Below are 243,414 nucleotides of genomic sequence, written 5' to 3'. Positions count from 1 at the left end.
AAAGGAGATTTCTGAGGACATCACAAAAAGAGTTGTTGATGCTCATCAGGCTGGAAAAGGTTACCAAACCATCTCTAAAGAGTTTGGACTCCACCAATCCACAGTCAGACAGATTGTGTACAAATGGAGGAAATTCAAGACCATTGTGACCCTCCCCAGGAGTGGTCGACCAACAAAGATCACTCCAAGAGCAAGGCACACGTGTAATAGTCGGCGAGGTCACAAAGGACCCCAACTGAAGGCCTCTCTCACATTGGCTGATGTTCATGTTCATGAGTCCACCATCAGGAGAACACTGAACAACAATGGTGTGCATGGCAGGGTTACAAGGAGAAAGCCACTGCTCTCCAAAAAAAACATTGCTGCTCGTCTGCAGTTTGCTAAAGATCACGTGGACAAACCAGAAGGATATTGGAAGAATGTTTTGTGGACGGATGAGACCAAAATAGAACTTTTTGGGTTAAATGAAAAGCTGTATGTTTGGAGAAAGGAAAACACTGCATTCCAGCAGAAGAACCTCATCTCATCTGTGAAACATGGTGGTGGGAGTATCAGGGTTTGGGCCTGTTGTGCTGCATCTGGGCCAGGACGGCTTGCCTTCATTGATGGAACAATGAATTCTGAATGATATCAGAGAATTGTAAAGGAAAATGTCAGGACATCTGTCCATGAACTGAATCTCAAGAGAAGGTGGGTCATGCAGCAAGACAACGACCCTAAGCACACAAGTCGTTCTACCAAAGAATGGTTAAAGAAGAATAAAGTGAATGTTCTGGAATGGCCAAGTCAAAGTCCTGACCTTATGTTGTGGAAGGACCTGAAGAGAGGAGTTCATGTGAGGAAACCCACCAACATCCCAGAGTTGAAGCTGTTCTGTACGGAGGAATGGACTCAAAAGCCGGTGTGCAGGAATGAGCAAAAGTTACCAGAAACGTTTAGTTGAGTTATTGGGGGGTCACAGCAGATACTGAAAGCAAAGGGTCACATACTTTTGCCACTCACAAATATGTGATATTCGATCATTTTCCTCAATAAATAAGTGACCAAGTATAATATTTTTGTCTCATTTGTTTAACTGGTTTCTCTTTTCTATTTTTAGGACTTGAGTGAAAATCTGCTGATGTTTTAGGTCACATTTATGAAGAAATATAGAAAATTCTAAAGGGTTCACAAGCTGCCAAGCACCACAGTAGATGAGACCTTCAGGTCATAAATGATGAGCTCATTTCTCATTGAGTGTGGAAGGGTCACCAAACAGCCATGACACCTCCGCTCCAGGGCCACCATGGGGTCCACGCCACTCCATCGGAGCTCCTTATCAGGTCACCTGGCGTGGGCTTACCTGAGGTCTGTCCTTCATAGAGAAGAGCCAGCGAGAGACGTGGTGGTCAGGACACCCGATGTCCCAACATGTCTGGTCAGTGCTCATCCACGGGTCACAATGGGGTTTACTCCACTGCCTTGTAATGTTGAGGATTCCATTAAAGTGCCCCCCGTAAGCCCACTTGTTCTTAACAGCCCCCCGGCCTTACTGTGGATGATAATCAGGGACGGTTCAACCACAACATGGAGGTCATTAAATGGGGTAGCGCGGCCCTTCATGGCCTTCCCCCCTGTACTCGAGGACATTGTCACTAGCTGTAGCGGTGAGACCGAGGCTTCTTGGACAGTCTGTACCCCCTAAAAGGACCACTCAGAAGGCCCCCCCACAGACCTGAACCCCAGCCAAGGGGACATTCCTGATAGAAACCCAAACACCGTCACGTTACTGAAGGTCACTCGTGCGTGTGAAGAAGTCGATGGCCACCCAGCAGTAACAGGGACTGCTAAGAAGCCGCTGAGGCGTTTGGACATTTAGAGGGCGAAGTGCCACCTCGGTCCCCGTCACGTTAGACGACCTTCCTAGCGATTTGCAGCCGTAGCCTTCATTCATGTGTGACGTCCCCAACGGCTCACCCTGACCAGTCCACGACGGACCCCTCAAGCACGTTTGAGTTTGTCTTGAGTCATGAGGATGAGGATGAGGATGAGAGCTGAGGGCCAAAGAGAGCAGCGATGGCGTCATGGACCTCACAAACAGGACAGACGCCCGCCGGGCTGACCTCTCGTGATTTACACACCACAACGGAGTGGAGACAAAGAAAATAGTGAACATCTCCTCTGGGGGGCCCCCTGGTGCACAAGGGTGGGCAGACATCTTCTTGGGCTTTGCCCACTGGTACTGCAAAGGAAAGTCAGCAATGGCGCCCCCTCTCGACCTGCAGTGGAACTGCTTACTGAACGCAGGGGTCCCCTAACCGCGTGAACTGACACCTTCAGGCCTTTGCTTCATTTAGAAAGTGGGCTTCAATAACTCCCCTAATTGAGGCAGGGGTCCGGGTGGTAAGACGACCTGCAACCACAGTGGACCCCCAGGATCAGAGCTCAGCACCTAATTTAAAGGATGTGGGTGTCTCTAGGGGTCTCTATTGTCACATAAGCAGGTTCAGATGAGACCGCGTGGAATACAGGACCACCACCCCCCCACCCGCTACCCTCCACATGACACCGTCTGTCAGGTGACCTCTCAAGAACACCGCAGAGTTAAAAAAAGGCCAAGCCACCAAAATCACAAGAGACCCCTGAGAGAAATGCAAATTCTGCTGTATGCAGCACAAGGACCCTCCGAGGGTCTCGACAGCGAGCAGGCAGCAGTGCAGCACCTTAACCACGAGGTTAACCACAGAGCCGCCGTCTGCCTCGCTGGCTCCGTCTGCCGTGTGTCTGCCACACGTCCGCCTTGGCATTCAGGGGGTCTGCTTCACCTCGATGACCTGCCAGTCCACCTTTACCTGAGACATTTGGAATGAGAGAGTGTGGTGGTCCGCGGGGACCTTCACAACTCGACTGGATGTCATTTTGGAGAAATGAGGTGAAGAGGCTTGGTGGGTTTGCTGAGCTCAATGGCCTGTCCTGGTCACGTTTGTCCTCGTGACTTGCAGGTCTCCTCAGACACCCCATAGACGTGGTGCTGAAGTGGCCCCTGCTGTGTCTGTGCAATCCAACCGTGTGGTGGGCCGGTGAGAGTTAAGGAGATTGATGGATGGATGGAGCTTCATGTTCAAAATGTGCATCTGCCCAGCTCAGCTTGTGCAGCATGTGTCACATCTTCTGGCGCCCCCCAGTGGGCTGCCTGTGCCCAGCAGGGTCTCTTTAAGATTCAATACTGCAGAGTCCACAGGCAGGTAACCAACATCAGCAAATGTGGACGAGGAGCGGCCATTCAGCCCTGTAGACTCAGCAGTCCGACTCCAGCCAGCCCTCCAACGTGACACCCAGTCGAGCTCTGAGGGTCCCTATAATGACCCGTGGTCAGCAGTAAGACTTAAAGGTGCCTTGTTGACTGAAAGCAGGGCGCCCCCTGGCGTCGAAAAAAAATTAAGTTTAAAACTACAGCTGCACACCCCACCAGGCCGGTGGACCGCGTGGAAATGCCCAGCAAGATCTGCGCACTTTGAAAGGCACGAAGTAAAATAAAAAATGGTTGTGGGAGCGCTGGTGCCTCGCAGTGAGGAGACCACGTCTGGGGTCCTCCTGTGCCAACGTGAGCGCGCGCACCGCGCCCCCCAGCGACGGGCTGCAGTCCTGGCCATGGTTTGTTCCCGCTTTAATAGGCTCCGCCCCCCGCGCCCCTGGAATCGACTAAGCGGGTTAGGAAACGACTGAAGATTTAACGAAGTTGGAGTCTGAACTTGAAATGTGGCCCCGCGGTTTAAATTTAAAGCGTTGTCTTTCATTGGCCTTTGAAACGGACCGCAATATCGGAAAACGTCCTCCTGGGCGGTGTAAGGCGCTATATGCACTGGGAATTGAAATACGCAGACCGGCCGCCAGCTAGAATAAGCTTGCAAGTGTTTTGTGTGCTTGAAACTCACAACGTCGGTATAGTGCCACAAAGCCGAATGAGCGTCGGGCCCCCTCCGGAAATTGTTCTAAGAAGAAGTGCGTCCATTCCAATGAAATCTTAAGCAGTGGGTGTCACCAATGGGCGTGGGCACATTCAGTGGCACAGCAGATACTTGAAAAGACCCCAGCGCCGTCACACAAGCACGGCGACACAAGACAAGGAGAACTCGGCGCTCACCATGACAGCCCTGACCGCCGCACTTTGGCTGCTGACCCTCGTCTGGGGACGTGCAGGTGAGTCGTCGTCACTGAATTGGGAGAGCAAATGAACAACGGAGGGCGACAGCTGTGAAAGGCGCTATATAAAGAAATATAAAATGCACAGTATCTCTTATACACATGTTATACGCACGATGCAGCAGACGGAGAAAAACAAATGTGACTTATATTATATGATGCAAAGATCCGGGCAGAAAAATGCAAAATACAGTGCAGAAATACGTTGATAGAGGAAAACAAAAGGCACTATATTTAAGACAAAGATATGAGAAATGCGCTGTATAATAGATGAAAGGCACTATATGGCAGATGACTAGATTCACAGACAGGAAAGGCGCTGTTAAATAGAGAAATGGCCAAATAGATTAGTAAAAGATAATATGATAGACATAAAGAAAAGGCTAAATACATATAGATCAATAAAAAGGCACCATACGATAGACAGGTAGGTATGAAAGGCATAATAGATAGATATGAAAGGCATAATAGATACATTTGAAAGGCGCTATATAATAGATAGATAGATATGAAAGGCGCTATATAATAGATAGATATGAAAGGCGCTATATAATAGATAGATAGATATGAAAGGCGCTATATAATAGATAGATATGAAAGGCGCTATATAATGGATGGATAGATAGATAGATATGAAAGGTGCCATATAATAGATAGACACTATAATTCATCAATAGATAAGGCATTTTGTAAGAGATCGATTGATTTGAAAGGCACTATATAACATTAGATTTTTGCGCGCGTGCACATCAAATGCTCATCTAGTGTTATATAGCGCTTTTCTTTCCTGCGCTCGCTTTCATTTATTTGGTTGACACTTCGCGTATGTCTGCGCTCTGTGCGCTTTGCGACATGAAGGACGCAAAGCTCTGTGACATTATAGAGCGTCTTTTACAATCGATTGCATATCATAGTGTTGTACAGCTGAGGTGACAGTAAATCAAGTGTGGGGACCTGAACTGCTAACCCATATCCCCTTCCCCCCACCCCCAGAATCCGCCTTGTTCCCAAAGTCGGGAGGCGACGCCAATGAGAACGTTTGTGTCAAACGGCGCAGACCCTCAACAGGCTGAGCAGGAGACGCGGGGCACTGCGGGGTATTTATGTTAATTATAATAAGTTGGTGTCCGTTATTCTCTGAGCCGCTCAGTCCAATTTAGGGAAATTCTGAGGCGGTCGGTGAGGTTTCGATTGTAGTCAAACCTGTCGAGGTTGGCAGAAGAAGAAGGAGCGCCGAGCTTAACGGGGTCGTTTCTCCAACAACACGTGTCTATATACACTTGTCCATGCGCTCGACTGCAACACGGGAAGCTCCGTCGGGTAGAGCGTTTCAGGGCCGACACCGGGCCGATTTAGTTAACGGATAAAACAGTGACGTGAAGGCGCCCTCATGGCCGCCACCCTGTCGGAGCTGCTAGTCGTTCCCGGCTCCTTTCTTAGTTTCCTGGAGTGTTTTGTTAATAACATTGAATTTTTTCTCATTGACGTCCACAAAGCGAAGGGTCGGTGCTTTTTTCTGCGTCCCCCCACCATTGCAGCGCGCTGGCGCTTTACGCGGTACTCGTGTGTTTATAAGCCCACCACAGGCACATTTGTTTATTTACAATACAAGAATACCTCAAATTAGATTTTGAATTACTTCTGAAACATTACTTCTGTCGCGGTCTCTAATGTCGTGAAGTATAACATCGCCGTTGAGCTTAGTTCTCCACAAGCGCTATCTGGGTTGAGTGCCGGGCTTGTAACACACGAGGAGCCTTTACGCAGTTGCCTTAGTTTGACTTTACTCAGATTAAATGTATTTTAGTTTTATGTTTTTGTTTTGTGAAAACACGCCCCCTTCAATTCATTTAAATGTCAATGACCGCATCTGTAGGCTCCGCCTATGTGTTTCCAATACAATTCAACATATGCGCAGTCGTGCAGCACTCACACGGGGCGGGGCCTGCTGATTGGGGCGGGGTTATACGACGATGACGCACAATCCTACATTCGGCTACTTGGCTGCGTATTCACAGAGCTGTTACGTATTCAGCGTTAACAGCACGACAGATGCCTTTGCCGGGCCCAGTCAGGGTAACTGGGACAAGTGGACTGGCAACGTTAGCATGAATGGGATGCCCTGGGGTGTTTAAAAGACCCTGTAAAGGGTTAAATGGTATTGGGCCAGCCTCAGTTTCTCAGTTTTGTGACAAGGCAGATGACTTTTTTTAAATTGCAGCTTTATTTGTCCAAGCCCAGCACAGGTGCCTGGGTCAGACTGACTGGCAAAGCGGGCACAATTAGTTATCTATTAGTGACATTTACTGAGCAGTCATGTGCCACTTAACAGAGGCACCTGTCTTGTCTCAAAACTGTGACAGTTGCCCCCCACGTCCATCTCTCTTTGTATATCTCTGACTGTGACTTCCTCCTGATTGTTTTGGTGGCCACAGGCTGCCCTCTCTTCCTGTGGGCCTCAGGTCTCCAAACGCTGGCGTCAACCTTTGAGAGGGCTTCACTGCCCTTGTGCCGCACGTCCTTCTACTTATCATTCACTTCTTTGGCTGACGTCTTTATCCAAAGCGACTTAAAAGATTTGAGATGCAATTCATTGCTGGAAGGGACCTGCTCAGGGTCACACAGTGGTGGCAGTAGTGGCATTTGAACCCACAGCCTCAGGGTTTGAAGCACTGGGACACACAGCCTGCTTGTAAGGCGAGAAACGTGACGCACACACAAGCCCCTCGTCTTACTAAGGGGGCCCACAACAGAAAAGAAGCCCCGATGGCGTCGACACGTCTCTCCAAATTGATGAGGGAGCAAACAAAAAGAGAAGGAAAGTCACAAATGTCCAAAAACATCCACCTTAAGTCAGCAAGTATATAAATAATAAAATCAGACCAATACTAATAATAATATTAATCACTAATGGCACGTACTGGAATGTTGTGTTTGTACCTGTCGGTCCCACCAGGAGTCACGAAACACAAAGGAGTCTTTAGTAAAAAAGAGATAATCAGGCGTCATTGTCACCGGCGTGCTGGACGTGGCACAACACTCTGAATCCACCAAACCTGTTTAACCCTTTATGACCTCACAGCACTTGTGGTGTGTAAACCAAGAAGAGCCCAGCAGAGACGGAGGACATCAAATACAAACACTGCAGCTTAGAGAGACAAACACACACACCACACACACACCCCTGAACACCAAACTACAGCAACGTGTGTCTGTCCAGGTGCCATGTCTCTGTCAGTCCAGCAGATGGCGCACCACACATTTGTACGACCTTTCAGGGTCCGAGCGCCGGGTCCGCCATTGTACAGCCAGCACCCCAGGTTAAGGACCTCCCTCAAGGGCCCAACAGAGCAGGACTCCATTCTAGTAATAAGATGAATTGCACTTGTCATTCCAACAGATGGTGCATCACAGACTTTAGTAGCGGTGCATTTTATTACTAAAAAACGTTTGTGATGTGCCATCTGTTGGAATGACAAAGGAGATGTATTGCATTACTCCATGCCACCCATAAATACATTCTGATAGTTGGTGCACAATTAACGCTAACACTGAAGTCTACGTTGATTATTTAGATATCAGCTCACCTTAGAAGGATAGATAGAGTGAAAGGCACTATATGATAGATAGATAGATAGATATGAAAGGCACTATATAATAGATAGATAGATAGATAGATATGAAAGGCACTATATAATAGATAGATAGATAGAGTGAAAGGCACTATATGATAGATAGATAGATAGATAGATAGAGTGAAAGGCACTATATAATAAATAGATAGATAGATAGATAGATACTTTATTAATCCCAAGGGGAAATTCACATAAGGGTAGCACAGCTACTCCACCTTAAGAAAGGGATACGTGTCTGTGTGTCCATCTGGCTGTTATGTGTCTGTCATGCCAGCAGATGGCGCATCACCACCATTTCTAATGATGCATTTTATTATGACAAATGTTTGTGATGCACCAACTGTTGGAATGACAAATGCAAAACATTTTATGACTACATGCATTACAAAACACATTGCAGTGAACGATGCACAGCAAACGTTAACACTGAAGTCTACACTGACTACTTAGATATCTACTTATGTGAGATGGGTAGCACAGCCAGTATCCATCTTAATGAAAGCACAAGTGTCTGTCTGTGTGTTCTTTCAGTTACAATGTCTCTGTCATTCCAACAGATGGTGCATCCCAAACATTAACACAGCTGTTACAAATCCTACACAAAATGGCAAACAACAGAGACATATGCATTGTATTAGTCATTCCAACAAATGGCACATCGGAAACATTTGTAGTGATGCATTGTATTCTGACAAACGTTTGTGATGCACCCTCTGTTGGAATGACTACTGCAATGCTTTTATGACTACATGCATTACAAGATAAATTCCAGTAGATGGTGCACTGCAGACAGGGGGTTTTGTTACTGAGATTTCAAACCAGGCTCCAGCAGACCCCCGTGACCCTGTGTTCGGATTCAGCAGGTTGGAAAATGGATGGATGGATGGATAGATTTCAAACCATCTTAGACAGGCAGCACAGCTAGTCCACCTTAATCAAAGGAGACGTGTCTGTGTGTCTGTTTGTGTGTCCCTCTGGTGGCTATGACTCCATCATTCCAGTAGATGGTGCATCACAAACATTTGTAGTGACGCAATTTATTACTATAAATGTTCATGTGATATGCCTTCTGTTAGAATGACAAATGCAAACCATTTTATTACTACATGCATTGCAAAACACATTCTAACAGGTGGTGCACAGTAAATCTTATCCTTTTTAGATTTCAACCTGTCTTAGACGGGTAGCACAGCTAGCATCTACTGTACCTTAATAAAGCAATAACTGTCTATCCATCCACTGTGTCTCTGTCATTCCAACAGATGACACATTGCAGACATTAACGCTGCTCTGACAAATCCCATATCAAGTGGCATATAACAGAGACACATGCATGGCATTTGTTATTGCAACAGATGGAGCATCAGAAAGTTTTGTAGTGGTGTATTTTACTACTCAAAATTTGTGATGAGCCATCTGTTGGAACGATCAATACAGTGCATTTTATGACTACAGATGTTTATGATGTGCCATCTGTTGGAATGAGAAATGCCACGCATATGCCTCTGTTATATGCCACTTGATATGGGATTTGTGAAAGCAGTGTTAATGTTTGTGATGAGCCATCTGTTGGAATGGCAAATACAATGCACTTTATTACTCCATGTCTTACAAGATGCACTCCAGCAGGTGGTGCACCGCACACTTTAACACTGAGGTCCGCGTCGATTATTTTGATTTCAAGCCGTCTTAGAGGGGTAGCACAGCTCGTTTACAGAGTAACAGACGTACTCTTCTCTTTTGGCTGTCTAGATTGAATTTAAATGTGTCAGTATGTCATTTTTGCCCACTCCATCTCCCATAATCACAAACTGAAGGCAGTGACCGTGTGGCTGGTGGTCTCCCTCAGATTCTCTCCACAGCCTCCGTCCTTAGCGTGGAGTGCAAAAGAAACAAACACGAGCGTCTCGAGGAGCCGGCAGCGCTTTGCCTTTCTGGTTCTCCGCCTGCCCTGCTCGGCTTTTTTAAATCCCCCACTAATGTGACCTCACCTGGAGAAATGGAGGACCACCGAGTTGCTGTCATTTCATAAATTCCAGGGCAAAACAATCCAACTAAGTGACAACTGAAATACGTCGTAATTAATAACTCGACGTGCAAGAAAGGAATCACCTCACAGCAAAGTGACTCGCAATCGTGAGGCAGGTGGGCCGCTACACCTTCACTGACGTGACTTGGCCACAAGTCTGATGACGCCCCCCCTCCCAGAGCAGCCATGCAGCCCCCACAGACCAACACTGAAGAGCTCAGCCACTGCCATGGGGGTCTGCTCTGCCCGGTGTGCCCCCCATCAGCTGTGAGGGCCGTTATTACGAAGTGGAGACGTCAAGGAGCAGCAACAGCTGAGCCACCACGTGACAGACCACCCAAACTGCCTCACCATCAGCAGCAGAGTCTGAGATCACCACGTGCCACGCCAAGCGTCGGCTGGAGGGGCATAAAGCATGTCACCCGCCATTGGACCCTCGAGTGAGGAGTCACACTTCATTACCTGGCAGGCTGGTGGCTCAGTCTGGGTTTGGTGGATGCCAGGAGAGCACCACACCACCTTCAGGACCCCACAGTCCTTGCCCACTACGGTGGGTTGGTTCCAGTGAAGGGTCCCGTTAGTGCTACAGCAGACCAAGACATTTTAGAGAACTTGGCACATCCGTTTTGGTGAAGGCCTCTTTGTGTGCCAGCATGATGGCGGTCCATAGATATGGAGGAGCTTGAGTGGTCTGCACAGAGTCCTGACGCCCACCCAAATGATGAAGCAGCCAGCCGGGCCTTCTCAGTACCTGACCTCACAAATGGGCACAAGAGACGCACCCTAAAATCTATTAGTTCAACTCCGTATTACTGCTGATGGCTTTGGAATGGGACGTCCAACAAGCTCAGCGAGGTGTCACAAACGTGTGCTTAACCCAAGTGTCACCAAACAGGTGACATCTGCACAGGGAAGCAGTGGCAGCCGAAAACTGTCAGCAGGCCAGCCAGTGAACTCGGTGAAGTCCCCACGTCACACCTGAACCGAGCACCACCTGAAGATACGGGCAGAGACCCCCCTGTGCACTCTCGGTTGTGGGGGCTTCCAAGGGGGCAAACTTCGTACTCAGTGTGCTTTGTTTGTTATCGGACCTCAAATCGTGTCTCGGACGTTGAGTCGCTCGCTCAGAACTTTCCAGAACTTCTCAGTCACTTAAGCGAACCCGGTCTTGGTCTTCAAGGTGGGCCACAAATGAATCGTAAAGTCCAAAGTACAAGAGAGGCTACGATAAAAAACTGCAAACGGGGGACAGACGTGCCACCCGGTCAGACTTTGACGTGCCATGTGTGTGTGTGTGTGTAGGTGAGACGTAGAGAAGTGACGTGAGGTGCCACCGTGTCATTATAATTCACGTTGTAGGGTCACCACGGTGTCCCCCATCCTGACGTCACTCGGAGCTGCGCAGCTCAATTCATAAATCAGCGGATTAGAAAACAAAATGGAGGTCGACCTGCCAACGTGAGCAGAACTGAAGGCCATGGCGTCTCTCGAAGTCTTTAAACGTCTTCTTATCTGAACTCTTCCAGGGGCATCCGAAGATGACATCATTAACGGCCGCGAGGCCAAAGGCCCGAGACCCTACATGGCGTCCCTGCAGGTGAATGACGCACACGTCTGCGGGGGCTTCCTCATCCGGGAGGATTACGTGCTGACGGCGGCTCACTGCTACAAGTAAGTTAGGGGGCATTGGGGGGGCTATGTCACTCGCGGACCCTTTATGAGTGTGTCACCACAGAGTCCTAACGTTCACAGTGAAGCTGAGGGAGGAAGAGATGGAGCCACGGAAGAGAAGAAAGTGAGCAGAAGATGAAGGAATGACGAGCAGAGGACAAGCAGAAACACCAAGAGGGACACCGATGACAAAACTGGACAACAGCTGGGGTCACCCTTCTGTCAGCTTGTGTTTTGTTCCAGGGGGTCTTTAAGTGACACCTCTGGGCAGATCTGACCATCTCACTGCCAGCAGCTACAAGCCTGTCATTAGACGTCTGGGGACAAAATGACTCTGAGGGACCGACTGGGAAATGACGTGAGGGTGACATCCCCAAAGACACTTCTAAACAACGAGCCCAGAATTACTAAGGAGCTCAAAGGTGAGCTGAATGAGAAGAAGAGAAGAGCCCTGAAATCTGAGGGACGCACAGCGAGTGCTAAAGAAGAAAAGGAAGGAAGGAGACAAAGCAAAAGTAGAAAAGAGAGAGTCGGTCAGGAGAGCAGGAAGGCCGTCATCACTGGACTCGGGCACTAGAAGGACATGTGGGCAAAGCTGGCGTCCTGAACCAAAGTCTTAAAAGACTGGGCCTCCCCCCTCCACACCATCCCTACTACATCAACTGGAGTGGCCGTGACAAGCCCACCTCTGACCGCCCCAAAGCTGGTCCATAAGACCACTGAGGAAGCCACGCACAGAACCAGGAGTCCATCCTCGAGGTCTTGAGGCCTGTGCCGACCTACTTGGTGATGTCCCCTGTCACCTGTCCAGTAGTCTTGGGGTACCTTCAGTGGCACAGTGTGGCTTGCTGGAAGCACCTCCATGTTACTTCCTCTCCCAGCAGCGCCCCCTATCGTCCCACAAGGACCCCTACAGGGTTGCACATCCGGACTCCAGTTCCCATGCTGCCCCTGCGGGTGTCCAAACTGGCACTACTTGTGAGGGACACTGCCACCTATTAGTTTGGGGGGTGAACTGCTCCTGGCTTCCTGCTCTTTTTAGGCCATTCTTTTCTCCAGCATCCCTGCCAGGTCAGGAATCGTCCCAGCCGGGCAGTGTCCACCATCGGGCCACCCTTCTTCTATTATGGCTTCCTGGATGGGCAAGAAATCTTCCCTCTAAATTTATTCATCTGCTTATGTATTGCATTTTTTTTTAAAAAAAAGCAAAATATGACACTGGGGACAAATGACGTTCTGTCTCTCTATGCAGCCCACAACAGCTGGCCTCGGACCCCGTACTCCAGAAGCACAATAGGACACCCTGACGGATGCGACCCTGCGCCTTTTCCAAGTCCATAAGACCATGTAGACTGGTTGGCCACCCTGCCATGAACCCCCCAGAATCCTCGTGAGGGTAAAGAGCTGGCCCACTGCTTTGTGCCCACATTGTTCACCCTGAATCTGACAGGCTGCACCCTGGCATAGACCTTCTCAGGGAATGCAGAGTGTGATTCCCCCCAAAGCTGGAGCTCATCCTCTGGTCCTCTTTCTTAAAGGTGGGGACCACCACCACCACCCCAGTTGGCCAATCCTGGTTCCTTGTCCCCGACCCCCCCATAGTGTTGACAAAGCAAGTCAGGGACGAGAGCCCAAGACCACCTCAGACGCCAGTGGCCGTTACTTTCAAATAAAGTCTGCAGGAAGAACATGGGGACACGCTGGAAACGGGCAGGATTTGGGCAAAGCGACACGTGGGGTCAGTTACCAAGTAGTGGGGTGGAGGGCCGGACTGGAGGGTCCTTCAGGTCTCGACTTGATGTTACTTTGGAGAACTGAAGGAGCTGTTTGGGCTGAACGGCTCGTTCTCGTCTCCATTCCTTCCAATCTTCTAGCTGTCTGTTGTTTTTGCAGAGGAAGCCCCCTCACTGTAGTGCTGGGCGCCCACAATATAAGTCGCCCCGAAGCTTCTCAGCAGAAACGCCAAGTGATAAAGTACATCAAACACGGCCTGAACTCTCTGGACATCTACGGCTTTGACATCATGCTGCTTAAAGTAAGTGCGGACCACGGTCCCGTCTTTTTCAAATTCCGCTGGAGCGTCTGGGCTTAGCAAAACATGGTGACCATTGTGAGAGGTTCAGCCTGGACACAACCAGACGGTCACCCTAACTCTTCACACACACACACACACACACACACTTTTAATTCTCCACAAATAAAGTCCCACACTTGTCCGTGGGCCGCCTCTCCTCTCCTCCATGGACTCTAGCGCCCTGATTGGAGTGAGGCGCCCCTTTAATTTCCACCCAGATGTCCTCCAGGTGCCTGACAATGTCCTTGTGGCAGCACTTCCTGGTGTGGCGGAAGTGCTGCCCTTGCACCCGGAAGCATTCTGGGCATTGCTGGAAGGTTCTTCCTCCACCTTCCCAGGTGTGGTGGAAGTGCATGTTTCCCGGGCTCCACAACACTCGGGGCGCCCCCTGGTGGTGGCCACAGCCCCCAGTGGGCTGAAGCCTCCTTGCTCCTTTCCCGTAGTCCCCTCAAAGTCCAGGGCGGTTGCCCCCTTGTGGCCCGGGTGACGTATACTGTAAGCCACCTCCTGGTCCTTCCAGGTGTCCCAGCTGAGTCTGACCCCCAGCCTCCTGTGACACCATCTAAAGCCCACCAGCAATTCCAGGTGTGTTGAGTTAATAGTTAGGTGTTGATTGAGAAATCCAGACCCCCCCAACTGGTCCAGTTTGTTTTTGAAAAGCGGAGTCCACACTCGGTGGATTCGTCCCGAGGTGCTGCACCCAAAAGTGGATTTGGGAATTTGAGCCCAAATATTGGAAGCTTAGACCACAGACTCCGAGGTCACTGCTGTCAGCCACCAGCATCGAAAAGAAATGACGGGATGGGGGGATGATCTCAGGGGGCGGAGCCTGTCTTGAGTGACAGAGAGCCCAGCCGATGTCACCATCGCAGACATCAATGCTCACACTGTAGGGGGCAGCTTCTCTCAGCTGACCACCAGTGGCAAAAATGTGCGGCCAGGGCCGGGTTGGGGTGTGGGTCCGTGACAAAGCAAGAATGAAACCTGGAAGAGACTCCCAGTGCAACAGAAACTGGAAAAACCAGAGGAAAGAGCTCAGTCCGTTATGTCGGTCAGGTGCCCTCCGAGCTGAGCTCACGCATTTAGTGGTCCGCGAGGCGCCTGCTGCTCTTGTCACGCCCGTCTGTCTGTCTGTCTGCCTGCCTGCCTGTCTGTCTGCCCGTCTGTCTGTCTACCCGTCTGTCTGCCCGTCTGTCAGTCTGCCTGCCGAAAAGTCAGTCTGTCTGCCTGCCTGTCTGGGGATGCCTCTCAGGTCTGCCCGCCTGTCTGTCTGTCTGTCTGCCCGCCTGTCTGTCTGTCTGCCTGCCTGTCTGCCTGCCTGCCTGTCTGCCTGCCCGTCTGTCTGCTGTCTGCCTGCCTGTCTGTCTGCCCGTCTGCCTGTCTGTCTGCCTGCCTGTCTGCCTGCCTGTCTGTCTGTCTGCCCGTCTGTCTGCATGCTTTTAACAACTCACCTCCTAGTGGACTGATTTGTATGAGAAATGGCGTTTGGTTAAAAGCTCAGCCCGATGTCTTTTGTGGTTACAGCGCCACTCTCACCAACTCTGGAAAAACCTGGCATGTCACATCTTCCATGTTTTTGGCAAATTGAGAAAGTGATGTCACCCTATAATTAATGATCTCGAGATTTCATTTTTTTCCTGAGCTTCACGTACACAATATTATTATTTTTTTTTTTCCATGAATCAACAACACCTGCCATTTAAATCACGCAGTCACAACATTTAATCACATGACCGTAATCTGACATTTTCATTGGTAGGCGGCCTTTCCTCGTTGGTCAGTGGAGTTGCTGGGTTTTTGTCTTGCAGTAAATAAAATACTTGGACACATATGAGCTTCTTCCATCGTGCTATGACCGGAATGAAGACATATTTGGCCATCACCACCACCTTATAACATCAGGAAAGAGCGAGTAACTCCAAAAAGTAATAAAACTTAATTCTGAAATAAATGGCAGTTACGAGGCTTTCCCATTGCACTTGAGAACTTGTGGTGAGTGAATCTTACAGTCGTAGCCTTCATTTACTGTACGTAATCTTAGCCAGTCCTAGGACGTTGGTCAATCGTCTAATGTGACATACGCAGCGCCTGAGACCTCCTGCTCTGCAACTGGCCACGATAAACCTGGTGTGATCATCTCATTAGTCAGGGGGCGGGCCCATGTGACCGTTGAGAACCAATGAGCATTCAGCTGGCAGTACGATGCATAGAACATGACGACGAGGAACAAGCAACAGAAGAAAAGCTCGTCTACCTGACGTCTCATGTTTTAAAAACTAAAACAGCATGAAGAAAAAAAACGGGCAGAGATTACTGTGGAAGAGCTGCATAATTAGATCTGGACAACCCTGTATATAGATGTGAAAGGCGCTATATAATAGATAGATAGATAGATGTGAAAGGCGCTATATAATAGGTAGATATAAAAGGCACGATATAATAGATGAGAAAGGCGCTATATAATAGATAGACGTGAAAGGCGCTATATAATAGGTAGATATAAAAGGCACGATATAATAGATAGATAGACGTGAAAGGCGCTATATAATAGATAGATATAAAAGGCACTATATAATAGATTGATTGACATGAAAGGCGCTATATGATAGATAGATACTTTATTGATCCCAAGGGAGATTGAAGTACCAGTAGCCAAGAATGTTCGCTACTAACGTTTAAGCACACACGCCACATGCCACACGATAATCTTAAGTTGGTACCCTGCGGTTGTAATCTTACAGCCCAATAAAGGTAATGCAGATAGTGCACACAATAATGCCAGTTCACTGTGCCAATAATATTACTACCAAAGTGACAGAAAGCACATAATAAAGTGACATAATATTAAAGAAAAATAAAATAAAGTGACATGGCTAATGTTGATAGGATGACATGTTTAAAGTGACAGTGGTGACCAAGTAGTGAGATGGTCCCTTGCTTGGTGTCCACTGTTGCCTGCTGGGATAGGCTACAAGTCCCTCCCAATCCTAAATGCAGGCTTAGTAAATGACTGGCAGTGTAGTCAGGGTGGCATGTTCTGTGCGTCAGACACCTGAAAGATAAGGCGCTATATTTCACGTAATCACGTAAGACCCACGAGTACATTTTAAGGGATGCAAGAAAAAATAAACTACATGGCTCGAGGTCCAATTGTATGGTCGTGTGTGTGTATTACAGTCTGATCCTTCCAGGTTTGCCGTGGCAGCAGCACAATGCCAGCACCATGACACACACGAGCCAACGTTTCACATGGTAGTCAGAATGGTGGGACATTAGGTAGTCTTGTCACCTGAATATGGTGACGTGAGTGCTGATCGTCCTGAGAAGTGACCATCACAGATGGCCGAGGTCTGTAATACGGTAATCCTCGTATGCGTTACGTGCCCTGAACAGAATGGGGTTGTGTGCCAGTGACATTCTGAGCCGACTGTAGGGACCTGCAGCTCTGGGCTGAGCAGGACTCTTAGCAGGAGGTCAGTAGCCATTAATGTTTTGACCCTTTGTCTTATTTAATAGCAACATTCAGTTGGAGACTTGGACTGCTCTACTTTGTCCTGTGATACTAAATGACTTCTCTGACCTACCTTACATGTCCTGGGCTATCAGGCAAGCAGCATGTCATAGTAGTTAAGAAGGCACTGCACTATACGCCCCGAGGTTGTGGGTTCAAATCCCACTACTTACACTTCATGAGCCTGTCACTTTACTGTCCTGTGCTCCAACTGGAAAAATAAAAATAAGAAAAGTAATCAAATGCTGTAAGTCACCTTCAGATAAAGACCTCACCCAAATAAATAAATGTAAAATGTACTCACCTTCTGCTTCTGTTTGTTGGGCTCTAAAGCTTAAAAACAAGGCCATCCTGAAAGGAAACGTAGGCCTGATTAGGCTGCCCAAAACAGCAGAGGACATCCATGCCAACTCCAAGTGCTCCATTGCCGGCTGGGGTAAGAGAAAGGCCAACGGTCAACGCTCAGACGTCCTACTGGAGAGCAGCACCACCACCATGAGCAGGGCAGAGTGCAAGAAGGCCTGGGCGAGGTCTCTCACCATTAACAAGAACATGATGTGTGCCAACATCCAAGAAGGGAGCCGCATTTGTCAGGTAAGGCTGGTGACTGTGGATATTTTGTGACTGTCCCTTGGTCTTCAAGTTTGTTTCACAGGTTTCTAAGATTAAGGACCCTGTTGGTTACATCATAGCTCTTATTTCACAGGACTTTTAATTATTTTGAAAATGATTCATGTCCTCCCGCAATGCCACTAGGTATCATTATGGGCAGCAGCAGCTCTTTTGGTTTTTTTGTGATCTAATTTTTCTATTTGGAGTTCAATAAGCAGAACCGAAACTCAGCAATCTTAGTAAACGAAATTCTAACAACAGTAGGCAACAACCCCCATAAAAGGGGGTCCTGATGGGATTAAAATGTACTGATGCCCATGTAGGCTGGTGGGAGAAGGTAGATAGATAGATAGAGTGAAAGGCACTATATAATAGATAGATAGATAGATAGATGGATGTGAAAGGCACTATATAATAGATAGATAGATAGATAGGAGTGAAAGGCACTATATAATAGATAGATGTGAAAGGCACTATATAATAGATAGATAGATAGAGTGAAAGGCACTATATAATAGATAGATAGATAGATAGATAGATGGATGTGAAAGGCACTATATAATAGATAGATAGATAGATAGGAGTGAAAGGCACTATATAATAGATAGATGTGAAAGGCACTATATAATAGATAGATAGATAGATAGATAGGAGTGAAAGGCACTATATAATAGATAGATAGATAGATAGATAGATAGACACTTTATTAATCCCAAGGTGAAATTCACCTACTCCAGCAACATACTGACAAAAAACAATATTAAATTAAAGAGTGATAACAATGCAGGTATAACAGACAATAACTTTGTATAATGTTAACGTTTACCCCCCCGAGTCACACAGTGTGGGGTCTCCTCAGTCTGTCACTGAAGCTGCTCCTCTGTCTGGAGATGATCCTGTTCAGTGGATGCAGTGGATTCTCCATGATTGACAGGAGTCTGCTCAGCGCCCGTCGCTCTGACACGGATGTCAAACTGTCCAGCTCCGTGCCTACAATACAGCCTGCCTTCCTCACCAGTTTGTCCCTCTTCTTTATGCTGCCTCCCCAGCACACCACCACATAGAAGAGGGCGCTCACCACAACCGTCTGATAGAACATCTGCAGCATCTTATTGCAGATGTTGAAGGACCCCAACCTTCTAATGAAGTATAGTCAGCTCTGTCCTCTCTTACACAGATCATCAGTATTGGCAGTCCAGTCCAGTTTATCATCCAGCTGCACTCCCAGGTAATTATAGGTCTGCACCCTCTGCACAGTCACCTCTGATGATCACGGGGTCCATGAGGGTCCTGGTCCTCCTAAAATCCACCACCAGCTCCTTGGTTTTGCTGGTGTTCAGTTGTTGGTGGTTTGAGTCGCACCATTTAACAAAGTCCTTGATTAGGTTCCTATACTCCTCCTCCTGCCCACTCCTGATGCAGCCCACCATAGCAGTGTCGTCAGTGAACTTTTGCACGTGGCAGGACTCCGAGTCGTATTGAAGTCTGATGTATGTTGGCTGAACAGGACCTGAGAAAGTCCAGTCCGCTGCGGCGCTCCTGTGCTGCTGACCACAATGTCAGACCTGCAGTTCTCGAGACGCACATACTGACGTCTGTCTGTAAGGAAGTCCACAATCCATGGCACCAGGTGTGAGTCTACTGCCATCTCTGTCAGCTTGTCTCTAAGGACCAGAAGTTGGATGGTGTTGAAGGCGCTAGAGACGTCCAGAGATATAATTCTTACAGCACCACTGCCTCTGTGGGTGGTGATGTCTCTCCTATGCTGGCATCAGCAGAAGGATGGGTGGAGGGTGTAGAGTGGGTTAGGGTGGTCAAACCTGTTAAATGTCATTGAAATATCCATCTATTATCCAACCCGCTATATCCCAACTACAAGGTCACGGGGGTCTGCTGGAGCCAATCCCAGCCACACCGCAGGGCACACACACGGGACAATTTAGGGTGGCCAATGCACCTCACCTGCATGTCTTTGGACTGTTGGAGGAAACCCAACAGCAGACACGGGGAGGACATGCAAACTCTACACAGGGAGGACCTGGGAAGCAAACTCTCTTGTGACAATGACTGGCGTTGTGGGCCGAGTTAGAGACAGCGATATCCTGAAATCACGCGATTCCTGTTCCTGTTTAGACAATGGAGGGATGGACAGACGTCAGACTGAGAGTGACACGTCACCAATATACGCCAATGACACGAGATTTTCTCTTCCCTTCACCTGGAGTCATCTAAAATCCCAACACTAACAAACGTCTGCGTAGGACTTACAGGAGGTCGAAGTTTGTGTTTTAGAAATCCCGACAGTTTATGGCCGTTTCCGAGCATAAGCACATTTTACACACAAGATCTCCGCTTGCCTTCTATAATTTCTGGAGGTTTCCATGCTAATGTAGTCTTTTGAGATCTGGAGTAACGGCAGACGCATATTTGGACGAGGATTTGCTGCTGGCCAGGGTGAGCGTGTGGTGGATATTAATGGCGTCTGTTCTGCTAGCATTTACCCTTTTGCTTCTTCTCCGTTTTGTTCACAGGGGGACTCTGGAGGGCCCTTGGTGTGTAATAAGACTGCACAAGGCATGGCCATATTTACTGAACCCGTCTGCGGAGGAGGACAACTTCCTGACGTTTACCTCAACATCCCCTCCTTCATTCAGTGGATACTCAACAAAACAAAGTCCGAGTAGACGTCGCTCTGCTGGCGGCCGCACTTTGTCAAACGCTTACTCTCGTGTGCTTAGCGTGGAGTCTTTTAGGTGGTCTAAGGGGACCCTCTGTCTTGGCTAAGAGATGACAGATCTGAAGGCAATGGTGGCCTGAGGGCTCTTAAGGTCCGCCTTGCACTTCCAGCACCTTTAATAGGTTTGGTGTACCAGTTCTGTTGTAGGCCTCAAGTCCTCGCCGTCCCAATAAACATTTTTACAGTACGAGAAACATATGAACAGCCACAGAATTTTAGGTATCATTTGTTAACACAGAAGGACTTCTACATTACTACCAGACTTCAGGAATATTGGAGTGGACAAAATACACATCGACATCTCCATTCAGTTATCTCGTAACCCCCCAAAACTCCTGAATGCCAGCTGTTGCCATCAGAGCTCTCTCTGCACTCTTCAATTCTGAGATCTGGAAGGACGCCATTGCTGAACTCTAAGCTCCTATTAAAAGTGCGGATTCTTCTTTGTGCAAATTTGTTGGAGTGTGTGTGTGTAGGATTACACTAGCGGTCAGTTTCTTAATCTCGTCCCTGCTGCAAACAAATAACCTTCAACGCAAATAACCTTCAACGTAACCTTTTATAACAACATTAGACAAGAAGACTAAAGCAATCTGGATGAGAACAGGCCATTGAGCCCAGCACAGACCGCCAGTCCTCTCCTCTCCTCTCCTCTCCTCTCCATCACGTTGAGCTTTGAGAGACCCTCATGTGTCTCTGGTTCTCAGTGTAAAGGAAACTTCATTTACTCTTAATGAGTTTCCAGTTGTGTTCCTGTGCTCTTGCTGCAGAATTATTTTAACCTCTTTGGTGTTAACAACAAGTGAGGCTCGGGCTTGGAATTTTATGTAATGAATGTTAGACTTGAGTCCGACTTTGTGTGACATGTAATGAGAGACTTTAGTGTTCACCTGAACAACTCGGCTCAGCTTCACGGAATTAATACGAGCAGTGCTTGGGTGGGGAACAACACAGCGACAACAAATCACAAATCTGATTAACTAACAGCAACATTGATGGACTGAAAGCCAGAAGTCTACGTGACCATCATCATCAGGTCCTTCCATGAAAACCCTACATACAAAGAGGACTGTTTGACTTATGTTAGGTAGAATGCCCAGAGGGGACTGGTCAGGTGGTCTCGTGGTCTGGAATCCCTACAGATTTTATTTTTTTCTCCAGCCTTTGGAGTTTTTTTTTTTTTGTTTTTTCTGTCCACCCTGGCCATCGGACCACCTTACTCTTATTCTATGTTAATTAATGTTGACTTATGTTTATCTTTTATTGTGTCTTCTATTTTTCTATTCATTTTGTAAAGCACTTTGAGCTACATTTGTTTGTATGAATATGTGCTATAGAAATAAATGTTGATTGATTGATTGAAACCATTCAGCCCAACACAGATTGCCAGTCCCATTGACTTCACTCCACTAAAATAACATCAAGTCGAGTTTAGAAAGTCCATGAAGTCCTCCTGTCTGTCTCACTACTCGGTCACTCCTCATACTTGTGTGACATCAACCCTGAACAAGTTTCAAGATGTGTCCCCAAAGTCAGAGCTTCAAACATTAGGGGGAGAATCCACCTTGAATACGAGAGTGACAGATAGAGAGTGAAAGGCACTATATAATAGATAGATGTGAAAGGCGCTATATAATAGATGTGAAAGGCACTATATAATAGATAGATATGAAAGGCACTATATAATAGATAGATAGATAGATAGATAGATGTGAAAGGCACTATAATAGATAGTTATGAAAGGCACTATATAATAGATAGATATGAAAGGCACTATATAATAGATAGATGTGAAAGGCGCTATATAATAGATGTGAAAGGCACTATATAATAGACAGATATGAAAGGCACTATATAATAGATATATAGAGTGAAAGGCACTATATAATAGATAGATGTGAAAGGCGCTATATAATAGATAGATGTGAAAGGCGCTATATAATAGATAGACAGATAAACAGAACATTTGAACAACTTAGAGGAGGACGACAGGCCATTCAGCCCACCAAAGCTCAACATTCCTGTCCAGTTAATTCTTCTAAAATAACATCAAGTCGAGTTTTGAAAGCCCCTAAAGTCCTCCTGTCCACCACACTACTTGGTCGCTTATTCCAAATGTCTGTCATTCTTTGTGTAAAGAAAAACTTCGTAACGTGCAAAGCAGAAGCCAACCACAGACAAAGTCAGCCTATCAAAGGACAGACTCGTACTCAATCATAATGGGAAGGTTGCTCAATCAATCAATCAATCAATAAATTTGTATTTTCACCAGTTTTAAAGATGACTGAACAGTAAATTAAACAAAATCCTTGGAAAAAAAATGCATTCTGAACAAGACATACAAAGACGCAAACATAAATAAAAATTTTATTTGCAAATATCTTATATATTTTCATTCAAGTAGTTAATCGTTTTAAGAAGTAAAAGTTCACAAGTTTGTTCAAAAGTGAGGCCTGTCGAAGGTAAGGACGGGAACACAGCTCGAGATATCCGAGAAACAGATAACGACAGCATGACGACACACACGTTACACTTCTTTACCTGTGAGGTCCTACATGGACTCTATTAGAAATATAGTGCAAATGTTTTATGAAAATGGAAACTGCCAGCGTCCAGCCCTCTTCAGAACATCCATCGCAGTCTTTAGTCATAATGTAGACTTTTGAAGTTTCCTGCTCCAAAACGCTTTCTGTCTGAAAATCCGGGCATCTGCAATGGAAACATCATATGAACACAAGTTACTTCAAGGCAAAAGGATCAAAATAACCAAGGAGGTCTTACTTCACATGCATTACGTTAGATGAAAGTGTTATTAAAAAATAGACTACAACTGCCCGTCTTGGGGTGTAAAAGGCACCTTCACTTCCAAGTTAATCCTGGAAATGCCTAAAATGTTAGCCTTGACTTGCATGTACCCCATGACAGTCACTCATCACTAATATCTGAAGCAGACAACTCAAATCAAGCACATTGGCCAAGGCTGGCAACAAGAACACCTTTACAGGGGTCCAAGGGTCTATCGCTGCCCCTGGGCACGTCCCCTGAAACGGCAACACAAATCAAACAGAGAATAGAGGCTGGCAACTTCAGCTTTAAAACCAAAGCCGGGGCGAGAAGACGCCACTTCATTACAGCGCTGCACAATTCTAACAGAACGAGCAACGGCCTGCACCTCAACCAACATAACAGACAGTCCAACAAGGCCAGGGCGCTGTGGTTTAAAGAGCTAAACTACGGGTGTCCAACTTCAGGCCTGGAGGGCCGCAGTGGCTGCAGGTTTTCTTTCTAACCCTTTTTCCTAATCAGTGCCCAGTTTTCACTGCTAATTAACTTCTTTTCCTTTTATTTTAATAGCCCTGTTTTTAAGGATTAAGTCTTAAGTATTAAATGACAAACAGAAACGAGACATCAAACGAGCCAACAGATGACCAGCTAAATCAGGGCTTCAAACTCCAAGCAGTTCGTTAATGAGAAGCTGATTCTTGCTGTTAATTAAGCCCGTTATTCAACTCCATGGCTTGTTGTTGCTCTCTTTTTGCCATTTCCAGAACTGTTGATATTCAGTTTTTTTCTAAGAACTCCTAAAATGTTTTGGTAACCTGAGGGCTCAACCTTACTGAGACCTTCATCTTTAGTTTCAGATTTTGTTTGATGGTACAGGTGAGCTGGTCAGGTCCTGCTTGTTTTATGTCTCATTACTGTCCGGCTGCTAATTAAGGAAAAAACAACTAAGTGGCCGGAGTCAAGCTAATTAAAGTTGAGGCTAAAGAAGTTAATTAGCATCAAAAACTGGTCACTAATTAAGAAGATGGTGAGAATGAAAACCTGCAGCCACTGCGGCCCTCCAGGACTGGAGTTCAGTTAAGAGCTCGGACAGCCCAACAAAACATTCAGTCATGTAAAGTCACGTGGCACACACAGAGCCTGTGCTCTCAGCCAAGAAGAAAGAGCAGGGCGGAGAAAAGAGATACGTATGCACAGAATATGAAAGCAGTTACAGTCGAAAGTATTTCAGCATCCCAGGCAAGATGAAGCCTTCTTTGTTTTAAGTGAATGTTAGGTCCGTTCCAGGGAGGGCAGAGTACGCCACGGCAGTCTGATAGCGGGCTATTGATTGGTGCAGTAAAGGGGAGGCGAGACCCGTGGGAGGAAAGGTTGGAGAGGGGGCTAGAAAGTTGTGTTTGGGGTTACGCAGTCGGCGATTGTTAAAGTAGAACTTTTGTGACACTTTAGTATGTCAGTCTCTACAGTATCAAAAAAAAAAAAGATAGCACAGACTGCACTGACGCAAACAAAAGGAAACGAGTTTAAGTCAGAGAATTTCAAAAATGGGGTTTAACTCGCATGTATTTATTGGTTACTTCGCAAAAAAAAAAAAACTGCTGATGATGAAGATCGTTTTGTCTGTGCTGAAATTCCAAGCAGAGAAACCTTTCCTACATTATAGTACAAAAGTCATTAAACACACGTCTCACTGACCTCATTTAAAAGATTCAGCATATTGGGACACAAAAGATTCCAAATATTGTTTTTACAGAAGTTCTGAAACGAAAGTGAAACTAATGAAACAGCAACATTTCGAAGCAAAAAAAAAAAAAAAATCTTACAAGTGTGTATCCGGAAAACCAAACACGAGAGTTGGTGAGCGAAGCGAGAAGGGGGCAAAGCCCCCCAGTTAATTAAAGAGTGATAACAATGCTGGTAAAACAGACCATAACTTGTATAATGTTAACGTGGTGGAATATATATATATTATTATATATTCATCCATCCATCCATTCTCTTCCGCTTATCCGAGGTCGGGATGCGGGGGCAGCAGCTTAAGCAGAGAGGCCCAGACTTCCCTCTCCCCGGCCACTTCCTCCAGCTCTTCTGGGAGAATCCCAAGGCGTTCCCAGGCCAGCCGGGAGACATAGTCCCTCCAGTGTGTCCTGGGTCTTCCCCGGGGTCTCCTCCCAGTTGGACGTGCCCAGAACACCTCACCAGGGAGGCATCCTGATCAGATGCCCGAGCCACCTCATCTGACTCCTCTTCTCTACTCTGAGCTTCTCACCCTATCTTTAAGGGAAAGCCCAGACCCCCTGCGGAGGAAACTCATTTCAGCCGCTTGTATTCGCGATCTCGTTCTTTCGGTCACTACCCATAGCTCATGACCATAGGTGAGGGTAGGAGCGTAGATCGACTGGGAAATTGAGAGCTTTGCCTTACGGCTCAGCTCTTTTTCACCACGACAGACCGATGCAGAGCCCGCATCACTGAGGACGCCGCACCGATCCGCCTGTCGATCTCACGCTCCATTCTTCCCTCACTCGTGAACAAGACCCTGAGAAACTTGAACTCCTCCACTTGGGGCAGGATCTCTCCCCCAACCCTGAGAGGGCACTCCACCCTTTTCCGGCTGAGGACCATGCTCTCGGATTTGGAGGTGCTGATTCTCATCCCAGCCGCTTCACACTCAGCTGCGAACCGCTCCAGAGAGAGCTGAAGATCACGGCCTGATGAAGCAAACAGGACAACATCATCTGCAAAAAGCAGTGACCCATTATTATATATATGTGTGTGTGTGTGTGTGTGTCTTCCTCACCATTCAAAATGCATCAGTGAGTGAAGAGCGGCTTTAACTACCACTAATGTGTAGCATCAACCTAGGTGATGTGATGGCAGCCATTTTCGCACCAGCGTGCTCACCACACATGAGCTGATAGGCGCTGAAGGGGTGAGAGAGACAGGGAATGATTGGGGGGCTAGAATGACCAGGCTGTGGACATCGACACACAGTTGTATCTTAGTACACATGACTCCCCAGCACACTCACTGACTTTCTCAAACTTAATGTCAATAAAACTGAAGTGTTACTGCTCGGCCAAAACTCCAACTTCTCTGTTTCTGTTGATGGTCCACTTGTCACACCTGCTCCTGTTGATTCATCGCTTAACTCAGGAGGTCCCTTTCCAAATGTAATCCTATCATCTCCGTCACATTGCCTGCCTCCATCCATTTCTGTCCTTTAATGAAGGACATTGTTTCATAATGTCTCGTATTGATTACCAATCACTGTAATTCCCTCTTCATCAGCCTCCCTGCAAAATCTATACAGAAGCTACAGTACATTTAGAACTCCACAGCCACACCCAGTGTTTTGCTCACATCTCCCCTTTTCTCTCCCAGTTTCACTGGTTACCAGTTCCATCAAGGATTAAATTCCAAATTCTGCTTCTCCCCTTCAAAGCCCCCCTCTATCTCACTCAGCTCCTAGCACCTTATACTCCTCGCAGGTCCTTCAGTGTTATGGCCCCTCTTCCTCAGTCTCTCCAAGTTTGCTCCTCTTTCTCCACCTTTAAATCTCAACTGAAAACTTCCCTCTTCTACGAACTTTTGTCTTCTGTGTACATTTTTTTTTTACTCTGTATGTAAAGCAACCTTGGGTTTGTGAAATGCTCTCTATTGTTATTGGGATACATCCTACTATTTACGAAGAATGTCCGGGATCGTTCATATCTGTAATAAGACGCTGCAGATGTTCTATCAGACGGTTGTGGTGAGCGCCCTCTTCTATGCAGTGGTGTGCTGGGAAGGCAGCATGAAGAAGAAGGACGCCTCACGCCTGGACAAACTGGTGAGGAAAGCAGGCTCTACTGTAGGCACAGAGCTGGACAGTTTAACATCCGTGGCAGAGCAACGGGCACTGAGCAGACTCCTGCCAGTCATGGAGAATCCACTGAACAGGATCATCTCCAGACAGAGGAGCAGCTTCAGAGACAGACTGCGGTCACCGTTCTGCTCCGCTGACGGACTGTGACGATGTGGGTTCTGCTCCATGCTCCCATCCGCTGCTCGGGTGCCCTTGAACCCAACACCGTCGATAATGCTACCGAGGTGAGCTAGACAGTGAGGCAACAACAAAGCAAGGGGATGATGTAAAACGTGCAAAAGTGCTTTTATTACAAGACAATCAAAGCAGTGTTCAAAGTAAAGTGCTGTGCATTCAAATGTCTTCATTAAATAAATAATCTAATAAGAGAAATGTGGAGGTTAAAAATACACAAAAAAAAAAAACAATCCTTTAAAACGTTCATCAGGTAGCAGTCTTTAAAAACAAATGACAAACCCGGTGCTTCTTTTCTCTTAGCGTCTCACCTGCTTCTCCCATACGGGCCCTGCAACAGGCGAGACACTCTCAATGCAGCTGTCCTTCTGCCTACTCCTCCTGCTACTGTCAGTCGCCTTTCCGATCCTTGGCTCTGGTCGGCTCCACCTGACAGCGACTTGGGAATTCCTCTCACGGCCAATGATCTCACGTGGAGGACACCACATCCCAAATCCTGACTCCCGCGGCCCCATGCGGAGCCACCCGTCTCCCAGTCACTCCCGTACTTCCTGCAACAAATTCTGCGGGAGAGACAACAACCACTACTTCTCCCAGGTGTTGGCCTAACACCCAGGCTTCCTTGCAGCTGCCCGCGAGCGCTCGTTCGCCCACACGCTCCATGACTCTCTCTCTCTCCTCACTGCTTCCTGCGTTTCCTTCTTGTTTCGTTTTTTTTTCTGATCTCCTTTCCTAATCGACTCGCGCTTTTTATATTGAGAGGGGCCATAGCAGCTGCAGCACATTAGCCACAGGAACAATCACGGATGTGGGCAGTCCCTCACCTGTGCACTAGGTGAGAAGCGGCCACACCACAGATCGCCCAGTGATTTGCTATGGCCACTACGCCCCCTCACTAAGCCGCCGCGAGCGCGGAGATTATTTATTTAAATAAATGGCCTTTGCTGAGCGAGCTGTGGACCCATAACACCACACAGACCGAGGAGATCATTCCTCCCCCACACTATGCGACTCTTCAGTTCCACCCTGGGGGTAAACGTTAACATTATACAAAGTTATTGTCTGTTATACCTGCATTGTTATCACACTTTAATTTAATATTGTTCTTATCAGTATGCTGCTGATGGAGTATGGGAATTTCCCCTTGGGATTAATAAAGTATCTATCTATGGCTTATACTTTTCATTGTAACAGCAATTATGTCATTACATATGCCAGGTGATCGTGCCTACCTGCTCAGATGCCTTTCAATGGCCCCCCGGAGTGCAGAGAAGAGGCGTTACAATGCAGTTCAGAGCTTATCACAGAACTCCTTAAGTGCAATTGGAGATGGCTGGATGTGTCGGATGAGAGGCTGGTCTGCTGCATCCTGATTGCATATGTATGAGGGTCATTAGCATAGTCCATATATGGTTGTTTCAGGGTGGAAACGGGCGGGGCTCGAGGTGTGTTCACATACGCAGATGTGCAAGACGATTGTGATTTAGAAGGGTAAACTGCATAGAACTTTGCAAATGCTATTTTTTTAAATATGATATTTTTTTTGTCTTGGCATATGCATTTTGTTGTTTTTTGGCGTCCCCGTATTTCCACCATCGTATCCACGCAAAGTTTTATAAATGAAACCCCTGACCATTTTGTGCTACCGGAAAAGCATTTTAAGATGTCAAGTTAATTTTCAGGTATCTCAAAATACACAGTTAAACCCATTTTAATCCCATTCAGGATCTAAAAGTAGATGGATGTAAATTTAATTTTCTTGACGCCACAAACATACACAGCTTTACCTTTTGGTTTCCTCTCCAGTGTGCTCAAGCAAAAGAGCACAGTATGAGGTATCAGCATTCTGTGTCAGTCTGGAAATTGGTTTTAGCACCCCCACAGTGCGTACGGATTAAGTGGCATGGAAAAAAAAAGTCTGCTGGAGAAAATCTTTCACTGCCATTACAAGACTGAACAAAGACTGCAACAATGGTGAGAAGTTCCTTGATTTATTGATGGCTACATTTATACTCATCTGACTCCTGACAGGGTCATGAGGGTGTGTGATTATGGTTATGAGTGACCACAAACGATGTGTGCAGAAGGTGCAGACCTATAAATACCTGGGAGTGCAGCTGGATGACAAACTGGACTGGACTGCCAATACTGATGATCTGTGTAAGAGAGGACAGAGCCGACTATACTTCATTAGAAGGCTGGCGTCATTTAACATCTGCAATAAGATGCTACAGAGGTTCTATCAGACGGTTGTGGTGAGCGCCCTCTTCTACGCGGTGGTGTGCTGGGGAGGCAGCATGAAGAAGAGGGACAAACTGGTGAGGAAGGCAGGCTCTATTGTAGGCACCGAGCTGGACAGTTTGACATCCGTGGCAGAGCGACGGGCGCTGAGCAGACTCCTGTCAATCATGGAGAATCCACTGAACAGGATCATCTCCAGACAGAGGAGCAGCTTCAGTGACAGACTGCTGTCACCGTCCTGCTCCACTGACAGACCGAGGAGACCCCACACTATGTGACTCGGGGGGGGGGTAAACGTTAACATTAAACAAAGTTATTGTCTTTTTAAATCTGCATTGTTATCACTCTTTAATTTAATATTGTTTTTTATCAGTATGCTGCTGCTGGAACATGTGAATTTCCCCTTGGGATTAATAAAGCATCCAACTATCATATAGTGCCTTTCATATCTATCTATGTGGCAGGCGAGTAGTAAGAGGCTCTTCAGTACTTCATGCCTGCCACAGGGTTTGAAAGCAAAACTCTCATGCATCTCTCTATTATGAAAAAAAATCTTGGGACGGGACATGACCTTTTAAAGAGAGACACTTTCACGTCCCGCGAGACGGTCAAGTCACGTCCTACTTACAACCTTTGGAAGCAAGTCCTGTGAGACTGTGACTTTTGCAAGTCACGCTCTTGACCGTGGTCATCTAACCTCTCAGTTGTTGGAATGCTTTTGGCAGACACACTTCCTGCACTCTCTCAGTTCTAAAAAATTTTTTATGCCAAGAGATTTAACCACACCCGGGGCCGGAAAAAGACAAAGTAGAACGTCATAAAGAATTCAAAAATGTTGGAGCAATACACATGCACAGCAGGTTAGAGATAATGAAAGTGGGGAAATTTGAAATGAGAGTAAAGATCGCATTAGTGCAAACAAACGGAAAATATTACTCGGTGAAATAACGGAACAGCGAAAAGAGATCGAATAGTGTTTGAGGATGTCTGGGGGAGAAGAGAGACAAGGCAGTGAGACAGAAAGGACAGCTGCTGTACAGGCTTTTAAATGTTTGAAGCATCGCATGAGATGCAGATCACGTGGCACTGTAGCAGCAGGAAGCCAGCAACTGATCGAGCAAAGAGGAGGTAAAAAAAAAAAACTGTATTTGTTTCCCATTGTATCACCGTTTAAGAGGGGTTTCAGTGGAACGGCCGCATCTCCTTGGGGTGCATTCAGTTCCCCTATTCACAACGGCGAGGTTGGCGAGCGAAGACCCCCCAATATCCCTATAAGCAAAACTAACCTGGTTTCCATCTCTGGTGAAGTACCGTTTTTCAATTACCTGAAAAATAAAACATGACAAGGTGACTCTACCAAACTATGAACACTGAAGCGAATGACATGATGTATTTGAAAAGAAGAAAAACATTCATACATTATTCTCAAACCCAGGATGGGGGTGCTGGTCTACCCCAGGCACAAGGCAGGAACACGTCCCCTCTCACAATGGAATTTATAGGCCTGGGCTTTGTCATAGGCGCAGGTTCCAGATCTGTGTGAGACTTTCCGGCCCAGGCCTACGTTGAGTTTTTAGGCCTATTTTGTGCTTTAGGGTTAAATATCGTTCAGTTCTAGTTACTGTGAGGGTGATCAACATCAGTCCTGGACGGCTGCAGCTTTTTGTTCCATCCCAGTTGCTTAATTAGAAAACAATCCAGTTGGTGACAGTAGGTGTCATTTAATATCATGACTTGTGCGAACACCAGAGGGCACTGTCGCTCCTCAAACCTCAACAGACAGACATGGGGGACACAAGTTAAAAGCACCAAGAACTCTTCACAGTGCTCTCCACCACCACAGCCACCAGTAAATCAACAACACTGCCCACAGTTATTTTTTTTTCTCTCTCCTCCACACCTCCCAGCAAACTCTGTCCACCTTCCACCCGACTCTGGCTCATCGACTGGATTTAAGGTAGCCCATTATATAATATCCAACCCGGAAGTGCTTGTGCTCTTCCACCCACATGGCCTGCCAGCACGTCCGGGTCAGGCGGATACCTTGTGTCCTCCGGTGCATTCACAGCACCCCCGGGCTGAGATACAGAATTCCAAGTCCCATGGTGCTCTGGGGGAATCTGGGGCACCTCTGTAATCCAGGGAAGCTGCCATTTAATGTTTAAGGAGAGGCAGTGTCTTAAACCAAATGCCCTCCCTCAAACCTTCCACATCCTGGGTGTCCTGGCCGAGTTGGGCTGCTCTGTGTCCCTTACACTTGTTAGTGTTATAACTCTGCAATGTCTGGTCATTCTAATGATATTATCCAAATTAACTGAAGCGTACAGCGGATGAGTAATTTTCAGTTCTTCACTTTCTTATCAGTTTCACCCGAGTATTTAATTAAACTAAATAGTACACGATGAATCAACACAGGAGTAAAAGGAAACAAGTCAAATGGAGAACTGCTGACTCCTTTGTCATTTGCATCTTATTGATAATTAGGAGCCAATAAAGACACTGAATGCAGCTGTTTAAGACTGAAATGAGCAAGTAGGGGCGAAAAATCTTAACAAGTGAGACCACTAAAATGAAGCAAGAACATGTCACTTGAGTAATAAGTGCTTCATCAGCAATATAGGACTTCTCATGAAGTAACTGGGCTAGAAGAAAAACCTGCTGCCACTGTGGCACACCGGGACCACCGACGGTGCTCCTCACTGATTTAAAGGGTCTCAGTCTTAAATAGCAAATCAATTAAATGCATTTAACTAGCAGCAAAAACTGGTCACTAATTAAGAAAATGGACAGAATGAAAACTTGTAGCCAATGTGGCCCTCCAGGATCAGAGTTGAGCACCCATGCCATGCAGTAGAGCAAAATGCAATTGACTCTACTTGTATTGGTGCACAAGATTGAACCCACAGTGGCAATGCAATACAGGGTGAAATGACATAATGCAGCACATGTACTGTAATTCAAAAAAATTACATTTTCACACTCAGTAGCAATGCATGTGAATGAATAAGCAACAGGGTGAGAGTGATGACCATCAGATGACTGTATGGAAGTTTGCGGACTAACAGCCCAGTGGTAAAAATGATTTTTAAGTGTGGAATTACAGCAGCATTGAAAGTAAAACACATTAAAACAAGTTCAAAGCAATGGGTAAAATGCTTACATAATTTGCAATCCACATCCATCCCTCCATTCATTATCCAACTTGCTATATCCTAACTACAGGGTGACGGGGGTCTGCTGAAGCCAATCCCAGCCAACAGAGGGTGCAAGGCAGGAAACAAGACCTGGGAAGGGTGTCAGCCCACCACAGGGCGCGCACGCGCACACACACACACACACACACACACACACACCCCAAGCACACACTAGGGATAATTTAGGACCACCAATGCACCTAACCTGCATGTCTTTGGACTGTGGGAGGAAACCCATACAGATACAGGGAGAACATTCAAACTCCACGCAGGGTGGATCCGGGAAACGAACCTGGGTCTCCTAACTGTGAGGCAGCAGCACTACCCACTGCGCCACCGTGCTGCCCCACAATCAAAACTCCACTAGAATTTGCTTCAAAACTGTGATTGAAAAATATGGAACCAAAAAATTATAACCATGTGTCAAAGTTACAACAGTACACAGGAAGTTCACGTAATAATATGGGGAAAGGGACTTGAATGCATAGTGGGCAGAAATTATTATCCTAGAGAGCTTAAAGAGGTGCCCTCCATAATGCATAGAGATGAATAACCGACCAGCTGATGCTTATTAAGTGTTAAGGAGACCAAAAGAAGCCTTTGTTAAGGTCTTGTTGCAGAAGACTAAATGAGTAACAGATAGCCATACTTAAACATTATTAGACTTGAGGTTATTTTGGAAGAATTATATGGACAGGACTGGTGAGCTTTGTTGGGCTGAATGGCCTGTTCTCATCTAGAATGTTCTAAAGCAGTGCTTGCCAAACTCGGTCCTGGGGACCCCTGTGGCTGCAGGTGTTTGTTCAAACCAGATTCATATTCAGTGATAACAACGATCACATTTAAGTTGCTGGTATTTTTTTTTTCTCTTATTCTACATTTAGAAAAGCACAGCAACATGATTTTGACATTTATAATTCAGAAATATTTCTGCTTTTGCTCTAGATTTAAATGCTTAACTCTCTTTTGTTGATTTCATCCTATTTTCCCCTTTCTCTGTGCAGTTTTCCCCCTTCGTTGTATCTTATTAACACTAGAATTACCAGAGCCTACGAAAAAACTTGTAGATTCATCCCACCTTAAATCTCTTCTCACCTCTCCGTCAGCGTCTTTTGTCCTTTAAATGTGTTGATAAGCAGCAAACAGCAAGCAGTCTGCTATCACATTCACCACCCCACACAGTTTTCTCAGCTCAAGTCTGTTTACCTGCGTGTCAGTTGCTTAGAGTTGTATAGAGTGAGAAGTCAAGCAAAATGCCACCTTTTATAAATACTATATCGTTATTTGGAACAAATGCATTTCAAGTGTGTTCCGTGTCCTACAGTGATCTATGTAAACACATCACTAAAAAATAAACTTTATCATGTTTTAGTTATAATTGACAAAATGTAGACATGACGTGTATAATGTGTGAAGCCTGAAGTCCAAATATCAAAGAAACACTTTGACAAAAGGTACAAATATAACAGAACAAGTGCGCTTTTATTCAAAAATATAACTGCAGGAAAAGAACCCGCGTTAGGGTGCGACATCGACACACATGTACTACGACTGCTTCGGTGGCTTAACGGTATCAGCTGCTGACTGGTAATCTAAACTTCATGGGTTCGATCCCCGACGAGTCCGTTTTGAGAAGTGAGCTGCTTGTATTCTTACTATTTTAGAATAAAAACATACATTTGATTTCAGTCTGTAACAGCTGGTGTAATTTATGATACTTGTAAAGGTTAGCTTTGTTTTTTTTTTATTTTTTTTTTAATTCTGTTTCATTCTCTCAGTCGCGTTCACGATACTACCCTACCCCCGCCCCCCCCAAACTGACGTTGCCGTTTTCACATAATGACACGCTATGGATGTCAGAGATGAGCATGGGGAAAGATTTCATCAAGATACAAAGGTGATGGAAAACCGATATCATGGAAAATTCACTCCGAGCATGATGGGTGACTACTGTTGGTTCTTGAAAAGAGAGATGGATGTGCAGTACAAGTGCAACATTTCTCACTTTTATTTTGAGGTAAGTTGACAGAAATATACAGTGGTGTGAAAAACTATTTGCCCCCTTCCTGATTTCTTATTCTTTTGCATGTTTGTCACACAAAATGTTTCTGATCATCAAACACATTTAACCATTAGTCAAATATAACACAAGTAAACACAAAATGCAGTTTTTAAATGATGGTTTTTATTATTTAGGGAGAAAAAAAATCCAAACCTACACATGGCCCTGTGTGAAAAAGTAATTGCCCCCTTGTTCAAAAATCACCTAACTGTGGTGTATCACACCTGAGTTCAATTTCCTGATTACTGCCACACCTGTTTCAATCAAGAAATCACTTCAATAGGAGCTGCCTGACACAAAGAAGTAGACCAAAAGCACCTCAAAAGCTAGACATCATGCCAAGATCCAAAGAAATTCAGGAACAAATGAGAACAGAAGTCATTGAGATCTATCAGTCTGGTAAAGGTTATAAAGCCATTTCTAAAGCTTTGGGACTCCAGCGAACCACAGTGAGAGCCATTATCCACAAATGGCAAAAACATGGAACAGTGGTGAACCTTCCCAGGAGTGGCCGGCCGACCAAAATTACCCCAAGAGCAGAGAGACTCATCTGAGAGGTCACAAAAGACCCCAGGACAAGGTCTAAAGAACTGCAGGCCTCACTTGCCTCAATTAAGGTCAGTGTTCACGACTCCACCATAAGAAAGAGACTGGGCAAAAACGGCCTGCATGGCAGATTTCCAAGACGCAAACCACTGTTAAGCAAAAAGAACATTAGGGCTCGTCTTGCTAAGAAACATCTCAATGATTGCCAAGACTTTTGGGAAAATACCTTGTGGACTGATGAGACAAAAGTTGAACTTTTTGGAAGGCAAATGTCCCGTTACATCAGGCGTAAAAGGAACACAGCATTTCAGAAAAAGAACATCATACCAACAGTAAAATATAGTGGTGGTAGTGTGATGGTCTGGGGTTGTTTTGCTGCTTCAGGACCTGGAAGGCTTGCTGTGATAGATGGAACCATGAATTCTACTGTCTACCAAAAAATCCCAAAACACACCAGCAAATCCACCTCTGAATGGCTGAAGAAAAACAAAATGAAGACTTTGGAGTGGCCTAGTCAAAGTCCTGACCTGAATCCAATTGAGATGCTATGACCTGCATGACCTTAAAAAGGCGGTTCATGCTAGAAAACCCTCAAATAAAGCTGAATTACAACAATTCTGCAAAGATGAGTGGGCCAAAATTCATCCAGAGCGCTGTAAAAGACTCATTGCAAGTTATCGCAAACGCTTGATTGCAGTTATTGCTGCTAAGGGTGGCCCAACCAGTTATTAGGTTCAGGGGGCAATTACTTTTTCACACAGGGCCATGTAGGTTTGGATTTTTTCTCCCTAAATAATAAAAACCATCATTTAAAAACTGCATTTTGTGTTTACTTGTGTTATATTTGACTAATGGTTAAATGTGTTTGATGGTCAGAAACATTTTGTGTGACAAACATGCAAAAGAATAAGAAATCAGGAAGGGGGCAAATAGTTTTTCACACCACTGCACTTTAACGTGTCTCTGGTATCGTCTTCTGGTTTGTTTTCAGAATAAACACATCAAAACAATTTTGGTGGGACAGAGAGAGTCCAAACTTCAGATATCGTGTTGATATATTGATATTCAAAAGTGTCAAAATGTCAATGATGTGTATTTCGAACACCTGATGTGCTGGTTTAATTCCAATTTAATATATGAAATCAGTGTAAAACACTTAAGAGCTGCTCTGAAGTTCCCAGAAGCAAACAAAAAATATTTTTTTGTAGACCAGTGTAATGGATTAATTAAACAATTAGAACACCTGGAAAAGTAAAATGAAAATATTGTCAAAAAGAAAAAAATACATTATTCCCATATAACTGCTTAGCACATTTTATTTGATAATTTGCCAAACTTAGTTTTCTAATTTCTATATTGTTCCCAAAACACAGAATCTGGGAAATAACAAATCTCTTAATTAGCCCAGGAGTCCAATTAAAAACAGAAGCTGGTTGGAACAAAAACCTGCAGCCACAGGAGGTCCCCAGGACTGAGTTTGTTCTAAAGTGTTACCGTTGCACGTACACTGGATATCCTATGTTCGTTTTATTGCCAACTCTGCCAGACAGCAGACACTCCGTGTTTACGTGTCTCTTATGTGTGCCTGGCTGCACTGCACTTTTCAATCATCTTCTTCTACCCAGCCACCAGTTTTCATTTGTCACTAGATCTTCCCTAATTCTACAGTTCCATAAAGTAATCCATAAAACCTTAAAAGTAAAAGTGAAAATGAACTGAATAATACAGACGAGTAGACTTAAAAGAGACAATTACAGGTACAGCCACACCTTGATACCCAATATTTTTATTTCAGTTCTAACTATAAGAAGACAGCTGGTATGTAGAACAGTACCTCACGGCCTAACGGACACCATGCTGAAAGAACTGAAGCGAACAACAGCTGGACTTAAAGCACCAGTGGCAGCACTCGTAGTACAGTCACGTGTGCGGAGTACAGTGAGATTTCAATTCAGCAACTTGGCATATGCAGCTGCATCGCCCTGATGGGGTGCCAGCTGGTTTATGTCTTATTTACAAGCCATGTTTAGAGAAGGTTATGTATATCTGATGAAAAAGCACAAACATATGAATGAACAGGAAAAGATGAACTGCGTCTGCTGTCTTTTTGGTCTATAGGTGATCTTCTATTATAATGAAAACTCACACGCAAAAGTACAAATGCTTACCTTATCAAAAAACTTGCTCAGCTTGACAGCATTTGATGAACCTGCAGCTAAATATCTGGGGTTTGTACAGTCCTGAAAGGAAAAAAAAAATTATAGGTATCCGTTAGACAAAAATGCAAACCGAGTCTCCGAGTTTTAGAATTTAAGGCAGTGTGGCGTAATGGCAGAGGCACTGGATTGTTAGCTTCCAAGGCTGCTTGGTCAGGCCTCATCTCCAACTGACAAGATACTCAACCTGTGTATTCAAATAATTGCATCGTATCCCTTTAACTGCAAAGCGTCTTAGGTTTGTGGTTCACTATATAAAATGAAAGTTGTTTGTGTTAGGTATTTTCACGCAGTACGTACAAGAGTTTGGCCGATTACATTTTTCTCTCGTATGTCATAGCCATGCATACCAATCTGACAGTGTCTGATGACAGTGACTGGCCTAGTGTCAGGACGTGGGGGTGCATGCATGAGTGTGCCCTATTATGGACTGGCACACCTTCTAGGCATTTTGGCCTGCATTGCCTGGGTAGACTCTGTCCTCTGCAAACCTCAGTAGGTTAAAATGGATGGATTTTCTTATTACATGTCCTCTAAGTAACAGACACTCTATTTCAGTTGTAGTTTAAGCAGGGCTCCATGCCAAAGTTTTGTTTCTTTTCCTTTTTTGTTGTTTTTTTTTTATGAAATTCATTTTTATTTCTTGTTGTATTATGTTGTTTTTAAATTAGTATTTCATTTTCTTGTTTAGGGCAACACAGCAGTAGCACTGCTGCCTTACAGTTGGGAAATCAGGGTTCGTGTCCTGGGTCCTCCCTGTGTGGGATCTGCAAGTTCTCTTCGTGTCTGTGTGGGTTCACATTGGATGCGATGTTCCCTCTAAGCTGAGCGCATGAGCGATTGCTCACACGAATTCAGATAGTCGCTCATACTTCCCGCATGATCGCTCATTACGAATGTGTCGCTCGTACTTATCGTGAAAATTGGTGCTCATAAATTTTTGGCTTAAACAAAATGTCGCTCATAAACAATGTTTTTTGCTCACTATATGCTACTCCTTAGAGGGAACATTGATTGGATGCTCTGGTTTCCTCTCACTGGCCAAAAACATGCAGGTTAGGTGGATTGGTGAAACTAAATTGGACAAAGTTTATGTCTTTGCGTTCACCCAATGATGGACTGGCGCCCTTGTCCAGACAGCGTTCTGGTCTTGCCCCCTTGTGCTTGTTAGGACAGGCTCCAGCAGCCCCACCACCTCTTCAATGATAAAGAGAGTTTAGAAAATGGGCAGACAGATGGGGTTTCTAGTTTATTAATCATTTCACATTTTTCTTTTTGTTGCTGCAGGATAATTTTGTCACTTATTGTTCTTTCTTTTTATATATTGAAATCAAGGGGACCGGCTCCTCTGAGGCTGCCAATGTGGCTACCATGAGGGCATTTCTAAAGTCTTCTATACCACAGACTGGCGCGGAGACGTTGCTTCTCTTGCTCAGCCCCTGGATGACTTTTGTGAAAGATTTTGTAAATATCACTTTCATAATTTGGTTTTGAATACCATGCTCTGGTTTCCGGATTTGATTTTTGTTTTTGTGTTTTGATTTTGTATTTTAGTTTGCCTCTCAGGAGGCAACTTTTTGCAATTCAAATTTAATTGTTTTCAATTACACTTCTTACATTTTGCCCTTTATGTATGATTATTATCGTCGTGATTTGTTTTTAACAGATCTCCGCTCACACTGGGATTTATAAGTCTGGGCCTCTTCTATAAATACAGGCCCCAGACAAACATGAACAATTTCAGGATCAGGCCTGAGTTTTGAGTTTTAAGGCCGAGTTTGTGAATATACTTTTTTTTTTTATCGTTTTTTTGGGACCAAGAGGATAACACTATCTAGAATATTTAGGCCTGAACTAATGTTCTTGAATTATAAGTGAAATCAATCAATCACGCAATCAATCTGGCAGGCAACAACATTTAATGATTGAATGGTAAGGCTCTCTTAACGATTTTGCTCAGTAACATCTCTCTATTATAAAAAATAAAATCCTGGAAAGGGAAAGCTGGGCGACGAGACGTGATCTTCTCAGAAGACACTTACAAGACGCAAACAATATCAAATAACACTAAGTTGTGTAAAGGCACGTAGCACACACAGATCCTGTGCTCTCAGCACATATAAAGCGTATAAAGACAATATGTTCTAGATGAAACGTCAATGACTAAGCAAAGAAGAAAGAGCAGCGCTGAGAAAAGAGACCCAACAGCGCTGGAGAGAAAAAAGGCAGATAAGAGATTATGAAAACAGTGGAATTCGAAAGGCTCAAACAAACGATGGCGCGATACACATGCAGAGAAAGGTACAGAATATGAAAGCAGTCAAATTCGAAAGTATTGTAGCATCCCAACCAAGTTGAAGCCTTTTTTGTTTTAAGTGACTGTTATGTCCGATTGAGGGAGGGTGGAGTGCAGCATGGAAGACTGATAGTGCGGTATTGATTGATGTGTGACCCAGGATGAGGGGTTGGAGAAGGTGCTAGAAAGTTGTTTTTGGGGTTACGAAGTCGGCGATTGTTCAAGTAAAACTTTTGTGACACTTTATTATGTTAGTCGCTACAGTATCAAAAAAAAAAAGATAGTAAAGATCGCATTAGCGCAAACAAAAGGAAATGAATCATCAGGTCCAGGTGTAATTGAAAAAACAGCAGGACAAAGCGAGGTCAGAAATAAAAGGCAACGAGCAGAAAACAAAGTTTTTTTTTCCTTCGCATCATTCAATGCACAAAATGTAGATTTACACAATAATAGATCATACGCTATCAGAATCTGTGGTCCCGCAACAGTTAAAGCAACGACAAGTTTCATTTCAAAGAAAACACAATTCGGTCAGGTGTGTATTTATGATCACATAGGAGCGATCACAACGCGAGCAGCAGAGACATGAAGTGGCCAAAACGACAGCAGCTGTACAGGCTTTAAACTGATCGACGCTGCCCACCCTTCACAATGCGAGCAGCGTTATACATCCTGCGAGAAAGAGATGCAACCACGCCTTGGGCCGGAAATAAAGGACAAGTATTGTTTTTACAAACGTTACGTGAGACAAGGCAGTGAGCCATCATTTAAAACAAGTCCATAGACATCTAGCCTAGCAGTTGTTGGATTGCTTTTGGCAGACACGCATCATGTGCTCCCAGCTCTTAAAACGACGACATGCGACAAGCAGAACAGGCAGCTCTCCAGCAGCAGAAAGACAGCAGATGATCCGACGCGTGCGTTCAGCCGCCCACCCTTCACAATGCGAGCAGCGTTATACGTCCTGCGAGAAACAGATGTAACCACACACAGGGCAGAAAATAAAGGACAAGTAATGTTTTTACAAAAGTTTTTAAAGTAAAAGTGAAAATAAGAACAATCTCTTTAAATGTAATCAGAAATACTTAAAACCAAAATGCATGCAAGTTTGACCACCATGAAACAAACAAGAGCAGCACAAAAATGAAAAAGTGCAGCTCAGGTATGAAGTGCAACTCTGACAGGCTACGGGAAATCAGCTTCTTTAAGTTCAGAGGAAAACGAGGAGTGGAGGAAGCAATTACAGGTCTTCAAGAGTCTAAGAGTCATCTACCAGGCAGAAAATACAAGGACAAGTAATGTTTTTACAAAAGATACAGAGATTTTAAAGTAAAAGTGAAAATAATGCATATGTAACAATAATGTGCACAAACCTTCACAACCTTTAATTTGGGTCTGCGCTAATGGTGGGTGAGACTTTGGCTTATGATGGGAAAATGTTCCTGTAAAGTGCTAGTTCTCATCTTGAGTTCTTACACTTGAGAGAACATCTGGATACAGGCAGCTAACTCCAGAAGAAAACAGGTTAGATAGATAATGTGAAAGGAACTATATAATAGATAGATAGGAGATAGATAGATGTGAAAGGTGCAATATAATAAATAGATAGATAGAGTACCAGATTAATTTCTTCAGCATTAAAATCTTCTGCCAGGAAAGCTGTCCTTGTCAACACCTCATTCCGTTTATTTTCTGGAATCTGGTCAACTTTGGTACCAATCACCAGTAGAGGGATCTGGTTGTCAGCAAACTGCTCCCTGTCATAGTCACTGACAAAATAAAAGAGAAACTGCTATGGATGATTAAGAACAGATACAATAAACAGAACATTTTAGACTTGAATTGACACTTTCTTTTTAGTCAGAGACATCCACAAAGTTTCCTTATATTTAAATCGGTAAAAGTCATATAAAGTATGGCCTTGATTTTGATCTTGGCAGAAGCCACATTGCTAAGTGAACCCCAGACTTCTGCAATATCTCCTTGGTCCTGGATGTTGTCTCTTCAATGGAGGATAATACGAGGATTCCATCTTAGAGGTCGATGAGATTAAAGAATAAGAAGATAGGCAAAGAAGCCACTGGCAGACTGTATGTCTAGGATTACTGAACATTCCTATAGTGTGCAATGGACCAAAATGAAAACACCTCCACAGTTCGTCTTAATAGGACATCGTTCACACCAACAATCGATCTGCATTCACACGGAGGGATTCTGTTTGAGTTTTTTGATCACCAATACAGTTTTAAAACTAATTATTAACTGTCTGGACTACTATAATGTACTGTCGTCTTCATATTTCTTTGTGGATTTTGTATGCCACTGGTAGTCAACTTTTTATGGTGCAACCACGTCGACTTCTCTTTTTCATTTGCTACCGTGTTTAGGTGTCTAATAGTCAATGCCTTATATATCAGGCCCCCCATCTTGGCTCTCTGTGCTACACATCAGTGCAGGCACTGGGTGACTTTGGTGCCATTAGCAACAAGCTGCTGATTTTGCCTAATTTCAGTTTGCTTTCGGGTGAGCAGTTACAGGATATCTGCAGTTTCTGTTCATCCCCTCCAGTTTTTCTGAGGTGTATTCTATCACATTATTGACGGTTACATTCAAAACAGTAGTTTGGCGCTCGACTGATGCGGAGTATTGAGCAGCACATACACAACTTCTTAGCTGGAAATCCTGTGCACTTGTTGTCCATTATAGCCTAACACTTGGAAGATGTGTGACAGATTGAATTTGCATGTCTGTGAAAATTGGAAAGTTAGCACTATGAAAGTACAAAAATAAATAAATAAATAAATAAATAATTAGGCGGAGTGGTGGCTCTGAGGCTAAGGATCTGCGCTGGTATCCCGAAGGTTGCCGGTTCGAATGCCCATCACTGCCAAAAGAGATGCTACTCTGCTGGGCCCTTGAGCAAAGGCCCTTAACCTCCAATTGCTTCAGGGGCGCTGTACAATGGCTGACCCTGCGCTCTGACCCCAAGGGGTATGCGAAAAAAAACAAGTCATTTCCTTTGGGATTAATAAAGTATAATAAAAAAATAAAAAAAGCTCAAAACTGGAGGCACAGCAGGAATCAAAACAATACAACTGGGCGTCAAAGTCCCCAGAAAGCACTGAGGAAATCGGTCTGCCATGTGGGCACCGCTTATTATTTTTGACATGACTGCTTATGGAAATACAGTAAGATACCTTAATGGTCTTAACACAGGGGATGTACGGCAACATGTGTGTGGAGCTGGGAAACGTGGGCTTTGAAAGTCTTCAACTGAGGCAGATGGAAACTTTTGGCCTCAACTATACATACATACATACAATAAAGATTAAAAAAGAATGTTAAACTTGATTCTGATAAAGTTTAGATAATTTTTCTCAGAGTAAAACACACATTAATGTAAGCCATAATATACAATTATTTCTTTACATTCAACCTTTATTATCACAAAGCAGAAACTCTAATAGAACATACCCATTGGTGACGATAACCCTTGTCGGGGAGGAGTCTTTATTTAATACTTCAAGTGACCAGCGTGTCAAGTTCTGCGAAGATTTTTTATTTGTTAAGTCATGAACCAAAATAATACCTGGGGAAAAAAAAAATAAAATGTAAATACATACATGGTGTTAGTCATGTCAGGTTGGCGAGCAGGCACTGGTACAATGCGTTGCTGCACCCACTACATGACAAAAGAGCTTGGGATCCTGGTTGGCAAGAACACCCCCCAAAGACAGACCCGCGGTCCAGTCTCACCCTTCAAAAACAACCCCTCTATCTGCCACTGCCAGATGATACATTGGCATCCCCCTGACCTGGTCCAGTCGCTCAGGTCCTCCGCAATGAGGATCACCCTCTTGGAACTGCACCACATGGCCGTAGTGCCGTAACTGACGCTCCCTCACAGTGCAGGTCATGTGACTCATTTGCAATCAAACAATAACACGGACTCAACTCAATTTAGGCCAAATCGAGCTGAGCCCCAAACATGTACGGTAAATATCACAGATTATATAATCATTTCTGATCATTCTGACCTCGCTCATTCACTGCTTCCTCCGACTCCTTTTCTACAGCTGGTCTAATTAACTTTCTTTAGAACCACCAACATTTCTTATTTTCTGTCATTTATCTTTATTTTTCTGCCTCACTTATTTTTAGGTCGGCCTTGAGCCAGCAGGTGTTTCCCTTCTTCCATCCTTGAGCTGTCTTTATCTTATCAATGTAAAGATAGTCCTATCGCTAGCTCTTGAAATGGTGAAGACGGGTGGACGGGTTCAGAAGCGCTCCTGTCTTTGCAGGATGGCCATGCGATCCACTTACAGTCCTCGTGTACACAGGCAGACGGCAGACAATCCAGACGCCAACCGCGAAATGATCAAGGACAAAACAAATAAGTACAGGTAACCCAACAGAAGGCAGACAGACAGGAACTTGAAAGTCAAATTACAAACACTTTTTTTTTGCTTTTGGTCACCGGCCACCTTTTTAACACTTTGAGGGCTGAATATTTTTTCCAAAAAAAACTCAGTTTTATGAAAAACACACAAAGCAATGGTTTCACACATAATCCAACATGAAATGTCTGTTGATATGTGCTGTGGCTTCTGTTGGCGCATGTTCAGCATCTCTTTGGTGGCATTGGCTGTGTGGGGGCATCTTGATGGTCAGCAGGATTGCACAGTGGGTCAGCTGCCTGGCAGTCTTAGCACAGCAGGCGGGGGGCAGTGGCGGTGGCAGTTGCAATGTGACACAATATGGTTTGTACCTCTTGACATCATAAGTGTTGGTCCTACCAGGCAAACGTTTGTGTAGGCGCATCAGCACCATGGTCAGCTGGGGATCGATCAGATGATGCTGGCACCTCACTTTTGTTTTTGATATCCATTTCCAGATCACTTGCATCAAACTCAGAATCCAACAAGTCAGAGTCCTATTCAACGAAATTATGTAAAACGGAGTATGGAGTATTTTGCTTTGCACATTTGATTTGGTGTCTCGCCAGATGTTGGTGCCATTTTAGAGGTTGTTTTCTCTTCGTTGCTCATGCACGCATAGGGAATCCAGGTTTAAATCAAGCTATGTAACTTTCCTTCTAGCAAAGTGAGTCAAACTAAAATGTAAGGGTGAGTTTTGTTGCAGTTTACAGCTGATTACCATCCTCTACTCCTAAATTTTGACAAAAGTCGACATCAGCCCTGAAAGAGTTAAAAGCCGCTCACATCCTTTGACCCCAACAGCCCCAGCACCCTCAGCACAAGACCAATCAGACCCACTGCAGGGACTGCTGGGAGTTGCGGCTTGGGATGGTCAAAGTAGCCAAAAGAATTTGAAACTGCATTTTCCTCTACAGTTGTTTCCTGTTCTCTCTACAGTGCAGTACTGACACAAAAAAAGCCATAAAAATTGTGGAGGATATTTGCGGTTTCCACTAACAATTGTTAGATAGGCTCTAAGGCAAAATCCGCAAATGACTAAGGCTGTGAGCTCTGAGCCGCGACTTTGCAGATGTCTACTGTATATTTTATAAATTAAATGGTAATACTTTAAGCACGGGTGGCACGGTGGTAGTGCTCTGTGTGGGTTTCCTCCCACAGTCCAAAGACATGCAGGTTAGGTGCATTGGCGATTCTACAGTAAATTGTCCCTAATGTGTGCTTGGTGTGTGGGTGGGTGTGTGTGCCCTGAGGTGGGCTGGCACCTTGCCCGGGATTTGTTCTTGCCTTGTGCTGGCTGGGATTAGCTCCAGCAGACCCCCATGACCCTGTGTTAGGATACAGCGGGTTGGACAATGACTAACTGATTGACTAAGTACTACAAAAATGTACCTACTGATCATAAGTCACAAGACCTCAACATAAACCTTAATATGTTCATAACATATCTTCATAACCCTTATAAGCCATCAGTAGATCGGTTATTAATCTGTGTGCATTGTAGCATATTGAGAGACTGGTAAAATGACTTGTGACTATGAAGGATTCAAAAGGCTTTACACTAAATCTATACTAATAAAAGGCAAAGCCCTCACTCACTCACTCACTCACTCATTCACTCACTCACTCACTGATCACTAATTCTCCAACTTCCCGTGTAGGTAGAAGGCTGAAATTTCTCAGGCTCATTCCTTACAGCTTACTTACAAAAGTTGGGCAGGTTTCATTGCAAAATTCTATGCGTAATGGTCATAACTGAATCCTACTTACGTACATATATACGGCCATTGCCTGCAGCTTGGTCGCTGTGCGAGGCGGAGTTGCGTCTCTCATCGTCGCGCCTCCCACATAATTGAGTGCCTGCCCATATAAGGCCGTCCATCAGCAGCAATCCAATAGAAACACTCTGCCGCTAAATATTTGCAGGTTTAGGGCTGTGCTTATGTAAAAGAAGATGAGATGGTCAGGGAGGTGTTTGGCACAAACTCAGTGAAAGTGCGAGAGAAACTTTTAAGTGCCGGGTCTTAGCTAACATTAAATAAAGCCGTGGACATCACAAGATCGCACAAGATAGCACAAGCACAGCCGAGAACCTTTGATGCATGTACTCCGAGCGGCTCACGTGAACTGACTCTGAACGCAGTACGCAGACAACAAGCAAGAGCTCAAAAGAGCGCTGAACAAAAAACGCATTACACAATTGAGAAGGCAGCAAAAGAATATGAAGCGAGTGACGCATACAAGCATATTCATAAGTGCAGCTACTGCGGAAACAAAGTACAATGTAAACCTTAAGTTTAAATTAAGTTCATAGACAGGCTGCTGCTGGCGTTTGTCATGCTTAAGACAAATACGATATTCACGAGATACAAGTTTAATGAGAAGACGCATTGCCGGGTCTGAGCTAACATTAAATAAAGCCGTGAACATCGCAAGATCGCACAAGATAGCACAAGCACAGCTGAGAACCTTTGATGCATGTATTCCGAGCAGCTCACGTGAACTGACTTTGCAGGACTGGGAAAGGTAAACCCGTGCATGCAGTGTGTGATGTCTCAGATAAAGAGGAAGACGAGCCGTTTATTGATGCATGAAGCTGGACAAGCCTTTGTAGACATATCAATAGGAAAGCAAGGTGTAAAGCTTAAGTTTAAATTAAGTTCATAGACACGCTGCCGCTAAATATTCGCAGGCAAATCCACAACTTAATACCAGGAATGCCTGTTAAAAATCTTAGATTCACGAGTAGCGATTTGGGTAGTAAACACTTCGATGAATGAAACCTGTTATCTTTACAATGGTTGACAAATACAGAATGTAACTTGAACACAACACGTCCTCCAAATACGAACCTGATTGAAAGAAATAATGAGAATCAAATCCTTGCTGACAGCAACACTCATAACAGTGACAAAACAATTACATTGACAATCAGGTTACGTTATTTTTAAATGTTTCCTTTTCTTTTTCATAACTTCTTTAACACACTACTTCTCCACTGCGAAGTGCGGGTATTTTGCTAGTACGTAATATTGAGAGAAATGAGTCTCAGTTAGGCCACCTCAGACGACTCCAAAGTCATAGGTGTTACGAAGTGTTAATTTAGATATTAAGAGCAAATGTGTAACAATTGCAGTACCTAAGCTAAAGTATTACCAATTATTTATTTGTTTTTCTCTCTCTCTGTCTATACATATATATCGTTCACAGTGGGGCCTGCAAGGGGCATCTCAGCACCCTAAACCCCTTGACACAACTTCACGACACAGCCCTGGGTTGAACAAATAATGTTTATTCAACACACCTTCACAAGGGCTCCAGTTTCCTTAATTCAATGCAAACAACAGGCATGAAGCTTCTCCTCCTTCATCTCCCATTAAGTCTCATCCGCTTCCTCTCAATTCTGATGCCAGTGTCGAGTAGGGGGGCTCAGTTTTCACTCCAAACCTGGGAGTACCTCTGGTGCTCAATCTACTATCCCGGGAAGTACTTCTGGGCCCTAACGGTCCTTGTGCCATCAGTATGTCACATCTCTCCCTGGCAGCCCCCACACAACCCAGGAGCACAGACACCTCAGACCCTGCGGGCATCCACATGGGGATCGTCCAGACAGGAGGCTGCCACCCCGTGTAAAAGGGGACATAGTGTCCATAGTAGGCCGTCGCCCGCTGTGTTGTCCTTCCCCATTTCTCAGTCATTCCTTGGTGTTGCTCTGTGGTTTCCAGAATGCCAGCCCTGGAGTAGCTGAATCTGATTGAAAATTTGTGGGCAGAACTAATACACATTAACTGTAATTTAACTTTAATTAATGTTTAAAAATAACACAAATAGAGTCCTCATTGATCATACACTGTGCCAGTCACCCCTTAGATGTTTACATATTTTATTAATATACAACTCTGACACACAGTGGATTTAATTTAGCTTTTTTAAAACCAACTCACAGAAGATGACTATTTAATGTCAAAGCAGTCTAAATTAATTACAAATATAAAACACAAAATCATCCACCACAGGAGTACTCCGTCTCCTCAGTTGAGCATTTAGTAGCCGTGACAGTCTCGACTTTGTCTGCACAGGTCAGCTCTGCCATTTTCTTCTTCTTTGCCACACTCCTCAGGTTCTCTCAGGTGACGTGGAGATGGCGAGTGAATGGCCTTTATCAAGCCCAGCCACAAATTCTCACTTGAATTGAGACCTGCACTCTGACTCGGCCTCTCCAGGACACTCACATTGCTGTTTCAAAGTCATTCCTGTGTAGCTTTAGCTTTAAGCTGGAAAAGAATTCTTCTCCCCCATTTTCAGGTTCCTTGGAGACTTCATCAGATTTTGCTGCCTTCATTTTCCCCTGACAAACTTTTCAGGGCCTGCTGCAGAGAAGCATCCTAAAGCCCTGAAGCTGTCACCACCGAGATTCACGGCAAAGTGTTTCTAATGATGAGCACTATAACACGATGCTTAGCCTCATGGCCAAAAAGCTCCATTTTGGTCTCATCAGACCACAGAACCTTCTAATGAGCCGACTTCCAAGTCTCCCATGTGCCTTCTGCCAAGACATCCTGGGGGTTTTTTCTCTTTGCCACTCTCCTGTAAAGCCGTGACTGGTGAAGCGCCCGGGCACAGTTGTAATCTGCAGAGTCTCTCCAGTGTCAGCCACTGTAGCTTATGACGACGTCAGAATTCTCAAAGGACTCTTGGTGGCCTTCTTCATACATGATCACTTGGTTTTAGATTTAAAGCTGTGTCATAATCGCTGCGAGCTGGACCTTCCTTTCCAGATTCAGAAGCATTTGGACTACAATTAGATGGATGATCACCATTCGACTAATTCTGTGAGTTTTAAAACCAATCTGAGGGCTGTCATACACAAAAGTGCGAATGCTTATCAATTATTTCGTTTTATATTTGTAATTCATTTGGAGCACTTTAGGTCTGATTTCACTTTGACACTAAACAATCTTTTTCTGTTGCTCAGTGTGATAAAAGCCAAATTAAATGGGACAATGATTCAATGTTGAACAACAATAAAATGTGAAAACTCCCAAGTGGCTCAAGACTTTTTATAGGCCCCGTGTTTGCGCTGAGGGAGAAAAACACATTGCAGAGGACATTAGGCATCACTGACAATGTAATAAAACATTAATTTTACCATTTACTGAGTGATAAAACACGGCCCGGGTGCTTTTCACACTGCTGCTGCTGCCGACAGATCCTCCGATATCCCACAACTCAATGTAGTATGTCTTCTCTTCTGGGGTTCCCTCTTTGTAATCATGAGCCTGATTTAAGTATATACAGCAAAAAAAGGTTACTCATAATAACTTTCCAAAAGATTGTCCTTAACAGTAAACTCTATTTTTATTAATACGTAGATTCAAGTAAAGCAAAACAAGCAGATCAGTTGCAATTCCGGTTTTGAACAGCCATCAACAACTACTGGAATAAACAAGAGGAACACTTAACAAATGTTTGTGACAGGCAACATGAATTACCTTTCTGGGTTTATAAGGAGGGGAAGGGATTTTGGGTAAGAAGAAAATATTACGAATAATATCATTCACCTGCTAGGCACGCCGCAGATTTTTAGATTACCGTATATACTCACGTATAAAAGTCGGGTCTTGAATCCTGAAAAATCGATCATAAAATCAGACCTTGACTTATACGCCCCTTCAAAAATACGACTTTTTTTTTTTACATCTTCTCCAATCTCACACCAGTTCCTCAGACATATCAAATCTTGTTGCAGCAGCGCAGTTACCAATTTCTTTTGCCACTTCAATGACGATTAATTTAAAATCAGCTTCGAATTTTCTTCTGATCAAAACACTCCATGGTAGATAAGGGTGCGAGATACAAAAAAAAAAAAAACAAAACAGTGCAAACATCGCTTTGGAATAGTTCGGGTATTACCGTGTGGTCACGTAGGCACAATACATAGAAAGCAAAAGGCTGTGTGCTCCGTGGTTCCTCTCACAGTTGGACGGGTATTAGCATATCGTAATCTCTTGGACCAATAGCAGGAGTTTTCCCGCATTTGACTTATAAGACCGACATTATAAAATACCGGAAATTATACGGTAAAATCAAATTCCGACTTATACACAGGACAACTTAAACGCGAGTAAATATGGTATACAAGTCAGTCAATTTAATGTAGAAATCCAGAGGTTTTCACTAAAAATAACAGAAATCAATGATAATAGGGTAGGCAAAAAAATAAAATAAAATAGCAAAGTCTGACAAGGCCAAAGGAGTTTGGTCGCAATTCCTGCTAAGGCACAGCTGTCAGTTTGCATAATTAAATATATAAAATAATGTAAAGCTTCATATATCTATTGATATGCTGAATGTATTTAATGTAAAATGAGCTGGTTAAGTCTGACGACGATACCAAACTAGCTCAAGTGGCACATGAGAACAAAGAGGACGAGGAGAGGCCATTCAGCCCACCAAAGCTCGCCAGTCCGGTCCACTTATTTCTTCCATATCAAAGTCCCTAAAGTCTTACTGTCCACCACACTACTTGGTCGCTTATTCCAAGTCTCACATAATGGAGAATCAGCTGAAATATTACAGAGGGGGCTCATTTATAGTGTCCCTGCATAAGCACAAAAAGATTCTTGAAATGTTTGTACACAACTTCCCACGCAGACAGTAGGATTTATAAAAGAAAACCTGAGGGTGTAAACCCGGGGTCTCCAACCTTTTTTCCCCTCCCGAGAGCTACTTTTACAAAATGAAAATGGCTGAGAGCTCCTCATGTTTTCTAACGTTTATTCTCATAGCTTATTTCAACCCCAACAAACTGAATAAGCTTGTTTTGCCTGAACAGTTACAAAATGTTGGCGTCCACAACTCGCCTTTTGCACTAAAATACCGTCATATGACAAAGTTTGGGAAGCCCTCTTAATTCTTTAGATTTTTGTTTCTCATTGGCTGAGCTTTCAAAGTCACAACTTCCTTTTAATATCTGACATGCCTTATGGACACAGTAGGATTTCAGCAGTGACATTAAGTTTATTGGATTAACAGAAAATATGAAATATGCATCATAACAAAATTAGACAGGTGCATAAATGTGGGCACCACAACAGAGATATGACATCAATACTCAGCTGAGCCTCCTTTTGCTCCTTTGAGCCTCCAGACGCGGTCCTCCTGTAGCCTGTGATGAGTGTCTGGATTCTGGATGGAGGTATTTCTGACCTTCTTCATACCAAATCTCTCCAGTTCAGTTCAACTTGATGGACAGCCTGCTTCAAATCATCCCATAGATTGTCGATGATATTCAAGTCAGGTGACTGTGACGACCATTCCAGAACATTGGACTTCTCCCTCTGGATGAATGCCTTTGTAGATTTCCAACTGTGTTTTGGCTCATTGTCTTGTTGGAATATTCAACCCCTCTGTAACTTCAACTTTGTGACTGATGCTTGAACATTATCCTGAAGAATTTGTTAATATTGTGTTGAATTCATCCGACCCTCGACTTTAACAAGGGCCCCAGTCCCTGAACTAGCCATACAGCCCCACAGCATGATGGAACCTCCTTTGTTCTGACCAAATAACTCCATTTGTGTCTCATCAGTCCAAAGCACTTTGTTCTAAAATGAATCTGACTTGTCTAAATGAGCATTTGATACAACAAGCGACTCTGTTTGTGGTGTGAGTGCAGAAAGGGCTTCTCTCTCATCACCCTGCCATACAGATGTTCTGAATTGTAGAGCGATGTTCAGATACACCATCTGCAGCGAGATGTTCTTGCAGATCTTTGGAGGTGATCTGTGGGTTGTCTGTCACCATTCTCACAATCCTGCCTCAACATATGCCGCTCTTGTATTTTTCTTGACCTCTCAGACCCGAGTTGGTGTTTCATCTTGGTTACTTTCCCCTTTGTATTATTAATATGTAGCCTTTGTCACAATGCCTAATCTCACAGACTTACCATTGTTTATAAGGTATTATTGTACTGTATATAACTTATCCACACCTTCCCTTCTATATCTATAACTTCAGGCAGACAATTAGATGAAGTAAAAAGACAAGCAGGAAATAAGTTACACATAAAATAATGTATTATTGATAATATTCATAAATAATAACAATATGCAAAGTACATTTGAATATTGGCAACCATACAACCTGATTAAATGGTGATGTGTAGCTCAGGTGGCACACAGACTTGTTAGTTACTTAATGTCTTTAGTTGAGGCATCATTGGTGCTCAGCTTTCTTTAGAACAGGCCTTAAGCCTGGTCAATATGGCTGAAGCTGTGCCCTTCATTGTGCTGTTCTTGTCAGTTCATGGTCTTCATCAGTTGTTAGTAAGAGAAAGAATGTGGTTGAGCAAGCAAATTTATGGGTTTTCTGTCCAACCCCTACAGCCATTAGGACGTTATGGTACTTAAAGGCCTCTGAGACAAGCCAATTCCAAACAGCCATATCTCAGACCAATGGGGGAAAATAGAACATCTTAACACCTGCCCCCAAACCATATGTTAACATAACCTGGGTTTCTTGCGCTTTGGGGGTTGAAAGACTTTAGCAGAGAAACACTCGCCAAACTGGTTTATGACACATCTCCCAAATCCTGTCGTAAAATTACAAAGAGACTTAGTCGTAACGGTGGGGGGGCTAACACAAATGCCTCTCACCAAAGTAACACTAAATTACATTGCTTTGCTTAAATTATAAAGAAAGACATACAAAACATTTATCAAGTTATATGCAAAATCTTACATCACAACAGTTGGCTTAACAGCAACTGTGCCTGTGGCCTTCCATTTCCTGATCACATTCCTTACAGTTGAAGCTGACAGTTTAAACCTCTGAGATGGCTTTTTTGTAGCCTTCCCCTAAACCAGGAGACTCAACAATATTTATTTTCAGATCTTCTGAGAGTTGCTTTGAGGATCCCATGCTGTATGTCGCTCTTCAGAGGAGAGTCAAAGGGAAGGAAGCACAACTTGCAACTGACCACCTTAAATACCTTTGACCACTCATGACTGGACACTCCTGTCTGTGAAGTTCAAGGCTTAACAAGCTCATTCAACCAATCAGCATTGAGCAGTGACAGGCATTCAAATCAGCACAATGACAAGGGGACACACATTTGTGCACAGCCAGTTTTTCACATTTAAATTTCATACAACTAAATACTACTTCAATAAAAACATCTTTGTTTGGAAAACACGCCCGGACTCCGATATTCCTAGGAAATGAAAGACACACCACTGTTATGTTTTTGGTTGAAAGGAGAGTCAATTATTATGCAGGCTGAGAGGGGGTCCCAAACTTTTTCATATCACTTATCACAACAAAATATTTAGTTCACCTGCAAGTGCATTTTGTATGTATTTTCTAGTGTATCTCACACTATTGAATTAAAACATGAATGCTGTCAACACAAAACAATGCAATTCCAAACCCACAGATATGACTTATTCCTTTTGTCATTTTGTCACGTGTCACTTTATTCACGGGTCCAGTTGCCTGGGTGATGTGCTTTTTAGTTAGTCAGATGACTGGCACGGAGGTGTACGGTGGAGTCGAGCCACTTTGGTTCACTCTTATGGAGTCATTTCAATGTTCATCTAGCAGTCTTGTTCTGAACTTTGACTTCATGACATTCATGTCAGACTCACAGAGGTCTGTAGACCCAAACAAAGCAGACATTTTCAGAGCTGCTTGGTGAAGATTCTTCTAGTTATCTGGCTCTACTAAACACCAGAAATGCTGTTGAGACTTTAACTGCACATTATTTTGAAGGTTTACTAATATATAATTGTTGTGATGTGAGATTTTACATATAACTTGATAAATGTTTTGTATGTCTTTATTTATAATTTAGGCAAACCAAGTGGTGAGAGGTATTCGTGTTTGCACAACCCCCAACCCTTTTTACGACTGTCTCTTTGTAATTTTACGACAGGATTTGGGGGGGATGTGTCTTAAACCAGTTTGATCTCCTGCACAAAGCCAGGTTAGCTTAACATATGGTCTTGGGGGGGTTGCAGGTGTTAAATGTACTATTGCTCCCAATGGTCTGAGATATTGCTGTTTGGAATTGGCTTGTCTCAGAGGCCTTTAAGTACCATGATGTCCTATTGGTTCTAGGAATTGGAGAGAACATCTATAAATGTACTTGCTCAATCACATTCTCTCTCTCTAACCAACATATGATGGAAGAAGCATCTCTCTTGCTAACCTGTGATGATGAAGACAACACAATGAAGAGCACAGCTCAGCAGCCATATTGAACAGGCATGTGGCTGAAAGCTGAGCTCCAATGATGCCTAAACTAGAGACATTATAAGTAACTACAAGTCTGTGTGCCACCTGAATTACACATCACCATTTTATCAGGTTGTATGGTTGCCAATATTCAAATGTACTTTGCATTTTGTTATTATTTATGAATATTATCAGTAATACATTATTTTATGTGTAACTTAACTCCTGCTTGTCTTTTTACTACATCTAATTGCCTGAGGTTATAGATATAGAAGGGAAGGTGGGGAGAAGTTATATACAGTGGTAAGTCTGTGAGATTAGGCATTCTAAGGCTACATATTAATAATACAATAGGGGAAAGTAGAGCAATATATATTACTCTACCAAGATAAAACAATAATATATCAAATCCAATGTCTGTCTGTCCTCTTTTAACTACTTAAAGGTTTTAGATGGGATTTTTTTTCTATAATTTCGGTTGATTTTTTTGTCTTCTCTAATTTCGCTATGTATCAGAGTTCGCTTGCAGTACCGATTTATTTGTGCGAATCCCAGAAACACGCAGCGGGCCGGGGCCTTCCTCACTCACTCACCAGCTTCGGGGCGTGGTCCTTAACTCCGCTTAGCTAGCAAACGAAAGAACAATTGAATTCAACTTTGTTTGATATTTAAAGTAAAGTGTTACTTAGGTCCTGATGCGTTTGGATTTTTTTTTTCCTTGTCTTCTTAGAGAGTCAAGGCTGAGGGGCTGTCATGAGGCAGGGCCTGTTAAAGCCCATTGCAGAACTCCTTGTGTGATTTTGGACTATACAAAAAATATATTTTATTGTATTACAGTAGAACTTGCTAAAAATCCGAACAGGTATCTCCCACTACGAGCCCCGAGAAAGACGCTTTATGGCAGTACTAAAATGGCCGCAGGCCAAGGATCACAAAATATAACAAAAAAGTCATCAAACTTACGCGGACATCAACAGAACAGCCAACAGTCCAGGAGGGGTTGCCCAAAACTTGATTCTGACACAGTAAGTGGACCAGAGAGGATTTTCCAACACCTAGGAGGGGAAAAAATACAAATTATGACGAGCTAGAATTCCAGTTCACGGTTTTGGTAATTTAAAAATAATATACACTTAGACGAAGACTGACTGTTAAGAGTAATGGCACACACTCAGGTATCAAAAGACAACAAGATGATGAAATCGGACAGCAAAACAAAATAATGGGACTACAAAAAAAGCCTCAGTCAGCCTAAATGTATCACAGAAATTTTCTCTTACAATTTTTTCAGATTTCTAAACATTAATTTCAAAAACATTACAGATTTTTTTTTGTCTACTCCCGTTAGGGGTTCGCCACAGCGGATCATCTTCTTCCATATCTTCCTGTCCTCGTCATCTTGTTCTGTCACCCCCATCACCTGCATGTCCTCTCTCACCACATCCATAAACCTCCTCTTAGGCCTTCCTCTTCTCCTCTTGCCTGGCAGCTCTATCCTTAGCACCCTTCTCCCAATATACCCCTCATATCTCCTCCTCACATGTCCAAGCCAACTCAATCTCACCTCTCTGACTTTGTCTCCCAACCGTGCCACCTGAGCTGACCCTCTAATGTCCTCATTTCTTATCCTGTCCATCCTCGTCACACCCAATGCAGATCTTAGCATCTTTAACTCTGCCACCTCCAGCTCTGTCTCCTGTGCCACCGTCTCCAGCCCATATAACACAGCTGGCCTCACTACCGTCCTGTAGACCTTTACTCTCACTCTTGCTGATACCCGTCTGTCACCAATCACTCCTGACACTCTTCTCCACCCACTCCACCCTGCCTGCACTCTATTCTTCTCTTCTTTTCCACACTCCCCATTACTCTGTACTGTTGATCCCAAGTATTTAAACTCATCCACCTTCGCCATCTCTACTCCCTGCATCCTCATCATTTCACGGACCTCCCTCTTACTCACACACATGTATACTGTCTTGGTGGTCCTACTGACCTGCATTCCTCTCCAGGGTCTCCTGACCTGCTCCCTACTCTCATTACAGATCACAATGTCATCAGCAAGCATCACAGTCCACGGGGGACTCCTGTCTTAGGCTGAAAGAAGAAGAAGACGAAGAATCCGAGTGTGCAATGGTTTGTGGTCAGTTTGGTCACCTCCCGCCTGGACTATTGCAACTCACTTCTCTTTGGTCTGCCCCAAAAGTTACTACATAAGCTTCAATTTTGTTCAGAATTCGGCTGCTCGTATAATTACTAAAACACCCTACTCTGATCACATTACGCCTGTTATTCAGCAGCTTCATTGGCTGCCAATTAAGTTTAGGGTCAACTATAAAATTTTAGTCCTTACATACAGTATAAGGCTATTCATAATCTTGCCCCTACATATCTCTCACAGCTCCTACAAGTCACTAAACCCTCTCGCATGCTCAGATCCTCTTCTTCCATCAACTTAAATAATTCACCAGCACGTCTTGTCACGATGGGATATCCAGCATTTAGCAGATCGGCACCCTCCTTATGGAACTCATTACCTGCCTATCTTAGGAACACGACTACCTTTCATCAATTTCAGGTTAATCTTACAACTCATCTGTTCAAAATTGCTTATTCACTGTAATTGTTACTGGTGTTGTTTTATTTGGATTTTAAATTTTTAAGTATGTTTAATTTTTATCTGATTGTACAGTGACCTTGAGTTTTTTGAAAGGCGCTTCAAATAAAATGTATTATTATTATTATTATTGTGGCTGTCTTGGACCCAATGCTGCAGGCACCACCCTGAACTGGATGCAGCAGGCTTTACAGTGTTACATAAATTAAACGGAGATGCAAATCCCAGATAGGTTTTGCTGTCAGAAATTCTCCAAACACTTTATTTTATATATAAATGTCTATGTGTCTGCGGTGGGTTGGCACCCTGCCCAGGATTGGTTCCTACCTTGTGCCCTGTGTTGGCTGGGATTGGCTCCAGCAGACCCCCGTGACCCTGTGTTTGGGTTCAGCGGGTTGGAAAATGGATGGATGTCTATGTGTGGGAGTGTTTGTGTGTGTGTGTCTCTGTCTGTCCCGGAAGTGACAGGTGGAGTCGGAGTAAGGGCTCCACCTCCGAGGAAACACAAACTCTCTCAGCCACTAATAACACAAGCAAGGCGAGCACGTCAGCAAAACAAATCCTCCTATGAGAGAGGCGCCCAGAGTGGTCCCTTACAATTACCTGACATTTCAGATTTCTTTTATGACGATTTCAGTAGTTTCTAGGACCCCTGCTTTTTATAGCACAGGCTTACACAACTAGTATATATATATACAGTGGGTATAGAAAAGAATCCCCCCCTTGAAATATTCCCATTTTTTTTGCTTTACAGCCTTAAATGAAGACACACTAATATTTTTTCCAGCTTTTCTTACTCAATGCCACCTCTAACATCTAAGTGAAAGACATCACAGCTACAGTTCAGAAGAATTTTATAAAATCAAAAACAAGAAATCCTGAGATTAATAAAGGACCCCCCCATGCCTCCATCAGGTGTCAGTGGCCACCATTCCCATTGCGGTTACTGGCTTCCTGCCAGCGGTGATCAGTTGTAATGAGTGTGATTAGTGAAGCTGTTCCTGGTCAATTCATTCCCTTGCTTGGTAGAGCAACTGACAGCAAACAACTGACTATGGATGGCAGGCCACTTTCAGAAGATCTCAAGATAGAGTTGTGGATGGACACAAGGCAGGATATGGAGACAAACAAATCTCAAAGGATTTATCAATCCCAAGGAGCTCAGTAAAGTCCATCATAAAGAAGTGTTTGGTACGACTAGGACCCTTCAAACTGGATGGAAGAGCAAGGAGGAAACTGGGAAGAGAGGCTACCGAGAGGCCAATGGCCACTTTGAAGGAGTTACAGGATTTGATGGCACAGAGTGGTCATTAATGGTGTGCATGTGACAACAATTTGACAAGCGCTCCACCATTGTGGCTTGTTCAGAAGGGTCACACTTCTCAAGAAAGGCCACATGAAGGCTCATTTGAGCTTTCCCAGAATGCACCTTGAAGATTCTGATGCCAAGTGGAAAAAGGTCTTCTGGTCAGATGAGCCTAAAATCAAACTATTTGCCCTCAACACCAAACTGTACACCAAAGAAGCTCACCATCCACAACACACCATACCCACAGTAAAGCATGGAGGGGGCAGAATCCTGTTGTGGGGGGCCTGGGGGTCTTGTTAGGGTAGAAGGAGAAATGGATGGGGCAAAAAACCAACAAATTCTGGAGGAAAACCTGCTACCTTCTGCCAGAAAGCTGAAGATGGGCAGAATGTTCACCTTTCAACACGACGACGACCCGAAGCACACAGCAAAACTGATCACACGGTGGCTGAAGGAGAAAAAGTGAATGTCCTGGTGTGGCCAGTCAGAGCCCAGACCTAAATCACAATGAAAATCTGTGGGAAGATCTGAAGACAGCAGACCACCAACACTCACCAATCCAATGTGACCGAACTGTAAAGAAGAGTACAATGGCCATGTGCGCAGCAGAGTGGGACCACGGAGCAATGGGGTCTGATGAATCACATTTTCTTTTATGTCATGTGGATGGCCAAGTGTGTGTGTGCGTCACTTACCTGGGGAAGACGTGGCACCAGGATACACTATGGGAAGAAGGCAAGCCAGCAGAGGCAGCGTGATGCTTTGTGAATGTTCTGCTGGGTAACCTTGGGCCCTGCTGTTCATATGGATGTTAATTTGACATGTACCAGCCACCAAAACATTGTTGGCGACCAAGTAAACCCCTTCATGTAAATGGTACTCCCTGGTGGCAGTGGCCTCTTTCAGCAAGATAATGTTCCCTGCCACACTGCAAAAACGGTTCAACAATGGTTTGATGAACATGATGATGAGTTCAAGGTGCGGACTTGGCCTCCAAATTCTCTAAAACTCTAACCAATCGAGCATCTGTGGGATGTGCTGGAGGCCTCACCTCGCAACTTACAGAACTTTAAAGATCTGTCACTGACGGCTTGGTACCAGACACCACAGCATACCTTCAGAGGTCTAGTGGAGTCCATGCCTCGATGGGTTAGGGGTGTTTTGGCAGCAAAAGGTGGACCTACTCGATATTAGGTGGGTGGCCATAATGTTATGTAATGTATTTGTGTGTTTATACGCGGGGGAGTGAAGCCAAAGTTAGAAAATGGAACAGAGTGTCACAAAACTGATCATGTCATTTCTTAATGTCGTCTCCACCCTTCTCAATGCACTCGCCACCCCACCTGCCTGGCAGTGCTAGGATTCCAGCAGAATAAAAGGTTTCGTCTTCTCCTCACCACCACTTGTGCACCGCTTTCTTCACATCGTCATCTGTAATAAATCGATGAGCACCCAGATGTTTTTTTTAGCGATCCAAAAAGGTGGAAACCACGCTGTGTCAAATAAGGAGGACGTGGCAATACCTCAAACTTCAGTTTCTCCAGACAAACCTTGGTGTTCTTAGCAGTGTGCGGACGGGCAGGCATGGTCTTGTAGCCCACAAAAGGACTCCTTGAGACAGCAGTACCTGCCATTTAGATCGAATAGCTGGCTTCAAGAGGGTCTCCAGCAAGTCACAGTAACTTGCACTAGTGACCGTAGTATCCTTTGGCACGTAGTGTTCGACAATAACCTGGGTGCACGAGTGACTGCCAGGACAAGACAAAACGTTTTATTCTGCTGGCACTTCAGCCAGGTGGCACAAGCACATTGAGAAAGGTGGGGATGACATTGAGAAATTACAGCATCAGTTTTCTGAAGGTTTGTTCCATTTTCTGATAAATCTGTCTAACTTTAGCTTGACTCCCCCTCATACAGTTATGTCCATAAATATTTAGACAGAGACCACTTGTTTCTCATTTTGGTTCTGCACGTTACCACAATGAATTTGAAATGAAACAACTCAGATGAAGTTGAAGTGCAGACTTTCAGCTTTAATTCAGTGGGTTGAACAAAACGATTGCATAAAAATGTGAGGCGACTAAAGTATTTTTTGAACACAATCCCTTCATTTCAGGGGCTCAAAAGTAATTGGACAATTGACTCAAAGGCTATTTCATGGCAGGTGTGTTCAAGTCCGTCGTTACGTCTTATCAATTCGGCAGATAAAAGGCCTGGAGTTGATGTGAGGTGTGGTGCTTGCATGTGGAAGATGACATCATGCAGTCAAAGGAGCTCTCCATGCAGGTGACAGAAGCCATCCTTAATCTCCGAAAACAGAAAAAACCCAACCGAGAAATTGCTACAATATTACGAGTGGCAAAATCTCCAGTTTGGTACATCCTGAGAAAGAAAGCAAGCACTGGTGAACTCAGCAACGCAAAAAGACCTGGACGTCCACAGAAGACAACAGTGGTGGATGATCACAGAATCATTTCCATGGTGAAGAGAAACCTCAAGTGAACAACACTCTTCAGGGGTTGGCGTATCGATGTCCAAGTCTACCATAAAGAGAAGACTGCAGGACAGTAAATCCAGAGGGTCCACTACAACGTGCCAGTCACTCATAAGCCTCAAGAATAGAAAGGCTAGATTGGACTTTGCTAAAGAACATCTAAAAAAGCCAGCAGAGTTCTGGAAAAACATTCTTTGGAGAGATGAACCCAAGATGAACCTCTACCAGAATGATAAAGGCAAGAAAAGAGTATGGAGAAGGCGTGGAACAGATCATAATCCAAAGCATAGCACATCATCTGTAAAACACGGTGGAGGCAGGCAGTGTGATGGCTGCCAGTGGCACTGGGACACGAGTGTTTATTGATGAGGTGACACAGGACAGGAGCAGCCGAATGAATTCTGAGGTGTTCAGAGACATACTGTCTGCTCAAATCAGCTAAATGACGTCAAATTGATTGGGCGACGGGCGTTTCATGATACAGATGGACAATGACCCAAAACATACAGCCAAAGCAACCCAGGAGTTTATTAAAGCAAAGAAGTGGAAAATTCTTGAATGGCCAAGTCAGTCACCTGATCTTCACCCCACTGAGCAGGCATTTCACTTGCTGAAGACGAAACTTCAGACAGAAAGGCCCACAAACAAACAGCAACTGAAAGTAAAGGCCTGGCAGAGCATTAAAAAGGAGGACACCCAGCATCTGGTGATGTCCACGAGTTCAAGACTTCAGGCTGGCATTGGTTTTCAACCAAGTATTAGAAATGAACATTTGGATTTGGTCTCGTCCAATGCGAGAGATGGACGTCTGAAGTGGAGCTCCGCTAGCAGTGGTGCTATTTTTCATATTATTTGCTTATTATTCTGAGATATCCTGTATTTATTCAACCCGAGAGGGACCGCTACAGTATATGTAAACACATATAAACATGGCCAACAAGAAGGGGGGCCGAAAGAATCGAAGACTAAAACTACATCCAAGCTGCGATCAGCAAGCCCTAGTTCGAGATACGGCCTCTCAGAGACAGACCTGGATCAGATGGGCGAAAGTACAGACTCCTCGGGACCACGGTCCGCTACATCGTCGCCTGCTGAGAGCGAAAAGGGGAGCGAAGGTGCGATCGTGAGTGCAGATGTGGATAGCTCGCCGATTGGAGAGGATTACCTGAAACTGGAAAAGGCCGGGAGGTCCGCGGCTTCAGTTACGCAATCACGCGGGACTGGAGCAGCGGGACACCGCTTCAGCAGAGTCTGCTGCTTCATCTACGGTACAAGAAGGCACATTTGAGCTATCTGAACTGAAAGTGTTGCTCGCTGACCTCAGGCAAGATATAAAGAAAAGCGAGAAGGCTAATGAGAAAGCAACGGCAAAGGCACATGAGAGACTGAAACAGGAATGGAAACAGGAGATGAAACAGGCCAATGAATGTCTGCGACAGGAAATCCAACAGGCAAATGAAAGGCTTCGTCAAGAGGTACAGCTTGAACTTCGACAGGTGCTGGGTAAAATTGAAGAGCGCATTGAGAAAAACTCGCTAAACTGAGCACGCTTGCTGATCGATTGGAGCATCTTAGTGAGACATTCACGAATCGGATCGAAATAGCGAACATCTAGCTGCCAGTGCCGAGGAAAGAGCAGTAAATGTCAGTTGAATGTAAAAAACTCGGAGAAAAACTTGGAGACAGACTGGCTGCTTTAGAAGATGGGAATAGAAGGTATAATGTCAGAATTGAAGGCTTGCCGGAGAATCGAAAGTTTAAACCCGTGAAATTCGCAACTGAACTTTTTCTAAAATAATCGGGGCGACTTTAAAGCAGAATCTGAGATAGCAGCGCTTACAGCGACGCTGATCAAACACCGTCAGACCCGACCAAGATCTTTTATAGTCCGTTTTGAACGATTATCATTTAAGTTAGAGGTGATGGAACTCCTCAGGAAAAAAAAGGAAGATATTATATATGAAGATTGCCACATTCGCGTCTTCCCTGACTTCTCTCCAGCAACAGCTATCAAACGCGCCTTCTATAATATTAAACAGCGCTACGGCAAGCCAATGTCAAATACGGCCTCCTGTATCCGCAAAACTGAAAGTGGAATGGCAGGGGCATTTCTATGTTTTCGCTAGCAAGGAGGAGGCAGAAAATGAGTTAAGAAAGCTGATCCCGGACTATTCTGATACATAATTGTGAGTCATGGCGGTAAATGATAAAGCTAGGATTAATAATCTACTGTCTGATCTATTTGTTTTAAAATACGGGTTTTTATCAGCATATATTCTCATATTCTTATATTATTATTACTTACTTATTACTTATCATTACTTAGTATTACTAGGGCTAAATGTTTGTGTTTTATTGTGCTTAATTACGTTTTTCCTCCTCTTTTTTTTTTCTTTTCTAATTATTTCATGTGTACCCTAAATGAGACTGTTCAATATCATACCCTTGGTTTGCTGTTATTGCTATTACTGCATTAAGACTTGTTATGCTTGTTTTGGACACATCTTTAACACCATCACCTGGGTTTATTATCTGGGGATATCATCTTAATGCACTAAAATTGATGAAGATTATATGTATGTATGTATGTATATATATATATATATATATGTATATGTGTATATGTATATATATATATATATATATTAAGTGCAAAATTCTTTTCTTTCTTTTTCCTCTTTTAAAGACTATATTGGTAACAGATATCTCTATCTTTTAACCTTAAAGCGCCACTGCATGGGGGCTTGATGTGCTTTGGACGTGCTCTGTCTCTGGGTATGTCAGAGGACTGGGACTGCATGAAGTGGGTTTTAGCCTCACCTGGGGAGGCAAAAAGGGAGGGTGGGGGTTAAGGGGAAGAGAAAGAGAGCAGGCCTGATCTATATCTAATCTATCATCTCAATCTTTATAATTATAACTATCAACGTAATAATAAGCTGCATGGCAACAACTCTTGGGGGAATAGGAAATTAAGACCTAAACTATTTCACTTCCAGTTAAGACTATAATATGACACCAAAAACTCAGAATCAGTGTCTCCATGATGGGACAGTTAACTTCGTAAGCTGGAATGTTAAAGGCCTGAATCACGAATTAAAGAGAAAGAAAGTACTTTCTCACCTAACAGGTCTAAATGCTAAAATAGTATTTTTACAGGAAACCCACTTACTAAGTAAGGATCAGTTCCGCTGCAAAAGACTGGACTGGCCAAATGTTCCATTCTAGTTTTACAAAGAAAACTAGAGGGGTGGGAATTCTCATACATAGAACAGTACCATTTGTAGCATCAGATGTAGTATTGGATCCTGAAGGGAGATATGTGATGGTCATGGGAGACTTATCTAACTGTAAAATGATTTTGATAAATGTTTATGCACCTAATGTTGATGATAAGGAATTTATACAAAATTTATTTGCATCCATTCCCAATCTGAACACTCATAAACTTATAATGGCTGGGGACTTTAATTGTGTTCTAAATCCACTTTTAGATAAGACCCTCCACAGGGGAACGCAACTAACACCGCAAAGATAATTACAAAGTTTATAACTGATCACAACTTATCAGATCCCTGGAGGTTTTTAAACCCAAATTCAAGAACATATTCTTTCTACTCACCAGTACATCATTGCTACTCAAGGATTGATTACTTCTTTATAGATAATAACTTCTTGCCTAAGATTAAATCTTGTAAATACGATGCTATTGTTATTTCAGACCATGCTCCGATGATCTTGGAGCTGAAATTACTAAGCCCCATACACTCACCCGCAGATGGCGTCTCAATCCGCTTCTATTAGCTGACGAGAATTGTACTGAATTTATATCCAAACAAATTGAATTCTTTCTAGAGACAAATACATCCCCTGAGATCTCTGCAGGAACACTCTGGGAAACTCTTAAGGCCTTCTTAAGAGGACAGATTATCTCATATCTTTCCCACAGAAATAAATCCGAAGCGAAGAAAGTAGCAGAGATAAAAAGCGAAATTACTAAAATAGATGAAGAACATGCCAGACTACCAAGCGAGACTCTACATAAGAGGAGGCAGGCTCTACATTCAGAATTAAACCTCTTGACAACTAAAGAAACCGAACAACTAATTTACAAATCCAGACATCATTATTATGAACATGGAGAGAAAGCTAATAAGCTTTTAGCGCAACAAATTCACAAGCAAGAAGTGCAACGCAATCTCGTAATTACTAACACGAATGGAGATAAAATCATCGAACACAAAAATATAATGTGCACTTTTAGAGACTACTATAAATCCCTATATACTACTGAGTTTAAAGAAGACAATATACAATCTAATGCATTTCTGGATAAATTACAGATACCACAAATTGACGCTATTAGTGTGGAGGAGCTCGATAAACCTCTGTCATTATCAGAATTACTGGATGCTATAAAGTCACTCCAAGGTGGAAAAGCAGCAGGCCCTGATGGCTACCCTGCAGAGTTTTACAAGAAATTCTCCGCTCAGCTAGCTCCCTCCTATTAGCAACATTTACAGAAGCCAGAGATAACCAATCTCTTCCACAAACCTTTCGCCAAGCACTAATCACTGTCTTTCCAAAACAAAATAAGGACTTATTACAATGTGCATCATACAGACCAATTTCACTTCTGAATAACGACGTTAAAATACTCTCTAAAATCATAGCTAGAAGGATGGAGAAAGTGCTCCCCTCAATAATATCACAAGACCAAACTGGATTTATTAGGGGCCGACACTTATCTTCAAATCTTCGACGCCTGTTTAATGTAATATACTCACCAACTAAATCAAACACCCCAGAAATATTATTATCATTGGATGCAGAAAAGCATTCGACATGATTGAATGGAAATACCTTTTACTATTTTGGAGAAGTTTGGGTTTGGCCCGAACATTTGTGCATGGATTAAATTACTGTATACTAACCCAGAAGCTTCAGTTTGCATCAATAACATTTGCTCAGACTACTTTAAACTAGAACGTGGCACAAGACAAGGATGCCCTTTGTCACCACTGCTGTTTGCAATTGCCATTGAACCACTGGCAATACATTGTCGAAATACTGATCAGATAAAGGGGATTAGCAGAGAAGGACTGGAACAGAAAATCTCATTATATGCAGATGACATGGTACTGTATATATCGGATCCAGAAAATTCTGTGCCTGCAGTCTTAGCAGCACTCACAGAATTTCAAAAGCTCTCTGGTCTCAGAATTAATCTGAATAAAAGTGTACTCTTTCCGTGAATTCAAGCATATAATATTAGATTAGACACCCTTCCTTTTATCATTGCAGAACAGTTTAAATACCTCGGGGTAAACATCACAAGTAAACATAAAGCTCTTTATCAACAAAATTTCGTCGTCTGTATGGAAAAAATTAAACAAGACTTGCATAGATGGTCAACCCTTCATCTCACACTAGCTGGAAGAATTAACACTGTTAAGATGAATATTCTTCCTAAGCTCCTTTTTATTTCAAAACATACCAATATACATTAATAAATCGTTCTTTAAGCAATTAGATTCAACAATAACCTCATTTATTTGGAATTCTAAACATCCACGCATCAAAAGAGCGACCCTACAAAGACAAAAGGCAGAAGGCGGCATGGCTCTACCTAACTTCCAGTTTTATTACTGGGGCAAATATACAGTCGATAAGAACCTGGACACAAATAGAAGAACATACACAGGCATGGACCGCAATAGAAGTAAAATCCTGCAGTACTTCTTTGTATTCCTTGCTTTGTGCTCCAATAAACACACGCTATCGGCAATACACTAATAACCCAATTGTGCTCCACTCACTTAGAATCTGGAACCAATGTAGAAAGCATTTTAAGACGGAGAAGCTTCTTTCTGTGGCACCCTGCAAAAGAACCACCTCTTTCAACCCTCACAAACATATGCAGTTTTAATATCTGGAAAAATTTGGAATTAACTTGCTTAGAGATCTTTATATAGACAACGTCTTTGCATCCTATGAACAATTACGTTCCAAATTTAACATTCCAGCTACAAATTTCTTTCACTATCTTCAAATCAGGAACTTTGTTAAACAGAACCTTCCAGATTTTCCTCATCTTGCACCCTCATCCACGCTGGAAAAATTATTGCTCAATTTCAAGGAGTTAGACTCCATCTCTACAATATATAAAATCCTTTTACAATCCCTTCCTTTCAAAGATCCAAGAGGACACTGGGAAAATGACCTCTCAATTAATATATCAGAAAAGGAGTGGAAAGTAGCAATGCAGAGAATTCACTCAAGCTCCATATGCAAAGCATACAATTATACAACTCAAAATTATATATCGAGCACATCTGTCTCGACTAAAACTCTCCAAAATGTTTCCAGGGCATGATCCAACCTGCGAACGTTGCAACCAAGCCCCAGCCTCACTAGGTCACATGTTCTGGGCCTGCTCCAAATTAACATTATTCTGGACAAAAATTTTTAATTACCTCTCAGACAGTCTTGGACTCACAATCCCTCCTAACCCATTAACAGCTGTGTTTGGGGTTCTTCCAGAGGGTCTTAAAGTGGAGAAAGACAAACAAACTGTGATTGCATTCACTACACTGTTGGCACGCAGACTTATTCTGATAAACTGGAAGAACCCAAACTCTCCTCTTTTAAGTCAGTGGGAAACCGATGTGTTATATTATTTAAAATTGGAAAAAATCAAATACTCAGTTAGAGGATCTGTGCAGACTTTTTTCAAAACATGGCAGGATCTAATCAGTAATATTTTGAAATGATTTTATAAAGCACAGAGAATTTGTTGATTTAGGTATTTTTAAAAGCCTTAAATTTTACACCGTTTGGCTTGCTCTCTCTCTCAAGGGTGGGGATCGATCTGTTCTTAGCATAATTCTTTTTTTTTGTAAAACTTGATTGCTATGTATTGATTGTAATAAAATTAATAAATAAATAAAAAAAAAAAAAAAAAAAAGAAATGAACATTTGATTCCCAGTTATTTAATTTGTCCAATTACTTTTGAGCCCCAGAAATGAAGGGATTGTGTTCAAAAAATACTTTAGTTGCCTCACATTTTTATGCAATCGTTTTGTTCAACCCACTGAATTAAAGCTGAAAGTCTGCACTTCAACTGCATCGGAGTTGTTTCATTTAAACTTCATTGTGGTAATGTGCAGAACAAAATGAGAAAAGAGTTGTCTCTGTCCAAATATTTATGGACCTGACTGTAGATGTGTGTTTATTTTACTTTCCTAGATTGAGGCCATTTGTTGTATTTTGCTTGTGGTTATTGTTCCCTTTGGCGTATTTTGTTATGTGAGGCATGGTGGTGCAGTGGTTAGCACTGCTGTCTCACAGCTCAGATGTCATTTTTGGTCACAATGAACCTGCCCAGCGTACTTGGCAAACGCTTCCTTGGACCTCATGGACACTGAGAAGACCACCGCACCATTATAATCCAGTCAACATGGAACACATCACCCCTATCCGGCACCATGACAAACATGGATATAGTAAAATACAGAAAGGCGTTTTATTTAAGAAGAAAGCAGCATCTCAGCCTGATACTTTTGACAGCTCGCCAGTGTACAAGAACAGGTCAGAGATTCGAACTCGGTGTGCTCGTGCAGTGGTCACATTAACCATTTACAGAAATGTAGAAGTACTGTGTATGCAAAAGCTAAAAATAATTTTGGTGATGTTCAGAAAACTGTTACATTTCAAGTGCGATAAATTGTTAAACTCTTTAAAGTCTTGTAGCGCTTGTAACATATTTTATTAATGGAAGGAAAGATCTCATTGTACTCTCCACATGAAACAACAGTGACGATCGACTTGAATTAAACGTGACAACGACAACAGCATTTATTTTTCTGTCGTAACCAACATGCAAGACCCAACTTCTATCAAACAAGTTAAACACATTTTGACCGCTTAATCCAAATTCACACTATTAGAAACAGTACAAACAAATGACTTAACTGAAACGACACTAGTGCATGTCTTTATCATTAACGAGCACATTATCGTCTTATCAGTTTTAAAAAAGAACTCACCAGAATCGCCTAACACCAGCACTTTCACTCTGTCAAGCGAAGCCATTCTTTTTCTTAAAACGCCTGATCCATTTCGGAAGTGACTGCTACTCGACTCGGCTTGATGATTGGTTATGGGGTAGAGGCGGGTGGCGAGTTGCTTACCTTGTTGGTTAGCTTGACTGTCAATCTTAAGTTTGACTTCGCCTTAATTATTACGTCACAACTTCTCCCTTTGCCATTGTTCTGCAGTCCTGTCCATAATGTAAAGATCAAAAGCTGATTGGCTTAGACTCCAACGCAGGCGTGCGCCTACACTTGTGTTTATCTTCCTTTGTGACTGTGACTGCTTCCGTATTCAGCACGCTGGATGTTTCTCTTGCTGGTAAGGCGGGTGCTGTTCAGAAACAAACATATATAAAGTAAGTTATTTAAAAATAAATTTAAATGCAGTTACTTGTGCTATAGGAGACAGAAAGAGGATTAAAGAACAGCAAACGGTTGTAATTACTTAGTGTAAAGAACGTAATACATATCGCAGAGTGTTGGTAGCTTGCCGGTGTGTAGCACGTTTTTGCGGTGCGACTGGCAGCCCAACACACAGATATTAAAGACAAATGATTAATAAGCGAAATACTCAATTTTGTTATAAAGTTGCACTATATAGATATATGGCAAGATATAAACCGATAGCTTTGACTGTAACATTCTGCCTTACAGATCCGTGGTCATTGTGCACTGTGGGTACATTTTGTCAGGTTTAGGTGCGCTGACCCTTAACTGTTGTGTCGATTGTTTAACGGCGACGTTGATTTCTGTGTAATACTAGTTTTAGAATCAGTTTAATGGTTATCTTTAAATTCCAAATTATTGTAAACACAACATCACAAAGTGGATTTATAAATATCTTGCAAAACAACGATAATGTAAACGAGCGGTGCCAGTTGTATTAGGCTGACAGGTCAGTAATATTTCAACCAAGCTTCCCTCCGTCACTCCCGCTCTGGGCCTTTATTGCAGTTTGAGTTGAGTAAAGCGCGTCGATTACGTTAGGAGAACCAGGCACGGCTTCAAAGTGCCTTTTTATGTTTGCAAAACTCTGTTGTGTTTCAAGAATGTGCAGCCACACCATACGATAAAAGAGTGTAGAGTCCCGCCAGTCGGTCATTGGCTTCCAGGATGGCAGACACGACTGAGAGATTTCTAACCTGTCGGCCAGTTCCCTGAGAAGTGACAACAGGTAGTCGATATAAACTAATGAAAGATCAAAAAATGTTCTTCGGTACAAATACGCAGCATTGACCCTCCTTAAAAAGAAATTCAAATGGAGGGTGTCATGGTATTCATCCCTTCTGAGGTTTGTCGTGTCATCACACATTGTAATAACGGCCCAGCAGTATGGATTTGTATCAGTCGTCAATGAGCTGCATTTTCCTACTTGCTCATGGGTGTCCTCATTTTCTAGTTTTTCCAAAAGGTTGCGTATGTATGAGTCAGAGTTGCTGTAAATATATGCATTTTCCTCCATCAGGTTTTCTTTTCTAAATCCTGACAATTGTGAGGGATGCTGTGTACGCACATTTCAAACCTCTTTTTGTGCTTACCAAGCTTTACAGTATAAATAAGGCCCCAGGTGTTTAAAAATGAGTGGAGAAGCCCAAACACAATGGACATTTTAACCAGCTGCGTCCCCCACCAGAAGATCAGAACGTCCTGTAACTGAAACCAAAATCCAGTGTTGCAACAAGAAAAGCAAACGTGCAACTAAGAAAATCTTTTGAAAATGTCTGTAAATAAAACTATGAGCAGTATGAATCCTACTGTCTTAAAAGACAACAACAAAATGGCTGATATGGTGAAAAGATTGATAAACACAATGGTATTGCAACAATATCCTGATAATAATGTTACATTTTTACAATAAGGATAAAATCACACACTGATAGTGGTATGTAGGCAAACATTATTATTCAGTTCTTCAAAGAGATTATAACAGAAACTATTTCCTTTGTCAGTTCATGCATGTACAGTCTTCATGTTCAATAAAGATTTAAAATTTTTACCTACTGGTTATTAACAGAAAATAAAATTCATGCAAAAAATAGAAATGTAATAAGAAATCTACTGAGGCTGTTGAGTATACACTTCTTGATTTATTATTTTTGTGAGTATAAATATGACCTGTGCTTGCTGTCCTCCTTCTGACTCGGTCATTTTTTTTTTTGTCATTAAATTTAAGACACAATGGCTGAACCTGAAGTTGTGACGGAGGTGCCTGCTGCACTGAAACGCCTGGCCAAGCAGGTAGTTCGTGGCTTCTACGGGATCGAACACGCTCTGGCGCTGGATATCCTGATTCGAAACCCCTGCGTCAAGGAAGAGGACATGTTGGAACTTCTCAAATTTGACAGAAAGCAGCTGCGCTCCGTGCTGAACACCTTGAAAGGGGACAAGTTCATCAAGTGTCGGATGAAGGTGGAGACCGCCGCCGATGGGAAGACCACACGACACAACTATTATTTTATCAACTATCGACTCCTCGTGAACGTCGTCAAATACAAGCTGGACCACATGCGACGCCGCATTGAAACCGACGAGAGGGATTCCACCAACCGAGCCTCGTTCAAGTGTCCGTGCTGCTCCAATACGTTCACCGATCTCGAGGCCAACCAGCTGTTTGACCCAATGACAGGTAAGAAGGTGTTTTTTCCCCATAATTCTTTTGTTTAAGTTTTTCGCTATTTTTTTTTTTATTTATTCTTCTACAGTAGCTACTCTGGACTGTGTTAGAAATCAGGGAATTAATTAAAGAATGAACACTGCTCTTGTTTTCCTGTTTATTCACGATTGTTATTTGGTACAGATGGAAGCTGGTTAAGGGAGAAATCCACAGATCTATGGAGTGAGATACCAAGCGGGGTAGTTGATTAGAGCACATTGGGAACCTTTAGATCTCACCCTGGCAATGTGTAGAAATAAGGAGGTGACAAGTGTGTTGGGATGAATGCTCTTTAATTGAGAACGAGCACTTTGGCCAAAAACCATATGTTGATATAACTCTAGAGCAGGGGTCTCCAACTCCAGGCCTGGGGAGCTACTGTGGCTGCAGGTTTTCATTCTAACCCTTTTCTTAATTAGTGACCAGATTTTTCTGCTAATTAACTCTTTGCCTTAATTTTAATTGATGCACAACTTAAGACTCAGGCCCCTTAATTACTTCTTTTTTCCTTAATTAGCAACCAACCAGTAAGACACAAAAATGAACCAACACATAAACAACAACCTGCGTCCATCACACAATAACTGAAGATAAAGAAAGGTGAAGGCCTCGGTAATGTTGATCTGCTCAGGTCCACGAAACATTCTGACAGCCAGCGCTCTTAAAAGGAAATGTCTGCCATGGCAGAATGAGCGCCATGGAATTAAACAACGGGTTTAATTAGCAACGAGATTTGGCTTCAAGTTAAGAAACGTAACGAAGTGAAGTTGGTTGGAGTTTGAGGCCCTGACTTAGTTGGCCATCTGTTGGCTCACTTCACATCAAATTAATGTTTAGGTGCCGTGTAAAGAAAAAAGAATCAATTCAGCGGTCAGAGTCTCAAGAAAAGTCAATTAAAATAAAGGGAAATAGTGAATGAGCAGCAAAAACTGGTCACTAATTAAAATAACAGAATACAATAACACAGTCCATCTTGAGAGGCGCTGCTATTTCTCTAAGATTATAAATAACAATGCTAGTAATCCCAGAGTCTTATTCTCTACAATTGATCGTCTGTTAAACCAGGTAACACAAAGGAATACCCCCAGAATACTTCCAGGGAAACCTGTGAGAACGTTGCTGTATTTTTCAATCAAAAAATTAATGATATTAGTGATAACATAGTATATCTCCCCAACACTGCAGAACCTCCAAAGCCCCGGTACTCCATTATAAACAAATTAAATGCTTTCGCCAGGATAGATTTACCTGAATTACATAAAATAATCTCTCAACTGAAACTCTCCACCTGCGTCCTTGACCCGATACCAACAAGGTTTTTCAAAGAAGTATCAGGCGTGCTAATTGACAATATTCTTGACATAGTTAATTCATCATTAGATACGGGGGTCTTCCCAGACTGTCTTAAGACTTCTGTAGTTAAACCCCTTCTTAAGAAACATAATCTCGACCCCTCTGCCTTTGAAAATTTTAGACCCATCTCTAACCTGCCCTTCTTAAGTAAAATTCTAGAGAAGGCAGTCATTTTGCAGTTAAATGACCACCTCAATAAACCTGCTATTCTTGATAAATTTCTGTCAGGTTTTAGAACAAATCACAGCACAGAAACTGCACTCGTTAAAGTAGTAAATGACTTGCGGGTAAATGCAGACAGAGGCCATTTATCTGTTCTCATCCTCTTAGATCTGAGTGCTGCATTTGACACCATTGATCACAACATTCTTAGAAATCGCCTTAGTCAATGGGTGGGCCTCTCTGGCAGGGTCTTGACTCTTTGAGGGCTGGATATTTTTTCCAAAAAAACTCAGTTTTCTGAAAAGCACACAAAGCGATGGTTTCACACATAAATCAACATAAAACGTCTGCTGCCATGTGCTGTTGCTGCTGTTGGCACATGTTTGACATATCTGGCGGCAGAGGGCCTGCAGGAATGCACGGTGGGCTGGCTGCCTGGCTGTCTTCGCACAGCAGGTGGGCAGCAGTGGCGCTCGCAGTGTGATGTAATCTGGTTTGTACCTCTTAGGTAGATACTGTAGATAGATCCCCATTAATCCCCAAGGGGAAATTCATCATAAGTCATCATCAGCAGGTGAACGCTGCTGTAGGCATATCAGCTACGCAAACGTGTTCAGCACCACGATCACCTGGGGACCAATCAGCTGATGCTGGCACCTCACTTTCGTTTTCGATACCCATCTCCTGATCACTTGCATCAAATTCCAAGTCCGACAAGTCAGCGATAATATGTAAAACGTCCATGGAGTATTTTAATTTACACATTCGCTATAGTCTCTCGCCAGATGTTGATACTATTTTAGAGGTTGTTTGCTCTTCGTTACTCACGCAGGGAATCAAGGTCCTCTACCCCGACTTTCGACAAAAGTCAACATCAGCCCCGAAAGAGTTAAGAAAAGAGTTAGAATGAAAACCTGCAGCCACTGTAGCTCTCTAGGACTGGAGTTGGAGACCCCAGCTCTATGATATGTGAGGTGGCTTTGGTCGGAACAGGTATAATCAATAACACTTGTATTAATGATTCATTGTGTCCTAAAAAGTGTGTGTTAGTGCTCAGATTGATTCAGTAGCACATATTCACTACTCTGATCATATCTTTGTATTTTTCAAAGATTAAAGACTCACTTTTGCCCCCTTTCCTGGTATTTTACAATTTTTCAGTTGCTGTTTGGACCTCAAGGCATTTTTGTGACTTCATCGTGTACCACTGGTTTGTGTTTTGTGTTGCTCGCGTAGCCCCAAAAGCGGCACATGACCTGCATTGTGAGGGAGCGTCCGTTACATCACTACAGGCAGGTGGCGCGATTCCCCGCGGGTGATCCTCATTGAGGGACCCGAGTGGCTGGACCAGGCCAAGGGGATGCTCATGTAACTCCTGGCTGTGGCAGATAGAATGTTGGCGGGGTTGCCTAACGGGATCCCGTGCCGTTTCATCATGTGATGAGTGCGACAATGTGCTGTACCAGTGTATGCTTCCCAAGCTGACCTTATCTGACCCTCAGAACATGAGAACGTTGACAAATGAGAGGAGACCATTCAGTCCATTTGTCACTTGTTTGCTTATCTAATAGCTAAGCTGTCCCAGTATCTCATCAAGTCATTTCTGAAAGGTTGTCAAGGTTTCTGCTTCACCTCCATGTTTGTCAGGATCCTGGGAGTTTTTGTTCGTTATCGACAGACTGTTTTCTGGTCCATTATTCAGCTGCGTATCGTTACTGGGGTTTTCGACACAGGAATCTGATAAAAATCGTTCATGTTTTTTTTTGTTTTTGATTCGATTCTCTGTTTGGAAGTCCATTGTTTGATTTGGACTGTTTTTTCGCTGTCACTTTGTTTTTTTGTTGAGCTGTGCTAATTGCTGCTTTTTGCTCAGTAAGGGGTGTGGCTTCAGAAGTCGTGATCCTGTCAGTCATTCCTCATCAGGATAAAAGGCTCAATTCCTTATCCCGCTACTAGGATTGCAGATCCTCTCTTGTGCTTGTATTTTGTTATTTCGTATTTTTTCTCATAATAATTTTGACCCTGTTCTTATCTTGTGTGTTTTCCCAACTCCCCCTTTTCTACAGACCTTCAGACCTTTATTTCATTTACAGTATTCTTTCTGTCTGTGCCTTTTCATCCAGTTGTTCACATTCTCTCTTCCCCTCTGGGCAGAATAATAATTAATCTCATTATTGGTACCAGCTTTCTGACCTTAATACCGGTAGCAAAGCAGTTTTGAAGCGAATAATGGATAACTCCTGCCTGTCTGATGCGCTGCGCCATCGTGCCACAACACACGCCACGTTCCTTTGGATGGCGTGAAGTGTGCAGTCATCGAAGCAGTGGGGGTCATGAGCAGTTCTCCTCTAAAGTCCTGATCCTGTCGAAGCACTAAGCAGATTCCTTGTGTAATTCAGATCATGTGGAAGCAATGATTGGCTTCATAAAGTACCAATCGGGTCGAAGCTTCTGGTTTGGTTTTGTGAAGGAAAACTGACAGTTACTTCAAATAACAAAAATCTCAAAATGCTGTTTTTAAAATTTGACCTTTTTGATATTTTTTTCCTACTTCTGGTATACAGTGCAGTCCCACTTCACATCTGAGTAGTTTGTTTACAGACTCCCACAACTCTTCTTGTAAAGAAAGTGGCCCTAAGTACATTAAATCCCCTTAACTTGCACTGGTGTCCTCGAGTATGTGATTCACCATTTAGCTGGAAGAATTCTGCTGGATGAACTTTATGCTGTTGAGGATTTCAGAGACCTGCATTAGGTCACACGCACCCTCCTTGAGACTAAACAGGTTTAATTCTCCAGTGGCCTCATGCATAACGCCGTGAGTAGAATTCACACTATAACTATACAGTGGTGTGAAAAACTATTTGCCTCCTTCCTGATTTCTTATTCTTTTGCATGTTTGTCACACAAAATGTTTCTGATCATCAAACACATTTAACCATTAGTCAAATATAACACAAGTAAACACAAAATGCAGTTTTTAAAATGATGGTTTTTATTATTTAGGTAGAAAAAAAAATCCAAACCTACATGGCCCTGTGTGAAAAAGTAATTGCCCCCTGAACCTAATAACTGGTTGGGCCACCCTTAGCAGCAATAACTGCAATCAAGCGTTTGCGATAACTTGCAATGAGTCTTTACAGCTCTGGAGGAATTTTGGCCCACTCATCTCTGCAGAATTGTTGTAATTCAGCTTTATTTGAGGGTTTTCTAGCATGAAGCGCCTTTTTAAGGTCATGCAGGTCATAGCATCTCAATTAGATTCAGGTCAGGACTTTGACTAGGCCACTCCAAAGTCTTCATTTTGTTTTCCTTCAGCCATTCAGAGGTGGATTTGCTGGTGTGTTTTGGGTCATTGTCCTGTTGCAGCACCCAAGATCGCTTCAGCTTGAGTTGACGAACAGATGGCCGGACATTCTCCTTCAGGATTTTTTGGTAGACAATAGAATTCATGGTTCCATGTATCACAGCAAGCCTTCCAGGTCCTGAAGCAGCAAAACAACCCCAGACCATCACACTACCACCACAATATTTTAATGTTGGTATGATGTTCTTTTTCTGAAATGCTGTGTTCCTTTTACGCCAGATGTAACGGGACATTTGCCTTCCAAAAGTTCAACTTTTGTCTTATCAGTCCACAAGGTATTTTCCCAAAAGTCTTGGCAATCATTGAGATGTTTCTTAGCAAAATTGAGACGAGCCCTAATGTTCTTTTGCTTAACAGTGGTTTGCGTCTTGGAAATCTGCCATGCAGGCCGTTTTTGCCCAGTCTCTTTGTTATGGTGGAGTCGTGAACACTGACCTTAATTGAGGCAAGTGAGGCCTGCAGTTCTTTAGACGTTGTCCTGGGGTCTTTGTGACCTCTCGGATGAGTCGCCTCTGCTCTTGGGGTCATTTTGGTCGGCCGGCCACTCCTGGGAAGGTTCACCACTGTTCCATGTTTTTGCCATTTGTGGATAATGGCTCTCACTGTGGTTCGCTGGAGTCCCAAAGCTTTAGAAATGGCTTTATAACCTTTACCAGACTGATAGATCTCAATGACTTCTGTTCTCATTTGTTCCTGAATTTCTTTGGATCTTGGCATGATGTCTAGCTTTTGAGGTGCTTTTGGTCTACTTCTCTGTGTCAGGCAGCTCCTATTGAAGTGATTTCTTGACTGAAACAGGTGTGGCAGCAATCAGGAAATTGAACTCAGGTGTGATACACCTCAGTTAGGTGATTTTTGAACAAGGGGGCAATTACTTTGTCACACAGGGCCATGTAGGTTTGGATTTTGTTTTCTCCCTAAATAATAAAAACCATCATTTAAAAACTGCATTTTGTGTTTACTTGTGTTATATTTGACTAATGGTTAAATGTGTTTGATGATCAGAAACATTTTGTGTGACAAACATGCAAAAGAATAAGAAATCAGGAAGGGGGCAAATAGTTTTTCACACCACTGTACATGACATAAGCAGAAAAGCTTAAATGTGCGTATGCACAAAAAAATCCAGATGCATAAATCTGTGCAAATGCCAGCTTCCACGTTCTTCCGCTCCATAAATCTCAGTCAGCGTGAAAATTACCTCACGTGCACACGCCTACTGCCCCACCCCAACTCCTCCCAGAATTATGCCTCTTTGAATATGCAAATCAATATAAATAGCCCTTAAGCTCAGTGTTCTGTGAAAAGGCAATGGCAAAAGCATTAAGGAAAATAGAATTTCAGCGAATACCAAGTGGAGGCAAAGAAAAACATACTATTTGTTGGTTTAAACAGTAATATAAACAACAAAAGGAAGTTGATCGAGTGACATAGAGTGTCGAAGAAACTTGAAAGTTCAAGTTCACAAAGTCACACAGTGCCCGAAAATAAAAAAAGAAGTTGTCAGATATCAAAGTCGCCATGAAAAGGCGAGTCATAGCCCACCGTTTGAGTGGCATATGAAAGCTTATTAGGGTACAGGGGGAAAAAAAAATAGGGACACAGTGGGGAAAAAAGCACGAAATGTCAACTTCAATCTCGAAATTTCCACTTTAATCACGTAGTTTATTTTGTCATTAAAGTAGAACATCATAAACTTCATCTTTAAATTTAATTAATTTACTAAAGTAGCACGTTAAATGCTTTGTTTTGTATTTGTTCTTCTATGTGCTCTATGTGTGCCAATCACTATGTGCTGACGGACTTTGTCTTCCTCCGACAGGACACAGAATCCATTATATTTGTGATATTACAGCTCTCTGAATAATTAAAATACTGAGATGTATACGTGATATCATTGTCATGATGATAGGAGTTAATGCACGTTATTAAACATGGGTAACACGGTGGTGCAGTGATTGTTCATGCCTCACTCAAGATGTTTGCTGCGTTGTGTGCGACCTTCAATGAAATACTTTACTGCAGCAGTACTGTCTCTTTCAAACGTACTAACCTCCAATTCCTGTCCTTACTTTTCTTTCTCCAAATACCCAATTGCCACACAGTCAGGTCTGTAATGGACATTAAGCAATCTGTAAGCTGAGAACACAGATTCTTCAAAACTTTTAAGGAATATTGAAATATCTTTGAAGTACGTGTTTAATTATTCTATCCTTCCAGTGTCGCGCCAGTTCCAGCAAGAATACAGCGAGAGGCAGGAACAATCCGTGAACAGAGCACCAGATCCTCGCTAGCGCTGCTACACCGTGTCCTCACATGTTTAATTATTAACAATATCGATTATTTAAATGATGTTAATGTTTTATCTGTATAATATAACCAGCAATATACCTGCGCTTCGCAGTGGTGAAGTATTGCTTTTAAATTTTTATTAAGAAGAAAAGTAAACCTTTTTAAACTGAGGGAAAATATACCAATGATTATTTGTTAAGGATCTCTTTGTATAGCACGTTGTCTGTTCGGCCCTCCGGTTGTAATATGACGAAGCTGTGCGCTGAGCTTACTCTTGAGCATGCAACGTATAGTTGTCCAGGAGAAAAACAATCTTGCCTCAAAGCAGTGGCAACCTTTTGTAGGGTCTGTCCTTGAGACTTATTAATTGTCATCGTGAAGCAGAGCCTTACTGGAAATTGGAGGCATTTGAATTGAAATGGGAGATCAGAGGGTATAACGGTGATGCCAGGAATAAAAACTCTCTCCCCTGAGCAACTGCCAGTAAAAATAGTTGCCTCAATTAGGTTCTTTTGCAGACACGTGACCTGAAGTCTTGTGCCGTTACAAAGCTCCGGTGGCTGTAAGTTTTTCAGTAATATTATTGGTGCCCCAGCCTTCAAAATCAGATTATGCTCGGGAGTGCCTGGAGGATTCAGAGTGTGGAGAAACTGTAGTGACAGCGTGTGTATTAACTTGTGGATTTTTCTGTGAGTATTTGGCGGCAGTGTCACAAAGTTGTTTCCACAAGACCGCGTTAGCTGCGGAGCTCAGCTTGGAGCGAAATGAGGTGAATGGGATGGGAGATGATGACGTGACTCCCGCACCCGCCGTAACTCTCCATCCCTCCACAAACACAGTCTCTCAGATCTCAAATCTCCTTTATATAAATCAAAAGTTCAGATAAAGGACTGGGGATTGTGTGTGTCTGGGTGTCTTAATTTATATGTGTATATAGCTGTAATATAGGTTAAGTACATGTAAATATATTTGTGCCGTTTATAAATAAGATATTCTTTTCGTTTCTTTACCTTTCTTTCTTTCTTTCCTGCTTTCTTGTCGGCAGCGTCTCTATAAAGTTGTGGATTTGCCTGCGAGTATTTTAGTTACAGCATGTCTATTAACTTGTGGATTTTTCTGCGAGTATTTAACGACAGCGTGACAAACTTGTTTCTGTCTAGCCGCATCAGAAAATGTACCACGATGTTTGGGCAGACAATTACGTGGGAGGCGTGGGAATGGGGGATGCAATATAGGCAGGCAGCCAACTACGTGGGAGGGGACGCAACGCCACCTCACACAGCGACCGAGCTGCAGGCTATGGACGTATATATGTGGGTAAGTGGGATTCAGCTATGACCGTTATGCGTAGAATTTCGAAATGAAACCTGCTTAACCTTTGTAAGTAACCTGTAAGGAATGAGCCTGCCAAATTTCAGCCACGGGAAGTTGGAGAATTAGTGATGAGTCAATGAGTCAGTCAGTCAGTCATTGAGGGCTTTGCCTTTTATTAGTATAGATAAACATATTTTGCTGCATTTCATCTTAAAAATTATATTATCATCACGTGTAAATATGCGCTTTATAAAGTGGCCCAGGTTGTGTAACATTATAACTGTATCACACGTTTACAGTGAGATGATTGTACTTATAAGTCCAAACAGTTCTACAAGGAGCACATGATGGACTGATTGAGTGCGTTTAGAGTTCTTGGGATGAAACTGTTTGTGAACCGTGAGGTCTGTACGGGAAAGGCTCTGAAGCATTTGTCGTACGGGAGCAGTTCAAATAGACTGCATGGCTGGGGCAGTGTGCGCTTGATGCTGTATCCTGATAATTCTCTTTCTGATCAGCTACTGTAGAGCTGTGGTTCACACTCAGATACAGTGATATAAATACTCTGAGTGGTGCAGTGAAAGGAGTATGGAAAAAGATGATCTGCTGTGGCAACTTCTAACGGGAGCAGCTGAAAGAAGAAGAAGAAGGTGGAGTGAGAGTAACAACACTAAAGCAGTTATGGTATTTAGGATAGTTGGACTATTCTATGGACCATTATATTGTTACTGGTTAATTACAATCAGATGCATTAAACTAATAAACAATATGCGGTTAATTTCAGTTTATTTATAAAGCCGCTTCAGGGATGTGGATCTAAAAAAGAAAGGAAACCACACAGGAACAGTAGCACTGCTTTGACGCTGGGTGCCGCCAGTCTACAAAACAGAGCCGAAAACTTGCTTATGACAGGGTATACCGTGGAAATGTGCGTAGCTTTACGCCAAGTTTAGGTTTTATACATCGCAATTTGAACGTGGAAACGTTCTTACGCAACATGTCTGTGCATACGCACCGTTTATACATGAGGCCCCTGGTCTGTCAGAGTGCAGCGTGTCTGTAAGTTCACGGGGCACCTGGTTGATCGCCTCTGCTCACTTTCAAGTGCTGCTCTGTATTTCTTGAAGTTTGGTGACCTGAACTGGTCTCATTAGTGTGCTATATAATCTGACAAGTAACATCCTTTGACTTCTGTTTAGCAGTTTTAATGATATAACCCAACAGTTTGTTTAATTGCTTCTGTACTTTAATTCATTTTAATTGTTTAGATGATAAAAATTTGTCAACATAAACCACTAAATCCTTTTCAAAGGTCTCACCCTGTAGCTCAGTGTCTCCCCTCTTGTTTTTGTGACAAATGTTTCTTTCCACTTTTCTACATTAAGCTCCATTTTCCAAGTGATCATCCAGTTCTGCATCTTTCTGAATTGCTTTTGCTGCCATCTCAGTGTCTGCCTTTGCTCCAGTTTTTCGAGTCGTCTGTGAATTTGTCAAACTTACTAACTCCTCTGGAGTTGATGTCATTAATGTAAATCAGAAAAAGTAAGGAGGATACAAGAATGGATCCCTGAGTGACTCCACTGACGACATCACTCCATGTGGCACATTCTCCTCTTATTTGTACACTTTGTCTCCTGCTAGTTAACCTTCAGTCACCGAAAACTCCATTTTGTGCTTCTTTCTTACATGGCTGTAGCCATATTGCTTAGAGTTGCTGCAGTCACATGTCACATCATTACACTTGACCTATTTAAGATGGCGGCTTGCATCTTGGAGGCTGGAAAGGATCTTTCAAACAATTTTTATGGACATGTTTCATAAGTAAAGAAAGTAGGAGATTTTATTTTAATAAATAATGTATTCGATATCGGTAGTCACTGAAAAATAAGCCTGCAATTTTTTCATTTTTTAAAAAACGAATGTTCCCCGACAGCTCCGCCCGCGTAGTAGTCAAACAGGACAAACTTTAAAAATCAATAAATAAACAGGTACCACTAGCTAAGTGGAGGCAAGGCACACTCCATAACACAGAGGTAGACCGACTCCCCACTCCTCATTTCACGCTTTCCCCTCTCCTCGGCCTGCTGCGTTTCTCTCGGATTAGCACGAATATATGGCTCCTGCAAGTGAACTGTTATCCTTATCGCAAAGAGAAAAGTCGCAAAATCAACCGGAATGCTCAAGCAAATTCTAGAAAAAAAACAGATCTAAATCTGTTAAGTAGTTCTCTCATTTCGCTAGCTGAGCGGAGGTAAAATAAACCCCGAAGCTGGTGTGTGAGTGAGGAAGGCCCCACTCACCGCTCCTCAGCCCGCTGCATTTCTCTTGGATTCGTGCAAATAAGTCGGTACCGCAAGCAAGCTCTGATACTTAGCGCAATGAGAGAAGTCGTAAAATCAACCAGAATGTTCAAGCAAATAATAGAAAAAAAAAAACCTGATCTAAATCCGTGAAGTAGTTCTCTCGTGAAAAGCGAATGAATGAACGGACAGACAGACAGACAGACGTTGGATTATACTAGCAAAATACCCGCGCTTCGCAGTGGAGAAGTGTGGAAAAAGAAAAGGAAACACTTTAAAAATAACGTAACATTTGCTTTCTATTTGTTTGCATAAGCACAGTCCTTCACCAGCAATTATTTAATATTAGCTCAGACCCGGCACTTAAAAGTTTCTGTCGCACTTTCTCTGAGTTTGTGCCAAACACTAGTCTATCCCTGACCATCTCATTTTCGTTTGCATAAGTACAGTCCTTCACCAGCAATTTTAACTTAGTTACAAAGGGATCAAAAGTGTCGTTTATACCCCACGTCCTCTCAGTAAACTTGTATCTCTCAAATATCGTATTCGTCTTAGGCATGACAAACGCCAGTGTGTCTGTGAACTTAATTTAAAGTTAAGCTTTACACCTTGTAGCTGCACTTATGAATATGCTTGTATGTGTCACTCGCTTCATATTCTTTTGCTGCCTTCTCAATTGTGTAATGCGTTTTTTGTTCAGCGCTCTTTGGAGGTCTTCCTCGTTCTCTACGTACTGCGTTCACAGTCAGTTCATGTGAGCCCCTCTCTTGTGTGATCTTGTGATGTCCACAGCTTTATTTAATAGCTATATATATATATATATATATATATATATACAGAGAGAGAGAGAGAGAGAGATATGTTCCTTTTGCTCACATGTAGCACTTTCCACTTTTCTACATTAAACTCCATTTTCCAAGTGATCGCCCAGTTCTGAATCTCATCTGAGTCGTTCTGAATTGCTTTTGCTGCCTTCGCAGTGTCTGCCATTACTGCAATTTTTGAGTCGTGTGTACATTTTTCAAGTTTACTAACTCCACTGGAGTTAATGGTTATTAATGTAAACCAGAAAAAGTAAGGAGGATATAAGAAGAGACCCCTGAGAGCCTCTACTGACAATGTCACCCCATGTGGCACCTTCTCTTATTTCTATTCTTTGTTTTCTGCTAGTTAGCCTTCAGCCACAGACGCCTCCATTTTGTTCCACTTTCTTTCATGGCTGTGAGTTGCTGTGCCCATTGCCTGTCCATGGCAGTCACGTGTCACAGAAATTATGGGACATATGACATCATTGCACTTCACCTATTTAAGATGGCGGCTTGCAGCTTATGGCATCCTAGCTTTACTATACTACTGGAAAGGATCTTTCAAAGAATTTTTATGGACATGTTCCATAAGGAAAGAAAGTAGGAGATTTTATTTGAATAAAAAATATATTCGGTAGTCACTGAAAAACAAGTCTGCAATTTGTAATTTTATTAAAAAATAAACAAATACTATTTGTGATCTATAGTTTAGTTATACCAGTACCAAGAATAATGTGTACATGATTGGTTATGTAGGAATTTAGTGTGAGAAGAACATTTGTAAAAGGGAAAGAAGAATTGAAATTAATAATAATACATTTTATTTATATAGTGCCTTTCCTATGCTCAAGGCACTTCACAGACTTTAAGATAGAATGACAGGGTATATAGCATTGTGCAAACCAGATAAATAAATAAAGAAGATTAAGACAGTAAATTCAGAGAAAAAAAACCTAACAGACTACATAATTGATGGTCCAGCACACACACGTACAGGTTACATGAGCATCTTGACATGGAGGTAAACTGAGAGAAGGGTAATAGTCAGGTAGAGCTAAAAGCCTTCCTGAACAGATGACTTTTGAGTTGTTTTTTTAAAAGAGTTCATGGAGTCAGCTGATCTCATTCATTTCGGTAGGTCATTCCAAAGTCTGGGCGCTATACAGCTGAAGTCCCTGCTGTCACCCATGGAGTGTAGATTAGTGTGGGGCACAACAAGATGACCAGAATCCGAGGACCTTAGTTGGCGGACAGGCGCATAGTGATGGAGAAGGTCACTGATGTTTGGTTATTAATAGGATTTTGTATTCGATTCTGTAAGACACAGGGAGCCAGTGAAGACGGAGCAGGATGGGTGTGATGTGCTCGCTGCTGCTGGTCCGTGTCAGGACTCTTGCAGCCAAGTTTTGAATAAGCAAGAGCTGTGATATAAGATTAGAAGGAGCACCTGCCAGCAGGGAATTACAATAATCGATGCGGGATGTGATAAAAGCAGGGACAAGTTTCTCAGCATTAGAAAAGGAGAGGAAGGAGCGAACACGGGATATCAAAGTAAGAAAGTTTCTTAATGTGATTTATGTGGGCGGAATAAGAGAGGGAGGAATCAAAAATGACACCGAGACTCGTCACAGTAGAGGAAGGTCTGATGAGATCACCGTCAAGACGGACTGGGAAGGAGGCTCATTTTATTAAGTTGCACTTTAGTCCCAATTTGCAGGAGTTCAGTTTTGTTGCAGTTTCATTTTAAAGAGTTCTGCTCCATCCAGGTTTTAATTTCTAAGAAAGCTCTGATGAAGTTCCACTTTTAACATTGAAGTAGAGTTGAGTATCATCTGCATAAAAATGATAGCCCAGTCCATAGCTACGAATAATATGGCCGAGGGGAAGCATGTAAATACAGTAGAGAAGAGGGCCGAGGACAGAGCCCTGAGGAGCTCCTTGTGTGACTGGTGCTGACCTGGATCTGCTGTTGCCTATCAGTCAGATAGGACTTGAACCACTGGAGGGCAGTGCCAGAGATACCCAGCATGTTCTCCATTCTGGACAGTAGAATGTCATGTCTGACCTGAGTGTCAAATGCTGCACTGACGTCTAACAGAATTAATATGCTGGATTGTCCAGAGTCTGCTGCCATAAGCAAATCATTGGTTACCCGTAGCAGAGCAGTTTCACAGCTGTGCTGCACCCTGAAACAGACTCAAAGGGTGCCATCAAATTATTAGACGTTAAGTAATTGGTGAGCTGGGAGGCTACAACACATTCAAGAGCTTTTGACAGGAAAGTTAAGTGGGAAATAGACCGATCATCAAGACCAGACTTTTTTAACATTGGGGTTACAGAAGTGAATTTAAAAGTGAGCGGCACAGAGCCAGTGGCAAGGGATGAGTTTATTATTGTTGTAACAGTCGGGATTATGGCATGAAGGCAGGATTTACAGTAAGTAGTGTGCTGGGGATGGGGTCCAGTATACAAGTAGTCAGCCTCATCTTACAAACGCAGGTGTGACTGGTGAGAACTTAGAGAAGGAACTGGATGGAGTGGGAAACAGATGATGTATTTATGTTAGCTGAATTATTTAGATCTTTAATTTTGTTACGGAAAAAGTGGAGGAATTCCTCACAAACTTCAGTAGATGAGGTAGTTGGACCAGATGTGGGGAAATTAGTCAGTTCTGATTACATGGGATGCTGCACTTACCCTGATGACAGGTAGAGTCCATGTGGACAGGTACCTGAATTGTTGGCTTCACACAAGTAATCCGTCCATCCATCCATCCATCCTCTTCCGCTTATCCGAGGTCGGGTCGCGGGGGCAGCAGCTTAAGCAGAGAGGCCCAGACTTCCCTCTCCCGGCCACTTCTTCCAGCTCTTCCGGAGAATCCCAGGGCGTTCCCAGGACAGCCGGGAGACATAGTCCCTCCAGCGTGTCCTGGGTCTTCCCCGGGGCCTCCTCCCGGTTGGACGTGCCAGAACACCTCACCAGGGAGGCGTCCAGGAGGCATCCTGATCAGATGCCCGAGCCACCTCATCTGACTCCTCTCGATGCGGAGGAGCAGCGGCTCTACTCTGAGCTTCTCACCCTATCTTTAAGGGAAAGCCCAGACACCCTGCGGAGGAAACTCATTTCAGCCGCTTGTATTCGCGATCTCGTTCTTTCGGTCACTACCCATAGCTCATGACCATAGGTGAGGGTAGGAAGGTAGATCGACTGGTAAATTGAGAGCTTTGCCTTACGGCTCAGCTCCTTTTTCACCACGACAGACCAATGCAGAGCCCACATCACTGTGGATGCCGCACCGATCCGCCTGTCGATCTCACGCTCCATTCTTCCCTCACTCGTGAACAAGACCCCGAGATACTTGAACTCCTCCACTTGGGGCAGGATCTCTCCCCCAACCCTGAGAGGACACTTCACCCTTTTCCGGCTGAGGACCATGGTCTCGGATTTGGAGGTGCTGATTCTCATCCCAGCCGCTTCACACTCAGCTGCGAACCGATCCAGAGAGAGCTGAAGATCACGGCCTGATGAAGCAAACAGGACAACATCATCTGCAAAAAGCAGTGACCCAATCCTGAGTCCACCAAACCGACCCCTTCAACACCCTGGTTGCGCCTAGAAATTCTGTCCATAAAGTTATGAACAGAATCGGTGACAAAGGGCAGCCCTGGCAGAGTCCAACTCTCACTGGAAACGGGCTCGACTTACTGCCGGCAATGCGGACCAAACTCTGACACCGATTGTACAGAGACCGAACTGCTCCTATCAGGGGGTCCGGTACCCCATACTCCCGGAGCACCCCCCACAGGATTCCCCGAGGGACACGGTCGAACGCCTTTTCCAAGTCCACAAAACACATGTAGACTGGTCGGGCAAACTCCCATGCAAATCCAGGACTCTGCTAAGGGTGAAGAGCTGGTCCACTGTTCTGCGACCAGGACGAAAACCACACTGTTCCTCCTGAATCCGAGGTTTGACTATCCGACGGACCCTCCTCTCCAGAACCCCCGAATAGACTTTTCCAGGGAGGCTGAGGAGTGTGATCCCTCTATAGTTGGAACACACCCTCCGGTCCCCCTTTTAAAGAGGGGACCACCACCCCGTCTGCCAATCCAGAGGCACTGTCCCGATGTCCATGCGATGTTGCAGAGACGTGTCAACCAAGACAGTCCTACAACATCCAGAGCCTTAAGGAACTCCGGGCGTATCTCATCCAGCCCCGGGGCCCTGCCACCAAGGAGTTTTTTGACCACCTCGGTGACTTCAGTCCCAGAGATGGGAGAGCCCACCTCAGAGTCCTCAGGCTCTGCTTCCCCATTGGAAGGCATTTTAGTGGGATTGAGGAGGTCTTCGAAGTACTCCTCCCACCGACCCACAACGTCCTCCCACCATATACGGTGTTGACACTGCACTGCTTCCCCCTCCTGAGACGCTGGACAGTGGACCAGAATCTCCTCGATGCCGTCCAAAAGTCGTTCTCTATGGCCTCTCCAAACTCCTCCCATGCCCGAGTTTTTGCCTCAGCAACAACCAAAGCCACGTTCCGCTTGGCCTGCCGGTACCTATCAGCTGCCTCCAGAGACCCACAGGACAAAAAGGTCCTATAGGACTCCTCCTTCAGCTTGCTGGTATCCCTCACCGCCGGTGTCCACCAACGGGTTCGGGATTGCCGCCACGACAGGCACCGACCACCTTGCGGCCACAGCTCCGGTCAGCCGCCTCAACAATAGAGGCACGGAACATGGCCCATTCGACTCAATGTCCCCACCTCCCTCGGACGGGTTGAAGTTCTGCCGGAGGTGGCAGTTGAAGCTACTTCTGACAGGGGACTCTGCCAGCCGTTCTTAGCAGACCCTCACAACACGTTTGGGCCTACCAAGTCTGACCGGCATCTTCCCCACCATCGGCCAACTCACCACCAGGTGGTGGTCAGTTGACAGCTCCGCCCTCTCTTCACCCGAGTGTCCAAGACATATGGCCGCAAGTCCGGCGACACGACCACAAAGTCGATCATCGACCTGAGGCCCAGGGTGTCCTGGTGCCAAGAGCACATATGAACACCCTTATGCTTGAACATGGTGTTCATTATGGACAATCCATGACGAGCACAGAAGTCCAATAACAAAACACCGCACGGGTTCAGATCGGGGGGGCCACTCCTCCCAATCACGCCCTTCCAGGTCTCACTGTCATTGCCCACGTGGGCATTGAAGTCTCCCAGCAAAACGAGGGAATCCCCAGAAGGTATGCCCTCTAACAACCCCTCCAGAGACTCCAAAAAGGGTGGATACTCCAAACTGCTGTTCGACGCATACGCACAAACAACAGTCAGGACCCGGCCACCCCACCGGCGGAGGGAGGCCACCCTCTCATCCACGGGTAAACCCCAATGCACAGGCTCCAGTGGGGGCAATAAGTATGCCCACACCTGCTCGGCGCCTCTCACTGGGGGCAACTCCAGAGGGATAAAGAGTCCAGCCCCTCTCAAGGAGATTGGTTCCAGAGTCCAAGCTGTGCGTCGAGGTGAGTCCGACTATATCTAGCCGGAACTTCTCGACCTCGCGCACTAGCTCAGGCTCCTTCCCCTTCAGAGAGGTGACATTCCACGTCCCAAGAGCCAACTTCTGTAGCCGAGGATCAGACCGCCAAGGTCCCCACCTTCGGCCACCACCCATCTCACACTGCACCCAACCTCCTTGGCCCCTCCCATAGGTGGTGAGCCCATGGGGAGGAGGACCCATGTTACCTCTTCGGGCTGTGCCTGGCTGAGCCCCATGGGTGCAGGCCCTGCCACCAGGTGCTCGCCATCGAGCCCCGCCTCCAGGCCTGGCTCCAGAGGTTCTCACAGTTTCCAGCCTCTTCATCCCCCCGGTGCACACACACACGTACGTGACTCTGCTCCTTCACACTCGCCTGGGCTCAGAGAAAACCGAAAAAAAAGAGTGGTGTGATAGACGCATATCATAATGAGGGCCCTTTGCACTTTGAATTATATTATTTGTATGAAAATGTGCAATATAAATAAAGGTTGTTGTTGAGGCCCTCTGAATTTTTGGCGCCCTGTTAAATGCATATCCTAACGGAGAGTCGTGGGTCCGTGTTGAGCGCACCATACGACAGTTTACTTGCACTACCAACATTAGCCTAGTGCTGGTATAGTACCATTTTTTTTTTTAAAATGGTGTTTTTACTTCCTTTTCAGTACCAGGGTACCTCACAACATGTGACAATGCGGGTTCCGCTCCGTGCTCCCATCTTGCTTCTGGGAGCTCTGAACTCGACACCGTCGGTAATGTCACAGATGAGCTGGACAGTGAGGCACAATAATGAAGCAAGGGGGTGGTGCAAAAAAGTGTTTTTATTAAAACATCAACAACAAAGCAGTGTTCAAATAAATAAGTGCAGTGCTTTAAAAATTCTTCAAATAAATAATCCAATAAAAACAAGTGAAAGGTGGAGGTTTAAAGACGATAGAAAAAATCCTTTTAAATCCAATGGCTAGAAGCAGTCTTTTAAAACAAAGCCTGGTGCCTTTCTACTGGTGACTCCCCTGCTTATCCCGCCCAGGCTATGCACCCGGGGAGCCACCCTACCTGCAGCTGACCTTCTTTTCTGCCGCCTTCTGCTGGTCTGCACCTCGGCGATCACTGGCTCCGCTGGGCTCCACCAGACCATGACTTGGGCTCCCCAGTGACCAGGGCGCTCACGCAGGGGCTCTTACTATCCAAGTCCTGACTCCCGCTGCCTTCTCTGCCTTATACAATACAATACAATACAATTTATTTATTGTGTCGCCCAAAATCACACAAGAAGTGCCGCAATGGGCTTTAACAGGCCCTGCCTCTTGACAGCCCCCCAGCCTTGACTCTCTGAGAAGACAAGGAAAAACTCCCAAAAAAACCTTTGTAGGGAAAAAATGGGAGAAGCTTTGGGAAAGGCAGTTCAGTGGGTGTCAAAAGAAGGGGGGTCAATACAACACAATACACAGAACAGACCAAATCCTCAATAGAGTATAAAAATAAACATTTTACAAGTACGGAGCAGAATTTACCAGTAGATGATGTCACATAATATGATTTGGATTTCTTTAGAGTCCTGGAGGCCTCAGCCATCAAGCTGCCTCCCCCCATTTTGCCAGTGCTGGGCCAGCCAATCCGATGACAGGACCCCTCTACCTCATGATTCCTGCAATCCTCCATCAGGGATGACTTTATTTTACGCAGGCAGGTGGGCCATGGCACCAAGTGCCACATTTGAGTACCGAGAAGTGAAACAGAATAGGTGAGGGTTAGTATCAAATTATAACTGTCATGTTACTTGTGTTTAAGTGCTAATGACTAACAACAGAGATGTACAGTTAATCAGCAGCTCTAGTCAGGGTGTGCTAAACTGAAGTCGTGAGCATTGAAAGCTGAGACCAAAGGGGCATCTCTTATAGTAGCAGGCAGACCACCCCACAGTTTAGGGGTCCTGTCACTAAAAGCTCACTAACCTCCCACTGCTATTTTATTAATTCTTGTAGTCATAGGCAGACCATCATCTTGAGTTCTTAATGTGCGCTCAGGTTTGTAAGTCATGAAAAGTTCAGACAAGTAAGCCGGACCTCAGCCATTTAAGGCTTTATATGTTAAAAGGAGGATTTTGAAATCTGCCCTAAACTTAACCAGGAGTCAGTGTAAGAATTTAAGAACTGGAGTTATGTGTTTGTATTTTCTTGTTCTTGTAATAATTCTTGCAGCAGCATTTTGGATTAACTGGAGGCTGAATAAAGAACAGTTTGAACATCCAGTGAACACCACATTGCAGCAGTCAATCCTACTAGAAATAAAAGCAGGAATTATGCAGCAAGCCATCCTCCTTCCGGTCACTCCCGCTCCTCACTAACAGTTGGCGGGAGCGACTGCTCCTGGGGTCCCGGCCATACACCCCACGGGGGCTCACTGTCCAGCTGCCTTTCTCTCTCAACAGAGAGCACATTTGCTCGCTCACACACCGGCTTTCTCCTCCCTGCTTCCTGCCTTCTTCTTCTCCAGTAACCTCCGTTCATTCTCCTTTTTCTCTCTCCCAGCCGCCTCGCGCTTCTATTGTTTAAAAACGGGACGTTGAGCAGGTGTCGCAATTAGCAGCTCCTGGCATCAATTACGGATGCGGATGACCCCTCACCTGTTCACTTAAGCGAGGACTGTCCGCATCACAAATCGCCTGGGAACCACTCTGGCCACACTACCACGCCCCTCTCTAAGCCGTGAGTACAGCGACTGTTTATTTAAAAAGTGGCCTTTTTGACTTGAACTGTGGACCCGCTACACCACACAATACTTTTTCAAAATTATTGTATTAGAAAAGAGAAGGGGATACATAATGAATAATTTAATTACAAGTGATTAGCATCTCAACTCTTTTTAAAGAAGTTCATGTTAATTTTGAATTTGTGAAGCACATTTCAGGTGGGAGGTAGTATCCCCCAACTCCCTAAACTGTGTTCATTCATGTAGGGTAGACCCTGAAGAGTGATTAGTCCTCCGGTGGGCAAAAACACGGACACAGGGGTAAAAATGAAGGGCTGGAGAGGAGAACAGAAGTCAAATGTTTAGCATCTTATTGCACTCGACATCCAGCCATCCTATTCAGGAGCAAAAACGTACAGTGGATGTTTAAAAATCGCAGCAAATCATTAAGACATCAGGTCTCTGAAGTGTCATTCTGTTCTCGAGTTTTATCAATCATGCCGTCCTCTCCCTTCTAGAAACATGAAGAGCATGGGTAGCCATCTTTACTGTAGCTGCAGTACCACTGCTTTACACTGAGGGGCAGCAAAATGCCATCCTGTGGGCTTCCTTTGAGCAAATAGCAAGCCAAAAAAAAAAAAAAAGTACTCGGAAATAGGAAATCAACCGAAGGTGAAGCGTATGGAATTTAAAGATGAAAAAACACCTACATAAACGTCATCTGATCATTAGGAAATTCAATGATGTTACTTTATTATTATTCATCCATCCATCCATTATCCAACCCTCAATATCCTATCTACAGGGTCACGGGGGGTCTGCCGGAGCCAATCCCAGCCAACACAGGGCGCAAGCCCACCACAGGGCACACACACACACCCACACACCAAGGGACAATTTAGGATCACCAGTGCACCCAACCTGCATGTCTTTGGACTGTGGGAGGAAACCCACACAGACACGGGGAGAACATGCAAACTCCACGCAGGTAGGACCTGGGAAGTGAACCCAGGTCTCCTAACTGCAAGGCAGCAGCGCTACCCACTGCGCCACCATGCTGCCCATGCTTTCATTTGAATTTTTGTAATGTGAATTTCCCCTTGGGATTAATAAAGTATCTATCATATAATCCACCCATCATCCAACGTGCTATATCCTAACTACAGGGTCACAGGGGTCTGCTGGAGCCAATCTCAGCCAAAACAGGGCGCAAGGCAGGAAACAAACCCCGGGCAGGGCGCACACACACACCCAGCACACACCAAGGGACAATTTAGGATCACCAATGCACCTAACCTGCATGTCTTTGGACTGTGGGAGGGAGAACATGCAAACTCCACGCAGGGAGGACCCGGGAAGTGAACCTGGTAAACACTTTTTACGATCAGAAAATAAAAACAATCCCGCAGTGATATAAAAAATAAGCCACGAAGGGTCAGCTTCTGCTTCTAAGGCTAAAAACAGGCAGGTGTGCTGCCAAAAGGCTTTCTTCAACGGAGTCGGTGGGCCTTCACCGTTCAGTGTCCTCGCTGTGAACTTGTGTGTCGTATTCACGGCCTTAGTTATCCAATTATTATTGTAGTTCTTATTTCAAAATGGCCTTGTTTTTAAAAACCGTTTTTATTGCACAATTACGACATCTGTGAACTCCTCTTTTCATGCTGACACTATTTATTTCAAATGCATTTTTACAAGGCAACTGTCATGTTTAGACGGTAAGTGGTATAAAAATGTGCAGACTCCAAGTTTTTTTGTTTTTTTGGCTTGTTCATCTTTTCATACTCAAATCTTTGAAAACTTTTATAATCGAGGCCCCAGGGGAGTACTGGTTTGGGTTTTGGACATTTTAAGGCCTGAGCCCCCGTTTTTTTGCCATTTGATGTGAAGTAAGTCCTAACAATATTTAATGAAGTTAAATTGAAATCAAATGCCAAACAGCTGATGTTTTAATTCCCCAAGTCCCGTAAGTCCCAAATTCACCCAACTGTGATGTTAGCAGCCCAACACACCACACTGACCATCACAGAGTCGCAGAAGATGTGATGGATGTCACTACTCACGTTAAAGAAATGCAGCCACCTAAAGAACAAGTGTCTGCTCTGCCCTTTCTTCTCTAGATCCTTTATTTGTGTTCTGAGACCAGTCCAGCCTGTCATTGATGTGTGGACCCCCCAAGTACTTGAAGGAGTGCACCACCTCTCCCTGAATTATCCCATCCGTCTGTCTGTAGCCTCCCTGGTGCACCACACAATCGCACGCCTCCCTCCCAGCATGTGTAAGGTCTGGGGTCCCGTGTGGAGTCCACGGCATGTTGAAGACCTGGGGTGTGTCCCCCCCACGCAGAGTCTCTGGGATGCCAGAGAACAGAAGAACCAACAGATGAGCACAAAGGTTTACTTCTGGTACTGAAATGCTAGTCCTGTACCATTTTTTTGGTTACTTTATCAGTACCGGTGTACTGCACAGGCCTAGCGTATATACTTTTATTGTGTTATTTCAATGCACTTCACATAAGGTGGTCTGACTTTTTACTTATGCCTGTGTTCTAGTGCAGAATAGGACCGTAAGTACAGTAGTTACCTCTGAGTGGAGATGGCATGTCATTTAAATGTGTACTCTCACCACCTTTGTCCTCTTTTAGGTGTCAAAAGCCCCTAAAGATGTGGTGTTTGCTCTTTTGCTTTCAGTAGGATTCACCACCTGGTCCCACCTCTTGTTTACAGTCTGCCCTTTTTTCCATCATGCTGAGCAGTTCAGGTTCTTAAAGGGCTCGGCTCCCTTTCTACGCACCGTTCACACGCCAGTCCACACACACAAACATTACCCTTAAGGCCGTAGACCATCGATAGAAAATCCCACTTCGTTTTTCTTGTGTATTTTTGCCTGTCTTGTGGTGAATTGCATTTTACGCTTAAACTAGCTGTGTGAGCCGGTGCAGTAAAAAGCCCGGGGTCCTAGAAACTATTGAAATCATCAAAAAAAAAATACAAAATTTGAAATGTAGAGATGTCAGGAAATTGAAAGGAACAACTCTGGGCGTCTCTGCCTCTCTCCTAGGAGGTTTTGTTTTGCCGATGTGCTTGCCTCGCTTCTGTATTAGCAAATAAGCGAGTGACTCTCTCTTCAGTTGTTTCGTTTGGCCGACGTTCTGGTGTCAGTTGCGTTTCCTCGGAGCCTGACTCCACTTCTCACTTCCGGGCCGGACAGACAACAACAACAACAACATTTATTTATATAGCTCATTTTCACACAAACAATGAGCTCAAAGTGCTTTACAAGAGAAAAAAGACAAAATAAGTAATTAAAATTAGGGAACACTGATTAACATAGAATAAAAGTAAGGTGGTCCGATGGCCAGGGAGGACAGAAAAAACAAAAAAACTCCAGACGGCTAGAGAAAAAAATAAAATCTGCTTGGGGTCCGAGGCCATGAGACCACCCAGTCCTCTCTGGGCATTCTACCTAACATAAATGACCTCAATCAGTCCTCATTGTATGAAGAACTTGATGATGATGATGGTGTGTGTACTTCTGGCCTTTAATCCATAGGGACAGCTTGGTGCCCTGATCAGGTGGTGGGGGCGCAGATTGCCACCCCAGAAAACCAGAAAAAGAACAGGGTTAGTACAGATTTTGGAGCCACCATGAATAATCATGATAATTATTTGAATACAGTAATCCCTCCTTGATCGCGGGGGTTGCGTTCCAGACCCCCCCCCGATAGGTTAAAATCCGCGAAGTAGAAACCATATGTTTGTATGGTTATTTTTATATATTTTAAGCCCTTATAAACTCTCCCACACGGTTTATAAATATTTCCCGCACAGTTATACAGCATAATCCCTTTGTATTCTCTTAGATATTAGGTAAGATTCATTGAAATTATGTATATAAACACACTGTTAATATACAGTAAAACCTAAATATTATTTTAAAGATATCGAGCGTCTCCGATATCACATATGTTACAGACATTGCGATAGACAGGCCACCAGCAATAAATACATACAATGACACAAAAATAGTATACAATAAATGTGTGTACAGTGACACTAAACGTACGTACATCTACTAAGTACTGTAAGTAGAAAATTAATTCTGGTTACTCACCAACAATGACACGATGACTTGTCCGATAACAATGAGTTTAATTTTACTGCATAACAAAGGAGAGCGTTACAGCCCTTAAAGGAGCCACTTCAGGCGATTGTGTAGCACCGCCGTTGTTCTTCTTCAATCCAAATCCCTAAAGCAGATTCCATCCGGACTACTGCCTTATTACATCCACTTACAACTTGTTTTGCACCCTGGTTAAAAGGACACTGCGGCCGTAGATCTTATATTCCTTTCCTACTTTTTAAATAAAAGAATCGTAGCCTTCAACAAATCCAAAACGTTTACCTTTTCGGCAATCGTTAGCATCTTCCGTTGGCGCTTAGGCACGGCCCCTGAAGCAGTAGCAGATCGTTTTGGAGCCACAATGAAGGGCTTGACTACGTACAAAGATAAACACAAAAGAGCACAACTCTTTACACAGCGAAACACGTTGATGCTGAATGAGCGAGACGAGACTTCCTGGTTAACACTGCATTCAGCACGCAGGAACTTAACTGCGTACTCTGATTGGTTAGCTTCTCAGTCATCCGCCAATAGCGTCCCTTGTATGAAATCAACTGGGCAAACCAACTGAGGAAGCATGTACAGGAAGTAAAAAGACACATTGTCCGCAGAACCCGTGAAGCAGCGAAAAATCCGCGTTATATATTTAGTTATGCTTTCATATAAAATCCGCGATAGAGCGAAACCGCGAAAGTCAAAGCCCGATATAGCGAGGGATTACTGTATACAGAGCATCAGGATTACACTAAGGTGAAGTTATCAGAAGGCCATGTTACAGTAATGTGTTTGTAGCAGTTTTTTAAAGTGCTCCACCGTATCAGCCTGGTGAATTCCTATTGGCAGGCCATTCCAGATTTTAGGTGCATAACAGTAGAAGGCCGCCTGCCCACCCGCCTCACCACTTCTTTTAAGTTTTTTCTCTTGAAATTCTAAACAGACACTCATTTGAAAATCTGAGGTTATGATTTGGAGTGTAAGATGTCAGACATTCTGATATATAAGATGGAGCAGATTATTTAAGGCTTTGTAAACCATAAACAGGATTTTAAAGTCCATTCTGAATGACACAGGTGACCAGTGCAGTGACCTCAAAACTGGAGTGATGTGCTCGGTTTTTCGTTTCCGAGTTAAGATTCACATACTTGCATGTGTAGACATTTATATGTAAGACTAGGGGGGCTTTGCCTTCTACTTGCTTCACTCGCCAACCCCTAGCTATGTGCCAGCCACTTGACGTCACTGCCGCTCCCGTATGTGGATTTCACTTTCACCAAACAACAAATCTTTTAATTCTCGCAGATATGCCTCTTCACTGGGAAGAAACACTACCTTTTACTGATGGCAACATGAATGAGACGATGTACAAGTGTCCAACTTCAAGTTTAAAGCCAAACAATATCTACGTGCTTCTCTCACATCACCTATGCCCATATAGTCGATCTCTTTTCGCTTTTACCTTTTCTTCAGTATCGCATTGAATTTTGATTCCATGTTTGGACTTCCATCGTGACAACGCACCGTCTAACTGCACGTGAGTGAATATCATTTCTTTCTCTCTACACAAACTGTGTCTGACGATGGCATTCACACAAATGAGAGATGTGTGGCTGTAAATGTTGTAGATGTGGGTGGGACTTTTCCAGATCTCTTTGCATAAAGTCCTGGCTTGGTGGGCTTGAAATTTCACCAAACAACAAATCTTTTAATTCTCGTGGATACGCCTCTTCATTGGAAAGAAACACTACTTTTCCCTGATGGCAAAAAGACTTCAAGTTTAAAGCTGAACAATATCTACATACTTCTGTCACATCACCTATGTCCAGATATTTGATCTCTTTTCGCTGTTCCGTTATTTCACTGAGTAATAATTTCTGTTTGTTTGCGCTAATGTGATCTTTACTATCAGTTTTTTGAGACTTTTGAATTTTAGTACTTTCATAATCTCTAACCAGCTCTGCCTGTGTATCGTGCCAACGTTTTTGAACCTCTTTACAACGTCCTAAAACAACAGCAACATTTATTTATATAGCACATTTTCATACAAATAGTGTAGCTCAAAGTGCTTTGCATTATGAAGAAAGAGAAAAAAGACAATATTCTACCTTCTACTCTTTGTCTGTTATTTACAACCCCACTTGGAGCTGAGAGCGCAGTAACTGTGTCTGACAAGAGCATTCACACGAATGAGAAGTGATTGGACCGCGGTTGCGGTTGTAAATGTTTCAGAGGTGGGCGGGACTTGGCAAAAATCTCTTGACAAAAAGTCTCGTCTCCCAGGATTTGAAATTATCTCCGAGAAAGCCTCGTCCCAGGATTTCATTTTATAATAGAGAGATGTGTTTGCCAAAATTTTTAATACACCGTGTTTTTTTTGTTTTTCTTCATGTTATCCATTCCACGAGAAGAGTATCATCTTGTCATCAGGATCAAACAGTGCAGCGCCCCCTCTTGGTTAAATGCATTTTATTATAAGCGCTTATTGTTACACCTCGGAGCCAATTCATCTTCCTCTTGTCACTTAAACTTAAGAGCTGCCATGACCTTGACCAACAATTCTTCCAGGTTTTTATCATCAGCCGTTTCATTTTCTAGTATCCATTATTATAAATATTTAAAACGTGATTGGCTTGAATGTTCATTTTAATTTTAAATTTTTTTTCTCCATGTTCTAAATGTCAGCTAGAACAAATAAAAAAAAGGTAACTGATTGAAATTGGAAGATGGGTATTGCATAATTTAGGTAATCAGCTGAGCAATGAAGAGAAATGTGTAAGCTCAGACGTTGAATTCTGGGCTTACCAAACGTGCCTGATGGATGTGATGGTCTCCTGTCCTTTCTAAAAGGTCCTTGGCGTCGGATGGCTTAGGGGCCTTTCTGTGTGTTAAACGCTCTTCTTTGGCGCAGACTCAGCCCTCTTTGAAGTATTCAGTTCAGTTTGTTTAATTCCGAGTGCCGTTTTGCTTAAGAGTCAAACCTGCAGAACAGCAATTACAAAGTCATTTAACAAGGTGCCACATGAGAGGTTGGGCATCAAACTAAAAGAAGTGGCAGTTCAGATGGGTGCAGAATTGGCTCAGACACAGAAAGCAGAGGGTGACGGTGCGAGGAACCTCATCAGAACTGGCCGAGTGGTGACCAGCAGGGGGCAGTGCTGGGACTGCTGCTATTAATATCATACATAGAAATGATTTAGATAGGAATATAAAGAAAACGCTGGTTAAGTCAGCAGAGGATACCAAGCTGGGTGGATCTTCTTATATAATACGATAGCATGGCTGTCCGTTTGTCTGTCCAGAATTTTAAATCATCTGTAGCTCACAAACCATTTGACCGATTGACCTGAAATTTGGTACACATATACTATGTGAGGTCTACTGTCGGGGTTTTTATTACTCTTTTTATCTTTATATTATTGTAGAATCGACTCTCTGCAGTGGGGATGTCTGTGCAGCTCATGTGTATGGGCGCCATTCTCATCCCTGCTACCTTCACTGTCACTTCCCCTACCTCTTCATATCTTAAATCATTCTTGAGGCAGATTGAGCACTTCAGTGTCAGCTTAAGAGAAAAATTAAAGTAAGTACCCGAAGTAATTGCAACACAAACACCAACTTAATCAGTTTTAACACAAAAAGATGGCCGACAGAAGAAGAGAAGGACCGGGCTGCTAGGGTGGAGAAAAGAAGAGTTGCTCAGGAAGCAACAAGCACATCAACCTCTGAACAAACAAACGTACAGAGAAAGAGGACGAAAACTAGGAATGGTCAAGTCAAGTGTGTTCATTGCACATTATCGTTCTAGCAGTGCGCCGTTACTGGTTGGCATATAATGGAGAATCTATTGAATCATCACAGAGTGACTAGGAAGCACACAGGCTTGGGCAGATTTGTAGCAGATGAAATTTAATGTCAGTAAATGTAAAGAGTTACACATCGGAAGTAAAAATGTGAGGTTTGAATACACTGTGGGCAGTCTGAACATCGAGAGTACACCTTATGAGAAGGACTTAGGAGTCGTAGTGGACTCAAAGCTATCTACTTCCAGACAGTGTTCAGAAGCCATTAAGAAGGCTAACAGAATGTCAGATTATATAGCGCCTTGATGTGTGGAGTTCAAGTCACAGGAGGTTCTGCTCAAGTCTTTATAACACACTGGTGAGGTCTCTTCTGGGGTACTGGGTTTAGTTTGGGTCTCCATAAAGACATAACCGCACAAGAGAAGGTCCAGAGAAGAGCGACCAGGCTGATTCAGGGCTACAGGGGATGAGTTATGAGGAAAGATTAAAAGAGCTGAGCCTTTACAGGAGACGAAGAGGAGACCTGAATGAAGTGTTTAAAATGATGAAGTGAATCAGTCCAGTGGATCGAGACGATTGTTTTAAAATTAGTTCATCAAGACCATGTGGACAAAGTTGGAAACATGTTAAAGGTAAATTTCACACAAACATTAGGAAGTTTTTCTTTACACAAAGAACGATAGACACTTGGAATAAGCGACCAAGTAGTGGGGTAGACAGTAAGACGTTAGGGACTTTCAAAGCTTGACTTGATGTTTTCTTGGAGGAAATAAGTGGACAGGACTGGCGAGCTTTGTTGGGCTGAATGGCCTGTTCTTGTCCAGAGTGTTCTAATAAGTGTCTGTCTGGTTGCTATGTGTCTGTCATTCCAAGAGATGGCGCATCACAAACATAACGGGAGACATATACATTGTAGTTGATGTGCCATCTGTTGGAATGGCACATGCAGTGTGTTTCATTACTACGTGCATTGCAAGATACATTCCGCTAGCTTGTGCACTGCCAAAGTCAACATTGAGGTCTGTGTTGATTACTTGGCTTTCAACTCATCATAGACGGGTAGCACAGATGGTAGTAATATAATAAAGTGATAGAAAGTTATAAAGAATGCCCTCAAAACATCTGAAACCAGAGTCTTCCTTCAGTGCGTGTGTTGCATAACTAAGGCTGTGAATACGAAACACAAGTTCACAGCGAGGACACTGAACAGTGATGGCCCACTGACTGTGTTGAAGAAAGACATTTGGCAGCACACCTACCTGTTTTTAGCCTTAGAAACAGAAGCTGACCCTTCATGGCTTATTTTATATATCATATTGGGGGGTAGGGTTGGCGTTCCTATTCTTTTTATTTTCTGGTCAGAAAAAGTGTTTACCAGGTTCGCTTCCCGGGTCCTCCCCGTGTCTGCGTGGGTTTCCTCCCACAGTCCAAAGACATGCAGGTGAGGTGGATTGCCGATTCTAAATTGTCTCTAGTGTGTGCTTAGTGTGTGGGTGCCCTGCCCGGGGTTTGTTTCCTGCCTTGCGCCCTGTGTTGGCTGGGATAGGCTCCAGCAGACTCCCTTGACCCTGTAGATAGGATATAGTAGGTTGCATAATGGATGGATTTAAAAGGTGTTTAAAAAAAAAAAAAAAGAAAAGCCCAGCCAATCACTTTGCACGTTTTGTCGCTTCAACGCAGGGAGGTGAATAATGTGACAACGACCAGGGCCGTCAAGTCCTTCATTCCAGAAGAGAGCAGCTGGCAGATATTCAGTTCAATTTATTTTTGTATAGCGCACTTCCCCGAGTACGAGCTCAGAATATCACGGCAGGCACAAAGATAATGAGATGGCCATGCGTTTTGGGTGACTTGACAAGCTGCACAGGGGATGTAGAAAAAAAGGAAAGAAAAGAAACACAAATTGAATGTCTTATTGAAAAGAAAACCTGCATTCGTACCCTTGGATTTGAAACTCTGCTATCCCTGGCGTTAAAACTAAGAAATCCAGAAGAAGCCGATTGTGAAAAGACACATTTTCTTGCTTTTGTCATTTTCTTTTTTCTACATAGTAATTGAATACTATATTTGGTCAATTTAAACTGACTAGCAATGACTTGTCTTTAGGCCAAAAGTCAAAAGAGAATTCTGCTTCCATGGGAAATTGTAGCGTGATAGCAGCCCACCCATGTGCACAGCAGTCACGTAGACCCCAAAACGGGCACTGGAGCTGCCTAGAACTGTCTAGCTGCACACAGATTGGGAAGAATTGACGTAATTTAGAGAGAACCTCCAGGATTTCTGCTGCGTTTACCTGTTTGTGTTTTTTGAGCGATTTGAGCTTTGGACAGAATGCCACATGCAGACACAATATTTTGCATGTGTTTGGGTTTGTGCCATCACTTAAGGCCTAAGCATTGAGAAGAGGCATGAGACTGTGGACTGTAGTCTCATGGAGAACTCTGAGAAACTGTCTGCAACGCCACATCAGCAAAACCAAGGAATTTTCACGCCAAGGGGCTTCTGCACCTGGTCACAATTTAGGGAGTGGATGAGAAGGTGGTGCACCTCTGCAAGTATCTGGGGGTCCACATCAATGACTGGTGTCGTGGAAAAATCTTCAAAGAAGGCAGTCATGGAGTCCAGATGAGAGTGCAGAACACGTCCAATAAATAACCCGAAGACTCCCAGGCAGTCAGTTTTCTATATTCATGAACTTGGAGAGGCGTCCGCTGACTCTCAGGAATGACCCAGTGCAGAGGACGTGGACCCACCTGTGCTTGCTGCCCCACTGGCTTGTAGCAGTGCTTGAAACTTCAACTCCCAGCAGTCCGTGCAGTGGCTCTGATTGGTCATCTGCTGAGGGTGAAGGGGCTGTTGGGTACAAAGAGGCAGGTGCCTGTTACATGAGGACTGTATGTGGATTTAGATAGATAGATAGATACTTTATTAATCCCAAGGGGAAATTCACAATTTATGGCCATCCTGTGAAGAAAGGAGCGCTCCTGAACCCGTCCACTCCTCTTCACCATCTCAGGAACAACCGGTACGACTGTCTTTACATTCCCCTTCAAAGTGCGGATCTCTGGACTATTTACCTTCATCTTTACGTTACATCAGTTGCCGTTTTTTCATGGGCTTTACTGTGTGTGGTTATTGTTGTGGTTTGTACAACATCGTAAGGGGGAACTGGGGTGGGACCGTTGTTTACATTATTATTATTATTAATACATTGTTTATTTGTTATTTTATTTCTGTTGGCTTTTTGTCTCTGTTTGTGAGTGCGTGAGGGTCGGGCCAAGGCTGGGGGCATCCCTGGAATATCCACTAAATAAATAAATAAGTAAATCACCATCTGTTCGATGGTGTGAATCTGAGCGGCACCGGACCACTACAGGCTTTCGTAAGAAGTAAGTATTAGCCTTATCGCTGGCATATCAGTCCTATTAATCTTTATCTCGAGAAAATCCCTCCAGACAGACAGTGTTTTTAGCGACAACTTCAAGCCTTGCCGTCCGTTGCTGAGGTGTTTCATTTGCTTGTTGTTGAACCGCAGTGTTTTCTTTGTTTTGACGTTGTGTCCCTTCTTCTGTGTCATGTTGTTACGTGAGAGGCGAGGCGTATACATGTGCCATCTAGTGGCTGTGGTTGAGCGTGAGCAGAGTGGACTGCTCCATACACACACAGATCTTTCATTTCTCTATGTCTGATTTGCACAAATTTCTCAGTTCATGGATTGAGCAATCAATTAAACAATTCATCTGCTTTCCCATGACCTTTACCTCATCTAATACGTCACGTCATCTGACTCAGTATATGCAGAACTTTTATCACCTCATCCAATCAACAAACGCCACCAGTAATTTTTGACTCGTGTTAATTCTACCCGTTATTCTGAACTCCTTAGAGGAGGGTTGTTTGTGGCTTCTCACTGCTTCTAATGAAAGGTGCATGGGGTTTCCCATCAGTTTATCCCATTTTCTGGAGGGGTGTTCATTACTCATTTACCTCCGTCTAACCAGAGACATCTTGTGGTTTAAGTTGCATTTAGTTAATCCTATCAATCAATTCTTTTCCTTGTGTTGAATCATTCATTTTGTTATGGCTTCATATGCAGTATAGAAATTGTAAATGATTATTACATATTAACTAAAAATTCTATTCGGGTTGGACTGGTCTTGTAACACAGAAGGAAATAAAGATGAAAGAGCAGAGCTGGCTGTTTTTTTTGTTTTTTTGTTTTTCCTTTTAAGAGTCTGCATTTCTTTTAATGTACAAAGTAAAATCCTCTACATGTTCTGTAACTCGGTGAAGACCGGTGTGGTGTCACCACATGACAAGCCCAACAGCTTGATTAAGATGGAAGGCACAGTTAGGCGAAGCTCACGCAGAGAGGGTTCTGCCAGTGCAGGTATGCAGCTGGACTTGTTTTTTTACTTTTTTGTATATAGGGAAAGTTTTGTAATCGTCCAAAAATTTGATGTCGAGATTTTGATGACTCTCGACATTTTAGACCTCCCTGACTTTCTTATATAAGGAAAGTTTTGTAATCGTCCAAAAATTCCATTTCGAGATTTTGAAGAATTTCCACGTTTTAGACCTCCCTGATTTTCTCTTATACGAAGTATTGGGAAAGTATTGTATTCATCCAAAAAATTGGATGTTGAGATTTTGATGAATCTCGACATTTTAGACCTCCCTGACTTTCTTACATAGGGAAAGTATTGTAATTGTCCAAAAATTTCATTTTGAGATTTTGATTAATCTTCACGTTTTAGACCTCCCTGAGTCTGAAAATACCATTTTTGGAATTATGTCTGTGTGTGTGTGTTTGTGTGTGTGTGTGTATCTGTGTGTATAAAGACGATAACGTGATTTGCTTTCATTTAGGTCAACCAAATTCTCACTCACTCACTCACTCACTCACTTCCCGTGTAGGTAGAAGGCTGAAATTTGACAGGCCCATTACTTACACAAGTTAGGCAGGTTTCATTTCGAAATTCTATGTGTAACAGTCATAACTGGAACCTACTTGCGTGCATATATATACAGCCATAGCCTGCAGCTCAGTCACCGTGTGAGGCGGAGTTGTGTCCTGCATCATCACGCCTCCCACGTAATTGAATGCCTGCCCATATAAGGCCGTCCGTCAGTAGCAATCCAATAGACAAGCTGCCGCTAAATATTCGCGGGCGAAGGACTGTGCCTATGCAAACGAAGACGAGATGGTCAGGGATAGACTAGTGTTTGGCCCAAACTCGGCGAAAATGCGAGAGAAACTTTTAAGTGCCAGGTCTGAGCTAACATTAAATAAAGCCGTGGACATCGCAAGATCGCACAAGATAGCACAAGCACAGCTGAGAACCTTCGATGCATGTACTCTGAGTGGTTCACGTGAACGTACTCTGAGTGGTTCACGTGAACTGACTCTGAACGCAGTACGCAGACAACAAGCAAGAGCTCCAAAGAGCACTGAACAAAAAACGCATTACACAATTGAGAAGGCAGGAAAAGAATATGAAGCGAGTGACGCGTACAAGCATATTCATAAGTGCAGCTACTACGGAAACAAAGCACACGGTGGAAAAAGTCAACGTCCAGCTAAAGGAAGAGAGTGTAAAAAATGTGGTAAGTTGAAGCACTTTGCTAAAGTTTGCAGGACTGGGAAAGGTAAACCCATGTGTGCAGTGTGTGATGTCTCAGATAAAGAGGAAGACGAGCTGCTTATTGATGAAGTAAGAGATGAACAACCCTCTGACGCTGAACAAGCCTTTGTAGACATATCAATAGGAAAGCAAGGTGTAAAGCTTAAGTTTAAATTACGTTCATAGACACGCTGCCGCTAAATATTCGCAGGTAAATCCACAACTTAATACCGGGAATGCCTGTTAAACATCTTAGATTCACGAGTAGCGATTTGGGTGGTAAACACTTCGATGAATGAAACCTGTTCTCTTTACAACGGTTGACGACGAAGATGAGATGGTCAGGGATATTACGTTATTTTTAAAATGTTTCCTTTTCTTTTTCATAACTTCTTTAACACACTGCTTCTCCGCTGCGAAGTGCAGGTATTTTGCTAGTAGTAAACTAAATGTAAAAACGTTGAATAACACTGAGAAAACCTTGAACAGAGAAAACTAACATTGCAGGAGTTCACACTACAGCCTTACGAACTGCTCGCTGTAAACACTTTTATTTAATGAGTTTTAAGCATTGGGGGAAAAAATGAGAATTTGAAAAATCCTTAATTTATACAAAAACTAACCATAAACAACCAAGAAAACTAACCTTGCGTGAGTCGAGTTCTGGCATGAAGGAAGTTTGGAGGAACTAGCCACTTGTAGAAGGATAGTTTTGTAGCAAATCGCCATGAATCTTCCTGGCTTTCTCGCATAACATTGCCTCGCTTACGCTATCCCCTGCAAGTCGGTTCTCGTTCAGCCACACTAGTAACAGTTTTTCCACCTCTTCCAGCACTTGAGGCCTCTGCCTGGTTAACACTGTAACTCCTTTTGCAACATCAGCTGCTTTAATGGCCTCTTTCTGCTTTAGAATCGTAGATTTTGACTTGTACTCGACGGCAAGAAAGTAACACGAATGCCACGCTCATACTTTTCAATAATTTCTTTCTTTAATTTGATTTCAATTTTCTTCGAACCTTTCTTCTCACCAACACTACCACTCTTCACTTGCTTAGAGGCCATGGTTAATTGCAAAATGAATGCAAAAGCACACGAAATAGAGCACAAAGAGTTCACAGCGAATGCACGCACGTCTGACCGAGTACAATGTACAGGGAGGTGACTGAACAAGGGCGGAAATCATTGGCGCCTAAGAACCGGAAGGGTAACTGGCTTGTTCGTCACCCGAGTGTGTTGTCGTGAACAGATGCAAGAGTTTGGCGAACATTTTGGTCGTAATCCGATTTGTACATGTTCAGAGACGTTCGTGACCCGAGGTTCCACTGTATGTCAGGCTGGTGCAGGATATGTATGAGGACAGCGTGACGGCGGTGAGTTGTGCGGTAGGAATGACAGCCTGGTTCAAGGTGACAGTGGGATTACATCAGGGATCGGCTCTGAGCCCATCCTGTTTGCAGTGGTGATGGGCAGACAGGAGTCTTCGTGGACTGTGATGTTCGTGGATGACATTGTGGTCTGCAGTGAGAGGAGACCGCAGGTTAAGACAAACCTGGAGAGGTGGAGGACCGCACTGGAGAAAAGGAGAATGAGAGTCAATTGGAGTACGACGGAGTCCCTGTGCGTGAATGAGGAGGGTAGTGGAAGGGAGTGACTGCAAGGAGCAGAAGTGGTGAAGGAAGATGGACTTAAACACTCCAAAACAATGGAGAACACCGCAGAGATGTGAAGAAAAGAGTGCAGTCTGGGTGGAGAAGAGTGACCGGAGTGATTTGTGACAGAATAATAACCTGCAAGAGTGAAAGGAAAGGTCTATGAAACGCTAGTGAGACCAGCTGCGTGGTGGGGTTTGGAGTCGGTGGCACTGACAAACAGAGACGAGGCAGAGGTGGAAGTGGCGGAGCTGAAGATGCTACGATTTTCAATTGGAGTAGTGAGGGTAGGCAGGCAGGACTAGGAAGAAGTGTATGAGAGGGACAACGCAGGAGCAACAGTTTGGTGACCAAGTAAGAGAGGGGAGATGGAGATGGTTTGGGAATGTGGCAGAAGAACAATGGGGGGGGGAAAGAATGTGAAGGATGCCAAAGAGGAGGTTCATAGATGTGGTGAGGGGCGACATGAAGGCAGAAAATGTTGTTAAAGACTGGGAGAGATGGGGACGGACGATCGGCTGTGGAGACCCCTATATGGGAGCAGCTGAAGGAAGAAGACCGTTGCTTTGTGATGCATTTCTTTACATTTGTTACGAGTTTTGATGGAGTTTATCATTTATCGTATATGCATAGACCCACCCAGCAGCGTCCTGTTTTAAAAATAGATACGCAGTCCTGCGGCGAGACCCCTGAAAGCCATCACAGTTTGTCTAAGCTGTGCTAGTCTTTTCTTTTTGAGTTTTACTGTTTTGTTCCTTTTTTTTTTAAAAGTTTGTCTTATTTTATTAATCATATGCTAGCTAATGAAGTAGCTGCTCCTCTCATTTGCCCCCATCTCTCCTCTTTGTGAAGCGACACCATCTGTAAAACGTGAGCCCTGCTTCTAATTGATCTCCTGGCCTTTCCCTGCTCCCGTTCTGCAGTTAGAAAGTCAATGCAATATGAATTTTGTATTTTTCTTCCACACATTTCAATAAAAGTCTCTCTTTCATTGTATTCTTTGTATTTCGCCCTTTTCATTGAGCTTGGACCTTAAATTGTTTCCGTGTAAAGACAACTGAACAAGAGAAGAGAGGCGCTAAACGCTAAAGTGAAACGCCCGATTCTATTAAATGTGAGCCCCTGCTTTAAATAACAATGGCACTTTGAAATAAGTGGCCGGAAAATCTAAAGAGCTGGAAAACGGAATCATATTTTTCTGAAATTCCTTTGAAAGGAAATTATTTCAGCGCCGCTGTGTAGTGACACACTAAATGCTCAATGCAGTAAATGAGGGTGCGCTCACTTTGGCTGGCGTTAGGGAGGGAGCTGATGATTTTGGTCAAAGATTGAAGGTCAGGGAGTCCGTGCTTAGCAAGCATCCCAGAGTAGAGAATGGTCCTAAGTGACGTACATTTGTCTCCACTCTTAGCAGTAAAAGTTAGGAAACTCCTTCTAACTTCAGCAGGATTTAGGAGGGCTCATGAGTTGGCCCAACTCGCTAGGTGAAGGCAGAAGAGGGCATTCAGCTAGAGGTTGGCACACACCTGCTGGTAAAAGCCTGTACTGTATGTGTTGGAGATGACAAGCAACAAAGATGCTGATTTTATTATTCATCACAGATTTTGTAATGTAGTTGATCGCTCCATCTACATGGAGTAGCCAAGCGCCATCACCTGAAATGACTGGCTAACCTCATGGGTAAAATGCAGTTTTGCAATATTGATGATTTGCGTAGGTCACAACCCAACATTTCTGTAATTTTACCCAAACTTCAAATGCCCTTACAATGTGTGAGTAACAAGTATGCAGATTTGTAAATTTACCCAGAACTCTGGGTTAGGACTTGTTGAAAGCAAACTGTGTTCATGCAAATCGGCGCACACAAATGTGAATCACAGCATCAAGAGACAAGTGGCCGGTCACGGGTGCCAACTGTATTGTAGGTAGCCAGCATATGACCTGAAGATCAGCGGGGCTTTGACAAAGCAGGCGGAGACATTTGAGGAACTGAATTAATAAGCGGGCATCACAGAGACAGTCACGGCACAGTGGAACTGGAGGACAGTCGGGAGGCTGAGGAGTGAGTGTGACTTTAGAAGCAGAGCAAGATTAGCTGTAGCCTGTTTCAGTACAACTGATACTCTATGGGACATTTTCTGCTGGCACAACAGTGGAAAGACAATTCAGCTGAAAGTAAGTTTGTGGGCCAAAATTCATTTTCTAAACCCACTTCATCCAGAGCAGGATGCTACAGCCTAGTATTTTGTGCTACCTGACTGTGGCACCATGAAGCCACCTGTGAGGCTGGAATGACAGCAGGTGCCCCAGTGGTCCTCGTTACCCGCTGCGTCAAACAAACCCTGGAAACAATGAGGAGCTACTTACAAACACCTGTGTAAGGTTGAATTCCCAGTGGGGTCCGGGCGGTCTGTTGAGCCCTGAACCCCTGCAGATTTTGTTTCTCTGTTCTTCAGCTTAACTGGAATTTTTTTGGGTTGTTTTTCTGTCCTTCTGACCATCTTGCCTCATCGCTGGACTCACCTTTAGAGAATTACAATACAGTAATGTTAATAAGGGCCAAACCAAGTCACACACAGTAATACCTCATTGGACCGCCTGTTGCTTTGATTACGGCCCACATGTGCTGTGCTGCTGTTTCAGTAAGCTGACGTGATGTCACAGAGCTGCATTAACCCATTGATGCCCTTTAGACTCTGCGGTGGACAAACTACCACACCCTCCCCCTTCTTCTGTTCCATGCAAAGCGGACTCCACGGTGGGTCATGAGCCGTGTGGCAGGAGGAAGAGGAGGAGGGTGACGTGTGGTAGGATGAGGTTTTGGGGAGCGATGTTGTTTACTTCAGTATTGTTTTGATCCCCAAACTGAAGTCGTTGTTTTCATATCAAACTCAAGTGGGTGTTTATTGTCATTTGTGCTTTTCATAATGAAATGACATCAGTAATTACTCAAGTCAATGCCAAATATGTAATTAACACTGTTGCCCCTTGAAACCCAACAGACAGATACGCAGGACCGAGGGTAAAAACACCAGGAAGTAATTTATTTTCTTTTCCTTCCTTTAACAGTGCCATCAAGCAGCACAGCCACAATAATCCAAGTAAATACTATAATTATCTCTCTCTCTCTCCCTCTCTGTCTTTCGCTCTTTCTCTTTCCCTTGCACTCTCTCTTTCTCTCTCTTTCTCTCTCACTCTCACTCACTCTCTCTGTCTTTCTCTCTCACTATCTTGTTCTCTCTCTCCCCCCTCTCTCTCTCTCTCTCTCTCTCTCTCTCTATTTTCTCCTCCATACCTCCCAGTAAGCTTTGTCCTTCTCCACCCGACTCTGGCTTGCCTTGCTAGGTCATCAGCAGTCCTTTAAATAGTCCTCGACCCGGACGTGCTTCTGCTCTTCGTCTCACATGACTTGCCAGCACTTAAGGGTCAGATGGAGAATTCAAGTTTCTGATCAGGGCTAGTTGAGAACTTCGTCTCCCAGCCTCTTTCCACAGCGGCACCCACAGTACCCAGCAGGGCTGTGTTGCCAGACATCATGTCCCATAGTGCCCTGCAGAGAATCTGCTATCTAGCATCTTGGGTGGTTATGGCAGAAGAGCTACTTGCACCCCCATCCTTCCATCTCAGGGGCGTCCCACCCGGGTTGAGCCACCGGCCCTCCAACATTAGTTTACACACACTTTTTATAAACCAGTGAACAGGAAGGTGAAGTGACTTGTTCAGGGTCACACAGTGAGTCCAAGGCAGGAATAGATCTGGCAGCCATTAGCTACACGTCCATTCTCCACAGAACTGCGGGTGTTTAGGGGTTTGCACTTTCTGAAGTGCCTGTCATCCTTGTCACTTGCAGTCTCGATGGCTGTCTTGGCAGATTGACTGGATGGCTTCCAGGTAGCCTGCTGCATCATGAGCTCATTGTTGCTCTGCGGAGAGGTGAGAAAGAAATGCACCAGCTGCGTGGCATGATGACGGAGCTACACTGTGGAGTCAGACCGTGGTATGCATTGTCATGAGTTGGTGTTTTTAATTATTGAAATGTGAAAAAAAATTCCTGTATTTAAAGAACCAAAGGGAGACGTCAAAGAAACTTGATGCTTCTCAACGCCGGGTGTCACTTTGGAGATGCCCCACTCTTAAACGCCCAAGTCACTTGTCTTTCATTTTCTCTATGAACTAATTATGCAGTTAATCTTCATAAGATGATGGACGTGATGAAGATGTCACCCTGTCCGGTTATTTGGAGCTGCCTTTCCGTTGTTCTCCTTTTACACTGTGCTTCTTTGTGTGCTTATTGCCTTCCCTCCGCTCAGCCGCCTCGTTTCAGTGGTTTAGTGATGGGCAGATGGTGGGTTTCTGGGCTTCACCTGACTCTGGCAAAGACAGGGGCTTGTAGGAGTCCGGGCTTCTCACTAAAATCTGACCTGGCAGTGTGGGCACCCTGTGATGGCTGGGGTCACTTGGAAGATGTCACTGTTCTGGTCACGTGACCGTTCACATTAAAAATTCAAGTGGGTCTTTGTTTTGATACCAAGAATACGGAGAACAGATGATTAGATACAGTGGGGGAAATAACTACTGAGCACGTCAACATTTATTTCAGTAAATCTGTTTCCAGGGAGGCTTTTCACATGAAATTCTCACCAGGCATTGGTATTAACGCAAGAAATACGCACATATAAAGGACTCACAACGTTAAAGGCCATAAATAAACCAATCTTATATATAAACCTCTGTGCGTGGAAGTGTGTGTGTGTCTGTCTGTGTGTCCAGCCTGTAAGTGCGAGGCTACAGAATGAAGCTCAAAGAGCCGGCCCCACGTTCACGAGTCGGATGAAGAAAGAAGTGCGAGGCTACAGCATGAAGCTGAAAGAAAACGACTCCATCACCAAAGTAAAACCGCTGAGGAAAGACAAACTCGCTTAGCCACTAATACAATACAATCCAATCCAATTTATTTGTTGTGCAGCCCAAAATCACACAAGAAGTGCCGCAATGGGCTTTAACAGGCCCTGCCTCTTGACAGCCCCCCAGTCTCGACTCTCTAAGAAGACAAGAGAAAACTCCCAAAAAAACCTTGTAGGGGAAAAAAATGGAAGAAACCTCCGGAAAGGCAGTTCAAAGAGAGACCCCTTTCCAGGTAGGTTGGGTGTGCAGTGGGTGTCAAAAAGAAATGGGGGTCAAAACAACACAGTACAATACACAGAACACAACAAATCCTCAATACTGTATAAAAATAAAAATTTTAGAAGTACGGAGCAGAATTTAACAGTAGATGACATCCAATAATAGGATTTGGATTTGTTTAGAGTCCTGGAGACCTCAGCCATCAAGCTGCCTCCCCCATTTGGCCATTCCACAGCTGAAATAGCACTGGGCCAGCCAATCGGATGAAAGGACTCCTCTATGCCAATGATTCCTGCGATCCTCCATCAGGGATGACTTTACTTTTGGCAGGCAGGTGGGCCGTGGCACTGAGTGGCACATTTGAGTACCGAGAAGAGAAACAGAACAGGTGAGGGTTAGTATCAAATTCTAACTGTCCTGTTACTTCTGTTTTAGAGATAATGACTGACAACAGAGTCTGCATAGTTAATCAGCAGCTCTAGTCAGGGTGGGCTAAACTGAAGTAGTGAGTCTTCAAAAACTGAAACTGAATGGGCATCTCTTATAGTGGCAAACAGACCACTCCACAGTTTAGGGGGTCCTGTCACTAAAAGATGACATCCCACCGTTATTTTATTAATCCTTGGAATCCTAAGCAGACCGGCATCTTGAGATCTTAATGTCCTTTCAGGTTTGTAAGTCATGATAAGTTCAGAAAGGTAAGCCGGATCTCGGCCATTTAATGCTTTATATGTCAAAAGGAAGATTTTGAAATCTGCCCTAAACTTAACCGGGAGCCAGTGTACGGACATGAGGACTGGAGTGATGTGTTCGTATTTTCTTGTTCTTGTAATAATTCTTGCAGCAGCATTTTGGATTAACTGGCAGCTGTATAGAGAACAGTTTGAACAGCCAGTGAACACCGCATTGCAGTAGTCAGTCCTACTAGAAATAAATGCAGGAATTAATTTCTCAGAATCCTGTTTATTTACAAAGTGCCTTAATATTCCAACATTTTTAAAATGGAAGAAACCTGATTTGGACAACTTTGTAGTATGCGCTTTAAATGACATGCTAGAGTCAAAGAGAACTCCGAGATTGTGGGCTGATTCAGTAAAATTAATGGAGATTCCAACTGAGTTAAATGATGACAGAATATTGTTGTGATCAGCGTCATTCCCTCCAACAATTAACATCTGTGTTTTATTGGTGTTTAAAGACAAGTCGTTCTCATCCATCCACTCCTTTAATTAACTAACACAACTAATTAAAGACAACTTTGGAGAAACTTCATTTGATCTAAAAGAAAAGTAGAACTGGGTGTCATCTGCATACGTGTGAAAATGAACATCTAATGAGAGAGCCCAATGGACGCCTGTAAAGTGAACACAGTGACGGTCCGAGTACTGAGCCCTGCGGGACACCATATCTTACTTCTGTGTGTAATAATGGAGTCCTGTCAGCACATTTCTGTACATATTGGAATCGATTTGGTTCTTTGGTAGAACGACTTGTGTGCTTAGGGTCGTTGTATTGCTGCATGACCCACCTTCTCTTGAGATTCAGTTCATGGACAGATGTCCTGACATTTTCCTTTAGAATTCTCTGATATCATTCAGAATTCATTATTCCGTCAATATAGGCAAGCCGTCCTGGCCCAGATGCAGCACAACAGGCCCACACCATGATACTACCAGCACCATGTTTCACAGATGAGATAAGGTTCTTATGCTGGAATGCAGTGTTTTCCTTTCTCCAAACATAACGCTTTTCATTTAAACCAATAAGTTCTATTTTGGTCTCGTCCGTCCACAAAACATTCTTCCAATAGCCTTCTGGTTCGTCCACTTTAGCAAACTACAGACGAGCAGCAATGTTTTTTTGGAGAGCAGTGGCTTTCTCTTTGCAACCCTGCTATGCACACCATTGTTGTTCAGTGTTCTCCTGATGGTGGACTCATGAACATGAACATTAGCCAATGTGAGAGAGGCCTTCAGGTGCTTAGAAGTTACCCAGGGGTCCTTTGTGACCTCGCCGACTATTACACGTGTGCCTTGCTCTTGGAGTGATCTTTGTTGGTCGACCACTCCTGGGGAGGGTAACAATGGTCTTGAATTTCCTCCATTTGTACACAATCTGTCTGACTGTGGATTGGTGGAGTCCAAACTCTTCAGAGATGGTTTGGTAACCCTTTTCCAGCCTGATGAGCATCAACAACTCTTTTTGTGAGGTCCTCAGAAATCTCCTCTGTCCGTGCCATGATACACTTCCACAAACATGTGTTGTGAAGAGCAGACTTTGATAGATCCTGTTCTTTAAATGACTCAGGGTGCCCACTCACACCTGATTGGCATCCCATTGACTCGAATTTCACCTTCAAACTAACTGATCATCCGTGAAGTTCACATACTTTTACACTCACAAATATGTAATATTCGATCATTTTCCTCAATAAATAAATGACCAAGTATAATATTTTTGTCTCATTTGTTTAACTGGTTTCTCTTTATCTACTTTTAGGACTTGAGTGAAAATCTGATGATGTTTTAGGTCATATTTATATAGAAATATAGAAAATTCTAAAGGGTTCACAAACTTTCAAGCACAACTGTATGTATTTTTACTTTATATTTTGTATTCATTTATATGAATATTTTGGGTTGTAGAACAAATAATCTGAGTGTCCATTGTTTCTTATGGGGAAATGTGCTTTGGATTACAAGTGTGTTTCCAGAACGAATTATACTCGCAAATCAAGGCACCACTGTAGAAAGTAATTCCACCTCCAATCTGTGCTAATTGATATCAGCTGGGTTAGTATACATTGATGGGCTCTAAAAGGGTGTTCTGCTACACAAGGCTTCACACAAGAAACTTCTCTTGATGGTTAAAAAGCAAAGAGCTCTCCCAAGAACTTTGAAAACCATACAATGGAACTGGGTAGAGGTGTATTCCAAAATTTCTGAATCTTCCAGTTTTGCACCATTGGCACCATTATCAGCAAGTGGATAGACCATCACCCGGGCACACACCAGAGCTCCTTGCTAGATTTATTAAGGATAAGATTGAGCAACACCTGGCAAGGACAGGACAGTCAGCATGGGGTCAGATTTGACTAACAGACTAGAATTCTATGAGGAGGCAACAAAATGGATACAACCAGAGTGGGACAGATGATATTATTTATCTGGAGTTTCAGAAAGCATTTGATAAGTTGTCACATGAGAGGTGGGCATCAAACTAAAAGAAGTGGCAGTTCAGGGTGATGTGTGTAGATGGGGTGCAGAATTGGCTCAGACACAGGAAGCAGAGGGTGATGGTGTGAGGAACCTCATCAGAATTGGGTGACGTTAGGAGTGGTGACCAGCAGGAGGCAGTGCTAAGACACTGCTATTGTTAATACAGTATATATAAATGATTTAGATAGGAATATAAAGAACAAGCTGGTGAAGTTTGCAGATGATAGCAAGATAGGTGGATTAGCAGATAATTTGAATTCCAATATATCATTACAGAAGGACTTGGATAGCAGACAGGCTTGGGCATGCTTGTGGCAGATGAAATTTAATGTCAGTAAATGTAAAGTATTACACATAGGAAGTAAAAATATTAGGTTTGAATACACAATGGGCGGTCGGAAAATGGAGAGAACACCTTATGAGAAGGATTTAGAAGTCATAGTGGACTCTTAAGCTATCGTCTTCCAGTCAGTGTTCAGAAGCCATTAAGAAGGCTAACAGACTGTCAGGTTATATAGCGCCTTGACGTGCGGAGTACAAGTCACAGGAGGTGACACTCAAGCTTTATAACACACTGGTGAGGCCTCATCTGGAGTCCTGTATGCAGTTTGGGTCTCCATAAACACATAGCGGCACAAGAAAAGGCCCGGAGAAGAGCGACTAGGCTGATTCAGGGCTACATGGGATGAGTAATGAGGAAAGATTAAAAGAGCTGAGCCTTTGCAGGAGATGAAGAAGAGACCTGACTGAAGTGTTTAAAATTATGAAGGGAATTAACCCTGTGGGTTGAGATGGTGACTTTAAAATGAGCTCATCAAGAACACGGGGACACAGTAGGAAACTTGCTAAGGGTAAATTTCACACAAACATTAGGAAGTTTTTCTTTACACAAAGAACGATAGACACTTGGAATAAGCAACCAAGTAGTGTGGTAGACAGTAAAACGTTAGGGACTTTCAAAACTCAACCTGATGTTGTTTTGGAAGAAATAAGTGGAGAGGACTGGCGAGCTTTGTTGGGCTGAATGGCCTGTTCTTGTCCAGAGTGTTCTGGGTTAGGGTGTTCTAATTTCTGATAGGGAGTTGCCCAAGAGCCAAGAACCACTCGGAAGGAGCTCCAGTGGTATGATTGTTACAGAGAAAATAACATGCAATGCACTCTACCGGCATGGCCTCCATGTGTGCTCACCTCACAAGACTCCCATTACTGAGTAAAAGGCATGCTATTCAACCTTTAGAAAAAGTTGGAACTTTTTTGCCTTTCTTACTACACTCCATGTTTGGAGGAGAAATGGGACTGCACATCACCCCAAAAACACGATACCAACAGTGATATTTGGAGGTGGGAGCATCGTGGCGTGGGGCTGTTTCTCATATCGTGGTACTGGCAGACTTCATGTAATTGAAAGAACTTACCGACCACTTTGTGGAGCCGCTGTCCACAGGACTGCAGGCGAGTGCCTTTTGTCAGCGACGCGCCCTTGACTACATTCACTCTGCTGTCTGTCGTTATGCAGAGCTGCCGGTCCTCTCTAATACCTCGGGATGACAGGGTGACCTCGAGCACCATTGATGTGGTTTCTGCTGTGTGATCCTGTGATAATAATTGAGTCCAGGCATTCTAAAAGGGTGTGGGGCAGCCACCCATATAATATCCTTGGCTGCAAAAGGCTTTTTAGTAACAGAGATGTTCACCAGACTGAGTCCAAAACTGAACTGATTGCATGTGGCAAAGATGGCGGCTTTAAAGGCCTGTATAGGAAGTGACAAAGGGGCCAGAACCAGAAGTGCCATCATCTGAACTAGAAGTGACATCATCAAGGAGCCCCCTTAAAAAAAAAACACAACAACCTACACACCCAAACAACCAGAACCATAAGTAATTTAGTCTGGACCAGAAGTGAGGCCTTCAATGGGGCAAGAACCATAAGTGAGGTCTTCAGAGGCGCTGGAACCTTGCAGGATTTCCCGGGAAAGGTCTGCAGGGAACTGGGAAAGACAGTCAGTGCACCCGCCATCCCTGGTCGGAGTTTTTATTTCAGTTATGTAAGCCCTTTAGCTGCGTCCGACTCACACATGTGTGACAACACGCATTCCATTCTGCCTTAATGTAGTGTATATTAAGAGTCGTGTGTGCCTCCAGTGTCCAAGTTGACTGTAAGTCTTCGTTAGTGGTAACGTATCACGCGTTTTCAACGAAACCTCCTGCTTTGCCTAACATTCATCATAAAGCTGCATCAGCACAGTGTGAGACTAAAGTATATTACCATTGAGATATTTGTGCTGCGTTTGTAGTCCCAATAACTTTCATGTGCGTCACCTCCTCACCAGGACACTGCACTGTGACAGTTAATACTCTTTTTGGTGTTCCCAACTCCATCCATGAACTATTTTCAAACCGTTATCTTATAATGATCCAGCAGAGGGCGACAGACACCACAGAAAGAGGTCCGCTGCTGTGATTTGAGATGTTTTCACATACGGTTTGGTAGAACAGGAACTTGGAGCTTTAGCGTGATAAGGAGGTCTGTTTGAGTCAGGGGGTGTCATAGGGCAGTCATTTTCAAACTTTTACATGGATGTATATGGCTTTCAGTCTCTACAGGTGTATTCTCCATTTGTTATGTTTCCAGTGGTTTGAGAACTCCGTGTGCCATCAGTAGCTTTGGTTCTACAGGTTTATTACAATACAATTTATTTTTGTATAGTAGTCCAAAATCACACAAGAAGTGTTGCAATGGGCTTTAACAGGCCTTGCCTCTTGACAGCCCCCCAGCCTCGACTCTCTAAGAAGACATGGAAAAACTCCAAAAAAAAAAAAGAACCTTGTAGGGAAAAAATGGAAGAAACCTCCGGAAAGGCAGTTCAAAGAGAGACCCCTTTCCAGGTTGGTTGGGCGTGCAGTGGGTGTCAAAAAGAAGGGGGCCAATACAATACAATACAATACACAGAACAGAACAAATCCTCAATACAGTATAAAAATAAAAATATTACAAGTACAGAGCAGAATTTAACAATAAATGATATCACATAATATGATAAGACCTCGACCATCAAGCTGCCTCCCCCTATTGGCCATTCCACGGCTGGTACAGTGCTGGGCCAGCCAGCCAATCCAATGACAGGACCCCTCTACCTGATGATTCCTGCGATCCTCCATCAGGGATGACTTTACCTTAGGCAGGCAAAACAACTTGGCAGGTGGGCAGTGGCACCGATTCCAACTCCTGACGTCACGCTTCCCCCTTTCTCTCGGATGAGCCGGACTATGTCGCTCCTGCAAGCGAACTATGATTCTCAGCACAATGAGAGAAGTCGTGAAATCAACTGGAATGTTCAAGTAAATTCTAGAAAATAAAAGATCTAAACCTGTTAAGTAGTTCACTCGTTGGCTAACTAAGCAGAGTTAAGGTTACGCCCCGAGGCAGACACGTGAGCGAGGAGGGCCTCACACCCCGATGAGTCTCTCACGGATTCACGCTAATAAATCGGTACTGCAAGCGAACTCTGATACTTAGTCGCAAAATCAACAAAATGTTCAAGCAAATTATAGAAGAAAAAAAAAACTGATGGAAATCTGTGAAGTAGTTCTCTCGTGGTAAGCTGACAAGACATACAGACAGGGCTAAAAAAACCATAAGAAATTTCACGCTTGGACCACAAAATTTTTAGAACCATTTCTTAGCGAGCAGCTATGGGCCAAGGGTCACCTACATTCCAAATTTCAAGTCCCAAGTCCTCGTGGTTCGGGAGATTTCAGGATGAGCGAGTCAGTGGGATTTGGCTTTTATAGATATACAGGGTGAGGCAGAAAGGACGGACGTTTTTTACAAAATCGCAAAATTGTTCATTTTTTCTTACAAAGAAATTTATTGAAAGATTTGAGTTCATATTGAAATAGCATTTGACAAATATCAGGTGTGGAAAACAACATCTCCAATGTGGTGTCCGTTATCACGGATGCATTTCTGAAGGCGTTCATGGAAGTTGGCCTCCACTCTTTTCAACATCGCTCTGTCGTACGCCTTCCACATTTTCAGGAGTATGTGCCATTGGTGTAGCCCCCGGCGGTCTTTTGTTCATTAGTGTACCTCGTGTACGAAGTGCTTTAACCCAATGTAGGGTAGTGTTACGAGCGTTAAGAGCTTTATTTCTGTGGATATTGAAATGGCAATGAAACTCACGCTGAGCTGCGGTAATAAATTTGTTATTCTTGACAAAAATGCGGCGTTCTATCGTCCACGGCTCCAAGGCTTCAACTAAAAAGAAAATAAAAAAAATGCTAAGACTTCGTAAACCTAACGCCACCTACCGCACATCTGTCACTCCACCGAGTGGTGACTTCTAGCCATTTCAAAGACGTCCGTCCTTTCTGCCTCACCCTTATATATAGATTTAGATTTTGCACGTTACCACATCATGCAGTTGGCTGCCACCCTTCCCACGGGGTTTGTTTCCTGCCTTGTGCCCTGTGTTGGCTGGGGTTGGCTCCAGGAGACCCCCATGACCCTGTAGTTAGGATATAGCTGGATGGGTGGACGTTACCACTTCATGTTGACATACGTGTGTTAGAGCCTCGCACATGATCTGTGTTTGTTTAGTGTCTTTCACCCTTTTTAATGACTCTGGCACATGTTTTTCAGGCTTTCTTTTAGGTATTTTTCAAACGTTTTTCAAAGAAGCATTTTGCAGGCAGAATATCCTTGACCTCATTTCCCTTTTATGGGCTGTGTGGTGTTGTCGTGCTTCCAGAATGTCTTCTAGGACTTTGAATGTGCTTTTAATGCTGGTGATCGCCGCTCCAACGATATCATGTACTGTACACATATTGGGGTCACCTGTTTCTGCAGTAAAGGGATGTGAGAGGACAACTGTGGACTCTGTATGACGCAGGCAGCATCCTGAAAAATTCCTGGATTGCACACGGGTGTCAATAAGCACATAATTAGTGATGTCATTGGGTTATTTGAGCCAAAAATAATGAAGAAAGACCTGCTGCTGTTGGTGTAACATCATACAAGCGCGTGATCCAGGCGTCCACTAATAGCAGCTGTCAAGGATGCACAGCGGTAATCAACTCAAAAGAACTGAACACACTTTGTATTGACACACATTTAATCCTGCATGTGCTCATGGGTACCCTTAGCCTGCGATTCATGCAGCAGCACTGGGTGTAAGGCGGAGGGGCACAGACCTCTGCAGGGCGCAGTCATACAGACAAACAGAAACCCATCGATTAAAGGATCTGTTTAGTTTGTATCCAGTTATTTGCTAGAGGTTGTGACGGGCGGCCACGGCCATTACCCGACTGGGATGTCAGCAGGATGGAAGGACCGGGGGAGAGGGCATCAACAAGGCACTTGGAGGAACGTTAGAGGGCAGCCCTCCTGGGCGGCTGTGGCACCATGGATTCCCACAGGGCACACTGGGAGTTGGAGTTTGGCACAGTCCTGTTGGGTTCTGTGCCGCCCTACTTTGGGCTTTCACCCGCCCCGATGATGAGAGATTCCAGGTGTGAAACACTCCCAGGACCAGCTTATACGGAGCCGCCTCACTCCGTTCGGTGGAAGAGGATGAAGCTTGCTGGAGGAGGAGTGGAGGTGAGAGAGAGTGAAGAAGAAGAAATGTTGGTTTTCTGCTTGGTGCTTTGGACTGTATTGCAGTGGGGCACGAGAGAAAAGCGCATCCCCCGCGGAAATAAAACCGCATGTCCTGCCAGCTTGTGTCGGGTTTGGGCGGTTGTACGCGCCCCAGTGGTCCACAAGGTGTTTAGAAACAGCGTGACCTGGAGGGGATGGTATGGACTTTGTGTATTTTTTTTTTTTTTTTGAGCATCTCTGACACATTTGAAGTATTGATTGTGATGATATTCAGTTCAACACACTCAGTGAGGCCGGTTTTACACTTCACGTGACGCGACATGTGCTCCAGTGGACGCTACTGCCACGCAAGCGTTGTGCTGTTTATACCTGTGCGTATGTAAATCTGGAAGGTTCCACCAGCTGGCAGTGCCAGATGTCATCATGGTGAGAAAATGTTTGGCTTTGCTGTGTTGTGAATTGCTTGAAACATTCATGCAGTACTAGGGTGTTGTACCGTGTTAGCCATCATGAATGTAGAGAAAAGCCAAATGACCCCTTTTATTGGCTAACTAAAAAAATTACGATATGCAAGCTTTCGAGGCAACTAGTTACCCAGTAAAAGGTGTCATTTGGCTTGGCTTTTCTCTTGAAACATTCATTAAATTGTGAGGACGCCTTACTACCATATCTCTGAAAAGGATGTTTAACGATTACGTCCATCAATCCAGAGATGGGCACAGTCCAGCAAGCATCGGGCACAAGGCAGAAACAATCCCTGGATGGGCCATCGGCTCATCACAAGGTGAACACAAGCACACACACAATCACAGGTGTCACTTTAGCGTCACCAAATCCCCAAACCTTCATGTCTGCTACTTATTATTTATGTTTTTCTTTATACGTTGGTTTCATTGTACAGGGAAACGTGTTTCCTTATTGTGTGCATGACAATAAACGTTGAACTTTGGAAGGAAACTGGAGCCCACTGTGGAAACCCACCAGGAAAACCAGCAAACTCCAGGCAGGGAACACCAGGGACGCGACTCCCTGTGAGACAGCAGTGCCGCCACAACATGTGTCATTATCAGTATTCATTATTTAAATGAAGTTAACGACTTATCTGTACAATGTCACGTACATACTTCAGTGCGTTTCATCATCAGAATGATATCAAGTATAAATCTAAGGATTCTAAATGTGCAGAGAGCTGGCATATCAGAAATGTAAGGTGTGATGTGTGGCGATCACTGCCCGTCGCTGCTGTCAGGTCAGGATGAAGCCCCAGAAGCATGAGTAGCTAACAACTGGGTCGGTTTGAAGATGACGTTTACGACGGTCTACTTCAATGACAAAGTAAACTACGAGATTAAAGAGAACATTTCACGATTAAAGCCGAAATTTCAACTTTAATCACAAAATACATCTTTTCACGGTGTCCCTAACTTTTTTTTCTCCTCTGTGGTTCGAATACGCTGGCATACATTCTGATGCTGTTGTGAAAGTTCAAAAAAAAAAAAAAGAAGTCCTTTAATGACCTCGTGGGCACGGCCATCAGCAGTGTGTCTGTCTGCGGAGAGAGTGGCGACCTCATCGAGAGGTTTACTTACCTCAGCAGTGACATTCATGTGACTCTGGTGACCCTTCCTATAAAGTCAGTGGATGGATTAGGAGAGCATTAGGAGTCATGAGGTCATTCGAAAGGGGTGTGTGGTGCTCTCGATATCTGTGCAAAAGGATGAAGGCCAAAGTCTTTACAGTCCTGGTGCTCCCTGTTTGTGAGACATGCACGCTACCCTGTGACCTGAGATGAAGACTGGACTCCTTCACTACTGTGTCTCTTTAGAGAATCCTTGGGTACCATTGGTTTGACTTTCTGTTGCTCACGGAGTCCTGAATGAGGCACATGACCTGCATTGTGAGGGAGCGTCAGTTACGGCACTACGGCCATGTGGCGCGTTTCCCCGAGGTGATCCGGCTCATAAGATCCTCATTGTTGGGGACCCGAGTGGCTCGACCAGGCCAAGGGGTCGCCCACATAACACCAGGCTGCAGCAGATAGAGGGTCATTTCTGAAGGGTGGCACTGGACTGCGTGTCTGCCTGGGGGGTTGCCAGCCAGGATCCCGAGCTGTTTTGACGTGTATCGGGTGTGGCAATGAGCTGCACCAGTGCAGGCTCCTCAGCTTGACTTGACAGAAGATGGTATGTGAGACTTAAAATGCATCGTGTTGTTACGATGGGGAATATGCGACACTTGAATATAAAAGCACCACGAATGCATCTGTTTGTCAGCATTTTGCTTCACCGCATAGAACCATTCATCAAACATCGAAGCCACCCGCACATCGAGCCCGTAGGATCCGCAAAGACTTGACTTTCTGTCACATGTAGATAGTAAACAGAGACTCTGACGTCACATTCCAACTTTTATCACACTGCGCCCTCCAAAGTTTTTGCTGGTACTGCAACTCCCGCACACATCGCGTTAATTTCTGAGGACCTGCTCAGAGGTCTGCTTACCTCAGCAGTGACATTCATGTGACTCTTCCTATAAAGTCAGTAGATGGATTAGGAGAGCATTAGGAGTCATGAGGTCACTCGAAAGGGGTGTGTGGCACTTCTGATATCTCTGTAAAAGGACGAAGGTCCAAGTCTTTAGAGTCCTGGTGCTCCCTGTTTGTGAGACGTGGACGCTATCCGGTGACCTGAGATGAAGACTGGACTCCTTCATGTGTGTCTGTTTGGGGAATCCTTGGTTTGACTTTGTGTTGCTCATGGAGTCCCGAATGAGGCACATGACCTGCATCTCGTAAGATCCTCATTGTTAGGGACCCGTGTGGCTGGACTAGGCCAAGGGTTCGCCCACCTGGCTGTGGCAGATAGAAGATGATTTCCCGAGGATGGGACTGGACCACGTGTCTGCCCTGGATTCCGAGTTGTTTCGTCATGCGGTGGGTGCGGCAACACACTGTACCAGTGCATGCTCCCCAACTTGATTTGACTTGTGCTCTGAGGACGCATCAAATGAACCCTGGGAAACGTGTGGCAGCCATGATGCGTGTGCGTACACATTCTGAGCGTGATGTATAAACGAGCCCTAATGCGATCAATCCAGAAATGCATGGGCTTATGCAGATGCCATATGGTTCTGTGAGGAAGAGCTCTGCGCTCCGACTCTGCCTCTTTGTTAAAGTATCAGCACTAAACTTCCATCCATCCATTATCCTACCCGCTATATCCTAACTACATGGTTATTGGGGTCTGCTGGAGCCAATCCCAGCCAACGCAGGGCGCAAGCACTGGAAACAAATCCCAGGCAGGGCGCCAGCCCACCGCAGTGCACACACACACCAAGCACACACTAGGGACAATTTAGGATCGCCAATGGGCACTAAACTCGAACCTGATTAAAAGTAAATGTACGCCTACAACTGCTGTTGAATTCTTGTCACTTGATGCAAACTACATGCCCCTTGACCTCAATATGTGTCATGTACGTGAGAAGCAACATCAGCCTTAGGTCTGCGTGTCTGGAGCTTCATGCAGTGGACGTGGATGGCTGAGCCCAAGATCACTGTAGTGCTGTGCCAAGCGTTGGCTGGTGTGGTGCAGAGCAAACTGTGCCGGCCATTACACTCTGGGGTAGTGCAGACACATTAGTGAGACTTCATGAACCGGCAGTCTGATGGGCGAGTCTGCGTTTGGTGGGGAGCGCTGCCTTCTGGATTGCATGGTGCCTACTGTCGGCTTTGATGGAGAAGGGATAATGGCAGAGTATGGGCTCGGACCTTTGGTTCCAGTGATGGGTACTGCAGATCTTACAGTAAGGGTGCATGCTATACTGCTACTGGGAAAGTACTGAAAAACCCAAATTTGAAAATTGAACGTTGCAAACATTTTTAGATTTTCACTTCTGGAAATTAATGTCTGCTTTCCTCGTAATCCCCACCACATCCTCTTTCCCTTTACCTCAACACTCACGTGGAAAAACGTTTGTTTCATAGATTAAAAGAAACAAAACTACAATCTTCACTGTGATGGCGATTTCATGGGCCCAGTCCCCCTTTATTGCAAACTGCTCTTACGGAGACCTTATCCCCCCTCATATTGCTTGAAGCCATCAGAACTTGGTGTGGAACCCCAGACTCTCCATATTGCTTTGACGCAGTTGGGGCTGTCAGGAGGTAAGTGGTGCGGCGTGGGGCGCATCAGAGAGGATGGAGTAAGATGGCAGTTTTGGAGTTAATCCATTAATGAGGTCCAAAAGCTGCTCTTGATACTGAAGTTCAAATTTTAGTATCAATCCAGAGATTTGCAACAGCAAACTACTGTAAGACAATTTAGAGAGACGTGCGCTTCAGTTTGGAGATTTCTCTTTTCTGTTACCAGCATGGCTGTGCCCCTGTGCATAAAGACATGGGGGGCCCTTTAGCAGCCTGCACTGAGCCCTGACCTCAACCCTATTGAACATGAAGTGGCATGCCGACCAGTATGATCCAGCTGACCACTGGCATCTACCACAGTACTACCAGTCTGTGAGCTGAGATGGCTGGTGGAGCAAATCCATGGCCATACAACCTTCATTATTTTGTCATGGCAGCACACCTTGTGGACCACCAGGGGGTGTACCGCTCCCTAGACCCCGACACAGACAGGCTCACCACAGCACATTCTTTATTCAGGTGGGGAAGCTTTATCTGTTGCTCCCCACTTTACAGCATAGTCATTGGGTAGAGGGGTCCTTTCATCGGATTGGCTGGCCCAGCGCTGTTTCAGCTGTGGAATGGCCAATGGGGGGAGTCAGCTTGATGGCTGAGTCTCCATGAACAAATCCAAATTGTATAATTGGATATCATCCATCCATCCATCCATTATCCAACCCGCTATATCCTAACTACAGAGTCACGGGGGTTTGTTGGAGCCAACACAGGGGTTCAAGGCAGGAAACAAACCCTGGGCAGGGCGCCAGCCCACCTCAGGGTGCACACACACTCACACACCAAGGGACAATTTATGATCGCCAGTGCACTTAACCTGTATGTCTTTGGACTGTGGGAGGAAACCCACACAGACACGGGGAGAACATGCAAACTCCACGCAGGGAGGACCCGGGGAGCAAACCCAGGTCTCCTAACTGCTGCGCCACCATGCCGCCCAATGGGATATCATTTAATATGCAATTCTGCTCTGCACTTGTAATATTTCTGTTGCACTGTTGTATTGTATTGTGGATAACTTGTGTTCTCTTCAGTGTATTGTGTTGTATTGACCCCCTTTTTGACACCCACTGCACTCCCAACCTACCTGCAAAGGGGTCTCTCTTTGAACTGCCTTTCCGGAGGTTTCTTCCATTTTTTCCCTATAAGAGTTTTCTTTTTTGTCTTCGTAGAGAGTCAAACCTGTAGGGAGCTGTCGAAAGGCAGGGCCTGTTAAAGCCCATCGTGGCACTTCTTGTGTGATTTTGGGCTACTATACAAAAAAAATTGTATTGTACTGAAAGCACCTAAAACTTTACAATATAATACCGCCCTTCTTCCTTTTCTCTCTCTCTCTCTCTCTTCCTCTGTCACTTCCACTCCTCTTCCTCCTTACAAGTTTTGTTCTCCACCTCCTCGCTGACTGGTGCTGAGGCGGCTCCTTTTTTAGTGCCCACCATAAGTGCTCCAAGTATTTCTCAACCTTCTTCTGGCTGCACCTCCAGGTGTTTCCTCCAAGGCCCCTAGCGGCGCCAACAGAGCTGCTCCAAACTACAACTCCCAACATGCACTGCGGGGATCCATTGTGATGCAGTAACAACCCAAGGGGGCTGCCCTCTAGTATCTTGGGGACAATAGTAACTGCAACATGGTCTCTCCCTTGGTTCTTCCACTCGGCTGGCGTCCCTGGCCATCCCTCACAGCCTACACTTCTTCTGGGAGTCCGTATGGAGATGGCGCCTCTGCTACACTTGCATTGCCACCCAGTTTGCTTCCTTCCAGGGAGTCTTACTGCGCATTTTCTATCCTGAATCCCCTGAAACAGGCTGCAGCCTCCATCCCAGCCGGGACTTCACTATACGTATGTACAGTAAATGTGTGTGTCCATGGTCTGTGTGTGTGTAGGCTGGTATTATTTTTATTTATTTATTTTTGTTTAAATACGCTCAGGCTTTTAACTTTAATTGCAGAGGTTTATGGTCAGAACAAAGGATAGCAGCTGGCCTGCTCTGACTTGTTCCTTTTTTGTGGTTTTATTTCAGTCCATTCTTTATGTCACCCAGTTTCACATACGAGTGCAGCTGTACAAGTTAGAGCACGAAATCCTTCTGGGGGCGTTTTTATAATAATATCATGCCGTCCTCCTCCAGTGTTAGTTAGCACTCTGTGATTTTTCACTTTCTTTCTTATCAGAGAAGAGTGAATGTGAAGCGTTCAGGGAACTGTTGGTTTATGATGATTTGGATGGTGTGTTCCTTGAAGAGGGCATCAAAAGTGGTCTGAGTTTAGGTAAAGATGGCAGTTTATATTCACCTGTGACAACGGAGTGGTTGTGATTTTTAATTCACTGTATTAACCCTGGGCGGCATGGTGGCGCAGTGGGTAACGCTGCTGCCTCACAGTTGGGAGACCTGTCTGGGTTCACTTCCCAGGTCCTCTATGTGTGGAGTTTGCATGTTCTCCCCGTTTCTGCATGGGTTTCCTCCCACAGTCCAAAGACATGCAGGTTAGGTACACTGCCGATCCTAAATTGTCCCTGGTGTGTGTTTGGTGGGTGTTTGGTGTGTGTGTGTGTGTGCGCCAGTGCACCTAACCTGCATGTCTTTGGACTGTGGGAGGAAACCCACGCAGACACGGGGAGAACCTCACCCTGTAAATAGATACTCCCTTAAAACACACTGAATTCCCACTTTTAGTTAGAAAGGATAGCCAATCCTAACAAATACCCCATATACAGTCATATGACAAAGTTTGGGAAGCCCTCTTAATTCTTTGGATTTGTGTTTCTCATTGGCTGAGCTTTCAAAGTAGAAACTTCCTTTTAATATCCGACATGCCTTATGGACACAGTAGGATTTCAGCAGTGACATGAAGTTTATTGGATTAACAGAAAATATGAAATATGCATCATAACAAAATTAGACAGGTGCATAAATGTGGGCACCCCAACAGAGATATGACATCAATACTTAGTTGAGCCTCCTTTTGCTCCTTTGAGCCTCCAGACGCTGTCCTCCTATAGCCTCTGATGAGTGTCTGGACTCTGATGTTGGTATTTCTGACCTTCTTCATACAAAATCTCTCCAGTTCAGTTCAATTTGATGGACATCCTGCTTCAAATCATCCCATAGATTGTCGATGATATTCAAGTCAGGGGACTGTGACGACTCTGTTTGTGATGTGAGTGCAGAAAGGGCTTCTTTCTCATCACCCTGCCATACAGATGTTCTGAATTGTAGAACGATGTCCAGATACACCATCTGCAGCGAGATGTTCTTGAGGTCTTTGGAGGTGATCTGTGGTTGTCTGTAGCCATTCTCACAATCCTGCCTCTTCATATGCCGCTCTTGTATTTTTCTTGGCCTGCCAGACCCAAGTTGGTTTAACAGCAACTGTGCCTGTGGCCTTCCATTTCCTGATTCCATTCCTTACAGTTGAAGCCGGCAGTCTAGACATCTGAGATGGCTTTTTGTAGCCTTCCTCTAAACCAGGAGACTCAACAATCTTTATTTTCAGATCTTCTGAGAGTTGCTTTGAGGATCCCATGCTGTCTGTCACTCTTCAGAGGAGAGTCAAAGGGAAGGAAGCACAACTTGCAATTGACCACCTTAAATACCTTTGACCACTCATGATTGGACACTCCTGTCTATGAAGTTCAAGGCTTGACGAGCTCATCATACCAAGTAATCAGCACTGAGCAGTGACAGGCATTCAAATCAGCACAATGACAAGGGGACACACCTTTGTGCACAGCCAGATTTTCATATTTGATTTAATTTCATACTACTGTGCTCCTTGGTCTTCATCACATGTGACGTCAGAGCATCAGGCCGGAAGTCATTCAGCTCACCAGGACGTGATACCTTTGGGACTGGGGTGATACAAGATGTTTTCCAAAGCCTTGGGACTCTCCGCTTTTCCAGGCTCAGTTTGAAGATGCACTGTAGAGGACTCCCCAGCTCCAGTGCACAGGCCTTCAGCAGTCGTGGCGATACTCCATCTGGACCCGCTGCTTTGCTGGCACGAAGTCTACTGAGCTCTCTGCTCACCTGCGCTGCTGTAATTGTGGGTGGGGATGTCTCTCCTATGGTGGTATCAGCAGAAGGATGGATGGAGGATGCAGTGAGAGTAGGTTAGAGTGTCAAACCTGTTAAAGAAGTTGTGTTGTGAGGTTTCCACCCTTACCCAGAAGTGCTTGCAGTCCATGTTGGCGGAAAAACAGAAGCACTTCAGGATTGGCCAGTATGAGAGGACTTGACCAACTCTCACAGAGCCAAGCCAAAGTGAGGTGGAAAGTGGACGAAGCTTACTGGGAGGAGTGGAGGAGAAAGAGACAGAGGAAGAAGAAGAATGACGCGTCGTACAAATTATGTACTAGTGGCAGTGGTGGTGGGAAACAATTGGAAAGAGTTTCTCAGTATATAATAAGATCTTCGTGCTTTTAACTCGTGCCCCGCGTCTGTTCTATTGAATTTGAGGAGCAGCAGCGCCCTCTAGTGTCCACATCGGTTACCAGACGACAAGCCACACAGGTGGCACAATGGTAACGCGGTTGTCTCACAGTAAGGCGATTGTGAGTTTGAATGTGCTGTCTGAGCACCGATTGCATGAGAAGTGAGCTACTGACAGGTTGGCCAGGTGAGTCAGCCTATATATTATCTAGATTAGTTTTTGAAGCCATGTCTTTAACAGGGGACGTGCCATCCACTAATCCAGTTTTTCATCATCGTTGTTGGTCTCTTTGTTTTAAGTTTGCTTTACACTCGTCCCTTTGTTCATCGTTGACGTGCTGATCATAACGTCAGATTAGCAGAAATGCCCACCATGTGCTCATCACGTGCCTGGTATTTGTCCATCACCTCGTGCCATACCTGAAAGTGATGAAGTTTTTCTCAGTAATTCAGTTAATGTTAACAAGCGGCTCTCATGTTCAGGTCGTTCGGTTTTGGAGTCGCCGTGCCGCTAAATCAGACGAGCAGCTCTCAAGTGAAGACGTTTCCTTCTCATTTCAGAAGCCTGGCCGCTGTATGCGCTCCTCTTCTGTGCTTTGTATTCATTTCTCCCCGCAGCCTTCAGTCATCTCGAGCCGAGTGGTGACGTCTTTGTGCCGTCTGCTTCGACTAAACTCGGCGCCTTGTCATGTCATTTCATGCTAAGTGACACCGGGCTTTGCTCTTTTTCTTTTCTACCTCGGCTCGTTCTTGATAACTTTTTGCAGCCCTTATGGCAGCTGCCTCAGCGGATGTCACAATGCCAGACGTTGTTTTATGTGCACAGAACCGTTTGTGTGGCACCTGGCTGTTTTAACTGTCACGTATTCATACAAAGGCTGGCACTGGAATGAGAGCCACCGCTGCCAAGCTCAAACAACCCGGCCAGGAGGAGAAGCGCTGGCACCAGTGGCAGAACCCTCTTGGAAATGTGATGACTTGATCATGGCGTCTCCTGAAGCCAGAGAAAACGAACAGGATATCGGTCCATGCCAAGGACAGGGCAGCTGCTGGCAAACGGAAATTGAAAGTGCTTCATGCAGCTGGCAGCCTGCCCCCCCAATACGACTCGTCACACACAGGGAGATAGATGGGGGGGTTCTGGGAGGGGGTGAGATTTTGGAATGACCAAGGATTTTGACTTTTAGGGAAGTTGGGCAAAAAGTGTGGCAGATTATTTGTGCTAAAATGAAACGCAATGCATGTGGAAGTGGTGCGCTCAATTTGGCACATACTGTACTCATCGTGTCATCGTTACAATCGTCAGTTGCTTTTCACTACTGCACACATTTTTCACGTCAATTTATATTGAAAAATAAAATCATATTACATAATAATTCATGTCCATAGATTATGCGCATGCAAGTAAAAACAAAGCAAACGTGTATTGCATTTCACTTAACACTAGAATTACCAGAGCCTACGAAAAAACTCGTAATTCCGTCCCACCTTAAACTGCTTCTTAAATCCCTTCACACCTCCTCCAGCGCCTTTGTCTTCTAAATGTGCTGATAAAGAGAAGCCGGCTATTCCATCCCCCCACCAATTTAGAACGTGCACGAACTTCTCTCAGCTCAGGCCTTGATTGAGTATCTGGGAGTGAAGTGGAGTTTTAGAGTGAAATAATAGATCGTTGTTTGGAACACACGCATTTCATGTCTGTTCCGTTTCTACAGTAATCTGTGTCAACACATTGTTAAAACAGAAACGTTTTTATATTCTAGTAGTAGATGACAAAATGTAGGCATAAACTATATAATGTATGAAGCCTGAAGTCCAAATAGCAAAGAAACATTTTCACAAGAATAACACAATTGCACTTTTATTCAAACATATAACTGCAGAAACAAAAAGCCGCCTTAACATGCGACATTGACACCAGTTTACTGTAACTGACTCCGTGGTTCAATAGACTCAGCCCCCGCTTGGGAATCAAGGGGTCGGGTTCGATCCTGCACTCCTCCGTTTTGAGAAGTAAACTGCTCTTGTCTTACTGTTTTAGAATAAAAGCATACTTTTGATTTCAGTCTGTAACAGCCGGTGCAATTTATAATCCTTGTAAAGGTTAGCTTTTTTTTATTCACTTTTCACTCTCTCAGTCGCGTTCAGAATCAATCCATACAACCCCATCTGACACGGCTGTTTTCACTAAAGGCGCTATAGCTCTGCAGTGTACCACGATGCATACTAACGCACAATCACCCCTGGGGTTCTGACACACAAACGATGGCGAAGCTGCCTTCTTCGTATCTCACCGTCACTTGCTTTTCGTTTTATTGAGTGTTCCTGCCAGTCCCGCATGTTGCTGTATGCTTTTCTTTTGTACTACAGGACATGCAGAGGAAAGAATGGTAAAGACCAGTAACCGGCGCTATATGCAATCATCAGACACTCCCCATCTGCCCGTGTCGTTCAAACACAGGAACATATATTGGTGTAAAAGTATAACAAAAGTGCACTTTTATTCAAGTGCACTTTTTCCATCGCCTTTTCCTGTAAGAAGCAGTGTACACACTTCTCTCTATGCTGTGGTTTCTATTACACACCTGAAAGAAAGAGACAATATATGTGAAAAATATAATCGCACTAATGCAATATTATTTGAAAGCGAACAGCGTCAGATCGGGTGTGAATTTATGCAGGAACTGGAAATTCTCTGATCGGGACCTTCCCCCAGGGAAGAAAGTACAGTGTCAGGTGCTCATTCAGTGTAATAGAAACCATAGCACAGAGAGGTGTGTACACGGCAACAAGTACACGTGTCGTAAATGTAGGAAGGACGGTCCTTGGGTGTGTGGGAACTGTTAATATTTGAATGTGATGATTTTATATAGCACGGAATGAAAATCTGCACTTCTTAGCATTGCACCATGCAAGATGTCGTATCAATCGCCTACTGTAACTTGCTTTCTTTTTTCTTCGGTTATACAGGTAGTTTTGAATAAAAGTGCACTTGTTTTGTTTGCGAAATGAAGTGTCTGCGTGCACTTTTCGTGGCATTACACGTGTATTTTTTGAGCATGCCAGTTTGAGCAGTATAAAAAGTATTGAAAAGTATAACAAAACAACGGGCAGATGGGGAGTGTCTGATGATTGCATATAGCGCCGAACTTACTGCTCTTTACTATTCTCTCCTCTGCGTGCCCTCGAGTACAAAAGAAACAGAATACAGGCGCTATAGCTCTGCGTTGTACCACGATGCATACTAACGCCCCCACCGGTTCTGACACACAGAGCGCTGGCGAAGCTGCCTTCTTCGTATCTCACCGTCACTTGATTTTCTTTTTATTCAGTTTTATTGAGTGTTCCTGCCAGTCCCGCATGTTGCTGTATGCTGGATAGAGAAGTGTGTACACTGCTTCTTACAGGAAAAGGCGATGGAAAAAGTGCACTTTTGTTATACTTTTACACCAATATATGTTCCTGTGCTTGAGCGACACGGGCAGATGGGGAGTGTCTGATGATTGCATATAGCGCGAAGTTACTGGTCTTTACCATTCTTTCCTCTGCATGTCCTGTAGTACAAAGAAAAAGCATACAGCAACATGCGGGACTGGCAGGAACACTCAATAAAGCGAAAAGCAAGTGACGGTGAGATACGAAGAAGGCAGCTTCGCCAGCGTTTGTGTGTCAGAACCGGGGGTGATTGTGCGTTAGTATGCATCGTGGTACACTGCAGAGCTATAGCGTCTTTAGTGAAAACAGCCGTGTCAGATGGGGTTGTATGGATTGATTCTGAACGCGACTGAGAGAGTGAAAAGTGAATAAAAAAAAAAAAAGCTAACCTTTACAAGGATTATAAATTGCACCGGCTGTTACAGACTGAAATCAAAAGTATGTTTTTATTCTAAAACAGTAAGACAAGAGCAGTTTATTTCTCAAAACGGAGGGGCGCAGGATCGAACCCGTGACCCTTGATTCCAAGCGGGGACTGAGTCTATTGAACCACGGAGCCAGTTACAGTAAACTGGTGTCAATGTCGCATGTTAAGGCGGCATTTTGTTTCTGCAGTTATATGTTTGAATAAAAGTGCAACTGTGTTATTCTTGTGAAAATGTTTCTTTGCTATTTGGACTTCAGGCTTCATACATTATATAGTTTATGCCTACATTTTGTCATCTACTACTAGAATATAAAAACGTTTCTGTTTTAACAATGTGTTGACACAGATTACTGTAGAAACGGAACAGACATGAAATGCGTGTGTTCCAAACAACGATCTATTATTTCACTCTAAAACTCCACTTCACTCCCAGATACTCAATCAAGGCCTGAGCTGAGAGAAGTTCGTGCACGTTCTAAATTGGTGGGGGGATGGAATAGCCGGCTTCTCTTTATCAGCACATTTAGAAGACAAAGGGCGCTGGCGGAGAGGTGTGAAGGGATTTAAGAAGCAGTTTAAGGTGGGACGGAATTACGAGTTTTTTTCGTAGGCTCTGGTAATTCTAGTGTTAATGCACATTTAATCTGCCAAACGCTGACTGTAGTCAAATGGTGGGGCAAGGGGCATCAACACAAGGCGTTCCAGTCACGAGTGTCTTCACCCCAGGCTGGCATATCCTGTCATTTAGATGAGTCGACGAGACACCATTTCGTTTAATCACTCCAGTCTGACGAACCAGTGGGACGCCTCTTAGCCCAGCTGTCGATGTTCCTCTCGTCCCACCTTTAGACTCTGAAGGGTCATTCCATTGCATCAGTAATGCAAGCTGGGTGGGACGCTTTGTTCCAGAATGGCTTGACAGTCTTGAGATTTCGTTGTTCGCTGCACAGACTCAACGCACCCCAAGTCAGACGCAGCAAGACGTCATGAGCCTCCTCCATGTTTCAGTTGGTCTGTCGTTATTTTCCTTGAAGGCTTCTTTGTGTCGTCTGTAGACGTGGCGCTGATGTGGCTTGTTAAAGAGCTCCAGTTGGGTCTCGTCTGTCCACAGCATCTTCTCCCAGAAAGCTGTGTGTCTTGTCAATATGCGTTTTAGTAATATGCCTTTTTAATATGGAGACCTCCTGGGTCTTCATCCACTGAGTCCTCCGTCACTTAAAAAGTGAGAGATGGTGCGATCAGACCCTGATGGCCCTCAACCTTGGAGTTCCGCTTCCATTTCTTTGGAAGTTGTCCTTGGCTTTTTTTCCCCTTGTGGCCGGATCCAGGCAGGTTAACTACAGTCTCGTGGACCTTCAGCTTCTTCTTAATATTTGTAGTTGGTGTCATAGGAACATGAAGCTGCTTGTTGGTGGTCTTCTAGCCTTTGTCTTTCACATGCTGGTCTATCGTTTTCTTTCTGATCTCCTCAGACGACTCAAACAGAGTGACGACTCTTGTCCATTTAAATCGGCCAAATGGCTGACTGTACGATTGGAGAAGACACGTGTGTATGTGTGTGTGTGTGTGTGTGTGTGATACAAACCCAGGAAAAGGGCGAGAATGAAAAATCACTCAAATCCAATTATTTAGGATCTTTTTCTAGGGGTCACGACAAACATGTCCGGGCCATTTGAGAATCTCTTTGATGAATAAGCCACACTTGATCTCCTGTCACACTTGCTTTGCTTTACTCGATGGTACAAAATACAATCCAATACAATTTATATTTGTGTGGCCCAAAATCACACAAGGATTGTCGTAATGAGCTTTAAACAGGCCCTGCCTCTTGATAGCCCCCCAGCCTTGACTCTCTAAAAAGACAAGGAAAAAAACCCTAGTAGGGAAAAAAAAAAATGGAAGAAACCTCCGGCAAGGCAGTTCAAAGAGAGACCCCTTTCCGGGTGGGTTGGGCGTGCAGTGGGTGTCAAAAGAAAAGGGCGTCAATACAACACAACACAACACAATACACAGAACAGAACAAATCCTTAATACAGTATAAAAATAAAGAAATGTACAAGTATGGAGCAGAATTTAACAGTAGATGATATCCTATAATATGATTCGGATTTGTTCAGAGTCCTGGAGACCTCAGTCATCAAGCTGCCTCCCCTTGTTGACCATTCCACAGCCGAGTCCAGCCAATCCGATGAAAGGACCCCTCTGCCCGACGATACCTGCAATCCTCCATCAGGGATGACTTTACCTTAGGCAGGCAGAATAACTGGCAGGTGGGCAGTGGGCACTGAGTGGCACATTTGAGTACCGAGAAGAGAAACAGAACAGGTGAGGGTGAGTAACAAATTCTAACTGTCATGTTACTTATGTTTTAGTGTTAATGACTAACAACAGAGATGTACAGTTGATCAGCAGCTCTAGTCAGGGTGACCTAAACTGAAGTGGTGAGTCTTAAAAAACTGAAACTGAAAGGGCATCTCTTATAGTGGCAGACAGACCACTCCACTGTTTAGGGGTCCTGTAACTAAAAGCTCGACCTCCCACTGTTATTTTATTAATCCTTGGAATCCTAAGCAGACCGGCATCTTGAGATCTTAACGTCCATGATTTCAGGTTTGTAAATCATGATAAGTTCAGACAAGTAAGCCAGACCTCGGCCATTTAATGCTTTATATGTTAAAAGGAGGATTTTGAAATCTGGCTTTTCAGAAGGCATGCAGCACCATTTTCAGTGAGCTGTAAGAAGAGGACTGACACATTTGTCCACATCTGTCTTAAGTCACACTGGTGAGGTGGATTGGTGACACTAAGTTGGCCATGGTGTGTTGTGTGTGTGTTCACCCTGTCCAGAGATTATCCCTGTCTTGCCCCCATTGCTTGCTGGGATAGGCTCCAGCTTCACCACAGTCCTGTTTAGGATTAAGTGGGCTTAGAAAATGGTGTGGTGCCATAGTGGTCCTCCTCCGAGGTACTCGGGCTCCTCCACCCTTCTTATTGTTACGGCTAAGCCAGGGTCTCATCGAGTGAGTTTTCTCCATGTTGTTTTGTCTCTGTGGTGTTATTTTCCTTTTTATGTTGTTGGCTATGTTTTGATTTTTGTTATACGTGTCCTCCAAGCTCACACCCAACACCCTACCCCACCGCCTTGTCCCCTTTTTAATGTCCTGGTCTTTGCCTTGGACGACTCTCTCCTTTGCTTTCTCTACTTCATGTTAGTCGTCAGACACACGATGACACCAAACAGCTGAGTGATGACTTTTCTCCATTTAAATCCTCTGAATCGCTGATGGCAGGACTGGACATAGACAAGCGTTACCCTTACCCTGGTGGTCTTTCTGGTTTCCTAATGGCACATCTTCCATGTTACGGTAGATCTCATTTGTGAAACTTCTTCCTAATGGTAGACTCCTACACGTTGATATCAAAAGTTGGACGTGCTCCCTGGAGGTCCTGTGATGGAATTTCAGCCTCCTTAGAAACTTCTCTCAGCGTCTTGTGTTCTGCTCTTGGGCTGAACTTGCTGGGGCCGCCCGACCTGAACAAGTTGGCAGTTGTTTGAAATCTCCTTCACTTGTCTGAAGACCACATGGATGGTGGAGTGTGTGATTTCCTGATTTTTGGAGATCTTTTTTGTTCTGAAGGCCTCAGGGTGCTCTCTCGATCTTGGCGCACTTCAAACAACAAACAGCAAACCAAACTCCACCTCTGAGGTTTAAAGTAGACGGGTTCAGGCGAGATCCTCGCTCATGATGTTCTAAACATTTGCGCCCAGGTCTGATTTTACATGTTAATAAATGGAGGGACACAATAACTTTTTCCACATGTGAAATTTGTATTTATGTACAATGGGGTACAAAATATAACTGTGGCCTGATGCTTGTTACATCACCATTATCTACAGAGAGTCCTTCAATGAAAATCAAATCGCTGTGTCGGTCGAGGATGAGGGTTGAAGACCACACGGTCTCCAAGGGTGAAAAAAAGAACGTGTTGTATGAAGCAAGTCCAGGCTGGATGAGTAAGTCTTGTAAGGAGCTCCGTGCTCTTCTCTCAGTGGTCCCAAGTGACAATATTGGTCCTTAAATGGTGACAATATGTCAGATCCACAAAGACCGTCCAGGATTGGAAGAATACGTTTATCTGACATTTGCATGGAGTTACTCGGTACGTGGAAGGAGATGACTGACGTACAGCTGTTGATTACTCTTTTCATCAGTTACCCAAGTGTCTGATTAGGTTCATTTCTCCCGTCTGTGCTAGTTACTGATAAACGGACCCTTGGAGTCAGGACTATGCTACACTCGATTAGACCTCTTCACTTACAATACTTGTCCTTGTGCTGAACGAGCAGCAGGACTGGGTCACACATCAAGAGGCCTTCGTTCATCTTGCCTAAAGAAGGGGCCTGAGCTGGCATATTGGAATCTTTTTTAATTAGCCAATTAAAGGTGTCATCTTGCTTGACTTCTCATTACACCCATAATGGCTAACACGGTACAACACCCTAATGCTATTTAAATGCTTGCTAAGAGTGCTAAAGCTAACAGTTAACAAGAACAGAAGTCTTTCAGTATAATCAATATATGATCACATAGTGAAAATCAGTAAAAAATCAACTCTCACAGTAGCCCTTAGAGTGGAGGAAGTGGGTTCTCCTGGGCCAGGCCAGATGTGACATCAATGAGGTAAGAGGGGCAGGTAACTGCAGTGCTTCATCAGTTGCTGGCATCTGTCACCTTACCTGAATGGTGATGCATGGATGGATGGCCTCCTGCTCACACACGTGCAGCACTTGATATGTCCACCTGTGTTAACAAGTAAACATTTACTTTTTCACACGTCTGTGGATGGTGCATCACAAACGTTAGCAGTGAATCGGCCTGTATTAGAAAGATAATAAACAGAACCGCAGGGGCATTCAAACACGGCGCACGCATGAATCCCATTTTGAAAATCTCCCATTTCCTCTGCTTCTTATAACTTGGCCCAAGTTAGTCCACGACAGAGTCTGCACGAAGACCCCTTGGGCAAAAGGGCAGCGTCACACTTTGAGACTTTTAATTACAGAACGCGTCCTGCATCAGTAAAAAGCGAGCTTACCGGGCCTGTCTTTAAATAACTTGATCAATAAAAACTGATAACATCAAAGCTCGTCCAAGCGAGAAGAACAGAGAACAACGAAACATGATGTCACCGTCTGGGCACGGGGGCACAAAGCTGTCAGCCTGAAGGTCCAGCAAGTAGGACATCGGCTTTCACACTGGCCTTGTTTGGACCTGGCAGCATCTCTACAATACGAGTGACCCGCCATCCAATGAGAACTCAAATGGAAGGGGGATAAAACAAGTAAAGTTCGTTCTGTCTGTCTGTTATATAGCGCCTTTCACATCTGTCTATTTATCTGTTTGTCTGTCTATCTATCTATTTATCTATTATATAGTGACTTTCATATCTATCTATCTATCTATCTATCTGTCTATTATAGTGCCTTTCATATCTATCCATAATATAGTGCCTTTCACATCTATCTATCTATCTATCTATCTATCTATCTATCTATCTATCTATCTATCTATCTATCTATCTATCTATCTATCCATAATATAGCGCCTTTCACATCTGTCTATCTATCCATAATATAGCGCCTTTCACATCTATCTATCTATCTATCTATCTATCTATCTATCCATAATATAGCGCCTTTCACATCTATCTATCTATCCATAATATAGCGCCTTTCACATCTATCTATCTATCTATCTATCTATCTATCTATCTATCTATCTACAGGTATCTATCTATCTATCTTATATAGTGCCTTTCGTGTCTATCTATCTATAATATAGTGCCTTTCACATCTATCTATCTACATAATACATAGATTGACCGACAGATGGATGCATGGATAGAAAGGGCTGTTCTGGTGGGCTGTTTGTCCATCCACTCCTGCCATTACTTCTGGGACTGGTCAGAATGCCCATCTGTCTGCTCGGAGCCTCCCATCCGGGTAAGGAACCATCCCCTTCTCTGGTCAGGATAGATGAACATTATCTATCTGTCTGTCTGTCTTTCTATCATATAGTGCCTTTCCTGTCTGCCTGTCTGTCCATTAGCCAGTTGAACAAACTACGAAGTGAGTGGTCTCGTGTAATCTCTGGTGTGTGTGTGTGAGTGTGGCTGACCCTCGACTGGTGTCCCGTACACTTTGATTCCTGCTTTGCTCGTGGTGATGATCGGACAGGCCCCATCATTCAATCAATCAATCAATCAATCAACATTTATTTATATAGCACATATTCATACAAAAAAATGTAGCTCAAAGTGCTTTACAAAATGAATAGAAAAATAGAAGACACAATAAAAAAATAAACATAAGCCAACATTAATTAACATAGAATAAGAGTAAGGTCCGATGGCCATGGTGGACAGAAAAAACAAAAAAAACTCCAAAAGCTGGAGAAAAAAATAAAATCTGTAGGGGTTCCAGACCAAGAGACCGCCCAGTCCCTCTGGGCATTCTACCTAACATAAATCATCATATTTTCATGGAAGGACCTGATGATGATGGTCACATAGACTTCTGGCTTTCAGTCCATCATTGTTGGAGAATCATGATGCTTTGAGTAGGTGGTGGCGCAGGCCGCCACCACAAAGAAACGGGAAAAGAAACAGAAGAGAGAGTAGGGGTCAGTGGATTTTAGAGCCACCATGAATAGTTATTATGAAGAATTGAACATACAGAGTATCAGGATTATGTTAAAGTGAAGTTATAAAAGGCCATGTTAAAGTAATGTGTTTTCAGCAGTGTTTTAAATTGCTCCACTGTATTTGCCTGGCGAATTCCTATCGGCAGGCTATTCCAGATTTTAGGTGCATAGCAGCAGAAGGCCGCCTCACCACTTCTTTTAAGTTTAGCTTTTGGAATTATAAGGAGACACTCATTTGAAGATCTAAGGTTACGATTTGGAATATAACGTGTCAGGCATTCCGATATATAAGATGGAGCGAGATTATTTAAGGCTTTATAAACCATAAGCAGTATTTTAAAGTCAATCCTGAATGACACAGGCAACCAGTGTAGTGACATCAAAACTGGAGTAATGTGTTCGGATTTTCTTTTCCCAGTTAGGATTCTAGCAGCTCCATTCTGCACTCGTTGTAACTGATTTATGTCTTTTTTGGGTAGTCCTGAGAGGAGTGCGTTACAGTAATCTAGTCGACTGAAAACAAAAGCGTGAATTAATTTCTCAGCATCTTTCAATGATATAAGAGGTCTAACTTTAGCTATGTTTCTTAAATGAAAAATGCTGTCCTAGTGGTCTGATGAATATGCGATTTAAAATTCAGATTACAGTCAACGGTTACCCCTAAATTTTTTACTTCCGTCTTAACTTTTAATCCTAGTGCATTAAGTTTATTTCTGATAACCTCGCTGAATCCATTATTGCCAATTACCAAAATTTCAGTTTTCTCTTTATTTAACTTGAGAAAATTACTATTCATCCATTCTGAGATACCAGTAAGACATTCTGTTAGTGAATCAAGAGAGTCGGGGTCATCAGGTGCTATTGGTAAGTACAGCTGTGTGTCATCAGCATAGCTGTGGTAGCTCACGTTGTACCTGAGATAATCTGACCTAACGGAAGCATATAGATTGAGAATAACAGCGGACCCAGTTCTAAACTTAGCGAAGCAGGTTTCACAAATCAGTGGATGGGTGTAAACCTTTTCATTTTACGGCGCCTTTCATCCCTCGCAGCAGAAGACACTTGGACTCTCCATACGGTGAGACGGAGACCCTAAAGATTTTGGTGCCTCTGCAGTCCGCCAGCCTTGTTTGATGAGACAGCTTGCCGCGTATCTGCACGCCACAGCCTGCTCAGACAATTAGCGTTTTCAGGTGGAGGAAGAAAAAAAAAGGCTACCATTCACTAACTTCAAAGGCAGATTATTATTTTTTGAACTAAAAGAAGTTGTTTTAAACAAACTGATGTTGCTCATTAAGGCAAATGGAAGCAAAAGGGAAAACGAAAGATCACACTACAGAAATGAAAGCAGGGGGAGAAGAGATCCCCGTGAGGCTCGGTATCAAAAGATGGTATTTGACCCAGAGCTACGGAAGGTAGACTTAGTTAATTAGTGTCCTGCGGTTTCAACACTTGGTTGGGTAAATAAACTCAGCGAGAGCTGATCTATTATTCCCATATAACTGATGTGACAGGCTAAGTTCATCATATTAAATGCTAAGAGGGAAAAGCTTAGAAACTGACATCAAAACATGGAAAGCTGTCTTTCATGTCTGTGCAGAGCAATTTGGTAGGTCACCCTAAAAAGCGGGGCATTCTGTTGCTTTCAGGGGGATTTGCGAGAAGGGGCCGAGAGCCGCACTTGAGGGTGTCTGGCACGCTAAAGGCCGTGGCTCCCGGTGTCAACAAGTGAGAGTAAATCAGCACTTGATGTTAGACGAGCGGGCCTGTTCAAATGTGTCACGTTTATGGCCAGGGTGCATCCTCAGGACCGTTGACACTAATGACAATAAAAAAAAAACACACATTCTATATTGTGATGTGTTCTTAGGGACCCCCGTACACCTGCTTATCCGTGCAGTTTGGCAAAGTTTCGTTTTTTTGCCCACATCTTGGTTTCTTTGTTTACACCGTCTTCGCCATGACAACACCACTTAAGTCAGTGGTTCTCAAACTGTGGGGCGGGCCTCCCTAGAGGGGGCGTGAAGATGTGAAAACAAGAATCAAAAATATGAAAAATTCATCTATTGAAACCAAAACAAATTAACTTAAACTACATTCTGATACTAGAAAAATAAATACAGTATAGAGTTAGATAAATGTCGATAAAAGTTACAGTAAGTAGGTATAATAAAATATGCATCTATGAAATATCATTAATTAAAAAAGAACAAATTGGTATTAGTGGGCTCCTTTCAAAAAAACATGAAAACCCGGGTCGCAAATACGTAAAGGTTGGAAACGCTGACTTCAGTGATGATATATCGTACAGTAGAAAGCCGTCAGTCACACGATGAGGGTGACCAAGTCTTCATTAGCATAGTTAGAACATTACACTGATCTGCCGTAGTCAAGAAGAGGCCATCCAGCCCAAGCCAGTCCATCAGTCCTGTCCATTTAACTTGAGCTTTGAAAAGTCCCTAAAGTCCTGCTGTCCACCACACTACTTGGTCTCTTATTCCAAGTGTCTTTGGTCATCTGTGTGTGAAGAAAAACCTCCTAATGTTTGGGTGAAATTTCCAACTGCGTCCCCGTGTTCTTGATGAACTCGTTTTAAAGTCCCCGTCTCGATCCACTGCACTAATTCCCTTCATAATGTTCAACACTTCAGTCAGGTCTCCTCTTCATCATTTAAAGATGTTGGACGCATGCACTGATTATAGCGCGTGGCCACACCCATCCCACGATGAACCCCCTGGATTAGGATCCGAGTGCAGTGGGTGACACCTCGGCCCCACACTGGGACACTGGGAGGTTTTTGACGGTGGCCAGCGTGTCAATCCTGCCACCAACTCCCAAGTTTCCCATTAAATTGGAGGACCTGCTTGCAGCTCTGGGTGCAGATTAACGTCATACCAGGATGGAGCGATTGCAGGTCATGGGCCCAATGGAGTGGAGTCACTTCTAGCGTTTTTACGGGGTTTGAACCGGCAACGTACCAATTGGCAGCGTAGATCCCTCGCCTCGAGCCACCACTATATTCAACAGAAGCTGGTCTCTTGTTCCTTTAGTGTTACTGATTTAGAATGAGTGCCATACCGATGGAGAAAGGTGTAAGATACCTTCTCATATACACACTTGAGATTTTATGTCCATTGATTAGATGTTCTCTTCACCCCACAACCACCTGGATAGGCAGGTGACAACTCAGCACCACACTGGGACACTGGGAGATTTTTTTGACGGTGGCTGGAGTGCCAATCCTGCCACCAACCCCCAAGTTTTCCATTAAATTGGAGGACCTGCTTGCAGGGCTGGGTGCAGATTAACGTCACAGCCAGGACGGAGCGATTGCAGGTCATGGGCCCAATGGAGTAAAGTCACTTCTGACGTTTACGGGATTTGAACCAGCAACCTAACAACTGCCGGCGCAGATCCTCAGCTCTTTTAATCTTTCCTCATATCTCCTCCCCTGTAGCCCTGCAGTCAGCCTTGTCGCTCTTCTCTGGACTGTTTGTAGCCTGAAGAGCACAACTGCACACAGGACTCCTGGTGAGGTCCAACCAGTATGTTATAAAACTCCAGCAGAACCTCCCGTCACTTGGATTTGTGCTTCTGGTTTTTTCTTCTAATCAACACTTTGGCCTTCATGTTGTTTTGGACAACTGAGGTGGATAGGATGGACAAACTTGTTGGACTGAATGGCCAGTTTACGTCACCAATATTCTAATGTTCATTTTGCCATTGCTCAGCCAGACTATGTCACATTCTTAGTTGACCATCTCCTGGTCTGTCACCCTCTCCTCTCCTTGTGCCCCTACAACCTGTAGAGGTTTGTGAGAAGAGGTGAACCAATAAAAGCTTTCATGAGACATCTAAGAAAGCAGAGGCCGTATCGAGCAGAGATGTGTAGTGCCCCTCTGAGCTCATCAGTGATAGTCACTCTAGAAATATTGGGCCATATTATATGTATATATTGTCTACTTTTCATATGACAATTACAAATTTTAATTTTAATTTGGTTTAATACGGGTGCCAATGAACCCTTACATGCCAGCATAGCTGGTATCCCCTACCCTAAGTGTAATGCTCCTGGAGGGCTGCAGGTTTTTGTTATGTAGAAGCAGGCAGGCGTGGGCACCCTTGGCTCCTAAGTAGGCACTCGGAGTCTCAGGACAGGCAGCAGAATCAAGACTCATTGTACGGTGCGCATACAGACTCACTACAGATGGAATGAGCGCCTCCCAGCCGTGGGCATCTCTTACGTTTATTATAATTCTTATCATGTCCTCATCTGACATTCCACTGCTCTAATCTTGCCTCTTATTAATTCTGCCAATATTTCTCTTTTGAAGCTGGTGTCACACCCCTCTCTGTCCATCATGTCTGTCTACCCGTACTCCCTACTACCTCCGCGCTTGCTACCATTTATTTACAGCCAAAGAGTTCACATTCCCTCTCTACGCCAGAGGCTCGTCCTTTTCCAGCTCTCCTGCATGTCTAACCTTTGGCTTAAGGGACTATTGGTGGTTTGTAGTTCATACAGAATAATAAAAAGTATGTAGGCATTTGTCTTTTTAACCCTAACTCTTACATCTTAATGCTTAGTGAAATATAGTATTTACTTTTGCCATGTGCTTATAATACTTTTCTAATACGTTATGATTACCAATTTCAAGAATACATTTTTCTATTGTTTCTTAATGAGAAGTCAATGGTTGCTGATGAAGCTCTTATTGCTCAGGTGACATTTTGACGCTTCATTTTCGTGGTCTCGCTTGTTAAGCTTCTCCATCCTCATTTGCTTATTTCAGTTTTGAAGAGCTGCCTTTACTACTGTGCTTTGAGTAGTGAGAAAAGCGCTATATAAATGCAAAGAATTATTATTATTATTATTATTATTACTACTGTCTTTAATGGCTCCTTGTCTCTTATATATATTTCTCTTCTGGTTCGTCCTGCTTCCACTTCAAAATTGGTCCCGCCCACCTGCAGCCGACACGGCATTTCTCGATTCCTATTCGTCCTCTTCCAAACCCTTCCCCTCGCTGCCTGCGGCCTCCCATATACCCCCACACCGCTTTTCTCCATTCCTATTCCTCCTTCGGACTACCGCGTTCCCCGCTGCTCTCTCATGACCCCATCGCCCTGCATCTAGCCTGACCGCGTGACCTTTCACTTCGGCCATATCTGCGCCTGGGAGTCTTTTCCGTAGCCTGCTACAGGAAGGTCCTCTCTCGACCATTGCCGTTGGTTTCGCTCCTTGCTATTTTCGTTATACTGCGACGGTTGTTTCCTAAGCCTTTGTTATAAAATGAACGACAGTGTTTTCTCTGTCGAAGGGGTTTTTGTACAACGTCATCTCTATTCCAGAATCCGGCAACTGTCGTCTCCAGCAAAACACCGATTTCACAGGGAGCCAGAGAAGTTGAGAGAGAATCGGTGTGATGTGTTCAGTGGATTTAGAACAGCAGGTTATCATCCTGGCAGTAGAATTCTGACGTAGTTGTAAGCGATGGATACGTTTTTGTGGAATGCCAGATAGAAGAGCATTACAGTAATCTATATTAACCGATACTTTAGTACTGTGTTGCATAAGAACAGGACGAAGTCTAGAAATGTTTGGGAGACGGAAGAAGGCAGTCCGAGATATGTTACTTATATGGGAGGAATTATTTAATAATAATAATATTATTTATTATTATTTAATAATTGCCAGTATTAGTGTATAAATGGATATAAATAATTGCATGTAAACGATTCACCAAAATCTGTTGTGTGTAAACGATAATCTTTTAACCGTTATTATTTTTTCATCAGAAAACCCGGTTTCCACGTCTACCTGTATTAATTTAAATGGCACTTTTGCCACTCGCAATATGGCGGACACGCTGGCGATCTTGTCGACTGGGCAACACAGTGAATGCGGTGTCTATCTATATATGTCTATGCTCTCGACCATTGGCATTGGGTTCGCTGCTTGCTATTTTCATTATACTGCGACGGTTGTTTCCTAAGTCTTTGTTATAAAGTGAATGACAGTATCTTCTCTGTCGACGGGTTTTTGTACAACGTCATCTCTATTCCGGGATCCGCCAACTCGGTGGGTTATTTCTTGACATAAGTCGTCTCCAGCAAAACACCTATTCACAACTGCGTCTTTCAAGAAGTATTCCTTTCTTCTTGATTTCTGAAATCCTTTCTCACCGCTTTCCGTTCCTATTCTTACACAACGGCGTATGCTACGGCGGGCGTCGGCTAGTTAGCAATGCAATACAATACAATGCAAATGACAAAGGAGCCAGCAGTTCTCCATTTAACTTATTTCCATTTACACCGGTGTGGATTCGTCCTCCACTATTTGGCATAATAATGTGACAGACTGAAAATGATTTGAAACCTAAAACGAATCATTTTCAGATGATATCCTTGGAAAGGAAAAAGTCACCTAATATAAAAACCTAACAAGCCGTAAAATTAAATAAGGTCTGAGATTGGCAAGGAATGGTTTCTAATGAAGCAGTTGCATTGGAAGGAGAACCTGCAGCTACTGCGGCCTTCCAGGACTGACGCTGCCCACCCCTCTGCTCTAACACATTTGAAGCTGCTCACCATCTACTCAGTCAGCCAGACTATGTCACATTCTTAGTTGACCATCTCCTGGTCTGTCACCCTCTCCTCTCCTTGTGCCCCTACAACCTGTAGAGGTTTGTGAGAAGAGGTGAACCAATAAAAGCTTTCATGAGACATCTAAGAAAGCAGAGGCCGTATCGAGCAGAGATGTGTAGTGCCCCTCTGAGCTCATCAGTGATAGTCACTCTAGAAATATTGGGCCATATTATATGTATATATTGTCTACTTTTCATATGACAATTACAAATTTTAATTTTAATTTGGTTTAATACGGGTGCCAATGAACCCTTACATGCCAGCATAGCTGGTATCCCCTACCCTAAGTGTAATGCTCCTGGAGGGCTGCAGGTTTTTGTTATGTAGAAGCAGGCAGGCGTGGGCACCCTTGGCTCCTAAGTAGGCACTCGGAGTCTCAGGACAGGCAGCAGAATCAAGACTCATTGTACGGTGCGCATACAGACTCACTACAGATGGAATGAGCGCCTCCCAGCCGTGGGCATCTCTTACGTTTATTATAATTCTTATCATGTCCTCATCTGACATTCCACTGCTCTAATCTTGCCTCTTATTAATTCTGCCAATATTTCTCTTTTGAAGCTGGTGTCACACCCCTCTCTGTCCATCATGTCTGTCTACCCGTACTCCCTACTACCTCCGCGCTTGCTACCATTTATTTACAGCCAAAGAGTTCACATTCCCTCTCTACGCCAGAGGCTCGTCCTTTTCCAGCTCTCCTGCATGTCTAACCTTTGGCTTAATGGACTATTGGTGGTTTGTAGTTCATACAGAATAATAAAAAGTATGTAGGCATTTGTCTTTTTAACCCTAACTCTTACATCTTAATGCTTAGTGAAATATAGTATTTACTTTTGCCATGTGCTTATAATACTTTTCTAATACGTTATGATTACCAATTTCAAGAATACATTTTTCTATTGTTTCTTAATGAGAAGTCAATGGTTGCTGATGAAGCTCTTATTGCTCAGGTGACATTTTGACGCTTCATTTTCGTGGTCTCGCTTGTTAAGCTTCTCCATCCTCATTTGCTTATTTCAGTTTTGAAGAGCTGCCTTTACTACTGTGCTTTGAGTAGTGAGAAAAGCGCTATATAAATGCAAAGAATTATTATTATTATTATTATTATTATTATTACTGTCTTTAATGGCTCCTTGTCTCTTATATATATTTCTCTTCTGGTTCGTCCTGCTTCCACTTCAAAATTGGTCCCGCCCACCTGCAGCCGACACGGCATTTCTCGATTCCTATTCGTCCTCTTCCAAACCCTTCCCCTCGCTGCCTGCGGCCTCCCATATACCCCCACACCGCTTTCTCCATTCCTATTCCTCCTTCGACTACCGCGTTCCCGCTGCTCTCTCATGACCCCATCGCCCTGCATCTAGCCTGACCGCGTGACCTTTCACTTCGGCCATATCTGCGCCTGGGAGTCTTTTCCGTAGCCTGCTACAGGAAGGTCCTCTCTCGACCATTGCCGTTGGTTTCGCTCCTTGCTATTTTCGTTATACTGCGACGGTTGTTTCCTAAGCCTTTGTTATAAAATGAACGACAGTGTTTTCTCTGTCGAAGGGGTTTTGTACAACGTCATCTCTATTCCAGAATCCGGCAACTGTCGCTCCAGCAAAACACCGATTTCACAGGGAGCCAGAGAAGTTGAGAGAGAATCGGTGTGATGTGTTCAGTGGATTTAGAACAGCAGGTTATCATCCTGGCAGTAGAATTCTGACGAGTTGTTGCGATGGATACGCTTTTGTGGAATGCCAGATAGAAGAGCATTACAGTAATCTATATTAACCGATACTTCAGTACTGTGTTGCATAAGAACAGGACGAAGTCTAGAAATGTTTGGGAGACGGAAGAAGGCAGTCCGAGATATGTTACTTATATGGGAGGAATTATTTAATAATAATAATATTATTTATTATTATTTAATAATTGCCAGTATTAGTGTATAAATGGATATAAATAATTGCATGTAAACGATTCACCAAAATCTGTTGTGTGTAAACGATAATCTTTTAACCGTTATTATTTTTTCATCAGAAAACCCGGTTTCCACGTCTACCTGTATTAATTTAAATGGCACTTTTGCCACTCGCAATATGGCGGACACGCTGACGTATCTTGTCGACTGGGCAACACAGTGAATGCGGTGTCTATCTATATATGTCTATGCTCTCGACCATTGGCATTGGGTTCGCTGCTTGCTATTTTCATTATACTGCGACGGTTGTTTCCTAAGTCTTTGTTATAAAGTGAATGACAGTATCTTCTCTGTCGACGGGTTTTTGTACAACGTCATCTCTATTCCGGGATCCGCCAACTCGGTGGGTTATTTCTTGACATAAGTCGTCTCCAGCAAAACACCTATTCACAACTGCGTCTTTCAAGAAGTATTCCTTTCTTCTTGATTTCTGAAATCCTTTCTCACCGCTTTCCGTTCCTATTCTTACACAACGGCGTATGCTACGGCGGCGTCGGCTAGTTAGCAATGCAATACAATACAATGCAAATGACAAAGGAGCCAGCAGTTCTCCATTTAACTTATTTCCATTTACACCGGTGTGGATTCGTCCTCCACTATTTGGCATAATAATGTGACAGACTGAAAATGATTTGAAACCTAAAACGAATCATTTTCAGATGATATCCTTGGAAAGGAAAAAGTCACCAATATAAAAACCTAACATTGCAGACTAACAAGCCGTAAAATTAAATAAGGTCTGAGATTGGCAAGGAATGGTTTCTAATGAAGCAGTTGCATTGGAAGGAGAACCTGCAGCTACTGCGGCCTTCCAGGACTGACGCTGCCCACCCCTCTGCTCTAACACATTTGAAGCTGCTCACCATCTACTCAGCATCTTCTCCGATGGCAAACTGGCGAGAGGTGCTTGAACCAGGACTTGAGGAGCCATCACGGTGTACCATCTGGGCCCATGACAGACCTGTTAGTTTAGTTGAGAAGTGTCAGGATGAGAGGCTTCAGAAGGGAGGATGAACACACACACACTGTCAGCCCCCAACTTTCACGAGGGTTCCGCTCCTAGGTGACAACACAATGTTAACACATTGAACCTATTGGAAGTAGGGGGTTAGGTTCACAAGACCACCAAACCTGTAATCTTTCATTAGAGTACACGTTTCTGCCTGGAGTTCTTTATCACAAAACACTACCTTTGATGATACGCACTTTTCATAACGCAGTAACCATGAAATGCTGACAGTCGTTCGCACGCACAAGGCATTTTGTTCTTGCTTTTCATTCTCTAGAATTCTGTGAAATTTTGAATTAACATTTTAATAAAATAAAAAAGCTGAAGATCCAGAGACTGGCGAGTTCTCAACCTCACCCTGGACACTCCGTCCTTCACGGCTGGTGGATCGTGACGGACGCACCCGCTTGAAATTATCCGTCAGTGATGTCTTCTTCTTGCACCACCTCAGATCCTTATCTAAAAGACATTTTTTTCTTGCTAGTCGTTCTCTAGAACTCCTTAAACTTCGCAGTAACATCTCAATAAGGTGTAGAGACTGGCGAGTTCTCGACATCACCTCGGGCCCTCCTGGCAAGTTCTTGATATCACCTCGGGCCCTTCTGGTGAGTTCTCGACCTCACCCCGGACACTCCGCCCTTCACAGCCGGCACTGAAGATCATGACGGACGCACCCGCTTGAAATTATCCATCTGTGGTGTCTTCTTCTTGCACCACTTCAGATCTTTAAAGGTCTCAGTGTATGGAGTATAGCAGAGGCGAGATGATGCTTAAGATTGAGACAGTGGTCGATGGTGGGACCAGCAGCCTCGATGTCTCTGTTAACACCAAATTTGCGGCAGACATTGACTTCCATTTTATCACTAAGCCACATCAGTGATTTGGCTCGCTTGGTCTTTGAGCCCAACATGACTTGCACTGCACTTTGGGGGGGTGGGGGTCATAATTGCAACACAAAACCCATTTATTTTAAGCAAAACAATGAAAATATGCAACAAATGCAGGGGGAGCTCTTTCCTCTGCAACGGTAGGGTGAACAAGACTGGTGTCGTCTAATTTAGTTCAGTCGCCCAGCCCTGATGGGCAAAGAAATGTCAATCTGATGTCAAAATCTGAGACGTGTCACGATCAGGGCTTGCAGACCTTTACCTACTGATCAGTGCAAGGTCCAAATAAATAAATAATACATAATTAAATCAAGTTATTACTGCTCCCTAGACTTGCTTCTCTCATTGGTGAGGCTGCCGAAGCAAAAGTGAAGAGATGTTACAGATAAAATGGTGCAAGTCCTTGAAGTCGTCAAAGTTAAACGTGCGAATGTCGAGGATTCACTGTGTGTATTTAATTTGGTATCTGGGTTTCTTAGTGTATCCACACTGGAGAGAATATTTAAAATGTATATTACTGTTATTGTTATTATTTTATTGCACCCCAAGGTCAATTCAGGATAACAAAGAGAGAGATAGAAGACAAGTGAATTTCGGTCCATTTGATGTCTTTCTGGCTAACCGCTTACTCCCCGCATTTCAGCGTATGGCAGACGTTTTTCTTCGCATGAAGTTAGGCCTCCCCCCGATTTGCAGTTCCCACTCTGCCTCTAATGATCTCCTTTCCCTGTCCATCAAGAAGCTGCAAATGTCATAACGACCTCTCCAAAGATTGTTAACGGTTTCCTTCGACACATCGCTCTGCGGTGAGAAAGTCGGTCGAAAACACCGTCAAGTTTTTAATTAGGGTAGCCGAGCGTGAAGAGGACGCCGCCGTTTTGCTTTCCGTATTTACTGCTTATTTCCGTTTTTCCCGGTTGCTTTTCATTGCAGCCCCATACAAATGAATTGTCATTTGGTGAATAAAAGTAGTTTTGCTTGTTTGTGTTCTCACTGCCCGGCTCATCCTCAGACGTGATTATCGATGGTCGCGGGTCCAAGGTGTATGCAGCCATCCCAGGCTCTCATGTTCGTATCTGTATAACAAGGTCTTATGTTTTAAATACTAATAACCTTCTGGGATAATAAAGTTTGCCTGACCGTAAATCTTATAATTCTGCTGTTATGTTAAATAGCCAGGAGAGAGTTTACCTGTTGGCGACACCTCCTGGATATTAAAATACATGCGTGTGTAAAGGGTGTAAGAAATGATCGGCAGCTCAACACAGCCGAGACCCCCCTGAGATGGAAGGTTGGGGAAGGCAGTTTCAACAATACAGAGAGATTTTTGAGGACACTGCCTCCCCCAAGACACTAGATGGCAGCTCCCCTGGACTACAGCGGTGCACTATGGGACATGGAGTTCAGCAACACAGTCCCACGGGTTACGCCAGGGCACACTGTGGGAAGGCAGTAAGACAATAAATTCTCACCTAGCCCCGAAGTACGAAAGGATCACAAGGACGGAAGCCCCAAAGTACTTCCGGGCTGATTAAAAACTTGAATTCTCTGTCTGACCCGGAAGTGCTGGCAGGTTACATGGATGGAAGAGCTGAAGCACTTCCAGGTCAAGGACTATTTAAAGGACTTCGGAATACCCAGCAGGCAAGCCGGAGTCGGGAGGAGGTGGACGAAGCTTGCTGGGAGGTGTAGGGGTGATATATACAGTATATAGAGAGAGAAGATTTGTGACAGTGATTATTGGGTTGCCCGTCGTTCCAGTAGATAGATAGATAGATAGATAGATAGATAGATGCCCGTCGTTCCAGTAGCTGAGAACGGAGAAGCTGTGATAAAAGCCAACGGCAAAGAAATCCAAGGAGTTTTTTCTGTGGGATCCAAGATTGGCTGTGATGGAGAAGCAGGCCCCGAAATGAAAAGAAGACAAACGCAAGGTCAAAGTGCACCGATCAGCACGGATAAGATGGGCCTCACCGCCAAGTGCGGAGCTCTCTTTGCCAATACGTCCCACATAACAACTCAACTCATGGGTGCCAATGACGAATGATGAAGAAAGCAGACAGGAGAAAAATGGAATTACTGTGCTGGAAAAAGCTGCTCCACATACCACGGATGGCGAGAGTTATGAAGAGAGAGTTACTGGACCGCATTAAGCCAGCAGCTAAGATCACCAGACTGAGACTGAGGGACCAACCGACTTTGGCTTAGTAATGCGATCCAAGTGCCCGGAAATGGCCATAATGCTAGGTGTGCTCAGCAGAACAAAGAAAAGAGGCCATTGAAGAACACGGTGGATTGACGCCATCAAGACTTGACACTGGAGTGAAGGCGATTGGTCAGAAAGTCTGGAAGGAGCTGATCCATAAAGTCTCAGAAGGTCAGTGACAACTAAACGGGGATTCAAGTGAGGTCCAGACTAGTCCAGTCTCTCCTTGAAGTGCAGCTCTCAAAGCTCAAAAAGACACCTAACTCTTCTTATGCCCATCCAAACGGATTCAGAGCCATCGCTCAATTGTCCATGAAAGTGGCCCTCACGTGCCGCATAGCATCCAGTGGCTTGGTCACTGACTGATTGTAGAGGTGCTGGTGTTGCTGAGCCCCAGCTCCTACCTGGCTATCGTTTTGTGGCTGTGCAGCCTTTCTAGTGGTGGGCAGGAGTGCAGTGGGCGGGCACATTAAACCAATCCTTTACAAGTGCCAGTCTGTCGGCATGGAGTTCATGCCAGCTGGAGCTCTGGCGTGTTTTGTGGTTTAAACTCATTCTTGAGCACAGCGTGTAACCGCAGTCAGCTGGAGGCGATCCTCCATTGCAAATCCCTTGTCAGCTTCCAGCGAGCCTCGTGTAGTTTAGATATGTTCAGAATGGCCGATGTCATCGTCGTTTCAGCTCAACTTCTTATATTCTGACATAAGCGACAGATTTGAAACCTGCATCTGGTTTTACCATTTGTTTGTTTCTTTTGACTGTCTCTTCAGAGAATCTCCTATTTTAGGAGTGAGATGGCCTGACCTTTATCTACCCAGCATGCATTGCAGGGCTTGGTGTAAACAAAATAAGAGAAACGCTAAAAGAGTGTGCAGGAAAAAGATCCACGTGAGAGTCTTAAGAAGTTGGCACTGACTTGGACTTTTAAAGGGGTTAAGTGCCACCCGGAACGATAGTCCTAACCAGTCAAGTGTGCCACCGTACTGCCAGCGGGGAAGTTGTCAGGCACAGGTAGAGATGAAAGGTAAGTCGGGACACAAGCTGGGGTTGAAACCAAAAGTTTGAACGGTCATGTGACTACAGTAAAGCCAAATCGTTAAGCAGGTGTTCTTAACCTGAGGTCCGTGGACCCCTACGGGGTCTATGGATGAGTTTCAGAGGGTCCGTGAGGGTCAGATAAAAATGAACATTTATATTCACTCTGTGTTGATTTTGCTCACGTATTACGAGTGCTCTGATTCCCTTTGCTACCACGTACCTTTGTGAGTCGGGGTCTTCAGCATGTGTTTATAGCAAAACGAAAAGTCAAAATCGATTGGATTGTCGAAGATGACATGCGTGTCGCCTCGTCGACAGCCCCTTCACAGTTTCATATTCTTATGCAAGGCAAACAAGAACAATCATCTCATTGAAACAAAGCAGATAACGAGAGAGCAGATGGAGTAGTAGCAATGGTGGTAGAAAACGGAGTAGTAGTAGCAGATCTGTTTGAGTTTGCACCAGAGGATTGTGTCTCATCATTAGAATGAGCAGCCTTTACTTACTACTAATACTTTGGGCATGTCATATGCCTTTGAGACAACCAGATTTGATAAATAAAGGACATTTTATTCATTGCATACGACGTTATGTGAATATTTCTGGTGGAGGGGGGTCCATAGCTTTCATTAGATTCCTAAAGGGGTCCGTGACTCAAAAAAGGTTAAGAATCACCGCGTTAAAGGAGCCCTCCACCCAAAGGAGACATTTGTTTATGTGTTACTTGCGCCGTACAGTTTGTAGGGATAGCCCAGAAAAAATATAACCTCATGTTTTCAAGGAGATTGGACATAACGGTGTTCCTGGTAAAATAGGAGCCTCTGATGGCCGATGCTGGACAAGAACAAACATATCAAAAACATCCGTGAAGAAATCTCCTGCTACCCCATGTCACATCACCCAATTGTACACTCACAGCATGCAGAATGTCTATGCAAGAACAAATGTAACTGGTTCTAAAACCCCATTCCTTCTATCATACATTGACATAGTTGTATTAAGGGTGTGACAGATAGGGGGCGCCACTGAACCCTGGAAACAATTGACAGTCACGGGTTTTTATAAAATACCTCACAGGGGGTTTCTTGTAAGTCACACAAGCACCAATCTACATAACTGTCTTCTTCATTTTTCCTCCTCCTGTCTCTTCTCTGTCCATCCAGCTCCCTCCAGCAAGTGTTGCCTTCCTTCATCCCAGCTGTGACTCACTGGAGGAGGCAGGATGGCTTCCCTTTATGTTGGACCTTTATTTTATTTTTTTATTTTTTTCTCCAGCCTTTGGAGTTTTTTTTTTGTTTTTTCTGTCCACCCTGGCCATCGGACCTTACTCTTATTCTATGTTAATTAATGTTGACTTATGTTTATTTTTTATTGTGTCTTCTATTTTTCTATTCATTTTGTAAAGCACTTTGAGCTACATTTTTTTTGTATGAATATGTGCTATATAAATAAATGTTGATTGATTGATTGATTGACCTGGGAATATTTCCAGTGACAGGGCGTGGCTCGAAGGAAGCACTTCTGGGTCAGGGTTGAAATCCTGAAAAGCAGGGAGCAGCAGCACCTTCTGGCGGCTCCCATGGGACCACAATTCCCATCATGCCCTACAATCTTCCACATGGTATATTGTGGTCCTGGGATGCTGACATCTAGTGGATGGGGGATGAAGATATTCAAATTTAGGAGCTCAGATCCACTGCTTCCTTAGTAAGGGTCTCATACTCCTGAGATACGCCAGATAATCCTGATTGGACTAATCCAGTTCAGGCCCACATCCTAGAGTACAGCCTGGATCGGGGACCGGCTTTTGGGTGGCAAAGTTGTGACCCACGATTGTAAACCATGGAAAAGAGTCTATACAGTTTGTGAAGTGTCTCGTGACAGGGCACCACAGTCAGTTTTAAGTAATCCACATTGACCCGCTGTGGTGATTCTCCAAGAAGATCTGACGGTTGTCATGTCTGCAAAATGATCCAAAAGGGAAGATTGGGTCGTGAGAAAAGAAACAAAAAGATTTAAGAAACAAAATTACCACCCAACACAAGCACTTAAAATAAGCTGCATCACTGTCTGGTTTGGGAACATCAGATAAGATCATTGGGACCCCCCTGCCCTCCACTGAAGACCTCTTTACAAAGTGATGCATCTGCAAAGCCTGTGGCCTTCTGGAGGACCACTGCTAGCCTTCAGATGGTCTCTTTGTCCCACTTCCAGTAGCAACAAAGTCAGTTCTGCCATACTGGGAACTCTGGGCTGCCCACCGATCTGCTCCTGGTAGTTTATTTATACAGTAGAACCTCGGGTCACGAACATTTCTGAACACGTACAAATCGGGTTACGACCAAAAAATTAGCCAAAATTTTGCATCTGTTTGCGACCACACGCTCTGGTGGCGAACAAAAACACTGATTTGTGATTTGCTGGAAAAAAAATCCTTCTTCGAGTGGCAAATTTCAAGGCAGTAGAGGATGGTTTGAAAAGTTTTACAAGAGAAGTGGCATTTCATTTTTTTTCCCTGTGCTTAAAACTCATAAATAAAAAAAAGTGTTTACAGCGAGCGGTTCGTAAGCGTCTAGCACAAACTCTTACAATGTTAGGTTTCTCTGTGTTATTCAATGTGTTTACCTTTAGTTTACTATTACACTGTGCATTCAGTGGTATAATTAACTATTGTGCTTAAAATCTTAAAAAATATATATATTTACATACAGTTCATACAGTCTGGAACGGATTAATTGTACAGTAGAGTCTCGCTTATCCGACTTAAACGGGCCAGCAGAACGTTGGATAATGGGAGGTGTTAAGAAAAAGCCTATTAAACGTCAAACTATGTTATCATTTTACACATTATGAACCTAATAATCATGTTTTACAACAAAACAATAGAAAAAATTAACTGAAAAAATGAACTTACCATTACAGAATTGTCTGAAGTTAAATACAGTATGTACTGTACTTAAAAAGCTCAGTCCTGTGATGATTTAAAGACATTTTTGATCGTAGTTTGCTTTCCTGACGAGTGCCGTTTCTTCGCTGCCAAGTCTCGCCATCTTTGCAGCATCATTCTGTCGATTCCTGCAGCTTCTTCTTGTTACTCATTGTAATTAATTGCAGTTTCTAGAGCCTTAACTCCGTCACTCATGTAGTCACCCGTACGATCGTATACTGTTTACTACAGCACTGTGACTGCGTGTGTGTGTGTTTGTGCTGTGACGTGTGAGTCCCCGTCTTGCACCCGATAACACGAAGCTGAGTCTCAGTACTTTAGCAACTCCAGCTTTATTCAGCTTGAAGCAGCAACAGTGCGGTTATTTATTGTAGTGGGATCTGCTGCTCTCCTATACACATGGCCAAGTAATCCTGCGCATTTATAATGTTCCTTGTTCCTTGTATCGCCCATCGACGGCAGGCGGTTATTGCATGTCCACGATATTTTCAGATTTGCTTTTACGGCGAACTGCAACAGCACTGGGAGACTGCGATTGCTTTGTGACGCTCTGCCATGTGTCGTCCAGTTGGGTGGAATCCCACAAGAGTTTAGAAGCTCACTCACACCAGCCATGATTCTTTTCAAAGGTTAAGTGCAGGTTGATTTGTTTAATGTATTTTTACTTTATATTTTGTATTAATCATTATTATATGAATAGTTTTGGGTTGTGGAATGAATCATCTGAGTTTCCATTATTTCTTATGGGGAAATTTGCTTTGATATACTGTACAAGTGCTTTGGACAGCGAGCACGTTTCCAGAACGAATTAGGACCAAGGTTCCACTGTAATTAGCTGCGATAGTCGGGAGCAACAAAAAATAGACTACGCTCACACTTGCAACTTGCAGTTCTTGTTACCGATTGATGCATTTTTTTTTTTTTTTTTTGCGGTGGGACGTCAAATAATACGGAATGTCAGATAAGCGAAGGTTGGATAAGCAAGACTCTACTGTACTTACATACAATCTTATGGGGAAATTAGTTCGGGTCGCAACCAGATCGGGTTGCGTCCAGAGTTTTGGAACGAATTACAGTCGTGACCCGAGGTACCACTGTATGTATGTTACACTTGTTACTACTGTTGTTATTTATGTACAGTAATCCCTCCTCGATCGTGGGGGTTGCGTTCCAGACCCCCGTGATAGATGAAAATCTGCGAAGTAGAAACCATATGTTTGTATGGTTATTTTTATATATTTTAAGCCCTTATAAACTCTCCCACACTGTAAACATTATTAGAGCCCCCTAGACATGAAATAACACCCTTTAGTCAAACGTTTCAACTGTGCTCCATGACAAGACAGAGATGACAGTTCTTTCTCACAGAATGCAAACGTATCTTCTCTTCAAAGGAGTGCGCGCATCAGGAGCAGAGAATGTCAGAGAGAGAGCGCTCGCTAAGAAAATCAAAAAATCAATACGTGCTTTTGTGCTTTTAAGTATGCCGAAGCACCGTGATAAAGCGCCATTTTGTAGAGGAGCGTCCGTATTCTCTGTGCAAACAAGCCCCTCCGTCAGGCAGAGAGAGTGAGAGGGACAGAGAAAAGCAAACAATCAAGCACCGCGCGGGAAGCACATCGTACATCATTGAGGAGTTTTATTTAATATGTAATACGTGCTCTGATTGGGTAGCTTCTAAGCCATCCGCCAATAGCGTCCCTTGTATGAAATCAACTGGGCAAACCAACTGAGGAAGCATGTACCATAAATTAAAAGAGCCATTGTCCACAGAAATCCGCGAACCAGCGAAAAATCTGTGATATATATTTAGATATGCTTACATTTCAAATCCACGATGGAGTGAAGCCGTGAAAGTCGAAGTGCGATATAGAGAGGGATCACTGTATTCCTATCTGTTTCAGATTATTACAGTTTATATTCACTTACCAATTATTTTTCCCTTATTTGTCTATTTATAGCATAGTTTAGATCTTTACCTGTCCTGCACTTGTCCTGTGGGTGTCACTGCCTGCTGCAATGCGCTGTATGGATGGTGTGACAGTATAGCCACTCGACCTGACTGGACTTGACTTGATGAAGTGGCTCATAAAATGGATGGCGTAAGTGTTGTCAGGGATCTTCTGGCGTCCCAGCCACGTCAAGAGCTGATCCCTTGCCAGGGAGGGAGGCCAGAAGGATGAAGCGATCGGAGGAGTCAGCCATCCCAGAGCCTTTACTTCTCCAACGCACTAGAGGGCAGCATTTTCGTGTTGCTGCCCCTTTTTTTAATTTCTTCAGCCCACAGGCATGTTGGGAACTGTAGTCCCATGGTGCAGCCCTGTTACATGCCAGGGGGTAGCTGCAGAGTGGAATCATCTCTGCCTGACCCAGAAGTCTTTCCATCAGACAGTGGCCAGACGCTAGAAGTATTCCCTTTAAAAAGAGCCGCTCTGTCGTAGAGTCAGGAGGCAGAGGACTACACATGCGAGGGGAGAAGAACAAAGGAAGGAGTCACCGTCCATTTATGTTCTTTATCGTGAGGAAGGTATTTTGGAGGAATAACACCCATAGTTTGAACCCGAGACTGTGTGCATGTTGGTTGTGTTTGTCTTCCACAATGGATACATCACGACATGACATTTGCTCACTCAGCTGGTTCATGTTCCTTCAAATCACCGGCTCCTTCAGTAAGTCGTCACCTTTACATTACCAGGTGAAGCGACTCACCCACAATGTCACTGCTGCAGACTGATGCCCGTGCCCGTGCTCCCATAATGCAGATCTTTGCAGCTTCTAAACACCTCAGATCAGCTTCAGCAATTTTTAGGGAAGCTTTGATAGCAAATGTGTCGGCTTCTATAATTTCCAAAGGCCGCGGGGCCTGTGCAGAGTGAGAGATATCAGCCATTGGCACGCGACTCTTTGAAACTTAATAATCCAGCATATTGGGAACATTATATCTGCCTGTCATCCTTAGATTACACTTTGATGTTCCGTTTTTAATTTAAATGAGACTCAGGATAAGCAGAGGGATTAGTAAAAGAACAAAAATGTTTTCCTCTTCCTGCCGTTAAAAATGAAAATATTTAAACAAAGATGGTGCCTTCTTCACCACGTTTCACTCAAATGTGAGTTTAGGCAGGCAGTGCGTTGAAGGGTTAAGGCTTTGGGCATTCAACCACAAGGGGGTCCCACTTCTGTCATGATGGCAGCCCCGTAAGTTGAGCTCAGATTTAAAATAAAGAAGGTGTCAGCTCGGTCTCGTGTGCTTCATGCTGCACATGCGCACGTTCATTGATTTTCGTCACCGTTGACCGGCGAGCTGATGAGCCCTTGGTGGTGGACGTCGAAATGCACTGCGGACAGAACCTTGAGGCCTCACCTTATTGATTGACTGCATTAAAGAACGTCTTTAGTCTTAAGGTCATTGGGCATTCTGGGAAGACCTGACAAACCCAGAGCTCGTGTGATTGGGGGGTCCACCATAATGTGGGGGATTTCATTGGTTTGGAGGGGATTTTAGCCTTTAGGTTTATAAAGAAAGATGAGCATCACGGGCTACCTGATTTATCTGCACATTAAAGAATCGATTCACTGACCTTTTGTCTTCATGAAAACTACAAACGAAACGATGCAAGCCTCAGGATTTTAAGATGAAGATGAGGATATGAAGATGTCCAGTTAGGGAGGCTAGGGGTGAAATCGTTGCTTTCTGAAGATGATGATGATATCCTCTTCACTTCATCTGAAGCAGACGAGTTTGAAGTGACTGGGACGAGGATCAGCACCTCCGTGTCTGAGCGGACGGTTTTGTCTCAGTAAAGTGTGGATGGCCCTCTGCAGGCGAGGAGGAACAACTGCCTATAGTGGAAGAGTTCAGGTATCTCAGGGTCTTCTTCATGCCTGGTGGGGAAAAAGGGCATGGAGCTAAATTGAGGGATGGCAGCCATCCTACAGGTGCTGTATTGGTTTGTGGTCAGAGCTGAGTTAATGAACAAAACACTCAACTTCTCGGTCGATCTTCTTCCCAGTGCTCGCCTATGAGTGGGAGCTGTGGGTAATGATCCAAAGAATGAGATCACAAATGGAAAGGGACACCATGAGTTTTCTTCACAGCTAAGACTCCATGAGAGCTGAGAGTGGAACGCATTTGATAAGGTGCCACATGAGAGGGTGGGCATCAAACTTAAAGAAGTGGCAGTTCAGGGTGATGTGTGTCGATGAATGGCTCAGACACAGGAAGCAGAGGGCGATGGTGACCTCATCAGAATTGGCTGACGTTAAGAGTGGTGACCAGCAGGGGGCAGTGCTAGAGTCACTGCTGTTGTTAATGTATACAAATGACGTAGATAGGAATATAAGGAACAAGCTGGTTAAGTTTGTAGATGATACCAAGATAGGTGGATTAGCAGATAATCAAGAATCTGTCGAGTCATCACAGAGGGACTTGGACAGATTTGTGGCAGAAGACATTTTATGTCAGTAAATGTAAAGAATTACACATAAAAATGTGAGGTTTGAATACACAATGGAGGTCTGAAAATCGAGAGTCCACCTTATGAGAGGATTTAGGAGTCGTAGTGGACTCTAAGCTGCTGTATCAACTTCCAGTCAGTGTTCAGAAGCCATTAAGGAAGCTAACAGAATGTCAGGGTATATAGCGCCTTGATGTGTGGAGTACAAGCCACAGGAGGTTCTGCTCAGGCTTTATAACACACTGGTGAGGCCTCATCTGGAGCCCTGTGTGCAGTTTGGGTCTCCATAAAGACATAGCAGCACTAGAGAGGGTCCAGAGAAGAGCAACTAGGCTGATTCAGGGCATCAGGGGATGAGTGATGAGGAAAGATTAAAAGAGCTGAGCCTTTACAGAGGAGATGAAGAGGAGACCTGACTGATGTGTGCAAAATGATGAAGGGCGTTAGTCCAGTGGATCAAGACAGTGACTTTAAAATGAGTTCATCAAGAACACGGGGACACAGTTGGAAACTTGTTAAGGGGAATTTCACACAAACGTTAGGAAGTTTTTCTTTACACAAAGAACGACTGACACTTGGAATAAACGACCGAGTAGTGTGGCAGAAAGTAGGACTTTAGGGACTTTCAAAACTCGACTTAATATTTTTTGGAAGAAATAAGTGGAGAGGATTGGCGAGGTTTGTTGAGCTGAATGGCCTGTTCTCGTTCAGAGTGTTCTAAAGTTCTAAAGTTCAGACCAGAGTCACTGCTCCTCCAAATAAAGAGGAGACAGTTCTGGTGGTTTGGATATGTCGTAAAGTTATCCACCAGCCCCCCCAAAAAAAAGAATCCCTCTAGAGCTACTCCGGGCACGTCCCATCAAGTGAAGACCCAGGAAATGCTGAAGGGCATTATTTCCTCCCCAGGAAGTGTTGGACTCGGTGGGATGAGGAAGTCTGAACTCAAACACAATCGTTGGAGAAGTGACCCCACTTCACCAAACCACTGCAATGGAAACGATAGAAACTCGCGGTCCCCTTACTGCACTGAACTGGGTGACATGACTTGTGGTTTATGCAATGCAAGGAGCTTAACGTGATTTTCACAGACTTTTGGGTATTATTTGCTACTACCCGGCATTGTTCAGCTGTAGACCCCAATTATATCAGAAACTTTGTTGGCTCCGTTCTGCATGAAAACATGAGATGAATTTTATTTTTCTTGCCCATCACTACAGTCTACTTGGAGTAAGTAACAGATAATTGTTTTTAGATAATTAAATTTAGATCATCTGTCTTTTCACACCTTGAAGCACTAAATGTGTGGAGTTTGTATTTTCTCAGTGTCGGTGTGAGTAGCCCAATTTCCCTCTGCATTCCAAATGGGCAAAGGCTCTGAATTGGCCGTGTGTGAGAGTGGGCCCGGCACCTTTCCCATGATTCAATTCAGTTTGTTTTAGTTCTGTTCCCTTCACTAAGTGTAGACCCAGAACACTGTGACAAGTTCACGTGTAGATACAAATACAAACTTTACCATTGAATAAGCACACAATGAGAACACAGAAAGACGCCATTTTGTTTAAACACAGTAGTTGGAGGCTGCTTGACGTAAGTGAGACCCAGCAGCATCTGGCCATTACTTAATCGTTTAGTCTCTCAGAGACAGGCGTGTGATACATACATACATACAGGATGTCTGGAGACAATCGTGAGGGAAATCGACTTAAAAGTGGATGGAAACAATCAGATGTCTGACTGAGTGTGTCTCATGAAGGCACAGCACAAATAGAGCAGTGGAGGTCCCGTCGACCTGCTGCAACAGACAGCAAGCCTCTGATTACCATCAACTTTCAGCACCTCAACAGACTCTTATTAAACATACAAATGTGTGTGTCGCGAGTTAAAAAAAATAAAGCCAGCGTGTCGCAATGGAAAATCGTTTCAACAACATTCGATTATATGACGGTGTTGTGAATGAAAGTCAAACTTGGGGCAGATGCGTAAAACGAGTAAGCTTGCATTTGGCCACTCTTTGGAGGCCCTTTGTTCTTGCTGCTTTGTCAATCCTCGACGTTATCGGGCTGTTTATCGATCAGGCTGTTTCAGTGTCCTTCGTCTCGTACTGATAGGGGAACGTGTTTTGTAATTTAACTGATCAAAGTGGAATGTCGCCGTTTTGCTACGTGCAGGACTTGTCATGGACCAACTTGGGCTCCAGCCTGCTCTGAAATTCTCACAGTGTGTACACAGCGAGTGAATCCCCCCCACCGTTCGTTTTATTATTCTTTTGATGTGAAAGCTTGGCATTCTCACGCCCAAACTAAGAGTGAAGCCCGGGTCTTCCACAACATGCAAAGACAGCAATGGACGAGGAGTACAAGTGGACAGCACACTTGTCGCTGTTGTTTACCGGTACGACAGTATTGTCAGATTTAACCCTCGTGTTAAACATGTTGTGTGTCTTGCACCTCATTTTCTTAACTCAGATTTTTTTCCAGATATTTTATGCTGACTATTATATTAATAAAATGTATTAAAAAAAAGTGGACAATTGCAGTGAATCGTGAGGATCGGGCAGTGACATTCTACCCTCTCGTGCTCAGGTTACAGCATAAAGATTATAAGAAAAGCGAGAACAGAAACACATGATTGTGACGTCAAGGCCGTGTCTCGGTCTCCAAACACGTCACACAAAGGACGTGTCATAAATGTGCAGCAGGGCAGCAGTGGACATGCCTTTCCTGTGGTATTTCTATTGACGTTGCTGTTTACAGGTTTCTATTAACATAATAACGCGGCTTCTTGTTGAAAAATATTCAACATTTGTGGGTCATTCTTCAGAGGTAAACACAACACGCCAAGGAGGTTAGTCATTCAATTCTGGGCAGCGGACAGTGGAGGAGAGAAAAGCAGACGGTGGTGAACAAAGTGAATGAAGAAATGAGACATTGAATGAAAGAATTTATTATTGTAAAATATCTGTGTGTAGTTTGGAATTGTTTTTTTTTTGTCTTTTTCATTTTGATATACTTTATTAACCCCCAAATGGAAAATTGTCTTTTTTCGCATGACCTTTGGAGGTCGCGGCCAACCCATCAATTTGTTGGCATTAATGGGCATGGAGTTGGGTGGGGCGGGTTGGAACCCGCTCATGCTGCGTTATCGTGATATTTCCCTTTACCTAGGGGTAAGTGATCTCATTAGGTTCATTACCAGGTTGTTCTCCTGTCGCTCCTTAAGATTAACACACACACACACAGACATACGCAAACACACAGCACGTTATCCCCTAGCACTACGATTAGCGACTCGCACAAGTGCCACATGAATAACACGTGCATGGTCTGCTCTCCCTGCTACTCCAAGAGACTCACTTATCATAGACACAAACAACGTGTCTTATCTCAGACCGAAATATTTATTACCTGTGGTCTCCAAGAATGTATTCAGACACACAAAGGCTCATCTCAGGCCATTTATCAACCAGTTTACTTTAACGCACTCTTCATCACCGGACTGAACCCTTCGTCCGCAGCTCGCATCATAGGACACTTCTTACTGCTCCAGGTACTCAAAGAAATCGACCTTATTACTTTAGTCCCCATAAATATGAAGAGAAAGTATAGAAAGTTAAAAATGTTGGGGCGTAAAATGCACCGGAGATTCTCACCTTGAAAGAAGGCTCTAGGAGTCGAAGGATAGGCAGACAGAGTAATTAGTTTTATTGCAGTAATCAATAACGTGGACTCAACCCAATTAAACCAAACTGAGCTGAGCCCTGAACAAGGCAGTCGTCACAGTTTATATCCTCATTTCTTATCTCTTCGACTTCGCTAGCGACGGCTCCTTCTGACTGCCCACTCCAGCTGGCTCCTTGCAGGCCCTTTCTGTAGCCACCAATATTCCTCGTACCTTGTCCCTTGATATCATTCTTTGCTTCCCATATTTCCTAAAAGTAAAGCTTGTGATAGTAGCACTCGTAGTTCAGATGGAAACGGCCGCACTTTACTGGTGCCCTTACCTGATGTCTCTCTGTTTTCCTCTTCTCCGCTCTTCAGACGAGGCCTATTAATTATAAAATTCTGCCGGGGGGGTTTCACAACACGTAATTATTAGATATTCTGATTGGCAGGCTAGCTGTCGATATAATGAGTGAATTCACTCGTCCGTTTTCACAAACAAACCGTTTTGATGTTGCTTAATACCCACTGGCATGTCTTTCCTTTCCCAGGCTGTTTAGTAACTTGTCCCAGATGCCCATCCATCCTCAGATTATAAAATAATTGAGGGCCTGAGGCATCGGCATGTCTACCTCTTTTTTATCTAAGGCTGTTTTAAAAGTGAGGTACCATTCAGGAGGAGGATATGCTTTGGTGTGTCCTGCGTTTAAGTTCATCCTGTGTTGTCTTAAGCAAAATACAGTGGAATCTCGGGTCACGAACGTCTCTGAACACTTACAAATCGGGTTACGGCCAAAAAGTTTGGCAAACTTTTGCATCTGTTCACGACCACACACTCGGTTGATGAACAAGCCAGTTTCCCTTCTGGTTCATACACGCCGATAACTTACTCACGTGTTCAGTCTCTCCCTGTAATGTACATTGTTCTCGGTGCATCACGCAGAGGGACTCTCCCTCAAAACTGTAACCTCCTCTCAATTGAGCTTCCTCCTGTGGTATAATGGGTCCATGGCTCCCATCAAGAAAGGCCAGTTTTAATAAATAATCACCGCACTCGCGGCTTAGCGATGGGGCGTGGTGGTGTGTGGCCAAAGCGGCTCCTGAGGAGTTTGTGATGTGGGCGTTTCTCACCTAAGTGCACAGGTGAGAAGTGGTCTGCATCCGTAATTGTTCCCAGGAGCTGCTGATTGCCACGACTACCACGTCCTCTTCATAAACAGAAGCGCGAGTCGGCTAAAGGGAAAAAGAACGGGAGGTTGCAGGAAAAGGCAGGAAGCAGGAGGAGAAAGCTGGTGCAGGATAGAGAGAGAACGAGCGAGCGAGCGCAAGAGAGAGAGAGATTGAGAGCGCGAGAGAGAGAGAGAGAACGAACGAGTGAGCGAGTGAGAGAGAGAGAGAGAGAGAGAGCGAGATGCAGCTGAGCCGGGAGCCTGGGTGTTTGACTCAGTGTTATTCAATGTTTTTACATTTAGTTTACTATTACAGTATGCATTCTATGGTATATTTAACTATGTTTATGCTTAAAAATCTTTAAAGAAAATATATTTACATACTGTTCGTGCAGTCAGGAATGGAATTAATTCTATTTACATACAATCCTATGGGGGAAATTACTTCGGGTCACAATCAAATCGGGTTACGACCAGAGCTCTGGAACGAATTATGGTCGTGTCCCGAGGTTCCACTATATAATCAAAATATGGACCAAAAATGTATAGATTTTGTACCCCACTGTTTCCAGTAGGGGGCGTTAGCTCCATTGTCGGAATGAGTTCTTTTGTGATTGCAGCATGTTACATAGCCCGAATCTATATAGATATAATATAAAAAGACCCCTTTAGTGATACGTTGGTAAGGAATCACATAGGAGAAATAGCTTAGTTTTCTTTAATGACAGTTTATGCTGCATATCAGACAAAGGAAGCCAATAACAAGACCTTCAGGTAGTGGGGGCCCGATGTGTAGAGTCTGCCATTTTCGCCTTGCAGTGTTGGAAGGATTTTCTGGATCGAATAACGTTATCTTCCATCTGTCTGTCGGCTTCAAAGGTGTGCCGGGCAATGCGCCAAGGTTTTATGCTCTTCCTTCATGTGAAATCTTGCCATTCCAAACAAGGCACACAGGATAAAGTTTCATGCTAACTTTGACACACAGAAATGGCCGTTTTGCAGTTGTCCCTATCTGGTCTTCTAATGCTTGCCTAGCATTTCTTATACGGTGAACTCCTGTGTGCTAAATCTGGCTTTGTGTTAGCTGTACATGTGAGTAGAAAGAACAATGGATTTGTAAAATATTTTTGTACAGAGCACAGTGAGATATTAAACGTACACACTTAATATACCTACAACAAGTTGTTTTTTTTTTCTTTTTCTCCATCTAATGCCCCCTAAATTTCCACTTTTTTAATGTAAGCATGTCATTGCTGTTAGAAAAATTCTAAAAGTGTGTTAAAGAAGAGCATTTATATCTCAAGGGAGCCATTTCAAGATATGCAGCAAGTGTCACAGAGGTTAGAGCAGAAGACGTGGAGTTGACGTCTGTTTTTGGTAGATAAGAGAATTGGTGATCTTATCGTGAGGGGATTTGCTCTTTGTTCCTTAGGAATTTTTTTTTTTTTTATTTAAAAATGGAAGAGTCACTTAGAAGAAGAAAAAAAAATTCTCGATTTTAATTATGGCTGCACATTGACAGTATTTTCAAGCTTTGCCCGTCCAGTGCCCTTCATGACGAAGGAAAACCAGCTTGGCGCCTGCGGATATCCTCGTTTCCAGGGATCCGTCTGTTGACTTGTGATCTGCCGTCACGCGAGGACGAGGCTAATTACGCTCTCGTTTTCCTAATCATTTCATCCTCTTTTGTGTGCTGTTGATGAGCACTTGATGATGTGCCTTGGACTCGGATTGGGGGCTTTGCAGATAACCCAAGGGTCAGTTTCAGAGAAGACGAGGTTAGGAGCTGATACTGCACATTGCTGCACCCACCACATGACAAACCAACCCAGGAACCCAAGTGCAGCCATGTGGCAGGTGACACCTCAGCACCACACTAGTTCAGATGGACTGGTACCAGTATGAAGTTTTTTTATGGTGGCTGGAGTGCCAATTCTGCCATCAACCCCAATGCAGATTAACGTCATACCCAGGACAGAGCAATTGCAGGTTAATGGTCTTGCTCAAGGGTCCTACATTTTGACGTTTACAGGATTCGAACTGGTTGCCAGTGCAGATCCCTAGCCTCACGGCCATCACTCCACCTGTGGTGGTGGAGCCACTGCCTGATTTCTCCACAAACGTTTGCATGTTGCTAAGAGACATTCGGACTGATGTGCAGTAGAGTTACACGGCTCACCTGGCAGACATGCATCAAGAAATTTAAAATGGTGGCAGCGTTGGCGTCATTCCATTTTGATTCAACAGATTTTCACACAGATGACGACCCGTTTTCATTTTGGTGAAACTTGCCCTATGAATTATACCCACCTTCCAGGGCACGTGTTGTTGTTTGTTTTTTTTTTTTTGTTCTTCAGTAACTAAATCGATTTCCCCTTGAGACAGAGTCATGCACTCTTGTTCACAGAGGTAGTTTAAAGTGAGCTCTTGTGAGCTATGATTTGTCTGTCGAAGTCATGTTGCCCAACTATAGCACGTTTGTAATAATCGCCCAAAATGGCGCGATCGCTACACTTTACCAACCGCAAGGGAAGTGCATGTTTGGAGGATATATTAGCATTGACAAATATTTGCTCCTCAACCCCTCTTCCCGCCCCTCTCCTCCCCCGGCAATGCGTGGCAGAAACCCGGTGGGTTAAATGAGCAAGTGAATTTACAGTGGTGTGAAAAACTATTTGCCCCCTTCCTGATTTCTTATTCTTTTGCATGTTTGTCACACAAAATGTTTCTGATCATCAAACACATTTAACCATTAGTCAAATATAAACACAAAATGCAGTTTTTAAATGATGGTTTTATTATTTAGGAGAAAAAAATCCAAACCTACATGGCCCTGTGTGAAAAAGTAATTGCCCCCTGAACCTAATAACTGGTTGGGCCACCCTTAGCAGCAATAACTGCAATCAAGCGTTTGCGATAACTTGCAATGAGTCTTTTACAGCGCTTTGGAGGAATTTTGGCCCACTCATCTTTGCAGAATTGTTGTAATTCAGCTTTATTTGAGGGTTTTCTAGCATGAAGCGCCTTTTTAAGGTCATGCAGGTCATAGCATCTCAATTGGATTCAGGTCAGGACTTTGACTAGGCCACTCCAAAGTCTTCATTTTGTTTTTCTTCAGCCATTCAGAGGTGGATTTGCTGGTGTGTTTTGGGTCATTGTCCTGTTGCAGCACCCAAGATCGCTTCAGCTTGAGTTGACAAACAGATGGCCGGACATTCTCCTTCAGGATTTTTTGGTAGACAGTAGAATTCATGGTTCCATCTATCACAGCAAGCTTTCCAGGTCCTGAAGCAGCAAAACAACCCCAGACCATCACACTACCACCACCATATTTTACTGTTGGTATGATGTTCTTTTTCTGAAATGCTGTGTTTATTTTACGTCAGATGTAACGGGACATTTGCCTTCCAAAAAGTTCAACTTTTGTCTCATCAGTCCACAAGGTATTTTCCCAAAAGTCTTGGCAATCATTGAGATGTGAGATCTTAGCAAAATTGAGACGAGCCCTAATGTTCTTTTTGCTTAACATTGGTTTGCATCTTGGAAATCTGCCATGCAGGCCGTTTTTGCCCAGTCTCTTTCTTATGGTGGAGTCGTGAACACTGACCTTAATTGAGGCAAGCGAGGCCTGCAGTTCTTTAGATGTTGTCCTGGGGTCTTTTGTGGCCTCTCGGATGAGTCGTCTCTGCGCTCTTGGGGTAATTTTGGTCGGCCGGCCACTCCTGGGAAGGTTCACCACTGTTCCATGTTTTTGCCATTTGCGGATAATGGCTCTCACTGTGGTTCGCTGGAGTCCCAAAGCTTTAGAAATGGCTTTATAACCTTTACCAGACTGATAGATCTCAATTACTTCTGTTCTCATTTGTTCCTGAATTTCTTTGGATCTTGGCATGATGTCTAGCTTTTGAGGTGCTTTTGGTCTACTTCTCTGTGTCAGGCAGCTCCTATTGAAGTGATTTCTTGATTGAAACAGGTGTGGCAGTAATCAGGAAATTGAACTCAAGTGTGATACACCACAGTTAGGTGATTTTTGAACAAGGGGGCAATTACTTTTTCACACAGGGCCATGTAGGTTTGGATTTTTCTTCTCCCTAAATAATAAAAACCATCATTTAAAAACTGCATTTTGTGTTTACTTGTGTTATATTTGACTAATGGTTAAATGTGTTTGATGATCAGAAACATTTTGTGTGACAAACATGCAAAAGAATAAGAAATCAGGAAGGGGGCAAATAGTTTTTCACACCACTGTATGCATTTGCGGGAAAGGTGGCCGGGTGCTCGTTCGTAATCCCATTTGCCGTCCTACACTAAGTGGCCAAATCTTAACACACGAAGTAAAAGGCAAATCAAAAGGAGAAGGATTCAACAGAGTCTGGGTGAAACGGCAGTTCTCATTGATGAAAGAAAAAATGGACCTCTACCATCTTCTTGCTATCCTGAGGAATTTAGAAACACGAGTCCACCTCACCCACGGGAGCACCCGGAGAACCACAGGTCCACATACTGCAAACCCCTTGCCTCCTCTCGGGGATTCGCCTCACTGTTTCCAACTTCTGGGTGGCCACCCACAAATAGCGGACGTCCCCTGGGTGAAGTCTGATCGCGCCATATTCTTAGGCGTAGATCGCCGAGCTCCCTGCCTTCTGCTTCTCTCCCTTCTTCTTTTCTCGGTCCGCCGTTTCCCACGGACACGTCCATTTCCTGCTTAGTTGTGATAGTAACATGAAGCCTGCACTAGGCAGCTCATATCCTTACCGGGTGGGGTCCTACCTGACTTGGTTGTCCACAATGACGCCTGAAGGGATATTTCTTTGTCAACCTCCACACCACATAATACAGTGACGACCAGTCCAGAAAGCCAACCCGCTCGCTACAAGTTGGAGATCTTAAAAACGAGTAGCGTTAATCCTTGTGATTTGTGAGGGGGTTACAGGAGTAGAAACCCCACCAGTGCAAAAACCCGCAAACTCGTTTTGGGCCCCGGATTACTGCGTATTCCGAGTTTATTACACTAAATGAGTTGCGAGAAACATGAAACAGAATGCGTGTCACGTGGGTGAGGCTGGCAGCTGAGACAGAAGACGTGGCGTTCTTTAGTGAAATGTCACCTTTTACAAAATTGAACTTCTTCTAATATTGACCTACTAGCCGTGTGTGCCCAACTACACTCACCTAAAGGTTTATTAGGAACACCTGTTCAATTTCTCATGAATGCAATTAATTCTCTAATCAACCAATCACATGGCAGTTGCTTCAGTGCATTTAGGCTGTGGTCCTGGTCAAGACAATCTCCTGAACTCCAAACTGAATGTCAGAATGGCAAAGAAAGGTGATTTAAGCAATTTGGAGCGTGGCATGGTTGTTGGTGCCAGACGGGCCGGTCTGAGTATTTCACAATCTGCTCAGTTACTGGGATTTTCACGCACAACCATTTCTAGGGTTTACAAAGAATGGTGTGAAAAGGGAAAAACATCCAGTATGCGGCAGTCCTGTGGGCGAAAATGTCTTGTTGATGCTAGAGGTCAGAGGAGAATGGGCCGACTGATTCAAGCTGATAGAAGAGCAACTTTGACTGAAATAACCACTCGTTACAACCGAGGTATGCAGCAAAGCATTTGTGAAGCCACAACACGCACAGCCTTGAGGCGGATGGGCTACAACAGCAGAAGACCCCACCGGGTACCACTCATCTCCACTACAAATAGGAAAAAGAGGCTACAATTTGCACGAGCTCACCAAAATTGGACAGTTGAAGACTGGAAAAATGTCGCCTGGTCTGATGAGCCTCGATTTCTGTTGAGAAATTCAAATGGTGGAGTCAGAATTTGGCGTAAACAGAATGAGAACATGGATCCATCATGCCTTGTTACCACTGTGCAGGCTGTGGTGGTGGTGTAATGGTGTGGAGGATGTTTTCTTGGCACACTTTAAGCCCCTTAGTGCCAATTGGGCATCGTTTAAATGCCATGGGCTACCTGAGCATTGTTTCTGACCATGTCCATCCCTTCATGACCACCATGTACCCATCCTCTGATGGCTACTTCCAGCAGGATAATGCACCATGTCACAAAGCTCGAATCATTTCAAATTGGTTTCTTGAACATGACAATGAGTTCACTGGACTAAAATGGCCCCCACAGTCACCAGATCTCAACCCAATAGAGCATCTTTGGGATGTGGTGGAACGGGAGCTTCGTGCCCTGGATGTGCATCCCACAAATCTCCATCAACTGCAAGATGCTATCCTATCAATATGGGCCAACATTTGTAAAGAATGCTTTCAGCACCTTGTTGAATCAATGCCACGTAGAATGAAGGCAGTTCTGAAGGCGAAAGGGGGTCCAACAGCGTATTAGTACGGTGGTCCTAATAATCCTTTAGGTGAGTGTACATTGCGTGTGTTAAAGTTGTCTGTGAAGGGCTCCCTGTTTAAACGCAGCTGCCAGTCGTGAACTGGGCCCTTCGTCGCACAGCATTATGATTTTTTATAAGGGAAACAAAATTACAAAAGAAAACCCTTGGACATTGATTCGATAGGAACGGCCTACTGTCCGAATCGTAATTATGTGGTGGTGTGGGAGCATTTCTGCTTCTGTCCGTTCACAGTCCGTCTCGTTTTCATGACGCTGTCGTTTCCTCTCAAGATGTCTTCTCAACCTTTCTCCAATCTCGCAGGTTACTTTGTGGCAATCCAAAGAGTAAGGCAATATACACGGAGCAATGGTTATAAAAGGGGGACACATAGGTATCCAGGCTCTTTAAAGCATAAATAGGGATCACTTCACTGACATGTGAGCAAGCCACGGTACAACAGTGAGACGCGCAGCACTCGCCGGCTACAACGTAACAATAATAATTTCCGGAACGTGCTGTTACGTTGTCATTCATTTAACCCACTGTCTTTCTTTCGTTCATAGGTTACGTATGCACGTACCTTTTATCTTCGGCAATCTCATTCTCTAACCAGGCCTCAGGAGCTAACCAGCGTAACACTGTCCACCACCCCTTTCGTTATTCTGGCACATTCTTGACATCCGTGAGTAACAACAACGTACTAAACTGGAAGGTGGTCTACGCATGTGTGGAGTTCAACAACAACAACAACATTTATTTATATAGCACATTTTCATACAAACAGTAGCTCAAAGTGCTTTACATATTAAAGAATAGAAAAATGAAAGACATAATTATAAAAAATAAATCAACATTTGTTCGCGGACAAACAAAGATCAAAATCTAAATGAAGATCCCTTTAGTTAATTTGTTTAGTTTGAATGTCTGTGTTTTGAGGTGTGACTGGCGTACCACAGTCTTCAGTAGTATAAGCCTGGAGGAGATTCTTAATGCAATGCCTGTGTTTTAGCTGTCTCTCTACTGCCATCTAGTGCTTCTTCTTCTAATTCATTCGCGGACAAACAAAGATCAAGATCCAAATGAAGATTATATATAGAGATGGTAATAATCACGTGTGTCTGTTTATGGTCGTAAACGACAAAAGTGATTGAGATTACAGGTACAAAGAAATCCCCCAAAACGACACGGCCCAGTCTCACAGATAAAGAAGATGGTGGTGTACTTATGAAATGAAATTGAAGTTAGATCAAGTTTCCTCTTACCGTGATGCCGATTACGCCTACGAAGTCTACCATCGGCCACATCCTGGCACTGAGGGTTCTCATGGAGCACAAAGGCGATTTCTTTGCAGCCTTTGTCGATTTTCGTGTGTTCGTGTTCGACTCAGTTGATTGAGCTGCCCTTGTGGGACATCCTGAGTGTTCGTGGGATCCCCTCAGAGTTGCTGGATATCCTGGCCGGCCTGTTTGCTGGTACTGTGGAGGCAGAACCCCTGTGTTGATTCAGGGGTCTGTCAGGGGTCTGTTCTGCTCATACTCTGTTCAATGCCTGCATGGACTGGGTGTTGGGCAGGGTCATGGGATCCAGCGGCTGGGGGGGGGCATCTGTTGGTGAAAAATAATTTAGTAATCTTGACTTTGCTGAAGATGCTGTGATCTTCAATGGAGACTCAGGGGTCTCGAGAGACTTCGTGAAGAGTCTGAGTGTCTGGGCCTGCGAGGGTCCTGATAAAAACCAACATTAGGCCTTTAATGACCTCTTAGGCACGGTCATCAGCAGCGTGTCTGTCTGCAGAGAGAGCGTCAACCTTGTCGAGAGGCTTACATACCTCAGCAGTGACATTCATGTGACTCTTCCTATGAAGTCAGTAGACGGATTGGCAGAGCATAGGGGGGTCATGAGGTCGCTGGAAAGGGGTGTGTGGCGCCCCCTCCTGATATCTCTACCAAAGGACGAAGGTCCAAGTCTTTAGAGTCCTGGTGCTCCCTATTTGTGAAACATGGACGCTCTCCAGTGACCTGAGATGAAGACTGGACTCCTTCATGTGTCTCTCCAGAGGGTCCTTGGGTGCCGCTGTTTTAACTTTATGTTGCTCACGGGGTCCATAATGAGGCACATTACCTGCATTGTGAGGGAGCATCAGTTACGGCACTAAGGCCATGTGGCGTGATTACCCGAGGGTGACCCTCATTGTTGGACCAGGCCAAGGGGACCCCCACGTAACACCTGACTGTGACAGATAGAGGGTGGGTCTTGACCGTGTGTCACCCTGGGCCAACCGGGATCCTGAGCTGTTACGTCGTGTGGTGGGTGCGGCAACACACTGTACCAGTGCCTGCTCCCCGACCTGCTGGTCACTAATTTCAGTGACAGGGGACAAATCTAAATTGTATTAAACTATCAAATATACAAAACCAACACTGTGAAAATGAAAATTTGACCAATAAAATCAAAAAGTGCAGCACTGTCAGGCAGCTGAAGGAGCGCGGCCACTTAGCCGCCTTGCAGTGTGACCCCCCAATTAGGCTAGTGGGACGTGAAGCTCAACGAGTGGGATCATCGATTTTAGTCTCCTTCTCTGTCCTTGATTAGGTGATGGGCCTGCTCGTGTCACATGCTGAATGGCAGGAATGTCACCTCTTATAAAGACAAAGAGCTACTAAGGTGGCATAATGATGGCTTTTTAAAAGAGGCCCTTTCTATTGATCACCGCACAAAGGCTCTTCCTTGCGTGGCGAGGGGCCAGTCTCTCATTTAGAGGTCAGTCTCCCACCTCAGGCTCATTTTAGTTAGCAAGCAGGGCTGGCAGTCTGCTTTTTTGTTTGGTGTTTTGTTTTTCTTTTTTTTAATAGCCGACGTGAAGATTCGTCAGGTTACTTTTGTCAGTCTGATGGCTCCATTCAAACGGGGCGACGTGGAGGATGTTAAAATGTGCAGCTGGTTCAGAAGTACACACTGAAAAGTGGACAAACCTCTGGACGCTGCAGTTACATCAATGAAGGCCTTCCATCCAACCATCTCGTTCACCCGCTTATCTAGTGCCGGTCCATGGGCTGGAAAAAGGGCACAAGGCAGAACCAACACCCGGACGGGGCAGCAGTCCATCTGACGTGAAAAGGAATTCATTTTATGATCACAATTCATAATTGGTAGTCGGACTTCTTTGATGACTTAATCACCAATAATCGTTGCTGTCAACTCAGGTAGTAGTCAGTCAGTCAGTCAGTCAGTCAGTCAGTCAGTCGGTCACTGTCCGAACTGCTTTGTCCTGAACGGGGGTGCTGGAGCCTGTCTTGGTGAACAAACGCTGCACAGGGGTGCCAGTCCATCACTTGGCAAACACACACTAGTGTGACCAATTCACCAGGCCTGCGTGTCTTCAGACTCTGGGAGGAAACCCACGCAGACACGGGAATGACATGCAAACTCCACGCGGGGGGCATGAATCCCGTCCTCCTTACTGTGAGGCAACCACCACTCCACCATGCCACTCTACTCAGATAATAATACAAGAATACATTCATTATCCAACCTGCTATATCCTAACTACAGGGTCACGGGGGTCTGCTGGAGCCAATCCCAGCCAACAAACCCTGGGCAGGGCGCCAGCCCACCGCAGGGCACACACACACACACACACACTAACAACACAGTAGGGAATGCACCTATCCCTCTGTCTTTGGACTGTGGGAGGAAACTCACGCAGACACGGGGAAAACATTTGTTGCAAACTCCATGCAGGGAGCGAACCCAGGTCTCCTAACAGCGAGGCAGCAGCGCTACCACTGCGCCACCGGGCCGCCCTACAAAGATACATTTCCATAGAATTGTTGAGAAAAGCCAAGCAAAATGACAGTTTTTATTGGCTAACTAAAAAGATTACAATATGCAAGCTTTCGAGGCAACTCAGGCCCCTTCTTCAGGCGAGATGTAATCTGGAATTGTTTAATTATTTACTCACTCTCTTTGCAGAAGCGTCATCGTATTTGACGGCCCACTCAGATCCAGGGCATCACCCTCAACACAGCCAATTCCAAGGCGTCTGACGCATTAATAACATGAGTTGCGTTTTTCATTCCAACAGATGGTGCATACAATTGATACTATAACCTAATAAAAGGAATTTCCAGTAGAAAAGAAGTAAAAAGGCCGATAGAGGAGGGTGCTAATCCATTTGAGCCTGAAGGTGGTCCTATCGCGGGGGGTCTCAAATTTAGGGCTGTTCATTTAACGTGTTATTTATTTGATGCGATTTACTCGGGTTCTGATTTTTTGCTGCATTAATGAGGGCAGATGAGCCGACTGTTTAACAGGTTTGATTGAGATTCATACTCCGTCTATCATTCTTTTTTATTTCTTTTTTTTTTATTTTCCTGTATTGATTTACAGAGTCAGTTTGTCTGTTAGCAGCTCGGGTTCGTATCGTATCTAATATAATGGCCACCTTGAAGGTGGCATAACGCTAATAGCCTGCTCATCATGGCTGCTCATGTAGTAATATTGACAATAGCGCTGGCAGGGTCGTCGTGTGTATGTCGCACGGTGTAATCCTCCATTGCATATTAAAAACACGTTCACCACAACAGAGCACTCCTGTCTTATAAACGGTGGCATCAAAAGGGCACGTGGGGGAGTGTTGTTGGTGTTGGTGTGGCCGGGTGTGTCCAGTACTTTCTGAATTGGCTATAAAGAAGTGCTGAGCTTTCATCTGCAATCAGGATCAGCAGAGCCAAACGCTATTACATCCAAAGAGTAGCACATGATTAGCGGGAGGGCAGTATCGGAAACAGACTGGCGATGGAGCTGGAGATGAATCTCACACTCCGGCTGGCACATGCGATGGAGCGATGTCCTGCTCTACAGACCCCTGCCACTGGAGCTGATGTTGGGACGTCACACTGAGCAGACCGCAGTGTCAGTGTATAGAAAGAGGGCACGGTGAGTGCCTACCACTCGAGCCTGCTCTGCCCTTTCTCATACAGCTCCTCCGTGTTCGGAGACCCCGTCTGTAATGTGGACCCCCATGTGCTTGTGGAAGTCTACAGTCGTGGCCAGAAGTGTCGAGAATGACCCAAGTGTTGGTTTTCACCAAGTCTGCTGCTTCAGTGTTTTTAGATCTTTGTGTCAGATGTTTCTGTGGTGTACTGAAGTAAAATGACAAGCAGTTCAGACGTTTCAAAGGCTTTTATTGACAATGACATGACGTTTATACAAAGAGTCCATATTTGCAGTGCTGGCCTTCCTTCTTTTAAGACACCTGCAATTCACCCTGGCATGCCTGCTGGCAATCAACTTCTGGGCCAAAACCAGACTGATGGCAGCTGCCCATTCTTGCAGAATCAGAATTGGTGGGTTTTACTTTTTCCACCAAGCCTGACCACAAGTTCTCAATGGCATTAGGGTCTGGGGAGTTTCCTGGCCATGGACCCCAAATGTCGTTGTTTTATTCCCTGAGACACTTGGTTGTCACTTTTACCTTATATCCCAGTGCTCCATCATTGTTGGTCACCAAACTGTTCTTGGATTGCTGGGAGAAGTTGCTCTTGGATGATGTTTTTATACACCAGTGGCAATGGCTCATTTACTGGTGGGTTTGGGGTCCTTGTCTTGTTGAAGCCCCCCATTTCAAGGATACTTCCTCTTCAGCATACGGCCATGTGACCTCTTCAAGTATTCTGAGGTATTCAGACTGATCCCTGGTAGGCGACTAATAGGCCCGACGCCACACTATGAGAAACATCCCCATATCCTGATGCTTGCACCACCCTATCTTCACTGGCTTCACTGTCAGTGTTTAGGGGGGTCAGTGTCTGCGGCCCCCAGACCCAAAAACAACAATCTTGACTTCCTCAGTCCACCAAATGTTACGCCATTTCTCTTCAGCCCTGTCAGTGTGTTAACCTCTTCAGCACACGTACGTCTTTTTTTCAACAAGGAGACTTTGCGGTGTCTTCATGCCACTAGCTTGGCTTCACGCTGGTGTCTTCTGATTGTAACTCGGGTATTCCCAGGTATCTTTAGACCTTCCTCTTTGTTCTTCCTGGAGCTGATCAAAGGCTGAGTCTTTGTCATTTTGGCTCTTCTCTCTCCCATTCCAGTGATAAGTTTTCTGTTTTCTTCCACGTCTTTCAGGTTTTGGTTGCCATTTTAAAACATCTGCGATCATTTTAGCAGAACAGCCTGTCATTTTGTGCACTGTTTTATGTGTTTTCCCCTCTGTAATCAACTTTTTAATCAAAGTGCGCTGTTCTTCTGAACAATGTCTGCAGCAACCTATTTGACTCCGATTTTCAGAGAGAAATGCACAATAACCAGCGTGGACATCACGTGCCTCCTTAAATGAGGGCTGTCATTAACACCTTCTTCTTCTTGTTTCGGCTGCTCCCGTTTGGGGTCACCACAGCAGATCATCTTCTTCCATCTCTTCCTGTCCTCACCATCTTGCTCTGTCACACCCATCACCTGCATGTTCTCTCTCACCACATCCATAAACCTCCTCTTAGGGCTTCCTCTTCTCCTCTTGCTGGGCAGCTGTATATTGGCATCTCTCCTCTGCACATGTCCAAACCAACACAGTCTCGCCTCTCTGACTTTGTCTCCCAACCGTCCAACATGAGCTGACCCTCTAATGTCCTCATTTCTAATCCTGTCCATCCTCATCACACCCAATGCAAATCTTAGCATCTTTAACTCTGTCACCTCCAGCTCTGTCACCTGTGCCACCGTCTCCAGCCCATATAACATCGCTGGTCTCACTACCGTCCTGTAGACCTTCCCTGTCACTCTTGCTGATACCCGTCTGTCATAAATCACTCCTGACACTCTTCTCCACCCTGCCTACACTCTCTTCTTCACTTCTCTTTCGCAATCCCCATTGCTCTGTACTGTTAATCCTCATCCACCTTCGTCAATTCTACTCCCTCATCCTCACCATTCCACTGCCCTCCCTCTCATTCACACACATGTATTCTGTCTTGGTGGCCCTACTGACCTTCATTCCTCTCCTCTCATATCTCCACCTCTCCAGGGTCTCCTCAACCTGCTCCCTACTATCGCTACAGATCACAATGTCATTAGCAAACATCACAGTCCATGAGGACTCCTGTCTAATCTTGTCTGTCAGCCTGTCCATCACCACAGCCAATAAGAAAAGGCTCAGAGCAGATCCCTGATGTAATCCCACCTCCGTCACTCCTACCGCAGACCTCACCACAGTCACACTTCACTCGTACATATCCTATACAACTCTCATGTACTTCTCTGCCATTCCCGACTTCCTCATACAAGACCACAGCTCCTCTCAGTCACCCTGTCATATTCTTTCTCCAGGTCCACAAAGACACAATGCAACTCCTTCTGTTCTTCTCTAAACTTCTCCATCAACATCCTCAGAGCAAACATCTCATCTGTGGTGCTCTTTCTTGGCATGAAACCATCCTGCTGCTCACTGATCATCACCGCACTTCTTAACTGACCTTCCACTACTCTTTCTCATAACTTCATGCTGTGGCTCATCAGTTTTATCCCCCTGTAGTTACTTCAGTCCTGCACATCCCCCTTATTCTTAAATATCGGCCCACCAGTCCACTTCTTCTCCACTCCTCAGGCACCCTCTCACTTTCCAAGATTCCATTAAACAATCTGCTTGCAAACTCCACTGCCATCTCTCCTAAACACCTCCATGTTTCCACAGGGCCGTAATTGATGCGGACCTCACTAATTGAATGCCACATTGCTGTTGTTTTTGAACAGCCTAATATTCCCGTTTCTATAAAGGAATGACACAAATGTGATCATTTTGTTCTTCATGTTTTGATTTGGAATAGAATGTGCGATGTGCCCAATTCATTTGCGTGTATGGAAATAAATGCTATGAGAAGGATTTTGAGTTTTATTCACTTTTTTTAATATTGTTCTGAACACGTGCACGTCTGAGCTTCACCGTCCTCTGCATACGTGACAGGATGATTCCAGTTGAATTTTTTTTACTTGTAATTTTGTCCCTTTTTTGTCTTCACGCTTGATAACACAATAAAGAACGAGCCTGCTAGAATAATAACTGACGCCACAGCCGCTCCAGTCGGTGGTCTTTTTCACGCTGAAGCCACCCCTTCTGAACCAGCTGCACTCTTGGCAGTTCAGAAAGTTTTTGTCCCTCGAGAGCGAATCGCAACTAGAAAAGTTAAAGCATCCCTTGGCAACACAATGTCCCCGTTTGCATTTTTAACAGACATGCGATTGCGTAACACGTTGAATGCATTTTTTTGACACGCGGGTTGCTATAGCGTCTGAGACAATAGGATGGCCGTGACAGTCGGAGGAGGTGGATTTCAATTGTCTGTCACGTAGTGTGCTGGGGCTGTGGGGTCTGCTTTTTTTTTTTCTGTAGGCTGGAGAGGCGTTAGTTCCGAAGTTTGTTGCTAGGTGTGTGTACTCGACTGCCCTCTGCATCGTTTGGCCAAGCAGCGTCCTTGAAGTGCTCAAGCGATTGCATGATGTGGAGAAAATGACCCAAATTGTAGCCATCAGGCGAGTGGCTTCTGCGTCACGACAGCACTGAGTGTGTGGCACGAAAAATGAGATGACAAGTGTTCAATCCCCCTCCACTCCCTGGACTTTGCACCCTGTGATTGTTTTTGAAGAGGGACCTTAAAGGAAACGTAGTGGAGGTCAAGAAGGAAAATGACGGAGGAATTGAAGGCCATCACTTTGCAAGAGTTTCAGAACAGTTTTGAACAACAGAAAAAGTGGTGGGACAAGGGTATTGTGTCTCAGGGGGAGTATTTTGAGGGTGATTACATTTTGGACATGTTCAGAGAAATATACAAAAAAAAAAAAAAATCTCGTTATTTTTGGGTCCCCCTCGTGTGTGTGGTATGCTCGGTTTCTAGCATAATTCATTCCAGGAAACGTCCTCGCAATCCAAAACACTCGTATATCAAAACGAATTTCCCCATAAGAAATAATAGAAACTCGGATGATTCATTTCACAACCCAAAACTATTCATATAAAAATGATTATACAAAATATTAAGTAAAAATACATAACATAAAGCAAATTAACCTGCACTTCACCTTGGAAAAGAATTGTGGCTGGTGTGAGTGAGTTTCTAAACTCTTGTGGGATTTCACCCAACGGGATGACGCACGGAAGAGCATCCCGAAGCAACCGCAGGCTCCCAGAGCTGTAGCAGATCGCCGTAAAAGCGAATCCGAAAAGATCGCGGACATGCTATGAGCACCTGCCATTGATGGGTGATACAAGGAACAAGAAACATCATAAATGCACAGGGCACAGTATCACTTGGCCACTAATCTGGGTACAACCCTGCCCGACTGCTGTGTCGTGTATAGGAGAGCGGCAGATCCCACTACAATAAATAACCGGGATGTTCGTGTTTCAAGCTGAAAAAAGATGGTGTCGCTGAAGTACTGAGACTCGGCCTTGTGTTTTGGGGTGCAAAACGGGGACTCACACGTCACGTCACAGCACACACACACACACACACACATGGTCACAGTGCTGTAGTAAACATTACACGCTCGTGCAGATGTTGACTATATGAATGAGGCACGCCGACTGACGATTACGCACCATCAGCTCAGCTGTGATCATGTGACGCTTGGCAGACAAAGCGTATACAGTATGTACTACTCATATTGCAAGACCTCGCTCATTTATCAAGTCAAAATTTATTAAAACTTTTTGCTTATCATGCAAAACACTTACAAACCAAGTTACTCGCAATTCAAGGTTCCACTGTGTGTGTGTGTGTGTGTATGTGTATATATATATGTACGTGTGTATATATATATATATATATATATATATATATATATATATATATATATATATATATATACAGTAGAACCTCGGTTCACAAACATAATTCGTTCCCAAACTCTGGTTGTAACCTGATTTGGTCGTGAACCGAAGCAATTTTCCCCATAGGATTGTATGTAAATACAATTAATCCGTTCCAGACCATACAAGCTGTATGTAAATATATATTTTTTTAAGTTTTTAAGCACAAATATAGTTAATTAAACCATAGAATGCACAGCGTAATAGTAAACTAAATGTAAAAACATTGAATAACACTGAGAAAACCTTGAACAACAGAGAAAACTAACACTGCAAGAATTCACGCTATAGTGCTACCAACAGCTGGCTAAAAACACTTTTTTTAATGAGTTATAAGCACAGGTAAAAAAAACGAACATTTGAAAAAATCCGTAATTTAATAAACCACCAAGAAAAATAACATTGCAACAATGCACGCTACGAAGCGATCGCTGGAATAAGAAGTGAAAACAAAATCAAGCCCACTGCATTCTTTAACTGCCTTTCTACCTTAATGTGTCCAGCTCTCTCTCACGCTGCCTCTGTGTGTGTGTGTCGCGCTGTCTCTCTTGCTCGCTGCACAGGAAATGCACAGGGAGAGAATGAACACGTACAAAACAAAATTGAAACTGGCTTGTTCGTATACTGAGTGTGTGCTCGTGAACCAAGGCAAAAGTTTGGCGAACTTTTTGGTCGTAAACCGAGTTGTACGTGTACCAAGACATTCGTGAACCGAGGTTCCACTGTTTATTATATATATATATATATATACATACAGTATAATTATATATATATATTGTGATGGATGGCCGGCCATTTATTCTGGCCAATACCCCCAAGCCGCCAGGTGGAGCCCTCCTTGCAGCGTGGAGGTCCCCAGAAGACCAGCAGGGCATCATGGACATTGGAGTTTTTATGCAAAGCCCTGCTGGATGCCGTGGGGCCACAGGAGGGAGCTGCAGGGAGGACCAAGGGCTTCTTCAGGTGCCCTGTGACCCAGAGGTTCGTCACAGGAAGAGCGACAGACTTCCGGGTTGAAGAAAGGGACTGTTTACCCTGACCCGGAAGGAATAAGGACTTGTGGACTGGGGATTGAGAACACTTCTGGGTCAGGGATTATAAAAGGACTATGGGAACTCCCAGACAACGAGCTGAGCTGGGTGGAAGGGTGGCAACGCGTCTGGGAGCTGGAGGATTGTTTATTATTGTATTATTGTGAGTTTAATGAGAATTGTGGTGGAGAGTGTGCTATGTGCACTGTGGCGACAAAATAAAGTCAACTTGAGGACTTTTACCTGGTGTCTGGAGTCGTGGACAGGGGTTCAAGGGAGCGAGAGCGCCCCCTATCGTTCACAATATATATATATATATATGTGTATATATATATATATATATACAGCCATACAATCAGATCGAGACTCGGACTACGGATGATATATATATATATATATATATATATATATATATATATATATATATATATATATATATATATATATATATATATATATATATACACAGTATATATAGCATCCGTAGTCCGAGTCTCGATCTGATTGTATGGGTGATTACCTACCAGGTAACGCATGTGGTTGGTCTGCCAGTCGGTAAACATCCGCCACGGGCCCTCTCAGTTGCAAGAAGCAGATCATAGAATGTTACATAGTTTACTGTCAAATAACCACATGCGGTACCTGGTAGGTAACCACCCATACATCACATCAGATTGAGACTCGGACTACGGATGCTATGAAATTAATTACTCTGATCTCCAGGCTGTCAAATAAACAAACCACACACCGTGGCGCAGCGTAAAGGGACATCATCTCTGATGCTGATATCCAAGGTCCAACCCCCACGAGAGGTTTAGTGGAGTGTGTACGCCTGATGAGCCCAAATAAGGACGACACACGTGTTGCATACTCTTTGCATTATTTCACAGTAAACTATGTAATATATATATAGATATATATATATATATCTGCAGTGCATCCGGAAAGATTCACAGCGCATCATCACTTTTTCCACATTTTATTTTACAGCCTTATTCCAAAATGGATTAAATTCCTTTTTTTCCTCAGAATTCTACACACAACACCCCATAATGACAACGTGAACAAAGTTTACTTGAGATTTTTGCAAATTTATTAAAAATAAAAAAACTGAGAAATCCCATGTCCATAAGTATTCACAGCCTTTGCTCAATACTTTGTCGATGCACCTTTGACAGCAATTCCAGCCTCAAGTCTTTTTGAATCTGATGCCACAAGCTTGGCACACCTACCCTTGGCCAGTTTCGCCCATTCCTCTTTGCAGCACCTCTCAAGCTCCATCAGGTTGGATGGGAAGCGTCGGTGCACAGCCATTTTAAGATCTCCACAGATGTTCAATCGGATTCAAGTCTGGGCCACTCAAGGACATTCACAGAGTTGTCCTGAAGTCACTCCTTTGATATCCTGGCTGTGTGCTTAGGGTCGTTGTCCTGCTGAAAGATGAACCGTCGCCCCAGTCTGAGGTCAAGAGCGCTCTGGAGCAGGTTTTCATCCAGGATGTCTCTGTACTTTGCCGCAGTCATCTTTCCCTTTATCCTGACTAGTCTCCCAGTTCCTGATGCTGCCACCACCATGCTTCACTGTAGGGATGGTATTGGCCTGGTGATGAGCGGTGCCTGGTTTGCACCAAACGTGACACCTGGCATTCACACCAAAGAGTTCAATCTTTGTCTCATCAGACCAGAGAATTTTGTTTGTCATGGTCTGAAAGTTCTTCAGGTGCCTTTTGGCAAACTCCAGGCGGGCTGCCATGTGCCTTTTACTAAGGAGTGGCTTCCGTCTGGCCACTCTACCATACAGGCCTGATTGGTGGATTGCTGCAGAGGTGGTTGTCCTTCTGGAAGGTTCTCCTCTCTCCACAGAGGACCTCTGGAGCTCTGACAGAGTGACCATCGGGTTCTTGGTCACCTCCCTGACTAAGACCCTTCTCCCCCGATTGCTCAGTTTAGATGGCCAGCCAGCTCTAGGAAGAGTCCTGGTGGGTTCGAACTTCTTCCACTTACGGATAATGGAGGCCACTGTGCTCATTGGGACCTTCAAAGCAGCAGACATTTTTCTGTAACCTTCCCCAGATTTGTGCCTCGAGACAATCCTGTCTCGGAGGTCTACAGACAATTCCTTTGACTTCATGCTTGGATTGTGCTCTGACATGAACTGTCAACTGTGGGACCTTCTATAGACAGGTGTGTGCCTTTCTAAATCAGGTCCAGTCAACTGAATTGACCACAGGTGGACTCCAATGAAACATCTCAAGGATGATCAGGAGAAACAGGAGGCACCGGAGCTCAATTTGGAGCTTCATGGCAAAGGATGTGAATACTTATGTACATGTGCTTTCTCAGTTTGCTTATTTTTAATAAATTAGCAAAAATCTCAAGTAAACTTTTTTCACGTTGTTATTATGGGGTGTTGTGTGTAGAATTCTGAGGAAAAAAATGAATTTAATCCATTTTGGAATAAGGCTGTAACATAACAAAATGTGGAAAAAGTGATGAAGCACTGGGAATACTTTCTGGATGCACTGTATGTGTGTATATGTGAAGTCTACAAAACACTGGTGTGGCCAATCAGAGCCCAGACCTAAATCACAGTGATAATCTGTGGAAAGTTCTGAAGATAGCAGACCACCAACGCTCAGCATCCAATTTGACTGAACTTGAACAATTCTGTAAAGAAGAGTGGGGGGCAAATATTACTCAGTCTAGATGTGCAAAGCTGATAGAGAAGAATATCAACAAGACGCCAGGCCGTCATTAAAGCAAAAGGGGGGTCAACAAAATGACATTGACATGGGGGGGGGGTGTGATCCTTTATTAATCAGTAGGTCTTGTTGTAGATTTTTGTTTTATCATTTTTGTGAACTGTAGCCGTGATATCTTTCACTTGGATGTTTTAGGTAGCATTGAGTAAGTAAAGCTAGGAAGAAATATTAGTTTGTGTCTGTTTTCATTTAAGGCTGTAAAGCAAAACAAATGGGAGTATTTCGAAGGGGGGGATTCTTTTCTACACCCTCTGTATATTTACACTAGCTGTTATAAGCCCGGGCTCCTAGAAACGATTGAAATGATCAAAATAGAAATTGAAATGCAGACACGGGTTTTGTTTTGCGGTCGCCCACCTTGTCTATCAGCAGCTAAGCGAGTTTCTCTCTCGTTCGTTTGTCCTCGGCGGTCTCACTTTGGTGACAGAGTCGATTTCTTTCAGCTTCATGCTGTAGCCTCGCACTTCTTTCTTCTACCGACTTGTTAACTTGGGGCTGCCTGGCTGGTTCTTTGAGCTTCATGCTGTAGCCTCGCACTTCCGGGCCGGACAGACGGACAGGCAGACAGACACACTGCCACATGTAGATGTTTATATATAAGATCGATATACAGAGAGAGAGATCGAGAGAGTCGAAAACGGAACTGAAGCAGGTTGCCGGTTTTCTGGGTTGCTTAGACAGATGGCAGGAAGGGTCGGGTCTAGGGGGACAGACATCAGAGATGACATCAGTGGTGATAGGGCTGTCAGTCACCTGATCTGCAGAGGGAGGAAAGATCAGGAAACAGCGCCAACTGTGGGCTTGGCAGGTAACTACATTCACGATAACCTTTAAGCTGGCTCCCGTGCACACATGCGTCACACACACACACACACAGTGCCCACATGTGCCCACAGTGTGTATACAGATCATTTGTTTTCTGCCAAACAAGTGAATATCCGCATATTAAAATTAAATGTCAATTTTGTTAACCAACCAAGCAAGAAAGATAAAGTCCAGTTTGCCCGCGGAGCCATTCCAGGTTGTGTCCCAGTCAATTGAAGTCGCTGTCTGGGTGGGGGAGAATTGCTTTCTGTGTATTTATATTTTAACTTGTGTATATAAATTATAGAGACGCGTGGAAATTACATTGCAGTTTAGCGTCTCTTATTTTTCTGCAGGAATTTCAATTACGGCTGCCAACAGGTTACTCTCCACGGGGTTCTCTCGCTCGCTGCTGTGTGCGTTTCATTGATTGCTTTCAATTTGCGTGAATTTACTTGCCGAGCTTCGGCGAGGCCCACGTTAGCTGCAGTTTCTCTCTTCTTTTTGTTTATCTGTAATGGTTTTGGTTGACTTTATGGATGTCGTCCACATGTTACCCCACGTCAGGGGCGCGCTGAGCCCCACACGCACAAGCCCCCCATGCTAATCTATGTATGTTGCGGCTGTATGGCATGTCTTTTAATGTTTGAACACTGATTTTGTTGGCAGTACCAATACAATACAGTAAATAACGGTGTCATTTTATTGACATTTTTATTCCTGTGAGTGGCTGTGTAGGTAGGGGGGTGCCCAGGGGCCGCTAACACTCTTAAGACGGCCCTGCCTCACATCACTTCGTCATTAAGGCAGGGTGACCGTGCAGCCTCTTCAGGTGTCACCACTGTCTCCGTTATTTACAGGACCCTGCAATTACAAAGTTACAGACTCAACACACTCGAAAAGGTTTGGGGCAGCCACCCGTGTATTGTCCCTGGCTGCAGTGGGTTTGAAAAATCAGACAGACGTGTCTTCTGTGGAGTCCAAAAGTGAACTGACTATAGGCTGTAAAGATGGCGTCTCTAAATACCAAGACCGGAATTGACCACCTTCTGACGTCATAACCAGACGTGACGTCATCCCTAGGCGCCGGAACCGGACGTGACATCTTCAGGGATTCTCACGTCTGGTTGGCGTGGAATTACCCTCACTTGGTCCATACACTGTGTGCACAATTATTAGGCAAGTGAGTATTTTGACCATATCATCATTTTTAATGCGTATATTCCAACTCCAAGCTGTATTAACTTGAATGCTTATTGGATTTAAGCACGTCAGGTGATGTGTATTTGTGTAATGAGGGAGGGTGTGGCCTAAGGAGAGCAACACCCTATATCAAGGTGTGCAGAATTATTAGGCAGCTAGTTTTCCTCAGGCAAAATGGGCCAAAAAAGAGATTTAACTGACTCTGAAAAGTCAAAAATTGTAAAAAGTCTTTCAGAGGGATGCAGCACTTTTGGAATTGCTAAGATATCGGTGTGTGATCACAGAACCATCAAACATTTTGTTGCAAATAGTCAACAGGGTCGCAAGAAACGTGTTGAGAACAAAAGACGCAAATTAGCTGCCAAAGATTTGAGAAGAATCAAACGTGAAGCTACCAGGAACCCATTATCCTCCAGTACTTTCATATTCCAGAGCTGCAACCTACCTGGAGTGCCCAGAAGTACAAGGTGTTCAGTGCTCAAAGACATGGCCAAGGTAAGGAGGGCTGAAACCCAACCACCACTGAACAAGAAACATAAGTTGAAACTTCAAAACTGGGCCAAGAAATATCTGAAGACAGATTTTTTTCAAAGGTTTTATGGACCGATGAGATGAGAGTGACTCTTGATGGACCAGATGGATGGACCTGTGGATCAGTAATGGGCACAGAGCTCCACTCCAACGTGGAGGTGGGGTACTGGTATGAGCTGGTATTTTTAAAGATGAGCTAGTTGGACCTTTTTGCATTCAAAATCAACTCCCAAACCTACTGCCAGTTTTTCAAAGACACTTTCTTCAAACAGTGATACAGGAAAAAGACCGTGATTTTTATGCAGGCCAATGCTCCATCACTTGCATCGAAGTTCTCCACTGTGTGGCCAGCCAGTAAAGGCCTTAAAGATGAAGGAATAATGACATGGCCCCTTCCTCATCTGACCTAAACCCTATCGAGAACTTGTGGGCACTTCTTAAACGCTAGATTTACGGGGGAGAAAAACAATCCACCTCTCTGAAGAGTGTCTGGGAGGCTGTAGTCACTGCTCCACAAAAAGCTGATCGTCCGTCAACAGATCAAGAAACTGACAGACTCCATGAATGGAAAGGCTTATGACTGTTATTGGAAAGAAGGGTGGCTATATTGGTCATTGATTGATTGATTGATTTTTTTAAATGTCAGAGATGTTTATTTGTAAATTTTGAGGTGTTTGTTTATTATTCTCACTATAACAGATGAAAAGAAACAAGTGAGATGGGAACATTTTCATTTTTCCTTTAGTTGCATAATAAATCTGCACACTAATAGTTGCCTAATAATTGTGCGCACATATGTATTCCCCTGATGATGTTCACACTCACATTTCCGTTGGGAAACATTCAGGTTTCAGGTTTATTAACATTTTGGATTGACTGATAGCACTGTGTTTGTTCCATATTAAAATGAATCCTCAAAAATACAACTTGCCTAATAATTCTGCACTCCCTGTACAACGTCCTCCTACTCGCTCATGCGTGACAATGCCCAAGTAAATACCCAGAAGGCACACTCTTTGAAGTTGTGCAGACCCTGCCCCTAAATCCACCGGCGGAGCTGCTGTTGGCCCCAAAGGAGGAGGGGGAAATCGACTGTGTGGGACGGCTGATTTCTTTATTAATAATCCTGTGGGTGTGTTATAACCGACATGGACTGAAGGCAGCTGGGTGCGCTGCCATTGCCACCTTCTGGTGTACGAGGCTCACCTCCACCTCTGCTTCCTCAGCCTGTCCTTACAGACCTGTAGAGTTGCACAATGAACATTAGGACCCTCTGGACAAGAACAGGCTATTCAGCCCAGCAAAGCTCGCCAGTCCTTTCCACTTATTTCTTCCAATAAAAACATTGAGTTTTGAAAGTCCCTAACGTCTTACTGTCTACCACACTACTTGGTTGCTTATTCCAAGTGTCTATCGTTCTTTGTGTAAAGAAAAACTTCCTAATGTTTGTGAGGAATTTACCTTTCACAAGTTTCCACCTGTGTCCCCGTGTTCTTGATGAACTCATTTTAAAAGTCACCATCTCGACCCACTGGACTAATTCCATTCATTTAGAAATATCTGTTGGTTGTTTCCATAGCCCCCAACGTTTCTTTCAGGGGCTCAAAGATAACTGGCAGTTCCATAGGCTGGGGGTTTCCAGTCACCTCCTTAGTTCCTTAAAGATCCAGAGTTACAATACAATACAATACAATACAGTTTATTTTTGTATAGCCCAAAATCACACAGGAAGTGCCGCAATGGGCTTTAACTGGCCCTGCCTTTTGACAGCCCCCCAGCCTTGACTCTCTGAGAAGACAAGGAAAAACTCCCAATAAAACCTTGTAGGGAAAATGGAAGAAGCCTCGGGAAAGGCAGTTCAAAGAGAGACCCCTTTCCAGGTAGGTTGGGCGTGCAGTGGGTGTCAAAAGTAGGGGGTCAATACAATACAATATACACAACAGAACAATTCCTTAAGACAGCATAATAAAAATTTTAGAATTACGGTTTAACAGTAGATGATATGACATAATTAGGTTTGGATATTTTTAGAGTCCTGGAGACCTCATCCATCTAGCTGCATCTCCATTTGGCCATGCCACGGCTGAAACGTTGCTCTGATGAAAGGACCCCTCTTTCCCATGATTCCTGTGGTCCTCCATCAGGGATGACTTTACCATAGGCAGGAAAACAACTTGGCAGGTGGGCCGTGGCACCAATGGCCACATTGGGTACCGAGAAAATAAACAGAATAGGTGAGGGTTAGTATTCAAATATAATTATCATGTTACTTATGTTATAGTGCTAATGACTAACAACAGAGATGCAGTATGTACAGTTAATCAGCAGCTCTAGTCAGGATATGCTAAACTGAAGTAGTGAGTCTTCAGCCGGGATTTAAAGGCTGAGACCGAGGGGCATCTCTTATGGAAGCAGGAAGACCATTCCACAGTTTAGGGGCCCTGTAACTAAAAGCTCGACCTCCCACTGTTATTTTATTAATCCTTGGAATCCTAAGCAGACCGGCATCCTGAGATCTTAATGTGCTCAGGTTTGTAAGTCATGATAAGTTCAGACAAGTAAGCGGACCTTGGCCATTTAATGCTTTATATGTTAAAAGGAGGATTTTGAAATCTGCCCTAAACTTAACTGGGAGCCAGTGTAAAGATTTAAGAACTGGGGTTATGTGTTCATATTTTCTTGTTCTTGTAATAATTCTTGCAGCGCATTTTGGATTAACTGGAGGCTGTATAGAGAACAGTTTGAACAGCCAGTGAACACCGCATTGCAGTAGTCAATCCTACTAGAGATAAATACACGAATTAATTTCTCACAATCCTGTTTATTTAGAAAGCCTTAATTTCCTAATATTTTTAAGATGGAAAAACATGTTTTGGACGACTTTGTAATATGCTTTAAATGACATGCTAGAGTCAAAGATAACTCCTAGATTGCGGGCTGATTCAGTAAAATTAATTGGGATTCCAACTGAGTTAAATGATGACAAAATATTGCTGTGATCAGCGTCATTCCCTCCAACAATTAACATCTCTGTTTTATCTGTATTTAAAGACAAGTAGTTCTCATTCATCCATTCCTTTAATTCACTAACACAACTAATTAAAGACAACATCGGAGAAACTTCATTTGATTTAAATGAAAGGTATAACTGGGTGTCATCTGCATACGAGTGAAAATTAACATTATGTTTCCTAATGAGAGATCCCAGTGGAAGCATGTAAAGTGAAAACAGTAAAGGTCCCAGTACTGAGCCCTGCGGACACCATATTGAACTTCTGTGTATAATGATGGAGTACTGTCAGCACATTTCTGTACATACTGGAATCGATTTGATAAATAAGAACTGAACCAAGCGAGCACGGGCCTGTAAGCCCAACATCGTTTTCTAGCCTGTGCAGTAAAATAGAATGGTCAATGGTGTCAAATGCTGCACTTAAGTCCAACAACATAATTACAGTGGAATTTCCTTCATCAGAGGATATCAGAATGTCATTTACAACCCGTGTTAGTGCCGTTTCTGTACTATGACCAGTGAAAGCCAGACTGGAATTTCTCAAATAAATTGTAATGCGTAAGGTGTGACTGAAGCTGACTGGCGACTACTTTCTCTAGTATTTTAGAGAGAAATGGTAAATTTGAAATAGGCCTATAGTTATTTAGTATGTGTGGGTCTAGGTCTGACTTTTTAAGTAAAGGTTTAATGACTGACACTTTTAGTGCATCAGGTACTGTGCCATGCAGTAATGAACTATTGATAATGTTAGAATAGGTGCTGCAAGAACATCCATTGCACTTTTTACTAGTTTTGTTGGCACTGGATCTAGGGAACAAGTAGTGGGCTTCATTTTAGTAATTAAAGTTAAGACTTCCTGTGAGTTACAGGATTAAAATTATTAAAGTGCTGAATGCAATGTGGCAGGGTCTGCTAAGCTAGTATTTGGTTTGTACTGTGATGCTGAGATCTGGGATCTTATATTTTTAATTTTCTCATTGAAGAAGTTCATAAAGTCTGTACTGCTAATATCTGTTGGTATTTTGCACTGTTGATCTGAATTCCCATTTGTTAATTTAGCCACTGCTCTAAAAAGTACCCTAGGATTTTTATTATTGCTATCTATTAATGTAGAATAGTATTCTGAGCGAGCTTTAAAGAGGGCTTTTTATATTTATTAACACTCTCTGTCCATGCAATTTGAAAGACATGTAGCTTTGTTGTTCTCCATCTGCTCCAGTTTTCGACACTCTAATTTAAGAGCTCGAGTATTTTCATTAAACCAGGGAGAGTTTCTATGTGCTTTGATCACTTTTGTTTTAGGGGAGCCACTGTGTCCAGAGCATCTCTCAAGGTCACATTATAATGTGATGTTAGCTGATCTAAATTGTTTTCCACGTTTACATTTGATGTTAACTGATCTAAATGGTTTTCCACAATTACACTCGACTTACTCAAGGTATCTATAAATTTTGAAGCAGAATTACAATCTAGATGTCGCACTGTCTTTGTTTTAATCTGCGAGTGCGCTGGCATGGGCAGAACTAAATCAAACGTAATTAAGAAGTGATCGGAAATAACTACATTTAAATTTTGAATTTCAACTTTGTAAGTTATAATTAAATCTAATGTATGGTTATGATTATGAGTTGGACCTTTGACAATCTGACAAAATCCTACTGAATTTAACAAATAAGTAAAACATTTGCTAAAAGTGTCAGTTTCCACATCAATGTGTACATTAAAATCCCCATCAGAACTACGTGATCATAATTTATAGCCAAATCAGACAGAAGGTTGCTAAATTCAGTCATGAACAATGAATATGGCCCTGGTGGTCTGTAGACTAGCACTATAATTGTGTTGGAATCTGTTTTAATATTTAAAATGAATGCCTCAAAGGATGTAAAGTTGCCTAAATTTTTAGGAGTGATTTGCATTTTGTTACAATGAATTATTCCAAGGCCTCCTCCTCGACCAGAATCTCTAGACTTATGAAGGAACGAGTATCCATCTGGTGACGCCTCAGCTAGGGAACAGTGTCACATTTACTAAGCCAGGTTTCAGTAAGAAGACACAGATCAGATTTTGTACTTAATATTATATCATTTACCAAAACAGCTTTAGTGCCAAGAGAGCGAATGTTCAATAAACAGCATTTAAAACTGCATGGTTCTTTCTGAACTGCTGATATATTTTTGTTTTAATTTGAATTAAATTTCTATTACAGATGCCCCTGGTGGAGTGTCTGGTTTTATCCCTTGGTCTAATTATACACCTTATTTTTTGGTTATCAATTAATTTATGGTTTGTTCAAGACTAAATTTACTGGATGCCCCACAACAGGGATTATGGGTAACAGCTTCAGGAAAATAACAGGTGGGATAAACAACAGCCTGTGATTTAAGATCACATGACTGCGGCCTGGATGGTGCTCTAATCAGTCAACCAGGCAGTTTTGCTGCCATATTTTGGGATAATACATAAGATCCCTCCAGTTAGGATGAAGACCATCTCTTCTGAAAAATCCAGGCCTTTCCCAAAAATCATCCCAATTGTTCACAAATGCTATGCTTTTATTTGCACACCAGGTTTCTAGCCAGCAGTGAAAGGAATGCAATCTGCTATAAATCACATCCCTCTATACAATCTTGGTAAGGGACCAGATACAATTAAATTCCGACATTTTGTTTTAGCTTTGGTGCATAGAGAGATGAAGTTCGCTTTAATACCTCAGATTGCTGTAAATAAATATCATTAGTGCCGACATGCAGCAATAAGGTAGATACTTCATCGCAACACGGTCCAATGCGGCCTTTATGCCAGAAATCTTGGCCCCTGCAAGACTTAACATTAACTGCTGGTTTAACATAGTTTGGAATTCTAACATTCCGCACTATGGAATCGCCAATTATGAGCACTTTATTATTCTCAGTTTCCACAGGCTGCTGGAGAGCTGAGAACCTGTTCTGGGTCCGAATTGGTGACCTGGGTGCTGGGGGACTAAATTTTGGCTTCTTAGACCCCCGTCTTACTGTTACCCACTCGCCCTGTGACTGAATTTGTGCTGCTGATTTCGGCCGCACTGACTACAGTGGGACCTGGAGAGACTGAAGCGAATCAGATGTAGCCGAATTGTCTAAACAAACCGAGTCGATCCAATTTTCGGTTTGCCTAATCGCTATCAGATTCCTAACGCGGTCCTCCAATTCGCGTATTTTCCTGACCAACTCTAAATTAACTAAACATTTTTGGCAGGTGAAGCTATCTGCACTGTCGGCCGGAAAACCTGAGCTGTACATACTGCAGGACACACAACATATAAACGTGCCCTCGATGGGCAGAGAGCAGATAGAACTTACATTAAATGTTGAAGTCATCTTTGCCGTTTTTATAGGTGCTTCTGCGCTTTCCGTGTTGAGCTGAATCACCGTCGCTTTAAGTTTCCACCACCCGCTAAGCGATCGACTTTAATTTCTCACTGCCGGTTATTTCTACTGGTCAGCTGCCGGCTTTACCTCAGGTGAACTTGCTCAGGTGCTTTCGAAGGGCTACGTGCCTGTGGGAGACGCCGCAGCTCGCTGATCCGCTCTCTGCTTCCGCTCGCTGATCCGCTCTCTGCTCAACTTTGAGTTGAATCCAAGTGTGGAGTTTGTGTTTGAATTGTCAATGTGAGGTCCAGAGAGCTGTTGGTTCTAGTGAAGCAGACCATCATCTGGCTGAAAACACCAGACCACCTCATCCAAGAGATGGCAGAAACATTAAGAACGGACAATACCGACGGTGTGGGACGTTCTAAAAAAGAAGGAGAGCACCATCAGGTTCAGCAACACCAAAGGACTGGACAACTCCGGAAGACAGCTGTGCTAGAAGATCACAGAACTCTTTCCTTGGTGATGAAACTTGTAGGATGACATCAAAAATGCTGTTTCTGAGGCAAAACCAAGAAATGCAGAAGAATTGTGGAATGGAGTCCAGTCATCCTGGGCTGGAATACCTGAGGCCAGAAGTTGGTCGACTCCATGCAACACAGAAGGGCAGCCATTCTCTGAAACAGTGGATATACAGCTAAATATTAGTGCAGGGATTCAAAGGAAAGCAAAAATTTATACAGCGAATGTTAGAGTTTGTACACCTGTGGCCAAAAGTGTCGAGAATGACCCAAGTGCTGATTTTCACAAAATGTGCTGCTTGAGTGTTTTTAGATCTTTTAGTTAGATGTTTCTTTGGTATGCTGAAGTAGAATTACAAGCCGTTCAGAAGTTGACAATGACATGAAGTTTATGCACAGAGTCCATATTTACAGTGTTGGTCCTTCTTTCTTTTTCAAGACCCCTGCAATTCTCTCTGGCAGGCTGTCTGTCCATCAAACTCTGGGCCAAATCCTGACTGATGGCAGCCCATTCTTGCAGTATCAGTGCTTGGAGTTTGTCAGAATTGGTGGGTTTTTGTTTGTCCACCCGCCTCTTGACCACAAGTTCTCAATGGGATTAAGGTCTGTGGAGTTTCGTGGCTGTGGACCCCAAATTTCGATGTTTTGTTCCCCCAGTTCTCACTTTATGGCCCAGTGCTCCGTCGTGTTGGTCACCAAACAGTTCTTGGATGGTTGGGAGAAGTTGCTCTCACAGGATATTTTGGTCCCATTCTTTATTCAAAATTATGAGTGAGCCCTGCACTCCCTTGGCTGAGAAGGAACCCCACGTGACATGAATGTTCTCAGGATGCTTTATTGGTGACAGCGTCTAGCTAAGTCAGGAGCATGTCCAGGAGGTCAGAGTATCACCAGTAAGAGACAACACCACATGGGCTCAGGAGGTCTTTGGCAAACCTTCATCAAGTTTCTCAAGATGTAGTTAAATGTGCTGTGTGAATAGGAAGGCGTGTGTTAACCGTGTCCAGACGTGCTGTCGACTTCTGAGACTCTGTGAGAACATGTGTTGGGGTCGGCCCAATCGACATTTCAGGTCTGTTTTTTGGTAGGAGTTGCACATTGTGTCCTCTGGGCCAGAGAAGAGAATGACCCTCCAGATAGTCACCAGCCCAGAAGTCAGCGTCTGTGGTGGTCAGTGCCCCAGGCCAGGGGAACATGCACTTCTGTGCCGGCACCATTATTGCTCAAAAAGTCCACACCGATTTTGGAGCAACATGCAGTGCCTTCAAGATGGCGTCTCTTCCATGGGCATCCGTGCAGATTTCAGCAAAAAAAAAAAAAAAAACATTCTACACTTGTTACAAGGATATGGCTGCATTGGCCCAGGGTGCAGGTACTCGACATTCCTAATTGAGAATGTCAGTCAGTCATTTTCTAACCCACTGAGCCCTGAACAGGGTCACGGGGGGTCTGCTGGAGCACAGGGCACAAGGTAGGAACAAACCCTGGACATCCTAAGGCCAAAAAAAACACACACACATCAAACCCAACCAGACACACGGGCCAATTTAGGATCTCTAATCCACCTAACCTGTCTGTCCTTGCACTGTGGGAGGAAACCCACTCAGACACGGAGAGAACATGCAGACTCCACGCAGGGAGGACCCCGAGACACAAACCCTGGTCTGTGAGACAGCAGCACTGCCACTGCGTCACTGTGCACAAAATCTCACAATGAAGATCCCCCCACACACACACACACTGTTGCACACCATGAGACTTGTCTGTAAGAGGAAGGGGACAAAGTGACACCTGGAGCACCCCGTACTTTGGTGTCTCCAGCACTGAAACGTTTGTTAAGTGTGGTGAGGTGGAATGGCAACGTCACAAAGCAGTCCGTTTGTTACCAAACTTTTTCTGTAGTATGTTGCAAGTATCAAAATCAAAAATAAGCGTTTATTTAAAAAAAAAAAATACAATAAGTTGTAACAACAAATAATGACCTCATTGTTTTCAGGGGACTGATCATTTACTATTGTTTACTAATTGTGTTCTTATTTGCATTGTCCATAACGTCCCAACTGCTGAGGGGATTGTTGTATTTAAATATTACACATTTATACAGTTTACTTCTATTCCATGTGTTCTGTGAGAGGACAATCCCTCAAGAGGCGGGGCCACCATGATGTCACTGCTGAGGGACCACCCCAAACCTTTATAGCTCCGGTTGAGCTGTTGGTCACTCAGAGGTTCATTGAGGTTGGTGGTGTGAAGATTGTTTATCAAAGTGAGCGTCGAGTTGGTTTTTTAGGTTACTGTGGATTGTCAGCTTTGGATTTTTCCTTTGGTTTATGGACTTGGACTTGTTTGCCTTGGTTTGCATGTTTAGGCCTTGCCTTTGAAACTTCTCAGGGTTCTTTATTTTTTAATTATTTTTAAAGTAAACCTTATTTATTAATAGTCTTTGTTGGTGTCATGTCGGAGGTTTATAGTTATTCTCCCCTTTTAATACAGTTTTGAATTTTTAAAGCTTGAGCTCCATATTGGGCCTGTGCAGGCCTTGAGACCTGCCTTTTGACTTTGGGGTCAGGCCGCCTAGGGTGAGGCCAATTTTGGAATCGAACACGGTGTAGCTCAAATCTGGCCCGTGGAATTTGGAAGCCTATTCACCTCTTTTGATCATTTTAAATCAGATATCATACAGAGGAGCTGAGCTGAGAAAGATGTGCAGCAGGTTAGGGTGATAAAGGATAAAGATGGAAACAAGTGAGGAGAGTGTGTTGAGCAGATGGAAAGAGTACTGTGAGCAGCTGATGAATGAAGAGAACGAGAGAGAGAAGAGGTTGGATGATGTGGAGATAGTGAATCAGGAAGGGCAATGGATTAGCAAGGAGGAAGTAGGGACAGCGAGGAAGAGGATGAAAAATGGAAAAGCCATTGGTCCAGATGGAATACCTGTGGAAGCATGGAGGTGTCTAGGAGAGGTGACAGTGGAGATTGTAACCAGATTGTTTAATGGAATCTTGGAAAGTGAGAAGATGCCTGAGGAGTGGAGAAGAAGTGTACTAGTGGGCCGATATTTAAGAATAAGGGGGATTTGCAGGATCTGTAGCAGCTACAGGGGGAAAAATTTGATGAACCACAGCATGAAGTTATGGGACAGAGTAGTGGAAGCTCAGTTAAGAAGGGAGGTGATGATTAGTGAGCAGCAGGATGGTTTCATGCCAGGAGAGAGCACCACAGATGAGATGTTTGCTCTGAGGGTGTTGATGGAGAAGAATAGAGAAAACCAGAAGGAGTTGCATTGTGTCTTTGTGGACCTGGAGAAGGCATATGACAGGGTGACTGAGAGGAGCTGTGGTCTTGTATGATGAGTACGTGAGAGTTGTATAGGATATGTACGAGGGAAGTGTGACCGTGGTGAGGTCTGCGGTAGGAGTGACGGAGGTGGAATTACATCAGGGATCGGCTCTGAGCCCTTTCTTATTGGAAATGGTGATGGACAGGCTGACAGACGAGATTAGACGGGAGTCCCTGTGGACTGTGATGTTTGCTGTGGACATTGTGATCAGTACAGAGTAACAGAGATTGTGGAAGAGAAGTGAAAAAGAGAGTGCAGGCAGGGTGGAGTGGGTGGAGAAGAGTGTCAGGAGTGATTTGTGACAGACGGGTATCAGCAAGAGTGACAGGGAAGGTCTACAGGACGGCAGTGAGACCAGCTATGTTATATGGGCTGATGACGGTGGCGCAGGAGACAGAGCAGGAGGTGGCAGAGTTAAAGATGCTAAGATTTGCATTGGGAGTGATGAGGATGGACGGGATTAGAAATGAGGACATTAGAGAGTCAGCTCAGGTTGGACAGTTTGGAGACAAAGTCAGAGAGGCGAGATTGAGTTGGTTTGGTGCAGAGGAGAGATGCTGGGTATACTGGGAGGAGGGTGTTTAGGATAGAGCTGCCAGGCAAGAGGAGAAGAGGAAGGCCTAAGAGGAGGTTTATGGATGTGGTGATAGAGGACATGAAGGTGATGGTTGTGACAGATCAAAATGACGAGGACAGGAGAATATGGAGACAGATGACCCGCTGTGGCGACCCCAAACGGGACCAGCCAAAATAATAAGAAGATGATCATACCTGCACAGGTGGACAGGTGTCTGCAGTGGGCACTTAACATGGGTTTGCCACTTTGGACTGGGGGTGTGGTTTGGTTCTCTCTTATCCTGAATGAGTGGGTCTAAAGGGGGGGGGGGGGGTGTATTTAGGTGCACCATGGATGACCTCCCACTTTTTCCTGCTTGACTGTTTGTGTAACCCGCAGAAGTGGCGCAGCACCGTCTCTGACATTGAGAGACGCTTATTAACTGTGATGGACCCCAGTTACTGTCCATTCATCCTCACAGCACAGGAGGGTGGAGGTAAATCTGCCCGTCCATCTGTTCTTTATGATTATTTTAAGCTCAGGTTTGATCTTTAAGCAAGTCGAGAACAGCAAGCTTTGGCTGCCAGCCGCTGCCTGTCTGTGGAAAGCCAAACTCATGATTTGCATACGCACGGGCAGTTTACAAAAATCCGATGGCATGGAGCTGAAGCGGCTGCGGCTGACAGATGATTTAAAAGGATTCCACGTACGCAGTCAATGGGACGCTCACGGGGCTGCAGGTTACAATCTTCATCTTTCCTCCTGTGGCTTAATCGCTTTTTGTAAAGTTATGAAACTCTAGAATAGTTTTCTTCTGCGTCTTGCGCTGGTAAAATGTCCCCCATGACTGGGCGATTGCCCAGGTCAGCTGATTTACGGTTTACTCTCACCCCACCGGAAACCATCTCCTTCTATACATTTAGTGGGAGCCAATGGTTTGTTTCATTTCGGTTTCCAAAGGTGGTCACCAGTGTTACGGAGTGTAATATCTCAGAAAGCGAACCTCTTGAATTCTTGAATTTTCCATACAGGCTTCTCCTTGGATCAAACAGCCGCTCTCCTAACATTTAGATGTGCGGAGAAACTCGTTTCCTTCTCTCATCTCGTCTTTGTGATGAAGTGGTGGTCCACAGCAGCACAAGTTGGGCTTAGAGGGTACGGGTGAGGAGCTCTGGGCAGTCGTGGCTTCGAGGGAAGCCGACGTCTGCAGAGTTTTATCGTTGGATTTTTTGAAACGTTGTTTATTTAGATGTCTGTGAAAATGATACAACTCGACACACAGAAAAAGCTTTGGGACACCCACTTGAATCCTGGCTGCAGAAAGGCCAACTTTGTACTGCAGGTATGTGCAGCATTGAGTCCAAGATGGAACTGATTACAGTGGGAGGGTCTCGGGGTTATAAGGCAGGTCAGGGGAAGTGATGTCATCTGGGGGGCGGAACCAGAAGTGACATCTTTGGACTCGGGCAGAATTTCTGGAATTTGATCTGCAGGAATATCAGAGGAAAGATATGCTCACCCTGCTGCCCATGGCCAGGCGTGAAATTACCTTTGATCGGTCTGCGGTCTCCCAGGCGCATGTGTGTGACGAGTGATTTTTATGCTGTTTTTATTGGATCCTTCATTGATTGACTTGTTGAGAAGACCCTGCACTGCACAAAACCTTGTTGTGCCTTTCTGTTGACCGTTAAGTGTCCTCATTGCCGGACTCACGTTATCGATGCTTCCGAGTTCATGGCTCTTGTGACAGCTGCAGCCAACCCAAATCGTCACAGTCTTACGTGCCTTCACGATGTCAGCGAGCCCAAACCCCGACACGAACACACAAGCACAGTCCCGGGTTCAAATAAAGGTTGGTTTATTCACCAAAAATCCTTTTCAAAGTTGCAAAAGCACAAAGCACAGGTTTCTGTCTCCAGTATACACAAAATCTCTTCTCCAGTCCAACTCTTACCACTCTTTCGCACTGCCCTCCTCCAGTTGAGTGTTGCCCCACGTCCTCCCAGCTCCGACTCGCCTGGCCTTTTATTGAGGACCCGGGAGCACTTCTGGTGCCAGGGCCCCTGCCTGATGGAAGCACTTCTGGGTCATACAGAAGTCCATTAGAGCAAGGAGCGACACCCAGTGACTCCAGCAGGGCTGCTGTGCTGGACTACGTTTCCCTGCATGCTTTCCACTATGTACCGATATCTGGTGCTGCTGCCATCTAGCGTGCTGGGAGAGTAACAAACCCACAGCGATTATCCTTTCTTTTCAATAGGCTGTCTGTCCATCCTTTCCTACTGGGTCTGCTCCTTTTTTCCTCCCCAAACCGGATGCTTATGTGCCTATTAGGAGTCTCCTGTCTAGTTAAGGAATCATCCCATCTCCTGGCTGGGTTGCCCGTCCAGCCCATGTGACATCTACAACGGTTATGAGGTATCAGTCTGAGAGAGTTTTCAGTGCACAAGTCCGCAGATCTGTTTTGGCCTCCTGATTACTGCTTATTTTAAGTTTATTACACTAAATAAGTTGTGAGAAAAGTGAGACAGAACGATTATTAACAAGCTGGTTAAGGTTGCAGATGAACCAAGAGAGATGGATTAGCAGATAATTTGGAATCCGTTATATCATCACAGAAAGACTTGGATAGACAGGCTTGAGCAGATTTGTGAACGATGAGATTTAATGTCAGTAAATGTAAAGAATTACACATAAGAAGTAAAAATGTGAGGTCTGAATACACAACGGGAGGTCGGAAAATCGAGAGTCCACCTTATGAGAAGGAGTTAGGAGTCGTAGTGGACTCTAAGCTATCGACTTCCAGACAGTGTTGAGAGGCCATGAAGAAGGCTAACAGACTGTCAGGTTATATAGCGCCTTGACGTGTGCAGTACAAGTCACAGGAGGTTCTGCTCAGGCTTTATAACACACTGGTGAGGCCTCATCTGGAGTCCTGGGTGCAGTTTGGGTCTCCATAAAGACACAGCAGCACAAGAGAAGGTCCAGAGAAGAGCGACTGGGCTGATTCAGGGTTACAGGGGATGAGTGATGAGGAAAGATTAAAAGAGCTGAGCCTTTACAGTGATGAAGAGGAGACCTGACTGGAGTGTTTAAAATGATGAAGAGAAGTTAGTCCAGTGGATCAAGATGGTGACTTTCAAATGAGTTCATCAAGAACACGGGGACACAGTTGGAAACTTGTGAAGGGTAAATTTCACACAAACATTAGGAAGATTTTCTTTACACAAAGAACAACAGACACTTGGAGTAATGTGGAAGACAGTAAGACGTTTGGGACTTTCATAACTCGACGTGATGTGATTTTAGAAGAAATAAGTGGCGAGCTTTGTTGGGGTGAATGGCCTGTTCTTATCTAGAGTGTTGTAATGTTCTAATCATAGCGTCATCAGATCACGTGTGTGTGTGTCTGTGTGAGGCTGGCTGCTGAGACAGAGACATGTGGCATCCCCAGACAAACTTTTTTTTAATTTAATTTATAATACATTTTTGTATATTTATGGTACTAAACAGGTAAAACATTTCCGATGCCAAAAGAAATCCAACAAAAGACTAACACGCGCAACATGAGCCACTTTTACACATTCAGATGACTGAAGTGAAGTCACCTCTGGACAGACTCTGGAAAACTGCAGAAAGGTTTGTCCTGCCCTGATGCCATTGTATGTAGAGATTTATAGATGCTGGGAGCCCTTGTAAGCTAAAGATGTTTTCCAAACCAGACAAAATCACACAAACACGTGGGCTCAGAACAACACAACCAGTCCGGAGAAAACTACAATCACGTGGTGCAGTGAAGTATCGAAACAAAAAGACCTCACTGGGCTTTGATCCTGATGGCTTCTTAAGGTTCACTTTAACAACTGGCGCCCTCCTCCACTGAGACACCTCCCCGGGTAATGGCGGCATTATAAAGGAGTAAAGGGAGTTGCTCAAGTCGCAGTGCTGCTCAGACTCCAGTAAACTTTGGATTCAGGGCCCTCGCCAGCTACTGCATGTAGTGTGCAGCGATACCGCATCAGGTGCCCGCATTGCGCGCTGGTATGAAGCAGATGTCTGCCTTCTGTGTGTCTGTAACAGCAGCGGTGCTCTGTCGGCAGGACGTCTCCTTCTGTACCGGCAGATTTCCTCCTGGCGGTGTCACTCAGTAGGCCTTGGCCAATCTTAGTTACGGTGACTATAAAAAGTGTTCGCCACTTGAGCTGCTTCATGTTGTGTTTCTCTTTCAGACTGGCAGGTGCCAGTGTGTGTTCTGTTTCCACTTGTAATGTTGTACTGCACTTGTATTTGTAGCCCTAAAGGCCGATTTCTACTTCTGTAACGAGCCTATGCTGACCTCCTCGATGTGACGACGCAGCGAGTTGACGTGAACCCCACGCAGAACCCTATGACTCTGATTGGTCAGTTTGGTAGCTATGTATTTCCTGAAACGCATTTCTCATTTCAATGCATGAAAAACTGGGAAAATGTGAGGTACAAATACGGAAGAAAATGGATAGCAAGAGGAGCGGAGATCCTGGAGGGCAAAAACTGGCCAGCATTTTAATGGATCGTTGGCTTTACTAACGCGCTGCAGATGCCACCAACTAATGTTCAAGCTTGTGCTCAGCCCCTTTAATCCATTCTTGTTTCTCAGGACGCTGGAGAGTGGTGACATGTTGCTTCTTGGTCAGACGTATAGCAATAATAATAGTACATTTTATTTATATAGCGCCTTTCCCATGCTGAAGGCGCCTTAAAAACAGTAGTGTGGTTTGGTTTTCCCAGCATGGGTCTGCTGCAGTCATCCCAGTTACACAATCCAGTGACCCTCTTTATTACACCTCAGAGTTAAAGAGATTTCATGCCGTGTGTAAAATACGTTGGATTCACTCTCGCCGCGCTTTATTGTGTTTTACGTTTCATTTGAAATTCACAAACTCAGCATTTTTGACCATCCATCTACATTCAGTGACCCTTAATGACAAAGTGTGACCCGAAAGTTTACAAATTTCTTAAATCAAAATATAAGTCTCTCCTTCCTAAAAGCCTTCAGGCCCCTGATTCAGCACCTTTATAGAAAGCAGCAAGTCCAGCTTGGTGTCTTCTTGTGGCGTCTCTACAAGCTTTGCACACCTGGATTTGGGCAGCTTATCTCGCTCTTCCTGGCCGATCCTCTCAAATTCTGTTAGATTTGGATGTGAAGTGCCCGTGAACTGCCATCTTGAGGTCTCTCCACAGATGTGCTGGACTTTGGCTAGGCCTCCTTAAGGACACTTAGAGACTCGTCCCAAAGCCACTCCTGCGTTGTTTTTTCTTGGGGCATTGCGTCTTTTCAAGGTCCCACAATTATTGAGGCCACTGTGCTCCTGCGAACACTCGAAGCTCTACAGATGTTGTTGTTAGACTCTTGGCCTGACGACGTAGTGGATCTTGTGATTGTTCCCCCAATCATACTCATGCAGGTTTGCTGTCACGTTCTTCTGGTCAGATGCTGTCACTCGTCCTCTGGTACGGTGGCCACACAGCTCTGTTTCTGCCCCGCCTGATAGGAAGAGCAGTTCGTTCCAGAAGTCCTGCTCTCTGCTTACAGTTGTGCTTGGAAGTTTGTAAATATGACTTAAAACATCATCAGATTTTTACTCAAGTCCTAAAAGTAGATAAAGAGAAACCAGTTAAACAAATGAGACAAAAATATTAGACTTGGTCATTTATTTATTGAGGAAAATGATCGAATATTACATATTAGTGAGTAGGTGTAGGTGTGTGTGGATAATCTTTATTCCTGCCCTGGTGTTCATTCTGGCTTCCTCCTGGCACGCCTTCCACGCAGATCTCATCTGTGCAGCTTATCTCATACGCTTTGACGTCCACAGTGGCAGGTGGTCCTGTCATGAAATCCTGGCCGTCTTAGAGTCTTCCTTCAGCGTTTTGCACTCCTGGGGTGGCCTACTCAGCAGCTGTTTGAGATTTTCTCTCACACTGACGTTGATTGTTCGGGACACGTTTTCAATTATTTTTTTTTTCTCCCCAGACTCCTCCTTTCCGAAGGCCCCAAAGATCTCCTTTGATCTCAGCATGGCAATAAGACGCACGTCAGCTACAAAGAGCAGAGCAAATGAAATGTCTGAGTTAGTTTCGGTGTGGCGGGTTCAGACGAGATCCTCTCTAATGACGTTCTGATCTTTTACTGCTTACTGTAATTGGAGCCATTTGAGGGTGTGATAATTGTAGCGATGGGCTTACCGTCTCCACATGTGAGATCTGCATGTATGCTTATTTAAATTATGTAGTAGACGACGACATGTGAATATGACATTTGTATCTATAGATACTGCACAAATGAAGATCAAATCATGATATGTCCACCTACACTCCCTGGCCACTTTATTAGGTACACCTTGCTAGTACCCAGTTGGACCCCCTTTTGCCTTCAGAGCTGTCATAAGTCTTCATGGCTTTGATTCAACAAGGCGCTAGAAACCTTCCTCGAGGATGCTGGTCCATATTGACATGACAGCATCACGCAGTTGGTGCAGATTTCTCATGATGCGCGTCTCCTGTTCCAGCACATCCCAAAGGTGCTCTACTGGATTGAGATCTGCTGACTTTGGAGGCCAGTGAGCTCATCGTCATGTTCAAGAGACCAGTCTGAGATGACCTGAGCTTTGTGACGTGGTGCGTTATCAGAAGATGAGGACACTGTGGTCTTCCCCCGTTTCCCATGTGTACAGCACCAAACTCTCTCTCTCTCTCTTCGTCTCCACTCCTCTCTCAGCAGGCCTCATCTTCTCCCACCTGACTCTGGCCCTTTGTATAAGGCACCCAGAGGTGCTCCAGGTGCTCATTGACTTACTTCTGGGTGTGGCCGAAGTGTTGCCCCAAAGGACTCAGAAGTTCTCCAGGTGCCCCCTGGTGGTATCCACAGGCTCCCAACAGGGGTGATTGAGCTTCCATGCTCCAAACCCGTGGCACTGCCCTCTAGCACTCTGGGGGAGGTAATGGTCTGGATAGGCCACCTCCCCCAGACCCTCCATTATAGGGCGTCCTGGCCGGGTCAAGGGCCATGGCTGTCCACCCCACCTGATTTCTCCTGATGGCATCAACAACATAAATCCACGCACCTGACTGATCTAATGCCAACAGTCCACACAGGTGGTAATGGCGAATGTCTTCATGGCTCGCTTTGGTCCTGTTAATGCCAATCAATCATCGCCTGTTTGAGTGTTGTGGCTGACCCACAGTCTACTCGTACTTTAATTGGCTCCATCTTGCCTGACCGTGCACGTTTGTCAAAAATCAGACGTCCTTGGGGTACGTGACAAGGAGTCCAGTGCTCTTCAAGTGGCCTTCCTGTCTAGATGAACGTTCAGAGAACAACTCTGTCAGAATCGGGCCAAGCTGGTCATGTCGGCACGGACCAGAATCACAAAAGGAGAGTTTCCAACATCTTGTCGTGTCAGATCCATGCCACCAAGAACTGAGGCTGTTCTGGGAGGAAATGGAGTGCCCACCCGCAGTTAACAGTAGTGAGGGTATCTTATATATAAACGTCTACGCATGGAAGTCTGTCCGTCTGTCTGTCTGTCTGTCCAGCCCAGAAGTGAGAGGCTACAGCATGAAGTCTAAAGAAAGTCGCCAAAGTGAAACTTCCGAGGAGAGAGCAACTTGCTTAGCCGCTAATAGACAAAGGGGGCGAGCACATCGACAAGACGAAACCGCCAAGGAAAGAGACCCTCGCTTAGCCGCTAATGCATAACGGAGGCGATTGATCAGTTGAAGTGCCGGAATCCATTATTTCTAGGAGCACAGGCTTACACAGCTAGTGTTTCATAAATCTGGATGTGAATGATAGGCCGAGCGTATTTTAGGTCATCAAAGTATGTCCACTGCCATAGGAAGTTGCCCCCCCCACCCCACCCGATTTAAAAACCCAGCAGTGTTTAGGACAGGATTTGTTCAGGTGCATTCTGGATGAATGCCACGTAATAAAGATGCAATTTTAATTTCCTTCATCTTGATTAGGCCTCGATAATTCTACCGACCTGAAGTGGTAAGGGGAGGGGTGGGATATTTTGGTAATTGAAAAACTTACAATTGTTCTGTGATATTAAAGAGGTGAATTTATTTCTGATTTTTGCATTTTTTTTTTGCCCCCAGCATTAATATCCACTCGGACTTCATTTCCCGGTAGCGCCGTCGCCTGCTCTTCACACGCCGTGTGCGTCTGACTGACTGACAGGCTTCAGAATATAATCGCTGCTTTGTGGCGTCTATGACATATGGAGTCATGAATAAATCAGAGGCTGGCACATCTTATTGGCACATGACAAGCAAGTAATTGGGCAGCCCACTGTGCGCCTCTCGTCTGTACCACTCCTGCTGCGCTATTTCATGTCGCTGATATCATATCCTAGGCTGGGGGTCTCATAATAGGGACCCGATAATAAGACTCATTTATTTTCTCTTTTACTTCATTCGGAAAATGAAGCAAATTTGCGGCCGCGTGTTTTATTACTGTCGCAGTGCGCGGTTTGAATTTATTTTCTTTTTCTGAGCAAAGTTTAGCTACCTGTCTGCTTTCTTTCATAACGTCACGTGTGGCGTCCGGCACTGAACGTTGATGAAGGCGTCTGTTTAAAACGGGGGCTGTCACACTCGCTCCTGGTGCCCCCTTGTGGCTGCAGGCTTCATCATCACTTTACCTTGTGGAAGCTGGCCCGGACACAGACAGGCGGGCACCGAAGGTTCAACCACCAACACATGTTTATTGTACATTCACCAAGCACCCTCAGTCCAGGCCTCACACAATGCCTCTCTTCCTGACCGCCTCCACTCCTCTCCTCCAGGCTTCGTCCTCTTCCACCCGACTCCAGCTAACAAATGGAGGGAGGCGGCCCCTTTTATATCCATCCGGACGTGCTCCAGGTGCCTCCCGATGAACTTGTGGCGGAAGTGCCGGCTGTGCACCCAGATACACCCTCCAGGCGGCGCAACCTGGCGGTGACCACGGGCCCCTGTAGGGTTGAGCTTCCATGCTCCTTTCCCGTGGACCCCATAGCCACCAGGGTGGCTGCCCCCTCGTGGTCTGGAGGAGCCATAATCCTTCTTCCGGTCCTTCCAGGCGTCCCAGCTGGGTACCACCCCCAGCCGCTTGCCACAACCTGCAGTTGGTTGCATTTAATGAGCTGCTCTGTTTTTTATTTTATTTTTTTTCCTCTTCTTTCTGTATTGTGTCTTTTTCAGAATTACGTGCATTTTTGGTTTGCTGTTGTTTGGTTAATTCTGACTTGATCTTCTTTATGTTGATTTTGTGTGTAATTTTATAATGTTGTTATGTTTCTTGTTCTTTGTGGGCGCAGTCCCAGGAAGCGGGGACACCCTGACAGCACTGCTTCTGACCAATCCCCTTAGGCTGTGTAATATTGGCCGAGAAGGTTCAGGAGTTTGGAATCATTCTTTTGTGCCGGTTGCTGTGAGTGTTGTGCTTTTTTGATTTATTGTGATGTTTTTAAAAGATTTTAGGGAAAAACTTGGGTTTCAACTGGGAAAGGTGTTGGTGAAGGCAGCAGGGGGCACTTGCCCTGAGTATCTGAATGTGGATCCCAATACCCCCAAGTGCAGTGACGAGGACACTGTCCTGTAAAAATGGCGCCATCCTTCAGATGAGGTCCTGACTCTATCCCTGGACGTCCTTTATAAAGAGCTGGGTGTGTCCTGATGTCCGGACTGAACTGCCCACCATGGCCTGGTCATTCTGGCCCCCCTAATCATCCCCTGTCTCTAATTGGCTAACTGCCTCTCACTACATCTCAGGTGTGGGATGTGTACTGGTGCAACAATGGCTGCTGTCATGTTATGCAGGTGGACTTTGAGTAGCGAGAAAAAGCATTCTATTAATGTAAAGAATTATTATATAATTGTGATTTGAGGATTTCGTTTGAGACTCGTTTGCTTTTGATTGGCTTATTAGCTTTTTTCTCTTTTGAGCTTTTCTTTGTATGTTTCTGTTTTTTAGCACAAGCACCTCTTGACCTTTGACAAGTTGTTCTTCATTTACCCAGTAACACAAGCTGAGGGTTTCTGGTTATCCCTGCTCTTTTTTTATACCCTGGGTCAGTTTATAGAAGTTTTGCTAGTTCTCTGTTTGGTAGCCTTAGGAGCCCAGCTGAAGTCAGGCGAGCTTCTACTGGGGGGTCTGCCTTCGTGTGGAGCATTTGGAGGACGTTGTAACGGCCGACCCCTTACCCTGACCGGCCACCACACTGCCAAGACTATTACTTGGAATACCTGAGGTTTCTTGCTGTAATCACAAGCCGTACTCCTTACAAGATGTCTTATTTTCCCGAGACAACGAAATAACCAGAGAGTTGTAAAGGGATACAATATCTCACAAAAGTCAGTACACCCCTCACATTTCTGTAAATATTTTATTCTATCTTTTTATGGGACAACACAGAAGATGTGACACTTTGACACAATGTCCAGTAGTCCGCGTACAGCTTGTATCACAGTGTCAATCTGCTGTCCCCTCAACATAACTCAACACACAGCCATTAATGTCTAAACTGCTGGCAACAAAAGTGAGTTCACCCCTAAGTGACAAGTGTCCACATTGTGCCCAATTAGCCATTTTCCCTCCCCGGTGTCATGTGACTCGTTCGTGTTACAAGGTCTCAGGTGTGTTACAGTTGGTGTTCTCGCTCTCACACTCTCTCTCTCTCTCATACTGGTCGCTGGAAGTTCAACATGGCACCTCATGGCAAAGAACTCTCTGAGGATCTGAACAAAAGAATTGTTGCTCCACATAAAGATGGCCGAGGCTATAAGAAGATGGCCAACACCCTGAAACTGAGCTGCAGCACGGTGGCCATGACCATACAGGACAGGTTTAACAGGACAGGCTCCACTCAGAACAGACCTCATCATATCCAGAGGTTGTCTTTTGAGTGCTGCCAGCATTGCTGCAGAGGTCAGCCTGGCAGTGCTCAAACCACACGCCCGCCACACATGGCATCAAATTGGTCTGCATGGCTGTCGTCCCAGAAGGAAGCCTCTTCTAAAGATGATGCACAAGAAAGACAAGCAGACTAAGGACATGGTTTACTGGAACCACATCCTGTGGTCTGATGAGACCAAGATCAACTTATTTGGTTCAGATGGTGTCAAGCGTGTGTGGCGGCAACCAGCTGAGGAGTAAAAAGACAAGTGTGTCTGCCTACAGTCAAGTGTGGTGGCGGGAGTGTCGTGGTTTGGGGCTGCAGAATGGAGAGCTACAGTTCATTGAGGGATCCATGAATGCCAACATGTACTGTGACAAAGTGAAGCAGAGCGTGATCCCCTCCCTTCGGAAACTGTACCACAGGGCAGTATGCCATCATGAAAACAACCCCAAGCACACCTCCAAGACGACAACTGAGGGAAAAAGTGTTGGACTGGCCAAGCATGTCTCCAGACCTAAACACGACTGAACATCTGTGGGGAAGATGGAGGAGCACAGGGTCTCTAACATCCACCAGCTCCGTGATGTCGTCATGGTGGAGTGGAAGAGGATTCCAGTGGCAACCTGTGAAGCTCGTGTGAACTCCATGCCCAAGAGAGTTAAGGCAGTGCTGGAAAATAATGGTGGCCCAGCCACACAAAATATTGACACTTTGGGCACAATTTGGACATTTTTCACTTAGGGGTGGACTCACTTTTGTTGTCAGCAATTTAGACATTAATGGCTGTGTGAGGGACAGCAGATTGACACTGACTACTGGACATTGTGTCAAAGTGTCATATCTTCAGTGTTGTCCAATGACTTTGGTGAGATACTGGAATGTCAAATTAAACAAAGATATACAGTGGGATGCAAAACTTTGGGCAACCTTGTTAATAGTCATTATTTTCCTCTATAAATCGTTGGTTGTTACAATAAAAAATGTCAGTTAAATATATCATATAGGAGACACACACAGTGATATTTGAGAAGTGAAATGAAGTTTATTGGATTTACAGAAAGTGTGTAATAATTGTTCAAACAAAATCAGGCGGGTGCATAAATTTGGGCACCACAAAAACGACATGAAATCAATATTTAGTAGATCCGCCTTTTGTAGAAATTCCAGCCTCTAAACGCTTCCTGTAGGTTCCAATGAGAGTCTGGATTGTGGTTGAAGGTATTTTGGACCATTCCTCTTTACAAAACATCTCGAGTTCATTCAGGTTTGATGGCGTCCGAGCATGGACAGCTCTCTGTAACTCACACCACAGATGTTCAATTCTTTTCAGGTCTGGGGACTGAGATGGCCATTCCAGAACGTTGGACTTGTTCCTCTGCACGAATGCCTTAGTGGATTTTGAGCAGTGTTTCGGGTCGTTGTCTTGTTGAAAGATCCAGCCTTGGCGCAGCTTCAGCTTTGTCACTGATTCCTGGACATTGGTCTCCAGAATCTGCTGATACTGAGTGGAATCCATGCGTCCCTCAGCTTTGACAAGATTCCCAGTCCCTGCACTGGCCACACAGCCCCACAGCATGATGGAACCACCACCATATTTGACTGGAGGTAGCAGGTGTTTTTCTTGGAATGCTGTGTTCTTTTTCCTCCATGCATAACGCCCCTTGTTATGCCCAAATAACTCCATTTTAGTTTCATCAGTCCACAGCACCTTATTCCAAAATGAAGCTGGCTTGTCCAAATGTGCTTGAGCAGACCTCAAGCGGCTCTGTCTGTGCTTCCTCTGCATCACTCTCGCATACAGCATCTCCTTGTGTAAAGTGCGACGAATGGTCGAACGATGCCCAGTGACTCCATCTGCTGCAAGATGATGTTGTAGGTCTTTGGTGCTGCTCTGTGGGTTGACTCTGACTGTTCTCACCATTCGTCACTTCTGTCGATCCGAAATCTTTCTTGGTCTGCCACTTCGAGCCTTAACTTGAACTGAGCCGGTGGTCTTCCATTTCCTCAATATGTTCCTAACTGTGGAAACAGACAGCTTCAATCTCTGGGACAGCTTTCTGTATCCTTCCCCTAAACCATGATGGTGAACAATCTTTGTCTTCAGGTCATTTGAGAGTTGTTTTGTGACCCCCATGTTGCTACTCTTCAGAGAACATTAAAGGAGTAGGGAAACTTACAAAGGACCCCCTTAAATATTCGGATTCACCTGTGTATGTAGGTCAGGGGTCACTGAGCTTACCAAGCCAATTGGAGTTCCAATAATTAGTTCGAAAAGTTTGGGAATCAATAAAATGACAACGGTGCCCAAATTTATGCACCTGCCTGATTTTGTTTGAACAATTATTGCACACTTTCTGTAAATCCAATAAACTTCATTTCACTTCTCAAATCTCACTGTGTGTGTCTCCTATATGATATATTTAACTGACATTTTTTATCGTAACAACCAACCTAGGTGAGCAGAGGCAAGGTGCGCGATTCGAACAGAGGCTGGTGAGTGAATGAGGAGGGCCCGCCCAGCTGCCCACTCCTGACGTCACGCTTCCCCCTCCACTTGGCCCGCAGCCTCTCTCTCAGATTAGCACGAATATATCACTCCTGCAAGTGAACTGATACTTAGCATGATGAGAGAAGTCGCAAAATCAACTGGAATGTTCAAGCAAATTCTAGAAAAAAAATAACGATCGAAATCCATGAAGTAGTTCTCTCGTTTGCTAGCTAAGCAGATTTAAGATACGCCCCAAGGCTGGCACGTGAGTGAGGATGCGCCCGCCCGGCTCCCCCTCCCCTCGGCCTGCTATGTGTCTCTCAGATTCACGTGAATAAATGGCCACCGCAATGGAGCTCTGATACTTAGTGCGATGAGAGAAGTTGCAAAATCAACCGGACTGTTCAAGCAAATTCTAGAAAAAAACAAACCTGATCTAAATCCATGAAGTATTTCTCTTGTGAAAAGTTGGACAGACAGACAGACAGGCGTTTGATTTTTCATATATATTACTTGCTAGCCCCCGTGAAACAGGACAGGGAGGAGGCCCCCCCCACTCCTGACGTCACTCTTCCCCCTCCCCTCGGCTCACAGCCTCTGTCTCAGATTCACACGAATATATCACTCCTGCAAGTGAACTACGATTCTTAGTGCGATGGGAGAAGTCGCAAAATCAACTGGAATGTTGAAGCAAATTCTAGAAAAAAATCTGTGAAGTAGTTCTCTTGTGAAAAGCAGACAGAGATACAGAGAGACAGACAGATGTTGGATTTTATGTATATAGAGAGAGATTCTGTTAAGTAACGCGCTACAATTATTAATGAACCCATTAACGGGGAGTGTGCGCCCACTGCTGGATACACGTGCTAAACGTGAGTCATAGGTGAGTCGCTTGATGAGAGATGGCGAATGATCTTTTCAAACCTCAGACGGTGCTCTGATGTGATTTTTTTTTTTTTTCCTAACCTTACTTCACCCCTGCCGTCTTATTCTTTGTAACGACTCTGATTTGTGAAGTGGGCTTCGCTTCGGGTACGAGGTCCTTATTCGCTTTTGGCTCCGCCCCCCGTGTCTGTTTAACTTTATTATTTTTTCCCGTTTGTTTTACAAGTCCAGCGCCTTTGTAGCTTCACACTGCACTGCTTTTAGGCTTCGGCTCTTTGTAAAGCACTTCCTTGTTTCTCCCGGTGGTCCGCTGGTGGTCAGTTCAATTCCGTTTGTGTTCCCCTTCACAGAGTACGACCCCCATTCAGCACATCTAATCATTTTCTTTTATCAATTGCAGGAACCTTCCGGTGCACATTTTGCCAGACAGAAGTAGAAGAAGATGAGTCTGCCTTGCCAAAAAAGGACGCCAGGACCCTTGTCGCAAGGTTTAACGAGCAAATTGAACCGATTTACGCTCTCCTTCGAGAAACTGAAGACATCAACCTGTCTTACGACTTACTGGAGCCCGAGCCCACCGAGATTCCAGCACTCAAGCAGAGGTCAGTGATTAATAAAGCAGTCGCGTATGGGTCCTTGAAAAAAGGCCTTCAGCCCCTTAAACGATTTTCACTTTTCTTCATCTCTGATTCTCAACTTTTACAGAAAGGTTCTTTTATTTTTTTTTTTGCTGCTAATCGACAAAAACAATGGAATTCATGACAACTGAAAAGAAACAAATTGGACACCTTCCGGGACAAAATCAGCATTGTGAGATTTCCAGCAATATCGGTGGCTCCCTTTGCTGAGTACCGCATATCACCTGACTCACTCCCCTATTGGTCGGTGGTCTCCACCTGGTGATCCCCTGTTACTCACTCTATTGATGAGGATAAACCAGAAAGCACCCTTCGTCATCGAGGGTCCAACATGAATGGGGAGACCAAACCAAAAGCACCGAGACCTCTGAGCTCAGTGCAGCTCACCATACAGAAGTGGGGGGAAAAAAAGGGGAAATCATAGACACACTGCCAAGTCAGCCCACCCTGATCAGAGAGAGGCCACTTGCTGTAATGCCACTTGTCACTTGAATCTGTGACATTCAATGGCTCAACAGTTGCCAAGGCAGGGCACAAAAGGGGCTTTCATGAAGAAACAGGCCCTGGCTGAGAAAAATGTCAATGGCCGTGTTGGCTAACAATTTATCAGATGAAGATGAGGCAGAAAGTGCTGTCATCTGATGAGGCCGAAGGGGAGACTTGTGACCTGAACAGGAAGAGGGGCTTGAGATCGCCGTTATAGACATCACTCGGTGTCTTCAGCATTGGTCTTTTGTATCCAGCAGGGAGTGCTGGCTCCCTTGTTGGAATGAGTTTGTCTGTAATTACGGCGTGTTACATAACCCGAAACTATATAGTTATAATATAAAAAGGCAATACGGCGGTAAGAAATCACATAGGAGAAATAACTTAGCTTTCTTTAATGATGGTTTACGCTGCGTATCAGACGAGGAAGCCATGACAAGAACCCAGTTTAGGAGTTGGAGCCCGATGTGTAGAGTCTGCCATTTCCGCCGCTGCTTTGGAAGGATCTTCAGGATCAGATGATGTTATCTCCCATCTGTCCGTCGGCTTCAAAGGTGTGCCGGGCAATGTTCCAAGGCTTTATACTCTTCCTTCATATGCAGGCCCCCACCTCCAAACAAGGCACAGAGGACTCAGTTTCATGCTGACTCTGACACACAGAATTGCCCGTGTTGCAATAGTCCCTAACTGTCTTGTTTTTTAATGCTTGCCTAGCAGTTCTTATACGGTGAACTCCTGTGTGCTGAATCTGGCTTTGTGTTAGCTGTACATGTGAGAACAAAGAAAAGTGGATTTATAAAACATTTTTGTACAGAGCACGGTGACATATTAAACGTATATGCATATTACAGTCCACCCTTTGTCACTGTGTCTGTGACAAACCAATCCCTGAGAGTCTTGTCCACAAACCCAAAGGTACAGGATCCCCTCCCTCTCAGTGTAAACAGCTCCTTAAGAAGTTTTGTGGAAATGTGGGGTGTAGTGCCGATGCAGCTCCTGTTTTATTCGTCTGATATACAAGCGTAAATAAATATTTACAATAGTAAAATTGATAAGTTACAATACAATTGGACGAACAATTACATTTAACGTAGTGTTACTAAAAAGTGATCAGTAAATCCCACCAGTGGTGTAGGTGGAGATCTCCTGTTGTCTTTCATTACTTACATAGTCAGTGTTGTAACTAAACATCACTGGGCCCGTGCAGTGGGTACCACAGCCTCAGATTACAGTTTAAATCTATAGAGCACCTTGGGCGGACTTTACTAGCCTTTGGCACTTATAACGTTTCTAACTACAGTATGTTGATTTATGTGCCCACCCTTTGGTGTCTGATCCCTTTAAATGAGTTACAGTAGTTGTAAGACAAATCAGATGCTATTCCAGATCTATTGCTATGATTATTAATAATTGTTCTTTTCCAGTATTATTGCATAATTTGTCCACTATCTTTTACCCTCCCCAACTGCACTATGGGATGTTGTATTCCCTTTCAGTTTACAATTGAACATCATTGGTAGTAAATTATGCATATCCTCATACCCTTGAGCCCATCTTATAATACTTTCAAGTATATTCCTAAACTTTTCTATAGATAGACAATTCAAAACAAACATTTTGTTCGTAAACCAAGTTGTTCGCATGTCAGGCCGGTCGTATATCGTGGGTCGACTGTATATCTTTATAGTTTCGAGTTATGTAACACGCCGCAATCACGAAGGAGCTTATTTCAACAAGGGAGCTAGCGCCCCCTGCTGGATACAGGTGGCTTTCAGTGTGCCAGTTTCTGTACACCATGGCAGAGCAGCAGGACACCAGGGGCTCATCCTGCGGCATCAAGATTTTCACCCAATCAGAGACGATGTGCTGAGGACCAGAAGGAGAACAGCGTGGTCAGCCACCACCCACAAAAGAAATTAGTGCGAAAAAGCTGGCAGAAAACACAGAGACCCCGGGACACCGGTCAGCAGTCTGAAGCGGTTTTCATCCAAAACGCCACTCCTCAGAGATGACAATAAAGACTAATGACAAAAACATGAGGACAGTGGGGTGCAGACAAATGGCAGCAGCTGCTTTGGACCGATGAGTCCAAATGTTTGTCTGCAGTCCACGGAAAGGCTGGAGAATGGGCCACGGTTGAGCGTCTGCAAGGCATTGGAGCTTCATCCGTGCAAACAGAGGGGGTGATTTTACCGTACAGGCAGTTTCTTACCCATCATGCATCAGGGAGGCATCTGGTTGGCCCCAAACACAAAGTCAAAATCATCCCAAGAGGAACAGGGAAACCCGCATTGGATGGCATGGCTGTCACGGAGCCCTGTCCTCCACATCGTCAATGCCAGTCTGGAGTTAGTGAGAACAAAGCCCAGGCAAGGACCTCCATGACAGGGGGGCACAGGGTGGGCACACCAGATAGGGACAGAGTTCATCGAATTTTGTTTTTCTTGTTACTTCACTTTCATGATAATTGACTGTGAACGTTTTCCTACTTTGCGCCATTTTGCCCAGCCTTGCATGTGAGGAGTCAGCCAAGAGCCACCATCACCGTGTTGTTGTTCTGGCACACACAGTTAACATCTGCTCTCTGACGGAAAGCTGGGGAGACGGGACAATCATCCAGAGCAGCAATGGAGTAGCCTAACATGAAGAAGAAGAACGTCTTTGAGTGGCCCACTCAGCCCTCACCTTCATCTGTGGTGAGACCTACCTGGCACAGCATGAGGAGGACTGAGCTCATCTTCATCCATCATAGAGACAGACCCAAAAAGAGGACCTCCTGTAATCGCCGAGAGGGGGGCTTTAAAAATCTGTCGTCATTTTAGCTTTTTAATACCAGGGGCTTTCAAAACGTTTACGCACTTTAATATTTCTGTTGGAAACAGTGAATGGCGGGAAGGAGGAGGAGTAATTGGGCATTAAAAAGTTGGGGACTCTGTAGAAAAGTGATGTGTTTTTGAAATCCTTAATAAATAAGAGTTTAAAAAAGTGAGGAAACCTTCTGAACGTCGCTCGTAGTTTAGAGAAACTCGACAGAATCCAAGGTCGTGAGAGCCATTTGTGTGGAGAAAGCAGGAGGGAGCGCCTGTCGTGCCACAAGTTCATTATAAGCTCCGTGGTTATCAAGACGTCTTAATGTTTCTGTGTTTCCATCTGTCGTTTTCCAGCAGGGAACGGGCCGCCGCTGCAGCAGGTGGCACGTTACCAGCAGGACCCCATAAGGAGAACTGGGCGAGCAAGAGTTCCGTTTACGACGGCTTCTACACTCAAGACGTCATCATCAACATGGGAGAGGAGGATCAGAGGCATTTAACCAATGATGGGAAAGCTCCAAAAGAGAGGCCTGTCTGGTTAACTGAGAGCACCGTACAGGGGGCTTACCGGGAGTCGGAAGACATGAAGGACGGTAAGAGAGAGGGGGGTGGCTGGGGTGTCCACATGCTCTGTGTCTGGAGATTTACTGTGTAAATGATGAAGAGTCGAACACGCGCCGGGCTTGGCAGTAGATTCGAATTTTACTGACAGCCCCCAGGTCATTCGGGGGGCAGCTGTGCACACAAAGTGACATTGGTGTGATTTAGGGTCCTCCTCTTAGGTCTTTACTTATCTTGAAATGGATGCCTCCGAGTTTGCATGACCCACTGCCCACTCTGGCTTAATGACCCTTTACCTCTGATTTTTAGATGACCCACTGCCCACCCCTGCCTCATGACCCTCTTCTGTTGGGGTTGGGGGGACTTAGAAGTTTTCCCAGCTTCTGTTACAAACTACATGACCGTCTGTCTCCGAGTTTACCTGAGCCTCTGCCCACCGCTGCTTCATAACCCTCTTCTATTAGGGGGACTTGACCCTTGACCCTTTGCCTCCACTTTTACATGACCGACAGCCCACCCCGGCTTCATGAACTTCTGCCTCTGATTTTAGACGACCCTCTGTCCACTCTGGCTACATGACCTATTATGGCCAGAATGGATCCTACTCCATTGGGTCCTTGAACAAGACCTTTAACCTGAAAAGTTGCTCCGGGGGCGCTGGCTGTGCAATGGCTGACCCTGCACTCTGACACAATCCCAACCCCCCCAAAAGGTCCGGGAAACTGACTGTTTCAATTCAGGGGTTAGAAAAGTACATGAGATCAAAGTCGATCTGTCATCATCCTCATCCTCACTATCAAGCAGCACTTCTTATACAGTGGTGAAGATGCGCAGTTTCAGTAACGATGCCCACCCGCTCAGTGTGTCCGTGTGGTCCATTCCCACTGTGGTGATTCCCACCCGTTTCGTGATCTGAGTGACAAGCTGACTAATCAGAGAGCAGCGAGGCACAGGCAGTCTGTCACATGCTGATGTCACCTGGTGACTTTGTGATTTGGTGGCACCTCTTACTTACGTTTGTCTGTCTCTAGGACGTTAGTCCTGAAACTCAGGGTCGCGACCCCTTATTGGTCAGCGTGTTGTCTGCCTTTGGGTCATGAATCGAAATAGCACACAGTTGGAAAGGGTCACTCGCATAGTTAGCGGGTACCGACTAGTCTGTAAGGGGGACACCCTCTCCCCGTCAGTGATTCAACAAGAGGAATCCCCCAAAAGCGCCCACCCAATGTCTTTCGGGATTCTCCAAAGTGGAACCCTCCTGGGATGATAGTCTGTGGCAACTCCGGGCCTGGAAGACACAAGAAAGCCAAAATTGGAGCCAGTGGTCCAGGAAGTCAGTTCGGGGCTTGATTGGTTGTACAGTTTAGTTCTGGGGGGGCCCAGTCAGTCATTGTCATCTTTAATTGATGATTTTTTTTTCCTTTTATTTCACATATAGAGAAGTGCTGTAGTGTCAGATTTGCACTCCTATTTGCATTTGACCCCAAGGTACTTAAACTCGCCCACCTGTGCCAGTTCACAGCCTGCCAGATGATGAAACCAACAGGGCCACGTCATCTGCAGAAAAGCATTGACACAATTCTGAAGCCACCAAACTGGTCACCCTCACCTGCTCCATGATAATCACAGACAGGGTAGGAGGCGCAGCTCAGCCCTGGCGGGGGTCCCACACCCGCTGTGAATGTGGCGGATGATGTTGTGAGTGTGCGGACTCGGCTCTCACTGGGATTGTAAAGGGTCTGAGTAGCCCTCATTAAGACGTCTAATGTTTTGTTATGTGTGACGCCGTTGCTTTGTGTGCTTTTCAGAAAACTTGGATATGTTGGTTAAAAATATTCGTTCCTCAAAGAGTTAACGTACAAGGCGGTGGCCCTGTTAATTCTGGCAGCAGGTACAGCAGAAAACTTTGGGCACCTCGGGTCTAAAATATCTGTAACTGTGGAGAGCTAAGCAAGTAGAACCTCAACTCAACTCAACTTATTGTCATTCATACACACACATTTAACACTCACCATCATATAACCAAAAAAGGTGCAATAATAGAAAATACAAAAGAGAAACACACAGATCTATAAAGCTGGAGCAATGCTCAACATCCACAGTGAAATGACAATACAGATGTGACGCTGGGTGACATGTCAGAGTTCAGAAGTCCGACAGCCTGCAGAGAGAAGCTGTGCTGGGGTCTTACTCTGCCGGCCCCAATGCTGTAATATCTTCTACCTGATGACAGGAGGTGAAGCAAAATGTGTGACAGGTGAGGAGCGTCTCCCACAATGGCGGGGGCTCAGCGCGTGCAGCATGTCTAGAAAATGTCCGGGACTGAAGAGAGAAGAGGGAGACCCCTATGACCCTCTCGGCTGTCCTCTCAGTGTGCTGCGAGATCTTGCGTTCTTGTGGGCTTTGCTGTTCCCAAACCACACAGTGGTACAGTCTGCCTGCACTTTTAACGAGGTTGTCGATTCGGTGGTCCTCTCTTGATGTGATGTCACCAGCCCAGCACTCCACACTGGCCATCACACAGGTGGGAGGGACGTCACCACTCACATTAAAGGAACTCAGTATCCTATAAAAGAAGAGTCAGCTCTGGCCTTACTTCTGTAGTTCCTCTGTGTTATGAGACCAGTCCAATCTGTCGTTGATGTGGACCCCAAGGACTTGTAGGACTGTACCACCTCAACATCCACTGCTGAATACTGATCAGACATGGAGGCTCTTTGGTGCGGTGAAAGTCAATAAGCAGTTCTTTGGTTTTGCTGATGCTCAGTTGCAGTCAATTCTCAAAGAGTCCCCCCCCACCCTGACTCCTCTCCTTTGTCTCATCCCCCATATCAACACACCCCATCAGTGCAGAATCAGCTAAGAATGTCTGCCAGTGACCCGACCTGCTGTTAGATTACTAGTCGGAGGTGTGAAGAGTAAAGCAGGGAGGCCTGTTCATGTGGTGTCACACAGTCCTCGAGTCTCCGCCGGACATGATAGTCCATCACCAGGACACTGCAGGCTCACCCATCTGCACGTCTTTGAGTTTACTGGCTGGATGGTAATGAAGCCACTGGAGAAAATAAAACAAAAAAACGTCATCCACATGGTGCGGCCAGCTGAGAATAAGCTTTACGGAGCAGATTGATAACTCCATCCTCCACTCCAACCTTTTCGTCTAATAGGCAAACATATTGGCACATTGTGGCTAAAAACGTTCTGTTTTGACTTCATCAGTCTGAAGGACTTGTGTCCAAAATGCTTCAGGCGTCTTTAGATGTTCGTTTGCAAACTCCTGACACTGAATTTTATGGTGAGGACACAGCAAAGGTCTTCTTCTGATGTCTTTTCCATGAAGGATGGATAGATACCTGTAGGTATGTTAGGCACTATATAATAGATAGATAGTTGATAGATGAAAGGCACTATATAATAGATAGATAAATAGACTTTATTTTAGTATAGTTGGATAGATAGATGATATGAAAAGTACTATATAATAGATAAATATATAGATATGTAAGGCACTATATAATAGATAGATAAGGCACTATATAATAGATAATTGTGATAGGCACTGATAGATAGATGGATGTAAAAGGCACTATATAATAGATAGATGGATAGATAAATAGACTTTATTTTAGCATAGTTGGCAGGATAAATATGAAAAGCACTATATGATAGATATGATAGGCACTATGTAATAGGTAGACTTGAAAGGTGCTATATAATTGATGGACATAAGGCACTATATAATAGATTTGATTTTAGTATAGTTGGCAGGATAGATAGATATGAAAAGCACTGTTTGATTGATAGATGGATAGATATGTAAGACACTATATAATAGATGAAAGGCACTATATAATAGATAGCTAGATATAAAGACACTATATGATAGATGAATGGATGTGAAAAGCAGTATGTGATAGATAGATAAACAGACCTTATTTTAGTATAGTTGGATAGATAGATAGATAGATGATATGAAAAGCACTATATAATAGATAAATATATAGATGTGAAAGGCACTATATAGTAGATAATTGTGATAGACACTGATTGATCGATGGATAGATAAATAGACTTTATTTTAGTATAGTTGGCAGGATAGCATTATATAGTTGATAGATATATAAGGCGCCATATAATAAATAGATAGATGACTTTATTGATTATTCATAAATATGTGTGCAGGTGTCGCTGCACCACCACTCCAAGTCTTCCTGGAGGTCTTTTTCCAGTCAGACAGGGACTTTGCTGTGCAGGTCCCTCTGAACGTTTTCTTGGCCTTCGAGCCCTCAGCTTGACTGCCACCTCTCCCATTGACTGCCGTTTCTTCATTTGCTGTCTTTTTAATGGCCTTCCCCAGCTTTGTGGGCTTTGATTCTTTTAATCGTTCAGGGTGCTGTGCAGCTGCTTAGTTAGAGGAGCTCACGGCTGCGGATTGTTGGTTTGAGGAGTCCGAGATTTGACCCTTGGCCTCGCCGGGCCTTTCCTAAAGGTGATGGTTAACAAGTCCTAACCCTAAGACGCAAATGAGGGTCTGAGATTTGTTAAATGTTATTGGAGACCTCAGATTCCTTGGGGCGCCCAGATGTTCTACACGAGCCTCCCCAGTTGTATGATTTGAAATGAATTCACTGATCTGTTTAAAATGCTGAAAAGAGGGTTTCCTGTTCAGCTTTAGGCCTCCTGGAGGTCAGTTCGTCATCAGCTGACTTCACTATTGACAGTTGACACCGACTTTGACCAGGGGTGCCCAGACTTTTGCATGCCACTGTTTTGATTATATTGATTGTATACGTATTCAGCTGTTCGGTGGTGGCGTCCACCCAAATGAGTAGTAAATGTACAGCCTGTCATTTTGTGTCACATTATTGTCTTTTCCTTCAGGAGGCATGGGAATGGAGGGTCTGCACAACGCCGAAGATGGAAAAGGCGCATTGCAAGATGAGAACGAGGAGGTGATGCGCGCCCTCCTGATTCACGAGAAGAGGAGTGCGGCTGCTGCTCCGGCGGCGGCGGGGACAGCGGCGGCTGTGACGGGTGGAGTGTCCCTCTTCAGCGCTAACCCCAGCGATTCAGAAAGTGACACCAGCGAATCCGATGAAGATTCTCCAGTGCGGCCATCGGTGGTGCCTCAGTACCAGAGGAATGAGGAGGATGACGATGATGATGACGAATTCGAGGAAGTTGGCGATGAGCCTACTGTCCTCGTGGCTGGCCAGCCGTATTCGTATAGCCAAGTAAGTCAAAGGCCCGAGCTCGTCAGCCAGATGAGCCCCGAAGAAAAAGAAGCGTACATCGAAATGGGACAGAAGATGTTCCAGGACATTTACGACTGAGGTGGACGCGCGCCTCCTTTTAAATGACCGTTTGTGGTGTTTTTAGAACTCCTTGGACTTTTACTGTTCCCCCTCTTTTACGACTCGTGTTTCTAGGATAAGCCATACGAGCAGCACGTGTGCTGGCAGCTTTGATCAGATCTACAACGGGACCACCAGTTGGGCACTCGTTACCAGCTTAGGCGTTTTATCATCTATTTATTTTGCTGTTCGCCATTTTTAAAACATGACCCAGAGGACTAGTATTAGGATTTTATTTAAGAGATTACATTTGCATGTTTTTTTTTCCCGCTTTTTATATCCTAAGCAGGTTTTTCTCCCTTTCTGTTAAAACTGTGTGGATCGAGACATGCCAAGTGACGACGTCTGGTCTTTGTGTGACTTTATGGCCGACGTCTTGTGAGTTGTGCTCTGCTTCTCTTACAGAAGGCTGTGTGCTCAGAGCAGGACGCTGGCGGTGCCAAGACGTTCATACGGTAGATATAAATATTTATATATGCTTTATGATCTCATTTACAGAGGGTGGGTGTGTGACTATAGATAATATCAAATACACACCGTGTGTAAAGTTAGCACTCACTCACACACACACACACACACACGGACAGCGTGCCCTCATTAATCACACAATTGGCGCAGGGCAAATAAACTTTACTGGCATCATTCTAACCACATGACTTTTATTTGTATGTAGAATTTAAATGTTTTTATTCACATTTCTAGAAATGCAAATATATATTTTTTAAATAATAAAATCAAGTAATAAAACCGATTCTCCTTTAAACTGTAACCATTGTCCCTGTGTAAGTTATTACTTTTTTTGGTGCATTCATATTTAATTCAGTGAGCGTGTGCTGTCATCGCCATGTCTGCCTGTCTGTCTGTTGGTCGACACTAGAGGGGGAAAATTCCATCAAAACCCTGGCTAGACACCCAAAGCACCAAAAGTAAACGGTTTACTTATCAAAAGCTCTTCGATACGTGAAGCTCCAAAGAGCTCACAAGGACGGCCTGAAAAGGCAACCCAGTACTGTGTCCAAAAACAGAGCTGAGGTCCGAAAGTCGTGATAACAGACGTAGGGGGAAAACAGAGCACAGCGTTGAAATACCAGAAGAGCAGAAATCACAAGAAACTGTGGAAGGGCCTTCTCTTAAATGGGGTGCAGGGCTGTGATTGGCAGGTGGCCAATACAGTATATCCGTCCGTCCATCCATTATCCAACTCGCTATATCCTAACTACAGGGTCACTGGGGTCTGCTGGAGCCAATTCCAGCCAACACAGGGAGCAAGGCAGGAAACAAACCCCGGGTAGGGCGCCAGCCCACCACAGATATATATATCAATACTAATAAAAGGCAAAGCCCTCACTCACTCACTCACTCACTCGTCACTAATTCTCCAACTTCCTGTGTAGGTAGAAGGCTGAAATTTGGCAGCTCATTCCTTACAGCTTCCTTACAAAAGTTGGGCAGGTTTCATTTCGAAATTCTACGCCTAATGGTCATAACTGGAACCTACTTATGTACATATATATGTCCGTAGCCTGCAGCTCGGTCGAGGCGGAGTTGCGCCCCCCATCATCACGCCTCCCACGTAATCGACTGCCTACCCATATAAGGCCGTCCGTCAGCACCAATCCAAGTTGTGAGAAAACAGTAAAAAGGAGGCGTGTCAGACGTCGTGGTACATTTTCTGATGCAGCTAGACGGAAACAACTTCGTGACGCTGCCGCCAAATACTCGCAGGCAATTCCACAAGTTAATACCAACAATGCCTGTTAAACATCTTAGATTCACGAGTAGCGATTTCGGTTTGTAAGCACTACGATGAATGAAACCTGTAATCTTTACCACGGTTGACAAACACGGAATGTAACTTGAACACAACACGTCCTCCAAATACGACCCTGATTGAAAGAAATAATGAGAATCAAATCCTTGATGACAGCAACACTCATAACAGTGACAAAACAATGACATTGACAGTCATGTTATGTTATTTTTAAAATGTTTCCTTTTCTTTTTCATTACTTCTTGAACACACTACTTCTCCACTGCGAAGCGCGGGTATTTTGCCAGTATATATATATATATATATATATATATATATATATATATATATACAGAATATAAAATACAATTTATTTGTGTAGCCCATAATCACACAAGGAGTGCTGCAATGGGCATTAACAAGCCCTGCCTTTTGACAGCCCCCCATAGTTGACTCTCTAATTAGACAAGGAAAAACTCCTTAAAAAAAAATTCCTTGTTGGGAACTAATGGAAGAAACCTTGGGAAAGGCAGTTCAAAGAGAGAGACCCCTTTCCAGGTAATTTGGGGGTGCAGTGGGTGTCAAAAAGAAAAAGGGGGTCAATGCAATTCACAGAAGAGAACACAAGTAATCCTTAATACAGTATAAAAATAAAATAAAAATATTACAAGTACGGATCATAATAATTCAACAGTAGGTGATATCCCATAATATGATTTGGATTTGTTCAGAGTCTTGGATACCTCAGCCATCAAGCTGCCTCCCCCTATTGGCCATTCCACAGCTGAGTCAATGCTGGGCCAGCCAGTACAATGAAAGGACCCCTCTACCCGTTGATTCTTGCGATCCTCCATCAGAGGTGACTTTATCTTAGGCAGGCAGAACACCTTGGCAGGTGGGCCGTGACACCAAGTGCCACACTTGAGTACCGAGAAGAGAAACAGAACAGGTGAGGGTTAGTATCAAATTCTAACTCTCATGTTACTTCTGTTTTAGTGCTAATGGCTAACTACAGAGATGAAGTCTGAACATTAAATCAGCAGCTCTAGTCAGGGTGTGCTAAAGTGAAGTCGTAAGTCTTTAAAAACTGAAACTGAAAGGGGCATCTCTTATAGTGGCAGGGATACCACTATATATATATATATATATATATATATATATATATATATATATATATATATATATATAGAGAGAGAGAGACTTACATACATACATACATACATACATACATACACAGGATGAGTCAAAAATCTGTTAACATTCGGATGGCAGAAACAATTCATTCACAAAACATACTTCATATGTGCAAGATGATGTACAGGAGTGTCTCAACCTGTTCGCCATCATGTGCAACACATATTTTTATATATATAAAATCTAATGTCTGTATGTCTGTCCGGTTTTGATGAGAGAACTACTTCACGGGTTTAGATCGGCTTTTTTCTAGAATTTGCTTGAACACTCTGGTTGATTTTGCGACTTCTGTCATTGTGCTAAGTATCATAGTTTGTTTGCCGTTCCGACTTATCTGCGCGAATCCAAGAAACACACAGCAGGCTGAGGGGCAGGGAGTGGGTGGGGCATCAAGAGTAGGGAGCCGAGCGGGCGGGGCCCTCCTCAATAACGCACCAGCCTGTGGTAGAGTTGTTCTACCTGCCAACCCGTGTTGGAGCGCACCTCACCTTCACTTGGCTCGTGATACCTGTTTCTACAGTAGACATCACCATCTAGAGATTGTTAAGCAACAACAACAACATTTATTTCTATAGCACATTTTCATACAAACAGTAGCTCAAAGTGTTTTACATAATAAAGAATAGAAAAATGAAAGACACAATTATAAAACAAAATAAATCAACATTAATTAACATCGAATAAGAGTAAGGTTCAATGGCCAGGGGGGACAGAAAAAACAAAAAAACTCCAGATGGCTGGAGAAAAAATAAAATCTGTAGGGATTCAGACCATGAGACCTCCTGACCAGTCCCCTCTGGGCATTCCACCTCAGATAAATGAAACAGTCCTCTTTGGATTTAGGGTTCTCACGGAAGGGCTTGATGATGATGATGGTCACGTAGACTTCTGCCTTTTAATCCGTCCATCATTGTTGGAGCATCATGACGCTTTGAGTAGGTGGAGGTGGCGCAGGAAGAGAAGAGAGAGTAGGGGTCAGTACAGATTTTAGAGCCACCATGAATAGTTATTATGATGAACTGAACATACAGAGTATCAGGATTAAGTTAAAGTGAAGTTATGAGAAGGCCATGTTACAGTAATGTGTTTTCAGCAGTGTTTTAAACTGCTCTACTGTATCAGCCTGGCGAATTCCTATTGGCAGGCTATTCCAGATTTGAGGTGCATAACAGCAGAAGGCCGCCTGCCCGCCTCACCACTTCTTTTAAGTTTAGCTCTTGGAATTCTAAGGAGACACTCATTTGAGGATCTGAGGTTACGATTTGGAATATAAGGTGTCAGACATTCCGATATATAAGATGGAGCGAGATTATTTAAGGCTTTATAAACCATAAGCAGAATTTTAAAGTCAATCCTGAATGACACAGGTGACCAGTGTAGTGACAGTGTTAAGGAGTAACGTTTGACATTACTGAGTGAGAGATCAGAGCTCCATGTGTTTTAGAGGGTAGCTGCTCATTAGCAAAGATATCACAGCCACACAGGTGGCACTCGCCCGTCAGAGCTGAACACGATCAGATGCAGTGCCAGCGGTTGACATTGGGGTGTGCCTCCCTTCCGCTTGGCTAGAATTACATTTGTTTCTTACTGATTTTTTTAAGTCTGTCCGGTGTCACTACAACGTGGGCAGAGACACAGGGGGCAGCTAGTAATAAATGAATTGAGCATCAATACAAATAAATGACCTAAAATTAGACACAACTGACCAGAAACACGACTTTGAAGCCCCAGCCAGGGGCACAATGCTGTCTAAATGTAACTCTGTCTGTCTGTCTGTCTGTCTGTCTGTCTGTCTGTCTGTCTGTCTGTCCGTCCGTCCGTCCACATGAAGCAGCTTGCCTACCAGTGCACTGATTTCATTTTAATTTTTATTTTCTTGAGACGCACCTCGCTTGTTCATCAAAGTTCTGTTTCCGCTGTGATGCGGTGCCAGTAGTTGGTCACCCTGCCCTGTCACAATCCTTCACTTTTGTCACATTAAAAGCCCGGTTTACACGTTCTGACCCTCAACATCAAAGTTCACCAGAAAAATCCTAAACAATTTTTAAAAAGTGAATTTGTGAAATTCCTGCTGAAGTGACCACAACCACCAGTCGCCTTGCGGGTCACACAGCCCCTGGCATCGCCGACTGCAGAGTGAGATCTGCGCTCTGCCTTGAGGATTCCACTGCTTTAGGGGTTCATGGCAAGGCAAAGTGAAGAAGACCCCACATTTGGAGAGGGGCACTCAGAGGGGCTCCGGATAAAGTTGAGTTAGAACGAAGAGACGCAAAGACTTCAAAGTCTTTTACTGCCCATCCGAGTGGCGTTGAGCGGTGCCAGTCCAGAGCTGGCAGTCAGCATTATATTATTAGACTTTTACAACCTGCAGGCCCCCTCAGTGTGAGGAGCGCACATCCCATCAGTAGCACAAACAGCGCCACCCTTTGTGTGTATGCCACACACCTTAATGTGCAGGTGCCCCTTGGTGTATGAAGCGTGCCCATTTTTATTTGTGGGTAGCAGTGCCTACTTACTTTCATCAGAGTTTGGTGATCTAGGGGGTCCGCTTTGATGTCGGGATCACACATCCCTGTAGTAGCACAACTGGTGCCCCCTTAGTGCATATTCAGTGGACTTGCCAACTTTTCCTTTCATAAATGGCACCCAGTGGGTAATGGTGCCCTGTCAGGATCATCAGAGTTCTACAGCCTAGGGGACCTCCTCTGTGTCAAGAGTGCCCACTCCTCAAGTGTCCCCTTAGAATTAATACAGTTTATCTAATCTAATGGCATCCTTCAGATGACGGTGCCCAAGGTGGCCACTCATGCCGCCTAATGGATTGGCTGGCTCTGCCATTCAGTGTGTTATTAAGAAGTAGAATGCATATGGCGAGTGTTGGCGAGTGGCCGAGTCAGCGGCCCGACTTGAAGAGAGAAGACAAGACGAATATTCAACAGTCTAGTGCAAAGCTGGTAGAGACGCAGGCGGCCATTAAAGTAAGAGGTGGCGCCCCGAAGTGTCCAATCAGGGAGCAGGCTGACCACTTCCTCCCACCCTGCTCTTTCTCGTTTTTCATTACTTGAGTGTCTTCAGACTAAAAGCTGCAGAAGGACAATTTGAATGGGTGTTTATGCCCGGTGGGTCTGAAGTGACTGGGCTACCCGTGCTGTGATTTTGTTGAAACTCGGCTCCCTCGTTCTTCATGGAGGTTCGTAAATCGGCCTCGCTGGGCGGAGTGTTGAAATCTCAAAATCCAAATGCGCGTCGTGATCTCGTCCCCCTTAAAAGAGGAGCGTTCTGTGCCACCTCAGCTGGCGATTCGTTTGCAGTTCGATCGCCGGGCGCTGATTAGAATTGAAAGTCGAGTGAGCGGGAGTCATGAGTCATGAGTGGTGAGGAGCGAATCACAGAAATGTTCAGGACCTTCAGCAAACTCCACGCAATGGGCACCGGGCTTTGTTTTGAGAGGGTCTTCTGAGTGACCCTGTGGGTGGGGCAAGTGTCTGCGCACTATGGTGGACCAATCTGAGCTGAGCAGTACGCCACTAACACGAAAACGAAATCCAACGTCAAATAAAGAACTCCAGTCTTCGGGCACGCGTTGGCATTGGCACCTTCCCTTGTCTGGAGTCACAATGTCACCTTCCTGTGAATTAAGTGGTTGGTGAAGCTCCAGGCAAAGTGTAACGCCTCACATTCATATCCGCCATCTTGGGTGACCAAGCTGATCTTCATAGTGTGGTGACGGTGACGTCACACACTGCACACTTCCGGCTGTCAACGCAGTGCCACCTCATCGCAGCAGACCCTAAAGTGGCGCCGTTAGCACAAAAACAGAAAGAATTTATGAAACGAGTTTAACTAGAAGTGAATGGATCCTGTGAGCCCAAAATGAACGAATAAAGGAAATGCAAACTACAAGCCAACTGGTAATGGCGGGCAGTCACACTTGTGCTGCTGCTCCATTGTTTTCAGTGTCACCCGCTTCTTGTTTCCCAAACCCACCTGAGCTACAATCCGATTTTACCCACAAGCCCGACTGTGGCCCGCAGTCTTCTGTCAGGTCCAGGCTCCTTCTGCCAGTCCTGCCGGCCCCTAACATTCAAACCCAAAGCTGCCGCTGGTACTTCCATTAATAAGTCCAGGATTTTGGCTGGCGGTCCGTGACGAAGAGTCAGGTGGTCTTACAGCCACATTTAATATGGCAGGACGCACACACATCAGCGGGGACCTGGCAATGCAGGATAACCACTGCAAGAGCAGCGGAGGAAGTAAAGGATCAGGAGGGGAGTGCCAACCAAAGCCGCGTCAAGAGTCGAACCAGGGGGGTCCGGGAGAGCGCAGACCCCATGAATAACCCTGGAAACGGAAAGCGGGCATCCACAACCTTGGGCAGAGTGCTGTCCATGACGCCAACCTTCATGTGATCGATCAAAAATGAGGGGGCTGAGGACCCCTGCACTCACAAATGCACTGGGAGCAGCCCCCTTCATGGGACTGGCACCATCCGCTGCCCTCAACATCATCTTAATCTGAGAGGGGCCACAATTTATAGCACGTTTCATTGCCACCACGGTGCCCTTCTGCGCACTCATTCTTTTAGTTCCTGCCGTTTTGGTGGCTGTGTGGCTCTCCGTTCGCACCCTCATGCCAGTCCTCTCTGTCCTCGTCACATTTATTTAAAGGGCCATCCTGCTACTGCACCTGCCTTTGTTCAGCTTCCTGTAAACCCCAAGTGTATTAGGCTGTGCTGGGACCACCATGCAGTCCCAGTGCTGCACCTCATTAGTCTCAGTGGGGGGTCTGCCGATCAGTCACAAGGGGGCAGCAGATTGGACTCAATGAGCCAGGCTGCTGTCACCAGTCATAAGGAAAACCATCCAGATGACTCAGATTTGACTCCCTTTAGCCCATAACTTCACCCCGTCAGTTGTGCCGCACTGGTGGGCCGTCACTTAGTGCCCCCACCAGCCATGAGCTAGCGGACTTGAATGCAAGTGCTGCTGGCAGTTCTCATAAATTAGGCTTCCATTTCCTTGGGCGGCTGTCAGATTCAATCGACTCCTCTGTCCACAAATGGGGCTTTCTGACTGAGCAGTTGGAGACCCCCAGACAAACCAAAAAAAAAAGAACAAGAAAAATTCAAATACAACGAGCTGCTTAGACGCACAGGCGACTCCTGCTTTAGCCATCGGGGCTTCTCATCTCATCGTGAGATCAATTTAAAGAGGACCACCGGAGAGCCTGCAGTCAGACTCCGTCAGAGTGATTTATTAGTCATGGAAAGAGAAGGCAAAATGAACACAAATTCTTATATAGTGCCTTTCACATCTATCTATCTAACTATCTATCTATCTATTATATAGTGCCTTTCACATATATCTATCTTCTATCTATCTATCTATCTATCTATCTATCTATCATATAGTGCCTATCTATCTATCTATATATTCTATCTATCTATCTATCTATCTATCTATTATATAGTGCCTTTCACATCCATCTATCTTCTATATAGTGCCTATCTACATCTAGTGCCTTTATCTCTATCTATTATATAGTGCCTTTCATATCTATTTATTCTGTCTTGATCTGGGATCTATCTATATAAATAGTTTATTATCATTTTTATATTATTATATATGCCTATCATATCTATCTATCTATCTATCTATCATATAGTGCCTTTCACATCTATCTATCTCTATCTATCTCTATCTATCATATAGTGCCTTTCATTTCTATCTATCTATCTATATAGTGCCTTTCACATCTATCTATCTATATAGCTATCTATCTATCAGTTATATAGTGCCTTTCATATCTTTCATTTCTATCTATCTATCTATCTATCTATCTATTATATAGTGCCTTCATTTCTATCTATCTATCTATCTATCTATCTATCTATCTATCTATCTGTTATATAGTGCCTTTCATATCTATTTATTAAGTGTCTTGAGCATGGGATAGGTGCTATATAAATACAGTTTATTATTATTGTTATTATTATTATATAGTGCCTTTCTATCTATTATATATCTCCTTTACATCTATCTATCTATTAAATTGTGCCTTTCATATCTGTCTTTCTATCTATTATATAGCGCATTTTGTATTTATCTATTAAGCGCCTTGAGCATGGGAAAGGCGCTATATAAATAAAATGTATTATTATTATTATTAATCATTATTGTAAGAGCCATTTTCCTACCCTATAAGATTCATGAATGTTCTCCTAGATGACAATACATGATCTATGGGCGGTTCCTGTAACCCCGTAAGTAGAGTCGTGTTGGTATTTTCTTGCCATTTCTAACAGCTGTGATAACCTTATTGTTCAGTTAGTGACAGCCCTGCCATGAGTGAGGTGTAGAGGCATGCGGTTTTAATCCGTGCTCGTGTTTGCGCACATGACCTTGCCTGGGCTCATGCTCGTGCCCGCGCCTACGGGCTTTTTGAGTGTGTTAAGTAAGTTGTAAAACAGCACGTATTTAAGTGTTGAACCGGACGCTTATAGCGTACAGAATTAGAACTTTTAAGTATAGAAATAACTAAAGATCCTCAAGGAAGGTTACGTTTAGACAAGATACGTTTTTTCCTTTTTTTCCTTTTTTTTTGCCTTTCATTCTACGTGTGTAATTATTTTTAACTTTTATTCTTGTGTGGATTATTTGCTTTTAACTTTCACTAAATATTTTAAAACGAACTTTTGGACTGTGAGATTTCTTTCGACACGCGTTTCACCCGTGCGTGACAACGCCTTACACCTCGGTGGCTACACTAAAGTTAAAAACCTGCCTAGGATTGAATTCTGCCTAAAAAAAGTAACCTGCGTGCCCCGCGCCTGAAATCGGACAGCAGCGACAGCTTGAAAAGACTTGACAGGTTCTTGTAATCTTTGTCTTTGATCGGAGTTGGACATACAGTATTTGAGAACTGATAGTGCTCTTCTTCTGCGGTGGGCTGGCGCCCTGCCCGGGGTTTGTTTCCTGCCTTGTGCCCTGTGTTGTCTGGGATTTGCTCCAGCAGACCCCCGTGACCCTTAGTTAGGATATAGCGGGTTGAATAATGGATGGATGGATGGATGGAGATAAATTACAAGGGATTTTAAGTACAATACCTTGTGGGACAGCCATGGCATCTGAATCCAGGAGTCACAAGAAATTTCGAACCCTCAATGAAAGTAACAGCGGTGTGAGCGGACGTCGTGCCGATTATGACGCTTCGATGGAGGGCCATCTCCAAAACGACAGAAAGCCGTCCATCTCAGAGACGACTAAACTTCAGTCAGAAATGGATTACAAATACAAACAGCTATCTATGATGATGAAGATCTTAACGGTTTTACAAAAAAGTGAATTTAACTGTGAATCTATAAAATCAGCCATCGAGAATTCGTTCTTTGACTTGAGAACGGAATATAAAACGTTAAGCGTCAAACTTTTATCTATCCAGAGCAATGAAGATACACGGAAAATGTTACAAAAGGACTTTAATGCTAAAATGGAAACTTTTTGTACATTTTCAGGAAATACAATGGATGGAGTTTTGAAGTACGCCAAATTAAAAGTCTCAGTAAACAGACCGACTTTTTCAGGGATTACAGAACGACGAATGACATTCCTGACGTTTCTCCAGATGACAGAATCTCTCAGATTTCAATTCAGAGTAAAAGTCGTAAAGTACAGCGGCTAATTCAGCCAAAGACTCTCAGATCTCCGCTAAAATCTAAAAGCTCAGCCACTGCTTCAGTTAGCGCCATCAGATCTCAAGAGGCAGCACACGCAGTGCTGTCGGTTAAAGCAGAGAACCAAAGAACGCAGCGGGCTCAGGATGTGGAAGAAGCTGAGATGCTTCAGTTGAAAGCTAAAAGAGATCGATTGGCTTTGGAGACGGCAGTAGCAGAGTCTGATGTCAAATATAAAGCGCTGAAAGGACGCAATCGCAGCCCAAATAGACGCAGTCGTATTACACCGGCGCTCCAAATCGTTATGCAGATTGTATTTAAGTGTCATAAAGATTCGGTAATTTGATTTGATGGCATTGTGGCTCAGGGCTCTTTTGATCACCTGTGATGATTAGTTTGCCAGGTGAGCCCAATTAAAGGAAAAACTAGTGAAGAAGGAGGTGCCACATTATGAAGCAGACCGCCATTTTCAAGAAATATGGGATAGAGAGAAAGGATCTGTCTGCTGCCGAAAAGCGTGCGATAGTCGAATGGCATGACAGGCAACCTTAGATGTTTCACAAAAACTTCCGCGTGATCATCGTAGTGTTAACAGCAACATTTATTTATTATAACAGTAGCTCAAAGTGCTTTACATAATGAAGAATAGAAAAATAAAAGACAATTATAAAATAAAATAAATCAACATTAATTAACATTGAATAAGAGTAAGGTTCAATGGCCAGGGGGGACAGAAAAAACAAAAAAAAACAGAAAAAAAAAAAAAAATCTGTAGACATTCCAGACCATGAGACCTCCTGACCAGTCCCCTCTGGACATTCTACCTCACATAAATGAAACAGTCCTCTTTGGATTTAGGGGTCTCACGGACGGGCTTGATGATGATGATGGTCACGTAGACTTCTGCCTTTTAATCCTTCCATCAATGTTGGAGCATCAGGATGCTTTGAGTAGGTGGAGGTGGCGCAGGCCACAAAGAGACCGGAAAAAGAAACAGAAGAGAGAGTTGGGGTCAGTACGGATTTTAGAGCCACCATGAATAGTTATTATGATGAATTGAACATACAGAGTATCAGGATTATGTTAAAGTGAAGTTATAAAAAGGCCATGTTACAGTAATGTGTTTTCAGCAGTGTTTTAAAGTGCTCTACTGTATCAGCCTGGTGAATTCCTATTGGCAGGCTATTCCAGATTTTGGTGCATAACAGCAGAAGGCCGCCGCCTCACCACTTCTTTTAAGTTTTGCTTTGGAATTCTAAGGAGACACTCATTTGAGGATCTGAGGTTACGATTTGGAATATAACGTGTCAGACATTCCGATATATAAGATGGGGCGAGATTATTTAAGGCTTTATAAACCATCAGCAGGATTTTAAAGTCAGTTCTAAATGGCACCGGTAAACAGTGCAGTGACGCTAAGACTGGTGTGATGTGTTCGGATTTTCTTTTCCCAGTTAGGATTCTAGCAGCTCCATTCTGCACTCGTTGTAATCGATTTCTGTCTTTTTTGGGTAGTCCTGAGAGGAGTGCGTTACAGTAATCTAGTCGACTGAAAACAAACGCGTGAACTCATTTCTCAGCATCTTTCAGTGATAAAAGAGGTCTAACTTTACTTATGTTTCTTAGGTGAAAAAATGCTGTCCTAATGATCTGATTAATATGTGATTTAAAATTCAGATTACAGTCAACAATCACCCCTAAGCTTTTTACCTCCGTCTTGACTTTTAATCCTAATGTATCCAGTTTATTTCTAATAGCCTCATTGTATCCATTATTGCCAATCACTAAAATTTCAGTTTTCTCTTTATTTAGTTTGAGAAAGTTACTATTCATCCATTCTGAGATACAAGTCAGACATTGTGTTAGTGAATCGAGAGAGTCGGGGTCATCAGGTGCTATTGATAAGTACAGCTGTGTGTCATCAGCATAGCTGTGGTAGCTCACGTTGTGCCCTGAGATAATCTGACCTAACGGAAGCATGTAGATTGAGAAGAGCAGCGGACCCAGGATAGAGCCTTGTGGAACACCATATCGGATATCATGTGTCTTTGAGTTTTAATTACCACAACTCACAAAGAATTTTCTCCCTGTCAGGTAGGATTCAAACCAATTTAAGACCCTGCCAGAGAGGCCCACCCATTGACTAAGGCGATTTCTAAGAATGTTGTGATCAATGGTGTCAAATGCAGCACTCAGATCTAAGAGGATGAGAACAGATAAATGGCCTCTGTCTGCATTCACTCGCAAGTCATTGACGACTTTAACGAGTGCAGTTTCTGTGCTGTGATTTGTTCTAAAACCCGACAGAAATTTATCAAGACGGTTAAACGATTTGTGGCTGACTCCGAGCACACGCGGGTTTGTGCAGATAAAGGCAGACTGAGGACGGGTTCTGCCAGACAAGCACAGGGTGAGGCAGAAAGGACGGACGTCTTTGAAATGGCTGGAAGTCACCACTAGGTGGAGTGCCAGATGTGTTTGCCAAGTCTTAACATTTTTTTTAATTTTCTTTTTAGTTGAAGCCATGGAGTCGTGAACGATAGACTTTGTCAGGAATAACCAATTTATTACCGCAGTTCAGCGTGAGTTTCGTTGCCATTTCAATATCCACAGAAATAAAGCTGATCCTGCTCGTAACCTCGTGTCCTACGTTGGGTTAAAGCACTTCGTACACGAGGTACACTAATGAACAAAAGACCACCGGGGGCTACACGAACGGCACGTACCCCTAAAAATGTGGAAAGCGTACGACCAGCCCTGCTGCGCGGTCCAAGGTGATCTGCTCAGAGCCGTTCTTCTGAAATCGGCCTCAGTAATCGCCCGGTAAGGCGTATTTTGAATTTAGACCTGCATTTCCATCCCTACAAATTACCAAATGCTATTTCAATATGATCTCAAATCTTTCAATAAATTTCGCTGTAAGAAAAAAATGAACAATTTTGTGATTTTTGTAAAAAGACGTCCGTCCTTTCTGCCTCACCCTGTGCATCGGATTACAAGAGCAGCTGCTAAAATGACCTTACAAAGCAACAAACCGGAATTTGAAGCTGCTGGAGCCTCTGGAGTCTCGTGAACATCAAGGAGCAGGATCCTCCAGAGGATTGCAGTTAAAGATAAACCGACCACCCTAACCAACGCTCACAAGCAGGGGGTCCAGGACTACATGAAGACTTGTTTACAGATGGACCTGATGGATGGTTGGTGGACGGCCACCATGTCTCAACAAGGCCGTGACGTCAGCAAGTCATGTTCTGGGCCGGAATCATGGGGGGAGAGAGCTGGTCGGCCCCTTAAGGGTCACCGGAGGTGTGAAAATGACCTCTGAAAGTATGCGGAGTTTCTGACTGACCACTTTCTTCCACGGTACAAGAAGAAGAACCGTAACAAAGTCATCTTCATGCATGGCAATACACCATCTCATAAATACGTAAAAAGAGAGGAACTCCTGGTGTGGCCGCCATCCTCCCCTGATCCTAATCCTATTGAGAACCTTTGGAGCACCTCAAGCAGAAGATCTACGAGGGCGGGAGGCCATTTACATCCAAACAGCAGCCCTGGGAGGCGATCCTGACATCCTGCAAAGAAAGTCGAGCAGCAACTCTCCAAAAACTCACAAGACTGGTGGAGCTGCTCTCAAATAAGGGGGTCCTACGGCATGTGAATACGTGACTTGACCTGTTTGAGTGGAAGAGCTTTGGGTTTCAGTAGATGTGACCTCCTGATGCTGCAAGTTCAGCAGATGACGACGTTCAGTTCTTTACCAACCTGGAAAACGTGTTGTGCGTAATCATCTGAAACGCAGCGTTTGAAGCGTCTTATTTGTCAGAAACTCGTCAGAGGCGTCGTTTGGGTTTTCAGCGCCCCTCCTGTTTGGCAAAATGCAGTGGGAAAGGGCAAGAAAAGTTGGGAAAATGAATTTAAATTAGACAGACAGATACTTTAATAATAGTAGTTTAAGAAAAAAATGTCATATAAGTCTCGGAAAATGATGACGCCGCCTCGTGTTCTTTAAAATTTAGTTAGTTTTCCACATTTAAAAATGATTTTAAAGAAAGTAATATAGCAAATTATAAAATAATTCTATATTTCTAAAAACTGCATTACTTACAATTTATTTGTACAAAGATATGATGAAGGAGACGTCTGGAGCAGGAGGGGTGCACACAGTTTTATGGCCTGCAAGCTACTTTTAAAATGACCGGGTTGAAATGATCTACCTACATTAAAAATGATATAATATAATATAATATAATATAATACACACACACTGAGTATACTTTATACATCAAATATATGTTGTCGTACCTTCCATCCATTCTCTTCCGCTTATCCGAGGTCGGGTCGCGGGGGCAGCAGCTTAAGCAGAGAGGCCCAGACTTCCCTCTCCCGGCCACTTCTTCCAGCTCTTCTGGGAGAATCCCAAAGCGTTCCCAGGCCAGCCGGAGACATAGTCCCTCCAGCGTGTCCTGGGTCTTCCCCGGGGCCTCCTCCTGGTTGGACGTGCCCGGAACATCTCACCAGGGAGGTGTCCAGGAGACATCCTGATCAGATGCCGAGCCACCTCATCTGACTCCTCTCTACTCGGAGGAGCAGCTGCTCTACTGAGCTTCTCACCCTGTCTTTAAGGGAAAGCCCAGACACCCTGCGGAGGAAACTCATTTCAGCCGCTTGTATTCGCGATCTCGTTCTTTCGGTCACTACCCACAGCTCATGACCATAGGTGAAGGTAGGAGCGTAGATCGACTGGTAAATTGAGAGCTTTGCCTTACGGCTCAGCTCCTTTTCACCACGACAGACCGATGCAGAGCCCGCATCACTGTGGACGCCGCACCGATCCGCCTGTCGATCTCACGCTCCATTCTTCCCTCACTCGTGAACAAGACCCCCGAGATACTTGAACTCCTCCACTTGGGGCAGGATCTCCCCCAACCCTGAGAGGGCACTCCACCCTTTTCCGGCTGAGGACCATGCTCTCGGATTTGGAGGTGCTGATTCTCATCCCAGCCGCTTCACACTCAGCTGCGAACCGATCCAGAGAGAGCTGAAGATCACGGCCTGATGAAGCAAACAGGACAACATCATCTGCAAAAGCAGTGACCCAATCCTGAATCCACCAAACTGGACCCCTTCAACACCCTGGCTGCGCCTAAAAATTCTGTCAATAAAAGTTATGAACAGAATCGGTGACAAAGGGCTACCTGTCGTACTTTGTATAACTGAATATCCTTTATGGCACAATAACAATTCAATACATTTCTGGTCACTTCAGTATTTGGATATTAATAATCGTCATGTTGGTGAAGGCTGACTCACATAAATAAGTAGAGCTGAATAACGCAGTCAAGGGGCTTTTGAGTTCAGCCGAGTGAAAAATGGCGGCTGTCCGATTAACTGCCATTTTAGTTCCGTCTCCTTTCTCTTTCTCAGTTCGCTTTTCGGAATGACGTCAGTTTCGTAGTAAAGAGCCTTTTCACATTTTCCTTCTTTGGAATAGCAATGATAGATTGACAGATCAGACAAACGCACTTCGATTGTGACATCGTAAGAGAAACAAATCCTCGTCCAGTTCCACATTCAGCCCATACCCTCCACAAACATTTTTTTTTTCAATCCCTTCTTCAGTCGATAGAAATTGGAAGGCTAACTCGATCACTTAGATCACAGCCGGAGTTTTGCAGTAAGTCGCGTGTTTGATTGTGCGTGCGGGATGACCAGTGTGTTGGAAGATCTCAGACTGGCCGCCCTGTATGTCAATCAAGTGTCAAATGTCATAGGGAGGATGATATGATAGACTAATGTTTAAAAAAAATCTTTTTTGAATGCAACGCTGTCTTATCGTGGTAGAGTAATCTACAGGGTGGGCCATTTATATGGATACACCTTAATAAAATGGGATATTAACTTCCTGTTTGTGGCACATTAGTATATGTGAGGGGGGAAACTTTTCAAGATGGGTGGTGACCATGGTGGCCATTTGAAGTCGGCCATTTTGGATCCAACTTTTGTTTTTTCAATAGGAAGAGGGTCATGTGACACATCAGACTTATTGGGAATTTCACCAGAAAAACAATGGTGTGCTTGGTTTTAACGTAACTTTATTCTTTCATGAGTTATTTACATGTTTCTGACCACTCATAAAATGTGTTCAATGTGCTGCCCATTGTGTTGGATTGTCTTCTCCCACTCTTCACACACTGATAGCAACACAGCAGGAGAAATGCTAGCACAGGCTTCCAGTATCCGTAGTTTCAGGTGCTGCACATCTCGTATCTTCACAGCATAGACAATTGCCGTCAGATGACCCCAAAGATAAAAGTCTAAGGGGGTCAGATCGGGAGACCTTGGGGGCCATTCAACTGGCCCACGACGACCAATCCACTTTCCAGGAAACTGTTCATCTAGGAATGCTCGGACCTGACACCCATAACGTGGTGGTGCACCATCTTGCTGAAACGTGCCAGCTTCAGTGCATAAAGAGGGAAACACATCATCATGTAGCAATTTCGCATATCCAGTGGCCTTGAGGTGTCCATTGATGAAGAATGGCCCCACTATCTTTGTACCCCATATACCACACCATACCATCAATTTTTTGTTCCAACAGTCTTGGAGGGATCTATCCAATGTGGGTTAGTGTCAGACCAATAGCGGTGGTTTTGTTTGTTAACTTCACCATTCACATAAAAGTTTGCCTCATCACTGAACAAAATCTTCTGCTAAACTGAGGGTCCTGTTCCAATTTTGTTTTGCCCATTCTGCAAATTCAGTGCGCCGATCTGGGTCATCACGTTGAGATGCTGCAGTAGCTGGAGTTTGTAAGGGTGCCATTTGTGAGTAGCTAATATCCGCCGAAGGGATGTTCGACTAATGCCACTCTCCAGTGACATGCGGCGAGTGCTACGCTGTGGGCTCTTGCTGAATGAAGCTAGGACAGCCACTGATGTTTCTTCATTAGTGACAGTTTTCATGCGTCCACATTTTGGCAAATCCAACACTGAACCAGTTTCACGAAACTTAGCAAGCAGTTTGCTAACTGTAGCATGGGAGATGGGTGGTCTCGTAGGGTGTCTTGCATTGAAATCTGCTGCAATGACCCGGTTACTGCGTTCACCAGACATCAACACAATTTCTATCCGCTCCTCACGTGTTAACCTCTGCGACATGTCAATGGCTGTAAACAAAGAGAAACTTGTAAATAACTCATGAAAGAATAAAGTTACGTTAAAACCAAGCACACCATTGTTTTTCTTGTGAAATTCCCAATAAGTTTGATGTGTCACATGACCCTCTTCCTATTGAAAAAACAAAAGTTGGATCCAAAATGGCCGACTTCAAATGGCCACCATGGTCACCACCCATCTTGAAAAGTTTCCCCTCACATATACTAATGTGCCACAAACAGGAAGTTAATATCACCAACCAGCCCCATTTTATTAAGGTGTATCCATATAAATGGCCCACCCTGTATATATTGCTCTACTGTCCCCTATTGTATTATTAATATGTAGCCTTTGTCACAATGCCTAATCTCACAGACTTACCACTGTATATAACTTCTCCCCACCTTCCCTTCTATATCTATAACTTCAGGCAATTAGATGTAGTATAAAGACAAGCAGGAGTTAAGTTACACATAAAATAATGTATTACTGATAACAAAATGCAAAGTACATTTGAATATTGGCAGCCTGATCAAATGGTGATGTGTAGCTCAGGTGGCACACAGACTCGTAGTCACTTAATGTCTCTAGTTAAGGCATCGTTGGTGCTCAGCTTTCAGCCACATGTCTGTTCAAAATGGCTGCTGAGCTGTGCTCTTCATTGTGTTGTCTTCATCATCACAGACTAGCAAGAGATGCTTCTTCCATCATATGTTGGGTAGAGAGAGAATGTGATTGAGCAAGTACATTTATAGATGTTCTCTCCAATTCCTAGAACCAATAGGACATCATGGTACTTAAAGACCTCTGAGACAAGCCAATTCCAAACAGCCATACCTCAGACCAATGGGAGAATAGAACATCTTAACACCTCAACCCCCCAAGACCATATATTAAGCTAACCTGGCTTTGTGCAGGAGATCAAACTGGTTTAAGAAGACATCCCCCAAATCCTTTAAGACAATTACAAAGAGACAGTCGTAAAAGGGGAAAGGCAAACACGAATACCTCTCACCAGTTGGTTTACCTAAATTATAAATAAAGAATACAAAACATTTATCAAGTTATATGCAAAATCTCACATCACCACAAACGCGATCTACCTGCACTACCTTTGTGATCTACCGGTCGATCTCGATGGGCACCCCTGAGACGTGTGCAGCCATCTACTAGAATCCGTCACCACAGCCAATCAATTTTCTATCAAACACATAAACACAAATCACTTGGCACACAGAAATGGCGTTTGCAACAACTTAGACAGACAAGGACACACTAATGCCTCACGTCAGTCGCGCGACCTGTTTAATAACGTCAGAAATGTTTCTGGGTGGGAGTCCAGCATGTTAAGAGTAGTGGAGGGGATCAATTATTGTCTGTTGGGTATAAAGAACTAATACGTGCTTTGAAATTTAGAAAGAGACAAAAAACAGGAAACAGATCTCCTCATACTGATGGAGCGACGGACTGAGGATGCGAACGTCTTTTATTTACTTCTCGGTGTATTTAAGCCTGGTAAACATTTCACTCTAAAATTACGTAACATCAATTTGGCGCCCCCTGGATGCTGCGCCCGTGGACAGATGACCCCCCAGTCACACCACTGCCCACCGTTACCATTAGGAGGTTTGTTCAGTAACTCCAGTGGTTGATGACTCAAACAGTATGCTGACTGCCACTTGCGTCGACCATTTAGGAAAATATCATTTGCATAATAATTTGGGACACGGTGTAATGTGCCTCAGAAACCAGATGTGAAATCTGCAAAGCCACCAGATTCAAGCAGTTGTAACTTTCTGAATATGAATGAAAGCAAAAATAATCCTCAGCAACAAAATAAAGAGCCAGCTCCTCAACAACAGCAGCCTTATGGACGACGTTACGATCAACCGAAAGAACAGCAAGCGCCTGACGTACCCCAAATAAAAGTGCCAGCATGTGACGGCGATCCCTTGAAATATGTGGATTTTATCGGAGCGTTAGACCGAGCTATCGATGAAGCGATAAGAGAATTGGCGAGATAAATCACCTCCCGAGATTTACGTTAAAATCTGTAAATACTTGTCACCGTTAGAAGGTTATCAACAAGCCAGAATGAAACTCGAAAATCTTTATGGACACCAGCTACCGAAAGCAGATAGCAATATATGAGAAAAGAGAAAGGGCGGCCGCAGATAAAGCCAAACGATGGTGAAGGTCTGAGCGGTTACGCAAACTTTCTTGGCGGATGTACAGACGTTACGCCCGACGTACAAAGCGGACAGCAAATTGAAAGTACGGTGGTACCTTGAGATACGACTGCCCCAGCGTACGAGTTTTTTGAGATACGAGCCGTCGCTAAGTCGATATTTTTGCCTTTTTTGCCTGA

At 44.2% G+C, this 243,414-nt stretch overlaps 3 protein-coding genes across 4 annotated transcripts; 2 read left to right on the top strand and 1 right to left on the bottom strand.

Annotated features, from left to right (window-relative positions):
* The first annotated feature begins 3,999 nt into the window (after nucleotides 1-3,999).
* Nucleotides 4,000-20,992, top strand: LOC120524091 (complement factor D-like). The gene is made up of 5 exons (XM_039745958.1): nucleotides 4,000-4,179; nucleotides 11,373-11,517; nucleotides 13,411-13,552; nucleotides 17,436-17,696; nucleotides 20,246-20,992. The coding sequence occupies exons 1-5, from the start codon at nucleotides 4,125-4,127 to the stop codon at nucleotides 20,396-20,398; spliced, it is 756 nt and encodes a 251-aa protein (XP_039601892.1). The 5' UTR covers nucleotides 4,000-4,124; the 3' UTR covers nucleotides 20,399-20,992.
* A 1,798-nt stretch (nucleotides 20,993-22,790) lies between these two features.
* On the bottom strand, nucleotides 22,791-69,051 carry rabl3 (RAB, member of RAS oncogene family-like 3). Its single transcript, XM_039745957.1, has 8 exons — nucleotides 68,971-69,051; nucleotides 55,468-55,559; nucleotides 49,418-49,547; nucleotides 43,307-43,421; nucleotides 41,451-41,601; nucleotides 37,489-37,560; nucleotides 30,805-30,843; nucleotides 22,791-23,160 (listed from the first exon to the last, which is right to left on the bottom strand). The coding sequence occupies exons 1-8, from the start codon at nucleotides 69,014-69,016 to the stop codon at nucleotides 23,095-23,097; spliced, it is 711 nt and encodes a 236-aa protein (XP_039601891.1). The 5' UTR covers nucleotides 69,017-69,051; the 3' UTR covers nucleotides 22,791-23,094.
* A 220-nt stretch (nucleotides 69,052-69,271) lies between these two features.
* gtf2e1 (general transcription factor IIE, polypeptide 1, alpha) lies at nucleotides 69,272-223,321 on the top strand. 2 transcript variants are annotated; one of them, XM_039745956.1, is made up of 5 exons: nucleotides 69,272-69,334; nucleotides 71,189-71,641; nucleotides 213,822-214,023; nucleotides 217,710-217,948; nucleotides 222,798-223,321. In XM_039745956.1, the coding sequence occupies exons 2-5, from the start codon at nucleotides 71,194-71,196 to the stop codon at nucleotides 223,247-223,249; spliced, it is 1,341 nt and encodes a 446-aa protein (XP_039601890.1). In that variant the 5' UTR covers nucleotides 69,272-69,334; nucleotides 71,189-71,193; the 3' UTR covers nucleotides 223,250-223,321. The 2 variants fall into 2 exon arrangements, with proteins under 2 accessions (XP_039601890.1, XP_039601889.1); XM_039745955.1 differs by having other exon boundaries at nucleotides 69,302-69,371.
* The last annotated feature ends 20,093 nt before the right edge of the window (nucleotides 223,322-243,414 follow it).

Source organism: Polypterus senegalus, chromosome 2 (assembly GCF_016835505.1).
Source record: "Polypterus senegalus isolate Bchr_013 chromosome 2, ASM1683550v1, whole genome shotgun sequence".
Classification (NCBI taxonomy): Eukaryota; Metazoa; Chordata; class Cladistia; order Polypteriformes; family Polypteridae; genus Polypterus; species Polypterus senegalus.
This window is presented reverse-complemented; position numbering and strand designations above follow the sequence as displayed.

What these genes read in the sequence shown, in the direction of transcription:
- LOC120524091 (XM_039745958.1), top strand. Translation starts at nt 4,125, where the DNA reads ATGACAGCCCTGACCGCCGCACTTTGGCTGCTGACCCTCGTCTGGGGA. An exon ending in TTGACATCATGCTGCTTAAA is followed by an intron (nt 13,553 to 17,435) that starts GTAAGTGCGGAC and finishes TGGGCTCTAAAG; the next exon opens with CTTAAAAACAAGGCCATCCT. An exon ending in AAGGGAGCCGCATTTGTCAG is followed by an intron (nt 17,697 to 20,245) that starts GTAAGGCTGGTG and finishes TTTTGTTCACAG; the next exon opens with GGGGACTCTGGAGGGCCCTT.
- rabl3 (XM_039745957.1), bottom strand. Translation starts at nt 69,016, where the DNA reads ATGGCTTCGCTTGACAGAGTGAAAGTGCTGGTGTTAGGCGATTCTG. An exon ending in GTTTTATCACTCAGTAAATG is followed by an intron (nt 43,422 to 49,417) that starts GTAAAATTAATG and finishes TTTTTTCCCCAG; the next exon opens with GTATTATTTTGGTTCATGAC. An exon ending in TCACCAGAGATGGAAACCAG is followed by an intron (nt 23,161 to 30,804) that starts GTTAGTTTTGCT and finishes TTTCCATTGCAG; the next exon opens with ATGCCCGGATTTTCAGACAG.
- gtf2e1 (XM_039745956.1), top strand. Translation starts at nt 71,194, where the DNA reads ATGGCTGAACCTGAAGTTGTGACGGAGGTGCCTGCTGCACTGAAACGC. An exon ending in GCTGTTTGACCCAATGACAG is followed by an intron (nt 71,642 to 213,821) that starts GTAAGAAGGTGT and finishes TATCAATTGCAG; the next exon opens with GAACCTTCCGGTGCACATTT. An exon ending in GTCGGAAGACATGAAGGACG is followed by an intron (nt 217,949 to 222,797) that starts GTAAGAGAGAGG and finishes CTTTTCCTTCAG; the next exon opens with GAGGCATGGGAATGGAGGGT.